The sequence below is a fragment of the Ambystoma mexicanum genome, chromosome 7p, assembly GCF_040938575.1.
Source record: "Ambystoma mexicanum isolate Mex_15411 chromosome 7p, UKY_AmexF1_1, whole genome shotgun sequence".
Taxonomy (NCBI): domain Eukaryota; kingdom Metazoa; phylum Chordata; class Amphibia; order Caudata; family Ambystomatidae; genus Ambystoma; species Ambystoma mexicanum.
Window position 1 is genome coordinate 347,424,018 of NC_090939.1, and position 288,358 is coordinate 347,712,375.

Below are 288,358 nucleotides of genomic sequence, written 5' to 3' on the forward strand. Positions count from 1 at the left end.
GGATTTTCAAGATCTCTTTGCGGTGGACTCATATGACTGTGGTCGCACCGACATCCACACAACAACAATTCCCACGGACCCTGGCATGACTCCAGTGTTTGTGAAGCAATATCGCTTGCCTCTCATATCAATGGAGTCCCTGACTGAAATCATTAAGAACCTTGAGTCCCGTGGGATAATCCATCCAGTCCACAGCACCTTCAATAATCTGGTGCTGGGGATTTTGAAGCCAAACGGCCAGTGGAGACTCTGCACTGACCTTAGGGAGCTCAACAAATGGGTCCATACTTCCCAATGGCCTCTTCTCTACATTGACAAAGGGCTGGCCCAGATCCAGGGGTCACAGGTATTCACTGCAATAGACCTGACCAATGGATACTGGACTGTGCCTGTCAGTAGGGAGGAGCAATACAAGCTGGCTTTTACCTTTGGGGACCAGCAATACACAAGGACCCGGACTCCCTTCTGATACCTCAACTCCAGTAATAAGTTCAACATTTTCCTACATAAGGCCATGCCCGACCTGGGTGCAAGGGGTAACCTGGCTTATGTAGATGATGTCCTCATCAAGAGCTCAACTGTTGTGGAACACATAGCAGAGATCCGCTATGTTCTGACACAGTTGAGGGCCGCCGGAGCAAAACTTTCCTTTCAGAAAGCACAATGGTGTAGAACCCATGTTAATTTCTTGGGGCATGAGATTACTCCTCAGGGTCTCTGTCCGCAGGAAAAGAAAGTGGAAGCACTTCAGAAACTGAAAGACCCCACAACTCTGCGGGAACTAAGGAGTCTCCTTGGACTAACTAATTACAGCAGAAAGTTCATTGAGGGTTACGCAGAGATCACCAGACCCCTGATTCATCTCTTGAAGGGGGGGGTCAAGTGGGAATGGGGTCCAGAACAATCCGAGGCAGTAAGACAGCTCAAAAGAAGCCTCTCACAAGCGCCTTGCCTAGCTTACCCTGTCAGAAATAAGGAGTTTTTCTTGGAGACAGGGTTCTCTAATACATGCTTGACTGCAGTATTATACCAAAAGCATGACAAGGTCAATAAAATTATCTCCTATGCGAGTAAAACATTATCCTCTGCGGAGGAAAAATTCAACGATTGTGAGAAGGCACTCCTGGCAACGGTGTGGGCATTGAAGAATTACCGCCCTTTTATCCAGGGGAAACACATCATAGTGGAGACTCCACACCAGCCTTTGCAATATCTCCAAAGTGACAGAATCCGGTCCGGAAATGTGAGTAATTCCCAAATTACTTCCTGGATTCTGTCAATGCAAGGCTTTCCTGTGGAGGTCAGATATTGCCAAAACAAGAAGAGTCCACTCGCGCAAGGTCTGGCTGACTTGCATGATTGTGCCAGAGAAAACTTTCTCGAGGACGAAAATCTTAAAATCAAGAACAACATGGAGGCATACCTTAATTCCCCACACAAAGTCTTTGAAGAAGACAAGTGTGAGGGAATGCCCACTGTCTATGTGGATGGATGCTCTTACCATGTTGACAACAACGGGGAAAAAGAACTTGTGGCCGACGTAGGGAATGCATGGGTGAATGAGTCCCCAGAACCCTCCGGTGGGTACAAGATTGGTCCCCGAAGCAGTCAAGTGTCAGAGTTGATGGCTGTGCATCAAGCCATCCTCACTGCTGTCCAGCATCAACTCCACAAACTGGTCATAATCTCAGACTCAGATTATGTACGAAATGGGTTCGTGGAGCACCTGGTTAACTGGAAAACCAAAGGCATGCTATGTGCTAATAACAAACCCTTGAAACATGGGAAGTTAATTGAAAATATTGATGATCTGGTCACCTCGAATGGGATGACCATCTATTGGAAAAAGATCAAGGGTCATTCCAAAGTAGAGGGACCAGACAAAACTGGAAATGACTTAGCTGATCTGCAGGCAAAAACCAGGGCTATCCAAAGGGATCTAATTGAGATCGAGTCCCTGTTGGGGGAAGTCCAGGTCACTGCTATCACTAGGACCCAGACAAATGCTCACAATGATCTCCCAACTGCACAATGGAGTAAGGAGACCCCAGATGCTGATTTGATTACGGCTCAAAAAAGCAGATCCAGCAATTGGTAAGTTTTATCAACACATTGAGGACCCGTGGACTTCCCCCTGACGGATACCGATTACATTGGGAAAGAGGACCTCAAGTAACTTGATGCAGTTAAAACTCCAAAAGGCTTGCTACCCCCGAGAACCCTTCACACCTTTTCCCTGGATAAAAGAAGCCTACCCTGCCCTTGTATCAGAGATTGACAAGCTGGTGTGACCAGGAACTGGGGAGTGGCACCCTGGCCTGTTGCTCTCAGTCAAGACAATGGATTATTTGGGATGAATAGAATATGCTGATTTGGGTGTGACTTGTCCACAACTGCTCTGGGAGAGACAGGACATGTGACCTCTGAGTCAAGCCAGCTCCAGGGGCGGACCAGACTGAGATGTGAATTGAATTGACAGTAAATATATGTTTTATAAAATTGCATATAACACATTTTACCAAGCTGACAAAAATATGAAACTTTGGAATTCATAAGATGAAAAATTCACACACAATTTAAGACTAAGCTGGATGCTGTGTGATGTTCTGAGACCAAACCCCAGAATTATTAATATCACAGCTGCAGTGTTGTTGCTATGAACATAAGAACTTACAGTAATATGCCCAGAAAGGAGCTGCATGTATGTATCAAATTTGGTGCAGAACCAACTTTGGGAAACCCACCAAAAGCGCGAATAAATTGTCATTTCTGAACTAGAGCTCTTAAGAAGATCAGAATTGGACAAGAATGTACCCTATGTAATTTGTGTTGTGTATATGTATTATGAACAACTTGTGTAGCTGGGAAATATGTTTTTTGGGTAAAATTGATTTTCTCTGTAAAAGCAAAGGGGAGGGATTTCAGTTAAGCCATAAACATGACTCATTCTGACAGGCTGATCTTTTCTCTAGTCAGGGGACAGAGAATCCTCTAACCTATCAAATCCTTAGGGGGTTGGGCATAGAGAATCACCCTACCCACCCACTTTGGAAACACATAAAAAGACACTGTTTAGGACAGATAAGAAACACTCTTTTTTCCACTACTCACCGATTCCTGCGAAGCACTCTGCCAGACCAGATCCAGACAATATCCAGACAGAGACTCCAGACTCCAGATCTAGATCCATAGACCAGAACTCTAGAACCCAAACTCTAGAACCTTGAAGCAGAGATGCCTAAACCAAAAGCTGAATCCTGTTCAGCAGGCTTCAGAATCTTTTGCAAACCTGATCCTCACATTCAACAGCCAGTCTGAGCTGTTCTATTCTAGCCAAGAACCCTGTGCTAGAACCGAGGTCCAGACCCAGAATGCAGTGCTGTCATCCGAGACCTGTCAGATCCAGTTCAAGAGGCTGCAGACCGCAGTGCTGAACGCAGAACCCAGAGGGCCTGAGACCTGTCCTGTGGCGAGAGTGAAGCCAAACCACTTGGCCAGATCTTTGAAGAGGCCCATTCCATTCCAAAGCTAGGAGTGAGTATCTAGTCTAGAACTGTCCATAATCAAGCTCTTAGTTTAAAGTAATTCTCTTCCATCAATTTTAACCTGTCCAGAACTGCATTATAGAATCTTGTGTCCATCCTGTTGATTTCGAATCTGTAAAGCGCAATCTGTCAACTAGAAATCTTGACTTTATTTCTGAAAATCTACCTTCACAAAAACCTCAGTAACTTTTGAACTGCACGTCCTAGAAGCAAAATCTAACTGTAATTTTAAAGCTAAGATCCTTCGCTTTCCAACAAACCCAAAACGACATCCCCATTATAGTTTTTCCGTAATCGCGATTTACGCATGCGGAAAAATTGCTGCGAATTGCATTTGTTTATTTTTAACACGCAATCCATCAGGCCCGGGGGCATCAGGGTGCAATTTGTACAAGGTTGCAAGAAAAAAATACGAGCCCCGACACCAATAGCCCCAGCACTCCCTACTCGCAACCAAAAAAAATATAACGAAGGAACAACTCCTCCCACTGTTACTCCCTTCCCTTAATGCGGCTACTAACTCATGTTCTGATCCCACCTCCCTAGCAGACAACTATAACCAAACTATGCTCACAGCTATAGACTCTATAGCACCAATCAAACCTAGAAAGGCCAAACCACGAGCACATCTGAACTCATGGTTCACTCCACAGCTAAGAATCCTCCGCAAAGCTAAACGCTGTGCGGAAAACCGTTGGAAAAGCCACCCGTCTGATGAGCATAAAGATGGCTTCCTCCTTGCCTCCCTTACTTATAAAGATGCCATCATTACTGCTAAAAGAGAGTCGCTTAACAATTGTATACTGCAAGCCGATTCAAACACCAAGGAACTCTTTAGAATCCTAAAAGAGCTCGAAACCCCAGTCTCCCCTCCAGACACATGCACGAAAGATAGCAAATGGTGTGCTAACATTCAAGCAGCCTTACTAAACAAAATCTCTATGCTTCAATCCAAAATTAAAGACAAGCAGGACTGCCTGAAGCTTGACAACCGCTCACTCTCCCCTACTAGGCCCCCTCTTTCTGACACTGCTAACACTAAACCCTTCACCTTCTCACCACTCACTGTCACTGAGGTAGAAAACATCATCCTGAGAATTAAACCGTCCAACTGTCAAGGTGACCCGTACCCAGCCCCTATCATTAAGGATTCTGCCCATAATCTAGCTCCATTCATTACAGCCTTCATCAACTCCTCGTTTAAAACAGGTATTGTCCCGGACAACCTTAAGGATATATATATATATTGTTTAATTCTTCAAATAAACCTTTTAATTTGCAAAACAAACCTACTTCTTGGCTCAGTGAGGTCAGGGGAATTCAAAGAGAGGGGCGTTATATAAGGTTTCATCATCCAGATTTAAAGAACTTTGACATAAAAATATATAAATAAGGACTTCCATTGGGCATCCCACCCTAAGCATTGACTTAGTTGGATTGCTGAATTGAAGTCACTTACACTCCACACATGATGAAGTGGTGTGTGATATTGAGGAGGCCCAGCAGTTGGACCAGTCTGTGAATGTGGATACCTCCAATTTGTTGGAAGAAGGCCTGGATATGGCATACATGTCATCAAACCCATTCACTATACATCGATCATTTGGAAAGCAACCTTTGTTGCCCATGAGGGAGCCCAAAGTGCCAAGGAGTAATCAGGCTCCAGCTAAAGTAGTAAATTTGAGTAAGGGGAACGTGTTTAATAAGGACCACAAGGAGGAGTGTGTATATGGCGTATTGACCCTAGAATATTTGTTATAGGACTATCCTAAAACTGTGCGCAATCAATGAAATGTGTTGTCTGTTCCATCATATTCTGACGTTAAGGTAGTTTGGTTACACATTCGCCTAAAGCTTGTGTTCATCCTTCCATTAAAAGAAAGAGAGGTGCTGCTCACTATGGGATATGAAGTGTACCAATCGTATTAGTTGTTATCGTTGGTGGTCTCGCTTGAAGGGGGTGGTATGAAAACAGTAGGGAGGCGGGTTTTTGGTGACATGCGTGGGAAGAAAGAAGTGGATGGTAGGTTCATGGAGCAGTGGAATTGGTCGTGGGTACCATCCTTCTTCAGTGCAGATCAAACAACACCAGGTGTTAGATTTGGAGCATAGGACGTGAATATTCATTTTATGTCTTGGAATAATAGAGAACACACAGATTTGTTCAGGGTAGGTCAGGCGAATCCCTTTGTAGTGTAATCCCATATTATCAATTTACAAGAGATTTGGCTAAAAGAAGAACCCTTTCTTGATGGTTATACTACATGTATTCAACCGGCTAGGCAATGTAAGAGGGGAAGGCCTACAGGTGGGTTCATCACAGCTATTAGGAACCAGTTGTGAGCAGATTACTGAGCATGGGATAGGTCTCATCTGGGTGTACTTGTAGTGGCATTCAGAACTATACTTTAGAAAGGGGGATCTTCTGATCTTAATTGTTTACTAGAATCAGGCTTTAAAATAGACCCAGTCGTTCAAATAGCCTCCTTATTAGAAGAATGGTGACAATCCCAAAGAGGTGGTTATTTTTGGTGATCAAAAGTGTGATTGCCGCCCTCAACACCAAGAAAAATACAGATTCCGATCCCGGCGTTTAGCCCTGTTGACCAAGCATATCTCAAATGGATGTCTGGGGTGGTTTGGTAGTTCACGTTCCCCACCATGTGTGCATACATTATGTGCTGACCCTCTTAATTTGGCAGCGCCGGTAAGTCATAAGCATTCATCTGCCCCACTTCCAAACAGGGAAGGGAGATCTGTGGTCTTGGATGTGATATGGGCATAATGTTGGTTATTATTTGCTGACCTTGCCCCCTACCATATGTCTCTGAGGCTCCTGGGGCAGCAGCATGGTGGGAATGATGAGCAGAGCACTGCCCCAAAAAGCAGTTACTTTGCCCAGGATTTTGTTGGGTCCTCGATGATGCAGATTGCAAGCTACCAATGGTGTAAACAAAGCAAACCATCACACTTTCTCTTGTGGTGCAGCCCTTCCACGTGTGGATTTCAGCAGGTAAGTGTCTGACCTCAGCCAGTCATTCGGAGGCTACAATCCCCCTATCGTGGCAGCAGCAGGTGCTCCTAACTGACTGGGAGGCAGAGTGGGGCCGCTGGAAGCATCACAGACTCCGGCACTCCCCGGCATGTGTGCACACTCTGCAAGTCCCCACAGCACAAGCAGTCTCCTCCCCGACCCTACAATTCAAGTTGCACCAGGTCGTACACCAGGGATACCCCAAAACCACTCACCTTGACTGCAGACATTGCCGTGCCTCAGTCATGCTGCAGGAATTTCTGATATCAGCGCCCCTCAGTCTCTGCACAGCACTTTACCACTGGCTTTGTCCCAATCGATTGCTCCGTCCTGTCTGGAGGAGCTTGAATCTTCAGTATTTGGGTAAATAGCAAGACTGTAATACAAACTGTTTGAGCTCTGCTGTCCATTCTGCATGCTCAGCTCGGCTGAGCCATCTCACTGAGCTCCAGGCTCAGCCCTACAGCAGGAAGTTGCCACTCCTAACTGATCTTCAGAGGAAGCCAGCATCTTGGCTTGGCTATTCCACAGCGCCCTCCCGCCCCCAGGAGATGGACATGTGTGTGGTTTCACAAAGGTGGCAGTGACTTAGACTCTGGCCTTTGTGATTTAGCACATATTAAATTCAAAAGTTTAGTTTTCCTTCATCCTCAGTTTCTCTGGCTCTTCCAACCATTGGATCCACTTTCCTAGCTCTGATTTTTAAACAGTATGTGCATCAGCAAAAGGAAAACACAGGGGATTGTCCTTTGCTAGTGTATATGCTATCCATGTTGTGAGGGGTCAGTACTAAGAGGCAGACACCTGTTTGTAGTTTTCTCAAAGTAAAACATTGTATTAAAGTAAAAAGCTGCAAATAAAGCATTGCTTGCCGTACTCTACCAAGGAATTCCATGCCTAGTCTAAAGTTTAAGGGAACACTATCTAGCATGGGTAAACTGGCACTCACTCTAAACAACAAACATTCAAAGTAAATGATAAAGCAACACAAGATAATAAACAATAATTAAACAATATTCTGGATGACCTTCACCTGTTCTGGGTAAACTCTTATCCCCAGGTTTTAAAGTTAGCTTCAAATGGTGAAAGGAAAAGAAAAGTATTGAACTAGTTCCTATTAGTTCTAAGTCAAAAACAAAGGTTCATCAACCAGAAATCCACTAGTAACAATTCTATGGTTTGGTTGATACATTCCCCTTACAATCTCCATCAAAGGAAATGACACCAATGGTAATCCAGGTTGTCTTCTCCTCAATATTGTTTGCCACATTTCAAAATAATAGGTATTTGACTTCTCCAACTACAACTTCACAATGTATTAAGACTTCTGTTTTTCATCCGGCAGCATTTCATTGAAGATTGCTATAACCATTCTTATCAAAGCTAAGTTAATGTTATTTTCATCTCCTTCTAACAGGATTCTGCACCAATCGTCGATGTCTCTAATGTTGTATTTTCTCAGGTTGTCCCCCAAGCAGTGTTCTCGTTCTTGCCTCAGTCCTTGACAAGTTAAAATAGGATTTTTCAGAGATTCCGTGTTGTCCGGGTCATCACAGAGCCTACATGGAGGTTCACCACCTGATCTCTTTCTCCTCTGTATTCTTTCTCCCGTGGCTAAAATGCAGATTGTCCGCAAATACCAGCTCGGAAACAACTTCAGGTAACTAAGTATTTTGTTCAATTTGTGAGGGGTTGCCCAGAAGTCATCATCATTTTTCATACCTCCAAAGGTCTTCTTGAGTCTCAAACCAATCCCTTATGTATAATCTGTATTTTATTTTATATGGGTTCTTTAGTAGATCATCCTCGGTCTCGTTCAATTACTCTAGTATTGTTCAACAAATGCCTTGTCATTCTTTTAATGTTGCTTCCAACTGACCATTCAATGCTTTTTTAAGTACTCTGAAGCCCCCGTCAAGTCCTCCTCCAAGCATTTACGATAGAATTGAATCACTTTCCATACTGTTATTGCTTTTAAGGAGGCCAAGGCCAATTCACTCATTATTTGTACTGGTAGTGATTTTGGCAGCTGAAGCACTGATCACCAAAATGATCCCTCTAAAATGGGCCATATTTCGGATGGTAAAAGGAATGATGTTTTGGCACCATAAGATAATATAGGGACCACCTTCATCCTATAAAAGGTCACTAGCAGTGTGGGGGGTGAATGGCAATATTTATTTAGTATGATCTTCCCTTGTGAGGCCAGGTTGACTGTCTTTTTTCCTTAGCCCTGCTATATTTGTGGCTTCAGACCTGCTATTGTTGATGCAGATTCCTAAATAATTGAAAGAATTTACATCCATGTTTTCTTTCCCTTTAAGAAAACATCCAAACCTGGCTCTTTTCCTGCTGTTGGTTTTTGCACTCAGTTTTAAGGTGCTTGATTTATCTGGATTTATAGTCAAATTGTTGCTGCCCAAATAGTCTTGAGGGCAATTAACTGGCACTGAAGACCTATCAGAGTGTGATCTATCAGCACTATATCGTCCGCGTATAACAGTCTTCCAATTGGTGACCCAGCCAGCTTGGGGGGAAAGCAATGGGTTTGTTTAAATGCTTCGTCGACGTATGAAACAAAAAGGTTGAAAAGTTCTGGTGCCAATGGGCAACCTTGTTTCAGACCAGTCCAGATATGTATTTGATTAGGTAGCAAACCTGTGTTGTCCAACCTGACCCATATTACTGTATCGGAATATACATCTTTTATGTTTTCCATGATCGCCAGAGGGCAGTTCCATCCTTCTAATTTGTTCCATAATTTGGGCCTTCTGATGGTATCAAAAGCCTTTGAAAGGTTCGCGAAGGCCACAAATATGTGCTTCTTCTAAACCCTCACCGTTCTTGCTTTCAGTAAATTAATCAAAAAGATGTTGAGGGAGGTTCCTCTCCCTTTGACGAATCCTGATTGGCAGGGTGTCACACACCGCGGTCCCTGGCAATTGTGGAAACGCTGGCGGTGGAGCGGCCATTGACTTTGCCGTCACGTAATTACGTTCTTGTCCGCAGCGGTCTAGTTTCCAGATCAGCGATGTCCTTTTAGCCGGCACCAACCCGGAAGCAGATGCGTTGCAACCTTTCGCGTCAGGCTTCCGGGTTGATACGCTGTAGGTCTTTCCTCCGCGGCGCTTCGCCGCTCCTTGTTTCTACTTGTCTTCAGTATTGCACTCTCTTGGCTTACCTTGCTATCTATGGTAGTGTTTCCTTGTTTCCCCTTCCCTCGACTGTCTTTTTATACTCCTCCGTTCAGTCAGTCCTTTTTCTGTGGTCCTGCTTGTCTGCATTTAGTACCCTGTGCCTGCTATCCTGCTGCCTGGCTCAGCTTCGAGGGGTTTTTTATGCCCGCTGGCTTTTTCCCCTAAAACCGGTCTGCCCCGGTACGGGGGCCCCCTTGGCCCCGAGTTAGAGGGGCAGGGTGGCTTCCTCTCGAGGCAGACCACATCGACAATCCAGGGAAGAAGCATTGAGAATCCGAAGATTCGGAGTTGTGTCGGACCAGGAAACTACAGGTGAGGAGAAGGGCGTGAGGGGTACTCAGGAAGGTGGAGTGCAATTGACGGAACGCAAGAGTGAGCTTGACAGTTTGCAACGCCAAGAAGAAAAGATGGCCACTTCAGAACAGATACAGGAACTAGTGGCCGCGGTCCAGGCCATGAATGCGGAACTCCAGAATGTAAAAGCAGATAATGCCGTATTGAGACAGATGGTCTCTACTAGGGATACAAGGGATTCTGACTTACCTCCCATGGCTTTATCCTCTGGCAAGTTCGATGGAACTCCGAAACGTCTAAAGGAATTTTTGGAAGCTTGTTCTATTTACTTCACCTTTAGACCTCAGTTGTTCCAAAATGATCATACCAAGGTGGGATTTATGGTATCCAACCTAACGGGGAATGCATTAGCTTGGGCTGCCCCTTTGGTGACCAACAATAACCCCGTCATCAGAGACTATGAGGGGTTTTTGTCCTTATTGCGCCAGACTTTCGAGCAACCAGAGATTATACATGTGGCTGCGGAAGAACTCCTGGATGTTAACCAAGGTTCTAGAGATTTACTGACTTATATCTCCACATTTAAACGTTTGGCTTCAGAAGCTGGATGGCCAGAACGGGCTCAATACACCATATTTCGTCGAGGTTTAAAGGATGAAATAAAGGACGAACTGGCAAGGATAGCCCGCCCCACCACCCTGTCTGATTTATTCTCCATTGTTACTCAAATTGACTATCGCCTTAGTGAACGCAAGGCGGAAAGAAAGAAGCAAAGAGCCCCGGCCTCTTTTCTACCAAGTACCCACTCATTGCCCTCCCTACCTAACTCCGATAACAAGGAAGAACCAATGCAAGTGGGGTCTGCTAGATCTTCCTTGACACCTGAAGAAAGAAGACGTCGGAGGAATGCTGGCCTTTGTATGTATTGTGCATCAGGCACTCATTTACTTCGAAACTGTCCAGAAGTTCCACCTAAGCGGTCGGGAAACGATCAACCTCGGAACTAAAGGGGACGAGTAACCGAGGTCAGAGTGCTAGTCCCTATGTCACTGTGACTGTAGCTTCACAAGCCGTCTCGATGGACTCTCGTCTCATGGCAGTTCCCATCCAGTTGGAGACTCCGACAGAGGTTCTTACAACCATGGCTCTGGTAGATTGTGGTGCCGCAGGCATATTCATGGATACCATGTGGGCACACCAACAAGGACTCCCTCTGTTAAAACGAGAAGAATATCAGAAAGTAGAGGGAGTTGACGGTTCACCACTCTCGTCAGGACCAATTACCCATTCCACAGTATCCTTGAAGGTCCGGGTTTTCCAGCATTCGGAAGAGTTACAATTTGATTTGATACGAGCAGCACATTTTCCTGTGATCCTGGGGATTCCTTGGTTGAGGAGGCATAACCCGCTCATCGATTGGACACAAAACACCTTGGCTTTTTCCTCCCCATATTGTACACAGAAATGTTTATCCCATGCTTCAGAGGAAATGGTACAGGTCCTTACTCCACAACAGGAAGGAGTACATGAGATTAGTAGGGTTCCTCCAGAATTGGCAGAATTCAAGGAAGTCTTCAAAGAAGATCCAATCTTAGATCTACCCCCACATAGGCCGGAGGATTGCGCTATTGAGCTGGTGCCAGATGCCCTGGTGCCGTTCAGCCGCATGTTTTCTTTGTCTCTCCTAGAAAAAAGGGCTCTTCGCAGATATTTGGACTCTCATTTGACCAATGGCCTCATTCGTCCCTCCAAATCTCAGGCTGGAGCTTCTCTGTTCTTCATACCTAAGAGGGATTCTACTGAGTTAAGGCCCTGCATTGACTATAGAGGTCTAAATAAAGTCACAATTCGGGACCGATACCCTATGCCTCTGATAACAGACATATTGGAAGCGGTTCAGGGTTCTACCATCTTCTCTAAGCTGGACCTCCGGAGTGCTTACCACCTTCTACGTATAAAGGATGGAGACGAATGGAAGACCGCATTTCGTACTCCATTTGGTCTTTTTGAGTATCGAGTGATGCCATTTGGCTTGGTTAACGCTCCTGCCATTTTCCAGCGCTTTATGGATCGTCTATTCTCTGACCTGCTATACCTCAGTGTCATAGTATACTTGGATGACATTTTGGTTTTCTCAAGATCCCCATCTGAACATATAGTACATCTCCAGACGGTTTTGCATCGCTTGCAATTGCAACATCTGTTGGTTAAACCAGAGAAGTGCATCTTCAAGAAGTCATCCGTTCCATATTTGGGATACATTCTTTCCCATGATGGTATTATTATGGATCCAAGGAAGGTATCTGCCATCTTGGACTGGCCCATTCCCACCTCTTTGAAAGATGTTCAACGGTTTCTGGGCCTGGCCAATTTCTACAGAAAATTCATCAGTCATTTTTCACTAATTGTGTTACCAATAACCTCATTACTTAAAAAGGACGCTAAACCGTTTTTCTGGTCAGAATCAGCTGATCAAGCTTTTGTTGACCTCAAGAAGAGATTCTGTTCTGCACCCATCCTAACACAACCGGATCAAAACCAACCTTTTATCGTAGAGGCTGACGCCTCAGCAAGCGCGTTGGGTGCTGTACTACTCCAGCTGAAAGATGGGAAGGAACATCCTGTAGCGTATCTTTCGAAAACTCTTTCTTCCAGTCAACAGAACTATTCAGTGATAGAAAAAGAACTTTTGGCTCTCAAGGTGGCCTGTGAAGAGTGGAGACACCTGCTACAAGGCGGAAGGCATCCGTTTACATTACGTACAGACCATAAGAACCTGAAGATTCTCCGTAACATGGAATGTGTCAATTCAAGGCAGGCCCGCTGGGCACATTTCTTCAGCCAGTATGACTTTATCATTACGTACATTCCTGGCACCCAAAACAGCTTGGCGGATGCTCTGTCTAGATGCCGGTCTGCAGACTTTTATTCCCCCTCAGTTAGCCAACCAAAGTTTCCTCGAAACAAGATTGTGGGAATGGTTTCGGCATTCTTGCAAGAGATAAGATCGGTAACCAAACCCGATTTGGCAATCACAGTACCCAATGACTTACAATCTAAAATCCATTGGTCTGAAGGTCTTCTATTGGTAGGACAACGTTTGTACGTTCCCTCAAGGTCCTTACAATCTAAAGTTTTAGAATGGGGTCACAATCATGTTACTGCAGGACACAGGGGAGTTCGAGGCACCCTTGAGCTAATCTCTCGATCTTTCTTTTGGCCTTCACTCTCACATGATGTTAGGCAACACTGTAAAACGTGTGTAGTCTGCGCCCAAAACAAGAACTCCACGCATAAGCCCTATGGGTTGCTTACGCAGCCAGACTTGCCAAACCAGCCATGGTCCCAAATTTCCACTGATTTCATAGTAGATCTGCCCAAATCTCAGGGGATGACTTGCATTATGGTAACCATAGACACATTTACCAAGTTAGCACATTTTTCCGCACTACAGGGTGTGCCGTCAGCCTCCGAGATGGCCGAGGTGTTTCTCAGGGATATTTTTAGGCTCCACGGTCTTCCTGATAAGATTATCTCAGATGGAGGTAGTCAATATACTTCACGGTTCTGGAGCGCCCTGTGTACACGGTTAGGAATCGAGAGGGCTTTATCATCAGGTTTTCATCCTCAGACCAACGGTCAAACTGAGCGGCTTAATGCCACTCTGGAACAATATCTCAGGTGTTATGTTAACAAGAATCAGGACAATTGGGTGAACCTTCTGTCCACTGCTGAATTTGCATATAATAACACTGTACATTCGGCCACGGGACTGAGTCCTTTTTTTAGTTCCTATGGACATCACCCTCGCAGCATACTCCCAGTTTTTCCCTCTCATACTAACATACCCACCATCGAATCCACACTTGATCAAATCACTAAAGCCCACGACACTGCATTACAGAGTTTAGCTTTGGCCAGACGCAGATATAAAGACCTCTCTGATCGGGCTCGGTTACCCTGTCCGGAATGGAAGGAGGGCGATCGGGTCTGGCTATCAACTAGATACTTGCCTAGGTGGGTACATCCGACCAAACTAACCCCCAGATATATCGGTCCCTTCAAGATTATCAAGAAGATAAATCCAGTGGCATTTAGATTGCAACTACCCAAATCCATGGGCCGGGTACATCCGGTTTTTCACTCCTCCCTTCTCAGCCCTGTGGATCCAGACACCCCGATGGGCAAGACTACTGGGCATTTGAGTAACCTCAAATCTGGACCAGAAGAATATGAGGTGTCTGCCATCCTTGATTCTAGATACCATAAAGGCAGGCTAGAATACCTGGTGTCATGGAAAAACTATCCTAGTTCCGAGGACTCCTGGGAGCCCAGGTCGTACATACATGCATCTAGACTCATCGGGCGTTTTCACCGGACACATCCAGGGAAACCTGGAGGGTTCGGATTGGGAGGGGGATATACTGTCACACACCGCGGTCCCTGGCAATTGTGGAAACGCTGGCGGTGGAGCGGCCATTGACTTTGCCGTCACGTAATTACGTTCTTGTCCGCAGCGGTCTAGTTTCCAGATCAGCGATGTCCTTTTAGCCGGCACCAACCCGGAAGCAGATGCGTTGCAACCTTTTGCGTCAGGCTTCCGGGTTGATACGCTGTAGGTCTTTCCTCCGCGGCGCTTCGCCGCTCCTTGTTTCTACTTGTCTTCAGTATTGCACTCTCTTGGCTTACCTTGCTATCTATGGTAGTGTTTCCTTGTTTCCCCTTCCCTTGACTGTCTTTTTATACTCCTCCGTTCAGTCAGTCCTTTTTCTGTGGTCCTGCTTGTCTGCATTTAGTACCCTGTGCCTGCTATCCTGCTGCCTGGCTCAGCTTCGAGGGGTTTTTTATGCCCGCTGGCTTTTTCCCCTAAAACCGGTCTGCCCCGGTACGGGGGCCCCCTTGGCCCCGAGTTAGAGGGGCAGGGTGGCTTCCTCTCGAGGCAGACCACATCGACAATCCAGGGAAGAAGCATTGAGAATCCGAAGATTCGGAGTTGTGTCGGACCAGGAAACTACAGGTGAGGAGAAGGGCGTGAGGGGTACTCAGGAAGGTGGAGTGCAATTGACGGAACGCAAGAGTGAGCTTGACACAGGGATCTCTCCGTCTAGTTTTCGTGCTCCATAAGGTTAGAGCTTTCAGCAGAGTTGCCATGAAATTATGAGCAGTATTTAACAAGACACTTCGACCTTTTCAGGGAGTAAACACACTCTTCCCTTTATATTTTATTTTTTAATTTAGCCTTCCCTTAATTATTTATTTTAAAAAAAATGTATTTCAGGTCAATTGGTTTACAAATCGAAAACCCATTCCATACCACTAAAACAAAAAACATAAAATGTCTATTTTTGTTCCCCTAAGATTAACAGAAAAGGGAGGAGACCACATCCAAGTCAATTCAACAAGTTCTCAACGTGTTACTGTCTGTAATATCTTAATTAATTAGATGGTCCATTGGCAGAGTTTATTGCACATTCTCCGCTTGTTTTTCATCCTGCAGCATTTCATTGAAGTTTGCTATAACCAGTCTTATCAAAGCTAAGTTAATATTAATTGTATCCCCTTCTAACAGGATTCTCCACCAATCGTCGATGTCTCTAATGTTGTATTTTCTCAGGATGTCCCCCAAGTAGTGTTATCATTCTTGCCTCAGTCCTTGACAAGTTAAAATAAGATGTTTCAGAGATTCCGTGTTGTCCGGGTCATCACAGAGCCTACATCGAGGTTCACCACCTCATCTCTTTCTCCTCTGTATTATTTCTACCGTGGCTAAAATGTAAATTGTCCGCAAATACCAGCTCGGAAACAACTGCAGGTAACTAAGTATGTTGTTCAATTTGCGAGGGGTTGCCCAGAAGTCATCATCATTTTTTATACCTCCAATAGTCTTCTTGAGTCTCAGTCCAGTCCCTTATGTATAATTTGTATTTTATTTTATATGGGTTCCTTAGTAGATCATCCTCGGTCTCGTTCAAGTCCTCTAGTATTTCTCTACAAATGCCTTGCCATTCTTTTATTGTTGCTTCCAACTGATCATTCAGTGCTTTTTTAAGTACTCTGAAGCCCCCCATCAAGTCCTCCTCTAAGCATTTACGATAAAATTGAATCCCTTTTCATAATGTTATTACTTTTAAGGAGGTCAGGGCCAGTTCTCTCATTATTTGTACTGGTAGTGATTTTGGCAGCTGAAGCACTGATCGCCAAAATGATCCCTCTGAAATGGGCCATATTTCGGATGGTAAAATTAATGATGTTCTGGCTCCCTAAGATAATATAGGGACCACCTTCATCCTAAAATAGGTCACTAGCGGTGCGAGGGCGAATCAGCAATATTTTTTTAGATGATCTTTCCTTATGAGGCCAGGTTGACTGCCTTTTTCCTTAGCCCTGCTATTCTTGGGGCTTCAGACCTGCTGTTGTTGATGCAGACTTCTAAATAATTGAAAGAATTTACATCCAAGATTTCTTTCCCTTTAAGAAACCATCTGAAACTGGCTCTTTTCCTGCTGTTGATTTTTGCACTCTGCCTTAAGATTCTTGATTTATCTGGATTTATAGTCAAATAGTTGCTGTCCACATAGTCTTGGAGGGCAATTAACTGGCACTGAAGACTTATCACAGTGTGATCTATCAGCACTATATTGTCCGCGTATAATAGTCTCCCAATTGGTGACCCAGCTAGCTTGGGGGGAAAGAAACAAGTTTGTTCAAATGCTTCGTCGACGTATGAAACAAAAAGGTTGAAAAGTTTTGGTGCCAATGGGCAACCTTGTTTCAGACCAGTCCAGATATTTATTTGATTAGATAGCAAACCTGTGTTGTCCAACCTGACCCTTATTACTTGATCGGAATATACATCTTTTATGTTTTCCATGATCGCCAGAGGGCAGTTCCATCCTTCTAATTTGTTCCATAATTTGGGCCTTCTGATGGTATCAAAAGCCTTAGAAATGTTGATGAAGGCCACAAATATCTCCTTCTCCTTATCCCTCACCGTTCTTGCTTTCAGTAAATTAATCAACAAGATGTTGGGGGAGGTTCCTCTCCCTTTGACGAATCCTGATTGCCATGGATCTCTCCATCTAGTATTCGTGCTCCATAAGGTTAGAGCTTTCAGCAGAGTTGCCACAAAGACCTTGCCTGCCACATCAAGCAAGGCTATGGGCCTATAATTGTCCAGGCTTTTTCTAAGGCCTTTTTTGAATATGGGCACTACTACTGCTGCCTTCCATTAATTTGGGATTTTTCCAGCCTGTATGATGTGTTTAAACAGGTGATGGATAACGATTATCCATTCTGGTATGTTACTTTTCAGAATAGTGTTTGTCAGCCTGTCTGGACCAGGCGCTCTGGAATGTTTTAATTTCCTTAGATATTCTCTATCGCCTCTAAGCCTATGTCCAATTCCTCCAACCCATTCACCAGGGGGATCTTTTTTACACTCGGATGACATTTTTTCCCTTGCATATTGGTTTAGAACTCCATCCATACTGCAGCGTTTATTGGATTTGCTAACAGTGAGTCTTGAGGAGCGTCCATTTAATCGATCGCTGTCCAAATTTCAGTTGTATTTTTTGCTTTTATATTATACAGCATACGCTCTGCGTCCTGATTCAATACATTTTTTTGAATGTAAGTATAGCCAATTACGATATTTTTGTTTGAGTTTATGAATCTCTTTGGCATTTCCATCAGACCAACGTTTTTTAGACAAGTGATGTTTTTCTTGAGTATCTTTTCTTTTTCCTTATCACTGCGTTAAAGGCAACTTTAATGCCTTTCTAAGGGGTGTTGGGCTCTTTGCCTCTTACGTCTTGCCATACTGCTACAAGGATATCCTACCTCTGCCCACAAGACTTACTTCCTCCCAGTTTCAGCAGTATTTTAGCGTTGCTGGTTAACTTCTGCACATTTTTTACAAGCACCCAGTGTCCCTTTACTAGTGTTCTCATATGATTTCTGCCTAAGTGATTACTCAGAAGCTTTAGTATCACTCTTCCAGCTTCAGGTAACAATGCTTCGCACATATCTATGGTCCCAGGGCGGTAAACAGCTTCACAGATTAGGTAGAGGGGTTTAAACAGGTTTTGTTTAACTCTTGAACGGGATCACCTCTTTGTTTGGGCACTGCTTGTTCTCCACATTAGTATAAAAACATCTTGAAATAAAGAATGTCAGTTTGATATAATACAAGGTTCAGTCTTCAAAGGGAAAACATAATTAGGCAGATTTGTACACTTACATTATTGATAGGAACTGTATCCATGTATAATATTAATGGAGGCAAATTCTCACTTCCCTCAGGAATCACAATTGGTCATATGCAACCTTCCTTTCATGTTGTTTCACTTGTAACTGGAATAAAAAATGAATGTCAGGATTTCAGAATGGAGCCCGTAAGCGTTCCTTCCACAATTAAGGACATGCGACTACTCTGTTAATGTGAAAAGAGTTAAACAATTGATGTAATAGATTTTACCTGCATGCGAACACTGCAGACTTCAGAATAACCACACGTGTTACATTTCCATTGTTAATATTCAGTTCAGAATTAACAAACAACTTCTACTTGCTTACAACACTAAGCAAGCCACTTTGGAGCTAGTTACAGTTACCGGCAAGTCAATCTGAATGCTGTGCTTCCCTCACCAGCTTCAAGGACACTTGTTGTGGGTTGCTTTGCTTCCCCGACTTCCTTGACTTCCGCAACTACTTCCGGCTCACTTGGGACCCACATCCTTCTCCAACTTGGGTTGCCTTCTGCCTCTGACCTTAGGTTGCTGCACAGTACTGGCTCTGCAGTCACAGCAACTCGGCTCATATGGGGTAAACTTTACTCCCAGCACGTCTTCTTCCACGCAGCCTCTGCAATACAGGTTTTGAGAACACAGGACCCTCTCAGAATTTGCAGGTGAAATCTGCTGTCTCCATGTTCCGACGTCCCTTCTGTGCTCCAACTTTCTCGTGAATTGCTAGCCTCGTGCATCTCCTCTTCTAGTACTACTGCCAGCCTTCCAACTCCTGCTCCAGCTCCTTCCTCCTCTCCTTTCATGGCTCACATGCTTGACAATTGGCCTGAGGTGTGAGCCATCACTGCCAATTGCCTGACTCCTGGAATGGCTAGTAGGCTTAAATGCCTGGCTACTGCATCTAAATGCTTCTTGAGCTCTCTTCTTCCTCGTCTCAGTCCCTCTAGGATTCTGGGACATGTAGTTTGTTTCGTTAAAGTTAGGTTTTTCTGCTTTTTGATTATTTTAAAGGGTAGATTTAATTCCCTTCATATTTTTAACAGAGGGCTTTGAGTTTGAACCTTTAGAGAGGAAGATGGTTTAGAGAAGACAACCTTTCCACAATCCTTTGCACCTTTGGATTTGAGGAGGACATTTAGTTTTAACTACCAAAAGTGTCTTTCTTTTGGTATAGTGTGCTTTGTTTCTGCAACCTTAGGGTTCATAACCTTAGATTTAATAAACGATTGAGAGACGCTAAAATGACAATAAGCCAGAACCTATTTGGCAACAGTGGTAAGAGTCTCCCTGCTAGAGGAAAAATACTGTGTCTCATCCCACAGAATCTCCTCGGTACCCTAGACCCTGTCTCCACCCAGGTGATCCTCCCGCAGTACACCACCCCCAGGGTTAGGATCAGGAAGCATCTGACTTTCCCTGGCAACCTCAGAGGAGACTTTAGGCAAGGTGTCAGTTAGGAGTCTGCAGGATACATCACAATGTACACTGAAGAGACATTAAAAATCCCATCTGGAACAAAAAGAGAGAGTCACAGATTTGAGATCAAAAATCCAAGCACAGACTGCACAGCTGAAAAGTAGGTTATCAGAAAATGCACACTCATTTTCCTGAATTTCTGACACTGCATCAGGGAGAATGGGTAACAGAAGGGACAGCCCTATTGATGGCAGAACAATGGGCTCAATAGAATCTAAACAAAGGGGGTCCTACCATATACATTTGGATATTTACATTTACTATACAAATATATTTAATGTTGTCATGTTTCACTTGACAGGGATGTCTCTGTGTCTGCTATAACCATAATGTTAATAGAACACTAAACTGGTTTGATTTCACTGAACATTTTTTATTTAGCTAGTGAATCTGTTTTTCTCCTTTTTTTTAATGCATTTTTTGAAAATAAATATTTTCTATATGACTTTTCTTCTCTTTTGTCATGGTATAATTATTACACAATGGACAGTGCAAATACAGGTGGATTCAATATATATAAGCAAATGACAGATTACTGCACGTCTTAGTTTCACATATCCAGGTGTCATCCATATGTTACATAAACTCATACAAAACAAAAAAAATAATAAAGAAACAAAGAAAACATTGAAAAACTGGGGCTCTGCTTGTTCTGGAAAGTGCTAAATTCCACAGGTTTTCGAGACGTCGCTGAGGTCTGATATGCTAGGCAGAAGGGTGACTTAGGGTGACCTGTTTGTTTTGTTTTGTATTAGTTTATATAACATAAGGATGACACTTGGATATGTGAAACTAAGACATGTGCAGTAATCTGTCATTTGCTTATATATGTTGAATGCACTTGTATATGCACTATCCACATGTGATCAACAAATGCATGTATTCAGCCACGATGAATGCACCATTTGTTGCAGCAGTCATCCTGGGACAACGCAGGAGGAGGAGGATAACCAGTTTCTGGATCTTCCACCCAAGGACCAGCCTATATGGGATGCCTGATGGCCAGGTATGACAGGTAATGGTTCACCCACATATCATCCTAGACCTGGTCACAAAGTGGGAAGATGACCTTGCATCACACACCCTGTGCTGCCAAGCATTGAGCTGCTTGCAAAAGGTGCTCACTGTGCTGCATTTTTTGGCCACTGTCTCATTCCAGAGGACCACTGCCAAAGTCGGTGGCATTTGACAGGCCATGCAGTCACGCTGCCTACACCAGGTATTGGCAATAATAACTGCACATCCACCTGTGCGTCGGCATATCTATATGGCCAGAGCACTGCTAAGGATTTCAAGCAGACGACACACACCTTGGTCTCAGCCTAGTATGCAGCGCACAATTGAAATGCTTATCTCTTTATATTGTACAGATTCAATTTGAGAGGGTCACAACTCGTATCACACACCCTTTTCAAATACCCCGGGTCACAATGGACCATGAACCAGGCTGGTTGGTGAAATACAATATTTATTTATTTTAAAATTCAAAATAAATCATACCATTTTTAATATGGAGCAGCAATCACCAATGGGGAGATAATTATAATGAGGATGTAAGCAACACACGTGGTTTAACCCTCTAGTGGAACACATACAAAACACCAGGGAATAGGAGCACTTTTTGATTAGGAGAGATAGCACCCGAGTTAGTATTTCCCCCTGCAATGTTCCCTCAACACACACATAACCAATTCTGAGGGGATTAACAGAAGCAGCAGGCAATCAGGAATAAGAAACAGGAAACTAAATCCAAATCTGCCCTTCCCTCCCCAAATAAGAGAGAAAAATGATTTTAAACCCCTTGTAATGTTATGAAATGACACTCGGAAATGGACAATTAATTAATGAATTAATTCATGTGCGGTTAAAACTCTAAGCTAAATAAAATTTCTCACTAAAGCAACAATACATAGACACTAACAATCACAAGCAATGGATTACCAAGAGCATATCATTTGAAAATGAGTGAAACGTTTAAATCATGTTGCTGCAAAATGACACATGTAAAAGTTGCATTTTCTTAATTCCTGTTTTAAATTACCCAAACCGTTTTTAATAAAAACAGGTCAAATACACTGATTTGGATGCTGGGGGATAGAGGTATATCACAGGGATATTTTAGAACTGAAAGTAAGTCTCTAGCTGGTAAATTGGTGGAGTTACACAAGATATAAAAAGGTGCACTTTGAGTAAGGTGAATCTGTGAAATAAGAAAGGAAATCATTTGTGACAAGAACAGATTTACTTTACACTAAAGTATTCAGGCTAGACCACCAAAGATGGACACAGTAAGATCTAAGGTTGATTTGTGAGTTCAGCCCTCTCACCCCAGCGCCCAACCTTGGTGGAAACCAGTCTGATGACTCGAATTATGACTAATGGCATAGGATTACCCAAGACAAAATTGAAAAGAGACATGGGGCCTCATTACAACCCAGGCGGTAAGTTCCCTATTTTACCACAATGGTGTAAACTCTGTTTACACCATGGTGGATGGCGGATTTACCGCCCCATTCCAAGGTGAGTGGGGTAGTAAATCCCCATTCCCCATTTACCCTTCCCCATTCCCATTTTTGCCCCATAGGGCATAATGGGAGTGGGGAAGGCGCTAATTACGGCACCGTAAATTACGGTGCCGTAATTACACCAAGGCGGGTTAGCGCCTTGCATTTTAACGACTGCTAAAAGCAGGCGTTAAAATGATAATCAGGCGTTAAGGGTTAATGGCGCCGACGGCGCCGTTAAACCCTTAACGCCTGGGTTGTAATGAGGCCCATGGTGCTAGCACTAGAAATCAAGGGCAAGGTTGCATGGATAATTCTGACAGTTTTAACAAGTTACCAGGGTAAGGATAGGATGACTTAGAGAGTGAGATAAGGACAAAGGCAAGACAAGGTATACCAGGGGTTTATAAGGGGTGGTGATTTATACTCACAGTCCACTTTTAGTTTTTGGATTTTTGGATCATCAATAGGGTCTGGTCACTACACGGTGGTGCGCCTGGCAAATAGCTGGGCAGTTCTGGTCACTGGATGGCAAGGAATGGAATGGCAACTCTGGTCACTGAATGCTAAAGGTCAGCTGGATGGCAGAATGGCAGGATGGCCGTGGGCATGCAGTTAGTGGGCAGCAAGCCAAGCTGGTTCAGGAGGCTTCCCAAAAGAATACCACAGCTTTCCCCTTTTTAATGGGATGGTAATGCGTTTTCAGAATTGAGGACTTGCTAAGAATAGGATCAGCACTGCTTGGTTTCTGCAGTGGGCCCTCAAGTAGGGTCAGCAATGCTCTGGCCATGTGGTGGGGTCTGGTATCTGGATAATGAATGGAACAGGAATGCAGAGCAGGAACTTCAGGAAGAGTGTGTGTCCAGAGGGACTCTTATTTATAATGCATAGTGACATCATCAAAGTATATGGCTGGGCAGGATCTGGTAAACACGCCTCTACCAACTGGATTGGGCAATCAATGTTGGCTGCCTCCCCTAGGATGTGACTCCATTTATGGGTTGTACCTTTACGAGATGAAAAGACTTCCCACAGACAGACCTTTTTGCCAAAAATCAGTCATAACAGAATTTACACATGTGTACAGTTGTGGCATATTACCCAATGACATGAGCAGGTTACATATTTTATGCAGACCATCCCACTCAAACTCTGAACTCTGTGAGACATTGTATTGCCCCTCTGAAACATTTTGGTAATTTTAAGTAAGAAAGATTCGGCCTACAATTCCATAACTTTATACACATGTGTGGTTTATCATAAGGGATGTAAGTTTAACAATTTGAATTTGCAACATGGATGCTTTTCTTATAATCCCTGATTCTTTGCCATTTCTATACCCATGGTGTGAGTGATTTCTACAATGTCTCAAATTAGAAAACACAAAATCACTTTTAAACTGCAAGATTGTTACAATTTTACAAAGTCTTGCTGCAGAGATAAAAGGCGTTCAAGTTTATTAATAAAATAGTCTTTGGAAGCAAATAGCAGTCCTTTGTCCTGCACTGGACCATTTGTTTTGTTCTTTTTCAGCTACCACCAACTGTCACTTGCCCCAAAGAGGGGATGTGTTTTTCCAGCTTGATTGAAGGTTTATTGCCCCTTATCCACTTTGCACTTTGATGTCTATTGAAAGAGGCCCCTGCCCAGACTGAAGTCTGATTAGTATGTGAGGTTTCTTTGTCCTGGTCAGTGACAGTTTTCCAACATAGCAATTATCACTTTTGTGTCCTGGAAGTTTATGGTGGCTCCCTTCCTTGTGGAAGGCCTTAGCTCTGCCAACTAGAATAACTTGTTTTTGGAAGTTTGCAAAATCTAGCCAAGTCAGTTGAAAACATTTATTTTCTTTTATTTGGTCCTGAATACAAAGAAAAACAAGCCTGTGGAATAAAAATAGCCCATATGTGTTTCCCAGCAGCCAACCCCTTTGCATTGCTAGGCACAGACAAGCTTTCATTCAACATATTAATTTTCCTTTAAAACGGGCATTTGTTTTTCTTTGGTTTGCAAAGCTCATTTTACACATGTTGTGAAAACTGCTAACATTTGCTTTCAAATTTGATTTTGCCATCTGACTTCCCAATACTGTCTTTCAGCCATAGTTAGTTTCTTGTACACAACAGTCTGTATAAGGCAAAGGTCTCCTGGAATTGACATGTGCACAGAGCTATGATTTCTTTTGCAGGGTTCATTCCTTTGACACTTTGTAGAACAAAATAAAGTGTTTCCCATTCACGGAAGTAAGTGAAGTTTCCTGGGCCTTTTTTTTTTCTTCAGGGCCTGTCATTTAGCCTGGTTTTGCTGAGGCACAATGAGATATACTGGGCATGGCAGGGCCTTATTGATCATAGAGGTTTAAGAAAGAACAGATGGAATTTGCGTCAAAGCAGCATTTTTTAAAGGTGAAAAAGTTCCTTTTCAATTGGGATTTTGGGGTTTGCAGCAAAGCAACGCTGCTATTTCACTTTCTTCCTTTTGCATATGTCAGAACACACTGGCACGCTCTCTCAGAGTGTTCCTGGTTCCATCCTGCATGAATAGTGCTTGGCAGCACGGTGCAGCCATTTTGTTTTGTTGCTGCCAAACGCAGTTTTGAGGCCATGGCGCTCACAGGAGCAAGCACAGCCATTTTGCTGTATCTGCGCAAATGCAGCTTGGTGATGTTGTGAAATACTGTTGGGTGGGTCAATATATCCCACATACCCCCCCCCGACTTCTTCTGAGATTCCAAGTCGAGTGAGAATCGGGCAAGTGGGATTCCTCAATGGGGCAAAGCAGGATCAGTCCCGTATGATGCCTTCTTCCGTCACATATCGGTGCGTCACGCTCCTCTTGCTGTCTCTGGTTGTAACATGGACAGACACCCACAGCTTTCTCTGAGGTCTTCCTTTATGGTGTTGAGCAACACCCCAGATTTCCTTTGGTTTCTCCTTTACCGGTCCCCGGGGAGGTCCTCCTTGCTAGTGAAAACGCAACCAGTACAAATCATTGAAAGAAACACAAACTGGTTACTACAATTGCCCACTAACTGCCCTCCAGCAGGGCTGACAGCAGTGGGATATGGATACATTCAATACTGAGAGTTGAAAATGAAGAAAAATACTCCCTGATACATAATTATATTTATAAATCCCATTGGGTCCCTTCTGGTTCTTCTTTTTCATATTCTCAGGTTTCAGATGTCTCCACTATTTGGTTCTCTCTGGGCTCCTCAATTTGTTGCAAAGTATGCCTAGGGTGACAACTCTTTAGCTGATTAATATGGACCCACTTCTCTTCTGTCATTTCGCCTTTGGGGATGCAGATTCTATAGGCGACAGGTGACATTTTATCTACAATTTCAAAAGGACCGTACCAACAGGGTAAAAATGTGTGCTCTTTGGTCTGGTTCCTTTGGAAATTGTACAAGTAGACCCTGTCTCCTACTTGGTATTCCTTTTTGGTTGTATTTAAATCATATTGAGTCTTCATAACCTTTGCAGATCTTTCTAGATTTCGCTGAGCATATGTAAAAGCATGTTGAAGGTGTTGTCCTAGATTCTCAACATACTCACGAGTTGTGGAGGTGTTTATCAGAGTCTGCTCCTGTGTTCTATAGAGCAAATGCTGACGTAACACCATCCTTCATCCAGTCATCAGCTCAAATTGAGACATCTTATTTGCAGAAGAAGGTGTAGATCTGATGGCCATCAGGACAAGGGGTAATCGGATGTCCCAACCTGGTCCAGAGTCTGCCACAAACCTTTTTAGAATGCTAACAATGCTTTTATTGTACCTCTCAACTCCACCACTAGAGGAAAGAGGTATGCAATGTGAAGTTTCCTTTTTACCCCAAGTATCTCCCACATCTTTGTCATCACTTTGCTGGTGAAGGGACTACCTCTGTCTGACTCAATCCTTTGGGGTAGGCCATAACACGAGAAGATGTGGTTGATCATCAGGGTAGCTGCTGTTTCTGCCTTGCAATTTGGGGCCGGGAGACATTCCACCCATTTGGTAAACAAGCATGTTACGGTTAAAATGTATTTGTTCCCCCTAGAGGAGCGAATCACAGGCCCGATGAAATCTACTTGTAAACCTGACCAAGGCAGTGTCATCCCCCTCTTCCTGAGGAGAGCTCAGTATGTGAGTGATGTTGGCTGAAATTGTGCACACACAAGATACCCCTTCAAGTATTGGTCAAGGCCTGCCCCATGTTTGGCCAGTATGCAACCCCTCACAAGATTTCTAATGTAGTGTGAAACCCCTGATGACTGTCTGTGACTGCATCATGGGTGTGACATAGCATCAGGCTTGGGAATGAGGTAGGGACCACCCACTGTTTACAGCTAGATACAGATCTCTTTACCAACAAACCGCCTTGGATTCAGAACATTTTTGGAAATTTCACCAACACCCTGAGGTCCTCTTTCCCAATTCCGTCAGACGAAAGTTTTCAGGGTCCTCAATGTGTTGATAACATTTACCAATAATTGGATCCCCTTTTTGTGCCAAATCAGCATCTGGGGTCTCCTTACTCCATTGTGCAGTTGAGAGTTCATTGTGAGCATTTGTCTGGAACCAAGTGATAGCCGTGACCTGGATTTCCCCCAACAGGGACTCGATCTCAAGGAGATCCCTCTAGATGGCTCTGGTTATGGCCAAATGATCAGCTAGGTTGTTTCTAGTTTTGTCTGGCCCCTCTATTCTGGAATGATCCTTGATGTTCTTCCAATACATGGTCATCACACTAGAGGTGACCAGATGATCCATATTTTGGATAGGCTTGCCATGTTCAAGTGGTTTGTTGTTAGCACATAGCATGCCTTTGGTTTTCCAATTTACCAGGTGCTCCACGAACCCATTCCGGACATAATCTGAATCAGTGATTATGACCAGTTTGTGGAGTTGGTGTTCGACGGCAGTGAAGATGACTTCATGAACTGCAATCAAGTCCACCACCTGACTACTACGGGGACTGATTTTGTACCCAGCAGAGGGCTCCGGGGCATCGTTCACCCAGGCATTCCCAATGCCGGCCACCAGTTCCTTTTCCCCATTGTTGTCAACATGGTAGGAGCACCCTTCCACATAAACTGTGGGCATTCCCTCGCACTTGTCTTCGTCATAGACTTTGTGTGGGGAATTCAGGTACGCCTTCATGTTGTCCTTAGTTTTAAGACTTTTGTCCTCGAGACAGTTTTCTCTGGCACAATCATGCAAGTCAGCCAGACCTTACGCGAGTAGACTCTTCTTGTTTTGGCCATATCTGACCTCCTCAGGAAAGCCTTGCATTGACAGAATCTAGGAAGTAATTCTGGATTTACTTACATTTCCGGCCTGGATTCTGTCACTTTGGAGGTATTGAAAAGGCTAGTGTGGAGTCTCCACTATGATGTGTTCCCCCTGGATGAATGGGCGGTAATTTTTCAATGCCCACACCATTGCCAGGAGTGCCTACTCACAATCATAGAATGTTTATTCCACAGAGGATAAAAACTTGCTTGCATATGCAATGACTTTATTGACCTTCTCATGCTTTTGATATAATACTGCTGTCAAGCATGTATTCGAGAACCCTGTCTCCAAGAAGAACTCCTTGTTTTTGACAAGGTAAGCTAGAGAAGGCACTTGTGAGAGGCTTCTTTTGAGTTGCTTTACTGCCTCGGCTTGGTATGGATCCCATTCCCACTTGACCCCCCCCCTTCAACAGATGGATCAGGAGTCTTGTGATCTCTGCATAATCCTCAATGAACTGTAGTTAGTCAGTGCAAGGAGGCTTCTTAGCTCACGCAAAGTTGAAGGGTCTTTCAGTTTTAGGAGTGCTTCCACTTTCTCCTCCTGGGGACAGAGACCCTTGGGAGTTATCCCATGCCCCAAGAAGATGACACGGGTTCTGCACCACTGTGCCTTTTCGAAAGATAGTTTTGCTGCAGCAACCCTCATCTTTGTCAGAACATAACAGATTTCTGCTATATGTTCCTTCACAGTTGAGCTTTTTATCAGGACATCATCCACATAGGCGAGGTTAGCCCTTTCACCTAAGTCGGACATGGCCTTATGTAGGAAGACGTTGAATTTGTGGCCGGAGTTGATGTATCCGAAGGGAGTCTGGGTCCACGTATACTGCTACCCCCCGAAGGTAAAGGCCAGCTTGTATTGGTCCTCCCTACTGACAGGCACAGTCCAGTACCCAATGCTCAGGTCAATGGCAGTGTATACGTTTGACCCTTGGATCTGGGACAGCCCCTGGTCAATGTAGGGGAGAGGCCATCAGGACATGTGGACCCATTTATTCAGCTCCCTTAGGTCAGCACAGAGTCTCCCCTGGCCGTTCGGTTTTAAAATACCCACCACCGGATTATCAAAGGTGCTGTGGACTGGACAAATTATCTCATGGGACTTAAGATTTTTGATGATTTCCGTCAGGGACTCCATGGATGTGAGAGGCATGCAGTATTTCTTCACAAACAGTGGAGTCATTCCAGGGTCCGTGGGAATTGTTGTTGTATGGATTTCTGTGTGACCACAGTCATACAAGTTCACAGCAAAGAGATCTTGAAAATCTAAGAAAACCTGCGTCAACTTTTGCTTATGCTCCAGAGTCTCACAGGCATCAGCTAGGTTGACCCACTCTTCAACCATCTGCCTGAAGCCTGGAAAGACTTCCGGTTTTGCTATCTCAATGGCCTCCTCCAGCTGGGTGGAGAGGACCCTGGTCAGAGTATTAACCTGGACAGGGGGTTTCAGGTAGGAGAGGCAGTCCTTATGGACCTAGAAGATCACCTCATCCTGCCTAATGTCACAGGTCACCCCTTCCTCACCATGAGGGCAGGAAGAGTATACCAGGAAATCCCCCCCTTGCCAGGTAAAGATCCTGTCTGGTGGTTAGTCATTGTCACTGTCAGAACAGTCATTGGGTTTTGGTCCTATGAGTTCAATACCTAGATCCATGGAAAAATGTCAATCATCAACCACCATTCCAATAATGGTGTCTGCGCCCAGAGTGATACTCTCAGGGTCGCTGTTATCCATCAATATTGGAATGCTGTTGTGTTCTATCTTGACCATTGTTGTTGGGTTTAGCCCCAACCCCTGCTGTTGGAGATAGGCATTGAGGTGTACATATGCATCACGATTTTGCAGTTTCTGTCCTCTTTTAATTTTTAATTCAAGTGGAAATAGTCTGGTCCATCCTGGGATGGTGACCTCCTCTCGAATTTGAACTTCCAGTGCATACAGCAGCAATTGGGCTTACCAAAATGCTTTTTCTGAATCATCAAAGTCCATGGGATTACTTCCGAGTCGGGACCAGGCTTTGTAATTTATCAAGTCCAAGTTAATGGCAAAACGATTGAGAATGTCACCGCCTAAATAGAATGCAGCAGGGACATCTTGCACGACTCACAATTATGTATTATGCTTTTGTTTCCTATAGACATTTTTAGCATACACCTGCTAGGCAGGAGATGTTTGGAATTGGGAGATTCCAGGCCCATTTATCAATCAATTTAAATGTGGGACTGGCTGGACCCTTTGGGATCTGCCTGAACATGGCTTTGCTGATGAAGCTCTTACTTTTGTTCACACACACTAGAGCAAGAACAGATATCTTCCCCTCATTTAACTGAATAGGGATGAATAACTGTTAATTTTCTGAATATCAGCTAAACTTTGAGCTGGTTTCTCATCACTTTTGGGAATAGAATTGGAATTTTCAGATTGTAAATTGATATAAAATTTCAAAGTATTTCCTTCCAGTGTGGAATGCCACTTAAAACTAGAGAGAAGTTTGATTTTCAGGAATGGAGAGGAGTTCCCATCACCAGTTTGTTGTCCTACAGCAATTACAGCCATATCAGGTATTTGATTGTTCTGGAAATGAAACTCAATATGATCAGGTTTTTGTTCAACCATGTGGCTTGTGCCATTTAAACTAACATGGTTGACACTCTGTTTCAAATTTATTAGCCTGTTAGTCTGAGTCCAAAGGTCCTTGTTCACAGTCTATTATGGGGGACAACCTACTCAGGATGTCATTCCCTAGTAGACAGGGTGTGCCCTCTGGAGTCTCGACTATGACTGGGTGTTTCACCTTGTGTCGCCCAATTTTTATTTCCAAATGTGCAGTCCCCTCGACAGGAATTTAATTCCCATCGAAGTTCTGGAGTTGTCAGGAAGAGGGGTGAGAGGGATCTGGTATCCTTCCCCCCTTCCAGAATGTAGTTGCTCAAAGACCCTTTTTGACAAGAGTGGTTTGGGATCCAGTGTCCACCAGCACCAAAAATGTACATTGCCCTTGCACTTGGACAGGGGCATAAAATCTACCCTCCTTCTCCTCAAGTGGGCAAAGGTAATGTGTATTTTGGGCAAGCTTGGTGGAAAATGTCTTCATTTTGGACTCTGACACAGGGGTAATTTGGGCATAATTCTGATTGGGAGTTTGGTGATCTGAAAGACAAATTAGACATTTGGATATTTGAGGAGTTTTGGGCTCCCCTTTTTCTGGATCTGGGCTGCCCCCTCCCTCCTTTTTGGAGGAAGTCAACAGAATTGTTTTTGAGAGGTTTGGGATCCCTCTATTACTATTGGGTTTCCTTGATGATCATTCTGAGGTTCAAGGATGGGTAATTCTGACTTAATCCCCACATCCACCTAGTCTTCATTTAAATCTCTTGGGACCCATTTTTCTTTGGGAGGAGTTTCCCCATCCCTGAAGGAGATCTTTTTTCCAGAATCCTCTGAGGATTCTTCCCCTTCACATTGGAGTACACTAACTTCCTCCACAAAATGGGCATTTTTGAGTTCTTTCTTTCTCCTACCCACCCTCTGTTCCTTGGGTTGCAAATTTTCAGGGGCAGGGTATTTTGGTTCCTGGGTATCCATGGCTTTTCACGGGTGAGGAAGGAAGCTACCTAAGGGGTTTACACCTCCCTTCCCCCATGCCTCCTCTGGAACCGGTGAGTTGTCAGGGTTCTCTCCCCGTCATTGTTCTGGGGTACCAAACTCTTGGAGTGTGCGGTTCTGAGCCACCATGTTTATCTGAGGGTTCTGTTGATCCCTCAACATGTGACCCAGGTAAGGTTTAGGACCTGGCCCTCCAGTTGGGATACCCGTTCCGGCTGGTACGGGGTCTCTGGCCAACTCTACGTGGATCATGTGAAGGGTAAATCTCCCTTCTTCCGTAGTACCCTGGATATGGCGAATTTTGGTAACCCTCCACCCTTGGCCTCCCCTCTCCCGGATTGGGTTGTCTGGGCTCCTGAAAGCAAGGAATGAATGGAGGGTTGTCCTGCAGGTTGGGGTTTTGTGGGTATCGGGGGAAAGAAACTTAACCCAGCATTTGGGGAATTCCTGCCCTCCTGGGGGAAGTTAGGAGGGAAGTTTCCCAGGCGGTACTTACCTGATTGGATCCCCCGTCTCGGGCTGGGGGAGTTCATACATACCCAAAGTTTGGTCAGGTGCCCTTGTATCGGGGGCTGATATAATCAGGGGAGTTAGGGGTCCCATTAGTGGGATTACCTCCCTGACTGCCACCTGTTTGTGACTGGCCTGAAGGCTCTCTGATTTTGCACATTTTGTGTAGGTACATTTTTAGGCTCCTCCATCTCTAGGTCTAAAATGGGGGCAACTTTCACCTCCGCCACCTTAGCAGCCGAATGGGTGTTGGCTGGTTTGGGGTTCTTGGCCAGAATGTTATTTTTTGCAGGTTTTTAGACCTCATAAATGCGGGTCGCCTGCTCTATGACCAAGTCCAGAGATCTTTTGTCATGGAAATCCCTCACCAGCTGGGTCATAATATACTTTGGGAGTGTATGAAAGAAGGTGGTTGCAAACTCCCTGCTATCTGTGCGCACCCTCCTAGTGGTTTGTGCAAAAACGCGTTTGAGCGCCCCTGCACAAACTCTCATGGAGCCTGATCTTCCCCACACTGCAGATTATAGGCCGCTTTGCAAGCCTCTTTGGGGTTTCTTTGGCGGAAAAGTGTTTCAAGATGGCCGCCTTCTGGGTGGACCATCTTGAATGGTTCTGGTCCTCCAGTCTGGCAAAGAAGCTGGAGTACCCAGGGGAGAACGTCCATTTTACATACTCTATGCAGTTCTGGTTGTCTTTCATATGAAAAGTGTTCCTCATCCGCTCATAGCGATATATGTGTTCCCAAACAGAATATTTAGCGTTTTTATGGTATGGGGTTATGAAACTCCTAATGGCCTTAATCGGCCTAATGGGGTCTTTTGTTATAACTCTCTTGAGTTTGTTTGCCTTCTATGGCTTAGCCACCTGAGTCCACTCAGACTCTGAGGCGCTACTACTTGAGGTCCTCTCATGATCATCTAGGCACTCCCTGATTCTGCAAGCTTGAGAGGGGCTTGCAGAATGGTGAGGCCTAGTCTCTCCCCTCCTGTGGTGCTCAGAAGAGTAGTCTTCTGGCTCTTCCCTCCTCCCAGGGTTGGCAGAGTGTCCCCTCCACTGCCCTTATTGGGTAGAGGTCTTCAGGATGATCTTTTTGGGCCTCATTTCATTTGGTTTTTCATCAAATTGAACCAACTGGTCCCTTGGAAGGTAGCATTTCTGTGGGTCTAATTCCATGACTCTCCCCTCATAGGAGTCTTCCTTGTCAGAGACATCAGCATTAATGTTTGAATATCTATACAGGGACGCCCATCCATCAATTTCTGGGGGGCGATGATCTGTCAGTTCCATCTTACTAAACCTATTGAATTCTGCCGGCCTTATGGTTTTCGGCTCATGTGAACCGGTAGACATGACGTTAGCAGTGTTCACAGTATTAAATGGGTTTGAGTACCTTAGTACAGAGGTCCTTTTACTATGATCAGGGGATACCTATAAACTAAATCAGGGGATACAAATAATAAACTAAACTAAACTAAACTAAACCCTGTCCCTCTCTATCTGTTCGGGGTCCCTCCAGTTAGGATTAAATCGAGCACCCTCTTTCTCGATCCTCGCTAGTTTCTCCTTCTCAGCCCCTGCTTCTTGATAATAAGCACTGATCTGAGCCTTTTGTTCAGCTATCAAGGCTTTACTGGACTCTATGACCAGCTCTTGCGCTGCCACTTGTTGTGGAGCCCATCATTCTTTTCACAGAGGGCCTCATTTTCTCTCTGCGCTTCCTGTATGGATTGGGAATAATGAGACAATTTCTGTTGCAGGAGACTCACCTCCTGAGTTTTTAAATCGTTGGTGTGGTTGTTCTCTTCCAGAGCACCTTCTAACTGTCTGGTGTGCTCCAGTAGATTCCCATACTCTGTTTTGAGTTTATTTAGTTTCTGGAGCACTAACTCACTTCACTGTAATTCTATTTTTAATGTGCTTACTTCGTGGCCTAGGGCGTCTCTCTAATGACTTAGGGGGACTCTCTGTTCAGCCAGTTCATCCCTCTGTTTCCTGATGGTATTGAATTTCTGGAGCTCTTCATCAAATTCTGTTTGAGAGTGGCGGTCTCTCAAAATGAATTTATTATTTTCCTCTTTGAATTTCTCTATCTGTTCTTGTAGGGTAACTATCTGCTCGGCAGAGAACCTGTTATAAGTTAATTGTTGAGTCAGCTTCTGTTGATTCTCTTCCAGAGAGCCATCCTTTTCCTGACACTCTAGTCTTACTGCTGTTAGGCAGAAACATATGCAGTACCCTTTAGAAACACCACACACAATTAAGACTACAAGTGACAGTACAAATTCACCTTTGGTACAAGCCTGTACTACACAGTAAGTGGTAGCAATGGCTGAGCAGCCAGACTTATCTCAAGAGTAAAGTGAGCAGTATCAGAAGTTACAGTAAAAGAATATACATTTACCCAATCATTTGTAAAACAGATCACTAAAGTAAAGCAGCAGAAAATCACAATCTTAATACACTACATTTCAAAAAAGGTAGCAGGTGCACCTCTCCAGAACGAGCATGGCATGATAACCTGTTCTGAGATGAGAGTTTGCAGAACACACTTTTTGCTCACTGTACCTTTCACAGATGGGAAATATCCATTTGTATATCAGTCTTTGTCCCGCCCACATGGGCAGTCCAGCACCGAAATGCTATGGCAATTCCTCTCTGAACAAGATTACCAAAAGCAACCACATACACGTGTTTCAGCCTTGTTGGGCCGCGTCAGTGAGGTGAAGCTGAGACTCTCTATGCACAGTGAGCAGGGAATCCACGTCTGGTTGCCCCCAGGTAACTTAGGGTGATCAACCCCAAGTTCCTGGTAAATATTTCAAAAAAGGTAGCAGGCGCACCTCTCCAGAACGAACATGGCATAATAACCTGTTCTGAGATGAGAGTTTGCAGCACACACCTTTTGCTCACTGTACCTTTCACAGATGGGAAATATCCATTTGTATATCAGTCTTTGTCCCGCCCACATGGGAAGTCCAGCACCGAAATGCTATGGCAATTCCTCTCTGAACAAGAGTACCAACTTAATACACTACACACCACCCAATGAATTCTGGACAAGTTAAGCTCAAAATGAAGTGTGAGCAAAATGGCACTCCACTAATTTAAAAAGGGAGGAAAAGACAAGGTTATTCAAAATAAAGCAGCACCAACAAGTAAGTAGGCAGGGCAATATAGAAAAGGCTTGCTACAATGAGGATTCAAATCAATAGGCCTGGGCCAATATTAATGGTTCAAAGTCTTTGCAGAGGATCACACAGTTCAGAGTGGTTCAAGGTTAAGTCTTTGCCAAGAGTTTGAAACGAAGTTGGTCGGAAGAAAAGTTACTTAAAAGAGTAGAGAAGGACAAGCCCTTGGATTGGCAAAAGATTTAAAACACTTTCACCGCGGTCGGGTGGAATGGACGACCAGGTTTGAAAAGTACCTTAATAGAAGAAGAATGCTGCAGATGAGGCAGAGGTTCCTGGAAGATACTGCAGGTTCACGTTTCCAGAAGAGACTGTCGGACTGATTCGAAGGAGGAAGACTGGAGGGTCCTGCACTGCCCAGGGAAGAAACTAGCAGCAGAGCAAAGCGAAGAATAAAAGGTGCACTCCTTAAAACCCAAACAGGGTCCGGTCCTCTTGGCTATCCGGTTTACTGCAGCAATGCACAGCAAATTCGACCAGGGGAGGGAGGCCTTGCTTGGTGTTTGGCAAACTGGTTGGTCCCACCAGTTCAAGGGAAGCAGATTCCTTCCAGATCTTCTCTGTCGTCAAAGTGTAGGAGATTCAGACCCACAGCAGGGCTTCACCAGGAGGTTCAGTAGTTGCAATAGTCCTCTTCCTTCAGCTTATCTCCGGTTCTCTTGATCTAGTGGCAACTCTGCCTTCCAAGTCCCAGAGACCTGTTTTAATGCAGTTTTCCCCCATTCACACAGCCTGGCTGTCAATCACATAGCAGAGTGGCTGTCCTGGCGGGACAGTCACTTAGCCAATCAAACAGGAGTGTGACTTGGGTCTCCAAGGAGACCCTGTACAAGGGGCCTAAAACCCCTCCCTCACATTCAGCCCACCCAGACTCTCAGGCACCTAAGGAGGGCTTCTGAGCAGAAGCACGCCAAAGCATGGCAAACAAATGAACCAAACCTGGTTTGCCACGCAGAGTAAATCACGAGAAAGACCTTTTCAAAAAGAAATGGCGAATAAACCCAGCCGGAACCAAATAAAATTAAATGGGGTCCATCAGATCAAAGTTTGAGGCTACTAACCTAACCTAAAACAGTACCAAGTCTATTTTCATAGTCCGCGGTAGAGAAAAAATGGTAGATACCACTGCCACCAGCCAAATCTTAAAGAAAGGGGAACAAAATAATGTTCCATGAGAAACAGGCGAAAAGGCATAACTATTAACCCTTTCCAGTACTCTATGGAAGATAGTTTGTACTGGGTCTGTGAATTTAAAAAGACTAATAAAGTCAATGGTAACTTTACATGTTCTGGGAGACAGTAGTCAGTCCCAGAAAATTGAGTTTAAAGTTGGAAGTCTGAAAAAAATAACCCTGTGTCACTGCACTAAAGGTGCTGTGTGACACACAGTAAAATGATGATTCCTATGGAGTAGGTGAGACTCCACAGTCTATGAACACAAACAAGTAAAACACATTGAAACACACATGTAAGAGTGGGAAAAAAAGGCTCACACTCTTCCCAGGTGAACAAATAAATCCTAGAAATTCAGCAAAACTGTTTTGTTAAGGATTTCAATTAGGTGACACACACCTTGGTCTCAGCCTAGTATGCAGCGCACAATTGAAATGCTTATCTCTTTATATTATACAGATTCAATTTGAGATGGTACACAACTCGTATCACACCCCCTTTTGAAATACCTCGGGTCACAATGGACTATGAAACAGCCTGGTTAATGGTCCATTGTGACCCAGGGTATTTCAAAAGGTGGTATGATACGAGTTGTGTACCATCTCAAAGTGAATCAGCATAAAATAAGGAGAAAAGTATCTCAGTTGTGCGCTACAAGCTAGGCCGAGACCAAAGTGTGTGTCGCCTAATTGAAATCCTTTACAAAACTTGTGTAATCCCAATGGCTAGGCAACGCACAAAAAAACTAAATTGCCAACCTCAATATTTGATTCAATGTTATTCCCGTTTCTATCGTGAACAATTCCTTAGTTTTCGCTTAAACACCCTGAATTCGAAGGAAATTCTATTTCAAAGGAACCATCCAACTGTAACCAACAATCTCTGTCGTTTTTGCGCTGCTTCAGTCGAAACGTTGAAACATTTAATTCTAAAGTGTTCAGCTATCTGCGACTACCGCTCTGCCTATCTAGGCGAATTCGCCCCTCTGGATTGGGATATGGCGGCATGTTGGCATTTGATCACCTCTGGTCAAAATATCAAAGGTTTGCGCTATTGTAAACTACCTAAATGCACTCCTGAAGCTTCCTCTTGAACATAAGGGGAGTTCATCTGGATTCCTCACGAGTCCGCAGACATGTCTGTAAACCATTGTGCCTGCAGTAAAGGATCGAAGAGCTGATGTTTTTTGAAACAAAAGTTTTTTTCTTTTGTTAAAACTGTAGTTTTTCAATGAAAAAAATAAAAAAAAAATTGAAATCCTTAACACACCTGCTGAAAGGCAAGCAGTGATCTAGGATTTTGATGGGGTGACAGACTTACCAAAAGTGCTAGGTGACATTGATTTCACCCATGTTGCTCTACATCCACCTCGAGCAACAGAGCACATCTACCGCAACCGGGAACACTGGCACTCCATCAATGTTCAGGTTGTGTGTGATGCCAAGGGCATCATTACTGAAGTCTATGCCAACTATTCTGGCAGCACCCCTGATAGTTACATCTTGAGCATGTCCCCCCTACACTGGACCCTGGAAGCTGGGAAGCATAGCAACACATGGCTTATTGGTGAGACTCTGTCAACAAATGAGAATGACAACCATTCTCACTTCTACAGGGGACACTACCTACCCTCTGAGCACATACATGATGATGCCAATACACAACCCCAACACACCTGCCAAGGTAAGATACAACACTACCCATATTGCAACTCGTGGCATAGCGGAGCGCACATTCAGATTTCTCAAATCACGTTTCCGCTCCCTTGACCACTTTGGTGGTGGGTTGCTATATGCACCACCAATAGTCTGCAGGATCATTGTGGCAGCATGTGTCCTGCACAAGGTTGCAACATGGCGTGGTGTCCCGGTGGACATGGTGGTGGAACCCCATCCATAGCCACAGGCCCACCGCTTGCGTATGGCTGGGCAAAGGGCACGTGGAGAGGCTGCACGTACCTAGCTTGTGCAAGTGTATTTTACCTAAAATCCCTCCCCTGTGGAGTGCAGATGAGCCCGATACATCCCAGGTGCCATTCAATGATGGCAATGGGCCAATCCACTGTGCACACAAAACCACCCTGAGAAAGTGCCCTTGGAAGTGCTAAATTGTGTACATACCATAGAACCAAAACACATTTCATTTTGTGTTTCCAAAAGAAACACATTGAGAGGGAGTACCCCACTAACACCATGCCAACCTTTAAATTAAATCCCCTCAGTTTCACAAAAAACATCCCACATGAAATGTTAAAGGATAATTATATTGTGCACCATACCCACTGTATTGGTACTATTCTGATCTGGTGGATCGGAATAAGTAACATACCGGTCAAATGTGTAAGCGTCAATAAATACAGAAACATGTCTGAGCTGCAAGCCTCAGCCATTCACATGTACACAACCTGCAACAAGCACAATTTGTAATATATGCACAGATGTCCCAGATTGTTCATGATGTGCACAAACATGTCCCTATTGTGGGGTGTAGATAAGAAGTGCAGCATTGACCCACAAGTCCTTGAACATTACGGGAGGATAGGTCAAGCAGCAACGTGCTCGCCTTAAAAACAAGACAACACGAAACAACACAAGTTCGATCCCCGGATCCACGCTTTGAAATTGGGTATTAAGCACATTATAAATATGCAACTAAGACATATTGATGTAACATCGCCTCGATGCCCCTGGGCTGTGTCAGTGCTTTAATAAAATGCAAATAAACAAATAAATAAATACAATAACAATCAATTACCTGTCCCCCTGGCATGCAGTTGACAGTCAAATCTCATCCCATGAAATAACCATCATTCCCTGATGGAAGGATCTGCAGATAAATAACAAAATGAAACACAGTGCAGCTAACACATATATGCCCCACAAAAATGAATACCCACAGCCACCCCTCAGTGACATACAACACATGTAAACAACAACTCACAAGACAACCATCAATTTTTGTCCCAGCACACATGCACAAACATATGCACACTGCATGCAAATCAAACACATAAAACACACACACTGACAAACAACAACATACCCAATACTGCCTGTCACCCTAATGATATGGAACAAAAGTGTATGTCACATATCCAAATTCACTAGACGATGGCACCTACACAATACACGCATCAGTCAACATGCTGCATGAAAATGTGAAGACATCACATATGCAGATAATTGATCCCACAAAAAACCTGGCACACCCCTGGGAGACTACCAATTACATGATAAGGCATGTAATCAACTGCGTAGCATTGGGACAACGCACTGAACACAGTCATGGGAGCAAATCATTAATAAACATATGTATTGGTAATTTGTTAGACACTCATACAATTACTACACATGTTTCTAAGTCCACACAGGCAACAGGGTGGGGACAGGGTAAATTAGGTAAGGTAAGTAAGTCAATGACTAACAGAGATAAATAATATAATCAATATAACAAACAAATCATGTCAATAACTGGAAGGGGAGACAAACACACTATGCCCTGTGAGTGTTAACAACGTGCAAGTGTACAGGTGAGGGTGGGAAGGGAACAGGGTTGGATGTGTTCTTGGAGAACAGCCTGCAGTGAAGAGCTAAGAAAATAAAATATAAACATAACTGCAACCTCCCATGGTGATGCTGAGCGTGAGCAAGTGCAGTATGTACACCGTTGCTTTGATGATACATGTGGTAGATCAGGGCCCGAGGACACATAAGGGCCCTGCACATCAGGAAAGCTAATGTATGATTATCAGGGAAGAGCTTTCTCCCCCTCTTTTCCATACTAATCATATATTATGGTAGTTTTAGGCTCTAGGGTTGGAACCTGCCAGTGCTGAGCTCCAGTTATATTGATCATGAGCAAGATCACAGGAGTAATTGTAGGGGTTTAGCCCAAGCCCCTGTTTGGTTGGATAAGAAAAATGGTGGTCTCCTGGTTATCTCGCTTGGAAGTTAGTGAAGTAATTACTGTGACACTTTGTTCCATACGAATTGGTTCGTTTTTATTAGTGGTGGTTGTACTTGCATTGAGTTTTACATACTCATAGTTGTTTTTGAGAAACACTGTTTCAACCTAGATAAGCAAGTTAGGTCAGCCGACACGTGTTTCGACCCGTACGGTCTTTCTCAAGGCATTTAATTCTGGTGTGTGCCCTCTGTGGGGTTCTGTTGGAATGTGGACTGTCCCTACGGCAGTCCAGGCTCCTGTTGGGCCCTGAGTGCTTCTCTGTAGTCCTCGGCGGCGGTGCACATTCCAACAGAACCCCACAGAGGGCACACACCAGAATTAAATGCCTTGAGAAAGACCGTACGGGTCGAAACACGTGTCGGCTGACCTAACTTGCTTATCTAGGTTGAAACAGTGTTTCTCAAAAACAACTATGAGTATGTAAAACTCAATGCAAGTACAACCACCACTAATAAAAACGAACCAATTCGTATGGAACAAAGTGTCACAGTAATTACTTCACTAACTTCCAAGCGAGATAACCAGGAGATAACCAGGAGACCACCATTTTTCTAATCATATATTATGCAGAGGAGACGGGAAATGACTTGAGGCTTATTGAGAATTTAAGGAGGTCCTGCTCAAGACACAGAGGGAGAGCAAGGCTATTAGACAGAAGGCAGCATGCAGAGTAAATGGATACACCAACAGCCCTTCCTATACCAAAGTGCTTCACATGCAGGTAGTTGTTGCCAGAGGAACGCTGGAGTCTAGAAGGGCAGTATTCAATAAGTAAGCTTTCAAGATTGAGTGGTACCTGCCCACAGATAGCCCTGTGGATGATACACAGGAATTGAAATGTAATCCGTCTGAGACTGTGATCCACTGAAGGCTTTGTAGTGTATGAGGGATGCGGTACCTGGGCCTAAGGCCAATGATAAGTCTTGCTGCCCTTAACTGGATAGGCTGGAGAAGTTGGAGGGTGAACCAAGGAACAATAAGGAGGATGCTGATGCAGTAGTGTAGCCTTGAGAGAACCAGAGTTTTGTAACATTGATTCTCTGGGGGAAGGCGTGGACGGGTACAGTTACTATGAGAAGAGAGATAAATGTGGGACTTCTTGACAATGTGCAGAATATGAGGGATGAAGTAAAGGGGGGAGTCGAAGATGACTCTAAGATTTCCAGCTTCATGTAAGGGGGCTAGGGGTGAGCCCATGGAGGAAGGACTCAGTGATTGGAAGATATGTGCTTCACAGCATCAATAGGAAGACTTCTGCTTTGGATGGCGAACAAGCCAAGGTCCTTTGTAGTGCACAAGGCCAGGATGCCGGAGAGGCAGTCAGTGTGAATGAAGGTGAAAGTTTGTCAGTAGGAACTCAGCTGAAGAGTTGTGTGTCGTCAGCATAGCACTGGAATATGTGGGAGAACGAGGCAATGAAGCATTTCAGCAGGGAAATATATATGTTAAAGATGCATGCCAAAAGAATGGAGACCTGCAGGACATCACATGTGAAGGAGGAAGTAGGGTAGTATAAAGGGCACAGAATTGTTTCGTAGGAATGGTTGGTTAGGAATGAGCTAAGCCAGTCCACTGTCCCCTATGGAGCATTTTAAAGTGGATAGAATCATTCACTTTGCCAAATGCAGGTGAGATATCAAGGAGGATGAGGACAGCAGGGGATTATGAAATGAGTGATGCTGGCAGTTCTTCGTGGGTCTTCAGGAGAGCAGTGTCCATGGCTCATCAAGGTTGGAATCCACATTGGTGTACATGCACACTGCCAACAAGTACGCCATGGGTGTCCATTTGGTGGAGGGCGAGCTTCTGAAGCAATTTCCCCAGAAAGGTGGTGATTTAAATGGGGCGGTAGTTGGCTGGGCAGGAAGGCTCTGCAGATAGTATTGTAAGGATGGGGCACACAAGGGAGTGGTTGAGGGAGGTTTCATAGGAAACTGCATCAAAGGAGTGGTTGCAGAGATCAGCAAGACCAGGGGCCATAGAGGAGAGGTTGCCCTTGATGTTTCTGGTTGAGCATAGGGCCACCTGTTTGGATGAGACCTTCATGGAATTGACAACTCTGGGGACTTCTTCAGGGGTGACAGGAGCAAAGGAAAAGAAGGAGGAAAAAGGAGGCTGAGTGTTATGGGAGGCAGAGGGAGGAGGTTTGTGTTGGAAGAGCCTGTCACAAAGAGGTTTAGTATGTCCTGGCTTTTTGAAAATAAATGGGATTGCCAGTGCATTACAAAGGGACTGTGAATGAGTAGGTGCAGAAGATACAGTGGATGGGTTGGCAAGTTGGCAGCACATTTCATAGAGTGCAGCCATGATGCAAATCACTAGAATGCAAGTACACAAATACTCACCTCTTGCACTCCCAGCAGGACCATGTTTGATGCTTAAATGCACAAATATCCCAATTGAATGCTGGCCACTGAGGGAACTGCTATGCAAGACATAGGCAGACAACACAAAGCAATGTGATACAGCAACCAATGATAAATGCTTGTTAAATATAGGATGCAAACCAAAAGAGCATGATGAATGCAGACTTCATTGTCCCAGCATAGACTTGGTCAAATACTGCATTCAATCGAATGCAACAGTACCCTGCACCCAGCTGCGGTGAACTTGAAGCTGCACACACCATGTTGCTGCATGCATGGTACATGCATGAGAAAGCACCAACACCACTAACCCTAATGTGCTGGTGCACAACATATCATCCTAAAAATGTGCACTAATATCAACATGTTTGTGGCTTTCAAGTGGTGCTGCACACCATAATGGTTGATCCATAATCAAGACAGGGCAAATGTGCCATTGATCCTGTGAACTGCCACTCAATACAAATGATCAAAGTGCTATGAGACACACATCAGCACAACCAGCAACACCTGTGACAGGCCACAAACAGCCGGCCATTCTACAACTATAAAACACCCATGAAAGACCCACACAGTTAGAATGCCCACAATTTAGAATGTGATAACAGTGGCCCTACCAATCCATCAAAACTACACAATGCCCAGACCCTTCATCAGAAGCACACCCTGTGAAACATGCACCCATTCAGAAGTACTGCTCCACAAGACAAGTAAATCCCAAGTGAACACACACAATGCTAGACTCCCATGCAAACACCACAAAAGTGGCTGCTAATGCCCTTCACTTACCTGTACAGGGTACCATACAGGGTACCCACCTGCCTTGCATGCGATGCACAGCATCGGGAGAGCTTCCACTAAATGCAATCACATGCATAGTAACAACAGAAACAACATGCACATCCAAGACAACACATGATTTGCTACAGAAAATATGCATAGACCACCCACTGCAGGAGTAGCACAGGGTGCCAGGGGGTGACAGAAAATAGATTGTGATCAGCCCAGGAGTGAAGTGTACCATGACAAAGAGAGGGAGAGAGAGTGACACTGAGAGGGAAGCCCAAGGAAATGCCACATCAAGGAGTACACTGCCTGGATTGGAGATGGACATTGACATTCTCTACGTCACAGTAGGTGCGGCCATAGAGGAATTCACCAAGGTAGGTATCACAGTGACATGAGCACAACTTAAATAACCACACAGGCATGTTAGCTTGCAAAGACATATAAGTTAAGTAAGACATGCAGCAAACATGCACACCAATGAAGCATACTCAACATGCAAGACAGTGCTCATGCTTACCCACTGACTGTGCTGGCATGGTGTGAATCCTGAATCACCTTCACTCAGAACAGTGTCTCCTAATCAGGTACAGGAGGGACAGTGCCTGGTGGAGGGCATGGGGAGCATGGATGTCAGAGTGTGCAAGGTGTCTCCCCAGGGACAGCAGTCACTGACAGATCACGGATTCCTGAAACAACATGGGAGAAGACATAACAACAGGCATAGTGAAGTACCATTCACACAACACACATGTACCATGGAACAAAGAAACCATATTTACCTGCACATGCCATCCTGTGCACCAACATACTATGCAAACATGCAAGTTGACCTCACTATGCATGCCTGCATGTCCACCACTGCAAACGTTGTGGCTTTGAGATGTTGACAGGGTCCCGAGTTGGTTCAAAATACATTGAGACCTACCAGACAGCAGCATTCCAAAATATTTTGTTTATTTTAATTGCTGCCTTATTGGACTTTAATTTGTTTAACTACGAGGACAATCTCGCAATTTCATATGTTCCGAAATTGGTTCAACAGACATTGAGACCTACCAAACAGCAGCATTCCAAAATATTTGTTTTATTTGAATTGCTGCCTAATTGGACATTAATTTGTTTAACTAATAGGACAATCTCCCAATTTCATATAAATGACTTGTACAGATGCAATGAGATATTGGATGTCCATAGACTAGGCAATGAGCAGACTATACCGTATGATTCATGCAGTTTTTCTGTAATTTGTCTTTTGATCTGCAACAAATGTTGCTTTTGAATTTGCTTTGATTTGCAAAACCTCTTTTCCTTTTCTAATTCTTATTTTTGACTTTAGCCAATTTTTTGATTTATTATTGTTTCTACATATTTTGTATATTTTCAAACTGTTGTTACCAATTTCTTATTTGTGATAAATGAATAAAAAATGTGAACATGACACTAATGCTATGTATTCAGTAAAGTGTGTCTTAGCTTCTGTAGATCTGAGAGCTGAGACAAGGACATATCATTATGTGTTATTAATGAACACAGAGTGCTAGCTCTCCCTCTGGTGTAGGGCCATCACAAGGACACCACACTAGGTGTTAGTTACACACAGCTTGTAAAGTGTGGTCTGCCTTCAGCAGTCATCTATTGAGACAGCCTAGAGATACCTTTCCCACTGTTAAAGCACACTTCCTGTTGGGACACCCTTTTTGTATGATCCACCAGTCAGAGGAGCAAGGCACGGCCACATCCCCATGAGCACAGCTTTGGGGAGCGAAATCGCTGGGGCTGCGCCAGTACCATCGGACAATGCTGTTGGGGTTAAGTCCAAGAGGGCAAAGATGTGAGTGGACTCCTCAGTACCGGGGGGGGGTGATGCCACACAGGGGCCATTCTCTGCAGAAGATGCGCCAGAGGCATCCTGGTTGGCGGGGGGGACATGGCCGTTCAAGCACAGCCCATGGGGTCAGGTGGGGGAGTTCAGGTGGGTGTTACTACTGCAGTCCTGTCCCTGGGGCATGAAGCTGTGCAGCCCACTCTGGAGGTGCCTGTTCACAATCTTTTCCCTGGGCCAGTGGATGAAGTTGTATGTGCCTGCTGGGATGCCTTCACCTAGGCGCAGCCCCTTGTGTCGGCTGTGTCCACATAGACTGACACCCCATTACTAGCTGCTTTTGCCATTAAGGACTATGTGCTACCCATGCAGGCTGTGGTGGCAAAGCTTACAGCTGTTATCATTGATGAAGTGCAGACTACATGTAGACTGCATGCACTTTATCACGATGAGTTATGCCGCCCCGTCAGCTATCTTGCAACATGCCTGTTCCAGTTTGTGCTGCATGGGCTGTTCACTAATGTGACCCCCTCCTCATTTTCCTCCTCTGTGCGCCAGTCGTCCTCCGGGGTGCCTTCCAGCCCAGATGCTACCAGGGCCCTCTGTGCACCAGTCCCACCCAGATTGCCCAGTCTGGTGGAGCCAACATCCCTGCTCGAGTTGGGATTCAAAGGTCAATCAGCTGAGGTGGTCACTCTGCCTACCCAAGCACTGACAGGGTCACCGGCAATGGAGGAACAGCGGACAGCCAGCAGCAGGGCACGGGCCGTACACCTCCGGAAATCACCATCAGCCCGGGGGGCATACACACAAAGCAGGCACTTGGCACTGTGGCAGTATCAGGCATTAAGGCTACATATCTGAGGGCACAACATCGAAAGCGGTCAGCTGCTTGATGTAAGGTGGGAGGAACATGTGGACCCCATGGAAAGGATGTCTTATGTGTTCCGGCGATATGAGCAGCAAATCGGAGCAGAGAGGCAGCGGGTTCAGGAGCCAAGGATTGTGTTGGCCAGGGCTGGGATTGTGCTGCGTCGGGCGAGTATGCAGGCTGCCATCCTGGAGGCCACTTGCAGGGAGGCTGAGGTGATAGAGACACATATGCTGGAGGCATTACAAGCCCTCCAGGCAACAACCGAGGCCTGCTTGGAGGATGAGGACATGGCGCTGGACTCAGCCCTGGTGGAGAGCCTGAGCGTGATTGGGGATGAGGAGATTGACTAGCATACTGCCTGTGTAAATAGTTATTTAGTTGTAGGTTTCCTTTCTTTATTTATTATTTTCCCCAGACTTGTATGACATTCCTTCCCCTTTTTTACTGTATATAGTTATTTAGGCATAAGGATTTTATTTTCTTTCAAATATTATCTGGACAACTTTGAGCTGCATTTGACAATTGTTCCTGCACATATTTGTTCAATATATATCATTGTGTCTGTAAAAATAAATGCTTCGTGCAGTTCATTTGTGTGTCAGCATGTTTGCTAGTTCTATTTTGAGCCAGTGCATCTCTCCATTGCAAGTCATGTGTCTTGTTGTGTGCATGCTTGTGCACTGTTGTTGCTGGGATGGTTACGGATGGCAAGATGCACATGTGCCTGATACAAATGTTTCAATCAGACAAATGGGTGTGCACTGTCTATTTGGATTTGCATTGAGCTATGCTGCATCACTCTGTGTTTGGCATCACTGTGGTTGGGGTGGAGGGAGGTGGGCTCACTGTGGGTGTGTTCCATGGTCACCGTTATAGCACATTACTTTGTTATTTCTGTGTTAAACACATGTCGTGTAATCACACAATGCCTTCTCTCATGTGTTGGTCAATCTCTACCATTGGTATGCAGTAGCGGCACATATTTGATATTCCAAAGTGGCTGCACAATTCACCAGTCTGAGTGAGTCATTCACTCTCTGACTGCCCTATCATCACCCATGCATGGACCAGTAATGTTATAGTTCCCTGACAAGTATTCTGCCTTCCAGCTCACTCATGATCAGGCTCTGACACACCTGGCCATTGTTTGTGGAACTTGCAACAAGTTTGTTTGTGTTTGCTTCTGTCGTCAGCACACATTCTGTCACTATGCCTGATATCATGGCAATGTGGCATGGGCAGAATGCACATGTTTTTGCACTCACTTGTCACATGTGTATGTTGGGGGATGATTTAGGCCTTGAAGGGTGTGTGAGCAGATGCTCCACTCGTGGATGGACCTCCGGTGATTGCAGTTGTTTGGACTTGCAGGATATATGTTTGTGTTGCTATTCTTGGCGCTGTCACACCACAGATGTTCAGTTGAGCAACAGACATTCATTGCAGTGGTGATGTGTCAGACTGTCAGGGTACTGTAATGGTTATGCGAAAGGGTGAGCTAAAACAACATGGCGCCGGTGTGCAGCCATCTTGGACATTCACATCCCATCACTGCAATGAAAGTCAACGTCTTTTTATGGGCTCAGTAAAGTAAACATGCATCTCGGCAGCAAAGGCAAGGCAAAGTCACATAAATATTGTTGCTGAGTGGAGAGGGAGTAACAGCACTCTGCAGGTGCAGTGATAAGGGGTCCTGGGAATCAATGTGAGGAGAGGGAACTGGGTTTTCCCACTTCTGGCTGTGTTTCCACTCTTTGCCCCTTCTAATTGTGATATGCTCTTCGGCCGAGGGCAGTCATAACTGAGTAGGGCGGGGACTTTTCCCATAAAGATAAGAGGTTATTCCTCTGTGGAAGATAGTTAGAATTTGGACCCCTGGGTGATGCAGTCTCTTAGAGAGGGAGGACACTTTGCTCCAGATCCTGTTAACATGAGTGAATCTCTCTACCTACCTGCTCTGGGACTAAGCAGTGTTGCTGGTGGCCGAGATGAACGTGTCTTCTGCAACTGTGATAATGGTGATGATTTCTCTTTATGTCTATGTATAATCTACTATATATGTCTGTGTGATGTGTATATTTGTAAGAGGTGATTAAAGGGCCTATAACATGCCATTTACATTTTTTCTATAACTATTGGTCTAAGTGTGATTTTTTTTTGCCTGTCCAATAACTGGTCTTGTTAGTGGCCAGGGAATCGTAAGTCTGAGGTCCCCCCCACGTGGCCAAGCAAAAGCGAAACAGGTACTGCCTGTTGCGGGTGTCCCTTCTGGAAGGGGCTGCCTGTGGGGGGTGTCACAGGTGAGGGGAGCTGGGGGTGGTGTCCCTTATGGAGGGGGCTGCCTGTGGGGGGTGTCCCATCTGGAGGGGGCTGCCTGGGGGTAGTGTCCTGTCTGGATGGGGCTGCCTATGGGGGGTGTCCCAGGTGAGGGGGCTATTGGGTAGTGTCCTGTCTGTAGGGGGCTATCTGTGGGGGTTGTCCCTTCTGGAGGGGGCTGCCTGTGGGGTGTGTCCCTTCTGGAGGAGACTGCCTGTAGGAGGAGTCAAATGTGAGGGGGGTGGGGGTGCTGTCCCATCTGGATGGGGCTGCCTGTGGGGGGGTGTACATCTGGAGGGGGCTTCTGTGGGGGGTGTCACAGGTGAGGGGGCTGGGGTGGTATCCTGTCTAGAGGGGGCTGCTTGTGGGGGCTGTCCCATCTGGATGGGGCTGCCTGTGGGGGGTGTCATAGGTGAGAGGGTGTGGGGGTGGTGTTTCATCAGGAGGGGGCTGACTGTGGAGGGTGTCCCTTCTGGAGTGGGCTGCCTGTGGGAGCAGTCCCGTCTGGAGGGGGCTGCCTGTGGGGGGTGTTACAGGTGAGTGGGGGTGGGGGTTGGTGTCACATATGGAGGGGCCTGCCTGTGGGTGTGTAACAGGTGGGGGGGGCTGGTGGGTGGTGTCCCTTCTTGATGGGGCTGCCTGTGGGGGGTGTCCCATCTGGAAGGTGCTGCCTGTGGGGGGATGTCACAGGTGAGGGGGAGCTGCGAATTGGTGTCCTTTCTGGAGGAGGCTGCCTGTGGGGGGTGTCCCATCTAGAGGGGGCTGATTGTGAGGGGTGTCACAGGTGAAGGGATCTGGGGGGTGGTGCCCTGTCTGGAGGGGGCCTCCTGTGTAGATGGGATACCCCCCACAGAAGCCCCCTGTCACAGGTGAGCAGGCTGGGGTTGTGTCCCATCCTTAAGGGGCTGCCTGTAGGGGGTGTCCTGTCTGGACGGAGCTGCCTGTGGGGGTGTCCCTTCTGGAGGGGGCTGCCTGTGGGTGGTGCCCCTTCTGGAGGGGGCTGCCTGTGGGGGAGTCAGAGGGAAGGGGGCTAAGGATTGTGTCCCATCTGGATAGGGCTGACTTAGGGGTGTGTCCTGTCTGGAGGGGTTTGTCTGTGGGGGGTGTCACAGGTGAGGGGGGCTGGGGATCGTGTTTCATTCTGGTGGGGGCTGCCTGTGGGGGACATCCCATCTGGAGGGAGCTTCCTGTGGGGGGTGTCCCTTCTAGAGGGCGCTGCCTGTCTGCGGGGGGGGGGAGTCACAGGTGGGGGAAACTGGGGGTGATGTCCCATCCTGAGGGGGCTGCCTGTGGGGGAGTCTCATCTGGAAGTGGCTGCTTGTGGGGGTGTCACAGGTGAGGGGCACTGGGTGGTGGTGTCCCATCTGTAGCGGTCTGCCTGTGGGGGGTGTCCTTTCTGGAGGGAGCTGACTGTGGGGGTGTCTGTTCTGGGGGGGCTGCCTGTGGGGGGAGTCACTGGTGAGGGGGGCTGGGGAGTGTGCTACAGTGGTTCATGTGCAACAGGGGATATGTGGACAGGATGGGTGCCAAGGGTGTAGGGGGAACTCATGTTTTTTTAAGGGGTCACACGATTTTGCTGGGGTATGGCCTGTGCTTGTCAGGCAGGGCACACATTTTCTCTCTGGTGCAGTTGGGGATTAAAGGTTTTGTCACAGTTTATTTGGGGCACGGGCTGGGATTGCGATGGGAGGGCACATGTTTTCTTTGGGGTTCAGGCCGGGATTGCAAGTTTTTGTATCCTGATTTCACCGGCGTATGGCCTGGGCTTGCGAGGGAGGGAAAATGTTTTCTCTGCGGTGCGGGCTGGGATTGCACAGTTGTGTTGCGTGATTTGGACAGGGTATGGCCTGAGATAGAAAGTTCTGTTCCACGTTTTCTCTGGGGTGCGGCCTGGGATTGCAAGGTTTTGTCATGTATTTTCTCTAGGGTGCTGGATGCTGGGCCAGGGATGGCGCAGAGGCTTGTGCCGTGTTAGTCCTTTAACTTTCTTTTTGGTGTGCATGTTAGGGGCGTTCCTTGCGCAGCTTATTGTTACTTGTGTGACGGCTAGTAATTCGTCTTGGAATCCATGACAATGCGTGGCACACAGTTTTGTTTCTGCGCCATGGCTCGCACAGGGTCCTTCTCACCGTGCGGCCCTTGCACCCTTTCTACACCAGATTCTGTGAATAAGGTCCTTTGCTTTTAGTCAATCTCTTACCACTGGCATGCTAATGCTCCTTTTTTACAACAACAGTGTTAGTATTTGGCAGGTTTGTTTGTGTTGCAATGAAGAATTAATGTTCTTTTAAAGCCAGCTTGATATTATTGTTTGGATAATGGTAATAATGTATTCCCTTGTGCTAATGAGCCATTACATCACACTGGTCTTTTAAAAAAGAATACCTTTGAAAGCTAAATAGTGTTTTACTGGTGTTGGTGGGCCACATAGTCTAAATTAATATTTATGGGACATTGAAATATTGTTAGGAATATTCTGGTAACCTTACACTTACATTACGCACAAGTGAACAATAAATGTCCCACTATGTGTACAGCTAAGCTCCCCTCAATTAAAGCTAAAGTGATAACTGTACAAGAGGATGAGGATGCTACCACCCCGTATGCCTCCATCATTAAAGGGTGGCTGAGTAATCCAGAGATAAATGGATACAAGAGACTGAAACGATTATTTATGCTTCAGGTTTAAACAAAAATTCTGGCCTTAAGAACTTTATCCACAAACGCTATCGAGTGGATTACATTACCACCAATTAACAATTATCGAATGGTATTCCAAGTACAATCACAAATAATTCCAGAACTTATTTGGAACCACAGGAAAGAATTTAAAATTATCGGCCTATCCTTGTATTCATTTGATACTATAGAAGAATCAATTGTTTTTAATGAAATGCCCTTAGAAACTCAGAATTCACCACTGAATCAGGTTGGTGGGGTCACAGTGTCCGCGCCTCCTGAAACATCAGTGATATCCCAACTCACTGCTCTCTCAGCAATGACCAAAGATTGGTCATGGCTAACCGTGCTGGTGGGCAATCTACAGTCTACGCCCAACACGGCCTCCACATAGTAGCACATCCTCACTGAGGATTGTTTCTTGGAATTCTTGTGGACTTAGAATTTTTGCAACCTGGGTTGATCTCTTTTGCCCACATGAAGATGTTGATATTATGTTATGTCAAGAAACAATGTGTGTCCATCCATTTCAAGTAAAAGGTTTTGTTGCAATGCATGTGCTAGCGCAACGCGGTTTACAGGAAAGACCATATGGTGGTTTAGCGATAATTCTTAACACTAACATACTTTATAGGACTCTCACACTTTATAGATCTGACTTGTTTTTGGTGTTGGTGGTGAAAATGAATGGGCTTGTAAATTACATCTGCATAATTATATCTCTTTACCACAATCCAACTCACATTCAGATTTAATCTATGTTTGTAAAAGTTGCCACCCTCTTTCACATGGTGATCACTCAATGGCCCAACTGCAAGGTCCTTTTGGGAGGTGTTTTTAATGCAGAATGTATAATCAGTTCAACAAGTGGGGTACGTTATGACAGTGTTGCGAATATCACTGCAACAAGACAAAGAGGATTGCAATGGTGTGATTTCTTGGCCTACTGGGTTATTTTTTATTCCAATTCAGGCTAAGGGACCTACCACCATGTGGCAGTGTGACCATATGAATTACTGCATTAATTATTTTGCTGTTTCTATAAATTTGATTCAAGATTTTGGTGAGATGGTACTTACCTCCCCAGCTTTAAGCAACCACTCTATCCTAGAACTATCAATACAGGCTACAAACCTACAAATGAAGAGTGATCACACCCAATCTCTGTTAGTATATGATCGACTGAGTATGTCCCTGAGGTGCAGCATCTACATATGCAACATATGCAACATATGTAGACTCTGCATATGCATTACATATGCAATTCACTGATTGGCCAGGAATAACACACAATTTGGTATGAAGGAAGTTTGAATAATCCTCTTCAGGTGAGTGTAAATCAAATTTCCAGTATAATGTGTACTGCAATTGGAAAACTGGTAAAGATCCAAAACTCTAAAATTGAAACATACCATGTTCATCCCTACAGTAATGTAATCAAACTTGCTAAAGCAAATAAAAAGTCTAATCTTAGACATCTAAAAACCTGCTCTCTGGGCAACGAGGAATTTCAGAAACGCAAGAAAACGACATGTAACTCATATAGAATATATGTAAAAACAATACACTTTACCTACACCACACAACCAATTAGGTGATGTTACTCAATTTGTGTCGCAATGATAGGCGCTCCACATGGGCTCTGTTACGTTCAAATGAACAAAGAACCACCATGGAACAGACATCGAACGTTACTGCAGATGTATGAACACAATTTTTCAGGCAAAGCGTTTTGGTAAAGCACACTCCAAATTCACCACCATGTCTTCTGTTGATATTAAGAGTTGGTTCATGGACCTGACTTGATTCCCCCATGTGTAATCAAGAGGAATCCATCCCTATGGGCAGCATTTTTGAAAGTTCAGTTTGAGCACATTTTACAAATGCCAGAATCCCCCTGTGCTGGTTACAATCAATAAAGGTCCCGATTTTCAAAAAGGGAAAAAAGACCGACCCAGCGAACTTCAGGCCCATTGCCTTAATTGATGCAGGAGCAAAGGTTTAGGTGATCTTGTTACTACAGGACCTCCAAAACCATATTGGCCCGCACAAAATCCTGTCAAGATTCCACATTGGTTTTCGTTCCCAATTGGGAACAACTCTACATGCATCAATTTTGGACCACTTACTTGTAAAAACTAAAATTCCCAACTCAGGCACGATTTATATGGCATCAGTCGAACTGTCGGATGGATTTGATTGTGAGATCCGAAGAAGACTCAGGATCAACACTTCCGGTGCAACAACGTAGCCAGTTCTCACAAAGGTGGGGGTTAAACAGGGATGCAACTTGGCAGTAACCCTGTTTAACCTTTACCTTTGTGACATTGATGAGATTTGGGAAAAAGAGATTGCTTATCCCGCAAGGCTGGGCCACCTAAAGATCCAATGGCTTGCCTTTGCTGATGACATCTTAATTTTTGATAGAACGCCCTTCAGACTACAAATAAAGCTCAATATATGTGCTGATTATCTGCTTAACCACAATTTGCAGTGTAATGTCTAAAAATCAAGGGTCTTTATATTTCGCAATTTGAAGCAGAAAAGTGCAACCACACAATGGACCATCAACCACACTTCTATCCCTAAGGCCTTGACCTTAAAATTTCTAGGGTATGTTATAAATTATTCCAACTCAGTAATAATGTGGAAGAGCGGGCTGAATAAAAAGATCACGGCTTTAGCTACACAAATGCGGATTGATTACGCAAAGTTCTGTAAATTCTCAATGGTGCCAACATTTGAATTCTATATGTTTAAAGTTGAAGCGATTATCGTGTACGGCTTGGACATGTGTCTTTTAAACATCAACAATGGTCTTGACCAGATACAGTGGACCCTCTTGAAGGGCACTTTGCGTCTGGCCAAATCATTGACCAATGCTGTTCTACCCCAGGAATTAGGACTGATTGTCTTGTCAACTAGACTCCAATGGTGTCGCTTTTCCAATTTCTCAAAAATGTTGAATCCCCCGCCCAATTCAATATATGAAGAATTTCGACTAATGATCAATGAGAGAAATCCACCATCGGTAGCAAAATGTTATGACTCCATGGTCAAATTGTTAGATGAATGCACGCTTTCTCCAGCTGATCTGGAGCATCGATTGCATTACGTGAAGAATCATCTATTAGAAAATGACTGGGTAAGAACTTTAGAATTGGTTTGCTCAATGAAACTATACACAAAAGCTGCCTTGTTTTTATCTAATCGGATTACCCGCCGAATGTACCTGGTGAAGTTTCACTGTTGTGTCTTGAGGGACCTTTATTTACGGTTTAAATTAAATCAGTTCTACACTGTAGAAAGAACTTTGAACTGGGAGAAAACCTCTGCAACGGTGGGGAACATGAGGTGCCGTTTCTGTCATAACACAGTGCAGAGTGAAACTCTAAAAAATCTCATAATTTACTGTCAGTTTTTTGAGACCAAGTGGGCCACAATCCTGGATTGGGATACAATGGGCCTAAAATGTAAATGTTTTGGGATGGTTTCTGGTGAAATTTAAGATAGAGTGGACTGATCTATTAATGACATCAATGTGTGCTGGTAACATTGTTACATATGTCTCTTAAAAAATTGTTTGTTGTTAAAATGTGATGTTAATTTAATTGTTTACAATCAAGAACGATGCACCTTCAAAGAATTGTGTTCTTTTACATGCCAGGTGAATTTTCCAAAAGTTTGTTGAACAAACTAATAGACAACTTATTAAATAAAACATTTAAAAAAGTAGTGTACTCCATGAGAGAGAACTGGAGTGGAAAGTTTACCTGTCGGCAGCCTGCACATTTGACAATAAGTGAATGCCAAGGTGAACTGAGTGCTGGACCCAAAGTATACATTAAATAAAAATAACTCCTTTGAGTGAGATGCAAAGCAAAATGTAACCAAGCATAAACTTATTTGTAGTGAAATTACATATTGTGGAATTGGTGAAATGAGGAGCCTGGATTGTTATCATTATTAGAAAACATAAGACTCTCTGTAGAAGAACCATTACTCATTATTAGACTCACTGTTAGAGAATCATTAGAATCATTACTCTTTGCTATGGAATCATTCCATTATTGCATTCTGTTTAGTTCTGATTAGTACATTGCTGAAGTAGACACTGTCTACAATATTAGACTGCCAACTTTGCATGCATTTGCAATATGCTTTTAGAATGATACTGTATGCATGTAGTGCTTGCCATTTAGGCTGCCACTTTGCACTTTGCCATTTGCAAATAGAATGACACTTGCACGTATTTGAAGTGCCATGTAGTGTTTTAGAGACACAACATATACTCTCCATGATTTGCTATGCATTTATGTTTGCATTAGAAATAGCGCTTAGGCTGTGAGACAAACTTATGTTTGCACTAGAGAGAAATGAATTAGGCCTGGAATGACACACACACTGGCATATTTGAAATGCACGTAAAGCCATTCACACATTGTTATGCTTTGTAGAGACACATTTAGAGATATGTTTGGTATGTATGCATGTTGAGTCACTTAGAATGAGTCTGCATTATGTAGTGCTTGTATTGTGAGAGAAATCGTAAATGCTAGAAAGTATTAGGCTGGCATTTGGATCCATTCTGATGGAGCAGAAGTTGCCTACGCCACTGGGCTCAGTGCAGAGAATTGTTATGAATTACACTGAGAAAGTATTGGTAAACATTGGCAGACAGTACAGATAACATGGACCCTTGTCCTAGTAGAGACGGCCTAGGAAGCTTATCAGCATGGCTGGTGTGCTTCGCGGAGAGAACACAAGGGTTAGGGCCATGAAGGGAGCACATGGAGAGATGGGAGAAGGTGCTTTTGCATGAGAGGGACGGGGCATAGACAGCATTTTTGGAAATGCACACAGAGCCTACAGTGGAGTGAATACAGAAACAGGGAATAGATGGTGTTTCGCACACAGAATGGCCATGAAAGAAAGATATGATGTTCTAATGTCACGCTGACAGCACACGAAGTGACAGGACATGCCGTGCAAGGAGCACGCAAGCAGACAGGCAGGCATTTTGCTATACGCTGAAAGAGACATTCATAGAATGCAAGTAATTATGGAAATGTGTGCGTCATTGGGGACTATAACTAAGGAGGAGAGGAGAGCCTGTTAGAAGTTGTTTGCTGGAGCTAGTTCGAGAGAGTTCGGGAGAGCCAGAGAGTTGCGGGGAGTTCCAGTTGTTGATTGCTGAAGGAGAGTTTCCAGAGAGTTGGAGAGAGCCACAGAGGGGTTGCTGAGGTTGCTGGCTGTTGGCTGGAGATGGTGATGAGGCTCTGATGAGATTGAGAGCTTGGCAGTTGGCAGTTACCAGATCTTGATCCTGGCAAAAACAGAGCTGGACACAGAATGGGAAGTATGGTTTTGGCCTAGGCTAAACTGATGGAACAGACAGACAGACAGACAGACAGACACACACACACACACACACACACACACACAAACACACACGCAGAGCTTTGGGTGAAGGGGAAACCAGACAGGGGATTGTGTAGAGTGAGAGTGTGAAGATGGTGTGGATTGGTGTGAATTGATTTGCCCATGGAGGTGATGGATGCTAGTGTTTGCATTAGACTGCATTAGAACCACACACTTGCAGCACAGGCTTACATTAGAAACCTGAAAGGCTTATAGTTATTGCATAGTAGCTTTGCACCAGAAGTATAAAAGGTGCAAATTAGACATAGCATTAGGATTGCCTGCTTTGTCATGCATTATGCTTAGCTGTGTGTATATAAATAAATATATCCCATTGTTATAAATTGAATCGATTCTTGGTGTTTTCTTTGTGTCTTGTTATTTATTATTGCCCACGGTAGTAAGATAGGAGTACACAGTGCACATAGGACCTCTGATACGAATGCGGGGGGGGGGGTATAGTGATCCACACCCCCAATAGGAGATTGTCCAAGATTGTCTGGAGACCGGAGCGTGCTTGCCCAAGGGGGGACAACACGACGGTTAGGGGTTTGGTTTTTTCAAACTGACAATATGGATGGAGAAATATCCCATTTCAGGGTTCATTACAATGTGTGAGCAGTAGATTAGGCCATTATTCGGGGATGCATGGTTATTTTTTTTTAGGCTTTGAACTGATGTAAACACGATTGGTGAACGGTGATGAAGGAATCACACAACATGGTCACACATTTTAGTGCCATCCAATGATGTATTGAACTTTTATTAAACTTGCCATAAAGTGAGTAACAAAGACAGATGATAAACAATATTTACATCTTTTTAAAGCATTGTACAGTCCAAGGATAGGGACCATTGGGAAGGGATGAAAATGTGGTGTATCCGTGTTCTTCCACGTGTGAACGAAGAAGTGTCTTGTCTTTATTTCTGGGATTATGCAGTTCCATACTATGCAAGAAAACAAAAGGAGTGGTGGTGGACAGGAGCACAGGGGGCTAGGGTACTGATACATTTTCAAATCTTGAGGAATTTACTTAGGAGGTCAGGGCAAAATGATAATGGGGAGGAGTGAAAGGGACAAAAAAGGAAGAAGTTCACTATTCGGGAACTCACGTTCCCTTCATACTGTCTATGGCATATGCCTTTAAGTGTGTGTACGGCTATTGCCTGTAGACCTTCTCAAAGGGTAACAGGTCTAGCTTGTGAATAGATTATATATTTCACAATCATATGTTGACTATTGGTCAGCAGATGTGACATCTCTTGTAATTATTGCCAATATTAGCTTCCAGGCCACAATATCCCGTTTTTCAAGGATATCTCAGAGCTATTATATTGACCAGGTGTTGGCACCATGTGGACAGTATCCGACAACCTCGCTATATTCCCCAAAGTGACCATCAATTGACCGATAAGACACATCTAATTCCTAACAACACTAAGAAGCTCAGATTTACAGTATTGGGGTAATTAATTGAAATACTTTTCACATTCTCTTAAATCCCAGCACCAACTGTAATACTTGTGATGATTGGAAGCACACTAGACGAATGTCAATCGAATGCATTGCTCAGTTGGGATGTAATAGACTACCAGATTCCTTTGAAATGTAGTACTCTGAAAAAAGGTTAGCCTAGCTTTCTATTTCTTGTGAATGTAATCAATAAAGGGACTTCCCCACTTCAACTAGTAGTTGAATTTCCTTTTAAACCTTGCTGTACTAGCCACGTCATGTGCAATTAATTGATCATATATACATCTATAACTTGGAAAAATTAGGTCTGCTCAGTAGGTCAAACATTTACCTCTTAGATACAATTTGTCTATAGGTGATTATAACCTGTACTAAAAACCACTGACTCACTAAAGTGTGTGATTTTTGCATTGACCTACATAAAAGGACCCATATGACTAACTGTCAAGGTGGTGGTGTAAACAGGTCGTTGAAGAATCACGAATCTCTTTGTACAAATATGTAGATAAATGTATCCACACTTGAAATATGCATATAAAGCACCTGTTATGATGCTTCTGTCATAATTAACTATGTAAAGTACACACAATCCTGAATGTTTGAACTAAGAATATTTCTTTAATGTTTTTTCTTTTGGAGAACAGTTTTGAAATGACTGCTTGCCCCTGATCAAGAGTGGAAAAAACTCAAAACACGTTGGACTACTTGTAAAATAAATAACTATGATAATTTTTACCCCATAACTGTCAAATTGAATGTTTATTTTTCTTGATAATGTATTTGATAATTTTTCAACAAATGATTGTGAACTATATAATCTATTTACAAGCAAGAGCTGTTACCCTTTGAGAAGGTCTACAGGCAATAGCCTTACAAACACTTAAAGGCATATGCCATAGACAGTGTGTAGGGGACGTGAGTTGCCTAATAGGGAATTACTTCCTTTTTTGTTCATTTTTTCCAGCCTGGATGCCAAGGCAGAGTTTTTCTCCCCTGCACCTAGAATTCCCTTGAAACCTAAAGACTTATACAACTAATCATATTTAAAATATACCACTGTAAGTGGATCCCTACAAAGGTGTGCTTAGTGTGCTCTTTTTGAGGAGTGAAAGGGAAGCACTTTTGGGCCCAATTAAAATCCATGAAGTCAGGGTTGACCACAGAGGTGTCAGTGTTCCTCGAGATGAAGGACGTTTGGTCCAATTTTTAGGAGGTGGTCCAATTAAGGATAGAGTGTCAGATGGCAATGTCAGAATTAATTAGTAGAGGGAGATAACTGATTGACATGTTAAGGGCAACTGAGAGGTGAAGGAGGGTGAACACCTGGTTGCTACCTTGACTAAAACCTTGTTAATTTCATATCCATGTAGAAAGCCTGCCATAATTCCAACATTTAAAAATAGGGCCATAATGACATGGCTTGTTGACACCCAACATTTTTGATAGAATGCCATGCCAAACATTTTGGTAGGGTGGTTTATGATAGCTGTCTTTGTGGGAGAATAAAATATCATTAATCAGTTCAAAATGTTACATGAGTTGACATACAAGATATGTCTGATGAGAAAATAATATTTTTTGTAGACCCAGCTCTGTAATTGAATTGTTTGACAATGCCAAACCATAGAAATCCCTTGATGACTTAGGTGCCCATCTAGATGTCCTTGCCTACATGGTTGACCGCTAGCAGGAACATTCAGCAGGGGTACAGTTTGGTCCAGCCAGGCTAAGCAGAATCATTCTATCCAGTGGTTTTGCGCTGACATTATTTCTTCTGTATATTTGCAGCTTCCATTTCACCTTAAGATAGGAATCCAGTCATGTCTCCAAAACTGACAACCAACATATGCCAATCTTACTGTTCACGAATGTTGCAGTCATTCTGACTTAAACAGAAGAAGCTGTAGCTTACCATCAAAATTATGTGGCACACGATCACAAGCTAGAATTAAGAATCAATCTATCAGTACTCAGATTTATTAGACTTTTCTGCATATTACCAGATTGTGTATTGCTAACAGGCATACACGTTTCATTTGATGACAAAACAAGCTGTCTCTGTTCCAAAGTGAAGAAATGCTCCTCATTAGGAGCCATCTGTTAGACCTGCTAAATGGCTCTATAGAGGTAAAACAGCCAGATGTTGAACTCAGAGTCTTAGGGTTAGCTCTATAAGGTTGCATCACTGTGTCCACATCTATCTCACTTCCTTCCATGGAGTAAACAAATATTTTGTAAATGAGCATCAATTGAGTACTTATTCAAATGTATTTTTTCTTTATCACAACAGTCAACCTCAGCAGCTTGAAGGAGCTCTTGGGCTGACACAAACGTCAAAGTTGAAGTAGAATTCAAAGTCTTCTTTTTGTATCTCTTTGTTGGCTTCTTTAAAGGTGGAGAAAAATTGTTCTGTCTCGCTCACAGGAAAAGTAATTTATCACAAGAAAAGCAGCAACCATAGGTTATTGTTGGTACTCATTGATTTAAGATGTGTACAATTTTAGCCGATACACCTCTCTGGGTGTGAGGTCATAGCATCTTCATCCATTTGTAAAGGTTTGAATAGTTTAGACAAATCATGAGTCGAGATGAGATCTTGTTACCTGATCAAAGGAGCACTCATGTTCCAGTGGCTGACACATAGCTGGTCAATGAGCTACAACTCAGAATAATTTCCCTAAACTTGTATTGGATTAGGTTTTGGACATTTGGGGGGAGACTTAGACACAGTCCCATTATTAGAGCCCAAAATAAAGCCTTCAAGGAATGCCATTTTTGAGCTATTCTCAGTTTGAGTATCAAAATCTAAGCCAGGTGATTTTTCAAGAGAATGCAGAGCAAGTCACTGGCAGAAATCTAATCCGCAGGCCGCTCCACAGCCATTGGTGCCCATTCTCTGATGGTATTTATTTAAGTATTCTGTATCAGAGATTTCTTTTCGCCTACAAAAAGAGGAAATGGCGCTTGATCAGGTGTAACTTCTGGGATATTTATTTATTTGTGTATTTGTAACGCGCTGGTAGCCCGCTGTAATGGTATCAAGAGAGACACAGACTCATAGATGTTAGTTTCCAAACCCTTATTTACTACGGCTCTTGGGTTGGAGTAATGCCTAGCTGGCCCCCATCTCTAAAGGGATTGTTCCCTTAACTGATGTTTCTAAGGGATGTCAATATCTGAGAGTCCAAAACAATTGTATGTCTTTTTCTAACACCTATGCCTGCCCTCACGCTTTAAAAAATATGTTAGGAAGTCTTCAAAAAGGAAACAAAAAGTGGTTCAACAGAAAATAGGAATCAAGGTTGGTTTCAGGTGACTTTCTCAACAGGTGTGGGGTGGACAGCTTCATAAGAAAATGAGTTCAGTCGACAACAGGCTGTTCATCAGACCGCCTCCATAGTTCCTTTTGCAGACTTAGACTTTAAAATGTTTTAGGTTCCTTGGGATTCCCTTCCCCAAGCTTTAGCTCTTCCAAGTTCCAAAATACAATTATAAAGAAATATACACAGTTCCTTTCATAGCTCCGTGGGGTTCCCTTCCCCTAGTTTTAACTTCTTTAGCACCAAAACCACTAAGTATTTTCTTCTCTTGGATTCAAACACAAGTTCAGCTGTCACAAAATAATAGGTATTCCACTTTGTTAGGCCTCTCAGGGTTTCCCTTCCCCAAGCTCAGGCCCCTCTTGGATTCAAACACAAGTTCAGTTGTCAGGATGTATCTTTCCTTTTATATTCAGTTATTTTATAGAGGTGTGGGATACAATCAGAGACTTTCGAAACTACCAGGTTCTTTGCTTCTCCTAGGCATGACCAATCTGAACGGTATCCCCTCTCTTTATGACTTGCTTTTTCCTTTTTAACCTCTCAGCTTCAGGTGCTTCCTGTACCACTTTCTTGTTTCCTTGTTTTCGTTTACTCCACCTCATTGGAGGCACGGCTCCCTAGCCACACTGCAGCCCCTCATGAACATCAGGCCAGTGTCTAGGCAAGCCATTCTGCCCCATACTCCATGCCCTCTGTGCTCTGCTCCTCGGCCTCTCTGGTCTGGACAACATCCCCAAGCTCGCTCTCTCCTCTGTGAAAAAACACTCCTTTTATAGTTGAACAAACTGTTTAGAGCAGTCATGATCAAATGCATGATTCTGCCTGACTCTATTAGTGAGATAACTTATGTTCTTTCTATAGTAGGTTACTCTTACTTTGCCTGTGCTGTTTCTATGGGTAATCTTCGCTGATCCTAGTTGCATCCTCCTCATCTCAGTATTTGCTGGAAATGGGGATGGAGAGATGGGGTGAGAAATACCCCATGAAGCCTCAGGAAGAGTGGGCTGGGGTATTATTGGGAATATAGGAATACCATGTCTCACCCTTGTGACCCTCCACTCATTTCATGCTTCCTTGTTTGTCCACCCACATGGTCGGGATCCAAAAGCAATGGCCCTTCGCTGACCACCTGTATGGAAGATTCCGAGGGAGTAGGTGAGAGAATACCATCAGGTTTCTCGTAGTGGAAATTGACACACAGTATAGACAGCAATTACAGGACAGTCCAGTTATCAGGGAGACCAGAGGAAGGGTAGGTCCACTAATCAAAGAAGAATGTTTTTAATGATTGACAAAAAATAGTTAGGTTTTGCTCCTGTCTAAGGTTCAGAGGAAGAGAGTTAAAAATCTTTGCTGCACGGACTGAGAAAGACCTTCCCAGTCCAGTCGTGCATCCAAATTCTATGAAGTTAATCAGGGCCAAATCTGATGAGTGCAAACTTCTCACTGGAGTGTAGCTTGAAGCTAGCCATTTTAGATAAGTAAATATACGGAAACGGAAGTTAAAACACGGGCCCGGAACGGGAAACATCCCGGCGTACACCTATAAATACACTAAAACCACACAACCACTAAAAACACTACCCTGAGACACACCCCACCCCGTCAACCACCCTAGCGAAACCCAGAAAAATGGGAAAAGTAGCGAAGAAAGCGTGCGACCGCAAGCGGCAGGTCCACTTCTCCCGTGAGGAACTCACCGTGCTAACAGAGACCCTCCAGGAGAATGCTGCCGTCGTCTTCTCCACGCAAATGACCAGGACGGCACTTGCAAACAAGAAGGCCATATGGGCTCTGGTGGCACAGCGGGTAAGTGCGGTGGGGACCGCACCCCGCACCCCACAGCAATGCCGCAAGCGATGGGACGACCTGCGGATACGCGTCCGCAGCATACTCTCTGCCAACCGCAACATTGCCACAGCCACCGGGGGAGGTCCTGAATCACCCATCAAGTTGACCCCCTGGGAAGAAATCTGTGCCTCCACCATCGGAATGGAGAGCATAGAGGGAGTCGGAGGGATGGAGAAAGGAGTGCAGACATCCGAAGATTCAGGTAGGTGGGCCAGATAAAACAATCCACACAGTCCATCCATGTGAAGTACCATGCGTCCACATAGTGCAACAGAAACACATGTCCAGGAGAACGTCCACACACATCGGCCTGATAGCGCACGTTAAAATACCACAATAAATACATAATTAATTAAAAACCCCTAAAACACGCACTACACGTGCAGCAGGCACACCCTAACTGCAGGCTGCCAAACAACTGCACCCTCACTCCACACACAAATCAAAGCACCTCCAAGGCCCCGACCCAAATCACCCTCAGGTACCACCCCAAAGCATGTGATACAATGCCATTCCAATTCCCACAGACCCATCAATAACCCTCGCCCTCCTTTACTCCACCACAGGGTCCGATCCAAACGACGAGCTACAGGACACCCCTACCAGCACACCTGCAAAGAGGGCCAAGACCAACGGCCAGAGACCCTCCACCTCAGCTGCACGCATCAAGACACGGCAGCAGCACAAATCAGGTGGCAGCACAGAGGAGGGAACATCAACAGGCACCCCAGCAGCCAGCATGCCCACAACACCACCACCACAGGTCCCCCCAATGGATGCCACAGAAGGCACTGCCTCTGGTGGCAGCAGCACCATAGGTGACACCCCATTGATGGCAGCATGCTCGGACACAGAAAACGGGGATGTCGAAGTCAGATCCATCCATGACCTGTCCCAATCCCCCTGTCTGTCCCATCCCGTACAACATGAGGATACCACGCAGGGGCACCCACAAGACGACGACTGGCCATCCCCCCCAAGCCCTGTGGCAAGGCAACATGAGGTCAACAGCCCCTCTGCGACACCCCCGCAAATGGCCATGGCCCAGCAGAGGCAACAGTCCCTCGACCAGTTGATCGAACAACAGCAGCAACTGGCCACACTCCTCAAGGACCATGCCGATGAATGTGGGGGCACCAAGGCAGACATAGAAACATCAACTGTGACACTTAGGGCAGAAATGGAGAGAGGCACAGAGACGCTAAGGTCACAAATTGAGAGAAGCACCGAGAGCCTGAGGGGGGAACTGCATGCGACGTCCAAAGACGTATGTGCCGAACTTGCCGCAGTGCGCCGTGTGCTCACTGAGCTCTCGCAAACCCTTAGGGACATGCATGGACGTGAGCAGGCAGACACATCGTCCGTTGCAAGTTCCGTCCAGGGCAGCCCCCAACGTAGATCTGGGAGGACCCGGCGCTCCACAGGCAGGGGTGCCCCTGATACCCGCAGAGGGGGCATGCAATAGCGACAGCCCACTGACAATGAGCATCTTTGGACACTGGTGTTCGGGGGGGAGGTAGGAGGGTGGAGGGGGTGTGTTGGGCTCACTTGGGTGGCGGGTCGATAGGGTGTTCAACATAATATCACATATGCCATAAACAGTGCACGATCAACCAATGAGATGTGTGGACATTGATCTTTGTGTACTAGGCCATCATAGGCGTACAGTCCATTTTGTGCATGTTCCAGACACACACAGTGCCACGTGTCCCGTGTCCATGTATCAGCCACCAGGCATGAGTGCTAGAAGCATACATCAATGAGATGCTGACGAATGTCACGGGCCTCCGGTGCCTCGCAGACTCCTTGAGGTGCTGCCACATCCCCACCCTCATCATGACCATCATCCGGTGCTTGCAGTTCTGCGTCAGGGGGCATGGGCACATTTCTACGTACGCACATGTTGTGGAGCATGACACATGCCATCACCATCTTTGCAACCTTCTCATGGCGGTACAGGAGTGCCCCGCCAGACCTGCTGAGGCAGCGGAAACGGCCCTTCAGTAGGCCGAATGCCTGCTCAATGACTACACGGGTACGTGAGTGGGCATGGTTGTAGTCCTCCTCATGCTGGTCCCGTGGGATCCGGACTGGTGTGAGGAGCCATCTCTTCAGTGGATATCCAGCATCACCTGTATGTGGACGAGAAACGTAGGATGTGGAATGCCATTGATACCTACGCACACCCCCCCCCCTTCCTGCCAGTACATTGCCAAATCACATACCCCACATCTTCAAGCATGCAATGAGACTCACCGAGTAGCCAGGATCTGTTCCCTGCGTGTCGCTCTATGTAGCGTGGTATGGTAGAGTTCCTCAAGACCATGGAATCATGGGTTGATCCAGGGAATCGGGCACAACAATGCGTAAAGATCCTGTTGGAGTCACACACCATTTGTACATTCAGGGAATGAAATTGTTTTCGGTTGCGGTACTGGGCCTCCATGGCATGTGGGACGACCAATTCAACATGGGTGCAGTCGATGGCACCAATGCAACCCGGTATGCCGGCAAGTGCATGGAATCCCACTTTTGTGTTGGTTATTTCCTGCTCCGAGCGTGGTAGAGAGATGTAGTCGTCTGCGTGCTGCAGGAGGGCATCGAGCACTTGGAATAGTGTCCGTGAGAACAGTGGCTGAGAAATGCCATGCAACTGTCCGACTGTGTGCTGGTAGGTGCCTGTGGCCAGGAAGTGGAGTACAGACACCACCTTCAGTAGGGGTGGGATGGCGGTTGGGCTATCTATCATGCTGACTAGGTCAGCCTGTGTCATGTCCACAATGGCGGCTATGGTGTCCCGGTCCAGACGGTAGAGGGTGTGGATCTGCTCATCAGTGAGGTTGAACGGATGTGCTCGGAGGCGTGGGATTGCGGGCTGCCTGCGTGGTGGTAGTGGCTGTGCTGCTGGGCCTTGCTGGCCCTGCCTTGGCCTCCTCCTCCTCCTGCGTCTCCTCCGTGCGGCTGGTTGTAGTTGTTGTTCGTCTTCTTCTTGGAGTCGGAGCACTTGCAGTGCTATCAGGTCCCCCAGGGCCAACATCGCGAGTCCTGCCGGTAGCATTTCGGTGTGCTTGTGGGAGGAGACTGGGTGTGCAATTTATGTGTTTCCAGGCAGTATGGCCTCCACCTGTGGTGATTGATTCCACCTGTGCAAACTGCTCTCCCCTTTGGCCGAGCATGTCCCGCGCACAACGCTGCAAATCGGGTAATTGTATCTTGCTATTGCATTCATGTATTTGTACCCGATGGCCGTGTAAGATTGGTTGATATGTTCATTCTGCTGTGGTCCCATTGTTTCCCATACTATCTGTGCAGTCGCGAACGGACTTGTGAAGGGTCAGTGGAACGTAGTACTCGAGTAACGGTGGGCCCTCATGCATCACTGTACCGAGTTGCAACGACGGGCGTGGCTTCCCATTTGTGGGTGAAGGCAGTTGCCATTTTCACACACAGCCGCACTCGATGGAATAATTAGTGATCTCAAACGGCCACAGATGCCTTCTCGACGTGATGTTGCAAATGAGGAATTCGAAGGGCGGCGCTTTCGGTTTCCAGCTAGCGGCGAGGAGATGCCCACAGGTCTGACTGCAAATATAACGTTCTATTGTTCTATGTCCTTGAGACAAGGCCCATGGCGAGGGAGCAATGATTGATATGAATAGTTTGGGATGCGCAATGGCTACGTGGGCGATGAGGCCGGCCATTCCCAAATACATGTTACTTCACATCACTGGATTTACGGGCTGGGGCACTGTGGATTTAGCAGGCTGCATTACGCACAGACTCAATGGAGGTTTCTAATGTCATGTAAGTAATCATTCAGGCGTTTTGATCCCGGGATGAGGGAATGATGAATGGATGCATGGGCAGGTGATTTGATACAGAGTTTGCCATGTACAGGGCTTCTTGGGATCTATCCGCCTCCCCTACGCTATGTGATGCAGGGCTGCCATAGTGGGACCAAAGTCTATCTGGCCTTGTTGGGCCCTCCCTGTCTCGACGCGCCCTCAGACACTTGTGTCCATGCACGTTAACATTCCCATCTGATGGATTCTGTTTTGGCAGACGCATGCACAGGTACACTCGTTTGTGATGGTGTTTACACCTCGATATAGATAGTTATGAGTCGCAAGTGGCTCTGGGGTGGTGATGATCCTTTTGAGTGGGCTAGCATGCATATGGCTGTGGATTTCGTGTGCTCATTGAAGTGAGTTGTTCGAATGTAGTTCTGATGGCCATTCTGTTCTTGTTCTTTTCTTTTGGTTGACAGGTATCTCCTCCCCTTTTGCCACTGCCATCTGTATGCCACTCCTGCAGATGGATTTTACTCCCGACACCTGCTGCTTCGTGTTAATCGGTGGAGCAGCATTACGATCTTATGGGACGATCGCCAGTGGCCCACATGCCCTTACGCAGTACTGGTGGCTCGGAGCAACATTTCGGCCTTTCAGCTGGACTAGTGCCTCCCCATTGGGACGGCCCTGCGGTTGTGTGCGCTTCCATGTTGCCTTTTCGTACGTGAATGTGGCTCTGTGTACCATGATGGAACAGGGCGTCACACAAGTAGGGGCTGGTCATTTCTTGCCGATGCAGCCCACAATGGTGAAATGTGTTTTGGAGTTCATGGCCTGATGGCTGTATGGGCTTGGTGATTTTGTTGTGCATTAAATTTCTATTCTGATTTGGCCCGTGTAGCGTTTTTCTTTGCAAGTGATGTGGCATGTGCCTATTTGTGGGGCGATGTATTGTGAGGAGATCTGCATTGGGTTCCTGCTTCGGGGTTTAGTTGCGTGGTACTGTACTGGGCGCGTTTGCCTACTGAGCCCGTGATGTCAGGGATGGGGGCTGCCTATATGACAGTTTGAATGTTGTCATGCTCAGGGGCGGGGGATTGGGTTTTGTGTAACAGATGGCGGTCAGCCAGGTGGACTGGTGGAATGATGTGATTTTCGGAATGTTGCTGGGCACAGGTGCCTGTGTTTGCGTGCGTTTCTTGGTGGGGGACTTTGGTCATGTCCATTGGGATGGCTTCTGTATTCGTGCCATCTGTGACCTGCAGCTCCCATTGGCCCCTCTTGTGTTGCTTTTGTTCGTTGGCATGCATGGGTGCTTTGTACATTTCAATGGTTGCATTGTGACTTCATTGCACCTACAGGGAGTTGTACTTTGTGGGCAGGGAGCGGTGTACAGGCACTCAGTGGGGCCGTTTACGGTTGATTCGCGATGCCGTACTTCTCGCCATGGCGGAATGGTCCATTCCGCCATGCCTGATGGCGTTAGGTACATGTCCGCTAGGGTCGGAATTGGCGTACCGTTGCACCATGTTGGTGTTTGCGGTTTGGCATGGCGCGCGCGCGCGTGCTTAGTGCAGTTAGCGTTGGCGTTCACTACGGTGTCGCTAATGGCTTCGTACTTTGCGGTGACGGGTCATAGTCGCACCGAGCGCTATTCGATGGCGGTATTGCATTTCCGCCATCGTTTTCCCCTTTCCGCCAGGGTCGTAATGAGGGCCTTTGTCATTTATGGAGAAAATACTTGTTTCCTCCCATCAAACAGGCATTGGAATAATACAGCCTTGATAGAATGGTTGCCCTGGCTATAGTTGCAGAATTTGTATCTGAGAGGAAGTGGGGGATGTTTTGTAGCAGCCTAAAATGATATGCAGAGGTCCTAGAGACTTGGCTGACATGAATATCTGCACTCAGCGAGAGCTCAACGTAAATGCCAAGTGTTTTAACTTTATTCAAGACTGGAATATCGCTGTTATGGATCTTGAGACTCTTATAATATGGGGATTGTTTAGTTCTTGCTGGGCTACACCCAGCAATAAGTAGTTTGGTTTTGCTTCCATTGAAGCAATGCAAGTTATTTGGCATACAAGACTCCACTAGATGATAAATGTGTTCACCATTAGCCATGTTGGATTTGTAGTCTCCGCTGATATCAAGGACAAGCTGTGTGTCATCAGCGTAGTTTGAAAAAAAAATCCCTCTCTCCTAGAAGTGTACACAAAGCTCTAAAATAAATGTTAAAGAGGATTCATGCTGCCTGGGGGACGCCACAATAAATGGGCAGTCTGGGAGATATAGGGTCCCCCAACAAATGATAGACATGTGGTGCAACAAGAAGGATTTAACCCAATCGGTAGTATCCTTTGCACAGTCACCAAGGTCTCCCAGAGTTTCAAGCAGGCATTCACGGTCCAGAATGCCACAAAATACTATGAAATACTAGATATAACTCAACAAAATCTCTTACAGCAATGCTGACAGATCAAGTAGAATCTGTAAGAGATTTAGTTGAGTTGTATCTAGTATTTCATAGTATTTTGTGGTATTCTGCTATTGTGGTATTATGTGGTGTTTTGCTATGGTCGTATACTTATAGTGGTGAGACTAATATCAGAATACTGCCAAATAATTATTTAACCAGGGTCACCAACAGTAAACAAATACTGGACTTGATACACTCTGAATAAATAGCTCATGCGCTCCTGTGTGCTCCTGTGATGTTTTATCTACAACATCACTGTTATGCCCATTTGGCTGTGTTTCAATATTGATATATATATATTAATTACATGGCCTGCGGTAGCGGCCATGTAGTTATTGTTAAGCTGCTAAACTCATAGGAAGAGCCCTTTTTGGGTGGCGTATAACTTTCTCTCCCTGGACGAAACTTCACCAAACTTTGCATAAAAAGTATATGGCCCACCCTGAATTTGTTTGCAAAGTTCAGTGAGGCTTGGTCAAGGGGGGGAAATAGTAGGGGGGTCCCAAAATGTCTTTTTTTCCCATTGACTGAATGAACAAAAAAATGTGCTCATGCCCACAGCCCAAACCACTAGACGGATTTTCACCAAATTTGGGGCAGGAGCGGCGGCTTTTGTCCCGAAAGCGTGCTTTTATAAATTTGGTGGAAATCCATCCAGTATTTATATTTAAAACAACCAAAAAGTATGTACCAAAAATGTGTGATATCTATGTCCGCTCCGCAGACACACTTCCCTGAACGCTCTGCGGACAGGACTCCGATTGGCTAAGAGGGCAACGTGGTGACCGTGGACATCGGACTCACCCACTCATTGGATGGTGAAAAGCATGAAGTGTGTCAGATTTTTGAAAACGCCTGCCATCTTGGATTCACGGACAGCGTCCCGTGTCTGTGGACATTGCAGTAAAAACATACTAAAAATCACAACATTGCACTTGTCAAAGTTTTCAAATAATCTCAGAGGAGGTGAGGGGTCATGAGGATGGGACGGGATGGGATATGGCTCCAAGACACCAAATAAAATGTGTTTTTCACCACAAAAAACTGTTATATAAAGTATCGGGGAGGTGATTTTGAGGTGGTGCAGGGGTAGCGTCTGAAGGCGCAAGGTCCCCTAAATACAAAATATAATAATAATTATTGTACACATCCATAAGGGAATGAGAGTAGGAGAGAGTGGCATTGAGAAGAATAAAGTCTTTACAGAGATTTAGCATACCGATAACTCTGCCGCCCTGTAAAGCATTATATCAAACACATTCCATTTCCAAATGATTGCAGGGGTGGGGAGTACAGGGCTACTGCTCTTCAAAGACCTTATGAGTGGAAGAAAAATCAATACACTGTTTGAATTATAACACTTTGGGGTGGACCAGCCGTGACAAATAGGTAGTCTGACATAGGCGCTGCAAGCAAAAGGTGGGGGGCAGTCACTGTTTGTTGTGCGCAGCATTTGCAAACATGGGTGTTGTTGGTGGTCGCTGTGTGCAGTGCTCGCTAGCAGGAAACTGGAGATGTGCTCAGCTGACATGTGGATTATGAATTCCGAGTGTTTTCATAAAATCAGTACATCACTGGAAATTTCCGGCAGCATTGCTGAATGCAAGCAAACAATTTGTTTGTTTTTTATAAATATTCCTAATGCTACAGCGGTGCACGGGGGGATTGCTGCCGTGGCCCTGAAGATCAATGCCTTGAACTGTCTATTCCTTTGCGTCCTGCCGAGGGAATTTGTTGCTTCCATTTAAGAAAAGCAAGCTAGGCATAAGTCTGTATTGTTTTCTATCCTTGGAAATAAAGCGAGTATTCATAAGGAAAAAAAGGAATGGAATAAGGTATGTAAAAATGTTAATCATGATAAGGGTCAGCATTCTAAAACTGGACAAAGTAACATTTCATTTAATTTGATGAAAAATCGTTGATCTGAAAAGAGACTCTGCATTACGCCAAGAGAATGGAAATGGCGATTATTATGTACGTTTTACAGTAGACAAATTTGTAATTAGTGAGCAGACTCAAAAACAACCAGTGTGTACTTGTATTTGTCCCATGGCACGTGGGCTGTCCAGCACCGGAATGCATGGAGTCCACATCAGTGTTAGCACGGGTTCCACTAACGCCCAATTCTATGCTAATGTTACGTTAAAAAGCTGTCTATGTGTTATTCAAATTCTTCAGTCAACTTCCGCATCCGCCTCCTATTGCAAGCTTAACACACTGCATAGCACTAACCTCTCAATCACATAGTTGACGCCAACATTGCACGTTGTTTTCTCTGTGTTTGCATTGTTTCTCATTTGTGTTAATTCTTGGTTGTCACACGGTACATGAGTAATGGATCGATTAGAATACAATTAAGAATGGCTACTGAGACATATTTCTTTTATGTTTTCTTCACAGGCACATCCTGCCCTACTGTGAAGGTCATAATTTCCAGGTAACAATTGATGGCTTCTTCAGCCAGCAGTTGATGATACACATCAATGGTTGGATGAGTATAACGCTCTTTTGGGATGATCTCCCAGGGCCCATATGCCTTCGCAGTACCGGCAATAAGGAGTGCCTTGACATCGTTTACGGTGGTGTAGCAACAAGCTGATGCCGAAGCCTTCCGAATCTAAGTGTCTCCATCCAATCAGCTTATACCCAAAGGAATACGGTGTGACTTACGATAAACATTTCTGTATGAAGAACAAAGAAAGTGACAACAAAATGTGTTGAATATGGAAATTGGTGGTGGTGTACCAACAAGCAGATGCCAAAGCCTTGCAAATCACAGTGCCACCATCAAATGAGCTTATAACCAAAGGAACACTGTGTGTCTCACGATAAACATTGCTGTATTGAGAAAAAAGTAAGCAACTAAAAATATGGTTGAATATGGTAATCAGCAGATGTTCTCGGAGCGTTTATTGTGAAATAAAAGCACATTTTAAATTGCAGAGTATTGCAGTTTCCTTTAGAGATAGTGTTTTGTATTCAGAATTGGGACATGCTGTGCTGTGAAAGGAAGTGTGTTGCTATTCCGGGTTTTGTGTCAACTGATGTCTGGACGTAGATGATGATTGGCTGCGTTTGGCTACGTGGCACAGTAGCGTCAAGGCTATAGCTGGAGAATATAGCTAGGAATGGAGATGTCAGCTTCAGGGGTGGGGACTATGATTTAGTCCCGAAAGGACACTTTAGCTTAGGGTGATGTGGCAACGGATAAGATTAGCACAAAATGGCTGTGCCCTACTACCTGATTGCACATATGTAAAAGTGACGAAAACCACGGTAAGGTGCATAGGAAAGATTTTTACAGTCGATCAACGTATGCATAAATAGACATGCCCGAACGCTTGGGACAATAATATTTTTTTTGAGCGCACTACTCCTTTAATGAAACTGCATGAAATTTGGTAACGTTATTCCTGACCTAATTCCAAATGGCTTTGCAAAGTTTGGTGGGATTCTGTGAAGAGGTGGCAAAATTAGAGGTGGGGTCCCAAATTAATGTAAAGGCTTATAAATGAGGTACCATTTGACAAATCTACATTTAATTTGGTAAACTGATATAAGATCTATATCTAAATGTTTTTGCAAAGTTTGGTGGGATTTTGTCAAGGGGACATAATTAAAGGGGGGGTCACAAAATAATCTAAAGGCTTATGAATGAGGTGCAATTTGAGAAATCAACACAAAGGATTGTAAAAAGATTATAGAGCTAGATATAAATGTTTTCGTAAAGTCAGAATGGATTTTGTCAAGTGGAGCCTAGGTTACATGACCTATCATGAAGTATTTAATCTATTAAAGAATGTACTCATCTACAATCTTTGTATTCTAGTGTTGTTGTTTATACAGAAACCTAATCATATATAACCATAGGCAATGATTGCAGCATGCACCATAGAAGTACACTATTTATAATCTTGTAATTGTGGATAGTACAATAATGAATTCTACCTTATCAGAGTTTTGAGTAATGCTAAACATGTAATAACTACCTAACAGTTCAAGACTTACAACACTTGTGCTGGTACAAACAATACATACGAATAACCACAATGCATACAAATCAGAGGCACATACAGGGAAACTAAACTAAGGAAGAAAGAAACACCATCATCAGAAAATGTAAATGACATTAAAGTTTATCTTCATTTAAACAAATTAATTGTGTGTTTGAGGCCTGCTCATTCCCCATGTATGTGCACCATATGCTGAGACCAAACTCTAACGAAAGTACTTATAGAACATATCACAAGGTTAACATCTAGATATATAGCACCTTTTTTCAATTTTAATATTCTGACTGTTATTGAACAAAACTACCTACAAACAAACAAAACTAACTACCAGTGAAGAAACAAGTGGCCCAGATATGTGATGTTCCAGTAATGTTATCAATGACATTTGTAATGTCATCTTTGATGTCCTGGGGTTAGTCTCAGCAGTGCACGGTGGTGATGCGAGTTATGGTTGCTTATTTTACCATAGCTGGCGAATTTCTGTGTTTTTTTTGGTTTTACTTGTAACCATAACGTTAACAAAGGTTTTTCATTGAATATTATATATAAATATCATGCAAATGAAATACAAAACAATCATTCAGCCTCTCCTTTTTACTGTGACTAACTTAAATGCAGTTAATGAAATGCAGAAAAATACAATGAGACTAAATTACCTTTTTCAAATTTATAATTTTTATCATAAATTAGAAATATGCAAGTTACACAGAGTGACAATCAATGTATTTCAATGCTCTATCTGCGATAATGTGCAAAGCTCTGCCAAATCAACCTTGACTTTGAAACAAAATTTGTCAGGATAAATACACTTTGACTTGCAGTAAAACTTAGAGACATACAAACAAAGTTTTACATGTACGTTTAACTTCTCATTGTTAATGCAGCACCTACAAATGAACCGAAATATCTAATCTGTGCTACATAGTATCATTCACTTCACACAAAACTGAATTAACCTAAGCTACAGATATTCCCCGACTCAGCTTGGCAGTGACCCAGGGTCATTCAAAGCTAAGACCGTTCAAGCATTTGCAGCTCTTCTACAGATTGCCAACTCAGTAAAGAGACAGCCTCTGCCCAGCCTAGAGCCAGCTCAGGATCCAGACTTCTGCTGCCTCCATCAGTGACTGCAAGAATGCCTTGCCTCTCAGCCTCAAACCCGTTTCATAGAACCCCCTTCACTCAAAAGCACCTCCCATTGACAAGATCATCCCAGTAAAACAACATGTGATTTCCTCTGTGCCTTTCTCATTGTGCTAGCTGTGTTGCTGAAGACAAAATGATAAATCTTTCTTGCGCTTCCTGCTCCAATACAATGCGATATCTTTAGGAATGGATCTTCTCATTCCTTAGCTTACAACACAAATCCAGCCTGCACGTTTAAATCATTATTCTTTTCCATTTCCAGAGCATCATGAATTTTGCTCATTCTGCATCCAGCTTATATCAGAGACTAATTTGCACTAAATGTTATTATGAGAATCTGTAACATAATAAATGGGGTTGGGGTAATTAGTATATTAGTTTTATGTTAGTATTATTCTTTTCAGTGGAATTCAGCCCATTAAAATAGCATCATGGAGCAAAGTGATCATTTTCCAGCATGTGTTCTGTGCATTGGCATGTATTCAGATTGAGCATGAGACTCTTACTCTTGAGTCCATCTATGAGTCCCACACCCTTGTCCCTAGTTAAAGTACAAACCCTCGCTAAAATGTGAATGATGAAATGCAGAGTCTAAATGTTGAAATGTGGAGCCTAATGATGAAATGTGGAGTCTAGATGTTGAAATGTGGAGCCTAATATTGAAATGTGGAGACTAAATGTTGAAATGTGGAGCCTACATTCTTCCTACAGACCAATAGTCCAGCCTTTCCTTTGTCGAGGATGCTCAACATATATGTTTGAAGGTCAATGAGGGCCGTTTTGGTACTATGTGTTGTTCTAAAGCCTGAATGCCTATTATGAAGGAGCCCACTTGCCTCTACAGCTGTTTGGAACAAAATCTTTAAGAGGATGTTGCAATTGGTAATGCCTCATAAATTAGAGGCATCTTTTGGATACAGGCCATGCTTTGTGACCAATGGAGTAACTGAGACAGACTTGATGACATCGGGAACGTGTTTATCGTGGAACGATGCGTTGATCAAATGGGTGAAAAAAGAAGCAAGGTCCTGTTAATGTTCCATAATCAATTTTGGAGGTAAGATATTTTCTGGGCTGGACGTGGAGCGCTTGGTGTCGAGTATTCTCTCCATGTCAGCGAAAGAGATAGGTGAGAACTTGAAAGTTCCTTGTTTTTAGTGGAGCTGGGAGCAGAGTCGCTCATAGGTGTTGCATTGATTATGTCTTGCCTAATTTTGTCACAAGTTTTGGTCACTCTAGAGGTGAAAGGTCAGTGCACGTTAACACAATCTTGAGTCGATGGAGTTAAGGGGATTGTTTGGGCTCTAGGTGATTTCTAGAGATTTAAGAATCACAAACACTTTCCTCAGAATCTTAGTGGCTCAGAATCGTAGTGGCTTCTTTAAGCTGCTTGTAAAAAAAATGAATCCTTATTAATATCCAAGATGGTGTTTAAGTACAATTCTTCAAGTTTCTTCCAGGCTGGTTTATTAGCCTCTGAGGGATTTTTTAACCATTGTGATTCAAGTTTTTCTTTTGGCCTTTTTTAAGAGAGTGAGTTCTGGGGTAAACCAGTTTTGATGGACAGCATTGTCTCTGACTGACTTAGCGTTAAAGGGGGAAATTCTATTTAGGAACTCTGAGATTGAGCTGTTATAAGCAATCAAAAAGTTCTCTGTGGAGTCAGAGTCTGAGGTGCTCATCATCATATTCGCCAAGCACCCTTGGAAGTCTGAAGGTAGAAGTTATTTAACATTTCAGCAGATTACTCTCTTTGGAATGTTATGAGTTTTGTGGAGTAGATCCTGTAATTGGATATGGTGTAATGGCCGAACCAAATGCATGGGGAGGTACTATCCAAGTGCACAGTTAATTTCTTTGCCAGCACCCAATCCATGTTGTTTTTGGCTGTAGTGGGGTCATTGTTACATACTTGAAAGTTAATATTGTTAACAGTGGATTCCAGGTGAATTGCATCCTTATCCACCTTATTTGCCTGCCACTGGTTCAGCTCTACTGAAAATAGGGTAGAACAACTTGGTCCGATAGTTTTGCTCAGGATCTGGGAGATTTCTCAATTGAAACCCCGAGTGGGAACTGTAAATCAGGATGAAGTTGATACAACAGTGATCCGAGGGGGTCATCTTTAAGTGAAGGACTTCACAATCTTGGCAGGTTCATGGGGCGGGAATAAAATAGTTTAACCTTCTGGAATAGCCATGGCAACCAAGGGACCACTTGATTCTGTAATCCATGTCTCAGATAACCATAGCATATCCAAATTCCTCTCTAGGATAAGGTTGTTAATGTCGAGAACATGTTTGTTGAGTGATCTGGTGCTAAGAAGTGCCATTTTCAGAGAGTTATTAGGTTTTACTGAGGAAGGGTCAGTCCCCCTATGCCCCTTAGTGAATGTGGGGCCCACATCTAATGTGCTGTTGCAAGAATTTCTTGGAAGCCTTGAAGATTCATGGCTAGAGTTAGCAGAGTCATTATAGATTAAGGAGACATTGCCCTGGGTGGTTTGGTCTCTCACAGGATTAAGTTCCTTGACAGTCTTTGGGGTGGTTGGGGGATCTGTATCTTTGAACCGGGGAGTACTTTTTTCAATTGCACCGGATGGAGCCCCTAGACATCTTGGACTTTCTTCCACTCGTTCGGAGGAAGGCTGGGGTTGTGCCAGGACTGTGGGGGCAGGCTGCACAAATGGCAGGGGAGATGAGAACCAGGGATGGCTCTGATGCTTCGCAGGGTCTTGCCTGTAAATATTTGCTAACAATTTTCAGCCGTTTTGCCCTTTGCGCTGCAAGAAGCAGATTTAGACCCTCTGTATAGCCCATAGTATTTGCAAGAGATTATCTGCCTGAAGAGCAAGCAGAAAAACCTCCAGACTCCTCTAAGAACACAGTTAGTTTCTGGAGGACAAAGTTAGGTGGCTTTTAGGAAAGCGCTGCGCTACTGCAACTTATTCACAACAAGTGTAAGTCATGATGATAGGACATCCGTTTATAGATAACAGGTCACACTAATGTAGCAGAGATTATCACAGCATAAGTGACGTCCAATGGCATTCATGCCAGATGATGACCGGCAAAGACCGGCTTTGTCCTGATGTGCCAGCGCCTGATCTAAGAATGTATGCGCTAGGGCAGATGGGAACGGCAGTTACCAGCCCTATTAGCATAGTTCCGCGCAAACAAGCAGACGAGAGAGAAAACACACAACTTGTAAAGGATCCTTAAACGGATCTTGCAACAATTTTACAATGCAACAGATTATTAAAAATGTGTTCAGCCCAGTAAATGAAGTTTCAATTTAAATATACAATGCAGATTGCAAGGTGCAGAGAAAATAGAAACCTAGCTGTTAAGGATTTTAAAGAGGCGTCACACTCCAGACCAGTACTCTTTACACGGGCCAGAATTTATAAATTTGGATTCAGCTTTGAGAAGGTAGCCAACCCGTCTCACACCCCACTTAACGTACACCCCGGGCCGCAATGGACCATGAACCAGGCCGGTGTGTAATAATGAAATATTAATTTATTTTAATTGTGAATAAAAATCATACACATTCAATATAGGGCAGCAATCACCAGGGTGCTGATAATTACAAAGTATAATTATATACTACACTTAGTTTAACCTTCTATTATAAGATAGACAATGCACAAATGAAAGAAAGCAAGATTAATTTTTGAGTAGTGCTTTTAAATGGCACCACTGTCAAGCATTCCCCCTGCAACTCTGCCTGTAATCCCTGTTAATCAACTGTTGCATGCGGGGAGAGGAGTTGCAAGGAGTCAGTTATACTATGCAAAAATCGGATTGAAAATCTGACATACCATCCCTGAATGGGAGGCCAAAATCGGATTATGCTCCCTTGAAAAATGAGCAAAATGGCACTCAGAATTACTGAATGGTGACTTTACATGTGCGGTTGAATTAAAAAGGCAAGAATGTATGTGGCTGTACTAACAAGGCAAGAAAACAATGCGGTTCATGGGCAATGTACTAAACCACAGGCATACAGTGTAGACAATCGACTTTGGAAGGAAAAGCAGTGCAGCAAGAATCACACGTGGCAAAATTGCAATTGCTATGTTTCACAGGTTTAAAATAGCAAAAGGCTTGAAAAATGAGATAAAGAGACAAAATCGGAATGCGGTTTTAAAGCTAAGGTACAACGGCACATAGCAGGTAAGATAGGAAAGTGAAAGGGTGATTCTGTATGGATGACAATATGGGATTCTTAAAGGAAAAATCGGCTTTTTAAACTGAAAGCAGTTGCACCGGAAACATTGGTTTTAAAAGGAATATGACAAATTTTACTGAGACTATATTTTAGTGGCTAGAAAAGAGGAACACTGCATGAAACAAAGGTTGATTTGTAATTTTAACCCCTTAACTCTGTATGTCTCTGTATATGGGAATTCATTAATTTATTCTAAATAGTACTTATATAGCTGCAGACTGAAATGATTTGTAGATAATGGCGCTAACGCATGGAAATTAACACTGATTTTCCTAAGGACAGAATACACAGAGAATTCTGATAATTTTAAAGATTATGCTATGGTATTTATTGGATTTCTAAGGGATTGGAGATAATACCAGGTAACAAAGCAAGGGATGCAGTTTTTTGGTTACTGGGGAAGGGAAATACTTACAGCAATCACTAGAATGGAATAGTTTGGACAGTCAGCCAGGCCTCAGGGCACGGGACACAGATCTGGGCCTGGGATACAGTGGGGAAACCAGGGTCTGGTCTCTTGGGCAGTGGGGTGCATCAGCTGGGCAAAGCAGGTAGCTGGGCAAAGCAGGTCTGGCCGCTGGATAATCCCAAAAGGGTTTGGCAGCCTTCTTCCCTTTTCCCCTGAATTATTGGAATTTGTGTAGGGTTTAATTCTGGATTAGAGGTTCAGCCTGGGTAAGAGGTTTTTTCCTGGATTTGCAATCAGCTACCCCTGGCCTGGCTCTGGAATCTGGAATCTTGCAGGGTCAATGTGGAATATCTGGATCTCTGGATGTTGATTTATGAATGCTGGATTTTCTAAAATCTTGCATGTCTCCAATTTATATAGACCAGATGACATCAGAGGATTTTTACTATATGGGCAGAATTTAAGCTAGACATACCTCTAAATTGGCTAGGTCAACCTGTAACTGTCGCCACTTCCCTGTAAGCAGATTGGAAAGAAGGAAGTGACTCAGTTTTAGTGTGTGTGTTTTTTACAATGTGCTTTGTTCTACAAAAGTACATTTTACCAAAATCGGTTATGGAACAAAACACTTACAAATGTCATCACCAAGAAAATGAGATAGGCAGATTCCATATTTCCCAAGGGACATTTCTGTACAAACGCCAAGTTTGTGCGATATTGCTTTGTTCTCCTGGTATTCTTTTGTAATTTATATGTAATTTATATGAAAACGATTTTATCAAACATCCTACATATAATACACATGAGCCTAACAGTGTCAGGCATATTTGCATTTAACTTTCATAAACTTGTCATTTACAGTTTTCCCAGAAAGGTCATTTTAATGTCGTTTGTGTTCCCCACATGCTAGGGCGATCAACTATGTCTTATTTTCATGACGCACAAATTACATTCAAGCTGTCAAAATTTTACATGAATGCTCCTTTAGATTGCATAAATACATGTTTTCTTAGAAAAGTCTCTTGAATCAAGTGGGCTGGCTTTGTTCCCAAAAGTGGACAGTCTTTTCAATCCCCCAGCCACATGTCCTTCACTGGTCATCCTGACACATTGGGTTGCTATAACTCCCTTTTGATCCTAGGCAGTTGAAGCTGAGGAGAGGTGTCAGAGGATTACACCGTTGTGCCAGGGCAGTCCATTTTCTCATGCTGCAGCAATGCCGCTCCTACTGACGAGGTCACCACCTCCCACACCTTGGCCCTTTCATGTGCCCAGGGGGCTGGTCCACTTGGGGAAGGTAATTCTGTTCCCATGGGAGGCAGGGCACTTTTGAATTCAGTGCCTGCCAAACCTGTTCTGCTGGTTTCAAAGTTGAAGTTTCAAATCTAGGTGGACTCTGTCGTCTGAGCTAATGTTTCCACTTCCTGGCACACACTATTTAGCATAATACAAATAATAAAATGCAGCAGTACAGTCCTAGCTCATGATCAAAGGCTATATGGACTTATATATGCAACAAGACAGGGTTGGTCCTTGTTCTCTGGCACTGGTGCACCTGGTCTAAGAATATGTGTGCTAGGGTACATGAGAAGTGAAGTTTCCAACCATATTAGCTTAGTTCAGTGACTATTGTACTTGACATACTTTGGTTTGTGAAAAGGATTATTTTTGCAGAAGACATCCCCTCATTAACATTTGAAGGCCTCGGTTTAGTATTATTGACCAATCGCATATGTTTTAATAAAAGTACAGTTGAACTAGCCTTCGGTGTTGAGGTATTTTTCACTCTTGGCTCTTCTAATGTTCCTGCAAGAAGACGCATACCCATCAGGTGGAATAGAAATAGAGCTAGGAAGTTGCCCCTTAGAAGATTTAAAGCATACAGAGTCAGCATTTCCAAAAGTTAATAGTTTGTGCTACTCGCCATAGACCAAGCGCTTAAAGTAGTCAACCTGTGCAGAAGACTGCAATCACCTCACAGCACACACACAATGCTCTGCACTGTGAGAGGCAATTTATATGTGTCACACCAAACACCGGTCCTCCAGAAACCATGGCTACCCAGGAAAGTGTCAACTTTGCATCAGACTCCTCTTGCCTCACAGCAATCACGCATATGATTTTTTTATGAGAAAAACAATTAAGTTTAGGTAAAATAATACAAATGTCCAACAACCTGCGTACCAGCACAAGTACCTCTCCTTACCAACTATAGCTATTAATACAGCTGCTGGCGGCGAGTAGGAGATGAAAATAAGAGCTGGAAATGGACCACTGGGTTAATATTGACATGGTCTGGGAAAACCAGCTCACCAGCCCGCTGGTCTTCATCAGAGAAGTACCCAAAGGCACACAGGATGTGAAGAGATTTGAGACCTTCTAGGGCACTCCCTGCCAACCCCTATTAGCACTGCCATTTCCATCTTCACCAACAGGCTCCAGTGAGTCTCCAATGACATTGGGGAACGGCAAGAAACATTATCAGGCTTAAGCCCCTGTCTCACAGCTTGAGGACCCTCTGGCCACTCGTGGCCTCTACGGGAGCAAGTTTGGATTACAGGAAGGGAACTTCAGATGTCCTTCCATACAGGATACAACACTACACTGCTTCTGACACCACACACTCCAAGGTTGCCAACTGTTTAAAAAACATTTAAAATGGCTTATACTTTTCCTGCCTATATTACTTTATGGCAACTATAGAGGGGATGGAAGATGTTTTTATATTTATCAACACAATTTCATTTGTACATATCCTCAATTATCTCAGCAAATGTTCTTAGGATAAGCGACCAGATTGTTAATCATACTTAAGCATATTAAAGTGAAAGTTGAGCTTATGAATTTGAAAACAATGTGGGAATGTAAAAGGGATTCTATAATAATAATGAACTTGCAATCTTAGGGTGTTTTTTGCTCAGAGTTATTTTGCTTTTTATACCATATACAATATATAATCTAAGTATATAGAAAATGTTATTAAAAATGTAACTCTTTAAAGTAAAAAATAAATGGTGCTTCTTCTTTGTGAAAGGACTGGAATTTTAGTCATAATTGTTTATTATGAATATTACACAAGTCTATGGAATTGAGAATAGAATAACACATTGTAACACTTTAAACTGTAATTGAACAGAAAGGCTGCTCCATTTTTGTGACGACCTAGATGGCTGATGTTATTAGATAATATAAGCATATTCTTTCCTAAGTGTTAAGTTAATCAATGTGTTATAACATTTTTGATGAAAAGTAGATTTTAGGATTAGTGAATGTTATTAATTTGTTAATCTGTGTTTTAACGCTACATTTTCAGAATTATACTGTAGTGTACTATTTTCTGGTGAAATACACATATGCAGGAGTGGACTGACCTATAGTGTGGTGATCTATTTTATTTCTACATTTTCCTGTTGGAAAATGGTTGGGCTTGCTGAAAATGTGTACTATGTGGCCACTTATTTCCAAAGGCATATTTTGGCTCCCAGTGCACCCCTGCACATATGCATTTGCCACTTTATTTTGTTTAATCATTATTTGAGGAATCTATCATGTATGTACATATTCTTTTACATTCAAGTGTGGGATTTGTGGCAGAGCTGTTGCACCCGTGAATGTGCAAAGTTGTACGGCATTAGTAATATGACAAAGTTAGCCATATTTGTAAAAACACTGGGACATATTAGAAAACCAATGCACCATGATACCTGCAGATTGTCATGTTACAAGCAACAGAGCAATAACTGCCCTAATGTAAAAGAGATATATTTGCGATGCATTTTTTAACCAGGACAAAGTTTGCTGTAGTGCTAATACCATTATGTATTTGCACCACAGCAATCTGTTTTTCGTCTGGTGATTATACCATGCACAACTACACTTGTCATGGTGCAATGGTTCTCTAATATCTCCGAGTGTATTTTAGAAATAGGGCAAATTCCTCCATTATTTGGACTAAAGTGATAACTAGCAGGGCTTCATTGGAATAAATTGACAAATAGTATGGTTGTCTTCCTTTCTTTCCTTTTTAGGTAGGCAGCATATCACTGCATTCTAGGGATAGTCCCGGGCATGAGGGACAGGATAGTTGTTCCAGAGGGACAGTTTTGAGAGACGGAAGCATTTTAACCGGCTTTATAGGAGTCCTCCTTCCTTGTGATATAGTGCTTAGAATAAGGGTTATTCCACACAAATTCTGATAACCAAATTATTCTTGTCTCCTCTAAGTGTGATCCCTGACTATTAGCAACATTCATTAACTTGATGCAATGGACCGGCTTGCAAATGCAAACTTCTGAATTGCTTTTTATGTTGCAAACAAATATGGTATGCCATATTCTGAAACGTATCTTGATTTCCTGTGTACATATTAACTTGTTTAGCCATCCGGGGAGGGTGTTTAGAACATAATGCAAGCTCTACTATATGATAAAGTCAATGGGCCTCACTATAAGTATGGCAGTCCGGGAACTACAGTACCAGTAAGCATGCCGGTTCTGTAGTTCCTGGATCACCATATTACGAGCTGTGCTTGCGGGTGCCTGCCAGCCCGCCACGTCTGACCTGGAGGGCAGAGCGGCACCCGCGAGCACGGCAAGTCGGATGCACCATTGTAAACGGTGGCGGTGCATCCGACATCCACATTCCCATTCGGAATGGGGACTGACAGGCACCGGCACCTGGCAATGCAGGAATTACTGGGTCCGGCAATGTCAGAATAACCCAGTAATTCCTCATTGCTGGATGCCGGAGAAAATGCAACTCCGGTGGCAGCCGTGCTGGTTTTGCCAGCACGGCTACCGCCGGAGTTGTAATGAGGGCCAATGTTCCTTGCAGGACACTGCCTCCACTCCCCCAGGCTACCATTTATTTCTGGCTGCACCATTCCTGGCATTCCTCACTAAGGCCCTCGTCACGAGTTGGGCCTGTGACCTTAAGTGCAGGGGTAACAGTATTACCAAATTCCATTTTCCACCCAACAGCCCATAAACCATGAGGTAATACTGTTACCACCGCATTTAAGAGCACAGGCCAAACTGGTGATGGGGCGCTGACTATAATTTGCCAAGTTGTCATTATCATATTTGCATGTGGCATACTTTCACATTTGCTTGCTCATGATGTGGTAGCATCACATGTTCATGCACACACTGAATTCACAGACACATTATATTTACTAAAACTGGCATAGGGAAATTGTTCTAATACCATGAACACTTTGCAAAAGTAGCAAAACAGAATAATCCCATAAAGGGGAGTGTTACATTGATAGTTGTGAAAGCAAGGATAACAGTTGACAAGCAGCAACATTAGAATATACACCGGGGACTCTACCGACTAAAAATATTCACAGGAGGGGGACATTATTTACAGAGATGTATAATGGATTATTACCTTGTAGCTGAAGGAGGAGAAGTGATGCTGGATGACTTAAAGGGAGATTGATAAATTGTCATTTTAAGGTTTATGCAAACCCTGGACAGTGATGATTAACGTTTGCAACAGGCTCCATGAAATTCTAAATTTGAAGATAGCAATATGCTTCATTTACACGCATCTTTTATATAATGCACGTTGTTACATTTATTTTATTTTGTTTATTGGTTATTTCAAAGGTGCACTATACAGCAAAAACGGCCTCTCACAAGTGTGAGTAACCAAAGGTCTGGCTAGGTTTTGCAGTATGAGAGACCAAGTCTGTATTTTGCAGCCGAGCCATGTTTTCATAATGTTTAGAGGTACATTACAAATATGACCAAAAATTCTATTAAACCTTAGGTAAGCTCCTTACTGTCAACACAGATTTCAAATGCTCTGTATTTTAGCCTATTGCAGCATAAAAATAAACTTACTAAATATGACTTTTGTGTTCAAACTAAATTTGGGTAAAGAATTACAGCATCATCTGTCAGGGGAATGCTAAGGAAAGTCAATTTTCCTGTCGTGGATATTTCAAGTCCTGAACGCATTAACACAAAACATATTTTTGAGAAAGATTGGCGACTCAGCATGCTGTGTTAAAGGCTCTTTTGAACATGACAAGCAATAAAGCTTTTACATTGCAGTGTTGTTGCAATATTCTTAGAGCCTAATCCATCATTTTAATCTGAAATGTGATTCTAGTGTTCTTTTTACATTAAATTAAGGTCTTATGATTTGAAGAGAACAGAATGACATTATTGTTACCTACGCAGCAAAAGTGTTCTAAAGCACATCTGAACAGTTCACTAACAACCGTAACTTACTTATGAGGGTTGATTTAATAAGTCTGTTGTTCAAAGAAACGTGCAGAACGACAAGATTTGCATCGTTCATTGATGTAGGGGTGTTGGAAGATGTGTAGCAGCAAAACGCATTGGTGTGCTTACAGGTACCTGTGCAAAACACACACTTTATTTAAAGTGACACATTAGTGTATTAGTTAATTGACTGCTACTGTTGTGTGAACAACACACAACTGGGAAGTAGCTGCCCCCCGGATGTACACCAATTCATGAGAAAATAACACAAGATACGGAAATGTAAAAATCATCTAAGGTAAAGACGAGAGGGAAGCTCGAGCTGCCAATGACGTCACTCAGAACACTGGGCATGACATGAACCTGTTCTTCAGTGCCCATCTACAATTCCATGCTGTGTTTATCCATCTCAGCATCCATTTTCTACCAGAGGCTGGATAAGGAAGGCTTGTGAGGCATTGACAACCAAGTCAGACTTCACAAATCCTGGAATCCTGCCACACACATATTCATGAGAGGGAGTCAGAGGATTACCAATGACAGTGTCTCTTCAGTCCTCAGCTAATAAAGATCACTAAACAAAGACACCCTTATTGACCCAGTTACCCTTTTCAGCATAGAAAAAGTTACATCTAACACTCAAAGGGGTTGAGGTGACCCTACCATGAAATGTGATACGGTATGACGTATCCAATGATACTTTACTTTGTTTTGGGTGGCATTGGCTATTGTAAAACCTTTGCATTTTCTAATACATACATAATCCCTAATATTACAATTGACATGAATCCAAAATTGAGGTCCAACAATTTAAATCTCACATTCTAAAATCACAATACTAAAATCTGATAATCGAAATACAAAAAGGAATCTAAATTACAGCTTTAACTTCAATAAAAAACTTTTTGGTTTTGCTTGCACCTTTCTTTGCACCAGTATTTCTTGTCTTCACGTATATGACATGCTATTCCCAACGAATAAATGAAAGCATTCAAGCCTGTCTGTGTGTAGATTTATTAAAGAATTTTGTGATAATTCTAGGCCCTTTTGGATCCAAAAGGGCCTAGAATTATCACAAAAATAATACAAAAATTCATTTATTGGTAGGGCATAGCATAAATCATATATGTGAAGACAGCAAAGAAAGGTGCAAGCAAAAACAAAAAGTTTTCTATTTTCACTAACAGAGTTGAGGAGCTCATGGTCTCTGTGTTTGCATATACCTGTGCGACAAACAGAAGGTTAACAAAATAGAATCAAAAATTCCAATTTCTAAATAGATTTGGAGCAAAAGTATCGGTTGCAAGAGTACAAATCTAAGGGTATCACCAAAAAGCACCTCAAATTGAACCACTTTAACTTCAATAATGCCTCCTGCCATACACAAGCAGCTGCGGCGCTAATTAACAAAGACTGGGTGGAACATATTGTGCTCCAAAATGGATCCGTGGATAAACGATCTAAAGAAGAGATTAATTTTTAATAACCTCTACGATGTTGGTCCCTTAATATATAGCACTCTAACAAAAGATGACTTCAAGCCTCAATCCCCAGACCAAAAGGTTGACATAATCTACTTTCCATGGGGACACCCTGCCATGCGCCAACATACTCACAGGCTGGCAGAATGTTAAAATGCAAATAAATAATAAAACACCTAACAAATGAAGCACACCGCTTTGGAAGGCTTTTAAAAGAACTAGATTTAACATATTCGGAATAACATTATTTTCCCACAAAATGTAGACATATTCATTGAATGATCCCAATCCTTTGTTTTTTTGACCTTGAGAAGAATGGGATAGTGGGCCAATAATCTGTGGCACAGGGATGGCAGTCTTATATTGTTAAGTTACATCATCACCGTGCTGTCCAAGTCATTATCAAATTGATTTTTGTTTTTTGGATGTTACCTTTAGTACCATGAGCCAACAGAATAAGGAGGGATGAATCCCCAGCTTGTGCCCATCTAAGTTTAATTAAAGACACACTACGTTGAGTCAGCCAGAACCCAAAAAGTGAAGATACAACTAGTTTGCACCTACGTGGACACCCTGGGGAACCCCTAGTATAGATCTCAATAATATATCTTCTATACGATCAATCCATTTATAAAAGTGCAATGGTATAAATTCAGTGCTGTATAAAGTAGCAAGAAGAGTACTAACTTTATAGATCTCAAGGAGGCCCTATGCATTGTATACACCCTTTATAATGATTCATTGACGTGTAATAACCTATTTTGGAGGTAGATAAAAGACTCTTAGAAGGTCAAAGTGGGACAATATGTGCTAGATGCCGCCAAATGAACATAAGTCTTTACAATCAAAAGGCGTTCCTCAACAATTCAAAAATTGAAAAACATCCAACCTTTTGGCTGTGCACCAATAACCATAATGTTCGTTTTCCTGTAGTTAATCTTCATATTATTCTTAGCAGCATAAATTGTAAGGGCTTCTAAGGAGCGCTGTAGGCCGATAGATTTGAAATCCAATAGTATGGTTTCATCAGCATATGCTAGCCAGGGTACACTTTCATCCTCAATGCCTGCTGGACAGTTCAGGCATGCACATGATTCCTGATCCATATCTGCAACACAGCCCGGCTTCAAATCTCAATTAGTTGTGGCCAATTTGATCAACCTGAACTATCACCGATTTATCGGTGTATAAAGATGTATTGAAGTGCAATAGAGACAGGTCAATACCCCAGCGGGTCAGTTTTTTCCATTACATAATACATGATATGTTGGCATAACATATGTACAAGCACCTGTTCGGATGCCTCAAGGTGTCAGTCATCAGCAGGGTAATTCATGGAAGAAAGGTGCGCTGAAAATGGGCGCTTGCGTGTGAAAATGCGCGCAAGCGCCCGTTTATGTCTTCATCTAACACATTTTGCGTGGCTTACCTGAGACCTGTGTTGAATCCACACGGGTCCAAGACGTCACTGCGACACCAGGAATGCCTTGCACGATATGGCCAGCGAAGGCGCACACAGTCCAGCACACACACATAAAAAGGGGGCGGAACACGTGAATTGGGGAACAACACGTGAACACGGCTCACCGGGGCGTGGAAAATACGTGCAAACCCAGAAACACGTACGCCATGCGAAAGCAGTCGGAAGCGCCGCCACGCACTAAAACCAATGCATAAAAGTGTGCGCAAACAACAAACATGCATAAACAGCTACGATGAATGTACCATTCCTCGCAGCAATGATCATGGCACACCACAGGAGGAGGAGGAGGATAGCAAGGTCCTGCATTTGTTTACCCATTTGTTTACCCAGTACTATCCTTTTTGGGATGCCTGATGACCAGGTCTAGGGCAGGTACAGGTTTCCACCTCATATCATCCTAGACCTGGTCACTGAGTGGGAGGATGACCTCACATCACCCACCCTGTGCTCCCAAGTACTGAGCCACTTGGAAAAGGTGCTCAATGTACTGCATTTTGTGGCCACTGGGTCATTTCAGCAGACAACTGCCATAAGGTGTTGGCAATCATGACTGCACGCCCCTCAGTCTGCAGGCACATATACATGCCCAGCACACCTACAGAAAGGCAGGTTGTATGCGATGCAAAGTGAATCATTACCTCTGTCTATGCCAACTATCCAGGGTCCACCCATGATAGTTTCATATTCAGAATGTCACCCCTAAACCGGGATCTGCAAGCTGGGAGGCATGGCAACACATGGCTCATTGGTGAGTACAAATGCCTGTGCACATTCATGCATGTCTCACACAGACAAATAGACAAACCCAACTAATGACAACCATTATCACCTCCCCAGGGGACAGTGCCTACCCTCTGAGACCCTACATGATGACGCCAATACGGAACCCCACCACACCACCCCAGGTAAGATACAACACAGCCCATATTGCAACCAGGGCCACAGTGCAGCACACATTCGGAGTGCTAAAGTCACGCTTCCGCTCCCTTGACCGCTCCGGTGGACAGCTACTATACACACCACCAGTAGTGTGCAGGATCATTGTGGCAGCATGTGTGCTGCACAATGTTGCAACATGGAGGGGCATACCGGTGGACATGGTGGTGCCCCCACATCGCCAACCACATGCACGCCCGCTGCGGATAGCAGGGGAAAGGGCATGTGGCAAGGCTGCCCATACCTAGCTTGTGGCCCAATTTTTCACATAAAATCCCACCCCTGCAGAGTGCATACAGGACTGGCACATTCCAGGTGACAATCAATGATGACAAGGGACAATCAACTGTCACTACCTTACCACCCGGAGAATGTACCCTTGGAAGTGCTACATTGTGTGCATCCCTTGCTACTTAAACCAACACAATCCCGTCTGACGAAAAGGCACACATTCAAGATGCAGTATGCCACTAATCCCATGCAAAACAGCACATCCAAATACTGGTATGTCACCTAAACCCTCCCCAAACCCATGTTTCCCGGCCGACACACCACACCATGTCATGCAATGTAAAATGTCAAAAGTAAATACACAACACATGACACAACTGTCACAAAGTGCACTTTGACAAATGGAAATACGTCTGAAAAAATTCCCAAAGACACATCAAAATGAAACCGTACAAAGGAACATCCATTTACCAGCATAACACATCATAAACACAGGACCCAACAGTGCCAATGTCACACAGTGACCAATCACAAAAGCACAAGTGCCTCAATGTGACAAAGCAACCACATGGACCCCTTGCATCTTGAGTGTGTATCTGCTAGTTAAAGAGGGCATGGTAACACATACAGCATGAAGGGTATCAATGATGGAGACAGGCAAGGTAATACATGAATATGTACCATCGTAAAATACACATTTACCAATATCCAAAGCAAAATGCATGCTAAACATGCCCTGGTCAAACAATCAGCGATCCCCACAAGGAGGGAGTGGATGTTGAGAAAAAAAAACATGGGTTCAGGGCCTACACGGCAAGCCTATTGTGGGAGAGCTCTCACTGCTGTCGGCACCCTCTGGTGTAACATTAGAAGGTGAGCGTGGCAAGGGAGGCTGACCGTGCATAGCCCTGCTATGCTCCTCAATGGCAGCAAGCATGGAGGCCTGAAAAGTCTGATTCTGCATGATTACGGTATGGAGGTCCCCATCCAGCACCTCACGTGTTGCACTGAGTTCCGCCTGCAAGGCCTCATTTGACAAACAAATCTCCTCCCTGGTTGCATGCAGTTCCTCATGCAAGGCCTCACCTGATGCACAGATCTCTTCCCGGGTTGCATGGAGTTCAGCAGAGATCTTCTGTGTCAGCTGCTCCATCTGCTGATCCACCCATCTATTGCGGCCCATCTCAAGTGCCGCCAGAGTAGATCTGAGGGAAGAGTTCTCTTCCCTCAGGCATCCCTGTGGGCCTGTGCCTCTGCAGCCATGGCTGTACACAGAGCCCCCAGTTTGGCCCGTCGGTTCCTGTTGGCAGCCAACATGTCCAGCCTGTGCGAGCAGCATGTGGTCTGCACTGCCTGCTGCTGGAGCTCCATGTGCCTTTTAGGGGGAGAATGGAATTGGCCACCCTTTCCATGCCCTGAGCCATAATCTCACATGATGCCCCCTGTTGCTGTGCAATGGAATTCTCCCACACAGTATTCATGGGTAGCACACGGCCACCGCATTGCCGGACACCACACCTGTCAGGCCCAAGGACACCTGGCCCTTGTTCTACTGGCACTCCCTGTGGCTGAAGGACTGCATTCCTCCCTTGCTGAGCTAGCCCAGAAACAGGAGCAAGTAGTGTGACCCTCCATCCATAACCACCACAGACAGACATTCCAACACTGACTTGCCCATTGAGGGGTCTAACCCCACTGCAGGTGTGTCGGACAGAACAGCATCCACAGCAGAATCACTCACCTGCTACAGCAATGAGGGTTCAATGTCCGATTCCGCACCGGAGGAATAGGGTTCCTCAGAGGTGTACTCAGAGACACCCCTGGCCAGGATGGTCTGGAGCACCAATGGATGTTCATGGGCTACCACCCCACGGCCTCCACTGGTGCCTGGTTGGGACTCTGAATACTCCACCCCCTGCGCCATCTCCTCCTCCTCCACTGCTTCCAGTGCCTCATCACCTGCACAAAATAAAAAGAAGACATGACCACACATGTTAACAGCATAGGCCACACACATAGGTATTACAATGTTTACAGCCAACACATGAAGCAGCCATGTGACACATGACACAAACTCAGGTCTGCACGGAGTGCGAGTGTAATGGAACAGGACCCTGAAAGCAGACATGGATACATGTCAAATGGCAAAATAAGACATGTACTACATGGTGCATAGCACCTGCTTCAAACACAAGCATGTGACTGGCATAGTCCTTCCACAAACATGACAGATGCCAACACATAGATGGCACATAGCATAGCCATGCCCGAACTGTCAACCAGACCTAGATGGAAGCTCAATACTACTGTCCATGAGCCATGTACAATGCATGTCTTTTGACATTTAATTTAAATCACTATGATAAAACACACATGTGCCACAGGCTGCAACGTTGCTAGTGTGTTGAAATACAGTGAAGAAAGGCACATGGATTCTTCAATGGCAGGCACTTTGACATGACACAAGTGAATAGGCATGTGGAAGGGGAGAACAGGGCTGAAAAGTGTATGGGTGCAGTGCGGTACACAAATATCTTACCTTTCTCATATCATGATTGCTGTGTTTCAGGCTTCGTTCTTCTCCTTTGTATATATATCTTATGATGTGCCTGCAACCTAAGGAAAGCAGTGTAACAACATATGAGAAAGGTAAGATCTACAAATATTGTACCTTTGCATGTTTTGTTGCTGACTGTTAGTGAAGAAAACCACCCGCCCTACATATATCAGTGCACACAAAAAGAGGAAACCAGAACTGTGATGTCATCAGTGATGTCATCAATGACATTTGTGATGTCATCTTTGATGCCCTGGGTGTTAGTCTACGCAGTGCACAGTGGAGGTGTGAGTTTTGGTTGCTTAGCTTACCATAACAGGCACATTTCTAAGTGGTTTTCGGTTTTACTTGGAACCATAACATCCCTTTAACAAAGTTTTTTTCACTGAATCTCATCGGTTTTTAGTAGCGCAACTTAACCATAACATCCCTTTAACAAAGTCTTTTTCACTGAATTTCATAGGTTTTTAGTAGCACAACTTAACCATAACATCCCTTTTAACAAAGTCTATTTCACTGATTTGATATATTTATAAACTTTCTGTATTAGGTACAGTAAACATAATATAATGTTCCTTGTGCTGAAATAACTGAAGACATTGACACTAACTTTGCATCAGGCCATGCAGGTGGCTGCCTGATGTGCCAGGCTCCACGGGGCGCCACCACCAGCAGGTGTGAATGGGAGTGTGAACGAGTTGCAAATGGGAAGCAAAATTAACACGCAGGATTAAAGCACACACACACACACACACACACGCACACACACACACACACAAACTCTCTCTCAGACAAATGTGCATTTGTGCATTTGACGCACTTGAAAACTCTGGCGCCTATTCTGAACCTTCAGACACACAGGGACCCCTGTGGCATAGGAGTTAAATGCTGTGGGGAGACTCGGGATGTAGCACCATACCACAGTTGTGTCGGGGGAGCAGGACTGGGTCCCCGTCAAGTTGAACTTGCCTAGTCACTCATCTCGTAGCACTTAAACTTAGATATCTGTGCCTTCTAGAATATGTAATATCATGCATGTGTAACCGGAATTGAAAACCCTAAGAACCTCAATTTAAACTGATAGGATCTAAGAAAATAACAATTTCTTGAACGTCTCACTACTGTGGCCACCATGAGGTGTTCTCAGAAATAAGGGACAGTCTTCTTAAAAATATAGGGCGCACACATGCTTTAGTTTACCTAAAAACCCACACGTTGTAACACCTCTGCTAAAGGAGCATTTAAAAACACACTACTGGGCATAGCAGAATGTGAAGAGTAGTCACACAACCTGCCGGGAGCATGAGTTTTTGATGAACACTTGCATCGCTGTCAAGTGCTCCCATATTATGCCCAATAACGCAAGCCTGTTCTTGATTTTGACTTTACATGCTGGAATTTGTAGACCCATACTTAGCACGGGAAACATGAAAGTACAAATCCAATCATGCAACGGGAAAAGCCAGCAATGGCTCTTAGTGGCTCACATGGCAGATATGCACTTGGACATCAAGTAGTGGCAGGGAGTTTGGAAATGCAAGCAAGGCTCAAAAGTGCACTAACTGGACAGCGGGATAGGAAGACGACCATTACATATAGCGTGAAGCATATCAGACTGAAACCAATATTTGGCAGACTGGTTACTGATACAGTGATTGGAAGCATGTGTGTATTTATGCATTGAAACAACTTCCTTTATAGCACAGAAATCCTCCTTCATCGTGTTTAAAATGCCAACATAGTCAGTTGTATACAACCTCTTAGCAGAAGTGTGCTAAGTAGGCTCACAGTGTGCACCCCCTCAACCAACAACTCTGTGGCATTCCTTTTGTAAATACCTGCACATTGTAAGACCGGCCCTCCTAATGGAAGACACCACACTTCTCTATATAAATAAATTAGTAACCATTACTTTCTGTACTTTCCAAAAGAAATGTTTTACACACACCATAAAGAAATTAAAAATAATACAGAAACAGACCTTATAAAATCAGATGCAGCGAATGCAGCAAAAAATGGATCTATTCAAATAATAGTGCACTCAGAAATATTATTTTCCCAAGTGTTCGGGCATGTACTTCTAAGCATACATTGATCAATCGTACAACATTTCCTATGCACTTTCCCGTACATTCACTCTTTTTTACACATGCGAAATCAGGCATCAGGGCGCGGCCATCTTGTGATAATCTTATCCGTTCCCGCATCGCCCAAGGTGGACTGCCCTGGTGGCACTAATGCATATGCCCGGCCCCTGAGTCTAACATCACCAAACCTACTGATATGCTCCACCTATTTCCAGAACCTTACTATACAACATTGTAAAACGCACCCAATCTTCACCTACGTGATAACGTTACTTGACCCAGAACCCGGAATATCAAGACACATCATCTCACAACACAGCGCATCCCAATTTTGAATATGAAACCATTCTTTTAAAGGAAATACCAAATTGTAAAATTTGTAAAATACTTTTATTTCACAATAAACACTCCGAGAACATCCAGAGGCTTACAAATGCAAGCAAATAGGTAATTGTTTTCTTCGTTCTCGATCCCCAAATGTTTATCGTGAGTCACGTGATATTCCTGTGAAGACTTTGGTACAAACTTCCGCTAAGACATCACAAAAGATATGAAATTGCTCCTTATCGCTGGTGTGGCGTACGGGCATATGGGACAGTGTCGATCATCCCAAAACAGTGTCACTGGAATCCAACCACTGACGTATATCTGTAGGTGATGGTTAAAAAAATGTCAGTTGCTATCTGGAATCCATGACAATCACAGAAAGTCAAGCTGTAACTATTTTAAAAAAAAGTTAACAGAAATGTGTCTCTGTAACCAATCTTATTACAGTTTATCATTATGACCATCAATTTGTGCCCCTGTTACATCTATTAATAAACACAGACTTCAAACAATGATAACTCAAACAAAAGAACGTGCAAATTATTCTTTGCTGTACACGCTACTGCTAAGGTGAATGCTGACTCGAAATGAGATCTAACGCTGATGCTGCAATCACACAGCTAAATAAAACCAAAAAGAACAGATACACAGAATTTTTATTAAATATTAGCGTTCAATTATGCCTTTTTGAACCTGGGGGAACCCAAAACTGCACTACACCCATCTTGATGCTACACTGCCCATATCCCCACGACAAAAAAAAAACTACACACACAAGTTCTAATTGCGACTCATTGCAATATACCACACACAACACACAATACAATTTAGCCCACCAATATTGTCACCAAATTATAATTTTACTAGTTTGTGTACAAAATCGTCCAAAGTAAAATTACATAATATTCGGCATTTCCATTGTATCGGCGTAAAAGAAGCACTCCGTCCACTTAAATTAATTTTCACAAAATTAAATCACTTGTTCCTTTATCCAATTTTTGAATGGTGAACATTATAATATTTGAAAGTCTACACCCCTTCCTTCATGCATTCTGTTTGCAATCCTCCCTTTGTTTCAAGGTCAAAAAACAGTTGAAACTTATACTGTATACCATCTGTGGGTGTGCTCAGCTAGTAAAGAAAAATTCAACGGCACTCACCTTCACTCAGAATGGGAGAAGATAGCGCTTCACATGGCAAACACATCAGGGGCACCTGCCACCTAAACAAATACAGTATTTCACCCATCTCTTACTCCCCAACCCTCCCCAAGCACTTCTGCACATCAACACACTCCGCAAAATTGCATTTTGCCTCTGTTTGCGCCGCGCTGTCAGTACACCTTCAACAAAAACAGCAAAATTAACTCCCTCTAAATTAGTGAAAGGCATTTGTGGCAAAGTAGTTTGTTTAAGATTAGATCTCAAAGAAAATGTACACAATCATACACCACAATCCAAAATATTTACTTCCAAAGGTATCTTATAATGTAGTCATATTACAAACTCTAAAATCTTAACTGCATAGCCTAGCCAAAACTTCACATACAAACTCTACAAATGAAACAGTAAACAAACTTTTGCGTTCTAGATATTTGGTGGGTGTTGATTCTATGGGTGTGTTATGCTGCAGTGGTTGTGTACAGGGAGTACAATCTTTGGTGCATGGCCTAAGGCATACAGCCTTCGCTCATGCGCACAAGACTCTACGCCCTGGCCACAAGCACCGCAGCATAACACACCTATAATACCAAACATTTTGACTGTGGTATGTGGGCTGCTTATAGGGGCCACCTAAACAGACACAGTATTTCACCCATCTCTTACTCCCCAACCCTCCCCAAGCACTTCTGCACACCAACACACTCGCCAAAATTGCAGTTTGCCTCTGTTCGCCGCCACACTGTCGGCGGATCCAAGATGGCAGGCGCATTGAAACAATGTGACGCACCTCATGCCTCACCCCAGGCAATTAGAGAACACCTTGCCTGTCGGCAGACATGACACAAGCAAATTAGCCAATCGGTATCTTGTCCGCTGAGTGAACAGGGAAGTGTGTCTTACGTTTTGGCTGTTTATAAAAAAAACTACTGGAAGAATTTACACCAAATTAACAAATGCACACTTTCAGGACTAAGCCGCCACTCCTCCTGCAATTTTGGTGGAAATCCGTCCAGTGGTTTGAGATGTGGGTATGTACAAAGTTTTTTTCCCATTGTGTCTATGGGAAAACAATACATTTTGGGACCCTCCCCTAAATGCCCCCCTGAACTAAACCTCCCTAAAATTTGCAAAAAAATCAGAGTGGGCCATATACTTTGGTGAGGATTCGTCCAGGGGGAGCAAAGTTATAAGCCACCCAAAAAGTGCTCTTCCTAAGGGATGAGCAACTTAACCATAACAGTCTGAGAAGGAGCCAGAACATATGCAGGAAGGACAACAAGAAGAGCGGAATGATAATCAAGGCAGAATAAATCCATGGTAACAAAAACTATTTTAGATGCAGTAGCGGTAAGAAATGTTCACACAAGTATCGGCATGTTCTAAGCTCATCGTGCTTGAAAGTCACTACAGTATTGGCATCTTCTTGTCATTTTTTTGTAGGACATGTTTATGAACCATAAGCAGTTAGGAAGTTCTTTGAAGATTACTGTAAGGACATGTATAATCAGTTGAGTACAGCGTGTGAGGGAAACATTGCTAGGTATTTGGATTCACTATATCTCCCATCAATACCTTTGAAGAACCATGTGGCATTTACAACCTTACCCCAAAGACAAGTTAACTATTGTTATTCACTTGTTTTTGACCTGCAAGGCTGCTGGCCCAGGGAAACGCAAGAAATTGAGATGATATTAAGAGTGCTTTGTGTCACGACCCTCGCCCAAAACCCCCTCTGGTAAACCCATTGGCCAGGTGGAGTCATGACTCGGGCCAGGCTCATACACCATGAAAAACAATGTGCTTGGGAACTACTTTATTGTATTGTCAGCCAACATGGAAGCATCCACATAGCTTGGTTCCTAAGAACCAAGCTATGCGATTTAGTGTTTTGGGTGTGGTAGCCTAGGGACTGCTTTACCTGGACTATTTTGTTGGGGCTATTTAAACCACACCCGAGCAAGACAACATGCTTCGCGTTACTTTGCAGCTTGCAACGTGACGCTCACCGTGTCCAGCTATTCCCTCAAACCTCAGAGAAGCAGAACCTGCAAGGAGACAAAAGGAACATCATTAGCAACAGCATCTTACCTACAGTCTTCATCTTTAAACACTTGCAGCTGCTGAGAACAGCTTCCTCGAATCTGCACGCCTTCCGGACAGAACGACCTGAAAGAGGAAGATAGAGGCAACATTAGAGAAAGCAGTAGAGACATTTACAAATTACGAACTGCTCAAAGGGCTTACCTGGCTGGTCCCCTCTCAGCTGGCACCACTCCGGACATTCCACTCACGCTGAAGAACACCGTGACCTACAAGGAAGGAAAACACAGGTTAGCAAAGGCAAGACTTTGCAGCGCTGCACATAGCACTTACTTACCGCATCATAGCGCTCTTAATGCACCATCATTTACCAGCGGGGCTCAACCTGTCGGAATAAAAAGTATATCGTGCCTTCTATTGTAATAAATATATTAATATTGGCCTACGCCAAGCTGCTCGAAAGTCATTTGCGAGATCTGTGTTACAAGGTCCTGACCTTTAATCTATGTAGGTCGCCATTTTAGGTCAAACCGCCATTTTAGGATTTATGTGGAAAAGTCATCCTGTGAGCTAAAATGGTGGACAATGTCATTGCAAAATACAACATGGCCGTCTTGACCTCTGTACATCGCTAATGTGTAATCTGCCTGCAGGCTACTTGTTGAGGTCATGAACTGAGACCTCGTCCTACGTTGACCTATGTGTAAAAGGATTACTTGCGCAAGTAAACCAATCCACAAGTATATATTATGATAATGTATTTACACATTGGACAAAGAACATCTGTTTTACTATATCGTATTAATGTTTAAAAAGACCTGCAATACAAAACTTAGAATACACAGTTAATGCATACGCTTATTGTTACATGTAATAAAGAACAAACCAGTTAGATGCGGTTATTTGAGACTCGGCAACGAACCCTAGAATTGGTGATGTATAAAGTAGAATATTAACCCAAAGAAGGGTTGGCTATAGCGCTCACAAAATGTATAAAAAGCAAATGCATTCTAATGTACAGTCTCTCACTGAACACAATGAACCACGCTGGAGTTCATTGTGTTGTACTGAGGCCCGATAGCTATCTGACTTTGTACTGTTTTGTAATTGTATTCGATAGCGAATAAAGTACTTTGTATGTTCCTTTGAAACCTGTGTTTGGTGGATTTCCTTTTGGGGTACTCAACCTCGATATTATAATTCTCTTTTCACAAACCAAGACAGTTCGCCATGCAGAAGCGCCGCATACCAAAGGGAGAAAAAAGAGACATTTTAAACAAAGAAAGGCATGCAGGATAGCAACAAAACTAAAGAACAGCAATAAGACCTACCTGAACAATATCAAACGGGCCGGCGTCAGTGAAGTAACTGGACTGCACTCGCCCATGAAAGACAATGCGCCCCTGCAAAGAAGGCAGGACGGAGAGCATGCCTAATTCTACCATAAGATATCTCTTCCTCACTCTCGTACCTTGGCTGGCTACCTTTCCACTCACAGCTTAAATTCCACTTTCTCTGCCTTGTCTTCAAATCCCTCTATGGTCTTGCTCCTCCTTATCTCTCCTCCCTTCTCTCCTTCTACTCCCCATGCCACCCCCTTCGCTCCGCTGACCATTTCCTCCTCACTGTTCCTCCTTCCCCCTGTGCTTCCTCCCGTTTCCGCTCATTCCAACTCCTTGCACCTATGCACTGGAAATTACTCCCTCTTACAATCCACTCTATTACGACCTTCGCCTCATTTCACATTTCCCTTAAATCCCTCCTCCTCCATACTACCCCTTGAAAATGTCCCTAATCACCTGATTCCTCTCTCCCCGTTCCTACTCCTCTCCCTTCCTCTTCAACTTTCCCTCGCCCTGTCCAACTCCCTCTCCTCCCCCACCTCTTCCCTCTCCCCTTTCTACCCCCCTCAGTTAATTGCTCTTTGCACTGTTTTGTTGAATGATTCAAGATGTAAATTTTGCTCCCTTTGTTAAGTGTTATTGTTGTTCCATTGTACAGCGCCTTTGTGTAAAGCGCTCTATAAATAAATCAATCAATCAATCAATCAAGGTGAGGAGAGGGCGCCAGAGGGACTGAAATCATACAGGGTGGAGGGAGGATACTTACCCCAGTCGGTCAGTCTTGAACACAGTCCTCCTGTATTTTCAGGCAGAACCTTCCCAGCAGACCACATCAGGGCAAAGCTGAGAAGCATACCAGCGAGTAACCCAGCTGGGTGGCGTCCTTGTGGATACCAGGTGAGCATAACACTTTGTTTGTGGACAACATTGTAGTGCATACGTTGTATCATTTGAGGTGATCTCAAAGATCTTCTAATTCACACTGGCATTTTGTCTAGTTTGGGCTATAAGATAAATGCTGCAAATGTACAATCCATAATATGCAGTACCCACAAATACATCTACTATAAAATAACAATGGTCTCATACCTTGCTGTGATTCGGTTAAGGAATATGTGGTATTAGGTAGAGCAATTTTGAATATTTGTAAGGAAACACAACTAATAATGAATAGATGAACAATCTCACCATCTAGGTCATTAGAGGAATTGCACTTGTAGGAATTGTTGATCTTAACCTCAATAACACAAAACATCTTTAAAATCCTGATTATTCATCTAAGCATTATCATGTTAAAAGTGTACTGCCCTGTTTTTGTTGGATAGGATTGACAGAGTGCTTGTTACTGTCTAATGTTAGGAATTAGATTGATTTGGAGAGTTCTGAACCTGGTACAGAGCCAGGTTAGTGAATTTGTGTTGATTCGATTACATGGAAACTGTTTGTTTAATATTTAGAGCAGATCTAACTTTTTTGCATATTCATAATTGAAGGAAGTTACGTTCTCATGCCCCTGAAGAAAGATCTGCAATCTGAAAAAGCACTGGGCAAGATAAGAACACAGAATTGGTCACCTTTTTTGAAATTGTCCTTACAGCTAAATGAGAAATACTGGAAACGTTCACTCCCCATGTGGTTGTTTAAAAGTATCTCTATTAGAGTGTTCACATGTTAGGGTTACATTTCTCTTGCAGTAGTGATTTACGTAAGGGCTTGATAATTCATGGAAACTTGATTACTCAAGATGATGAAACTGTAATTTGAATTTGTGACAGATTTGTTTAAATTTTAAGTTCATGAAAGCAAAGATATTTATTTTTTTAGATGTTGAATTCTATATAAAAATTCTTAAAATGTAAGTCTCATCTAGCATTTATGGATGATTCACCCAATAGGGGTGTTTATGGGTCTCTCATTAAGGTTCTAATGAGCTTTGTATGTTTTAGTAAAATATTGTCCGATAGCCAAGGACTAAAACCCTGAGCATTCAAAGTGTTCTTAAGTGTTTATAATCTGACAATAATATGTGTAATATTAGTTGTGCATTCCCATACTGGTTTTATTGTTTATCTCTCTTGCATCATTTGCGATCTGCATACATAGAGAGTTGGACGTTGAATATTAGGCATCTTTTTTTTCCAAAAATAGATTAGTTGACATCTAATCGAGCAGAAAGATTAGGCTTTTAGGAAGAGGACATAGTTGGAATTTTGAAGCTGTTTAAAGTCACTGGGCCTGATTCAAGGAGCGTTTTTCTATGGGATTGCACCATTATAAAATGCTTCAATGAATCAGGCCCACTGAGACTGAATAAACAGACAATGGCAGACCAGAGGAACTAATTCACCAATTTCAAAGAACTATCGATAGGCAAATTAGCCAGAAATTATATGCCACAACATTAGTGAAATACCACAAAGCACAGTATATCCCAAGGGGGTTTACCAGTCTCCTTGGAAGCCACCCTGTGTAAAGAGAACTGGACAGAGGAGGAAGGATAGCCCAGGGGCAACGCGTTAATCTTGGAAACAAGACAACACAACGCAGCGCAACACAGGTTTGAATCCCGATCCCACGCTTAGAAACCTCTCACTGGTATTAAGCATGTTCTAAAAGATTAATTATAATAATAATAATAAAATATAATAATAATTTGTTAAAAGGTAGCATCACATTTTAAATAATGTTTGTTTGATCTAATAATACAAACTATAGACAAATCGAGAATTAAGGTTATTAAAGGAAATTAATGGGAAATTGTTCTAAATGAAGAAGGAATTATAGTCTAAAGAATTAAGAAAGTTCTGTAGTAATACCCTGGATTACAAATTTGTCATAGTATTTTCTTGGCAGGAATATTACCATTCAGGGAGTAACTTGAAATTTAAGAGGTTTCCACCAGAACAAAAAGAATAATTCCTCTTATAATACAACATCTGATATTTCAAGTGTAGAAGTAATATATGAGGATTTTCAAAGTGAAGAGGATGGAGGTAGGGATGAAAACATTCCTTTTGAGGAAGGCATATCTTCAGCTAACCCGGATTCAAGCAGCCACCCAGGGCAGGGCAGGAGCCCCCCTCAACCGTGGCACCACCTGCACCAACGTGTGCTCATCTCCGCGCACAAAGCATCGCTGCGGTGCACTTTAGCACCAGCACGTGAAGGAAGCCTCCCCATCATACAGGAAAGCTAGCATCTGCTTTCACTCGACAAGATCCTGTGCATCACAGCCTCCAGCATCAGGATCGAGGTCCGCAGTAGCCATACAAAGATGGCCGCCATGTTCTCGTCAGAGAACAGCTGAATCCCCCTCTCCCCGCCCAGCACAGCTGATTGGCTGCGCAACAATATTTACTTTGCAGACCCGAACCGGAGGCGGAAGCCGGCCGCTACAGCAAGGGGCGCAACATTAAGGGCCTGTCTACGTCTGTCCGACTCATTCAGGCAGCCACCCAGGGCAGGACAGGAGCCCCCCCTCACCCATGGCACCACCTGCACCAACGTGTGCTCATCTCCGCGCACGAAGCATCACTGCGGTGCACTTTAGCACCAGCACGTGAAGGAAGCCTCCCCATCATACAGGAAAGCTAGCATCTGCTTTCACTCGACCCGATCCCGTTCATCACGGCCTCCAGCATCAGGATCGAGGCCCGCAGCAGCCATACAAAGATGGCCACCATGTTCTCATCGGAGAACAGCCAAATCCCCCTCTCCCTGCCCAGCACAGCTGATTGGCCGCGCGTCAATATTTACTTTGCAGACCCGAACCGGAGGCGGAAGCCGGCCGCTCCAGCAAGGGCCGCAACATTAAGGGCCTGTCTGCGTCTGTCTGTGGCGTGCCCACAAGGGAACCGCTACAAACCTTCAAGCTCATATACTCTATTTCACCGCTAGTTCCAGGAAGTCGATAACGTGAACTGTAAGTAAAAGCACACTGTCAATCAGGAGAAATGTGCCCCTGATGCACCTGACATGCTCAAAAATATAGATGTCTAGACAATGAGTTTCCCCTGGTAGTCTCTCTATAACTGCTCTGTTAACTACACCAGTGTAGACTGCTATCTTACTGTTAACTGAGTGGAGTGCACTCTGAAAACCAATGCTTAATAACTGTACCATACTACTTAAAAACCTACACCTAGCCACTGCTAATCACTTAACAGTGTTGCCCATGCCTAGCCATTGTTGCCCATGACTAGCCACTGTGTTGCCCATGCCTAGCCACTGTGTTGCCCATGCCTAGCCATTGTTGCCCATGCCCAGCCACTGTGTTGCCCATGCCTAGCCACTGTGTTTCCCATGCCTAGCCACTGTGTTGCACATGCCTAGCCATTGTTGCCTATACCTAGCCACTGTGTTGCCCATGCCTAGCTATTGTTGCCTATACCTAGCCACTGTGTTGCCCATGCCTAGCCATTGTTGCCTATGCCTAGCCACTGTGTTGCCCATGCCTAGCCACTGTGTTGCCCATGCCTAGCCATTGTTGCCTATACCTAGCCACTGTGTTGCCCATGCCTAGCCATTGTTGCCTATACCTAGCCACTGTGTTGCCCATGCCTAGCCATTGTTGCCTATACCTAGCCACTGTGTTGCCCATGCCTAGCCATTGTTGCCCATGCCTAGCCACTGTGTTGCCCATGCCTAGCCACTGTGTTGCCTATACCTAGCCACTGTGTTCGCCATGCCTAGTCATTGTACTGCATATGCCACTAGCCACTGTGTTGCCCATGCCTAGTCATTGTATTGCATATGCCCAGCTAACTGATTGGTGCCCTGCCCAAAACTGATAGCTGACTGCTGCCCTGTGCCCTCCTACCATGGCCAACATCACACCCACACCCTCCGCACTCATCTCCCCACGCCCTTCCTTCCATCCTTCTTCACCAAACCCACTTATCACAAGCCTAGCTCTCGCTCGACGCGCCCTAGAGCTACTAACTCTAGAAATCAAATACTAGGCCTCCACTCCAGATCCGCACCACAAACCCCACTAGCCAAAACTGAAAACAAACTTACCTCCGAACACCACAAAATGACCAATACCAACAAGGCAGCCAAAGGGCAGATTACCACTCCACCCCCACTGCCACGCCCATACCTACAATGTGCACTAATTAATGCAAGATCCCTGCCTGCCCACACTACAGAAATTCATGACCTTCTTACCAACCTCGACCTTGACATTCTCGCCATCACCGAAACTTGGCTACACAAAGCAGCAGGCCCAGCCATCTCCCTAGCTATCCCATCAGGATATTCCATCCTTAGACAGGACAGAACACTGTCCACAGGTGGGGGGTAGCCCTCAAAGTCAAAGATCACCTAGAAATAAGACAACTCTCCCCCAAACTAGGGGAGAACGTAGGCGCTCTATCGGCCAAGATCGCACTCTCTCCCAACACCACCATCACATTTAATCTAGTATATCGACCGCCAGGCCCAATACTGGACTTTCAGGACAACCTCTCACATCTGCTGGGTGAAAACCTTAAAACTACTGCCAAAACTATTCTCTTAGGAGACCTTAATCTGGGACTCCACGACCTGAATGATAGACCCTCCACTACATTAGCACAAGCTCTCCAGGAAATGGGCTTTGAACAAAAAGTACTCCATCCTACCCACACAAAGGACGTACTCTTGACTGGATAGCCAACCATAACTGTGGCATCGACATCAGCTCCGTCACACCCACCCCCTGGTCCGACCACTTTCGCATTCACTACCTCATCCCTACACCCAACAGCTCGATAAAAAAACCCAAGCCAGCACTGCCAGCCTTAGCCAGAAGTGCCAAGAACCTCACCAAAGAAAACATTTCCCCTTACCTAGAGGCCCTCAGTACCAACCTCCTTGCCACACCAGACCCTTCTTCTCTGGCAGATATCTACAAATCCACCATTAGCACTGCCTTAGACATCATCGCCCCTCTACAAAATAAAAAATAAAAAAATACCAAACACTCAAATACTTGGTTCTCAGCAGAATTAAAAGAATTACGAACCAAAAAATGCAAAGCCCTAAACTTATAGCAAAGTGCGCCTAAAGCATCATCACTATCCGCCTACAAATCACTGGCCACCCAATACAAAAAAAGTATCATGGCAGCCAAATCCACATCCTACAATGAAAGAATCGCTAACGTCACATCAGAATCTAAAGAGCTTTTCGCCATCTTCAAGAAACTATCCACGCCGGCAACCAAGTCTCAAGAGATTGTTAAGGACCAAGCCTGGTGTAACACCATACAGTCCGCCCTCATAAACAAATTCGAACTCCTCCAAGAAAAAATCCTAGACCATCACACAAATCTCACTCAGCAAATCTTATTAGCATCCCAATACAAAACAGTAACTGAGAATAAAAAGACAAATCCCATTACTCCATTCAAATTTAGAGAAGTCTCAGAAAAAGAGGTAGTCGATATCGTTAACAGAATCAAACCCTCTAATTGCAAAGGCGACACCTGCCCCGCTAAACTAGTTAAAGACTGCGTAGAAACACTAGCCCCATTTCTTAAAACCTTCATCAATGCATCCTTCAACACAAAGTCAGTCCCGACCAGCCTAAAAGAAGCCTGGGTGTGCCCTCTTCTCAAAAAACCCACTCTAGATCCTGAAAACGCCAACAACTATAGACCCATCACAACTGTTCCCTTCCTGCTTAAGATCCTCCACAAAGTTGCGTACACACAAATACAGCAATACCTGGAAGAAAATCACATATTAGGAAAAAGGCATTCTGGTTTCTGCCCGGGACATGGGACTGAATCGGCCCTACGAGATCTCAAAATCCAACTAATTGACATCATGGACAAAGGCAAACCTGCACTCCTGCTCTTGCTAGACCTATCTGCCGCCTTTGACCTGGTCAATCACGATATTCTAGGCACGCAACTCAAAAATGAAGCCCACTTCTCGCCAGAAGCCATCTCCTGGGTCAAATCATTCCTCAAGGGCCGACTCATGAAGGTCTTTTCTGACTCGGCGAGCGCTACCCCCACCACTATCCACTGTGGCGTCCCACAAGGGTCCTGCACTGCCCCCAGCTTATACAACATCTTCACCCTCCCACTGTTCAATGACATGGACCGTCGTCACATAGCTTACACCAACTATGCTGACGACATGCAAGTCCTGCTCCCTCTCACAGGGATCTACGAACAAGGTGCAGCGGCATTAACCAAGATCTATACAGCCATCCAAACCTGGATGGCAGCCAACGACCTCTGCCTAAACGGGGACAAAACAGAGATCCTGCTAGTTGGCACCAAAGAAACTCTAAACAAACTCCCACCGCGGTACAAATCCTTTAACATAGACAACTCCACCATCACAGTCTCCACTGAAGTTAGAACGTTAGGAGTATACCTTGACTCCACTCTCTCCATGACACGACAAGTCAATGCCATAGCCTCCTCTGCTGCACTTACCACTAAAGTAATCAACGCCGTTAAACCCTTCCTATCCACAAAAAACTGCCTGGCCGTAGGCAGAGCCACAATAGACACCAAATTGGATTACTGCAATGCTCTCTTCCTGGGCACGTCTGCACAAAACCTAAAAAAAATGCAAGTCACAGAAAACAATGCCCTAAGAGCAGCCCTAAGCATCCCTAAAAGGGAGTACATCTCTCAAGCCAGGAAAGAAGCCCAGTGGTTACCCATAAAAGAAAGGATACTATTCAAATCCATGGCCATCACCCACAGATGCCTTTCCGCCAAGGCTCCCCCCTATCTTTCTGAAAGAATCACTCTTAACACATCCATCAGACCCACTTGGTCACGCTTGACAAACCAGATCTATGTACCCACATTCAAAAGAAGCAAAGCCGGTGGGTCTAGCTTTCAACACTTAGCACCCAAAAACTGGAACGCACTCCCTACCGCGTTATTGAACGAAAACGCATACCGCGCCTTCCGTAAAGTACTCAAAACCACGCTGTTTAATTAACCCCACCCAATCCTACTGTACCCTCACAACTGTACCTAAATAAGCACAACTGTAAGTAAATATGCAAAATGCTCTGCACTGTATCTGTATATACTCCAGGTACGCCTGTAACAAGTAAGATTGCTTTCAGCGCCACGATGCCCCTGGGCAGATGTGCGCTATACAAATCCAAATAAAATAAATAAATAAATAAAATAAAGTCTTTTTTTTTAATTAAAAAAACAAGAAGAGGTCAAAACAAAAAATCCTGCAAGGAAAGTTGCAGTCGCACTGTGGAAGACTTAGTAGTGAACAATTTGGACCACCAACTGTCTAATTGTGAAATATTGACACTACAACAAGGTCTTCCTTTGGTGCCTTGGTTCTATAGTAATTCATTAAAAGAAAAACATGATTTTTTTAGATTGCTACAAAAGATTAAACTAAAACTGATGTTTGAGTCTATAGAACAACAATAAGATCAAGCAGGATCTGAATGTTTGGAAATCATGCCTATGATTCATTGTATGCCTCCAATACAGAATCCTGTTTTAGTGGTTTTTCAAACAAAGGTCTTGCAAGAGTTTGGGTGCATGAGTTTCAAATGTAAAAGTAATGGGAATTTCACTAAACATGAACAACAGACCATAAAGAGGTTGTGGGCTAATAATTACATTATCATGAAGCCGGCAGATAAGGTGATGCATTGGTCATTATGAATAAGGTGGACGAAAATAGAGGATGTGGAAGCACAGTGGCTAAGACCTTGTAGATTGCTTTTCGGGTTTATTGCTGCAGACAGTTCAAATCTCCTTCTTGCCTTATAATTTAGAAATGTGTGTATGTCTTCCACCTCATGGTCATTGACATCCTCAGAAATCGTGATACTGTGCAATAAATGGTGGCTATTGTCCAGTCTACCTCCTATTTCAGTCAAACTTATTATGTCAAAAATGCACTGTGCTAACATATTCTACTGCACGACCTGAAAACCTCTAAAGCCACCATTGTAACTCTACATTTCAGATGCTGAATAGGATATGTGAGCAATTCAACACCATTCCTATTTACTGGAGCATTCACAGCAGAGCTCTAAAAGGGACACTGTTAACACCATGGGGCCTCATTAGGACCCAGGCCGTAAGGAGTTTACGGCGGCGTAAACAGCGCCGACCCTTACCGCCTGATTCCGAGGTCCCTTAGCGCCATGGCGGATTTAACACCTGCTTTTAGCAGGTGTTAAAATCCATGGCGCTAAGGGACCATGTTGTTAATTACGCCACCGTAATTTACGGTGGCGTAATTAACGCCTTCCCCATTCCCATTGTTCCCTATAAGGCAAAAATGGGAATGGGGAAGGGTAAATGGGGATTGGGGACTTACCGCCCCGCCAACCTCGGAATGGGGCGGTAAGTCCGCCAACCACCATGGCGTAAACGTAGTACGACCCAGGCTAAGTACGGTAATGCAAATTGCGGTACCGTACTTAGCACCAAGGTCCCTTTGCGGGTCCCTACTTTAACAGCCGGTGTAGACCAGCCGTTAGGGTCTGATCCCACAAAAGGACCTCGTAATCAGGCGCTAATGGGTTAACGGTGCTGCAGCCTTTTACGGCGCCGTTAACCCATTAGCGCCAGGGTCGTAATGAGGCCCATTGTGCAAATGTGCAAGAAGGCTTTACTTCAGCGGCTCCAACATTAAATGGATAAAGAACACAGACAAAAATAAGAACACCATACAGAACACATTTGTCTGTAAATTACGCTGAGCAGGTCAAGCTCATAGAAGATGTTCCCATGGGCAGAAGATTGCTGAGAGCTGTTGAAACCTTTGAGCAGTGGGAGTACAGTTTATGGGGAGGAGAATCAATGGGACACCATCCTCAGTGATTCAGACATCTTAAATACAGATAGATCATCAGGAACAAGGAGTAGACCATCAACCACACATAAATCAACTGCACCCATGGGAAGGGATGATGACCCATTACAGTTCTGTTACAGCAAGCAGTGCATCTGTCAAGTGGTACCTTTGAGGTTTGCTACTGAATAACTAAGCTTTTCCATGCAAGAGTGCAAGCCAACAGAGTTTTTGATGCAAGGAGTTCTATTGCCTCTAACCACAGGAGACTCCTTTCAGTGCTGAATTTTTGACAATTTACATCGGCACAAATGAACAAGAATTTCAATGTGGCAGTCAAAACCACCAGCTCTGAGGATGATGACAATAGTATTTCACTTCTTACATTCCAGGCACTGAAATGTAGTTCAGGGTTGTTTTATGGTGCGTGTCTTTGTGAAATGGATGGCTGTTTTAGTAGTGATTATCACATAGTGCCCCTGTCCAGTACCTGTGTCCTGTACCTGTGTTACACATGATGTTGCATTGACTATGATGCAGGTAAGGTTTAGAAACCCAGATTACATGCTTGTCAAAAGTGTTCATGGTCTTCCAAAATGTAATCGTATCCTTAATGGTAGGATATTCCAGTCCCCAACATACCTGATAAACTGATTAAATACTTAAGTTTATATAGTACAATCGCGGTAGAAAAGTTAGGGTAGACACCACTGCCACCAGCCAAGTCTAAATGTTAAAAGAGCAAAACAATGCTCTAGGAGGTACATATAACAAGGGCTAAAAATTAACCCTTTCCAGTACTCTATGTAAGATGGGTTGTACTGGATCTGTGGTTAGATGACTACGTAAAGTTAATGGCAACTTTACCCTTTTCTGGGGGACAGTAGTTAGCCTCAGAAATGGAGTCGGTGGGAAGTCTAAAAGACAACCCTGTGTCACTGCACTGAAGGTGCTGTGTAACACACAAAAGAAGGGGGCTACTGAAGTGGTGTACTCCAGAATCCACAATCACAAAAACAGATGAAATAAAATTGGCAAAACACAGGTAAGAGTGGAAAGAAAGGGGTACACTCTTACCAAGTGGAAAAATAAACTCCAGAGATCCAGCAAAGCTGCTGGGGGACTCACTAGGTAAGGGAAATTAGCCGTTGAATGAGAATTCTCCCTAACACTCGCCCCCTCCCAGACTAAGGGACAGGAGGATTTAATCCACTCCTGGATGTTTCTCATACCTCTAGTCGGTTACAAACATCCTAGAGAGACGATCAGCATTTTGGTGGTGAATTCCTGCTCTGTGCTCAATGGAAAAATCAAATCCTTGCAGGCGGATTGACCATCTGAGTAACTTTGGGTTTTCCCCTTTCATTTGCATCAGCCATCTCAAGGGTTGGTGGTCAGTCTGAATGATGAAGGTAGATCCATACAAGTATGGTCTAAACCTCTTCTCTGACCACACAATAGCAAAGCATTCGCGTTCTATTGTTGCCCGCCTTGTCTCCGGATCCTTTAACTTCCTGCTGGTGAAACAAATGGGGTGTTCCCTACCTTTCTCATCCAGTTGACTAAGGACTGCAGCTATACCTACATTAGAAGCGTCAGTTTGTACAATGAAGGGTTGGTGATCGTCAGGAGCTCTTAGGACTGGAGCTTGACAAAGGGCTTTCTTTAGACCTTCAAAGGCTTGATTGCACTTCTCATTCCACCTGACCTTTTTAGGGAACCTGGGAGAGGAGATGACATTCAAGGGAGAAGCTATGGTCCCATAGTTCTCTATGAAGTTCCTGTAATACCCAGTGAAACCTAAGAAGGCTCTCACTTGGGCTTGAGTAGTAAGGGTGGCCCAGTTGTGTACAGCTTGAACTTTGATAGGCAATGGCCTTATTTCACCCCCTCCTACCTCATGTCCAAGGTAGACCACTGTACTCTGACCAATTTGACATTTGCTTGCCTTTATGGTCAGATGGGCCTGTTCCGGGGCCTGCAATACATAGACTAGGTGTTCAATATGTTCTTTCCATGTAGGGCTGAACACTGCAATGTCATCCAAGTATGACATGCAGAAGTCTTCCATCCCATTCAGAACTTGATTGACCATCCTCTGAAATGTAGCAGGTGCCTTCCTTAGTCCAAAAGGCATTACCTTGAATTGGTAGAGGCCAGCTGGGGTGGAGAATGCACTTTTCTCCTTGGCATGGTCTGACAGGGCTATTTGCCAACAGCCTGACATTAGGTCAAATGTGCTGAGGTACTTGGCTGCACCAAGTCTGTCCACCAGGCCATCTGTCCTAGGTAAAGGATGGACATCAGTCTTGGTGACTGCATTTAGAGCTCTATAGTCCATGCAGAATCTCAACTCCTTAGATCCTGCCTTTGGTAGAAGCACACTGGGCTAGACAATGAGCTAGTATAGGGTTCTATAACCCTGAGATCAAGCATCTTGTTGACCTCATTCCTTATATGGGTCCTTACATTGTCTGACATTCTGTACCCCCCTGCTTTTGACAGGCAAACAGTCACCAGTGAGGATATCATTTTGGCCCCAAGGGGTCAAGCCTGGTGATAGAGAGAACAGGGAGGCAAAATGATTTAACAGTAGCTTGCACTCATCCTGCTTGTCAAATGTGAGACTGGAAGAGAGATTAACTCCTTCCACTTGATCATCTAAAGGTAAGCCTCTTAGGAGGTCAGGTAGAGGTTCACTCTCCTCCTCCTCCTGAGCTGAAGCTAGAAGCAAAGCTCCTATGTCAGGTCTAGAGACATAAGCCTTCAAAAGGTTAGTGTGAAAGACTCTGTGAGTCTCATTATGATTGCTTAAATCCACCAGATAGTTCACTTCTCCAAGTTTACCCACAACTTTAAAGGGTCCTATCCATTTGTCCTGCAAGGCCCTCTGCCTTGTGGGGACCATAACAAGAACAAGCTGGTCTTGAGTAAACTCAACCATGTTAGCCTTCTGGTCATGACAATGTCTGACCAGAGCGTGACCAGACTTCCAGTTATCACTTGCCTCTGCCATCATGTTTGATATTCTCCTCCTGAGACATATCACATAGTCAGGCACTCTGACTAACTTGGGGGAAGGAGCACCTCCAACCCCTCCTTAATCAGGGCCAATGGACCTCTGACTGGATGGCCATAAAGAAGTTTGAAGGGAATTAATTCTACTCCCTCCTGAGAGACCTCTCTACATGCAATGAGAAGGCATGGCAGTAAAAGGTCCCACTTTCTTTTAAGGGGTTCTTCTAAAGCACCTATCATGTTCTTCATAGTTCTGTTAAACCTCTCTACCAACCTATTGGTTTGGGGATGGTAGGCAGTTGAGAACTTGTAGGTGACTATACAGGTTTTCCACATGGCTTGCATGCAGTGGGGCATAACATTTGATCCCCTGTCAGATATCACCTCCTTAGGAAAACCTACTCTATATGTTGTGTGCACTTATTTTGAATGTTTATAATGTATGTTTGGATAATTTGATACTTCAATCTTTTATATATTTGATTTATGAACAGTAATAAAACAGTGATCTTATTTTTGAAATTACTTAATTAAGTTAAGCTAAGTATAGTTGCTACCTCAGATTTCAAGGTAGTTTCACACAGACATAGAGAGATGTGTGAATAATGAACACACAGTCACAAGTTTCTCAATCTATTCAACAAGGATCATTTGTTAGAACACTTTACTAGGTGTGAAATATGCACACCCCTGAGAAGGTGTCTATATCACTCCTGGATTTTTCTACCATAGAGACAACCTTTAAATAATATGAATAGAAATTGAGCTATGTAGTTCTTTGCCTGCCAGGACAAACTCCCTGTACGTATATGGTTATTTCTAAGATCCCAGTTCTGGGCAGTGTAGGGATTGACCCTTCAGTATATAATCTTTTTTGACAGCCGCCACTGTCTTTAGGTTTAAGTGTGTACAGTGCACAATATACTATCGATACTTAGGGTATATGTACATCAATGCACCATCTTTTTTGAAGTGCTGTCTGTTGTTTGTCTCACCTCTACGTCTGTTTCACACATACACTCACGTTATTGGACTATGGCAGAAAGTGCCACATTCAGTTATAGCGAAGAACAAATTGCGAACATTATCCGAGGTCGATCACTCTTTGACTCTACTAATGGTTCTGGCTCTGCCCTCCCTGGCAACAATGCTGATGAGTTATTAAAACTCAAGAAGAAAGGATTTAGGACTGAACTCCACCTCTACCTCTTGAGGCAGTATCTCAAGGCAAATATCATCCCAGCAGGCTTGATAGTACACAACGAACTTGGCCTGTTTTTAAAGGACAAGGTCTACAAGACTGGATTTAGTCAGATTGCTACCAAGTGTAGTAGAAATGTAATGGTGCTGACTATTTCTATGGCACAGAGATTAGCAATCAAGGTACAGAAGGAACTAGAAGCCGAGGAGCTTAAATTTACCTCTAATTTGCTCAATACAGATGCTAATGAAAAAATTAGAGAGATAGAGAAACTCTTTCAAGAATTCAAATCTCCCACTCTCGCTAAAAAAACAAAATAATTAAGTAAAGATATACAAGATTTCAGAGTTGAAAACATCTACCCCGAATATCTCCAACAAAAAAAAATAAAATAGACCACAATCAACAACAAACAATAGGAGAGGCCACCGTAGATGGGTCACCTTTTCTGATACTAGTAGTGACTCATCAGGGGACACCCCATATTTAACAGGGCCACAACAGACATACAGGCAGAGGGGTCAAAGGCCTTTTTTAGGGAGAGGCCATTTACGAGGCTACCGGGGAGAACCCTGCAATCCAGAATGGGAACGATGGCCAGGCAGGGGACGACAACGCCAATGGAGGAGGGGATTTTTCCAATAGCACAAAATACTGAACTAAGGAATAGATCCATACTGGGGGAACAGAATAAGCCCGACATCCCCGTATTTAACCTTTCATAAATTGAGTTGTCCCCCTCTCAAATTAAACTGTTAGGCATGGGTCTCTCATTTGTGCCCACCAATCGTACCGACTGGTTTACCACAGAGTCAGAGTTAAAATCATTCTTTAGAAAAATTCAACTAAGACACTATTTACGAGACAAAGAAGAGGAACAGAATACACAGGACACAGGATTTAGGATCCCTTCCACCTTTACTCCCACTGATAATCAAGTGGCAAGTGAAATTATACTTTTTGAAAAATGTGTTCTGGGTGACCTCAAAAGACTGCAAGGTAAAACTAAAAATATTAGGAATAATCTGTCCAACAATGAGAGAAAAGCTCTAGAAGAACTTACAAGCTACCAGCCATTAAGAAAGGATCTGTCCTCAAACATCCAGGACCTCATTCAAGAATCCACACCATTTGGAGCAGATAGGGATTGGATCTCGCAAGATGAATTGGAGTAGTTAAATAACTCAGAGAAAAGGACACCCTCCTTTTATGCCTTGCCCAAAATCCACAAGAACCTCACTAGACCACCAGGCAGGCCGATAGTGTCAGGGTGTGGGTCGTTATTGGAACCTCTATGTAAATTTGTTGATCTATTTTTACAACCAATAAGCCAAAAAACAAGAATTTACCTCAAAGATACTACGGCGACTATTAAGATCTTTGAGGGGCTCAACTGTGAAGCAGAAAATGAAATTCTGGTCACTATGGACATTCAAGCATTGTATACAAATATACCACAAGAGGAAGCAATAGAAATAATACGCCAACAACTCACCCACAATGCCACTCAACAAAGAGTACCAGCGGCCTTCATAGTGGAATTGATGTCAATCGCTCTACAAAAGAACTTCTTTAAATATGCAGAGTCATTTTACCTCCAAATTCGAGGTACGGCTATGGGCGCGGCATTTACGCCGAGTTTAGCCATAATATTCATGGCATATTTTGAAGAGAAATGTGTATTCAGCAAAACCAACCCTTTCAATACACAAATAAAAAAACTGGCATCGATATATAGATGATGTGCTCTTCATTTGGAAAGGTAATGCTGAATCTCTAAAAGACTTCCTATTATATTTAAACAGTCTATATGACACCATCACCTTTACTATGGAATATGACAAGCATTCCATCAAATTTCTGGATTTACAGTTAACAAACAACATGGGTCACCTCCTGTGCTTGCTATATAAAAAAAACATAGATAGGAATACAACATTACTTTTATCTAGTTTCCACCCTAGAACACTGAAAGAAAATTTACCTTTCAGCCAGTTCCTGAGACTAAGACGTAACTGCACCCAAATCACGGATTACTATACCCATGCTAACTGTTTAGCAGGGGATCTGATAGAACGGGGCTACCTGAAGAAACTGGTCAAGAATGCCCTTAAAAGGGCTAGATTTACCCCAAGGGAAAGTCTATTGGAACCCAAAATCAAGACCATGTCACAGGATAGAACAGCCTGTGTTACAACATACAGTACGGAGTCATTTGCTGTGAAAAAAAACTCTGATGAAATAATGGCCTATGATTTCTACTTGTCTCCCCAACATTGGCAGACCACTGTTTGCTTTCAAAAGATCTAAGAACTTGCGAGATCAGTTGGTACATGCAAGAGCTAAGCCTGGGACCAACATGTGTCAGTGCACGCTACGCCCAGTTGTTGGACACTTTCCTTGTGGTAACTGTAGGGCATGTAAATTTACAAGTAAAACTACACAATTCCAGATTGGCACCAAGAGACGGGACATAAGATTTATGTCCAACTGCAAGACTAATAATGTCATCTACTGTATTGAATGCCCATGTGGGCTAAGGTACGTGGGACAAACTACACATCCATTTGCCACTAGGATTGGAGAACACCGTTCCAAGATTAGATGTAGAAACCATGCAGACCCTATGGTTACACACTATCTGGAACAACTACACTCACCAGACGATCTTAAGTGGTGGGTGATCGATGTGGTAAAAAATAGTGTGAACGTGCACAAAACATTACTATACAAGGAGGCACGTTGGATCTACTGACTTGAAACCATAGCTAAGAATAAGGGGCTCAATGAGGAGACACCCACACAATATTTCTAAAAAAGAACTGACTGTGATAATAGCCTCTAATTTCATTAATATATAATATCAGCTCCTATTCCATCTAGCACCCACATGTACTTCCAGAACTCTATGAGGAGCTACCTTCACCTTACCGTTAGAAGCTGAGTACATTACCAAAGGGCAATATCAGCTATTATTTCATCTAACGTCTATTTGCATTCTGTATGCTAAAGAGTAACCTGCGATTCTCCATGTTCCATTGAAAGCGCCGGGGCAGGCCCATGACCATTAAACAATATGAGCTGCAATTCCATCTAGTGCCTCTATGGACCCTTGGTGCTACAGAGCAACCCGAGACTATCTATGCCCTCTGAGAACGTCGGGCCTGAGTTCTACCTAAGACTATGGTCAGTTCCGTGAGGATGCAACAGCCACGGCAGGAAAGACAACAGCTCCCGCGCTGGAATGCTGACCTCTGTTATACGGTGAAACATGCCAAAACGATCTCTGTCTCTGTACACACACAGATATGCGGCCTTCTAGCACATTATAGGGTGCTTACAAGCCTCTATTCTACATTTATTTCCAAATGTGAATCTATGTGTTTTACGCCCTGGGATTACACAACCTAAGCTGCCTAATAGACACGCAGTGCTTAAAAACGGCCCAATGCCACACGGACTGTAACTCAGAATTAGCAGATTTAGCATTATCTGCATATCGTCTCTGCCTGTGACAGGTAGGCTTTTAATTTATCTAAAGCTCATCACTCTATTTTCACATTTACATTTAGATGCTGTGTGTTCTGTATGTTTATCTACAGATTTTAGCATGCATGTGAAGAGAGTACGTAAAGCAAATATGCTTCACCAACATCTGCTACTTAGAATTCATATATAAGATGATGTATACATCGAATTAACCTCAACACGTAAGTGCCATTAGCCTTTTTTGGGTAATACACAGGTATATGGCTTTTATCTTGTCATCCCACCGTGGTGATAATCATATGGACTCGGGTCAGGTTCTCGCTATACTCCTACAGCTGTATGGTTGTGGGCTCGATCCTTACAACTAAGTGTCCTCCTATGGCTTCATTTCTTTAAATAATGACTTCTTTCACACATAATGGCTGACACTTTCTGCCCTCTAGTGCACTTTTTTAATATCATTTTATTTTTGCCCTGCTTGTTTGTCTCCCACTAATGCCGATTAGGCACTTCCGGCACGAACACTAGTTATGTCCATGCTTGACAGAGGTTACTCAGTACTCTCCACATCTAACCATGTAATTCAACTTAATACAAAATGCTACATACAACTATTTGTGTGCCAAACAAGGTTTTTTTGCTTTCCCTCCACCTCAGGGGTCATTTCGACTACTGGTCCTGAGGAAGGCAGACAATTATTCTAGCTGCCGAAACGTAGACCACCCGCACCCTCTGATTTAGTTGTGTACGTGTGGAGCACTGTTCAAGATTTTATCCCGGTGCTATACGTAGACCCCTAATCTAGGTTTTCATGGATCTCATCTGTGAACCTTATGCAAAATACCTGACTCAACATATGGAAAGGATTCAACTGAACTAAGTTTGGTGGTTCAGCTGACCCTTAACTCTGCTTTATGAACTGGCTGGGACTATAAAGGTGAACTCCACCTTTGAAACACCCAGCAACATTGAAACTGGAATGTAGTTGCAACTTAAAAAGCACTACCCAGACACTATTTAGGTGGTGACAGATTTAGGACTGCTTTATGTAACATGTGACATCAATTGGCATGAGTTTGATTTATTTATTTTTGAAATACTGTTTGACTACTTTTGTAAATTTATGCTGGTCAATTTGAATCAAATTAATCCTTTTGAAATATGGGTTGACTATGTGGGCCCCTTTGCAAATTTATGCTGGTCTATCTGAATACATGGAAACAAGAGCAGGAGCCATGCATGTGATGTGATTTGTTTGTAAAACACCTTACTTTATGTTTTAAGATGATATATATTGTGTGCACTTATTTTGAATGTTTATAATGTATGTTTGGATAATTTGATACTTCAATCTTTTATATATTTGATTTATGAACAGTAATAAAACAAAGGGATCTTATTTTTGAAATGACTTAATTAAGTTAAGCTAAGTATAGTTGCTACCTCAGATTTCAAGGTAGTTTCACATAGACATAGAGAGATGTGTGAAAAATGAACACCCAGTCACAAGTTTCCCAATCTATTGAACAAGGACCTTTTGTTAGAACACTTTACTAGGTGTGAAATATACACACCCCAGAGAGGGTGTCTATATCACTCCTGGTGTTTTCTACCATAGAGACACCCTTGAAATAATATGAATAGAAATTGAGCTATGTAGCTCTTTGCCTGCCTGGACATACTCCCTGTACGTATATGGTTATTTCTAAAATCCCAGTTCTGGGAAGTGTAGGGATTGACCCTTCAGTATATAAACCAAATGCAGAGTCAAACATGCATTCCAGTGATGGGTATGTTGCAGCCCTACACTCTTGAGTGCATGTCCTACACCCTACAGCCTACGGCCTTCGCCCATGCACCCATTAGTCCAATCATTCCACAGACCCACTGCACCTTTGTTCACCCACGCATGCATCAAGTCGCCAACTACCACATTCCATCCCTAGCGCACAGCCACCCATGCTCCCACCCACCCTATGTCATGTGCAAATCACTCCCCTTCTGCAATTCACCTGCCATCACTCACCATGAAAAGAGGACACTGCAAACAGGTTGTGGCAGAAGCTATTGGGCCATTACGACAGCTGCCTCCAATCACCACACACAGTACTCACCTAGATATGTCACATTAGGCACTTCTCACTCCCCCACCCATTCCCTCCCTTATTGCTGACAATGCATTCCATGCGGTACATCTTCCAGACCCTTCCGCCGCCACACTTTCCTCTGTTACATCATGGCAGCTTTCCCAAAAAATGTTGATGTACACCACGCTTGCCTCCAGCCAACCACCGGCCAAGTCCAAACTTCTCCAACAGTATGCCGTACCGTGAGCCAATGACACTTCTGTCCACGGAGTGAACAGGGAAATGGGCCGGCAGAGCCGACCCAGATATCACTTATTTTTTGGGACATACATTTCAGTTATTTGCAACTAAACTACTGGTCGGATTTCCACCAAACACACAAAAGCAAACTTTCTGACCCCAGCCCCCACTCCTGCAGCACATTTGGTGAAAATCCGTCCAGCCGTTTGGGCTGTAGCTGTGTGCAAAGATTTTCCTATTCAGTCTATGGGGAAAAAATTGTTTTGGGACCCCCCTATAACTTCACCCCTCTCCACACAAAACCTCACCCAACTTGGTGAAAAAATTCAGGGCCAACCATATACTCTTTTTGCAAAGTTTGGTGAGGATTTGTCCAGGGGGGCAAAGTTTTATAAGCCTCCAAAAAAGTATTCTTCCTATGAGTCTAGCAACATAACCATAACAACACGGCGTCTACCGCGGGCCATGTAAATATATAGGTCATACAATAATCTTTTGTAACATGTTACATAAATAAAATATTCACATCCTCAAACATTAAATAGGAGCAATAACGAATTGCTCTGCTTTTCAGTTACTTGCTGTATTCTCATATGTGTAGAGCATTTAGTTTCTGCCATAATTATTTCCCAGGCAATCTTAAAGGATAGTTCCGGGATTTTTTTTTTATTGTCCCTACGGTTCGGCCATGTGTTTTTAAGCATAAATTGGTAGATCGTAGAAAACTTTCCTATGGACCTTACCTGACTTTTCGTCCATTAACGCACTCGAAATCAGCCGCCATTTTCTGATAATCCTATCATTTCCCCCCATCGCCCTGGCTCACCTGCTTTTGCGGCACTAAATCAAATCCCCCGCCCCTGAGCCTGACATCAGCAGACGCGTACCGCCCATTTCCCAACGCCAAAGCATGTTTCGTGTCAACAATCGCTGCGCCTCAGCTAATGAAGTGTCGCCATGGAAATGGCAGGACGCCTCTTTCCTCTATAAGTATAAACACACCGTTTCACAACACACAGCAGCAGATTTTCGATTCCATTACTCTCTCTGTGTTACTTTGAGTATTCTGTGACTCGTTTCTGTGCTCTGGTCAGCTACCTTCGCCGCTTCTAGGCCTTGTGAACACCTGTACCATCTCTGTAAATTATTTTACTTTCTTTACCACACAATGGCTACAATAATGCCGTATATGTACGAGCCCGAGCACACCGAGCAAGAACTACTGGATAGGCAAGCATACGAAAACGATGGGGATTCGGACGGCAGTTGGGAGGACCAGTCAACGGATGAAGAGCCTGGACCATGTCGCATGGACGGCGTCTCCACCTGGTGCACGTGTAATCGGTGCGAGTTAATGCCAACTGAGGAGGAGAACTGCTGCTGCCGTGAAAATTCCGGGTGCTTGGCCTACATTTCGGAAGTCGAGCCAAGTCCGCAATGCATCACCGAGCTGCCAGAGTTCAGGGAAGCCTGCCTCTCACGGACCGTGTTGAGGATGATGATGGTGCTTATGCACGAACTTTGCGGCACTGTTTGTCCGCGTAATCCGAGTAACGAGTAAGTATACTCTGGTTGTGATGTCAGTGATGCCACTACTATTTCATGGTCGTCTCCCACATATAAAATTACATCTACATATCATTCGAATGCATGTAAATTGGTTCCATATTGTGCATTTTCTAGATAGAATTTTTTTCAAAGCAGAATGACATTTTTTACCTGAATCGACAGTGATAAGAAAGTTTTTTCATTTTAATACAGTTTGCATCTTTCATTTTCACAGGTGGTACAGGCTGGTGGCCTATCGTTGCTTCACTTGGTGGCTTCACGGGAGGCTCGGACACCGCGTTCGGAGAGTAATACCTGCCTGTGCGGTACTTGCCATTAGACAACATTTCCCCAGCGACAGTGGACAATACCGCGGATTTTCCCTGGATGTGCTGCAACCGGAACTTTACAATGTGTAATGTTTATTATTTATGTTCAATTGAAATTAAGATCTAAAATAAAACCCAACATATATTTTAACAATGGTTGTTTTGATTTTTTAAATGAATCTAGTGTGTCTCCATTGAATAGTCTTCCTGTGCCTTGTCTTGTCACACCACATGTCTCCGGCCAGCATCCTCCCTCACGCTGGCCGCCCACCTTCAATCCACATAACCGTTGAACCCATATGCAGCAGACATACATATGTAATTTTGCGGGTTGGCATCAAGCCTCCCGGCCTTGCCTCCTCCCCCAAAAATACTTACCACACCACTTTGTTCAAGCGTTGGCAATAAAAGGAAGGCAGTTGGATTTTATTGATACAAAACATGGTTATAGGTAAATAATCCATATGGTTGATCATAATAAATCATCCTTTTGGGCACCGGGTACAGAGATGACCCCCTCTGGCCCGTGCCGCCTTGCCACCACAGGCCAGCCTGCTGCTGACTAACTGCCTAGGCATCCAGGGTCTCCAGGGTGAACTGCACCCATATATTCTCCTGGGAGGGTGAGGTATTTATAAACTCACACCCCTGCCTTCCATGTACTAGATCCTGCAGCCTGCCTCTTACATGCAGTTAGATGGCCTCTCCTTGGTGAGGCCCTGCGGCAAACGAGTCTTGTCTGCACGACCACCGCCCCAATCCACCCCCCCCCGCCCTATCAAAGGCAGTTCGCACTGGGGTACTTGTGCTGGCAAGTGGAGCTGTCAGGGAGTGATAAAGGCCAAGAGGTGCCAAAGACCGTACACTTCAAAGTGGTCTATAGAGCATGGGTTGTTGTTCCCATGTCTACCTCCAGACCCCGTGTCTCCTGCCAAGCATCCCCCCTCACGCTGGACGGCCCCCTGCAATCCACATAAGTGTGTCTCCATTCACGAGTCTTCCTGTGTCTTGTCTGCACGACCACCGCCCCAATCCACCCCCCCGCCCTATCAAAGGCAGTTCGCACCGGGGTACTTGTGCTGGCAAGTGGAGCTGTCAGGGAGCGATAAAGGCCAAGAGGTGCCAAAGACCATGTACACTTCAAAGTGGTCTATAGAGCATGGGTTGTTGTTCCCATGTCTACCTCCAGACCCCGTGTCTCCTGCCAAGCATCCCCCCTCACGCTGGACGGCCCCCTGCAAACCGCATAATGCCACGACATATACACGTCATTCATTCACAAACACACCCCTGTTTCGAATTCTTTATAACCCACTTCATATTCTAATGAGAACTTCTTTGCGCTTTGCTAGTCAACCCACGAAGGTGCTGGTTATCTGCTCTTCGTCTCTGTGAACTTCCGTGACCACTTCGAGGAAACTCGTCAGTTTGCAACCTGTGAACTGCTCCCTGTTCTACGACAAGAAACTACTCTGATCCCTGCATCTAACTGTTTGTTCGTCAAGGTAAGGCCATGTACCATAATCATTTTGCGTCCAATTTCTTTTCGTTCAAGACAGTACATGCAAGGAACTAGTCACATGTTCTGAGTTTAGTCAAATTATCTTTCTATTTTTTTAAAGTTATTCAAATACTTATCCGCATGTGAATAACGTGTATAGTTCCAAGAACCAAAACGAACCTTGCATTGAACCTTTTATGTGTCATTTAATTTTTTAAAACATTGGTATTCATAGAGAATTGTTGATCTTTACTTTTCAGAACTTTCCACAATGCCTGTCTGTTCCATTGGCGGTTGCCCTTCGAAGACCCATAATAAATCTGAAGGTACTATAATGCATGTTTTCCCTAAGACAATAGATCAGATAAGAGAATGGGTCCGATATTGCGGATATCCACCGTCTGAGCTTGAAAGTAGAGTCCTAGAAGTCTTTGCGGACAAGAGGGGTGATCGATACTGCATCTGCAGCAGGCACTTTAGCTCAGACATGTACTCCACATCATTGCTAATAAAGAAGAACACACCGCGAGCGAGGTGAAAATTGCTCTCAACCGCTATTCCCACTCTATTCGTCCACATCCCTCCACTGGTGAGTCAAGTTTACGTATTTATCTCTCGGCCTTGCGGTAGTGTGTAGCATTAGCTAACAATAATTTCCCCATTTATGTATCCACTCAATAGGAAGGCGGAAGATTCTCCATCCGTGTCGTTATTGCAGTCATCAGCCACTTCAAGCGCCTATCGGGTAATCTTACTTAGCTATTCTGCCACTGACTTGTTTTAGGCATGTAAATCAATAGTTTTAATTTATCGTGTGATTATTTTACCTATTGGTACACCCTTGTACTCGTCCTCTAGTCTTTGTTTTCAGTTATAATTATTGTTATCCAAAATAATGCAAGTACTGTCTTACAGGGAGATGCTGAGGAGTCCAACGTATTGACGACGACCGTTGATGTCACTCAGATGCTCGAGGTACGTTTCCGGACAGTTCCATCGATGGAGATCATCAGATCTTGCATTCTTGTAGCGTGATTGTTACACACAATGTTTCTTTCGTTTTTAGCCATTGATATGTCCTTCTGTCGTCGCCCTCCTATGTGTCTTCTTTTTTCAATATTGTGTTCATTACTAATGAAAGTCCTATGTTTCAGGGAGTCGATGGAGCATTAGTCCAAGAAGAAGGGGGAGCATGCAGTTACGGGTCGGCGCAACAGCTTGCAGAAGTGTGCACCGCAGTTACATTGTCCCTTGATGTTCTTATGCATTTCGAGGTATGGATACTGACAGTTCGATCAAGCGAAATCATATGACGTGATTACATCCGCTATACTTCCTTCTTTATTAACGCAAGTACTATCTTTCAGGGAGATGACAGAGCTTCTTCTACAAGAACATCACCCCTAGTAGTTGATGCAGATATCTGGGTGGTGACACTTCCAACGATCGAGCAAATCGAATCATATTTAGATTTAGATTATTTATTTTAGACAACTGATCATTTGTGCAGGTCTATTTAGATGAGCCGTTGACGCCTGCACAAAGTGTATGTTATTTTTAACAAAATACTAATGCAATTACTGTGTTTCAGGGAGTTACTGAAGCATCATCTTCAATAATATCATCAATGGAAGTCTATGAGGAGCCGGAGGTATGGATCTTGACAGTTCCATCTAACTAGATCAACAATGCGTGAATAATTGTCGTTTGAATGTTCTACACAAAGTGTTCATTCGTGTTTTGCTATTGAGATGTACGTGGGTATTGGTCCCCAAGTACATTTTGTGTTTTCAATATTATTATACATACTTGTGAAAGTTCTATGTTTCAGGGAGTCGATGGAGCGTCAGTGCGTGATGGATGTGCTTATCATGAAAATATAGTCGTTGCAGCGCAAGAGGAAGTGGAGACATGCACACACAAGTCGGAGCAACAGCGTCCCGATGTTGAAGTTCGAGGCAAGAAAGTTTCAAAGAAAAGAAAGCAAAAGAAGGTTAGTGTCCTGGTCACTATATTATGTTGTTTTTCACTGTTAATAGTTCAATACTGTAAGTTGTGTTTAAACTGAACATCCCTTTTCCAATCTGTCCTCTAGTTGCGAGTGGGTGTACGAACTAGATCTACACAGACAGTGAAGCGAACGAGAGATGTTGCTTGTCAAACCTTTTGGCAGGGACTTGAGACTGGAGATGCATCGTGCCAATGGGAAGAATATGAAGTGATTGACAACGGAGCTATACCACATCCAGCCATTGATAGTGAATGTCCTCCTGGTAGTTCGGATGCAGTCGGAAATCAATTCACAGAATCCACACCCGCAAAAACTAAGACCGCGAGAAAGTTGAAGAAATTGTTTTATTCACCCATCGCCGGAGAAGGAACAGATGTTGCAATGGAAGAGAATGAAGTGGACGACAATGAAACACCATGAATATCACTGAACATAGCGGAAGACGATATCAGAGATTCTACCTTTCATGTGAGTGACATGTCCTCAACGTTACAGGCCGAACCAGCTGGGATGCAGAGTGACAGTATAAGGAAAGAGGCCAAATTCATTGTATTCGATAGTTGTTTGATTGATATTATTATTCGGATGAAATGTGGGCATTCGGTTGGTGGGGAAGTATGTGGGGAGCCATTGATTAATGTGACTCGTGCAATTCGAGGCACTAACCTTAAAATACATGCCACCTGTACAAAATATCATCCTTTCTCATGGTCTGCACAACCCATGCTGGGGCAACTGCCAGCAGGCAATCTACTTTGTGCAGCGGCTGCACTTTTTAGTGGTTCAAGTTTTAAAAAGTTAGAGTCTTTCTTTCAGTTTGTGGGAATCCATTTCATTGCGAAAACTCAGTTCTACAAATACCAAACCGATTATCTATTTCCAGCCATTAGCGAAGCTTGGAGAATGGAAAAAATGTCTATTGATAGTACATTCGCGGGCAAACGGTTCAGGCTAGCCGGTGATGGACAGTGCGACAGCCCAGGATTTTCAGCCACGTACTGCACCTACCACTTTCAGGACATGGAAAGTAAGAAAACACGTTCGGTGGTCGTGCAGGTGTCACAAAGTACATCCTCAGTGGCCATGGAGAAAGTTGGCTTTGTAGCATCATTGCAAGAACTACAATCGCGGGGAATGGTGATCGACCTGATAGCCACGGACAGACACGTTTCAATTGCCAAGACAATGAGAGAAGAGTACAAAAATATAAATCACAAATTTGACGTTTGGCATCTTGCAAAAACAATCAATAAAAAAATGTCGGCTGCAGGTAAAAAAAAAGATATGCAAGGTATTTCACAGTGGTCCAAGTCAATCAGCAACCATCTTTGGTGGAGCTCAAAAACATGTGGAGGGTCGTTGGAAATTCTACTGGAAAAATGGCGGTCAGTAATGTTACACTGTAGCAACGTTCACCGCTGGACCACAAACCAACATTTCCACAATTGTGAACATGGCCATTTGTCCACAGAGGAGGCACGGAAGAAGAAGTGGTTGATTCCTTCATCACCCACTCACAAAGCCATTGAAAAGATTGTATTTGATAAAACTATAACAAGAGATTTGAGGGGACTCACGGAATTCTGCCACACAGGAGATTTGGAGGTGTTCCACAATATGTGCCTAAAGTACAGGCCAAAACGATTGCATTTTGGCATGGAGGGCATGATAAATCGGACTCTTCTAGCGGTCTTGGCACATAACCATAATGTTGGCCGTCAACAAAGTAGGACGACCGGAACTTTAGGGACGCTTCGCTACAATAAGGCCTTCACAAAAAGAAGTAAACAATGGGTTATCAAACCAGTGTTTGAGGATATGCAATATGACTTTATTGAGAGACTTATTGTTGATGTCCTAGATAGGCACATACATGGAGTTGTGAACGAACCTGTGCAGGGGACAACTGCATTGCCACCCAACATTGCCTCTGTTCCATGTCCACCTAAAGAAGAGCTCATTGAGAAATACACATCACGGTTTAAATGATTGTAATTTGATTGTCTGTTCTCTCGAGTCTCCTCATGTCGCAGGCCCATTGAATATGTGTAGCTATGTATTGTGTAAATAAAAGTGATTGCTCTGTGAGTCCTGTGAGATGGCCTTGCACTGAATGTAGCTAACTAGGAATGTGTGCTCGTTCAAAGTGAAGGTCAGCTGCTTTGATTATTTTCTCGGGTGCCGGAATGGCCCACGACTCAGTATAAGGTTCTATTGTTATTTGACCTTGACAGGCCGGGACCATCCCGAAAGACTTCTTTTTGGGGGTGTGGGGCAATAACGTAAGAAACGATAATGAATATAATTTCAGAAACGAAAGCCATTTAATGTTCGTTCATTAGAAGAAATAACGTCGGCATAGAAGGAGTGGTATTTCGGGGCTGCCCTACGCACAGACACAATGGAAAATGCAAATATAATGTAAGTAACTCTTTAGATGAGTTTATACCGCAATTTAATTACTATACAGTAGCTTTAAAGACGGGTTAAGTTGTACTTGTTCGTTCTATGTCGCATATTGTTTTGTACTGCGCACTATCTTGAGGAGAACCATCTCCTTTTACGGAAGTACCTCAAAACCTTCCTCTTTGCTTCTGCTTTCTCTCTCCCTCTCCCCTGCTACAACTGGTCCACTGTCTGCGACCTCGGTCCTGGGCCCTTCCACTCTCCACCTGCACTGCCTCCCTGTCAACCCCTGCACTGGGGGACTGTCTCAGTATCCTACAGCCCCCCCTTGACGTATAATACCCAGTTGCACTGTCGTAGCTATGAAATAATTTCCCGACCTAATATATAAAATGAATAATTTTAATAAAGATCTGATGGTGAGACTAATTTCATTTTTTATGTTTTTAAAAGAGGTACATCCTTCATTATTGTATGTGTCACGAGTACCAGACACGGGCGGATGGCTTTTATAACCGCCAGTTGCTTCTCCGCGTGAACAATGTTAGCACCCTGACCATTTTATGGGACGATCGCCAAGTACAAGTATGCCCTTACGCGGTACTAACGGCTAGATGCAACATACAGACCGTTGTGGTGGCCTAGTGCCTCGTTGTTGGAACAGCCATGCGATTATCAGTGCGACCGAAGAGCTTATTTTATCGTAAACCAACACCCTGTGTACTGCACACGAACATCGCTTGCCTCAAGACGAACTATTTTGGATCGAGAGCAAAGAAAAATGCAAATCGCAGAATATTCTCTAAACATTTGATGTCCAATAAATGTACTTTGCCAAATGGACAATCTTGCCGTTTGCTTTTAAACCACAGTTTCATATTCCGAATTGTGGCGCTGTATTGTGAGATGATCTAAGACCCTGTGTACAGCAAAGGAACATCGCGTGCCTCAAAACAAACATTTTGGAACGTGAGCAAATAAAAATGCAAATCGCTGAATATTCTCTAAACATTTGATGTCAAATAAATGTACTTTACCAAATTTACAATCTTGCGGTTTGATTTAAAAGTACAGTTTCATATTCCCAATTGTGGCGCGCTGTGTTGTGAGCTGATCTGTGTTGGTTTCCGGGTTCTGTGTGTAGTCGCGTAGAAGACGCCTGGGCGCATTTGCCTACGCAGCACAGTCACGTCACGGATAGAGGCGGGGAATATGAATGTTTTGATAAAGTCTGTTTCAGGGGCGGGGGATTTGATTTAGTGCCGCAAAAGCAGGTGAGGCAGGGCGATGGGGGGAAATGATAGGATTATCAGAAAATGGCGGCTGATTTCGAGTGCGTTAATGGACGAAAAGTCGGGTAAGGTCCATAGGAAAGTTTTCTACGATCTACCGATTTATGCTTAAAAACACATGGCCGAACCGTAGGGACAATAAAAAAAAAGTCCCGGAACTATCCTTTAAATTTAACAACTTTTCCCACACTTAAGGTAACCTGTGTAAGTGGATAAATTGTTGAATATCAATATAGATTAGAGTAGATTTTTTTATTTGTTTCACAGGTTTTTTTATCCCCAACTAATCTACAATTTCTGAGTGATTGGTGCCAGCACATATTTAGGTAGAACATTAAATCAAAGTTACATGTAGTCTTGTCATTTCCTAATAGAAGGAGAATTATCCAAATAAAGTGGGATTACTTTGCGGACTGGAAAATGCGGAACATTTTCAGGAGAGTTTGCTTTAGTACATAGGATGCTGTGACTCTACTGATAACCTAACCTTACCATGTTAATCTTTATTTCTGAAAGCACAAGATGAACTCCATTCAAATCAACAAAGCTAAAATTAATGTTCAGAATTCCCAATACATTAACACAATTTCTAGTATGATATATTTTGGGTGTTTGACTTCAGTGCTCAAACATAGACTTAAAGACTTAATTAGTTATTTAGCAGACACTAGGTAAAAATCAGACCAGATTACTTTGGAGTGCCCTGAACTTAATCAAGTAGAGGTGTTCACCACTTTCCTTCACATTTCTGTTACAAAATAGTGTTTAATACCTAAACTATGTCCAACGTCTAATTAGAATTTTTCTCCAAATATTTAATTGTAGTTTTAATCAGTGTTAATCAGTCTATATGCCCCAAATGTGGTATGGTTTAGGTGAACAATATCTTCGGGATAATCTAACAGGGGTACCTGCACATCCCAATAAGGGTAGATTATCAGCCAATTAGGGCATTGTATTGTATGCTCATGTACACACTGATTAAACAACATGTTTTTACAAGTGAATTTTGTTGATGCCACAAGCATATCAAGGTCTGCTCCAGTACAACTCTGTGTGAATACATTTTGGGAAAGCATGTGCTTAGTTACATTTCTTTGGAAAGTTTCCAATTTGGAGCCCAAACAACACTTTGAGATCAGACTCCTAAGTATTAAACTGAAAACTAGCATCACGTGGTCTCTATGCAACAGTGTGGATCTCATTACAAGGTTTGTTTGTTTGTTTAATTTATTTGTAGAGCGCTCCGGACCCCTGGGTAGAAGGGCGCTTAGGAAAGCGGTTACAGGCATGACATATACATTACATTTACAAAGTTCAATAATTTACAAAAAAGGGTTTACATACAAAAATGTACATATAATACAAGTATGGTTGTGGCTGTTAGCTTATTAGAGATGAGGGTAAATGGTACTCTTTGTTCAGTAACCAGCCAATAACAAGTTTCCTAAAGATCGGGAAGGATTCAGTGGTTTTAATTTTGAGTGGTATGATGTTCCAAAGTTGGGAGGCTAGCACAGTGAAGCTAGTGCCTCCTGCTCTTTTTAAGGCAGATCTGGGCACTAACAGGCATAAGGAGTTGGAAGATCTAGTGGTTCTGGATGTGGGTTTTAAAGTGAATTTGTTGGAGAGGTACGGTGGGGCTGGGTTGTTTAAGGCCTTGTAAGTGAGGCAGATAGTTTTGAGGTCAAATTTTTGCTGTATGGAGAGCCATTTGCACGCTTTCCTGGTTGTGGAGATGTGCTCACGCCTTGGGATGTTGAGTGCTGCGCATAGAGCATTGTTCTAGAGAACCTGGAGTTTGTTAGTTACGGCTTGGTTGGCTCCTAGGTACAGGCTGTTGCAATAGTCTAGTTTGTATTGAATGAGTGCTCTGGCCAGAGTGAGGCAGCTGTCGGGGGATAGGAAGAGCCTGCTAGCCCTGATTAGCTTATCCGTATAGGCAGTGGGCGTGGCGGTTGAGTTGATTTGTTTGGCGAGGTTGGTGTTGGCATCAAGGTGGAAGCCTATGGTTTTCACACTTTTTGCGATAGGAATGTTGTTACCTTCGATGATAATGTTGTTGTAGCTGGGACTGAGTTTGGACATGTTATTGGGAGAGCCAACCAGTAGAAGCTCCGTCTTCTCATCATTCAGGCAGAGGCCGTGGGTGGCCATCCATGCCTGAATGATGGAGAAGATTTCGTTGATCCGGGTGACGTCCGTATTGTACTTGCCTGAGATGGTGAGGAGAATCTGGGTGTCATCTGCATAGTTGGTGTAGGTGACACCCAGACAGTCCAATTTGTCGAATAGAGGCTTCGTAAATATATTATACAAGGTGGGGGAGACACAGGAGCCTTGTAGGACTCCGCAGGTGATGGGGATCGGGTCAGCAGCAGCTGTAGTGGAGAAAGCTTGCATGGTTCTATTTGCTAGGAAGGATTGTATCCAAGCAGAGGCAGAGGAGGAGAAGTGGGCTGTGATAGATAGGTGGTTGCATAGGATTTCATGGTCGACTAAATCGAAGGCCGCTGAGAGGTTCGTGGAATGGGTTAACGGGCTACGCTAATGTAGGCGGACCCGTTGAACCCGTTCCGTGAAATTAAGAGGTCCTCTCGCTAGACCCAGTAAAGACACCTGGTAAAACCAGGCGTCATTAGCGGGTCCCGCGAGGGGAAGAGGGAGCTAACAACGGGCCGGTTGTAATGGGCCAGTTGTTAGCTCCCTCTCCCATTCCCATTGAGCCCTCATTCTGGGAACCCGGTAATGGAGCCCGGTTTGGCGGCAGCCATGGAGCTAATAGCTCCATGGCTACCGCCAAACCCGTAATGAGGCACTGTGTGTTCAAACTGCGCCATTGGATTTCACAGTGGATTTGAATAATGATGGGGCATCAGCCATCCTTCTGAATTCACACTTTCCCATGATGTATACGGTGGCCCCTGAATTTATCAGAAAACAGTGGTTCTCACTGCCCATGTTGATGAGAATCCTCGGTGCATCTTCAGCTTCAGGTTTATTTTGTATCAGATTTACATATTCATGTGGTTAGTTTTGGTCGCATTTGGGTGGCTGGTGTGATGGTGCTCCCTGTAGGTATGGTATGTGTGCAGCGGGTCATCATATTTGTCCTCGTAGTGAGGGAAATGGTCTGGTAGGTCATACACCTGATCACAAATGACTTCTGGAAGTTTGTCAATTGCCCTCACATATCTCAGTGGGCTTTGTGTGTAGCTTGGTTGTGGTCTTCCTCAGTTTGGTGGCCCCTATTTCCTCTTCTTCATGTTGACATGGGGCTTCTTCTTGGTGTGGGGAATGGTCTCTCTTCTCGACACACCATTTGGAATGGCCATCTCTTCCACAGTTGGAACATTGTTGTGTGAGCGTTGGGCATGTGCTAGCATGGGGTAAACTCACACCACATCGGTAGCAGTGCCTTAGCATCCTGCTGGTCAGCTGGAAGGGGATCACCCTGTGAGCTACATGCCGTCTGCTTGCCTTTGCGGTTGCATTGCAGCTATTGTTTTGCTTTTGTCCGGTTTGTTGAGTGACGCACTTTTCATGGAGGCTGATTGCGCATCAACTCTTTTGTAGATCCTGGCAAACTCTAATGACCTCTTCAATGAGAAGGGTTTTTTAGTAGTTTTTTTTCTGAAGGTAGAGGAGATGCATCCCTCAATTAAACAGAGCTGGATGGCCTTGTAATGTGAGAATTATGAGAAGTGGCAGTGTTGTCTTTTTTGGCATAGCCGTGTTATGAAGTGGTCAATGGAATCATGGGACTGTTGTGTGCACTGATTGAACACATATCGTTCGTAATCTCTGTTGGGTTGGATGATGAGCTTTTTGTTTAGAGCTTCAAGAAGTGTTGAATAGTTGCCTCTGTTCCCTGCAGTGATCATTTTTATGCTGGCTTTTATTTATTTCTCAACCATGTTGAAGAATACATTGGCCAGTGTTGGGGATTTGTCGTCCCCCACAGCCTTGGCAAAATTCTCACACTCCTCCACCCATTTACCCATCGCGGTTCTTTGTCATTTTGGGGCATCAATGTGATAGGAGTGGGTCGGCTGAGAGAAACTGCTCTGGATGTAGAGAACATGATGGTTGGTGAAGTATCAGCATCCTTAGCCAGCTGCTCAATGGTTGATGATGTGTGAGCAGGTGGGTTCGCTGGGGAGACAGCTGGTGTGTTTCAATGTTCCCTGTGGCTTCTGGAGCCCCCTGATGTCTGTGGCGGATTGTTGTACCTAGTGCGGTGTTACTTTGCTTGTCAGGGGGACAGCTGGCGTGTCTCAATGGTCTCAGAGTTCCTGGTGCCCCCTGCTTTCTGTGACAGATTGTTGTCCCTGTTGTGGGCAGAATGCCATGTAGCAAAATGTGTTTTAGCAGTGTTTGTTTTGTTGTCTGCGCAGTGTTTAACTTGTTCCCACAATAGCGCTGCAGGGTCGGTGGGATCGCCTAGGTCCGTTGTGGGTGGCGGGGTCGATGTAGGATTTCCGTTAGGAAATGCTCGGACCAGTGGGATCATCTAGGTGTTCCACCCAACCGGATCGCTGAGATGGCAGTGTAGTGTTTGTTGTGTGCGGTGGGATCACTGTAGGAGTGTGCCATTAGGAAGCACTTGGAGGGGTGGGATTGCCTTGATATTCCACACAGCGGGATCACTGCAACAGTGGTGTGGTGCATGGCAGGAGGCCTCTCATGCACCCAGACCAGCCTGGTGCTGCCGGTGGATGTCGGGATGTGGCCAGTGGGATCGCTGGTACATTGCAGCTGGTGGATGCCAGGATTCGTAGGACGCCGATGTGACTGGGGGGACGTACACAGCAGGATCATTGGTACGTGTTGGAGAGCGGTGGGCTTGGGTATTTGCCTCATCACTAGTTGTTTTACATTCATTGAGGCATGCACATACAGGACACCAACCTTCGGATGTACTGGATAACTTTATAACATGCTACATATTCCTTCACCTACTTTGCACCAGCTGCCATGTTCTCACTCCTCCTCCCGTTACCCACGTGTTCCTCTCTCTTCCACGTGGGTCAGTCACAAAGGACCTGTGTCTCTGCGGTGCGACACATACCTGGTGCATTTCTTAAAACATAAAACATTATATATATATTTTTTTTTATAGAAACAGCTCATCTAAACATAAAGGACGAAACTATAACTTGGAGACAATTTGCTTACCTAAGAGTGTGCTGAACAGTGAACCTGTGGGTGACAACAGGTATTCTAGAAAAGCTCTGCAAAGCTAAAAAAAAAAAAGAAATACTCTGGGGCTACGTTGTTTAAATATCTATATTCCTTACACCGCTGCTCTGATGGCAGAATGCCAATAGTACATTTCAACATGGAATAATTCTATTTCCATTGATATGCTAACAGAGCTTTCAAGTTAACCGTGCCATTCATTAGCAATAGCACTTCCTGTTACTTTGGCTAATTCTGGAACGGGTTGGATTACATTTTGGATTTAAAATGCTGAACTGCAAATACAAATATGCAAAGGAAAGAAATCAATGTCCTGTGTAGGCTACTGTGATGAAATGACTTCATGCTCTGCAAGAGTTGCAGGATTTGTAGTGGACAGACAGATCTAGGTTAATACTGTGCAGCAGAAAACATTGCATGCGATTAAACCAAGTCCCAAGCACGGAAGGTTTTTTTTGAGCAGATGTTTCCTGAAGTAAGAGTATAGAGGAGATACATCCCTCCATTACCCAGAGCCAGATGGTCTCATCATCTGAGAATTGGGAGAACTAACAGTGCTGTATTTTTTGGAATAGGCGTGTTAGGAATTTGTCAATAGACTCCTGGGGCTGTTGTGTGCACTGATTGAACACACATCGTTAGTCATCTCTGCTGGGTAGGATGATGAGCGTTTTTGTTTAGAGCTTCAAAAAGTGTTGTGTAGGTGCCCCTGTCCACTGCGGGAATTGTTTTGATGATGGCTTTTCTTTCTTTCTTAACCATATCTGTGAATACATTGGCCAGTGCTGGGGCTTTGTCCTCCCCCACCGCCTTGGTAAAATCCTCAAACTCCTCCACGCATCGTGGTCCTTTGTCGTTGTGGGGCATCCGTGTAAAGGGAGTGGGTCATCTGAGAAAGACTTCTCTGGATGTAGAAGACATGGTGGTTGGTGAGTTGTCAGCTTCCTGAGCCAGCTGAGCCCGCTGCACCATGGTTGGTGGTGTTTGAGAAGGTGGATGCACTGGGAAGACAGCTGGTGTGTCTCAATGTTCCCTGCAGCTTCTGGAGCTCAGTGATGTCCGTGGCAGATTGTTGTCCCTAGTGTGGGGAGAACGCCACGTATCACAATGTTACTTTATTTGTCGGGAGGGCGGGGGGGGGCGGCAGCTGGCATGACCCAGTGGTCTCAGAGTTTCTGGAGCCCCCTGCTGTCTGCAGAAGATTGTGATCCCTGGTGTGAGGTGAATGCAACGTAGCAAAGAATGTTTAACTCGTTTACACAATGGCGCTGCAGGGCTGGCAGGATTGCCTAGGTTTATTGTGGGCACCAGCATCACTGTAGGACTACGTAGTTAGGAAGTGCTTGGAGGTGCGGGATAGCCTTGATATTCGGCCCAGTGGGATCGCTGTGAAAGCAGTGTGGTGTATGGTGGGAGGCCGTTCATGCACCCAGACCAGGCTGGTGCTGCCGGTGGATGTTAGGACATACCCAGCAGGATCCCTGGATCAGTGCAGCTGGTGGATGACAGGATTCGGTAGATGCCGATGCGACCGGCATGACATACGCAGCGGGATTCATCGGTACGAATTGGAGAGCGGTGGGCTTGGGTATTTGCCTCATCGCCAGTTGTTTTACATTCAATGAGGCATGCAAATAAAGGACACTGATCTTCGGATGTACTGGATAACTTTATTTCACGCTACATATTCCTTAATGCTGTATTCACTCTCCTCCTCTCCTTTCCCACGCGGGTCAGTCTTAAAAGGCTTGTGTCTCTGAGGTGTGACACATAACTTCATCTCTTGGGGTAATTTGAGCCGTGGCAGGCTATAGCCTATATGTCAGGTGAAAACAGTAGAAACGCAAATAGCATTAGTACAAAGACCCGATAAAAGAACATACAATCATGCTTCTATAAAAATATACATTCTTTAATAAGACAATACAAATCCAATCAACTAATCAAAAACAGCAACAAAATAACACATCTGTAAAGAGAAAGGAGAATACTTTTGTATAGCATGACATTTCAGGTATTTAAACATGGGTGTTCAAGCTAGAAAATGCAGCAATGTCCCTGTACAAAATTAGATGCTTGAGAATTAAGGTCGAAAAGGGAATTTACAAGTCACTATGATGCCAGAAAGTGTACCAGGGGTTCAGTCATCCCAACATAACTGTGTCCATGTGTTTAGGATATTTGATAGCTTTGAGCTGAGTTTATTGGTGCTTTAGCTGTAGTAGAAGTGATGTTAAGACTTTTCGAGTTGGTGTGATCCTACTGCCATTTACTGTTGAGTTGGTTCGAAGGTACAGACTCTTGAAGGGTTGAGTTAGTGCTTGAGACTGTAAAACAATGAGCGTCATTATGACCCTGCCGGTCTGGAAATAAGGGTGCTGGTGCACTTACCAGCATGTTGTATCTGGACTGGCATATTACAGGTGTGCCTGACGGAGCCGCGCTGCCCAACACGTATGACCCTGCCGGGCACAGCGGTCTTGGAAGGCAGACCAGTCACAGAAGAACCGGCACCATTAGCAACAGTGCCGGTCATTCCGTATCCCCACTCCCATAGAGTCATTTGAGACTCTATGCGAATTGGGACTTACATTTTACCGGCGCCTGACTTTCCGGGCCACTGGGGTTGTAATCTCAATGTGGTACTGGGAAGTTAGGTGCCAGTAAATATTTACAGGTCTGGCGGCAACCCACCGGTAGCACCGGCACAGTTAACGCCGGACCCATAATGAGGCCCAATGTCTTCCAATGATTCGAGTAGTGGTGGAGTTGGAGGCCAGACAATGGCTTTAGCTGGGCTGAGTCTGCATTCACTATAGGGAGTTTAATGTCTTAAAGAAGGTTTAATAAGTGCTTGAGTCAGTTGCCCTCTCGAAGGTCAAGCTGTGATTTGGGTTGTTTGAGAATTTCCTTGGCAAAGTACCACACCAGAATCTTTGTGGATTAAACTGCAACAAGCAGTTAGCCGTTATGTTAGAGTGCAAACATCAGGACCACCTGTCCTGTGTCAGCTCAAAGGGTGTTGAACATAGTAGAAGTGATAAGAAGAGGGTTTGAAATAGTGGATCATGATTAAAGATGCTCTGGGATGTATAGGTTAAAGGGAGACAAAATCAAAGGGATCCATAGCAAGGTGAGTACTTCTTGCTCTGTTCCACCTGTACAGGGAGTTTGGTTGGCACCTGCAGGGATTCCTTTAGTGAAGGCATTGCTCCATGCAGCTGGCAGAGTGGTAAGCCTTGGTCTAGAGCATTTCACCCCTATACCCCCCAAGGGTGGTTTGGGGGCAGACCTTTCACATGGCTTGGACGCCTTCTATTTTAACCTCTACGGCTGAGGCCTAAGGTGTATTCTTCTTCTTCCTGATGGCCAAAGTAGACTCAAGGAAGGATTGGTAGATCTCTTCCATATGAAGGCAACATGTCACAGGGAAATGATCCAACACAATTCTGTGGTAAGGAGCCCAATACCAGCTGATTTAACAAGAGATCATTGCATTCTGACATCATACTCTTTAACATATACCTTTCACTGAAGGCACATCTCATTCCCTCCTTCTCCCCCAACTTCCAGTGCAATGCGGATGACACACAACACTTCTTCAAACTTCCTAGTGATGTCCTTGCACCTTCCTTCATCCCTGAATGTCTCTCTGCGATCTAGGCCTGGTGCACTGCTAATGACCTCTGCCTCAACATGAGCAAAACAGAGATTCTCCCTAGTGTGTCCCTTGCACCCTACTTCTTCCCTTCATTCTGGCCTTCCTCCCTGGGCTATCCCTGTGCCCCCTTCTCTGAAGCCAGGAATCCTGGAGTCATCTTCCACTCCTGCCTTTCCTTCATCCCTCATATTCAAGACATTGTCAAGAAGTCCCACTTACAGCTGTTCCTTCTCAAAGGAACTCTACCCTTCCTCACCTTCCCCCATGCACTCACTGTTACCTGGTCTCTAGTTTTCTCCAGGCTGGACTACTGTGACCCCTCCAGGCTACCCAGAATAGGGCAGCAAAACTTATGCTTGGCCTCAGGCCCAGAGACTGCATCTCTTCTGCCCTAGAAAGCCTTCACATGCTCCTGTTCCCAGCACGGATTCAATTCAAATCCCTCTGTATCATCAACAAGGCTATCTGGGGCTGGGAACTACTCTATCTTCAACGCTTCCTGACCAAATTGCCTCCTTCTAGACTCCTCCGTTCCTCTGGCACCAACTCCATGCATGCTAAGCGGTTTGCTAAAGAGAGAGCTGGTGGTCGATCACTCTCCTAAAAGTGCTCCCTTCTATGGAACAGCCTCCCTCTCCCTCTGCGTCTTGAACAGTACCTCTTTAAGTTCTGAAAAAGCAGCAAGACCTTTCTCCTTACCTCTTCCTTCTCCTCCTCTCTTTCCTGCTAATCATACAGTAGCATGACTGACACTTATGTATCCTCGGGGCCCTGTGCCCCACATCTCTCATCCTAGCCACTGTCTTTATACTTCACTTGCTTAGGCTCACCCTATGTGTTTCCTTTTCTTTTCTTAGCACTTCAACCCATGCACTTCTCCATGAGCACCACAGCACCTTTCCCTTACCCCCCTGCCCTCTGCGCCTGCATGTTCGAACACTCACAAGGCAACATGTTCGAACACCCACAAGGCAAAGTAGGTTAATCTCCCCTGCCTGTTATTCTCATGATCTGTTTGTACTATTAATTCAATTATTTATTTCTGTTGTAATTGATTGTCTATCTTCCCCTGTCCCCACCCTGTTGGAACTTTGCAACAGTTTTGCTAATTGTATAAGGGCCTAACAAGTGACCAATGAAATAAAATAAAATACATTAAAATACTGAGAGTGCCTGTTCCTATTGGAAATGAATGGGACAGAAAAAAAGAAGTTAGCCCTGACAGAAAGAAAAGATGGTGGGTCCCCTTCTCAGGCTTACCTTCCATTCCTTGCTAAATATATCCCTCTCTCATGCCTGCTCACTTCAAATGCCCTTTGGTGTGTGGCACTCTGCTTTTTTGTGAAGGCTGGCTTTGTTATGCCAATTATGACTTCAAGAAGACATTCTACTGAAAGGTCCTGGTCCTTGAAGGGAAGTGTTGTCCTACCTCCCTGGGAATCAATAGAGGCAGCATCCAGGCTATTCTCGTATTGGGTTGAGTGGAGACAGCTAGTCATGAATCCACACTGCCCTGACATAGTTGGGACACTGCTCACATGGTTGAAACTTGCATGATATTGATTTGCTGTGGCTCTGATACTTGTTTGCTTTCATTAGTCACCATAACACAACCAAGCATAGCTTACATGTACAGATTGCCATACCACCAAACTGATTAAGGCAGACAATTTTTGTATTTTCAATTGGAAGAGCAAACCTTGAAATGCTACCTCTGTCTAGAGTGAGTTTGGGTCACAGCAGCTGGTAGTGATGTGACCTTTGAACCTGCCATGTGCAAATGAAGAGCAAAAGCTGCAGCTGTCAAGAGACGGATGCAGAAAAGGCAAAGGGATCCACTATGATGTTTTATGAAAGGGGGGATGAGGTTCTTTGTAGCACACTGCGCTTTCAGAAACAGAAATTCCTGCATCATTTTATATTAATAAAAAATAAAAAAAATGCTAGGGCTTTCAAACCACCACCAAGTGGCATTTTGCAACAGCAACTCACACCTGATGTAGGAATAATTTTGAGTTAAGTGATATGTCAATTGCATTCACTCTGGTTACATTGGAAAATTGCATTATAGTCCAAAAGGTGACAGTAAGACAAAGCAACCCCTACATCTAAGCTTGTTTGCTGCGGTGCTGAATATAATTGCATAATGTAAAAAAATGAAAGGTGGGTACTTTAATAAAGCAACATTTCAACTGTATGCCAATTAAAGATAATTGATGGTTTTCAATAATAATTTTCCTTAAGGCCTGTAAGTAAAATTAGATAGAAATGAACCCATATAAAAAATATTTTTTATCTCGTTATGAACTATACAACACTGCCCCAACGACAATGTTCCTTCCAGTGGTGCAGAGTATGGATTTTACTCATGATTCCTCTGGTTATGGGCACCCTATGTTATCAAAATGGACTAGCTCCAAGTTGTCTGAGTGCTTTGTGGGGATGACACCCTATGAATGGGGTCAGCATACACACTTCCTAAACAGGTTTACTTCTTTTAACAGTCTCACATGTTATAATCAAAGCGCATTCATCTCAATGTATCTCTGATACAGTACAACATCCACACCTTCCTTTTCCGTCATGGTTTAAAGGCAAGCATTGTGTTTGTGTGTGGATGAGTTATAACATGGTAACAATGCTCTAACAGTGTTTCAACACTAAGGCCCTCACTATGAGTTTGCCATTATCACACCAGTAATTCCGGCATGATACCGGCAAACTCACCTATCATTGCCACCACCAGGAATACCAGTATTACCGGGATATTACAAGCAGCGGAAACACATGGGAAACCCCCATTGCATGGAGTTCCAAAGGACTCCAAGGAGGGAATTGCCGGTATTACCTGCACAAGAAATTATGGTGCAGGAAATACTGGAATTTATATGCCGGTGGGGGCCTAATTTACCTCCTGCTCTTTGCTGGAGGTATATGAGTGAAATGTGTCGTTGCCGGAATTACTGGCACTTTTACCAGCTTTTCTACTGCACCAGGAAACTTGTATTGAGGGCCTAAGTCTTGCTTCAGATTGTTCACGCCGATTTATTTACAACATCCATCAGTAAATAGAACTCTTTGTGTGACCATTTTGAGAGAGCCTTTTGTGATCGCATGTGATACTGGGCTAGAGCAGGGAGAAATGGGATGGGTGGGAGAGTGTAGGGTGGGAGCTTCCCAATAAGAGCCATCAATGTCAGCACTCAGCAATTTAAGGAGATGCCACAGTAAAACAAGGCTCTAGTAACCCTCATTACCGACACGTGCAGGTCATGCACACACTGTGATATTTTGAAAGCTGGAATTAAAACTATACTCTTCCATGTATGTATTGGGTTTTTAAATTGCGCAAAAGTAGCTGAACATATTTCCTAAATGGCCAAAACATTTCTTAAATGGCCTGTCGGATTCTTCCTTTGTGAAGAGGCAGGGAACTGCACTTGATGTACTGGAATTAATTCTGGTGAATGACAATGCAATGGGTAATCAAATGGAGCCTCAGGAGCGTTCAACCTGCCTTTTTTATTCCCATTGGCGGGTGCTTTCTTTGATGGAACTTGGCCGCTCGGTTAACTGTGTCTTAGACAGGACACAACATATCCCCCTTCAGGCAAACAAAAAGTCACTTACGGTTCTGTGTCCTCATATCTCTTCAATGAGATGCACAGGTCTTCTGATGCACCTGGTGGCCCTGGTTGACGTTCCTCCTGCTTGTCCCCTGTCTCTCCTGCTTCTTCTCTTGTCTGCTCTTCATATTGTGCAGCAGAGCCTTCTTCCTCTTCTTGATCTTCTTCCTTGTATAACTTGAAGTAAGAGACATTCCGAGTACCAACTTTTCTGGGGGGGCAAACCGTTCCATTCACATGAGAGATCGTCAGATGCTCTGGATCGAATCTTGAATCTATCTTTTTATACTGTCACCTATTTATAAGTCATAGCTCTTTGATTGCCTTCTGTTGTCAGAGTACTCCATCTCTTGCTTCTTGCGGGCATCCACTTCTCAAATCTGCCTCACATTGTCACTCACTTCATCCTTGAGTTGAGGCAGTCTGTCTTTCTGCCAAACAGTAATTCTGAGGGACACTTTCCGGTGGTGCCATTTGTTTAGTTTCTATAATACCTCAGCGTATTGCACACGGCCTGGTTGAGTGACATGGGCCTTAGTTCATTTTGTCAGACAACTCTTTTCAAACTGCCCATGAATAGCTCCGCCATGCCTTTGGCCTTTGGCCATAGTGGAGTAATTCTTCTATGATGAATGCCCATATATTGCATGAATTTTGCGAACTCCAGACTGCTGAAAGGTGGACCATTATCTGACTTCAGAACTTCTGGAATCCCTCACGTGGAGAAGATATTGTCCAACACTGGTATGACAGTGCTAGCTGCCATAGATTATATCAGGTGCACCAGAGGAAACCAAGAGTATTTATCCATAATGACTAGCTGTCATTCATACATGTTCGACATCACTAGGGGTTCCGAACAATTTAGTCTGGAGGTACTCTGACGTAGGTGACATACATTGATTGTGTGCTCTACCATTTGGTCCAGCCCCAGGAACCACATGGTATTTTTTATTTGTATTTTTGTGGCTACTATTCCGTGGTGTCCATCATGTGTTAGATATATTGACGGGTATTACCCAAATTGACCTTTTAAAATTGACCTTTTGCACAATTGACCTAATTATAGTGGGCCTAATTGAACTTCTGCACAATTGGCCATTATATTATTTTAGTTATTTTATATATGTATTGGGTTGGTTTTGGATTATAAATAATATAAGGGGATTGGGTGGGTAGTTGTAGGAGGTTTTGGATTGGGTGGGGGGATTTTGGGGAGTTTTCCCCCTGCATGTATGTCCTAATTGACCTTCTAAATTAGGTCAATTCTCCTGAGGTCAATTCTCCCGAGGTCAACTGTGAAAAGGTCAATTAGTATACAACCATATGACGGATTATCGTAGGTCCATGGGAATCGCAATTCGATGTCCTTGCATGATGAGTCCTTCCGCCACTATGGACAATTCTTCTCTCATGTTCTTGAATGCATGAATTTCTGTGGCGAAGTGATCATCACGTACACACTGGTGCCGTGCAGGTCTCTCCATCTCCCAGATCGCATTAAATTCTGTTCCTTCTTTTGTGTGATGTCTTGTTTAGTGTAGTCCAGAATGATTTGGGTGTGATTGCCCTGTGGGGGCTGTGCTGCATCAGAAAGTTAACACGTTCCTCCACCAGACTCTTGTCAGTGAAGTTGTCTGCCAGTGGATGTTGTGACATAAAGTCTGAAGGGTGGTATTCCTTACCCGATTTATGAACAATAATGAAGTCAAAATCTTGTAGCCTCAGGCCCCACTTTTATATTTATGGAGGCATCTTGCATCAAGAACTTCTGTAGATGGTCAGTAAGGCCTGAAGATATGTGACAATCTGTGACAATCATGAATGGTTTGCCCAAGAGAAATTTTTGGAAACGTTTGCAGGCACAGACGATGGTGATACCTTCCTTTTCCAGGCTGCGAGTATCTAGTCTTCACCTCCAAAAGGCCCTTACTGGCATAGGCAATAAGTGTCCGGGGAGAATCTCGCCCGGTTGATGTTGTGCTAGAATTGCTCCCAGACCAACAGGACTGGCATCGACAGTTACCGCCATACATAAGTTCAGATCGAAATAGGCCATGTGTTCTGCTAATGCAATGTCACTTTTACTTTGCATGAATGCATCTTCGCATTGTTGTGACCATTGGAATGGTCTGCCTTGCTTGGTGAGTTCTTTGAGGGAGCGCTGGTGGTTGCAAAGTCTCAAAGGTATCGTCCACAGTAACTGGCCATCCCCAAGAACAACCTGACCTCTCTGACATCTTTGGGGGGTGAAATCTCTGAAATGGCAGTGACCTAACTCGGATCAGGGCTCATGCCCTCTTGTGAGAAGACATGTCCATAGAACTGGAGATGCGACTTGTGGAAGATACACAAGTGTTAAACCAGCTTCCACCAGTGCTGTAACACCTGTCAGAGGGCTTGATCATGCTGTGCTAGAGTGACCCGAAGATTAAGATGTTGTTGCTATAATTGAAGCAATTGTTCACGTGGCGAATCACTCTTTGCACGCTCTTCTGAAATATTTCGGCAGCCGAGCAGATGCAGAAGCTGAGTCTCTTGTATCTGAAGAGTCCAATTAGCTTGTCAAACGTGCTGATGTATCAGGATTGTTCATCTATCATAATCTGATGATATATATTAGTCAGGTCAAGCTTTGAGAACACATTTGCTCCATTCAGTAAGCTGATCATGTCATTCAGGTGCATTCATGGATGTTTCTCACTCCCAATTGTTTTGTTTGCTTGGCACATGTCTACACATATGCTTATCTTGTTTGTGGATCCTCTCTTGGGAACATCGACTATGGGAGAAACCCATGGAGTTGGACCATCGGTGGGTTCTATTATACCGGGAGGATAGCTCAGCTGCAACGTTCTCGCCTTGGAATCAAGACTACACGAAGCAACGCAGGTTCGATCCCCGGGGCCGCACTTAGAAACCTCTAGGTATTTAAGCGCGTTATAAATACGCAACTAAGACAAACAAAAAACAAAAAAAAAACAATTACGCAGCTAAAACAAAAATCAATTCCTGTAACAGCACCTCGATGACCGCGGGCTGTCTGAGCGCTTTAAAAATAAAAAAAATAAAATAAAATACCTTCGCTCAGTAGACATTGTATCACCTCTTTCACAAGTGGTTGCAGGTGTACTGGAATCCTCCTCGGATGTTGAGCAAAAGGTGGTACAGATTTGTCAATGTGGAGTGTCACAAGGCTTCCTTTGATGCATCGGATACTCTCAAATAAGTTTGGGATCATCTGCCTAGCCGTGAACCTGTGCTGCATTGTATATATCACTGCCACAATCTCCATCTCTATGACCGTGGAGTGACCAAGTAGGTTGCTCGCAGGGACTTCTCCTTGTAGCACATGGAACTCGGCATGGGTGCACTTCTCTTTATATCGTAGCTTTTTGGAAAATTTACCATGGTTTTGCACAGACCCTCATGCTGCGAATTGGAAAACTTTCAGATCGCACTGTTTTAGTCGGGAGGAAACATCATCTTACGGTATTCTGACATGCGCAAGATATTCAGAGTGGCGCCGGTGTCAATATGGAACTTAGCCTGGTGTTCTCCCACCAGCAAGTTGAGGTAACTTTTGTGCGGGGACGTCATGCCTTTCATCATTTAAGCATAGTCATGCTGAGTTGTTTCTCTGGGGGGTGAAGGTGATGGGGACCTTCCAGTCACTTGTCTGATGTATCGCACAAGATCTCGCCTCACACTAGTGTCTCCGCTTGGGCCATTGCTGCGTGTACTGAACTCTTGTTTCGGTGGTGTAGAGCTGTACCCCTGTGGCCGTCCAGGAGGAGAGAGTTGCAGACAACAGCCAGGTGATTTTCCCAGCCACATTTGGTGCATGCACATCTGAATGGCAGACACTTCACTCCTTCCTGATGGGGGAATAGTAGGCCACACTAATAGAATCTTCCAGATAAAACAGGTACCCTGGACACATTGCTGATAGCATGTCTGCTTTGGGCTGCTGGCGAGACTTGGTAAATTTGTTCTCTTCCAGGCACTTCAAAGGTTTCAATCTGTGGGGCCAGTGCGTCCGCCCTGTATTCTGTCCTGGCCATCTGCAATATAGTGACCAATGGGAGAGGTTCTGGGAGCAAGTTATTTCTGAATGACGGTGATAGACATTCTGCTATGATCCTTAGTGGGAAGGCCTCTTTGTTAGTGAATTTATGGAAGTCCCGGTGCACCACCAGCTTGCAAAGTCAAGTTGGGAAGGCGTCCATCGATTCACCTACCAGCTGGCACGTTGTATTAAAGAGGTGTCTCTCATGGTTGATGTTGCATTGTGGGTTGAAGTACGTGCTCAGCGCATCTTTGAGGCCTGTGTAAATCTTGACATCTTCTAGCGGGAACATGGGTATAATGTCTTCTACCTGATCTCCGACCAGATTCACTAACAGCCTTCTGGTAAATTTGTCAGGCGTGCTTTAACCATGGGCGTGCAAGTAATTTTCAATCTCCGTAGACATTTCTGTCAGCTGGGTGCTAGCACTTGCTGATCATTCATATCAAGGGGCCAAGGTCAGCGAAAACCTTCTGCACTGCGCACATCCTCTTCACTTCGCTCACCTTCTGACATTTTGGAGATTGGATGTCCTTGCAAGGGCCTCAGGATTCAGTTACCAGGGAGTCTCTAACATCCCATCCTCATTGCAATTGTCACGTTCTTCCTGTGTGAAGGAGCAGGTAACTGCACTTGATGTACTGGAATTAATTCTGGTCAATGAGGAATCACACGGAGCCAGAGGAGGTTTCATTCTGACTTAATTATTCGCACGAGCAACAACTGAGCGCGGGATTCCCCCTTGCGCATGCACGATTCCCCCGCATTGCCATTGGCGGGTGCTTTCCGTGATGGAGCTCGGCCGCTGCCTGAGCTGTGTCCTCGCTAGGATAAGACATGGTAAAAACATAATATGTGTTAAAAAAGTAATGACAAAGTCAGGAAGTGTGTCATTTCGTCTTGAAAACAAAACTGGGATCTTTATGTATACTCACTAGCCTGTTCCACGAGAACGTCTGCAGTGTATCCAGTCAGTATTGCCAAGCGCAAGTTTGGAAAAAGTCCTTTGCACATACATGATGTGCAACATAAAAAACACAACCGTCCTTTGATTTATGAACATATAATCCGTACAAATAATTGATATTCTCACTTACTTCGGACACCTACAGCTTCATTCTAGAAAATCCTGATAGAGAATGCATGAATTGGGCTGGAAGTCCCTGTAACCGGAATGTGTCAAAACTTGGCCTCTCCGGATCCTCGTTCTGGAGAAACCAAGAACAAGACCTGCACCTGCAGTGATCGGTTGTTTCAAATCTTTGCACTTAAGAGACGCACTTCCGAGCTCAGATGCTTGCGTGCATTTAAGCCCATTAAATCATAATGCTAAGGGCTGAAGATACAGGAGTGAGTGGGTAATGAAGACTGTCTATTATGTTTTTAGATATTTGAATGTTAGTTCAGCAGAAAATGGAGGGATGCATTTTCCTTCACTGTGTTCCTTTCAGTCTTGACACAAGACGTATAAAGCGCACAGGAGAATGCTTTAGATTCACCATTGCTTACCTGTTGGCATTCGTAATCTTCCATTTAGGATGGGGAATATAAATGTATAGTCGCACTCTTTTTTGCTCAGCGTGTAACTACAACGATGTATATGGGAGCTTGTTAAAACACGTTACATGTGAACTTTCCAAGTCATCGCTCTAAAATAGTGTTATTTTAGCACAGCTGTTTTACCCTTTTTAGAAGCGTATCACTTGTTTGCCATGACTCTCCCATCTCTGTGGCAACTTCCTCTACGCCCCCACTTTCAACAGTGGTGAACTCCCAGAGTACACGTTTTCCTTCTCCAACACGGTTGTAAGCACTTTTCAGGAAACGTTTCTTCTGGACTTGATCTGTGGTAGGAATTCACCAACAGAATTCATGGTTCATGGCTGCATTATGCTCTTCAGGGCCCTTGATTTCAATATACACATGACTAAGAGAATTGTTTAAAGGAACAACTACCTATCATGCTTAGAGTTCAAATAGCCCATCTGGAAATATCTTGAAAAGTTAATGCCAAAGTCTTGCCCTGCTTTCCTTCATTTGTAAAAACTTTGTAAAAATATCGTGGATAATGGGGTGTTTCTACGAAACTCTTCCCAAATCACGAGAGAAGGGAACGTCTCATTTTATTCAATATGGAGGTGGTATTCCCCCCATTCATGACCAGTAATCTTCATTACTATGAGTCTGGATCTTTCTCGTCACAATCCATACTTCATTGCAGTGCAGTTCACCTCTTCAGACAGACTTTCCAAACCATCCATTTGTCCTTCCTCCATCTTTACATATGTTTGGTGTTTTCATTTAGCAACCCTACAAGGTTCCTCCAAACCCTACTATCAGGCAGTTTTTCGCCAAGCTTGCTCAAAAGCATGGATAGGCTGGGAGGGAAATAGGAGGAAGATCCAGACTCGGAGTAATGAAGATCACTGTTAAGTAATCAGGCCATTACCCCATTTGTCCGGCTTCCTCGTCACAGTCCTTACTTCATTGTAAGGCAAACTCCTTCAATCCGGCACATAAAGACAGCCAGACGCAGTCTGATTGAGAAGTGAAAAAAGAATGGATATTTATTTTATTTTTCCATAATGCATCAATTCACTGTGAACAACTCAGGTCAAAACTGCTGAAACAAAATTAGAGACTGGGGATAGACACACCAAAGGTTTATAGTGTCTCATTAATGTAGTAGGAGTGGCCCATGCTGTTGCTCTACAAATCCCCTCTATTGAATCCCCCCACATCCCTGCCCAGGACGCTACAGCAAATCTAGTGGCCCTTCCCTGGATCAACCACAGTAGAGGCATCCCTGCCTCTGCATACACTGTGGGTATGAACAATTTGTTCCATTTACCAAATGCCTTGGGACACTTAATCCCTTGTTTAGCCATACCATGTGTTACAAAAATGGCATCTAACTGATGGGGTTAAGATGTCCATTCTAAATAGAGTTTGGATTTTCCTTGTCACAGTCCGTACTTCATTGCAGTGCCACCTTTCCAGACAGACTTTCCAAACCATCCGTTAGTCCTTCCTCCATGTTTATATATGTTTGGTGTTTTCTGTTACCTGCATTACAAGATTCCTCCCAACGCTACCATTGAGCTGGTTTTTGCCAAGTTTCCCCAAAAGGATAGCTAGGGTGGGCGGTGATTAGGAGGGAGATCACTGGTACGTAATTGGGACATTACCGCTTGGTCCAGCTTCCTTGTCAAAGTCCTCACTTCATTGAGGAGATACTAAGCATACACACAGGCACACTCCTTCATTTCTGCACACAAAGACAGCCAGACACAATCTGATTGGGCAGTGAAAAAAAGATTGCATATTTATTTTGTTTTCCCATAATATACCACTTGACTGTGAAAAACTGTGGTCAAAACTGCTGGATCTAAATTAGAGTCTGGGGATGGACCCCCCAAAAGAGTATAGGGTCTCATTAATATAATGGGAGTTGCCCATGCTGCTGCTCAAGAGACCTCCTCAATTGAAGCCCCCCGCAGATCTGCCCAGGAGGCTGCAGCAAATCTAGTGGTCCTTCCCTTGATGAACCCCAGCAGAGCCAGTCCTGCCTCTGCATATGCTACGGATATAAACAATTTGTTCCATTTACTAAATGTGCTGGGAGGCTTAATCCCTTGTTTAGCTGTTCCATGCTTAACAAAAAGGGAATCCACCTTACGGGGCTAAGTAGTACATTCTAAATAGTACAAACGTGCACTGGCTTGATCCAGATAATCCAGCTTCCCATCTGTGACCCAGAGAACTGGAATGATGAGATCCTGGATAATATGGCATTGGGAAGCTACCTTCAGTTGAAAGGTGGAAGGGAAACACAAGATCACATTATCTGCATGGAAAAGCAAATATGGCTGATGAAACAGGAGACAACCTATCTCTGCAATCCTTCTGCCTGAGGGGATCACTACTAAAATCAGAACCTTGGTTGTAAGGAATTTAAGATGCTATCCCCCCAGACCGGAATGCCCGAAGCACTAATAGTAAATCACAAGGTGGAACCATTGACCTAACCTGTAAGGTTAATTCTCAAAACTTCAAAATACCTTTAGGATTATTGTTGCCAGCTGATCAACACCCTCCCAGTTGAAGCGGGATGCTCTCAATGCAGCCCATTGACATTTGATAGAGGACATTTAAAGGTCTACCAAGAACATGTCTCTCAAAAAATCTAAGACTTGAAAGGTATTGGCTTTGGCTGGGGAAAACCCCCTTTTGGGACACAAAGTGTTTGCCGGTGTCATTTATCAGCCTTTCTAGTGGTTGACTTTCTAGCTTCCTTAATATAGAAGGCCACCACCTGTGAACCACCAAGATGTTGTAACTCTAGCCTTTCAATCACCAAACTGCTATATCAATATTTTACAGTGGTTGAAGTTGCAGGTAAGGCTATGAGAGGGAAGGAAGGCATAGATATAGGACCTTAATGTTCCAGCTGTAGCAGCAAGGCATTATATGGACAGTAAGGCCAGGGTAGGATAACTGCCAATACTACCTTGTAGCCTAGATTGGCACCCCTACCAAAAAGGTTGGCAGCCATTGTATGGGGTTAAAGACAGACCTCAGAAAAAAAGTAACTCAATTTGTCTACATTGGGCCTAAAAGTGCAGAACAATCTGTTTTGAAAATGTGAAAACACAATGTTGACAGGCAGACTGAAAGACCAGCAATTCATTTTCAAACTGCAAAACAGGAAAACAATGTTTACTTTGATAAAATAGAGACCATGGCAAATGTGTGCTTTCTGCAACTTCAAACCAGAGACATGGACAATTAAACAACTCTGCAGAAGTAGATTTGAAGGCATATATTAAGGAAATAGCTGGCTTGTCACAACTGTTTTGAAAGAAGCTGAGAGAAGGAACTCTAACATTAAGTGTGGCATATGTCTGAATGGCATTTGCATCTGGGATAGAAAGAATCTGTTTACCAATGCAACTCCAGTGTCTGTGCCAGTTTAATATAAAGTATAGTTTAAAGATGAACCTTGATGACCTGATGCTGGAGAAATCTGCATATGATTTGCGGTCAAGTATTGAAAACATCAAGCGTAAATACAATTGTAACATGTAAAATAACATGTTTCTTTTCAGGAGCAATGGCTTCAGTTTCTGCTCAGAGCTCTCAAACAGTGACCTTCCCCCTATCTTCTATCCAAAACATATTTTGAACCCACCACAGTGACCAAGAAGAAATGTATGGTGGGTTGGGGCTTGCTCTAAAAGAGAAGCAACTGATGATCCATTTGCCCTGGGAGAAAGAATGCTAATGGATTAATTGCAGACAAAACCAACACAGGGAGCAGATGTCCCGATTTCATCTTAAGTGGGGAAACACAACATAATGTTCATATATGTTTAGAGATTGCCATAAGTTTAAATGGAAAATCATATGTTAATTTTTCAGGAACCCTATGTTGCATAGTAATGTGACAAATTTCACTGTAAAGATTATAATAAGGCCTTTTTGTTGGTTTAAATCTCAGGAGAAAAGTCCCAGAAAATGTCACGAAAGAGAAATTTAGGGAGATGATAGCTTATTAAATTAGATATCTGTATATAATATTTTGTGTTGATAACTGTCATCATTTCAAGAAAAACCTCATTTGAACCTGCAGCCTCATGCAGACACGGGACTCATTTCATTAGGTCTGGCATAGGTAGACCGTTTCAGACATGCATGTTGTTATGCTTAACTGTAAATAAAACATATTTTCCATGTTAGAGTTTTTAAGTAAAGAAATTGAAATGTGTAGATAAGTTAATTTCAAGTGGGAGGACTTATCCCTCTGAAAATGTGGGCTTGCAAACTGAAGGGGCGTAGAGTGTTTTTTAAAAACCTTTGAAACTTTCTTGTCCCCCACTTACCACAATGGTAAGCAGGGGACACACCCGCAAACCCTGACTCCTATTACTGCCCCGAAGGAGACTGATGGACACCCCCGCTACTCCCGTTCTGCTTGGGCGCAGTAGTGCTTTGCCATATTCTTTGAGACTGTCCGATTATTTGTGCTAAGATCACTATTTGTAATTCCATCTAGCACAAAAGCTCCTTCAAGGTGCTAGAGCACATTTTGGTAGCAGCGCAGATCGTTGTGGTCCAATCGACCTAGGCCAGTTCCAGACCCCTGGATGCTTGGCTGCTACTGCCGTAGACAGAAGACTATGGAGATTGGCATCCAGAGTCACATGCAAGAAGATTTGGTTGGCACCTCCCCCTTTGATGATATTCCTGTCCGTTCCACGCAGGTGACCCGTCGACAGAAGGTGAACTGGTAAGCTGAGGGAGAGTCGCTGACGAGGAACTCGAGCTGAGTCATGGATCTAAGTAGAACAATGAAGGTGGAAAGAATAGGGGGAGGGATTGTGTTGTAAATTAAACCTATACAAATAACAGAACTTTTTTGGGGCTTGGGGTGTTATGAAGGGAAGTAGATACCTAAATTACTAGTTCCAAAAGGCAGAAGGGTACGCACAAAAGTAAAAACTTCAGATAGGTGTGTTAAGAATTCCTGAGGCAAGGCCTGCAGAAGCGTGCATATCAAACTCCAAAATTGAGTGAAATGGAAAAGGGATACATGTACTAAAATAAAGGAAGGCAAACGCAGTAAAATTACAAAGTGCACATGTGTGGACTTATAAAAATGTTAATATAAAACTTCTGTTGTGTTGAGACTAATAAATATAAAACAATAGTAAAAAATGAAGGAGATTGGTGAACATTTAGACCCAGAGATTGAAGTCAATCAGGAAAGAACCAATCAAAGGAAATAAATACATAAATAAAGAAGACATTTTTATAAAACTAATAATACAAGAATGAGATAATACAACTTGATAGAAAGTATAAGCAAAGGAGTACACAGAATATTAGTGCATAGATTTTTAAATAAAAAAGGAAGCAGTTAAAATATTTTCTTTTTGGGATTATAAACAGTGATTGATGGTGTCTGCGCTAATTGATCGGTGTGGTATATTTGATAAAATAAAGAGGTGAATGAAAGAACGGGTAAGTATTGACAACTGAAATCGACTCGTCATCATGGGCGGGGACCTCTTTTATATTTATGCAGGGCAATGCCGAGATATATAGCGAAGACAAGGAAATATCATTCAGAATGGGTCTGAGGCACGACTGTTAGGAAAGATTTCTCTTTACTGCACATTTCCTTCCATCTTTAGGGAACCCCAAAACTGTGTGCAGTGAAGCCTTAAACCTCACTACACTGGCATTTGCTCATAAGTTATGGGGAAACTGAAATGTCCTTCAGGCTGTGAGTACTTGGAAACCTTGTTTCCCTTAGTCGTGTTATTATGTTATTAATTTTGGTTACTTTTGTATCACTTGTGGTAACCTTTTATCATTGTACAATGCAGCTTAGACTGCAGTACAATGCAGTACATATTTGTTTTTCCCTGGACTAACAATCAGAGGATGTGTGGTTACTCTAGGTGTGCTAAAAGTTTAGGCTGGTGGCAGCAGTGTCTTTTCCCCACTTTTGGGGGATTTTCGTTTTAGGTTTACTGTGTTTAGTGCATTTGGCTACTAACTGTGGCTACTGATCAAACATGGCCTTGCAACAAGATTTCTAACCTGTTCTCTGCCATCTTGTTCTTTAGCCTTCTTCATGGCTTAAGAGGCCATGAATATTCTTATAAGGACTTCCAGTGTCTGGGAAGGCAGAAACATTTGGTGGGCTACTGGAGGGCTGTGTGTGTTTGCTGGCAGGATGTGGGCTGGGTCTATCTGATCCCAAACAACAAACTGGTTTCAGTGTGTCTCAGTGGTATGCTTGAATGGTCATGCCAGTGTTTCTGATTCAACCACTGCTGTGGTGTGTGTGTGGGCTAATCCTGCCATTGGCTTGTGAGGGCAGCAGCTCTTACCTGGCTTTTAGGATAAGAAGAGGAACCCTGCACCCATGCTTGAGAGATCCCGGAGAAACCTGAAGGAGCAAAGTATCCTATCCAGCTGTGAGACCTGCGAAGAAACCTGAGACCTGACTGACGGAGGCCTGGCAACCAACTTCTGCTGCTGTCCTAGAGGAGCCATCTGTTGCTCATGATCTTTAGTAGTCCTGCAAAGGAGCTACAACCCTTGGAGTGCAGGGACCATTCATTCCTGACATCTGCTTGGTGCCCTGCCAAAGGAAGCTTTCGGAAGTGCCCTGGAACCGTCCTGTGGCTGACCAGCTTTGTTTTTGGGTTAATGTGCTGCCGGTGTGACCATAGCAATTTCTGGCTTGAAACAATGGGGGGGTCTTCAGCTGGCCCTACAAAACTACATCCTGTGAAATCTTGGCACCCTAGCATCAAGAGGATGCAAGATAGGAGTAAAAGTCTGACTTTGGCTGCTGAGTCCATTTGTGTTACCCTGCTGTAGTGACCATAGTCTGAAATAGCTTACCTGACCTGTGTCCAATCCTAAGAGGGGTGCGGCATTGAGTTTTTCTGCATTATTCTATCAAGTGTCCTGGCAACAGTGAAATACACCAACCGGAGATCAGTTTAAACCTGCAACCCCTGTGAATCGAGGACTGCCACTTTTGGTGGGGAAAACACCATCAGACACGTTTCCTTTGTTTTGCCAAGTCTGTGGAAGAATCATAGTATGGGGGTAAGTTACAGAGTTTCTAACCTACCCCTATACACCTATTGCAAGTCAATAAAGCTTAATTATAACAATATTGCCTTTGCCATTGCTTGCTTGTGCTAGACATCTCACTGTTGGTGTTACTTTTGGGCATTAGTCTAACTTGAACCCTAACCCTAAGAACACTTCACTGGACCCCAGAGACCCTACCAGCATCCTAACTTCTGTGGAACTGTAACCTGAACTATTGCGCAAAAGGCCCCAGGCAACATAGGGCTGGACAATTTTAGTCGGGGATCATCTCTGTGGATCTTTTTGTGGATAATACTTGTCTGACCTTTTGTTTGCAGGAGTTTCTGAAGTGTATTATGCCCTATAACAAAGTGAATGTATATATGTATTTAGTTTAATAATGTTGTGTGATAAGTCTACTTGCTAGTAGTCATTTTTCTATAGTGTGTTTTGACCATAAATAACTGAATTTTTATACATCCTTTCGAAGGGTAATTGTGTGACCTCACTGTGGACACCTTATAAGCTCACCACCTCTGACGAGCATAGCCTAGTCTGCCAGTCACTGCTACATAAAGTGGTTTGGGTACAGCTTCCCAGAGTTGTCCCTGTCACAATATAGGTTGGCCTTCTTCCACCTGGCCAGAGTATAGAAAATCAGTCTTAACAACGACCAATAAGACACTCATGCCATCGCCTCAGGAGGGTTCGCTTTCAAAAACAATATTGCGGCATATGATGACATATTTGCATGCCACCTATAAGGGAAAACAATACAGAACAGACTGCCCATTTTAGAATTATGGAAGATTTAACAGAGTGAGAAAGAAGATCCAGTCAATCAGCATAAAGGAGAGGATGTAAAATCTTTGGCTACCCTTTCCCCTCTTGAAGATATGAGCGTAGATACAGATAGAAGGAATTTTACCCTTCAGAGGATTTAAAAGCAGAAGCGGGGTATGTTAATCCACCGTGTGGGCCCCCGCTTATAGCAGCAGAGATAATGCGGTGGAGATTAGAGAAAGGGCAGACAAGACAGAAAAATGTAGATAGAGGAGGAAGCAGGTAAACAGAAATAATTAAAGCATAAAGCAAAGGGAATAACAATACCACAGAATGAATGGAAGGGAAGACAAATATTACTTAAGCTATACGATAAGGGTATTGATGGGGTTCAAGAAAGAGAGGAGAGAGTATAGTGTGAAAAGAAAGAAAAGGAAGAGGAAAGAGCACACAAAGAGGAGAGAGAAAGAATGCAAGAGAATGGAAGAACGAAGAAGATATGAGGCAAAGAAAGAAAAGGAAAGCTAAGAAGAGATGAAACGAGAAGAGATAGAAGCCCAAATAATGAAAGTATGTAGGTTGCAAAGAAGGCGAGAGGAAGATTAATTAAGGGAGATGAGGAGAATACAAGAAGAAATTAACAGAAGTACGGTATTGAAAGATGATGAGATATTTATGTCATAGAAGCATAGTGCTGATTAATGTACAAAAACAATTGTAGGAAGAGAAATGGTCACAACAGCGCCGTAGTGAGCTGCAAGGAGTGCTGAGATCAGCATGGGCTGATTGGCAGGACACACAAGACATAGTGCAAAGACTTGGGAATGTATACAGGCAAATGAGGGATAAATACAGGCATAAAACCAAAGATAACGAAGAGGGATCCCTATTAGGGTGACTGAAGGTAGATTAGATGGGGAATATTACCAATGCCACATTTAGATAGAATTGTGAATGCTAGCTTGCTTTGCATCTAGACAGAATTTTGAATGTGGGCCAGAGCCACATGTGGATATTACTGTAAAAATTGGCATGCATCACATATAGACAAGATTGTGAATTTTAGCAAGTGCCATATCTTGATAGAAATGTAGAGATATTCACTCGCAAACCTCTAGACAGAACATGGAAATTTAGCCTGTATCACTTATAGACAGCGAGGTGAATAACCACTCCACTAACAATTTCACCCCTCTGCATACACCTCACACCTCTTAAACTCTAACCAAACACAACCACAAATAGCTCTGCACAACAGCACACAACGGCTACCGACTGGAAAGCACTGCCAAGCTCAGCGAACAGTGTTAACCGAAATGGAGCTGCTAACAGCACATCACTTCTCACTTGCGCTTATCTTGCTCGTTCCCACTAACCCACCCACCACCTTCCTTTTCAGATCCGCCAGAGCGCCGGGGGATCACTCCGGTGGTGATAGTGTGCAGTACAAATATCCTTTAACATTAACATCATAACAGATGAGTACGGAACATTATCCTTAAACAGGTTAGATATCGATGAAATGGAAAATGACAATAGTGACACGAGTTGTGGCATAATGGTGTTGGGTGAAGAAAGGGAGTAGAACGAGAAGGCGTGAAGAGAGGGCGCATTTGGGTTTTCAAAAGAATCAAGTGTAGAAAAAGGGATTACATGGTCAGATTTAGAAGACCCTAAAGCAAAAACACCAGAACCAACACCTTACACTGACCACCCACAAGCACGATTGTGCAGTACCGAGGATGTATCCCCACCAAATGTAAGTGGATTAAAATTACTACCAGGAAGGAGACAAATGGACAAGGCTATCTCTGCCTTGAAGACTAGGTGAGTAGGCAAGTATGATTATAGACCGGCATTTTCACAATTCCCATAATTGGAGAAGGGGGAAGGACAACAACAATATATACCGTGGCCACAGATGGATAAAGACAATTTAAAATGTTAATTGCTGAGTTTGACTTCGGGTGAGGGAAAATGGGTTTATGAGTTAGAGAGAATGACATCAGGAATGACGCTAGCTATGGGTGATGTAAAAGGCTTGCTAGCAGCCATTCTAGGTGAGAGAGCTGATGATATTTGGAAGCAAGCAGGATATGCAGGTGTGACTGCACAAAACACGATACATGATGCAGTGCCATTTAATAATTGCAGAGCAGAGGTATGGTGGTTGCTCAGAGTGCAATATCCTACTCATCAGATATTGGTGTGATTACAACTAGGAAAATGGGGGAGGATGAAGATCCTGTTGCTTATATTCAAGATAGATGGTTGCAGGAGACTTGTGAACTGTGGGATAAAACTGTAGCATTATTTTACAATATTTTGTGACAGGGACTGCCTGGGGTATTGCAACAGCAATTGAAGAAACAGGTGTGAATGAAAGCAAAGCCATGGGCAGAAATACAATTGAGAATCATCTGCTGATTAGTTCACAAGAAGAATAAAAAAAGAAAAATGAGAATAGAAAGCAGATGTAAGCGAAGTTAGTCCAGAAAAAGTTGTCAAAAATAGCCATAAAGGGAGCAGTAATAGCGAGTAATGAAGCAGGGGTGACACAGGAGATGCATTCAGGACAGCAAAATAACACAGGGTAATACACAGACCAGAGTGGGTACAACCTTTGGCTAAGACGAAGAGGGAATTGACTTAGATGAGTAGGATGAGGTGGATTTCAAAATCGTCAGGGAAGAGGAGAATTTAGTGGCAGACAGGCGTAACAATGCCGGAATTCTGGAAGAATGGGACATATAGCTAGGAAATGCAAAAATAGAAGAGACATGCAACGGAATTAGTGAGCTCTAAAAGGGGCAATGGGTTATGCTCCACGAAATAATACAGATCCACAGGAATATTATGCCCATATGTGCCGCAACCCCAACAGATGCAGCCAGCACTGCTGAAAATGCAAGTACCACAAGGGCAATCACAACCAGTACCCATGCAAGCACAACAGGCGCAAATGCAGCAAGCACAGACACAACAGTCTGTGGTTCCACAATGGAACATGACCCAAGGAGCCCAACAAGCACCCACACACAAATTGTGAAGTGTGACTGTGACAGGAGGAAAGAGTTTCACAGGTACAGTGATGCATTTATTCCCATAATAGGACAGCCCACTGAGCAACCTGATATGTTCAGTACTATCAGTGATACCAGACCTCCAATGGTCAGGGTAACGATAGGAGGCAAGCTATTTTAATTTCTAGCAGACACTGGTGCCACTCATTCTTGTTTCTGCAAAGGAAAATACCCAATGTCAGGTACTGCCATGAATGCTCAGGCATTCCCTGGGGCAATGAGCTTAGTTCCTTTCACAGACAAATTGCCAATCTCTATAGGAGAACACAATATGTCAATGCCATTATTATATTCTAGTCAGACACCAGCTAATATATTAGGATGGGACTTGATGACAAAGCTTAACATGATGATATCTTTTTCTGATGAAGGAATAGTGTGTTGTACTCCATGGATACACTATATGAATGTGGGAGAGTGTATATTAGCCTTTACAAGCTAGAAGGCATTACAAGGAGTTCCTTTACATCCAGCAGTATTTTTAATGGAGTGACTGTTTTATTGTCATGTTTACCCAGACTGATAGGTAAAATGTTGAGGATACCTGATTAATCCTTGTTTAGACCAGATGTTCCCATGGACTATGAGGAGGGGCAGATTATCCCTTTAGAGTTAGAAGCAGCAGTGTTCAGAGATGAAAGGGTGATCTGTCATGGGACAGATGATGAAGGAAGAGGATGGAGGACAGTGATAGCCCTCAGTGACGTGCATAGGCTGACAGACGAAGAACTGTTTATAGATGATTACTTTGACGATGAACTACAGTTTTTTATAAGTCTCACTTATTGGATCAAATTAAATAATATAGGAACATATGAGAGAAGGGTGTTGGTAAAAAGAAAACTGTTATTTTTTTTATGAAGAATTAGAGAAAGTGCCAGAGATTTTATGGACCACAAGCCCATATGATGTGGGTCTATTAAAAGGGATAGGTGCAGCTAAAATTAAACTAAAACCAGGAGCCCATTTACCATGAGCAAAGCAATATCTCGTGTCCAGAGAGGTGGATAAAGGCATATTTGAGACTATTTCCGTTTAATGAAGCAAGGCATACTAGTGCCATCAAATTCATCATTTAACATGGCTGTTTACCCCTTAAGGAAAGCAAAAGGGGTTGTGGAGATTCATACAGGACCTTTGCCCCTAAACAATTGTTGAAGCTGAGTTTCCTTTAGTTCCAAATCTTGCGACAATACTGTGTAACATCCCATCTACGGCCAACTATTTCACAGTTGTAGACTTGAAAAATGCATTCTTTTTGATTCCTCTTCATGAAGACTCACAAGATTGACCTTCCTTTTCCTATACCACCTGAAACATTCTCATTTGCCCCAGGAGTACTGTGAGTCCAATTCAACCTTTAACAGATTCCTCCAGATTGACCTGGGTAATGTCCAACTTGAAAAGTGCAATAATTCAGTAAGTGCACAACATTTTCATGTGCAGTGAGACAGAAGAAAGATTCAGAGAAAATTCAGTTAAACTCATGACTATTCTCTCAGAGAAAGGATACAAGGCAGACAAGGAGAAGTTGCAATATTATCTGAAAGAGGTAATTTTGGACAGTTGATATCTCATGAAAGGAGGAAAGGGACACCTGAGAGAGCAGAAGCAATCATGAAAACCGTAGCACCTAAAACAGTGAGAGAAATGCAAACATGGCTAGGCTTATGCAACTATTGCAGGTCCTGGCTTTTCGATTACAGTACATATATTCAACCACTTTTAAAAGGACTTCAGAAGCACACGTGGACAAGAACACACTAACATGGACAGATGAAATGACTGAAGGATTTGAAGAATTAAAAAAGGCAATCAGTATAGCCACTGTGTTGGGGATCCCAGATTACAATGAATAATTGTATTTATTTTCCCATTCAAATAGTGAAGTTAGGAATGAAGTCCTCACACAGAAGACAGCATTAGGACATGGACACAAACCATAGGCCTTTTATAGTTGGATTTTAGATCCAGTTGTGAAGGGACACTATCCCTGTGAGCAATCTTTAGCTGCTGCTGCTGCATTCACAATTGAAAAGACTTTAGCATAACAATGGGGTGCCCAATAACATTGTTTATAGAGCATGCGTTATTTGCGATCTTAGAGAAACCCAAAAGTACATTGACCACACAAAGAGCATCAGGGTATGAGATGATTATTCCTAACCCTGCAATTAAAATGTGTAGATGTGAGATAGTCAATCCAGAAATGTTTATAGGAGAACTAGTAGGAGAGTATGGTTATGTACATGTTTGCAGAAGATGTACTGAGAATTATAAAGATATTTCCCAGGCTAGAGAGAATGCCCTTGGGAGAGGGGAGGTTGTTTTTATTGATGGTTCTTCACAAATTGACCAGACAACTGGAGAGACTCATACTGGATCAGCAGTGATAAAGATGAATTGAGAAGGTAAATTTGAGTTTGTGACAAGTTGGGAATGTCTTCAAATTATTCAGCAGAAGGCTGCAGAATTAGTCGCGTTCATTGAAGCGCCGGCAGAGATTTCAGGATGATGAAGTATCGGAAAACTCGGACTCTGCCAATTTGACGTGTGAGAAATCTCCCTAGCTATTTCCAGTGGATCTGTCATACAAGTGGCCAGTACATGGCCATTGCTATTGTATCCAGTTCCTGGGGGTGGATAAAGTGGGGAAGGATCACCTGGATGGGGGGGGTCCTGAGTGGTGGGGGGCATTTTTTTAACACCTTTTCCCTATTATTTATTTATCTATTACATTTGTTAATCGCCCAGACCCTTAGGTATCACGGCGAGGTTACAGACATCTTATGCTTTAATTAAACAATGTTACACTTGTGCAAATAAAACATATGGCCAACATGGCTCTAAGCAGTGGTTTAGTTACAATTTGTTAAAACAGTCTTGTTATTGGTAGGCCCTGTATACTTCATAGGAATGAGCGTGGACCTGTGTGGGCAGGATATAGGTGGGGTGTCCTGGTCCCTCAGTATTCATTAAATAGCCAAGTATTGAGCACTTTTTGAAGCTTACCATTGTTTCCTCATATTTAATTCTGAGGGGTAGGAAGTTCCATAGGGTGGGAGCGAGGACTCTGAAGCTGTTCCCTCCTGCTTTGGTACTTTTATGCCGCAGAATTTCCAATAGAGCCTTGTTGTTTGATCTCAGTACTCTGTTTGGTATTTTTTTCTTAATGGCCTTGTTGGGGTAATTGGGGGCTTTATTGGTGAGGCATTTGTATACAACACATAGAGTTTTGAAAATGATTCTGGCTTTGACAGGTAGCCACTGGTTTTCTCTCCTAATGTTGGAGATGTGCTCTGATTTCTTGATGCCTAACGCTGCTCTTAATGATTTATTCTGCTGCATTTGTAGTTTGCTTGTGTTGGCATTGGAGGTTCCTAGTAGAAGTACATTGCAGTAATCGAGCTTAGTTAATATCAAGGCTCTGGCTAGGGTTATGCAATTGGTAGGAGTCAGGAATTGGCAGCTGAGGGCAATGAGTTTGGCTGTGTTTGCTGTGGAGGAAGAGAAGGCTGAGATGTGCTTGCTCATAGTGAGGTTAGCATCTAGATAAACACTGAGAGTTTTTACTTGCTTAAGTACTGGTATCCGGGTGCCATTGATATTGATGTCAGTGTAGTCTGTATGAAGAGAACTTATTCTAGCTTGGGATCCTACGATGAGGATCTCTGTCTTCTCATCATTGAGACAGAGACTATTTAGTGCCATCCAGTTTTGAATGATGGCGTAGATTGTATTATTCATTTGGGTGTCTTGGGTATAATCCCCAGAAATGGGAATAAGGATCTGGGTGTCATCTGCTAAATTAGTGTAGATGACACCCCTGAGAATAGGAGTTTGGTGTAGGCATTGTAGAGGGTCGGGGAGAGGCATGAACCCTGCGGTACTCCGATAGGGACGGTTATGGGGTCTGCCGCCTCTGTGCCAATGGCGACTCTGGATGTACGTTCAGATAGGAACAATTTGACCCAGAGGGTGGCGTTGTTGGAGAAGCTGAAGTCTTTAGCTAATGTTTCACAAAGTTTATCATGAACTACAAGGTCAAACGCTGCTGACAGATCCAGCAGCAACAATATAGCCCTTTTTCCTGAGTCTCTGATGGGGTCTATTTGGATTTTTAGGTAGGTGAGAGCGGTTTCAGTACTGTGGTTAAGTCTAAAGCCAGATTGTCTATCTCCTAGGAGTTTGTTCTGATCGAGATGGGTTTGTATTTGGTTATACGCTATTTTGTCGATAATTTTGAGAAGGTATGGGACTGTGGTTATGGGCCTATAATTCGTTGGATTAAGAGGGTCCAGTGTTGTTTTTTTAAAAAAAAAGGGTGTGACCCAGGCTTCTTTGATGCTGGCTGGGACCACATTCGTGTTGAAGGATGCATTAACGAAATTGGTAATGATGGGGGTGAGGGTGGGGGCACATAGTTTGACTAGGTGTGCCGGGAAGTTGTCCCCTTTGCAACTAGACACTTTCAATTTCCCTATTGTATTGAACACTGTTTCTTGGGGGACTGGCGAGAAATGGAAAGTTGGGGCCTTACGTTCTGTGAGGGTGGTGGTTAAGTCTGTCCTACCACATAGGTCATTTGTCCCACAAATCCTACCCATCTCGTCTTTCTCAGTCTACCAAACATGTTCTTTCTTTTCCCCATCCTACTGAAGGTGCCCACTCCTCAACAAAATATCCCAAAATCAGAATAATGGACGCACCCCACTAGGGAATGAGACCAGGAGAGAGATTGCAAGTTGAGCAAAGTTTATATAAAGAAAATTGTGCACGCAGAGAACTCTGCTGCCCAGAGAGCACTCTGCCAACAGATACACAAGCAGCACATTTAAAAAGGCATTCAGCGTCATAAATGACATCACATTACAATATACAATCCCGCAGCTTGATTTGGTCAAATTGTCAGCGCGGTATGGATCCATATGTGTTTATCTTGTGGGAATGGTGGGTGCTTAGCCATCACTCCTGCAGCATGTGGGTTTGCTGGGCTCATCTTTGCGAGGTGAAGGTCCGACCATCAAAATGACACTTTCCCTGACTAACTGATCTTGCATAAACATCTTTTGAGAGCATGTGACAAATGACACTCGTAAAGTCAGGTAGGAATGTGGGTGTCTATTAGAGTTCATACACAAGTTCTAAGCCGGCCTTGTACCCTCTGCACCCTGGTACCCATAAACGTAGAATCCCTGACCCAGGTGCCTCATGATACGAGTAGAGCAGTATTAAGGTTAGAAAGAATATATATATATATATATATATATATATATATATATATATATATATATATATATATATATATATATATATATATATATATATATATATATGGGTTTCTGGGGTCAGGACTCTTGGGGGTGTCTTCGTTGGGTCACTACAGGGTGCCAGATGTGTATCAAAGAGCAGAGGGGCATGGGCCTGGTAGTTTACATCTTAGCAGGGTGGGAGATGGAAGGAACACAAGGTTTAGTGGAGATGGATGAGTTGTCATGTAGAAGCCTGTTCTGGTGTCACACAGTGCAATGAGCTAATCTGTCCTGGGACGGCACTGAAGGTTTGCAACAATGAATAGCTGGACTTCTGTGAGAACTGTGTTTGTGCAAAGCTGGCAGGAGGCAGAGGGATGGGGGCCTTGGCCGGTGGTGTGAAGCACAGGGCAGAGGTGAGAGACAGGTTTTTAGAGATCATTTTCAGGCCTAATAATGATGGCATCTAACAGAGAATCCAAAATGGAAAAGTTGTGTGTTAGTAAAGTATAATTGCATGATTTCCTGGTTAGAAATTAATAAGTAATCAACACAGATTACAGTTGGGCCGGAGGGGGGGGACGTCTCCTCCTTAGGTACAAGTGTGATCCGTGCTTATGAGAGTGGTGAGGGGGGGTCGGAATAGACCATCTCCCTCCCAACACTCCCCCCTTTTGTTACTCCTTAAGTAACAAATACTCTCCTCCAGTATGTCTGCATTTATCTGCCCTCTTTACTGCTTCATCCCATGCAGGGGTGCCCTTTATTAGCATCCAGGCATGGCACCCACGTCTTAAACTTTCCCCCTGCCATGCATATTCCTCAAGAGTACATGTCATATAGATGCACCCTCCATCCCCTGCTAGGTCCACCCATACTTCCTTGTGTTTCTCTAAATCTTGGGGCTGTTTGATGGTTGTGTGCCATAGCATGTCTACTCTATACCCTGTATTGTAAACGGCCTTCATGCGATTTTTGGGTTTGTCACTTTCCCCTGTTTGTATTTGGGCTTCCCTAGTACTATTAGGCATTTTCCCATTACTATTTAGATTGACCACAGTCACCATCATCATCGCACTATTTGGAATCGAATCTGTGCAACTTCATACTCCCAGTTGGCAAACACAGAATATCAGCAAGATAGGAACCAGTAACTTAATTGCAGTCCCGAGGCATGATGGTTCCCAGTTGAATGCTGCACTGAACCAGTCACTTGCTTCAACACCACCTTCTTCTTTCATCCGCACTCCGAGTTCATGCAATGGTGATATCACATAAGAAAGGGTTCCATTTTCAGCATCTGTAGAAGGCACGAAAGTGAAACATGCACTCCTGATTTTTCGTCAAACACTGCTTCTATAGCCGTGAGCAGGTCGAGCACATAACGATTTTGCATCGTCATCAGTCTTAGTGCTCTTAGTTCTACATTTATCACAATGAATCCTTCTGCTGTGTTGTTGGCCAGCTGGATCAGTTCCCAGTGCACAATTTTAAACCAATTGGCGTTTGCTCATGCCTGGATGCTGGTAATAAGTGATAAAAAAAACATTATCTGCTGAGTTGAATAACTTGTACTGATCAGGGTTTTGCACCAAGAAGTTCGAAGAGTCTTTTGAAAGGTAATTGGATGCTCTCTTTTATGGGGACACTTGATCTTGCAGCTGATAGGATGACATGGATGGGGGGGCTCTTCCCTTGCAGGTTTGGGTGCCAGTTCCTTTGATTGGGCAACCCTTCCCCCTTGCCACACACCCAGAAGTGGTCCATCAATGCAGCTTTTCCTTTTTACATGTCGGGTATTACGAGAGTTCTGTTGCAGTGTGTGTTGGAGCCCATCGGTACTCTTCCCTCCTCCTGGAAACACAATTCGCATTTTTCTTCATGCCAGATCTTGATTGGTTTTTCGAGAGCTGTGGCCCATGTTAGCTTTGTGATGTGTTGTGACCGGACGTGGGAACATGTATCTTCCATCCATTGCAGTCTCTTGTCTGACAGGCCACGTAACGCCACTGCCTTACCCATCACTGTTGCATCTTGCCATTTGTTTTTAGCAAACATTGTCTCTTTAATTGCAAAGAATGGCTCTTTAAAACATGTTGTACATTGATGTTTCTTCTTACACAGCTTTTGATCAGGAGGAAGCACGTGAAGGTTTACTGTGCTTCCCTAGAAGGTGCTTCTTATCCTACATAGTGCAACATGAATGAGACACTGGGCTTCCACCAAAGGGGATTTGTGTGGCACTAAAACCTTAGGTGTCCTGACACAGGAGGTATCAGTGAACCCACACAACAGCTTCCATGTGTGCCCTGTCTCCCTGTGGTGCTCATATCAGAGTACCATTTATTAGACTGGTCCGGATGACGAAGATCCTCCACCTCATCCAACCCCATTGCATTGTATTTTAATTGTTTGGTTTGCCGCTTCTGCCTGCGTGTTGTCTTGTTTTCGCCGTTAGTTAATGACCTTTTATGCCAATTACCATCAACATTGGGCATTTTGTGTGTACCAAAAGCATATAAGCTGTAAATGGGGAAGAGACCTGCATCAGATGTTACATTGGTGTCATTATTAAGCTGCCAGTATTGAGTATTTAAAGGTACTTCTGACATATGAGTAGGGGACAGAGTATACACAGTATTTACATTTGAGGTAAGGTATTTGGTGTATACTGGTCATTTGGAGGTGTTGTAAACATTGCTGGAGTGCAAAAGGAGTCATCATATACATAAATCACATTTTCACTTTCATTCATTGCAAATGGTTCGAGCTGTGATGACACCCTTGTATGATTCTTGTGTAGTGTGGTGCTATTTAAAAAAAATATATATGATGGTCCCATATTAGCTTTACACCATCCCATATTAGTTTACTTCCTTCTTGTGTTACTTCCTCCCTTCTTTTCTATCTCTGATAATACAAGTAACACTCCAATAGAGCCCCAAATACAATAAGATGGTTGAAAAAACAATGGCCATGAAATAAAGGCCACAATTGTAAGAATACATTCTAGTGGCACTTATATTATTCCTATGACTATCTGAATAAATATTATTTGCAACCAAGGAGCTATTTCCGCCATCGTTGCACCTATAGAGTGGGGTATACGGGGTTAAACACATTTTCAGTTCATCATTATTGTAAAATGTTTAAAGGTGTAGGTACAATAGAGAAAGGTGTAGGTACAATAGAGAAAGAGAGAGAGAGAGAGAGAGAGAGAGAGAGCAAGAGAGAGAGAGAGAGAGAGAGAGAGAGAGGGGGGCATGACAAGCAATACATTATTTCTTGAAATTTCTTTGATACTATCGTATTGCTATTGTTCTGCTACCATGAATATCACTGTGCAGTGTTGCCCTGTTAATCATTAAAAAGTTGTTGTTTCTTGTTTACTTTGCTGTAGTTTTTCTGGTACCACACTGTCATGTGACTTCCTGACATCAGACAGATGGATCCAGTATTTTAGGCCATTACCTTTACTGCTGAAGGTGTGCAGTATATTACTTCATAAGGGCCATGAAGTCCTTGACTGTTCCATCTGCATACAAAACTGCAGACATATACTAGTTTCCCTGGCATTAAAGGACTTGATGGCCTCTCTCCTGAGGGTGTTGAAGTGTCTGTTTCATTTTCTCTAGTAAATGGTTGGGCGTTTTTTTCAGTATAACTCCTACTGCTCTTGTAAGCTGTGTGAGGTATTCTTTAAATTCCTCTCCCAGCACTGTGGCACTTCTATGGGCATCAGATATTCTTCTTATCGGGGACAAGGGTGTTTGCATTCATCGGCCAGTTACTATTTCATGGGGGACAAATGGTGGTCCTTACTCAGTTTGGTGCGCAGTTGAAAAAAGGCCAGTGGGAAACAATACACCCAAATGTTTTTAAGAGAGTGACATAATTGGGACAATCTATTTTTGAGGAGGCTGTTGATTTTTTCTACCATACCGTTTGCTTGCAGCTGATAAATTTAACTCATTTTATGCTTTATTCCCAATAATATTGTCAATTCTTTGAAAAGGTAACTCACAAAGGGAGTCCCATTGTCGGAGCATATTACATCGCATATGCCATAACGTGGGAATAGTTCCCTTGCTACAAATTTTGCTGCACATTTCGTGTCTGGGTGGGCACAAGGCCCAGCTTCCACCCAGCGAGAAAAAGGGCAAACCACTACAATCAAGTACTTAGCCCCATTACACCATTCACCCATTTCAGCATAATCAATGTGCAGTTCACAGAAAGGTCCGATGGGGCGGGGCAACATTCCCCTCAATGTTCTGAGAGTCATTCCAGAGCTAAATGTTTGGCATGTTATGCACTCTTTTGTCAATTTGTTAATGTATTCCTGGAGGTTCGGGATGAACCAATCCTCCTGGATATCTGCCGCAATGTGCTGTTTTGATGTATGGGAAGGAAAATGTTGCTGTGCAAATGCTACTTGCATTAGTTCTGCAAACATTACTACCTTCCCTGTTGTGTCCTGTCTCTAAAGGAAGTCTGTCAATGACTGTGTGCACACCCTTTTTGCCCATAGTCTTTGTTCAGATTGGGGCGCCTTCTTCTGCAAATCTATTATTTGTGCTCTAGGGAGGGAATAATAATCGCTGTCCTTGGGCTCCTCCATTAGTTCTTTCATTACAGATTCTGTTGCTAATCTTTCAGGAAGTACGCTGCTTGTTTTGCGGTGGAATCTGCTGCCACATTTCCTAGTGATATTTTGGGGGTCATTACGACCCAGGCGCTAATTGCGCCATCATTACCACCATGGTGTAAACTACGTTTACACCATGGTGGATGGCGGATTTACCGCCCCATTCCAAGGTGAGTGGGGCGGTAAATCCCCATTTCCCATTTTCCCTTCCCCATTCCCATTTTTGCCCCATAGGGCATAATGGGAGTGGGGAAGGCGCTAATTACGCCACCGTAAATTACGGTAGCGTAATTAGCATCATGGCAGGTTAGCGCCATGGATTTTAACGGCTGCTAAAAGCAGCCGTTAAAATCAGAATCAGGCGTTAAGGGTTAACGACGGCGTTAACCCTTAACGCCTGGGTCGTAATGAGGCCCTTTGTCTTTGTTATTGGTGTGGACTTGGCATTTTACCAGTGCTATATTGATGGTTCTGCAAGAGCCTCTATCAATTCATTTAATAGTCCTGCATGTTGCATTGGCGACCAGTCTGCTCTCCTGAACCCCCTTCCCCTTCACCTAGAGAGTCCAGCATGTACCGTAGTGGTTACATATGCTGAATCTGTGTATATTGTCAATGCACATCCTTTAGCTGCAAGGAGTGCTTCTGTTAATGCTACTAATTCTGCTGCTTGAAATAAGTAATGCATTGGCAATCTCTTGTATCAGCACTTCGTATTCCCCTTCCTTCAATATCACTAGTGCTGCACTAACCTGCTTTTCACCAGTCTCTGGACAAATAGATGCTGTCCCATCTACAAAATATAGCTCTCCTTCACTCAAGGGAATCTCACTTGCTTTGGAAAGTCCTCTCCTTCTCCCTGATAGGGGGCACAGTCATGTGTTTGCATATCTTCCAACGTGCATGGCTCTGTGAGAAATGTAGCTGGGTTTACCGCTTTGCCACGTATCAAATGAACATTTGGGCTTGAGATGATCTCATAAGCAGTGACCCTATGCGTGGTGATTGTGGATTTTGATTGCTCAAGTATGTCAAACAGAGAATGTTCAACAAACAATGTCACTGAGCACCCCATCACATTTGTGGAGCTCTTTTAATTGCGAAGGCGGCTTCAGCAAGTGCCTGTTCACACACAAAATGTCCTTGCATCACTGAATCAAGTGTACCACTGTAGTAAACTAGTAGTTTAAGACCCAACAGTGTTTTCTTGTCAATACCACAGTCATCAGTCTTCCATTTGAATGTGAGAACAAGAAAAATTCCCTTTCATAATCAGGTGTGGTGAGGATGGGTGCTGTGTATATCAGTTATTTTAATGTTGTGAAAGCAGTATGCATCTCAGGGGTCTATGTTATGGTTGTGTTCGCTTGCTGTGCTTCTTTTAAAGCCAAGGAACTTGTGCATGTCCTTTACTGTGTGAGGTCTGATGGTTGCTCGTACTGTTGCTGCTCTATCAGGAATTATTCTTTTACCATCTTTGGATATTAATTGGCCCAAGTACAGTAATTCTGCCAAACAGCATTGAAGTTTGTTCTTATGCCCTTTGGGCCAATAACGCTAACAAAGTTACTGAGGCTTTCCTGCATATTTCCTCTCCTTCACTGCACACTAGGAGGTCATCAACATATTGCATGATGGTGCTTTGAACAGAAATATTGCAGAGGTATTTGTGCAATGTTCTGTTAAAAATGCTTGGCCTTTCACAGTACCTCTGGGGCATTCGACAATGTTAGTATCTTTTCCCTCCCAATGTTAATGCTGTCAGGTACTGAGAGTCTGGGACGAGAGGTACTGAGAAAAAGGTGTTTTTCAAATCCACCACTGTGAAATGGGTGGCCTGTTTTGGAATACTGCATAAAATGGATGCAGGGTTTGGGACAAGAGGGAACTCTGTTTGAACAATATCATTAAGTGGGCGGAGGTCCTGCACCATCCTCCACTACCCCTTTTTGCTTTTTTAATCAGATAAATTACAGTGTTGCATGGGCAATTCGAGGGTACATTAATGCCCTGTTGTAACAGTGCATATATAAATGCCCTCCTCTGCTTCTCTGAACAAGGGATGCTGGGGATCATTACGAGGTTTGCGGTAAAAAATGTTTTTTTACTGACATGGAGGCAATACCGTGTCCGTGTAGCAATGACGCCGCTATCAGCGGCCAATTACGAGTATGTGTGCACGCGCGCAGTGGCATGCTGGTATCGACAGTACCGGCTTGCCGCAAAAGTCCCAAAAAACCTCCCTTAGCGGCATCCTGGAAAGTGCAGACAGGCCTACCGCCTCCAGCCACCGCTAAATAACGGGCCCGGCATTAACGAGTCCGGCATTAGCGGCCACCGCTAATAGCGGGCACCGCTAATGCTGGAACCGGAAATAACGTCATTGCGCCAGAACGGGAAAGGGCAAGGCGGCAATCTTGAAAAACACAATCCATTGCCATCCTCGATACATAGGACCTTGAGCCTCAATCCAACACCAGAACATCTTCCACAACACCAACACCATGCCGAAGGCTGTTAAGAAAGGGGCATCCCGGCAGCGGAAGGAGCGGTTCTCTGAAGATGAAATGACCATGCTTGCTGACACTCTGGCTAAGAATGCAGATGTGGTCTTTGCCAATGACCTGAAAAGAGCAGCACAGCTAAAAAAATAAAGAGATTTGGGAGCTAGTAGCCCAGAAAGTGAGTGTGGTTGGCAACACCCCCTGCACAGTAAAGGATGTCCGAAAATGTTGGGACGACCTGCGCCTCAGAGTGCGGAACATCTTATTTGGCAACCGGAACCAGGGCCTGGCTACTGGCAGTAGCTCTAACTCACCGATAAAACTCAGCCGCTGGGAAGAAACCTGCACCAGCACAATCGGTCTGGAATCAATAGAAGTTCTGGGAGACATGGAACATGGAGCCACGTCGTCGGCTGATGGAGGTGAGTGTCCTAAGAAAACACTGTATTAAAAGTATGAAGATAGTCCACCAATGTGACCGTGCCATGAGGCAATGCATGGGCCATCACACACACATGGACACATCCCTGTCTAGATGCTGTCCCCAGAACTTACACATCCACATGCATGCGGCATGCCTATGCCATACCTGACACACACCACAGACAGGGAAACAACATGTGTCACACTGCACGCAGTCCACAACACAAAGGCATGTTTCACAGCACACACCACCTCACACATGTGTGAACCTACCGTATGCCTGAGCAACCCCAACAAATGGCAGATAACCTGTATGCCACAAGAGTAGGACAGTAAGTCATCAAATGTGTACAACTGCACTAATACCATTGTATGCATGATGCATGTACAACCATCACTGATGCCGTCCCTCTTATGGTCCCCCACAGGCCGAGATACAGACAGCAATGCAGAGGACTCTGCAGCACAGGCCACTACACCTAGCAAAAGGGCCAAGTCCAGGGAAGAAACCAACAGACCTTCCACCTCCAAGGGCACTGCTAAGGCAGATCGGCAACAGAGGAGAAAGGCACCAATGGATGGCATGGAGCAGGGGCGTCATAGCTCATCCACTACTGCACACATTCCAGCACCTGTGGTATCTGCAGCTATAGAGCTGGTGGCAGATGGGACCCTGTCTGCAGCCACCAGTTCTGTTGGGGAGGCAACTGCCACTGTGCCGCAGAGTGGCAATGAGGTCCTTGCAGAAGGTGAGGTCTGTGTCCCTGGGGAGGACTCACGCTCCCTGGAATTCCTTGGCACACCCAGCCCAATGCAAGAACAACAGTACACACCCATCAGCACACCCGATGGCACGTCTCATGTCCAGTCGGGAGGAGAGGCTGAAGCAAAGGCCTGGAGCCCCACACAGGAAATACCAGATATGGGCTCCTTGCCACACCAGCCATCCACCTCCACAGGGGTCCAGGAGGGGGAGCTCAGGATGACACAGATGGAGGTGCGCCAGCAGGAGTTGACTAGCCTAGTGAAGCAATATGTCACTGATGGTGAAGTGAAGAGAATGGAGGCCAGAGACAACACTGTGGCCATGAATGGTGCCATATAGGTGAGCACACAGAGGATCTGTAAGGAGCTGTCGGCAGTGCGGCAGGTCCTTGGCAGGATAGCAGATGCCATGGAGGCTCTGCGTCATGACCTGCCATTTGAGTATGTGCCCACAACGTCTTCCTCTAGCTCAGCACAGACAAGCCCCCAGCGCAGGTCTGTGTGCACCATGCGCCGCTCCAACATGCCACCCCTGGAGTCAGACACAGGCCATTAGTTGCAGGCTCAGCCTGCATGTGCACACCTATGCAGACTGGAGTGGCATAACATTGCACACCATGTGTGGGGGAGTTGTGGGGGGGAGGGGGCATGGGGTGTTTTTGGGAAGGGGTAGAGGGGATGAGGTGTGTGGGGGAGTTGTGGGTAAAGGTGAAGGGGGATGGGATGTGTGGGGGAGTTGTGGGGGGAAGGGGGAGATGGGGTGTGTGAGGGAGTTGTGGGTGGAGGGGCTTTGTGTGAGGTGGAGGATATGAGCACTTTTTACTTTTTACTGTTAAATACACCCATTGTGTACCTGAAAAAAATACTTCACTGGACATTCATTATTGTGCATGTGTCATTTATTGGTTTACAGTGCATAGTGTCCATGTACTCCCACACCCAGTGCGCTCAGTCCCACATTCGTGGCACCCTCTGCACCCATATGTCTTAGAAGTATTGGCCAATCACAAACTGGCACACAGCACGTCCCTCCTGTGCATCGCCACCGCGATGATGTGCAACCACATCTTCATCTTCTTCATCTTCACCTGGTGGTTGCTGTTCAATGTCAGGGGGCAAATGCACGTTCCGTTGGATGCACATGTTGTGCAGCATGACACATCCCATGATGATCTGGCCACCTTCTCATGCCTGTAGAGGAGTGCCCCACCCGACCGGCTAAGACAGCGAAAACGTGCCTTCAACAGGCCAAAGGTCTGCTCGATGACCACACGGGTATGGGTATGGGAACGATTGTAGTCCTCTTCGTGCCAGTGCTGTGGGTTCCGGACAGGGGTGAGGAGCCACGTCTTCAAGAGATAGCCACTATCACCTGCATGAGTGCAAAATAAGGTATGTGTTAGTCAATTCCTGATGGAAAACTCTACTTATCACACTTGCCTGCAGATATTTGTTCACATGCACATGTCCCTGGTTGTATGCACACATTTTACCTTGCCACAATGCGTGCTGTGCCATGGTCTTATGTTGTGGATAGCGTCTTGAAGATGATACAGGGTGTATACTCCCTTGATGTTGCTCATGCACTGTGGACGCATACCGCTGTCTTTGTTTCAATTATGTGATGTGTAGTAATCAATATGATTTTACTACTGGCAGCGTTGGCAGTAGTCTCAGCATTATTTATCATTCAGTGCTTATTATTCCCATGGCGACATGCAGTGCTACTGTGGTGGTGGCCCTGTGACAAGCAGTGTATTCCCTTGGTTTGATTGATTTGTGCACTCTCATGGATGCTTGTCCTGTGTTGTGAATTGCGGCGGACATTTACATTGTGCATACTCACAGCATTTTGCTGGATTGTGTTACGGAGGGTGGGGTCTGATGAAGGGTGGTGGACATGTTGTGGGAAGTGGGCTGGTTGAAAGTTAGGCATATTGTAATTGGTGTGCAGCTTCCATCATTGCTATTGGGATTGGTTGTCATCTTCAGTTTGGGATTCTTTGGGGCACAGTGTTTTATGATGTGGACCTTGTGCTGTTACCACAACAATGACGCCATTGTGGTGTGTGAATCTCTCCCCCATTACACTGCCATGTGCCTGTCATGCGACTTATCAAGCAGCCAGCCATGTCGTCCTGCATGTCACTCCACGTAGCATGGTAGCGTGGAGTTGCGCAGGAACATTGAGCCATGCGTTGATCCGGGAAATCAGGCACAACAATGTGTGATGATCTTGCTGGAGTCACATACCATCTGTACTTGATGGAGTGATATAGCTTACGATTGCGGTACACCACCTCCGTGGCATGCGGGACCACCAATTCAAAATGGGTGCAGTCAAGTGCACCAATACAATTTGGCATCAGTCCCTGGTAGATACATGTAGTTCCTTCAGCGCTTCAGGAAGGCATCCAGCACTTGGTTCAGCATGCGAGAAAATAAGGGTTGTGAAATGCCATGCATGTGCCCACTGTGTGCTGGTAGGTGCCCGAGGCCAGGAAGTGGAGCACAGACACTACTTTCAGTAGAGGTGCAAAGGCGGTGCGTATTTCAATCAGGCTGGCAATGTCGTTGTGTATTATGTTCACAATGGTGGTGATGGTGTCCCGGTCCAGACGGTACAGGGTGTGGATGCGCTGAGAGGTTAGGTTGAATGGACTGGCTCTGGTGCAAGGGATTGGGGGCTGCCTGCGTGGTACCACTGGCTGCACTGATGGGGCTTGCTGGGCCTGTCTCACCCTCCTTCTCCTCCTGCGTCTCATCTGTAGTGCCTGTTGTTGTTGTTTTTGCTGGTGTAGCAATGTAAGCATGACCTCCAGCCCCAATATTGCTACTGCAAGTGGAATCATTTTGCTGTGGAATGGGGTGTGGTGTGTGGGTGTGCTCCTTTTGTGCTGGGCTAGACTCCATTGCCTTCAGGTGTGCTGATTGTGTGCACCTTTGGCAGTTGGGTACACTGCACATTGCTGTTTGCGGGTGGTTTGTGATGCTGGTAATGCCGGCATCGCGGTATCCCTTATTACCGCCTTCATGATGCTGTTATTTGCATGTCTGCATGACTTGTGATCTCCTCCTGTTTGCACCATCCTGGTATTGCCGGGCCAAAGGGCCGCATGCCTACGTGCATGCCAGTATGGGGGAGCACGGTATCAGCGGTGTCGCTGATACCGGGTTGCTGACTCGTAATAGGCCAGAGCAGTATGGGGGTGGTAATCCCTTACCCGCATCGTTTTTCCATTACCTCCAACCTCATAATGACCCCCTCTGTCTCACTCTGGGCAGCACTGCTACAGGTTTGACTTCAACTTTATTGGGGTCACTTCCTTCAATAACTCTACGTCATGGGAATTTGTTGCCCATAAACTGAGTGGTACTACTAGTCTTTGTCACAGAAAGATGGTGGTGCTCTGACGATGGCCACAAGGGGGTTAATCACTCCTCAGTTCTGTACCATTATGTCACAAGGGATACATACTTCTAAAATGATTTTGCCATCAGTGTCATCATCAGTGAACAGCTCTTCATCCGTTGATTCACACAGTGCTATGTTCGGGTCAATACACAATACTGTCCTCCACTCTCAACCATGCCTGTCCAGCCCAATTGCCACAATACGTTTTGCAGAAACCTGAACCCCTTGCAGATCAAGAGACAAAATGGTGCTGGGCACTATTTCAGGGGTTGCTACTGGGCAAAAAACAAAATCAGATGGCACTCTCCAATCCTTAGGTTTAATATCTGGCACCCCTCTTGCTAGCACTTGTATAACCTAAATGAACATGTCTGCATTAGTTGGTACCCCTAGAACAACTATCTTGTTTGCTATTGTCTGTGTGAGAAGCATTGCTCGCATGGAACACATGCCCGGGGTGGAAGATACCACCCGTCTGTAAATAAATACAATGGTCCTATTCAGTCTGCTTGGTAAATCTCACCCCAGTAAATTCACGGGTGAGTCCTCATGATACACAAGGGATGCGTTTACCGTTCTTCCTCCTATTTTGACAACTAGCTCTTCTGTGTTAGGAACCGTGACTACAGCCCCCAGAAAATTCCTGCATCTCGAGATTCTTGCCAGATAACAGAAAATCACCTTCACATAAACATGATTTCTCTGCCCCTGAGTCCACCATAAAGATGAACTGTCTGTTTCCTATCTCTGCCCGCACCAGTGCATCCTCATCTAGACATAAGGTAGTGGATAGGACTGTACACGCAAGGGTTCTCTGTGGGCTGTCCTAGTCTTGGTAGGTGTTTGTTCCTGGATAAGAAAAAAGATTTTCACTTAGCACACACATTCCTTGATGGGGTGCAGGAGCTCCATTGGTTGTGTTTGCGAATGGGTTTGTATGTGTGTGTACAATACAATTTTGCCTGGTTGGACGGGTTTGTGCAGGGTACCATTGAGTGGGCCTATTGTCGGGCTGCCCACCATGTATGCAGGCGCCCATAGGGAGTCCATACGGGCTACCTGGGTGGGGGTGCCCATATTGTTGTTCACTGCTGTATTCCTGTATGTTCTGATAATTAGCTACAGGCCGGACACGACATTCCCTGGCAAGTGTCCCCACCTTCCACATAACCAACATGGTCCAGGGCTACCTCCCTTGGTCCTTGCCCTCCATATGCATATCCACCACATCCTCTTTGGGGTCCTCGATACCCACCTCGTCCTCTTGCCGGTCTTCTCTGCCATTGGGGTCTCGTGTACTGTTCCTCTCCAGCCCATTACTCTTGTCCATTGTTTACCCATGCAGCTGCCATTCTGGCCTGTAGTACTAGTGATCCCTCCCCTTCTTCTCCTTGCCGTTCTGAGGGAGGTGCAGCAGTTACCGCTGTGACTTTCACTAACTTACTCTGCACCAGCATTGCTTTGTCTGCTTATCTCCTCTGAGCTATTTATTTTTCCCTTTCTTTGATCCTTCTGCAGTGGTGTACTATAATGCTTTGTATTTCTGGCCACCCTTTGGCTTCTATCCCAGCAATTTTATCAAGGGCCATTGTACCTCCTTCGGGAGGCCTTTCCTGAAAATGAAGTAGAACAGGGAGGTGGATTGGTCCCACGTCATACCCGTTTCTGCCCGACACATCTCCTACATCTGAAGAACGAACTGCAGAGCCTCTTCCGCATCCCACATAGTGCATTGCATCACAGAGTGTAAGTCTGGGGTGTCATGGAAGGTCCTCCATAGTGCATCCCATATCTGTGCTCTCACATTATTAAAAGACGCCAGTCATGTCTATCGTTACCCATGCTTACTGCTGGGAACCCCACCTTCACTCACACTGAGTCAGCTTGGTCAAATACTGCTGACACCAAAAGACATTTGTTATCCCCTATAGCCAAAGGCACTCCCCCTGTGTTTTTCTCAAGTGTGTTTACCCATTTGTCTGCACCCCCTGAGAGCAGTGGGAAGGCCTTTAATACGTTATTTCTGTCCATCAGTGCCCAAGGGACGTAATGAGGTCATTCTACTCCCTTGTGGATGAGAGGCATCTGTAATTTTGACCTCACCTTCCCTCTACTTACCTTCACTCCTTTCTTTTTTGCCAATGCCATTCGCCATAATCTATTACGGAGCCTTCCTTCCCAACCCTCCTCTTCTATTTCTATTACTTGTGGAGTTGCCCATTTGATCTGTTGAATACCTCCCACTGCCCCTTCCTCGAACTCATCAAAGTCGTTCCAACATTCCTCTTCCCTTTCTGACACTACCTGGTCATAGCCCATACTTGCTGTTTCACCCTCTCACTCTACTTGAACTCTCATAATTGGGTGCTATCTATTCACAAGTCCCCGGATTTCCATTCATCTTCTGGTAGCAAGGTGGAACTCTTTAGTGGGGGTGACAATGGTGACTTCCCTCCCCACTGTGGCAGCAGTTTTGTTTCACACAATGTTCACCATCTGGACACTTCTGCTTGAGTATTTGTCATTAATATTTCTAGATCTTGTGTCATTGGTCCTGTGGGGGCAGGGATCATGCTTGATGGAGCATATAAACCTACACGGGCAACATTGGTATTTGATGGGACATATGGAGGGGGTGGTGCAGTCGCCTTTGTGGCTGGTGTGCTCGTCTGTGGTAGGTATATCAGATCACAATACCCCTTGGTGAGCCTTGTAAGCAGTGGATATAGTTTCTTTGGTTCTTCAACCTACTTGCCTTTCACTCCTATTTCCTTGTTGGTCACTGTTGGAAACTTGTTTTCTTTTTCTTTATTCTTTGTAGGGGGTGTTTCCTCGAGCATCTTCCACAAATGTAATGATTCTCACCTATTTTGAAGCAGTTTCCCTTTGTATTTTGCCATTAGATACGTTGCTACATAGGCCAATATTATTTTGGCGAAACACCCTCCTTCTTTTTTTCAGTTAACCATTGGCCATGGTATTTCTTTATTCAATCACTATAAAAAGGGAGATTTTTGAAAATGTGTGTCAGTGGTGTATCTAAACCCATATTTATCAACCAGGTTCTTCTCCCTCTCCTCTAGCTTCCGTGTGATGTAACTTCTTAACCTTTAATACATCAACCTTCGTCTTCAATTGTTAACTTTTCAAAAACATTAGTTATACAGTTTTATATCAGTTGTGTATAAACAATGATAATTTTGACAGGAAAGACCAACAATTTTAACAACAACACTGAACAAACAATATAAAATACTCTAGCATAGATTCTGGAATGTTGGTGAACAGAGCAGCAACTTAAGCAAGCTGCTCCTGCTCCCTCTTGGTCTATGGATGATTGATACCAGGTATGAGTAATGTTTAAAAGAAGAAGATTGAGATTCCAGAGAACCCTATCCCTAAGAAACCCAAACAAGGAAGTGATATGGAGGACACTCCTTGCATTAATGATGTATATGCTCTGCTGCTGAAGGTGTCACAGGAGGTAGGGGAAATGAAAATTACCCTGAATGAGCTTACTTCCAAAGTGGGTCATCTGGAGACTAGAATGACGAAAAAGACTGAAAATGTTTCCCTGGCCTCTGAAGTTGCTGGAAGTTACGGAGTGCACAAAGATTTGAGTACTGAGGTTTCTGACCTGAAGAAGAAGAATTTAAGAATGGAAGCAGAAAGGATAATCCTTAACTTGTGCTTGGTAGGAGTGAAAGAAAATCTTACTTTGGACAAGGACTTAACCACAAGAGTTGAACGGATCTTAACAGAGGTGCTGGGAAAGAAAGTACTGAATGGTGGAGACTTGGACTATGCCTATAGAGCTGGAGAAATCATGGAGGAAAGACAACCTAGGCAAGTAATACTGGTTTTGACAAGAGTAAGCGTGAAGGAGAACATTTTGAAACTGGCATGGGAGAAAGGCAAACCTATACTGAATGGATCTTCTTTGGCCATCTAGCCTGACTATCCAAAGGAAATTGTAGAGTTGAGAAAGGCTTTCAAATTGGCAAAAAGCTGGGCTTTGGAAAAAACATCGAGACTATTTTGGTCAGACCTGCTAGCTTAAAGATCTATGTGGATGGATAGGTTAAATATACTGAGGATCCCTTTGAGGCAGAGCAGGGGCTAAGAGTTGAAAGAATCAGGAATGATAGAAATTGAATTTTCTTTTTTTTTTAACTCTTAGTTGCTTATATTCCTTATTCTTTAAATACTATACTTGTAATGTTATATTATATTACTCCCCTGTTCCAACCCCATTTGAAATCTATGTATTAACAATATAAGTGTTTTTTGCTTAAATGTTTGTTTATGGTTTTATCACAGAAACCTATACATAACGGTCATTTCACATCCATAGTTGATTTGGAGAAAATCTTGTGCTGCAGAATGTGGTGGGTGCTTTTCTCAAGCGGTGGGATGCTGGGAGACAGGAGGTACCTAATTCATTATGGGCCTCAGACTGAAATGAGGGCCGCTTGTGAGATGCGGAAGTCTGGAGTGCTTATTTATTTCTCGATTAGTTTTTCTCAGTGATCGGGTGGGGAAGTAATGGATTGTATTGTGCCTGAAATAGCCAGGGGGTGTCATCACATAGGACAGGATAGTGAGTAGATGCCTGTCCTTGTCCTATTCGAGGGATATTACGTTGAGGGTGGTTACATGTATGAGCATGATTGGTTATGCGTGCTTCGTATTATCAGTACTACGGAACCTTACCGGAGCGGCATAGCGCTTCCAGGCGGATTAAGTTTTACGTGGACTGCAAGCTCATTTATGCCTACCTGTGACATTCTGGAGTACTGATTGATTCTGGTTGGTGGTGCATGCTGGATGAAGCATTATACAAGGTTGGATGATTCTGGTTAATATGTTAGGTACGTTTATTCTATTTTGGAGGTTGTAGTTCAACAATCGCTTTGGATTTCTCACTAATTTGCTGATTTCATAATGACATATGAGTGGGGCACAGTTTATTGGGAACTCTTCTGGTATATGTTGCAATAGTGATGGATTGTTTTAAATGCAGTGTTTATGCATTTGGTAATATAATCCTGCTATGCCCCTGCCCCTGGTGGAGATGCTATGGTCCTGAGCCCTCTAATAGTCAGTGTATTTCTCAATCTAAAGAAGGTGCTTCAATTACTAAGAAAGGTGTTATACAGTATTTTGATTACGTATACAGGGGGTAGATGGCTTTGAAATAGATGAGATATGAACATATGGTTTATCTTGAGGATAAAACGTATGTCTGATCAATAGAAGGTGAGGAATCATATTCAAATTAGTGGGTGGAAAGGTTCTCATGTTTATGTGTGGATGGCAATATGGTGTGAGAAGTTATAATTTGATGTGGAATGCCTCAACTAATCAACCACTGTTAGTGATTGCAGTATAGCCCAAGCAAAGTGGCTATTTAGGCATGCCATAGTAGAGATTAGATGATATTAGATGGAGTGGATAGGGTGCTGCTTTAGTTCTAGTCATAGGGGTGGGTCTGCTGCATTTGGCTGGCTGTTTTTGATGCCAGACACAACTTTGTTGAATAGTTTGGGGGAATTTAATGAGTAGGTATAGTTAGCAGGGGGGTCATTCTTTTGATAATTAGCCAGCTTATATAGAACAGGTTTTGGTTAGCAAAGATGGCATGATACACAGTTTGTGGTGAAATAGAGGGAAAGGGATAAATGGTTTGGGTGTCTAATAGAAGTGGCATTGTTGTGGCTGGGGTTTTCTATTTAGGCATGATAATATGTTGGTGTTGATATTCATAGTTAAGATGGGAATTTCAAGAGGGGGCAGAGTGGTGTTTCTCACTTCTTAATTGTGGAAGGGAGGTTCCAAAGGTTTGGGTTGGGCAAATCCAAGATATTGGTGTTAGTGTTTTGTGTGATGTTTACTCTCTATGTTGCATGGTGTAATGTGTTTCTACATTTTATCACAGGAGGGGCACAGTACAGTGTTCTCATGGCTGATTCATACAAGCAATGCTTACGGGTAATCTCCTGGAATGTTAATGGGGCAAATTGTGTGAATAAGATGAAAATGATATTAAAGAAGCTTGATGAATTGGGGGCAGATGTTGCCCTGCTTCAGAAAACACATTTGTTGGAAGTGGAAGAACATAAATGGAAACGTGAATGGGTTGGAAATGTATTTTGTCTGCTTTCACCTCTAGTTCTAGAGGCGTTTGTACCCTGATTAGGAAGAACCTGCCGATATCTAAAATGTGTCATGATAAAGATTTTGAGGGGCGAATTTTATGTGTAAACATAGAGATACAAAATGTTCCTCATTCTGTAATATATATGCTTCCAGTGGAGGGGATGGTGTTTTCTTCTTAACTCTAGCACAGTTTCTTCAAAAGGTAAATTAAAAGAATACGGTTATGGGTGGTGATTTTAATGCTGTACTTAATCCCCTGTTGGATAAGAGTGGGGGGAATCTGCACAATGACGACGAGTCAGAAAGAGAAGCAAACATATTCTGGGAGTTTAGTGGAAATGCTTAAAAGAAGAAAGAAAAGTTGGAAGATCTACTTACCACTAGAGTTGAAAGACTTCTATTCAGAATGAGATGCAATTATTATGAAAAGAGTGAAAAATGTGATAGGCTCTTGGCCCATCGCCTACGTGTGTTGGAAAGTGAAAAGACGGTCAGCGCAATTGAAAATAAAGATGGAAGAGTGGTATATGAGCCTACAGCAGTTAATGCAGTGTTCAGGGAGTACTACTCCAAAATCTATCCTCAGAGTCCCAAGTAAGTAAGGAGGAAGTATAAAACTATGTAAATGGATGGGAACTTAAAAGACTTGAGTCGAAATACAGAGATGAATTGGAGAACGATTTAAGTGTACAGGAACTCAAACAAGCTGCAATTATGTTGAACTCTGGATAATGCCAGGGACCAGGTGGCCTGCGTGCCGAGTTATAAAAAATACTCCCAGATGAGGTTTTTAAGCTAATGTTGGCCATATTGTACGCTTCTCTAAAGCAGGGTCGGCTACCTGTGACGACAAGGCATGCTTCAATATCCACTTTCTTAAAATAAGGGAATCCACCTTTGCAAGCAAGCAGTTATAGACCCATAAGCATGATTAATACAGACAATAAAATCTTTGCAAAAGCCCTGGCATTGAGAATGGAGAGCCGCCTACCGGATATAATAGATAAAAGTCAAACAGGCTTAGTGAAGAGGAGGCACGCCTCTGGAAATATGAGGAGAGTGTTGCTAACATTGTATGAGAGCAAAGAATATCAGAAGGAAGTGGTGGCATTGTCGTTGGATGCGGAGAAAGCCTTCAGCCGGATTGAGTGGGAGTACCTTCTGGCAGCATTGGATGGATTTGGATTTGGGAAAAACTGGAAAGAATGGATCAGGCTTTTATACACTTGTCCGAGAGCTTGTGTAAAAACGAATGGCTTTGTTTCAGAGAAATTTGATCTGCAGAGGGGGACATGACAAGGCTGTCCGCTCTCTCACCCATCGTATTTGTTATCGCAATGGAGCTATTAGCAGTCAGGATTAGAGAGGATGTCAACATTGAAGGAGTACAGTATGGAGAGGCTTGTCAAAAAGTTTGGCTCTACGCTGATGACATGCTGCTGGTCATACAAAACATCAAGTCTTCAGTTCCGGCATTGATGCATCAAATTGAAGATTTTCATAGAAATTGAAATATAAGATCAACTGGAAGAAGTCTGAAGCTCTGCCAGCTTCAAGTTCCTGTTTGTTCTTAAGTTTTAGTATTCATGGTTTCAACTGGTGTCCTGATAAGGTGCTCTATTTGGAGATCTGATTAACGAAAGATGTATCAAAAATGATGGAGGTCAATCTTGTTTGTGTTACTCAAAACCGGGAATCTGATTTGAAAAGATGGAGTGAGCTGAAATTGAGCCTTTGGGGAAGGGTGCATGCCATTAAAATGACCTCTACACCAAGAATCAACTAGTTGCTGAGTACGATAACCTTACAGATCAAAAAGGGGTTTGTAAAGAAAATTGAGAGCTTGATTCAAACTTTCCCATCGGAAGGTAAGCAGCCACGACTGAAATTATGGAAACTGCAATTGTCTCAGGAGAATGGTGGTCTAGGTGTTCCGGACTTAGGCAACTACCATTTTGTGTTTGGTGCAAGACATTTAGTCCCTTTCATCGAAAACTCAACTGATTTCTGGACGCAGGCAGAGGCCAGTAGATCTTCCCCTCTGTTAGGGAGAATTCTCTGTTTAGGCTTAATTTCCTAACCTAGTGGGACCCCCAGCAGCTTTGCTGGATTTCTGGAGTTTGTTTTTGTCCATTCTGCCAAGAGTGAGACTCTTTTTCTCCCACTCTTGGACATGAATGTGGTTAATTCCTTTGAATGTCAATGTGTTCTATGGGCTATGGGGTCTTTTACTCCATAGGGTCTCATATGTTTTACTATGTGTGTTACACCGCACCCTCTGTGCTGTAACACTGGGGTGTCCTAGAAGATCCCCAACATAGACTCCATACCCTGGGACTGACTACTGTCTCCCAGGGCATGTAAAGTCACCATTGGCTTTACTAGACCTAAATTTACTAACAGAACTAGTATTGTGGGCGTACTAGTAGGGGTAATTCGATTACCCCTGGGTCTGTTATTCGAGGGGGCACTGTCCCGTCCCCCCTCGTTGAGTTTTGGCTGGTGGCAGTGGAAACTACTTGTTATATTCAATCCCGAATATAATTCTATGGGATTCTTCCCATTGTTGGAGGCTAATACTTGTTCCTGTTAGTCTCTAACATACCGCCGGTTTAATTGTCTTAAATAAATCTACCAGTCGGTATTTTCTGCCAGAACTCGTTTTTTAAAATGGCGTCTGTGTTCGCCTCTGTAACTCCGAACCAAAGGTTGAGCCCTTTGTTCCACTTTTGGCGGGCTTCTACACAGAAGCCCTCCAAAGTGGTGCCATTCTGTCTGGGTACCACAGGGTGTGTGGGAGGGGGTTTAGGCACCCTGGACTGAGTTGCCTTGCCAACTCAAGTCACACTCTGGTGTGATTGGCCCAAGTGGTGAGCCACCCCGCTCACCACTTAGCGTGTTTTGATTGACAGCTAGGCTGAATGAATGGGGGTTTTCTGCATAAAAGCAGGGATTTAGGACTGGATCTTCAGAAGTCTCCACAGGACCTAAGAATCTGACGAGGGTAAAGCTGTGCCGACCTGCAATGACGACACCTCCGGGGAAGCCCTGCTGAACCGTCTCACCACTTCCCAACGACAGAGGAGATCTCCCGGCCTAAGAAAAGCAAACAAAATGTGGCCAAATTAGTTACTGGGGGGAATTCAATACCTACATGATCTAGTGGATGGCAAAAAATGGCTCAATTTTAAACATCTGCCTTCGGATAAAGGTCTTGTGGATTGTCTCATGGAAGAATACAGAAAGCTAAAGAAAACAATGATGAACAAAATTCCATTGGAAGACAAAGGCAGGCATACCTGGTTAAAAGAATGTAAATCAGAAGGTCATCTTGCCTCTAAAGTATACAAAAGGTTGAATCAGTGCAAGGAACCAAATACCGCCTTATTGGAAAAATGGGCAGAGACATTGGGCACAGAGATGTCTGAGAACAGTTGGTCGGATATTTGCAAGAATTTGGCTCTTACTTCTTTGAATCTTGGTGAAAGAAGTAATCAGATCAAGATCTTAAACAGGGTTTTCTGGACTCCAGAGAGATTACGTACTAGAGGTCTACTTGATTCAGAGGCGTGATGGAGATGCAGGCATGCCAGAGGAACGTTTGAGCATATGATCTGGGATTGTTATGAACTAAGGTGTTTCTGGAGTAGGTTACACACACAATGAATAGAGTTCTAATGCTTGATGTGGACTTTGACTATGAGAATATAATACTAGTTTCCCCAAAGATGTTGGTTCTTCAAAGATTCTAACTCAGCCAAAAAGACACTTCTAAGGACATGGAAAGATGTGGAAAAACCAAGTTTTTCTAAATGGATGTCTGATCTAATACAAGTGGCTAAAATGGAGAAAATTATTATTTTCAGAAATAAAAAATGAATTTGTATGAACAGATATGGGGGAGATTCCTGGACTTGTGATATTGAATGGTATCATTTCATTCATCTGTATGTTCAGTTTTAATAAGACTTCTGCTCTTCGATGTGAAGATCTTTGTAATGTAAGTATGACCTTTATTTCAATTTTTTATTCGTGTTTATTATTGGTTATTTTTTTTATTTTTGTTATTTGTTATCAATGTAGTTGAATGGAATGTTTAATTGAAATGTAAATATAAAAGAAATACTCTAGCATATACCCATATGCCTCCAATCTCCTATTAACACAACCTTAAGTTTCTCTTCACCACACTCAACACTCACATCACCTCCTGTCCCTCCTGGGCTTTCTTCCACAAGAGTTCTAGTACAGTATAGAGACTAAATACTAATTCCCGAGCCTACTAAATATGCGAGGCTCCTACTTTATTCCATTTCCTCCTTATTTCCAGCACTGGTCAGGACAGTGCTACATGGTGCCGTCTTCCACCCACTTTTGGAGCTAGGTTCCTGTATTTCCCTTATTTTCTCACAATATTCCTTAATATAAAAAACCTAATGGCCATGAAAAAAAGAAAAAGCACACTCGTTCTCAACAATCACTTCACTCAATCACACTAAACCCAATGGTTGCGTGTTCCCGTTAATTGTTCTCCTCCACACCTTACATTTTTCTCCTTTACTTCCCATTGCAATCAATACTCACATGCATGTGGTCTTCCGAGAGACTCAGTTCGCAGTCTATCCACAAGTGGAGCCCTCCCCATCGGGCCCTGTCTGACTCCGGTGAGCAGTTGGGCGTTTGCAAAATCGGGACCCACGGAACATGCTCGGGAGCACACGCTTTTGTGGAGACTGGTCAGCAGTAGGTGGCAATGGCCCTTACGGGGAAGCCCTGGATATCGCTGCAGTATGGAAACATCAGGGGAAACCACGTCGGAAAGTCACCAAATGAAGGTGCCCATTCACCGACACAATATCCCAAAATCAGAATAATGGACACACCCCAGTAAGGAATGAGACCAGGAGAGAGATTGCAAGTTGAACAAAGATTATGTAAAGAAAATTGTGCATGCAGAGAACTCTGCTGCCCAGAGAGCGCTCTGCCAACAGACACATGGACAGCACATTAAAAAGGCATTCAGCATCATAAATAACATCACATTACAATAAACAATCCCGCAGCTTGATTGGGTCAAATCGTCAGTGCATTATGGATCCATATGTGTAGAGCTCATGGGATTGGTGGGTGCTTAGTCATCACTCCTGCAGCACCTGGGTCGGCTGGGCTCATCTTTGTGAGGTGAAGGTCAGACCAGCAAAATGACACTTTCCCTGACTAACAGATCTTGCATAAACATCTTTTGAGAGCATGAGTGTATGACGCTCGTAAATTCAGGTAGGAATGTGGGTGCCTTTTAGAGTTCATACACATGTTATAAGCAGGCCTTGTACCCTCTGCACCCTGGTACCCATAAACCTAGAATCCCTGACCCAGGTGCCCACCTTGGAGTTTTTGATCTACCTTATGCCTCATGATCTGAGTAGACAAGTATTCGTGTTAGAAAGAATATATGAGTTTCTGGGGTCAGGACCTTTGGGGGTATGTCTTCGCTGGGTCACTACAGGGGCCAGCTGTGTATCTTTATCAAAGAGCAGAGGGGCAAGGGCCTGGTAGTTTACCGCTTAGCAGGGTGGGGTCGGAAGGAATGCAAAAAGGTTTAGTGGTGATAGATGAGTTCTCAGGCAGAGGATTGTTCTGGTCTCATAGAGTGCAATGACTCATCTGTTCTGGGACGGCACTGAAGGTTTGCAACAATGAATAGCTGGACTTCCGTGAGAACTGTGTTTGTGCGAAGCTGGCAAGAGGCAGAGGGGCGGAGCCTGGGCCGGTGGTGTGAAGCACAGGCAGAGGCAGGAGACAGGTTTTTAGAGATCATTTTCAGGCCTAGTAATAATGGCATCTAACAGGGAATCCAAAATGGAGTCTTTGTCCATTAGTAAAGTCTAATTGCATGATTTCTTCGTTATTAATTAATAAGTAACTAACACAGATTACAGTTGGGCCAGAGGGGGACATCTCCCCCCTTCAGTACAAGTGAGATCTTCATTTTCAGGCCTAGTAATAATGGCATCTAACAGGGAATCCAAAATGGAGTCTTTGTCCATTAGTAAAGTCTAATTTCATGATTTCTTGGTTAGTAATGAATGGGTAATTAACACAGATTACAGTTGGGCCAGAGGGAGGACATCTCCCCCCTTCAGTACAAGTGAGATCCGTGCATAAGGGTGTGCTGAGGGGGGCAGAATAGACCACCTACCTCCCTACCCCACCCCATAGGACACTTGAAACCTCTTACACTTTCTTTTTCCAGTGCAAATACCTTTTGTTACTGTGATAGAAAACAGACTCAGGTTAATGTTGGTTACCTGACATGTCCATGATTCAAGGGTCAGGCAAAGTCAGGCAATTAACCAAAATCTCACACAGAGATAAAGGGTGGAGCGAGAAAGCACACTATGAGCATGGCATTTAGCACAATGAGACGGCTAATTCGGAGTGGCATTTCAAGAGAAGGAGAAAGGTGTTGGAAAGCGATTGGCAAGGAGAGTAGTGACTTTGCTCTTTTCATCCTAGACCTGGGGAACCTTCATGGAGGAGAGCCTTAGACCGCAGACAATAGCACAAGTGTATCGTAACAGATGGCAATGGTACACAGAGTGGCCCAACGCTGATAAGCGGGAGAGAGGGAAACTTCTGCTACTGCAGTACCGGCCTTGACTCCAGAAAAGCCAAGGGGTTCATCACAGCTGGTGAGTGGAGGGGAGAACCGATAAGAACCGGGCTGTGTTGAACGAGAAACACGATGTGGCAAGTTTGGACCTAATTAAAGGAACTGTGAAAGAACTGTAAAAGTATTGAGAGGAGACCAGCTGCAGAGGGAACCAACATCATGTAGGTGTCACTCCAAGAGACTCTGGTCAAACCCTGTTTGAGTGAATGAAACTACAGAAACCAGAAGGCCATATGAGAGCCGCCAGAAGAGTTCAAAGTGGTCATACTGGAAAATCCTTGTACAATCGAAAGATCTAAGAAAGTAAGGGGAGTTTGTTTGTTTATGTTTATTTTTTTTTATATAGTACGCCTGACCCAGGGGTATCTGGGCGCTTGAAGTACAGATAATGGTTACATATGATTACAGTTAGGCAGCAAATGTGTAATACAGCAGATACATAATACAGATGTGTACATAATACAGATGTGTACAGATCTACAGAGAAGCAAGACACATGCTTATGTACAATACACACGTGATCAGTACAAAGTGTGAATGATCTGCTGGAGTCACAGAGTTGAACAGTTCTCAGGGTTAGTTATTGTTCAATAGCCATGAGATGACATGACTTCTGAATTCTTTGAGTGATTATGTGGATTTGATGTTCTGAGGAAGTGTGTCCCATAATTGAGTGGCAAGAACCGGGAAACTGGTTCCGCCCGCCTTTCTAAGGTTATATCTGGGCACCACAAGGCAGGGGGTGTTGGTAGTTCTGGTGGTTCTGACTGACAATTTATGGGTAAATTTGTCAGTAATATAAGGTGGGGCTCGATGGTTCAGAGCTTTGTGGGTAAGGCAGAGGGTTTTTAAGTCAATTTTTTCTTGTATGGACAGTTCCTTACAGTGTTTTCTAGTATCCGAGATGTGCTCTCTTTTGGGTACATTTAATGCTGCTCTGAGCGGATTATTTTGCAGAATCTGCAGCTTCTTGGTTATAGATTTGTTGGCACCTAGGTATAAACTGTTGCAGTAGTCCAGCTTATATTGTATAAGTGCTCTGGCCAGTATGAGGCAGCTGTTGGAGGAAAGCAATGGTCTGCAAGCCCTGATCAGCTTACCTGTACAGGTGGTGGCTGAGGCAGTCATATTGACATGTTTAGTAAGGTTACAATTGGCATCCAGGTAAAACCCTATTATTGGGTGAACCGACTATGAGAAGCTCAGTCTTATCATCATTCAGGCAGAGGCCGTGAGTGTCCATCCATGCCTGAATGATGGTGTAGACTTTGTTTATCCAGCAGACGTCTGTGTCATAGGTACCAGATAATGGTAGGAGTATCTGTGTGTCATCTGCGTAATTAGTGTAGGTGACACCCAGTAGGTCCAGTTTGTCGAATAAGGGCTTTGTATAGATATTGTACAAAGTTGGTGATACACAAGAACCTTGTGGGACTCCACAGTTGATAGGGATTGGGTCTGCCGCTGCTGTTAGTGAGAAGACGCACATGGTCCTGTTGTCAAGGAAGGACCGTATCCACATGGCAGCGGGGTTAGAAAAGTGAGCAGCCGATGACAGGTGTTCACATAGTATGTTATGGTCAACCAAATCAAAGGCTGCTGTCAGGTCTAGGAGGAGTAGAATGGCAACTTTGCTTTTGTCTTTTAGGTCATCAATCTGGCTTTTGAGGTCAACAAGGGCCGTTTCTGTTCCATGTTGTGGTCGAAAGCCAGATTAACAAGTTCCTAGTAGTTTATTGAGGTCTAGATAATCTTGAATTTAAAAGTAGGCTACTCTACGATTTTCAATAAGAAAGGCACTGTAGTAATCAGCCTATAGTTAGTGGGAATAGCCAGGTCAAGTGTTTGTTTCTTGAGTAGGGGGAGGAACAATGACTGTTTAAGGTTACTTGGGAGTGAGTTATTAGTGAATGAGGAGTTTATTAGTTTGGTGATAAATGGAGCTAAGTCCCTGGCCCGCATCTTTTATGATCTGTGCTGGACAACTGTCTCATTTACAATTCAAAGGTTTTAGTGAAGCTATGATTTTTTGTACTTCAGGAATGGATACCTTTTTGAATTTCAAACCTGAGTTATAGTCAGTGGTGGAGGGAAAAGTTGGACTAATTGGATTGGCTTAGGACAGTTGGAGTCGCTTGTCTGCTATTTGGGTGTGGAGTCCTGAGATTTTATTGGAAAGCGCATTTTGGATACTGGGTCACTAGGGTTTATCCTTAGTGCTGGTGTCTATGGGAGGGTTGGGGTTTTCTAACTCTCTAAGGATAGTGAATAGTTCCTTACTGTTAGATCCTGCTTCATTGATTCAATCGTTATAAGTTTCTTTTTTGGTCCGGATGATCTCACTTTTGAATGTGGCGGTAGTATTGAAAAGGTTAGTTTTGTTTTCTGTGGAAAGAGACCATTTTCAGAGTGTTTCAAGTTTTCTTTTTTCTGTGCAAAGTAGTTTATGTTCAGGGGTGAACCAGGAGTTCAGATGTGCTCTGGGTTTACCTTTACGTAGTTTGAGCGGCGCAATGGTGTCTTTAACTTTGGTCATGGAATCATTGTAAGTGTCAACCAGTAGATTGTGGTCATTAGTGTCGGGTAATGCATTGAGGGTAGGGATGACCAGGGGTATTATGGCATCAGCTGTAATATTTGCTTGGTTCTGTTGAAACAAGGTGGTGCAATTGGAGGCTATTTTAGCTCTGGGTTGTTAACATTAAGTTCTAGGGATAGGAGGTGGTGGTCAGACCACACAAGTGGTGTGGGGTCCTTGGGGGTGAGGTTGCAATTGAGGTCTGCTACCCAGTCAAGTACCCTTCCCTTCTCAGGGGAGGGTAGGGTGCTGACTTGAATGAAGCCTTGTTCAGATAGTGCAGTGGCTAGGGAGGTGGCAGGTATATCATTAGGGTCATTATAACCAAGGTTGAAGTCCCCTAGAATAATATTTTGCCTTGTGAGTTTGGTGGTGTTAGCTGCTAACAATGTTATGGCTTCCTCAAAGGATCCAAGATGACCTGGGGGCCTGTATATAAGGTGGATAGTAATGGTATTTTTGGGGGATGTTTGGAGCCTAGCTGAGAGAAGTTCACAAGATGTCAAAGAATGAGAGGTGGACAATCTCATGTCTAATGTGGATTTGAAAATGATAGCGGTTCCTCCTCCTCAAGCATTAAGTCTATCGGCCCTGATGATGGAGTAGTTGTCTGTGACAGCTAAGGTGAGGGAAGGGCCTGCAGCGTCATGCAGTCAAGTTTCTGTCACAGCAAGGAAATCGATGTTGTTAGTCAGAATGTGGTCTGTGTTCTCAGTTGCATCGCAATAAGGGACCTTGCATTTAGAAGGGCTCCTTTTATAGGTAACTTCTCTGTGTCCTTCTGGATGTGGTTCAAGGTGTTATCAACTGAGTTCTTTATCTGGTTGGTTTGGGATCTTTTGCATATTTGTTTTTAGCTGGTAGATTTAGTACAGCGCTTTTTAGTCGAGTCAGGGTTGCGTTCAGTTGGTAGGTTACAATGTATCAGGAGTCTAGTGGCTAGTCTATTGTTAGGATCTGTTATATCTGGGATGGAAGTGGGGATACTTGTGCGTGGGTGAAGCAGTTGAGAGGCAATAAGGGGGTGGCGGGGTATGCCGCATTTAACTCGAGGAGAGGTGAGGGAGAGTAATGGGGGGGAGAAAGGAGGTAGGCTTGATCTTAGAATCCCAGTAGGTTGAATTCAATGCTGGAAGGAAGATGATGGGTCTAATCATGGATTCTGGTTGGGGATGGTGCTTAGACAAGCCCTTAGGTCAGGGTCTCTGAGGGGCTCTGACATGTGGCTAGGAGGTTGGCTAAAGTTAAGCTTTGAGAAGGTAAGTATCAGTGGAATAATGCAGAAGGTGATGATCATGATGGGTCAATTAGCTATCGTAAAGAGGCTATTACAACAGCAATATTTTTAGACAGTGTAATCTAGATCAGCATTAGGCTATTACAAAAGCAATATTTTTAAACAGTGTAATCTAGATCAGCATAGTGTGGATTCATACATGGATTGGTACATTCAGGGAAAGATAGGCTATTACAAGCTCTTGTGCAGGGTAGGCTAGTATGTCTCAGAGGCAGAGTAAGCTATTACAAGAGAATCTTGTGCATGATAGGCTAGTACTAGCAGGCAGAATAGGCTATTTCAAAGATTAATCCCATATGCAAAACAATGGGCAAGTACATTCAGGTAGAATAGGCTATTACAGGAAACTCGTGTGCATGATAGGCTAGGACATTCAAGCAGAATAGGCTATTTAAAAGATTAATCACATATGCAAAAATGGGATTGCACTAAGCAAGAAGTACTCAAGCATGCTAAGTAGGCAGTAGTTCACCCAAGGTCTCAAGTAAGAGTTGGTGAAGGGCATGAGTGTGTCTATTGGATCCGTATGGAAGCGGTTCGGTAGAACGTGCAGGAGGGACAACATAGACCAGATCTTCTGCAGGCAAACGACATGGACAATGAGGCACAGTAAGTTGAGAGAAAATAGTGCCCATCCTATAGTCAGTTGTGCTCACGATTAAAATGCAGCATGCATGCAGCGAGGAGCTGACCATCAATTATGCACATTGGGAGTGGGTCGCAAATCCTGTGATAGTCTGATGTGTGTAGAAGGCAGCAATTAACAAGGGTGCATGCGATACAGGACTATAGGTAGAAATACAGAAATGTACATTACAGTGCTAGGCGCAGGAGCGTGGTTACATGGCATAGATATCGAGTAACATTATAAGGCACAGGTAATTGAACTGGAGGAGATTAATATAGTGGTCATTGTAATACATATACAGATAACAAGTCCAGGACAGAACTATTAAAAGTGTAACTCTTTCCGAGTCGTTATGCAGATGTATGAAGCTAAGGTGTACAAGTCCAAGCAGGGTAGGAGTGCCAGCATTGTGGAGGGAATATTAGGCATAGAGTCTGGCCATGGCCTCTGGCAAATCTGGACAGGCTCGGGACAGCCGCCTTATACGAAGTGCCTCAGCGAAGGTGCCGGCTTCCGCCTACCAGTGAAATGGTGGGCTGGAAAAAGACAGCAGGCACCAATCAGCGATGCCGAAGAATTTTTCAAAATGGTGGCATTCAGCGAGATACGCACATCGCCATTGGTAAGGGTCAAAGCTGCATGTGCTGAATGGAAATCGTGGCAGGCATATGTAGAGAGATTGTAAGATTGGCGTGAAAGTAAGCAATTTCTTGAGGTATTTTATCCGAATACAGCCCGTAGGCTTACCTCAGGAGTCGAGGGACTCCATACTGCTCCTGCAGCAAAGATTAATGAAGGGAGAGCTCCAGCTCGATCCCAGATGCAACACACTCCAGTGCGCTCAGAGGGGCTGATGAAGGAAAGCAGGAGGGCTTGTGACAGGCGCCTTATACTAAGGTGCCTTAGTGAATCCTTAGTGCATCCTGCATTGCGAAAGTAAAAGGGAAGTGAATCCCATGAACATTGAGAGCCAAAGTGAATATGAAATTGGTGCAACTGAACCCAGAAAAGGGCTGCTAACAAAAAGGGGACACAGTTTAAAGTTCCAAAGGACAGGTTGTTGACAAAGGTAATCCCGAACAAGGGATGGGCATTGGAACTGTTTGAAAAGGCATTGATATTTGTGAGGGAAGGGTCGGAACCCTGAAGAGGGGGACACAGGGGTGAAGTTGTCACCCAATGTGAACTGTGAAAGAGAACTTTTTGTTTGTTTTTGTTATTGAAATACATCCGCCCCGAAGGCAAGAGACTTTTCAGAGGAAATGACACTTGGGTATTGACGGTCCTGAGAACTGCCATTGGAACTGTTGTCTTGTGCTGGAGAAGCCTGAGATAGTACTGTGCACCAAGCTCCCATCCTCCCCCATGCGAAAACGTTGGGAAGGGAGACCGAAACCACCACATCCTGACTTATTTTTTGAAAACACTTCTTTCTTTTCTTGAGAACTCTCCTACATACCCTTTTGTAGTAGTTGTAAGGTTTGGCAATAGGTTTCTTAGTACAGGCCCTTTTCTTTTTACATGCCCCTAGGACTGCCTTGTTTTTTATTTGATGGTCGACAGCTGTCCTCATTTTAGATTTAGGGTTACATTAGGTGTTTTTCCAACCCGCACACCATTTTCATTGTTTAATAAACACACTTGAACTGTGATCGTTTGTATTTGTCTTACTTTTGTCACCATGAGTTTCTCAAATATGGTTTCAGGGTGGGATGTGACTCAATTGAAACAAATTGGGGAGCCCTACACTTTCAAAAGCTTAGTTAGATGGCCTCCAACCCTTCCGTTGGCACCAAGGAATCAATAGGGTTTGATATCTGTAGCACTATGGAAGCTATTATTCCACCTGGGAAAAGAGGAATGATTCCTATGGATTTAGTTGTGATTCCCCTTCTGGGGTGTTACAAATGATTGGTCCCAAAATCTGTCTTAGCATGGAAATTCAGGATTGACGTTTTAGGGGGCATTATTTTTCCTGACTTCCGAGGAAAGATGACGGTTCTCTTACAGAATCATGGCAATGTCCCTTTTGAGGTACGTCGGGGAGACCAAATTGCACAGGAACTTTGGAGAGAGCTATGTTCCCTCAATTTCAAGAAAGTGAACCAGATGAAAGAGACAGACGTAACTTAGGCTTTGTAGAATCAGAAAAATCCCCTACCATCGAAGAAAAGAAAGTAGAGGGACCCACAATCTATCCCGACCTAGCCTTTGCCCAGCAAAACGATTCAGACCATGCTGAAGCTTTTTTACAAGCAATTCCTGGAGAGGACGTCCTAGAGAACTTAATTTTTCGTCTTAAAATGAGGGTTATGTTACAGAAAAGAAACCCCCCTGAATGGTTAATAAAAACTCAACTAGCAATACCCAAAAGCCATCAAAAGGTCGTGATAGAGAGCACGGGAGTTCATTTGGCCCAAACAAAAACACAGGCGCATATTAGATGAACATTTTACTGGCCAGGTATCCATGCCGACATCAACACTTTTATACAAACATGCGAGATATGTCAAAAGACCAACCCGCCCATCCATTACCTGCCCCAATAAACCTGTTGCCAATTATAGAAGTCCCCTTTTCACAAATTGATATGGACATAATAGGACCACTGGAAACATCTAAATTGGCTAACATGTATGTCCTGGTGATCATGGATTTTGCGACCCGATACCCTGAGCCATTCCCAATGTGAAATAATACCACTCAGAAAATTCTGATACAGCTACTACCGTATTTTTCTAGGGTTGGCTTTTCTAAAGAAATACTAACCAATCAGGGTTAAAACTGTATGAGTAAGCTTATGGCCGAAGTCAAAGAGCTACTCCATATTACCACCTTGCAAACTTCTGTGTACCATCCCCAAACGAATGGTCTAGTGGAAAGATTGGGACCGAATGATCCCATGGGTATTATTTGCAGTAAGGAAAACTCCCCAAGCTTCCACAGGTGTTTCTCCCTTTGAGACACTCTATGAAAGAGAACCAAGAGATGTCCTGGACATGCTTTGGGAAACCTGGGAATAACGTGAGGTGGCCCGCATTCTGATATACCAAATCGCCACGAGAATGCGAGAACACATGAAATGAGTCCGAGACTTATTTTATACTCACATGGGAAAGGCCCAACAACAGCAAAAGGCCAGTTACGACAAGAAAGTAAATGTGAGATCTTTTTCTATTGGAGAGAAATCACTATTCCCCTTACTCACCTCAGAAAACAAACTTGTCTCCAAGTGGTACAGACCTTTTGAGATAATAGAAAGAAATGGAACATACACGTATAAAATAGACCAGCCAGACCGAAAACAGAAAGTCCACTCATATCACACTAACCTCCTAAAAGAATGGAAAGAAAACCTGTCAGCCACCCATGCCAATATTCTATCACGCCTGGTTCCCAAAGACATAGATAACTTTGACTTTAATTTCACCCAAGTTATCTAGCCAACAGTGATAACATCTAAAAGACATAATAGTCTCATTCCCTGATGTATTCTCAGAAAAAGCGAAAAGGGTTAAAGGTACATATCATTACATTTGAAGACCTAAAGGCAAAGTAGTTCACCTAAAACCTTATTGTCTACCTGAGGCATGTAAACAGGTAGTGATAGAGGAAGTCAACAAAATGTTACCGGCTAATATCATTGAGCCTTGCTCAAGTCCATGGTCCTCTCTTATTGTGTTGGTCACTAAACTCAACCAGCCCTGGAGATTCTGCATCGACTTCCAGCAAGGACCTCGTAGTAAGGCGGTAAGGTTTACTGGTACCGGTAAACCCTTACCGCCGTTTGTGTAATGAGGCCTATAGTGTTTCTTGTGACACCTTTTCCCCATCCTACCCTGTAGGACACTTGAAACTTCTAGCACCTTTATTTCCAATATGAATACTTTTTGTTACTGTGATAGAAAACAGACTAATGTTAATGTTGGTTACCTGACATGTCCCAATACAAGTGTCAGGCAAGGGCAGGCAAATAAATATCACACACAACTGCCGGCCATTTCCTTTCACTACAGAGATAAAGGATGAAGTGAGAAAGTGCACTATGAGCACGGCAGACAGCACAACGAGACGGCTAATCCGCCGCAGCAGTTCAAGAGAAGGAGAAAGGCGGCGGGAAGCGAGAGGGTGGTGAGGAGAGAAGTGACCATGTCCTTTTCATCCCAGACCCACAGAACCTTTGTGGAGGAGAGCCTAAGACCGCAGACAATAGCACAAGTGGCTTGCAAAAGATGTCAGTGGTACACAGATACCAGAAGGCCGTAGCAGAGCCACCAGAAGAGGTCAAAGTTATCATTCTGGAGTTGTACTAAAATCCTTGTACAATCGAAAGACTTTGATCTACAAATCTAAGAAGTAAGGGAAGTCTGCATGGTGAAAGTAAAAGGGAAGTGAATCCTGTGAACATTGTGAGTCATAGTGAATGTGAAATTGGAGAGACTGAACCCTGAAAAGGGTTACCAATGAAAAGGGGGATAAAGTCTAAATTCCAGAAAAACTGTGTGTTGACAAAGGTAAACACGAACAAGGGATGTGAACTGGAAATGTTTGAAAAAAAATTGATATTTTTGCGCAAAGGTCAGCACTCAGATGAGGGGGGAAAAGGGGTAAAGTTGTCACCCAATGTGAACTGTGAAAGAGAACTTTGTTTTTGTTATTGAAACATATCTGAAGGCAAGAGACTTTCAGATGAAACAATACTTGGCCATCAATGGTCCTGAGAACTGCCATTGCAACTGTTGTCTCCTGCTGGAGAAGCCAGAGACAGTACTATACTCCAAGCTCCCATCCTACCATGTGCTAAAATGTGGGGAAGGCAGACCCAAACCACTTCATCCTGACTTATTTTTTGAGAACACTTCTTTCTTTTCTTGAAAACTATCCCACCCCCCCTTTTGTAGTAGTTGTAAGATCTGGCAATAGGTTTCTTATTATAGGCCTTTTATTTTGACACAACACCACTAGGACTGCCTTATTTTTCATTTGATGGTTGACACCTGTCCCCACCTTAGATTTAGATTAGGCATTTTTCCAACCCATACACCATTTTCATTGTTCAATAAACACCCTCAAACTGTGATTGTTTGTGTCTGTCTTACTTGGGTCACCATGAGTTTCTCACAGAGGTCAAATGTACATGCAGGTTTTTCACGCTGAAAAAGGAAGGGCTTCCTCCATGCAAACTCCAGTGCAACATGCAGCCAGATTGGATAGTCTTTAGAAGCATTAAGTCTACCATTGACCCTATCAGTCTTAAAATCCACAGCGCATATCTAAAGGACAAATTTAATTTCCTCTGGAAATTAAGCCGCATACTTAGAGGCAAAAAAAAAGACTATTGTCCACCTATGTCTAGTTTGGAAATGAAATGTCTTATACAAATGACAGGACAATGCATGTTGGTAAAGGAGGGCTTTAACATGCTGGGCCTCATTACAAGTGAGGCGGAACGGGTTAACGGGACCCGCTAAAGGAGGCGGACCCATTAAACCCGTTCCACCTCATTACAAGCTCCCCTTGTGGGACCCGGTAAGTAACGCCTGGTCAAACCAGGCGTGCTTACCGGGTCCCGCAAGGGGAAGAGGGAGCAAACAACGGGCCGCTCCTAATCGGCCCATTGTTTGCTCCCTCCCCCATTCCCATTCAGCCCGATGGGGGCTGAAATGGGAATGGGGAAGGTCCGGGCCTGGGTTCCTGGAGGGAGGAATTACCGGGCCCTCCGAACTCGGAATGGCCTGGTAATTCCCCATTCTGGGAACCCAGACCCGGACCCGATTTTGCCAATAGCAGAATGGCTACCGCCAAAATCATAATGAGGCCCACTGTCTATTCTCCAGTTAATTGAGATACAAAGTGGAGCCCCACATGAAGAACAGGATTTATGGAGAAAGCAGCAGTGTTCTTTATCCCCCACTGAGGCAATTTGGAGACAGGATAGCACTGGAAAGTCAGTTATGCCTCTAGCATTATTGATAATAGCTCTGGAGCAGCTTCACTACCCAGCACACATGACTCGAGAGAGTCTTGCTGCTACAATTGCAGAAGAATGGTTCTCTCCAAATCTATTAGAGCATGTGGCACAGTTAATTGTAAATTGTATCCTGTGCCAGAAATGTACTGCAGGGCACACTTTCCGAACAGTATGAGGAGCAATTCCAAGACCCAATGGCCTATTTCAATATCTGCATATAGATTATGTGGATATGCTGCAGACATGAAATGGCTACAGATATATGCTGGTCTTTTTTCTAGATGTATTGAGACAGGTAAATACACACACCCTGATGCCTCGTGTGCTGCCAAGTTCCTTGTATGTGAGGGGTGCCCCCGGTGGGGGGTGTACAAAGGTTGCAGTCTAACAATGGACTGCCTACCCTGACTCTGCTTATTTGACATCAACTGTACATGCTGGTTCATCACACTGGAAAAGGAAACGCTTTCTCCGTTCCAAAGGCTCTCCAGTGCAACATGCAGCCCCATTGGATAGGCACATAGAAGCATTAAGTCTCCCATTGAACCTAGCAGTCTTAAAATGTGCAGCACATTCCAAAAGGACACATTGAATGTCCTCTGGAAATTAAGCTGCAGACTTAGAGGCTAAAAAAGTAGCCTATTGTCCAACCATGTCTAGTTTGGAAATAAAAGATGTTAAATAAATTACAGGACAATGCATGTTGGTGAAGGAGGGCTTTAACATGCTGTCTATTCTCCAGTTAATTGAAATACAAAGTTGAGCCCCACATGAAGAACAAGATTTATGTGGAAAGCGGGGTTGTTCTTTATCCCCCACTGAGGCAATTTGGAGACAGGATAGCACTAGAATGCCAGTTATGCCTCTTGCAATTTTGAGAGTAGCGCTGGAGCAGCTTCACTACCCAGCACACACGACTCGAGAGAGTATTGCTGCTACAATTGAAGAAGAATGTTTCTCTCCCAATCTATTAGAGTATATGGCACAGTTCTTTGTAAATTGTATTGTGTGCCAGAAATGTACTGGAGGGCACACTTTGCGAACAGTAAGAGGAGCAATTCCAAGACCCAATGGCCTATTTCAGCATCTACCTATAGATTATGTGGATATGCTGTAGACCATAAAATGGCTACAGATATATGCTGGTCGCAGTATGTCTGTTTTCTAGATGGATTGAGGCAGGTTCATGCACACACCGGGATGCTACATGTGCCGCCAAGTTCTTTGTATGCAAGGTGTTCCGCCGGTGGGGTGTGTGTAAATGAGTTGTCTGAACAGATAGTTCTCCTATTAGTTATCGCAAATAAGTTTTCTTCCACTTATCTCCGACAGGTGAATGGTGCCTGTGAGAGATTAAACAAATGATTAAAGGAATTAATAGCAAAGCTTAGGATGCCTTTAAAAAAGGATGGCTAAACTGAGCGCCCATACCCTATATGCCCTGGTGCAGATCACCATCAAACTCCTCATGATTTGGTGACTGGACGCGGTATGAGAACCGCACTTGCTCCTACAACTAGGGTAATACCTGATACCCACAGTGTAGCAAATGCATTAGTTGATGAGATGCATGATTACCTAACAAAAATGATTGCAGGTATTTCTTTCATGTCTCAACAGTTCAAAAAGAAGCAACAAAGATAATCAACTTCTTGAAACAGAAGAATTGCTAAACCTCACATGTCTGTATCCAGGTGACCAGGTTCTGGTGTGCACATTTTAATGCACCTGGAGTACGCCCCGCTTTGAGGGGCCATATGAAGTGGAAGAAGTTAGCCCTACTGCTCTGAAATTAAGGGGATGGAGAGCGTGGCTATATCTACACGATATCAAACCCTATAAAGGTAAAACATCGACCCCTCCTGCAGCTGCTCATAGTGAAGCAAGAGAAGTAGTTCAGTGCATGCTGACTCGCTTGAAGGCCAAGAAGCTAGGACAAAGAAGGGGATGAGCATATCTGTACTTTAGATTATGGATTGACAGTGTCCAAATTCGATAAAGAAAAATAGACTTGCAGCTATCCTTGAACCTTTTGTAGGTAGGATAAAAGTGACAATGTGAAGAAAATCCATAGCTTGAAAAGAAGAGCATCGTCCATTGTTTATGCTACCTATTATAGTGACAATACACACGCTCTTGTATGCTATTTGATCTTGAATATTACAGTCTTATCCAGCCCTAATACAAAAAGGAGTAATTATTGTTTTGTTTTTTGGAGATCCCCAAGTATAATTGTATTTTTTGGAGGGTGATAATCACAATTATATTACAGTTTCTGGTATAAAAGTGATTCAAAATGAGATAACAATTGTCCATATTAAAGTAAATACAAAATGGAGAGATTTCACCATTTCAGAGATGCACTGCCATCCAGAAAGTCGATAGGGTTCCTGGAATATTGAGGGTGATATAATTTGGTATTGTGATTTGTGTTTTCCTCATTTTCATGGCATTTCGACATGTTATAAAAAGGGGTACAGATGTGGAGGGTGTTAATGAAACATCTATTATTGCCCCACTAAATGTACAGAGAGCATGTTTTCAGTATAACTAGGGGTCTATTTCGATTTGAAAGGGATGTTGAGGGGAACCATGAAGGTATAAATACTTATGCTGAGAATTTGATTCATTAAAAAAATATCCTATGGTACCAGCATATGAAAGAGGTGGGCAAAAGTACGTCAGACGACAGCTGTTATGTTTGCTCCCTAATACTGTATGCCACAAATGTGGCAAGAACATTTGTTGCAAGAGAAATGTCTACATATGATACAAAATGCCTCAGTCATCTAGCAGCATGCATAAGCAGAGGACAATTTCAAGGAAAATGGGCAATGTTACGATGGCTATCAAAAGTGTAATTCCCATATGAAGACACCTATGTGAAAAGTTGTAAAGATGAAGAAGCTAAATGGATCAGATATAACTGAAAAACTAGGAGAGCCAAGATGTTGAGAGAGACCTTAGCTAGTGATATGTGGACATGTGTTCACCAGTCATGGATGGGAAGAAGGACTATTGGCCTGACCTGCACATTTATTGAAGAAAGAATAAGCAAGCGTAGTGCAGATAGTGAGTGACTAATGCCTGAAATAGTGGGTCAGGTACTCAAAGTTACTCAGGTGGGTCGATGTTAGACACAATTAAATGCAGTACCCTTTGGGAACACAACACACAATTAGGACTACAAGTGACAGTACAAATTCACCTTTGGTACAAGCCTGTACTACACAGTAAAGTGGTAGCGATGGCTGAGCAGCCCGACTTATCTCAAGAGTAAGTGAGTGTTATCAATAGTTACACAAAGGACAGAAATTACTATGATTCAAACAAACACTGACTCAAGGTTTCTGAGTAAAAGAATATACATTTATTTACACATCAGTTGTGAAACATTTCACTAAAGTAAAGCAGTTGAAAAATTACACTATTAATACACTACACCACACCCAATAGATTCTTGACAAGTTAGGGTCAAAATGAAGTGTGAGCAAAATGCACTCCGGCAATTTTAAAAGTGAGGGAAAGACAAAGTTAGACAACAATTGAGCAGCACCAACAAGTAAGTAAGCAGGGCAATCTTGAAAAAGGAACTACAGTGAGGAAATCAAATTAAAGGGGCCTGGCCCAAAGCCAAAGGACCAAAGTCTTTGCAGAGGATCACACAGTTCAGGGTAGTTTGCAGTTAAGTCTTTGCCAAGAGTTCAGGACGAGGTTGGTCGGCAGAAAAGTTACCTTAAAGAATGGAGAAGGACAAGCCCTCGGATTGGTGAAAGGTTTCACACACCTGCACCGCGGCTGGATGAAACAAACAACCGGATTTGAACAGTACCTTAAATAGAGAAGAGGTCTGTAGCTGAGGCGGTCGTTCCTGGCAGGTCCTGCAGGCTCACGGTTCATGAAGCAACAGTCAGACTGACATAAAGTAGGAAGACTGGAGGGTCCTGCTCTGTCCAGGGAAGAAAGCAGCAGCAGAGCAAAGCAACAAATAAAAGGTATGTTCCTTAAAAGACAAGCAAGGTCCGTTCCTCCTGGCTATCCGGTTCACTGTAGCTCTGTGCAGCAAATTCGACCAGAGAAGGGAGGCCTGGCAAGCAGTTTGGTAAACTGGCTGTTCCCACCAGCTCAAGTGGAGAAGATTCCTTGCAGATCTTCCCTGTCATTGGAGTATGAAGATTCGGACCTGCAGCAGGGCTTTACCGAGAGGTTCAGTCATGATAGGGGTCCTCTTCTGTCAGCTCCTCTTCGGTTCTCTTGTTCGAGTGGCGACTCTGCCTTTCCAGCCTCAGAGACCTGCTTTTTATGCAGTTTCCTGCCATTCACACAGCCTGGCTGTCAATCACACAGCAGGGTGGCTGTCCCGCCGGTACAGTCACCACAGCCAATCAGATCCGAGTGCGACATGGGTCTCCAAGGAGACCCTGTGCAGGGAGTCCTAAACCCCTCCCTCAGATCCTGTCCCCCCAGAAATACAGGCGTCTAAGGAGGGCTTCAGTGCAGAAGCCCGCAAAAGGACGGCGATCAAAGGAACCGAACCTGGTTTGGCGTGCAGAGTAAAACACGAGAAAGACTTTTACAAAAAGAAATGGCAACTAAACCCAGCCACAACAGTATAAAAACATATATGGTGTAGCGGGTTTAAGTTCAAGGCTACCAAGATAACCTAAAACAATACCAAGGCTATTTAAGATAACCTTTGGTAGGTAAAATAGGGTAGTTATCACTGCCACCAGCCAAGCCTTGATGAAAAGGGAGCAAAACAATGCTCCAAGAGAAACAGACAAAAAGCGTTAAGTATTAACCCTTTCCAGCACTCTATTTAAGATAGTTTGTACTGGGTCTGTGAGTTTTAAAAGAGACTAATAATGTCAATGGCAACTTTACATGTTCTGGGAGACAATAGTCAGTCCCAGAAAATGGAGTCGGAGTTGGGAAGTCAAAAAGACAACCCTGGGTCACTGCAATGAAGGTGCTGTGTAACACACAGTAAAAAGATGATGCCTATGGAGTAGGTGAGGCTCCATAGTCTATGAACACAAGAAAATGTTAAACACACACAGCAAAACATATAAATCCTAGAAATCCAGCAAAGCCGCTGAGGGACTCAGTAGGTAAGGGAAATTAGCCATTCTGGAGAATTCTCCCTAACAGTCAACAATAAAGCAGGCCCTATATCTATAATACCACCAAGGAATGCAACAACATTCTTCAGGAATAATGGTTGGAGAAAACAAAGGATGTGGACAGATAATCGAAGTCTCAGGAATACATGGAAGGACTGCAGTATTGATGGACAGATATTGGGCCTGTGGATCCAGAGCCTACATGCAGTTGCCTAAAAATTGGGGAGGAATATGTTCCATGGTAATGATACATGTTACAGCATTGGTGATCCCCCAAAGTGACCTCCACATTGATGAATTTCCAAAGATGGTTGAGCACCTAAGGATGAAGAAGTCACCTAATTTCTGTCGGCAGAAGAGAGAGGATTATTTTTCAGCAAAATCAGTGGAGGCCTTGGACAATATTCCAGATGACCATAAACTGTTCAGTAGGACAGCAGTGATAATGACAGCTATATTCTTACCAGAACTTCAAGCTGCAGTAAACACAAGTGGCTGCAGATTACAAGATGCGAGCTTCTGCAGACGATCAATGCAACAATAAAAGGGTTTAATGCAATCAAAGAAGAATTTAGAGCCATCATGCTGATGACCCTCCAGAACAGATATGTCCTAGATCTCATTACAGTGATGGAAGGAGGTGTGTGCGCCAAGATTGGGCCATCTTGCTCTACATTCATACCATCTCATGATGGAGGAAATGGAACCCTGACAGAGGCAATAACTATGCTGATGATCCTGAAAACTAAAACGGGGGATGAAGCTGATGAGACAAGAGGAGATGATTGGTTTTAATCATTATTGTTATGGATTCCAACCTGCTTGGCAAATGCTTTTAAAATACTTGGAGCAGTACTAATGTTTGTGTTGCTAGGATTCTGTCTCATAAGGGTCATCTTGGGACAATCCCAGAAGAAAGCCAAAAATGCAATTGGGATGCAGATCATGATTGATATAGATTCTGGAACGTGTGATTCGATGCAGAATGAGAAAAAAGTGTCAGTGAGAATATAAAGAAGAGTTATCTCGCACCTCCAGGAACCAGGTTCTACTATCAAAAGGATCATAACAAATATGTAGGTAATTATATATTCTGTTCGCCATCTGGAGAGTGTTGTCATATGACCTGGAGTGTGGATGAACATATAAAGAATGCAGGTCACCTAAGTGGGTGGCAAAGGTTTGGATTCCTGAAGAAAAGGCAGGATGAAAGAAAGATGCAGGTAAATGATAAAGAGGAGATGAAAACAATGGAAGAAGAGAATTTGGTCAAATATTCATCCAGAGATGAGAATGTAGAGGAGCAGGTAGACATTGTCTCACTAGTTCAAACCCCTCACTGCTGTCATACTGGAATAGTCAGAGAAAAGCATCACATGGGACCCCTATATTGTTCCTAGTAAGGGATTACCAGCACTGGTAAGGGCACTGATGCCGGTAATCCCTTACCGCCCTACTACGAGGTCCCTTAGCAGGTCCCTTCCTTAACGCCTGGTTTTCCCCATTAAGGGACTTCAGAGCTAATAACGGGTCCGCTAATAGCGGGCCCGTTATTAGCTCCATCCCCATTCCCATTGAGCCCTATGGGGGCTGAAATGGGATTGGGGAATGTTTCCCAGAATGGGACTTATTGGGTCCTCCAAGGTCGGAATGACCCGGTAAGTCCCTATTCTGGGAACCCGGAACCGGACCCGGAATGCGGTAAGGGTGTAGCCATGGCGCTAATGGCTACCTCAAACCTCGTAATGACCCCCATAGAGGCTTATTTAGCCGATGTAGAGCATATCTACCAATTACTTATAAACATCTTGTTTTTTCCTTTTTTGTTTTTCCCTTTTACTTTAATGTAGATATAGAATGAATGAAAGTTAATAATAAACCTTCCTGATGAACCACAAAAAATGAAGTGGGGAAATACGTGTTGAGGTTCTGAGGTTTGTAAAAAAGAGGTATTTCAGAATAATTATCAAAATAAATATGGAACAAGCCTAGTATCAACAATACAAAAAATATACACAACAAAGAGAAAGACATGATTGTTTGTAACCTTAAGTTTATCATAAATGAGAAGCATCAGAGAATAAACAATTAACTCTTGACCACACAACAATTTTAAAGTGTTTTCTTTGTAAATTACTGTGTTGGCACGATTTAGATAATCCCATTAAAAAAAAAAATGAAACTAATATTGGGCAGTAACAATATTTGGACATCCATTCTGCTGACAACATACTAAGAAAAAATGATTTTAAGGACTTGCCAAACTGGTTGACTGAGACTGCATTCTTCTATTTTCAATTCTTTGCGTAAGAGGAAGGAAAGTATTTGTCCATTCCCAATCAAAAGCCAAGGAGCTGGAATGTCATAACTTAGACATTTTTGTGGGAGTGGTGAAAGATTCATAAGGGAATGCACAGAAGAAATCAAGGAGGCTGCCTGAAGTTACCTGGGTTGGAACTGCTAAGATTGCTGGAGGAAACCAGGAGATGGGACAGAGGCTGGGCGCTATGAACAAGGAGAGGCAAAATATCCATGACTGATGGTCCCTGTCTTGTACCGGAAAGATGACCTATGCCTTGATCTCCTTTTCCCTGAGTTCAAACCCAGAGATATTTATGTAGGTAAACTTGGCCAACAAAACCAAGTCTGTCCTGTGGGGATCTGTTTGATTCAATAGTTATTGATTGGGTGGGCAGACAAAGTAGACCCCTATTGAATTGATATTTTGATTGATTACTGCACTGAATCTGCAACTGGGCCACTCACCAATCTCGGTCCTTGGCCCAGCCACTCTCCCCTGCACTGCCTCCCTGGCAACCCCTGCACTTCGGGACTGTCACTGTATCCCTACAGCCCCCCGCCCCCTTCCCAGCACTTGTCTGCACTTACCTTGCACTTGCCACCAGCTGGCCCTTACTATTCATCTTGTTATTCTACTAACCCTGTACTGCACTTTCCCCTCTCCCTTCCCCCTTGCACTTTTCCCTTCCCCTCTACGCTTGCACTTGCGCGATCTGAATGACACCTGGCCTAGTAGGATCTTTGTCTTGTCTCCCCTTTGTTCCCCCCCTACTTTGTCGCGCCTTGAAACACATGTGTATAGGCACGTTACAAATGCCATATCATATCATATCATATCATTGAATACACACGTGCTCATACACAAGTGTTTGTACACAAGTGTTTCATAGCACGACAAGGCAAGGGAGGGGAACAGGGAAGAACAATACAAACAATCTTACTAGGCCCAGTGACATTGAGAACACGCATGTGCATGGGAGAGGGAGAAGTGCATGGAAGGGGAGAAGCGGAAAGTGCAGAGAAAAGGAGAAACAGAAATAATAATAAATACATAAATAATAAAGGCAAAAAACAGTGGTAGTGCAGCCAGCAACTGGCAAGTGTTGGGCTTAAGGCAGCAGACATGGTAGGTCTGAGAAGTGTAGGAAGAAAAAGGGGGGCTATATGGGTACAGATAAAGACCCCAACGCAAGGGGTGGCCCTGAAGCAATGCGGGAGGGTGGCAGGGTGAGCAGGTTCCTGGGCCCAAAGGACAGAGGGTGGCCAGGTGCACAGTGCCGGGAGAAAACATCAGCAGGGAAGGGGGGGCAAAGGCAGAAACAAAGAGGAAGGCCTTGAGGTGCTCCGGAACCGGAGATGGTTCTCCTCAAGTTTTAGAGTGGCAGGGAGGCTGTTCCAGAGGGAGGCTCCAGGCGAAGACAAAGATCTACCCCCAACTTGTTTCTTTGAAAAATGACTGACCGTGAGGGAGTTAGAGGTAGAGGAGCGAAGAGGTCGAGAGGGGAGGTATTTGCGGAGGGATAGCTGAAGTTATGTTGGACCCAGGCCCCAGAAAGCCTTGTGGACAAAGGCAGAGGGTTTTTAATTTAATAATTGAATCCACTGGGAGCCGATAGAGAGATTTCAGAGCAGGAGAGATACGATCCCAGGGCTAGAGGCAAAGGACACGTCTTGCAGTCCTGTTCTGGATTAGTTGCAGAGGGCAGATCGTAGAGGCAGGTAGATTTAGAAGGAGGCTGTTACAATAGTCCAACCTAGAGAGGACCAGAGCTTGGGAGACAGTGAGCTTCAGGGGAAGGAGAGGAAAGGCAGAGTACCTCTGAGGAGGTGCAGTAGGAAGTTTGACTTTTTAGAGACATCAGTGATGTGGGCGGAGAAGGAATGTGTGGAGTCAAAGAAGACCCTGAGGTTCTTAGCCTCACAGGTGGGGGTAGGAGGATGGCCAAGGGAGGCCGGCCAGAGAGTGAGGGGAAAGGATGGTGAAGGTCTGCCAATGAGGAGGATCTCCATCTTGCTGGCATTCAGACAAAGATCATTTGCGGCACACCAATCTTGAATGTCAGTTAGGCAATCAAAGATAAGAGAGGGAGAGGAGGTTGGCGAGGGCAGCCTGAAAATGATTTGGGTGTCGTCAGCGTAGCACTGGAAATTTGAGCAGAAAATGGCAATGCAGTGGGAGAGAGCTGGCACGTATTGGTTGAAAAGCCAGGACGAGAGGTTAGACCCCTGGGTAACACCACAGGTAGAAAGGGAGATAGATAATAGGAAGGACAAAAGTTAAACCTGGGAGGGTCGATCAGAGAGGAAAGAGGTCAGCCAGGCCAGAGCCTGATCGTGATAACCAGGTTAATACAGAGACGGTTGAGCGGGATGGTATGGTTGAAGGCAGAAGAGAGATCGAGTAGGATGAGGACACAGGGAATGTTAGGGTCAAGGTTGGAGAGCAGATCTTCACGGATGTTGAGGAGAGCTGTTGCCATGCTTCTGGCAGCTTTGAAGCCAGACTTGGGGTCATTGAGACAGGCAACAGAATCAAAATGAAGGTTAAGCTGAGAGATGCTGAGCTTTTCCAGTAGTTTGCTCAGAAATGGAGTAATGGAAATTGGGCAATAGTTAGCCAGACAAGAAAGATCAGCTGTGGGTTTCTTAAGAAGAGGATGCACAAGGGAGTGCTTCAGAGGAGAGGCAAAGGAGTGGTTGCATAAAACCAGCAAGAGCTGGAGCAAGGGTATCAATGTGGTCCTTGATGGCTTTAGAGGAACAGGGATGAACCTGTTTGGATGGGTCTTTCATAGATCGGACTTCTCTAGCGACTTCAACAGGGGAGAAAAGAAGAAAGGACCAGAAGGAGGGTAGGGGGTGGCTGAAGGAGAGTCAGCAAGGACAGACCGAGAGGGCAGAGGAAGGGGAGGTGAGGAGAAAGTGGACAGGATGTCCTGGGTTTTTGAGATGAAGTGAGAGGCAAGGGCATTGCAAAGTGCCTGGGAAGCAACAGGAGGCATAGAGACTGCAGCAGGGTTGGCCAGTTCCTTGCAGATTTTAAAGAGTTTGGCTGAGTTGTTAGATGCCGCAGAGACACGGGCTTGAATGTGGATTCCCTTCTTGGTGAGGAAAGAGAGTCAGCATTGCCTTTGGAGCAGGCAACAGGCCAGTTTGTCAGAGGATGAGCAAGAAGCCCTCCATTTCCTCTCAGCTGCACTATAGTTACGTTTAAGTGTAGCTAGGTGGGAGTCATACCAGGAATTACACTTAGCTTTGGACTTCAAACGGATCCTGACAGGGGCAAGAGCATCAAAAGTATCAAAAATAGAAGAGTAGAGCAGAGACAGGGCTGTGTCAGGATGTAAGTGAGCCAGAAGTGGAGGGGGGAGAGATAAGGTGAGTGGCAATGTTGGGGTAGGCTTGGATAGGGGGAAGAGAGGGAGAGATGAGAGAGAGAAGGGAATGATCACTCCAGGAGAGAGCAGTGGTCAGAGAAGATCAAGATATCGAGTGTGTGCCCTGCAGAGTGAGTTGGGGAGGATGGAAAGGGAGAGGGAGTCACAGAGGTCACAGAAGAGTAAAGAGGAGGAACAAAGAGAGTCTAAATGGATATTGAGGTCACCGAGGAGTTGAGTGGTAGAGTCCAGGGGGGAAGAGGAGAGGTCCGCCCACTGAGAGAGAAATTAGGTGATTTGACCAAGATGCCGGTAGATGGTAGCCACAGTAAGAGCATGGGTAGGAGGAGAGAGAGAGAGCCTACAGACAAGGCATTCAAATGAGGAGTAGGTCTGAGTGGGAATGAATGATAGAGGCAGGAATCAACCCAGGAAAGATCAGGGCTACCCCCCACTGGACCGGGAGGATCTGGGTGCAGAGAGGAACTTGTAGCCAGCAGCGAGGATAATGTCAAAGCTTGCGACAGAGCTGTCCGTGAACCATGTCTCAGTAAGACCAAGGACATCAAGGTCTAGTTCTTCAAGGAGGTGGCAGATGTCAGAGGGGTGTTTGACAGCAGAGTGAGAGTTGAGAGTGGCAAGATGAAGGAGGTTGGCAGCCTTAAAGAACTTCCGGGGAGGAGTACAGATCAGAGTTATACCCTGCAGTGAAGAAAGAGCCTTAGGAGGGGCCCAGGAGTAGGAGAGAGAGGGCAATGTAGTCAAGGATGGAGAGGAGGGGACAGCAGTAGATGAGAGGAAATTGATGAGGCGAGGGAAACGCTGATCAAAGAGGAGGAGGTTTGCAGTGCTTTGTGGCCTAGCTACACCTCTGTGCCTACACGCAAATTTAAAATTAGATGCTGGGAAGAACTGCTTCAACACTCCTTAATCTGTTTGTACATGGCATTCCCAAACATGGCCTCTTCCAACGGGAGTAATGTTTGGACGGAAAGGTTGCAGGCTAGACAGTCCACATTTGGTATGGGAAAGCACTATGTGTTAAACCATGTTAATGGATCATGCTGCACCACAAACTAGAGCAACACCAACGGTCAATGTCCCTCCTCGAGGACGAGGGTGCAAATAGCATGATGGATTATATGGCTCTTAGGTAATCGCCAAACTGGTCATCCTTCTCTGGATCGTTATATGCCTGAGGGCAGATGCAACCTCATCAACCTACAGATACCTTGCACACTTTGGGGGTCGTTCTGCCACACCGTCTAACAACGAAGGGACCTAAGTTCATGAAGCCGCCAGCTTGTGCTCCTTAAATTCTGCTGCCAAAGCTGCTCCAATCAACTGATTAAACCTATCCTCCTCCATAGTAATAACCAGAGCCTGAAGTGGGGAAGGGGTGCAGGAACATGGCAGCTCGGGAAGACTGGTCAGGAAGCTCTAAGTGTCTTCTATTTCTCTGCACTTTAGTAGCTTCATTGTCACCAAGAAAGTGTGCCTCATGCAGGATTCGCATTTACTTTTTTCTTTTTTAACACTAGCAATTCAACCTCTGCCTGGGCTGAGCACACTGCTGGTGCCTTTCCTGTTTCACCCGCAGAGGGACACGCCAATGTCTCACCTGATCCTGCATAGCAGAGACCTTCAGTGCTTTCCCCCTGCGCTTTCATGCCTTAAAACATTGGTGCTCCCCGGCACCGGAACGCGAGTCCTACTTGGAGAAAGCACTGCCACTTCTGAGCATAGTGCAGGGAGTAGTCTCCGGCTCTGTGTGTGACTGGGCATCGTCACATTCCAAAGAGGGGAGTACGACAATACGCACCAGAAGGAAATTGTAAAGTTGGAAATCACACTCCATATCATTTAAATAAAGATGGAACTTATCTTGTCTGTCAACGGGGAAAGGGCAGCTCCACGTCTTTCACTGAGACAAACAAACAGGGCGAGGCTAACGGTGGAAGGGAACTTATAGTACAACTAAAGGGAAGCACTGGCGATACATAAACATGGAGGAAGGATGAAAGCAGTCCTGAGAATCATCCATGTTGATGTGGGAAAGGGTGGTTTGGAAAGCCTGTCTGGAAAGGCAACGCCTCATTCAAGTAAGTATTGTGGCAAAGAAGCTGAATGAAGGGTTAATGCACTGTTTCTACCTTGAATTTAATGAACGGCGACATCTTGGTATACCTCAGAGTGTTTGAACAAATGTTCTTATTGGATTACTACAACTGTAAATGGTTAAGTAAGTACATGTTGTTACATTTATGTAGTTTTTATGAGTGTCTTAACAATATTTTTGTTCCAAATGTAACTCAAACGCAAAGTTTATTTATTGTAACAAGGGCCTATGTGTGATTTGGGCAAATACAGGTGATTTTTTCCAAGCCCTCCAGGGTAGCTGGGCCTATCAATTTGACAATCTGAATTTGCACAGGGAATCATAATCATGAGTTATTTTTTTTTTCTTTTTCTGGTGGTAAAAGGAAAGAGAACGATTGATTTCAAGACCATCAGTCGGATACCATATAGTCATCAGTGACAATCTGCACTAGTGGTTTTTAAAACGCCCTATGAGGTGTTGAACATATGTACACCAATCATTATATTTCTTCTGAAAAACAAACTGGATTTACATTTGAGAACACCAAAAGAAAGTCTAACAAAGCACAGCATCCTGTAATTTCTATTCTGCTGGGTGATGTTGGGAGTACAGGTGACAAAACCTTTGAGCAATCCAAGAACAAAATGTGGAAACAAGCGTGGATACGGAGATCTCCCCCCCCCCCCACTTACCTAGTTTGACTCTATGCTTCAGTGTGCCATTAAAATGTCAGCTCAAAAAATGCTTCCTTATTGGAATTTTGTCAGAATCATTTCATAGTAACTACTGGGAGCATGTTCATATCCCCACCCCTACATACGCTGTATGGTAAATAATCTGCTTTCCCATTTGATTACAGAATGTTATCAGAGAATAATTTTACGAGGCTATCGCTCTCAAAAGTAATTTCCAGAGTTAAGGTCATCAGAGCTTAGTGTGAGGGGTCAGTAATGCAAGATGGATAACTGAGTATTTCTCAGCATATGTCATTATAATCAAATATGCCTCACTCCGCCTACTATGTTGAGGGTTCTCCTGCCTAACCAAAGCTAAGGGGTAACAATCTAACACAGGATAACTGGCCCTCACACTAAACAACAAATACACAAAGTAATGACATGGCAATATAACATGACATGAACACCATTCACAGTCTTTGAATAACCTTCTAAAATGCTGGGTGATTTCCCTTCCCCAGGATTCAAGGTCAGTTTGTCCAACCAAGGAAGTAAATCAATCAAATTAGTTCTTGATGTTTCAAAGTCAATTTAAACGTTTGTTAACCAAATTTCCACTGATAGCACATTTTTTCTTTCTTCTTGGTGAAATATACACTTTCCAAGTCCACCAAATAGCACCAATGGTCATCTCAGCTATGATGCGTTGTCACTCACTCAAAAAGACGTGCCACAGTTCAATAGAAAATGCAATGTCCACAACTATTAGTAATACACCGTTCTTGGGTAACAATTGGTTGTTTCTTGATTATAACTTTAGAATTCTCAATGGTATATTTGTCAGGATAATTCTCAATGACAACATTCACCTTTGGTTTCACAGTATTCCACTTGGTTTAGTCTACTGTAGCATCCACTGACAACCAGATATTCACCCACTGCTTGACTACTTTAAACTACTACCACAGCTTCAGTGAAGTGGACTTCTAAACAGGCAGCAAGATACACTTTTAAAGTGCTTCAACCTCTTCAGGTAGGCAAGACACTCTTCATCTGAATATCTATCTTTCAAAAGGGCAGCCTCTTTGCCTCTGTTGTCTGTCTGCCACAATGACAACCTAGGAGGACCCTTTAGACTCACTTCTCTCTGGCCTCCACAGTCTCTGGCACTACAGGTTGTGTCTACTAAAGAATAGTGTTTACAAGTAGCAAGTCTCTCTTCCCCAACTTCACATATATCTTTCTGACAGCTTTCTGCCCATCTAATTACCCAGAAGCCTTGACTCCACTCGCTTAGCTTCAAGTAATGCTTGCACACTTGTATCTTAGGCCAATGAATTGCTAACTTCACAGTATAGTTAGATTACTTTAAACGTTGAGAAATGTTTGTGAAATGTTTGGTTTCACTAGTAATATCAGGAGACTCATGGCTTGGGACATGCTTGTTCTATTCTTCAATAGTTTGTACACCTTTACTTCTTAAAAATGAAAGGTATGCGATGATAAAGGAAAACATAGAATTCATGCTTTCTGTAGAAGTCACAAATAGGCACATGCGACCAAATTTTAGGGCATCATTATGACCCGTGCGGTGTCGGAATGAAGGGGGCTGTTACGGGACCGGCCCCCTTCATTCTGACAGGGCTGATTCCAAGCTTCCCATCGTGAGACCCGGATCGCAAGGCTGGTAAAACCAGGCGTGCTTTCCGGGTCCCGTGAGGGGAAGAAGGAGGTAACAACGGGGCACTCATAATGTGCCCATTGTTACCTCCATCCCCATTCCCATTGAGCCCTATGGGGGCTCAAATGGGAATGGGGAATGGTTCCTGCAAGGAGGAATGACCGGGTCCTCCAATGTTGGAATAACCCGGTTATTCCTCATTGCAGGAACCCGGTAAAGGAGCCCAGTTTGGCGGCAGCCATGGAGCTAGTAGCTCCATGGCTGCCGCCAAACTCGTAATGAGGCCCTTAATGTAGTTTTCAAGGTTTGAAGACATTTCAAGGTTTAAAGAATTGTATTCATGGTTAGGCATTCATAATGGTTTTCAAGGTGTTACCTCTCCTTAATTAGTGACACGTGACCACTCCTTCATGCAGTAACAGTCTTTAATTGTGTGTTTGTTGAGATTTGGTATTCGATAATGGTTTTCAAAGTGTTCCCCCTCCTTAATTAGAGTCACGCGACCACTCCTTCATGCAGGAACAGTGCTATATAGTGTGAACAATGGGTTTTAACAATGTTGGCTTCTCACGTGGTAAAATGTATTTCACGTTATATGGGAGTGTTACATTTCCATTGTTCAGGCATTTCAGTTTCAACAAACCACTTCTATTTGCGTTAACTATTACGCAACTTAACAGGGAGCTGGATACTATTGCCAGCAATACTTGCACAAGGTATAAGAATGCTGTGGTTCACTAACTGCCTTATCTGACACTTTCTCTGCAAGTTCCACTGCTTTCTCGACTTCTCCCACAACTTCTACTGCTTTTGGCTTCCTAGGTGCCCACACGCTTCCTCTGAAAAGGTGTCTCCGGTCCAGCATTACAAAGCCCAGCTCGCTCCTGATACCCACGGCTTGAAAACTGCTCCGAGCTTCGGCCTCCAACATGTTCTCTGGAGCGCAAAGCAGCAATCAGGCTCACATAGCGAAAGACAGCTTTCCTGCATGCCTTTCACTGCGCGGCCTCTGCACTTCAGAGGTTGGGGAACAGGACTTTCTTATATCAAGAAGGTGAAATCTGTTGTTTACACGTTCCGGCATCCCTCTTGTTTTCCCACTTTTTTCTTGGTTTGCCAGCCTTGTGCCTGCTTCCTTCTGCTACTAGTGCAACACCTTGTGTCCCAGCCCCACTTCCAACTCCTTACACTCCTTCCTATTGCCTGAACATGAGGGGACCTTTTATGCCTCCTAGGTTCCTTCAGGTGTGAGCTGTTACGCTCAATTACCAGACTGCTGCAACTGCATGCCTCTTCAGCCCTCTTCCTCATCCCAATACTTCTGAGATTTTGTGAATTGTAGCCCTTTTCAACCAAAAGTGTTTCTTTCAACATCTGCAGTTTGTAAAATAGCCATTGATAGTGTATAATTATAGGAAAGTTGGTGGGTTTTGCAGTCTTCCTGGTCTGTGCCCCCCACCATGTGATCCTCTCGCAGTAGACCACAACCAGGGTCGGGATTAGGAAGGGTCTGCCTTTCCCTGGCCACATGTGGAGGTTCCCAGACTAGGTTTCTGGGAGGAATCATCACTGATTTATCACATTAGTGTAAAAAGTTGTATCCAGTTGTATAAGGGGTCCTCCAGGGCTGGTACCGACAGGTAGACCAAAGTAATCCAAAAAGGAGTGAACACCAAACACAAAGTAATGCAGTCCATTATAGTCCCAGAAGCAGCTGGGAGAGCATGGTTCAAACACCATGGTGGAACAGAACTGTGTTAAGAGAGCTGTCAATGCCTCCCACTGTGGGAAAGCTTTTTATACATAATCAACGCAATTTGCATGAGCACAGTTGAAATATTTTTAAAAAATCACTACAAAGCTGATTGGTGGGAAGTATATTGCAGCTGTCATTGGGCCTCATTATAACCCTGGCGCTCCCGTAATGAAGGGGGCCAGTACGGGACTGGTCCCCTTCATTACGGGAGCACCGATTATGAGGTTCCCTTTGCGGGACCCGGATCAGACGTCTGGTAAAACCAGACGTCTTTTCCGGGTCCCGCAAGGGGAAAAGGGAGGTAATAACGGGCCACTTGTAATGTGCCCTTTATTACCTCCCTCCCCATTCCCATTGAGCCCTATGGGGGCTCAAATGGGAATGGGGAATGGTTCCTGCAAGGAGGAATTACCGGGTCCTCCTATGTCAAAATTACCCAGTAAATCCCCATTGCAGGAACCCGGTAATGGAGCCCGGTTTGGAGGCAGCCATGATGCTAACAGCACCATGGCTGCCTCCAAACTTGTACTGAGGCCCATTGACTTTTTTCTCTGCTGTTAGGATGTAAAAGAGGACCATGGATGTGATTGACGATATGCCTGACAGTAGTGTTGTTAATGATAGAAAGCAGAAGAATAATGTTTTGTGGTTTGCTTTGGCATTTTTGTATGTTTTTCTGTTTTTGTCTCTTCTCTGGCTTCTACTATATAAAGGCTAGGAAACATTATCAAAAATCATGACAAATATATGAGAACAAAAATAAGTTTATTTAATGTAGATGTGTTCCACAATGGCTTTGGGGGCATGCAGGACACAGCATCTGGGAATGTGTGGTATGATGATATGCGATGGGTGGGGCCAGAGAGGATAAATTAAACTTGTTATATGTGCTCTCTCATCCAACTCGTCATGGAGGCACCTAAGTTTTTTCTTCAACAAGAGGTCCCAATGGAGGAAGGAGGGTGCTTAATGCACCTGCCACTTTGCCAAACAAAGGGCCTTTTTCAGGGACAGTTAGTATCTGTCTACTCGATTGATGAGGGGGAAAAGTTGTACACAGACAAGTACATGCAGTTTGAGAGTATGGCAAAAAAGGAAGCGACCAAAGATATTTTAGTGGAATATATTACAGAGGGGGCGAGTAGGGGGGAACAGCTGTTCACAACGCATAGCAGACTGCCAAAATGCAACAGGCCAGGATATTCCATGATACCATACAAGGCCCTTAATGAGGATAAAGGCATCTGTGTTTCATGAGGGGGAATGAGAGGGGGAAATGGTACAGTGTCGAGCAGAAAGCTTAGTTTGGTTTAAAGAAGATGTAGTGGCAAAAATGAATGACAGTTGTAGGGCAACATGGAATAAATATTTGCATGCTTTCATTTGGATAGACGAGAGACATCAACCAGTGCACATAAAGCCTTGTACACGATTTTCATTATGTTTCATGTCTGCAGAATTAACACATTTGTGGTCTAGTGCCGGCTGCACTGACGTGATGAGTATTCCAGCACTGATGAGTGGGACAATGGCAGTAAATGACCACTGATGGGCATGTGGGATCCAGGCATATGCCCAGCTAGCTCAAGACTGCAGGGGCGGCCTCTGCTCTCTTGTCACAATGCACAGTCCAGCTCTGGTAGTACCTTGTGCAGACGTGATGCCCTTCGGTGACCATCCAGTGGTGACCAAAAAGAAACTGGCAGGAGAAGAAGAGATGCAAAGGTCCAAAGCACAAACAGTGACAAGAGGCAGGTGCAGCAACAACTAATGACCCAGCAAATCATCCAAAATATTGTCCTCTATCCCATCCAATCGTTGTGTGTTTTATAAGGCCTCAACATTCTTCATGTCTCTTTTGCTTCCAAGGGTCCAAGCAGTCACCAATGCAAAATGGCTGCAAGTGACCTGATATGAGATGCTACAACTTGCAAACTCAACTGATAAAGGATTCAATGCATTTGTGGGGGGAGCTCCAGGCAGTTAGGTTGGTGTCCCTCCAGAAATTAAAGAATTTTGGACATACTCACTGCAATGGAGTGTGGCGTCTGCCACAAGATTGGCAGAAGCTGTTACACCCCAATACAGATAATGTTGCAGCACACAGAACATAAACAGCAGTATTAGAGGAAATGAGTACACACAATCATAGTATGACCAGAGAGACAAGTGCAGTTTCATCAGACAGCTGGTTTGAATTTCTATTTGCCGGGGTCCCAACATGGTTGACAAACATTTTAAAGGGCACTGTCCCAGTGCTCATAACCTTTTGTGCAGGCCAGCTAATATTGTGACACTGTAAATGTACAAAGGGAAGGAAGACATATATAATGCCGATGAATGTTAGTGGGGAAGGGGATACAGGACATAGTAAACACTTGCATGTGGCCCAGTTTGGAGTGAATGAGTGTGAGTGATGAAGTAGGGGTGGTTACATTGCCAGCTACAAATGTCGAGGAGTATGACTCTATTTGGGTGGCCTGTTTGAAGGATTGGCAAGATTGTATTGTAATAGATTCCTCGCTGCAAAAATATGAGGAACAAGGGGGGAGCATGGACAGGGTAAACTGATTGTGGATCCCTAAGACAGTAAGAAATAATATGGTAGGAATGAAAGTGTCAATCAATAGATCGATCGAAGGGGGAATGTAGTAAATGTGCAAATTCGGCGCTGCCAGGGTGGGCGCATTTATCAATTACGTGACTAACAGGGAAGGGGAGGAGGCACTCCTACTGGCACAGGCATCATTTACAGCTGCACAGTGTAGCCTATGTGCCGTGTGAGCAGGTGCAGCTAGAGAAGTCCGTGGGGAGTAGCCGTCCGGGAGGCACCAAGTTGGGCATTGGGCAAAGAGGTATGGCAGGGATAGAAATGAGGGGCAGGGGTGGGAGATAGAAGTGGCCATACATCGTAATATAAACAACATAGAAACCATATTGGAGCATAGGCCGTATGTAACTAAAGCATTTTGGGCCTCATTACGACCCAGGCGGTAAGTTACCGCCTGGGCCGTGACTTTACCACCATGGCGTAAACTACGTTTACGCCATGGTGGTTGGCGGACTTACCGCCCCATTCCGACCTTGGCGGGGCGGTAAGTCCCCAATCCCCATTTACCCTTCCCCATTCCCATTTTTGCCCCATAGGGCATAATGGGAGTGGGGAGGGCGTTAATTACGCCACCGTAAATTACGGTGGCGTAATTAACTCCATGGTCCCTTAGCGCCATGGATTTTAACACCTGCTAAAAGCAGGTGTAAAATCCGCCATGGCACTAAGGGACCTCGTACTCAGGCGGTAAGGGTCGGCGCTGTTTACGGCGCCGTAAACCCCTTACCGCCTGAGTTGTAATGAGGCCCCTTGTCTTTTCGAAGCTACAGGGCCCGAAGCAAACATGAATTTCTTGAGCACTAAGCTGCTGCAGTGTGCTGGAGAAATGTTGCAAGTTGACCGTTCCCAGGAGAATGTGGCTGCAGGGGAATGGGACCGACAGATACATTCGAGAACAGCGAGCTAGGCAAATGGGTGCTCACTGGGAAACATAGAAAATTAACAAATAAACACAGGTAAATAAAAGTAAAATCATGGTGGGTAAGCCGTTTTAAATCACCCCTTGGCATATGGATCTGGGAAGAGGGCTGTGTTGCGAGGGTGTGAACCGGGAGGGTATTACTCACCTGGAGAGGTTCAGTGTCCCTAGGGTGCAACAGTGTTTTGTGTCCTTGCTGATGTCTGTGGGGCACCTCATGGGTAAGATATTGTGTGAATGTCTCCCCTTTGTCAAGCTCAGACTATCTTGTGTGTTCCATGAGAACTGACCAATGGCAGAAGAATAAAGTTCCATTTGCTAGCACAATTACATAATGCTACTAACCATCATTGTGGGGTGGTATGGGAAGGTTAATGACATCATGAGGCATGGTGTTGGAAAATGGGAGTGAGGATGGCTTGCACCAATCGTAAGTGCTCAATGTATGCTTAGATATAATGGACTAAAGTAGTCAGAAAATGTAACTGCTCTAATGTTACATTAAATAATTTTCTGAGCAAGACAGGTTTCCCTGTGCTGTTATGTCTCCACACTAAGTCGGTGGGAGAGAGGGAACACCCTATCTTTATCCATAGCTCCTTTTCCTCCTGGTGTCTTCAACTTGCAATTCAATTACCTGGACAATGGACAGTGCATTAAAGGGCTCAGTTGTGTCAGAGCCCTCTGGTCACTTGGACCTGGGAGTCAGCATGGGTACCTTCTCTGTTTTACCTGGAAATGATGTAGCCGTACATTCAGGCAGGTAGGCAACGTGCTTTGCTGCTCTGTCGGCTATATCATTACCTTGTGGAATAAAATCTAGGCTGCACATTTTATTATTTCTACCTCAACTGTCAGGGAGAACACATCTATGAGCCACGCCAGTTATTCTTCATGCTGAATGGGGAACCCATCGCTCTTTTGGAACCCCTCCTTTCCCATTGGGCAAACCATGAGTGCACTGTGGCAGTGACATAAGCAGAGTCTGAAAAAATGTTGGCCACGCACCCGTCTGACATGTCTAGTGCTGTTATTAGTGCCACTAATTCTGCCACTTGTGCAGAGTAATGGGCTGGCAGCCTCACCTGTGACCAAATGCATGGTGGTCAACCACTGCAACACCAGTGTGCCTGCATCTTGTGCTTAAATCTATAATTGAAGACATGTCAATGAAGAGCATGTCTCCCTCCTCTATGGGTTCCTCCCTCAACTGAGAGTTCCTGAGTATCCTTTCCACTAATGATGTACACTCATGAACATATTGTTCCAGCGCAGCTGGCTGTGCTATAAATACTACGATAAAAAACAACCTCAGTTTCTGGATTTGTCAATATCACCTCATATCCTGTGTCATTAATGTGGATTTGGGCTTTTCCAGTACTGCAAACAGTGAATGTTCCACATATGAACTCACTGGGAACCCTGCATTACCACATCTAACAACCCGCTTTAATATCGCAACAGCTTGCAGCTTCTTCTGGTTGAGGACAGCCACACTCCCTTCCAGAACCATCACTCCTGTGTAGTGGGGTACTATATTCTGGCCCAGAAGTGTACTATCCCCTTGTGGGTGTGTTTGTTCAGGTGCTTGCAATATATTTGCAGGCAGCACTGGGATCCCTACCGGTACTGCTTGGGCAAATGTCTGTATTTGCTGTGGTGGGTTGCTAGGGCTACAGGTTTTTGGGTGACACCTGCTGTTGGGTTTCTGCCTGCTGCTGTGTTGGTTATCCCTCTGCATGTAGTCCCCCGGGATTGAAATATATATGTTGTCCATGCGGCACATTTGTGAAAAATGTCCCTGTTGACCAGACAGAAAACATGGCACTAATAACCTAGGCCCTGCCCCAATGTACCCGATCCCTCTGCCCCTCTGCGGGTGCAAACTCCCTTGTTTGTAGTATCCCATTGGTTGGTATAAACTCAGTGTTTGGGCTCCCCACTGCAGGCTTTACTGTGGCTCTAGGTAACCTCCATATTGTGGCCCACTGCCCACTGGACACCCCTGTTGGGCAGGAACCACTTCTACTGGGCCTGAGGTGAACACTGCCCCTTGCATGGAGAGTGTTCACAGCTTCTTCTGTACTAGCTTGCTTTCTGCCTTTGTGGCATTATCTGCCAATTCACTCTCCCTTCCTTGCTTCCATTTAAAATAGTGGGCAATAGTTGTTTGTATCTCTAGCCACCCTTTGCCTCTATGTCCACTTTTTTTTATCATGTGAAGTCTGTACATCTGGGGGAAGCCCTCGGAGCAGTGTTTGGTAAAAAAAAATGGGTCTGTACTCCTCCCATGATTTTTCTGTCTCTAGCGTCCAAACTTCCTGTACTTGCCATATATATTAAGCGAGGTCCGCATCTGGTTTCATCTTGCGGGCTAATGCTGCCCCTAGGTAAGACATTTGGGGATACATACTTCTTTGCACTTTCCACACATGGGCACAACAGTTGTGAAAGGGAACCCACCGTGTACATTGCTACTAGATTTTTTCCTGCTTGGTCCCATATTGTGTCTCTTCGCTGCCCTGTTATTGCTGCAAACTCTTCAAATCCCTGATTACTAGGGGGACACCTACTATCTCCTTCTTGACATCATATTACCACTTGCTTGCCCCTGCCATAAAGGAAGGCAAGCTGTAAATCAAGTTTTCTCTGTTCATTGTCTGCCAGGACAAGTAGTGTCCATCTCCCCTTCCTTTCTGCAGCAGGGGCATTAGGGTAGTCCGTGGTTCGGGGCCTGCCCCGCCCCTTTGGATTTTTGCCAACACTATCTTTGCTGTTCTATCGTTCCTCTATCTACCTTTTTCTTTTGTTTCCATCCCCTCGCCTTCTCCATATTTGCATCCCAGGGCTTGTTGTCCCTGTTACTCATGCCTGACGCCTCCACCTTGTCTTAGACAATAAAGTCTTCTTCAGACCTGCCCAGCACTTAATCCCCCTCATTGAATGCGTCACTGTCCAATTTAAACTTTATCATCCTGGATGTCCACCCATCTTTACCCTCTGCTGCCCCTTGATCCTTCTCCTATCCCCACACCTCCTTTTCTATCACCCTCTCGACCTCCTTGAACATAGTGTCAAATGGTTTGGTTGCTGCATGCTCTTTTTTATGTCCGCTAGGTACTGTCGGTCACTCGTTTTTGTTTTGTCTCCTATTGCTGTCCTTCTCATGTTTTCCTTTCCCCATTTCTGTCCCCCATCTTCTTGGGGACACACGTCATAGGTTTGTGTATCCACGACTGGTTTCAGCATTGAGTACAAACCTTAGGGAGGGGATCAGAGCACTAGGTGGCCCTGTTGTGTCACTGCCCTGCCTGCTATCCTTCCCATGCTCCTCCCTTTTATCCTCATGGAGCTTCCATTGCCCTAAAATATTTTGCCTGCTCTTGAGCTTCTATCCTTTATATGTTGCTAAATAAAACAAGAATATGTGTTCTATTATTCTGCTATCAAACTTGCACTCCATGGCCTTTCACAGAAAAACTGTTGTTTAGTGTCACTAACTCACTGAAAATGGAATTTTAATATTTTATCATAATATTTGGGTAATTTATTACATAAATGGTCCAGCGGCATGACCATCCTAAAAGCCATATCCACCCCATATGCACTCCAACTGTACTGTCGTCTGAATTTCCTCCTCTCTCCCACTGTAAACCCCACAATGTTCCAATGACTATTATTTCCTTCACACCTCCCCAATTCCTGCTTCTTGCTCTCCTCTTTTGTACACCCCACCTTCTCTTACCCTCTCAACAAGCCCACCCACTCACACCTGTCTGCTCACCGGCCTTCTCCACAGGCACGCCCACTCGCTCAATGTCTGCACAACTATGGCCCTCTCCACAGGCCAGCCTGTTTCTTAACGTACTCTATGTTAGTATGAAAATGTCCCACCACACTTCAGTCCAGTGCTGTATTTGCCACTGCTCATGCACAGTGTGATATTTACATACTATCGCTGGTGTCGACCCTGCCACCTCTGTCGACCCACATAAAATGACAACTACTCCAAACACTGAACAGACAAAACACAGAAGTTCAAGACATCCAACGTACCCAAAATCTATTATCCTACTCCGTGCCCAATAAATCAACAAATCAGCAGGAGCTGTCCCCAAAAATGATGCAAGTATACAATCGCCTACACGGCACGCAACTTCTGCTCTACTGCAGATATGCCCACTAAACACCCACTCCCTTACAGAGGGGTAGAACTAAAATCTAAGATGACTACCACTGATTTTCCTACCCTCTGCAGTATGCATCCTAAATGCCATAAAAGATCACTCCCACCTCCATGGGTATGCAACCACAGCATCACTTGTTCATGTTAGGGTACACTCACATGTCCTAGAGATCCTATCCTTCCCAATGACACGCACCTCCACCTGAGTTCAGACAGCACTCAGGACCTGGCAGACCGTTGTGAACTCTGCATCTGTGGGTCCTCCTCGATTATGCTCGATTATGCTTGCCTGGCCCTCGCACCCAAGGAGGGTGGCCGGAATACACTCACATGGGTGAGAGAACTGAGAATCTCGCTGGGGCCTCCAAATGTGTTAGGGGTCCTAAGAGGATGGTAATTACAGGAACAACAAAGTAATCCAAAAGGGGCATACACCAAGCAGTAATGCAGGCCTATCATAGGCCTAGATGCAGCTGGGAGAGCACAGTTCAAACAATGGTGGAACAGAGCTGTGTGAAGAGAGCTGCAACACTGCCCACTGTGGGCACGCTTTGTATACATAATCAACACAATTTGCATGTGCACATTGTAAACATTTAAAAATATTCCCTAAGGAGCTGATTGGTTGGAATATGTCAGTACCCTCTATCTAAACATACATTGAGCACTTATGATTGGTACTGAGCCATGTTGTCCAATACCACCCTTCGTGACATCACAAAGCTTCCCACCCCACCCCACAATGACGTTTAGTAGCATTTCATAATTGTGCTTTATTCATCTGCCATTGATCAGCTTTCATGGAACACACAAGAAAGCCTGAGATTGGCAAAGGGGAGACATTCACACGGAATATAACAAATAAGCTGCCCTGCAGACATCAGCAGGGACACAAAACACTATTACACCCTAAGGATGTTGAAACTCTCCCAGTGATTGGTCCCCTCCCGGCTCACGCCCTCGCCCCAGAGCCCTCTTCCCCAGCCCATTTGCCAAGGGGCAATTTGAAACTGCTTACCCCATGACGATTTGACTTTTATTTGCCTGAATTTATTTGTTAATTTTCTACATTTCCCAGTGAGCACCCAGGTGCCTAGCCCGCTGTCCTCAAATGTATATGTTGGTCACATTCCCCTGTGGCCCCCTCTCCTGGGAACAGTCAATTTGCAACATTTCTCCAGCATACTGCAGCAGCTGAGTGCTCAAGATTTTGATGTTGGCTCCAGGCAATGGACCTGGAGATTTGAAAAGACACATTATTTAGTTACCTATCATCTATGCTCCAATGTCATTGCTATGTTGTTTATTGCATGCTGTCTAACCACTTCTAACCTCTACCCTTTCCCCTCGTTTCTCTCCCTGGAATACCCTTTGCCCCATGCTCTGCTTAATGTGCGCAACCCCGCTTCTCCACACAGACTTCTTTAGCTGCACCTCTACACACAGCAAATAGGTTACACGGTGCACTACCAATGACACCTCCACCTCTAGGAGTGCCCCTTGCCCCCTCAGGCACGTAATTTGTAGGTGTGCCCCCACCATTGGCAGCGCTGAATTTGCACATTTAAAGTACATTCAGCCAGGTCCTTCCTGATTAAGAGGTGTGTCCAGTTAGGAGGGAGGACGTATGAGCAGTGCTCAAAATGGTTGCCCATGGAAATGTTGTGTGCTTAGATTTCAATATACATGGCAGAGTTCAAGAGCAATATTTACACTATCAAACCGTGACATTTTGTCAGATTACTGCCCTTAAAATCGACCTGTGCACAACAAAACAAACAATAAATTGCAATGGTTGGATTCTCTTAATGTAGCACACAACTAAAATCACAGTGTTGCTCCTACATTTTAATCACTTTCTTTGATTTACAGTGTTAAAATGGATTTGTATTCAGCAACAACGTCCCCATAATATAAAAATAAATACAATACATTAACACCCATGAATTGTTTATACATGTAAATATTTCATAACTTCTATCATATTACATGTTATTGGAGCATGTAACATGTCTATTTGTGCACGAATATAGTGTGGTTTCAATAATATACACTAAAATAATGGGATGGGTTCATAACAGAAATTATGAGAGAAGAATGGATTTGAATCCACATCTGACCAGAATTGCAGAAAGGAGGAAGTGGAACCTGCCATTTACAGAAGACCAATGAGAACGTGTTGCTTCGAATAATGCTGCATTAGTGAAATATCAGATATTTAAGCACACACAAACACACACACACACACACACAGAGTAGGGAGATGTTTGAATGGACAAATCTGCAGAACATGGGGCTGGTCTGACCAAGGACGTGCAGAGTGGGATTTTACATTGATTATAAATGATGCCCTAGACCCTAGAAATTACCATTTCTCAGAGGACACTTTATGCAGAAGCATTGCCCAATATCAGATAGCTGGAGAGAGAGTATGAAGGCAGGGGATAGACTGAAAACCACAGATTTTCTGGTGGACAAGACCTGAAGCTTTTGATGTTGTTACCTGCTGTCAGCCTTTACAGGACAAACCAAAAGTGAGTATAACTATTGCCATTCATTTAGACATATGTTCCTAGAACTAGTCAAAACCCAGATACAATTAAAAGCCCTTTAGGGCAATCCTTTAACAGCAAGGTTTGTGAATGGTCATTCGAATGTAAGGAAACATTAGGGATGTGTATTTAAAAATGGAATGTCAATACATATTGAGCAAAATTCATATATATTCTCTGACAGTAGCCACATAAATGTATTCCAAGGATTTTACAGGGCTAAATTGCGACTGGATTTGTGAAATGGTGAACATCATATTCACAGATTCTTAGGATACTTTTCAAATGTATGTCCTGTTGAAACCATTAATGATGAATATAGAAATCCTGAGTGGCACTATGTCATTAAAGGGAAGTAGGAAAGAGGTTTTGTTGTCGACTTTATTATCAAGAAAAAAATGTCAATTAAATATGTACAATGTCATTTTTCTGAACCATATTTTGCAGAAAGAATTAAGAACTCTGCCTTAAGAGGACTTATAATTTGCAGCGGAAATTAGGTATTAATCCCTGTATTATGTCAAACTTAGATTGCCATGATTGTGTAACACTTTACAGAAACCTAGATTGTGTGCTTCCCCAAAATAAAAGCTTTTATTTAAAACTCAACCCTGTAGGCCAAGGAGTTTAACATCACACCATTGTATTTTAAATACATATCTAAATTAGAAAATCACCATACAGTACATTCAGAGTAGAATTGTTATGAGAATAAAAAGTTATAACGGATTCCAATGCATGTATTTATCGGGTGCCAACACATGTTGATGATGCTAGAGAAACTCAAAAGAAATGAATATTATACATGTTTTCTCTGATGCCAACACGTGTGCATGGTGTTAAAGAAATCAAATGATATAAATACTGTACATGTGGAGATGAATATATGTATTTGTCTAGAATAATAATTCAGATTTGAAATGTATATGATCAAATGTTTTTCTTTTTTCTGAATCCACTTAGGGAGATATAATTAGGAAGGTTATTTTCTCTTCTGGTGGCAAGAGGCCTGTACTTTATAAAATAGTGTGGGTGCTTTCGCTTGCATACAGTTAGGGGGACAATTTTGGTTTTGATTTACTTTTTTAAATACACCTGACAAATCTGATTGTAAACAGCCTGGTTCTTGTCCCAGAATGTTTGGGGTAATTCACCCCATGAATACAATAATTCGATAAAATTGTCTCAAAGCGTCAAACACAAGGCCATGGCAGACAATGTTCGATCTTATCCAGCTGAAAAAACATTAATCTCTGTCTCAGAGCCAAGAATATCCCCAGACTAAAATAGATGCAATGCAAATAATCCCAAAACAGTGTTTCTACTTCTAAATACACAGACTCTGGGATAACATACTGACACATATTAGGCACATATTAGTTTGGCCCCATCTCTTATGCATGTCAAGAAACATCTTGCCCCCATAATCGCAGCCGCACACCTATCACCCCCACTTACCTCTGTATATACCTATATATAAAAAAAACATTGTTAAAGGATTGTTATGATTCAGGTGACATAATGGTGTTAGTCTTAGCAGTGCACAGTGGTGGTGCAAGTTATGGTTGCTTAGATTACCATAATTGGTGAATTTCTGTTTTTTGGGGGTTTTACCTGTAACCATAATGTCCCTTTAACAAAACTTTCCCCCTGAATTGTATAGATTTTAATTAATGCAACTTTACCATAAAGTTAGTTTAACAATGTTTTTTCACTGAATTTCATAGGTTTTTATGAAAACCCCCTTTAATTTGTTACACGTTCATTATATCATACTCACCCCCAATGTATCAGTTGTAGAGGCAGCAGACAAAATGAAAGTCTGTGGACAGCAGGAAGCATAAACAAAACCCAGAAGGACAGGGTACAACAGAAAATGTTGTACATTACTACCAACAAAAATATACATAAAATAACATTACTTATATTCACTACACCCAAATATTCTTTTTGTACAATTCATCATTTAAAAATGTAAATGTTATTTTTTCATTTAGTACACAGTAAAATGGAATGCAACACACACAAACCATAACAGTACACCTCATGTTATCAGTTCAGTACAACTCTTCATAAAGACTAAGATAAACCAGCAGCTCATCCCAAAACAACCTCTTACCAGAGAGTAAGTAACCTGTATTTATTTCTCTATTATTAACGTTCATTATATGAACATTTCTTATAAGCAAGTATTGCCATGTTTTTATTGTAACGGAAATGGCAAAAACACTCGAGTGGTTAGAAATAGACTTTCCCAAAGAAGAAATGAATGCTAATTACATCTCTAATGGTAAACAATACATCTTTCAATATAAAAACATCATGTTATTCATACAGAGCTCATTGAAATAGTAATGTATCATTTTTTTATAGTACATAGTTTACCTGAACAAACTACATCATAAATCAAATATGGAGAATCCCAACAATCATAAAAACAATCCTGATCCCCCAACGGTACACAATGAAATCAGGATATTGTCTTCAAAATTGAACTTTAAGGAACTTTTAAATTACATTAAAAATCATGCTATTAGAAATATTGATTATCACTGTCCCAGAGACGGTTCTCCCTCCCTCCAATGATGAAGATTTTATAGAAATTCCAAATTCCATGTATGTTTCCCATTCCAATACCCCTACGCATTCATGAATAAATGTGTTATACTATAAATATCTTGTATATTATTGTGTGATAATTGTATTTATTTTAAAAAACAATATACTCTATGGACTATACAACTGTTCGAGGGGTCTGTTTACACGAGGGGTGTCCACGGACGTGGCGCCTTGTCCGGACATGTCTGTTCTCGCATAACACACTTTGAATTAGTCTGTGGACAGCACACCCCTTTGAAGACATCCATAAGCAAGTGCCCACTGTCTGCTGATGGAATCCATGGACACCCGCCACGGACACTCCCACACGTGATCATGTGACGGCACCCACGCTGCGTGACGGCAAGTGTCTGGATGGTGGCTGTCACTGCAGACAGTTTTAAACTGCATTTTTGCCCAATCGATGATGCTTCAAGTTGAAAGTTTACCCTTACAGAGTTCTTAGACCCATTCTTAGTCGATTGATCAACTTTCCAAGGCCTATTTTTGACTCGGTAGTCCTCAGATGGTCATGCGCTCTGCAGATGCTTCCTCTGAAGGGAGCCACCCATTACTTATAGTCATTCTCAATCTGGCTGTCCAGAAAAGTGCAACAGGAGAGGACCTGCTTGGCAGAACATTGATAATTGAATCCAATGGCATCTGTCATGGCCATTCCTCCTTCCCAGGGGTCATCTCCTCAACCACCAACTGGTGGGCCTGTTCAGAGGAACAGACACAGTGATGTGGGGGAAGATGATAGGAAACAGGAAGAAGAGGAAGAGGAAGTGCCTGTCACCAGCACCCAGAGAGAGCCAGGGGTGTGGCGGTTTTTAGCACCACTGGGGCTGTACCAAAAGCCTGGGCTGCTCAGGTCAAATGCATTCAGTGCAGGGTGATACTCAGTGGTGGGAAGCTTGAGCAATACCCTTTTGGGACCACCTCCAATCATCGCCACACTCAATCCAACCATCCTGGTGCTCTAAGAAAGAAGAGCATGTTAACATACTCTACCCTATCTTCCTTAACCACTCCTGCAACCACACTGGATACTCCTCTGGGGCAGAAGATTCCAATGGCTGCCTCATAGGCCAAAAGAGAACACAGTAGATCCTTACCTTTTGAGAGTCCGAATTTTCAGTATGTACTGTGACACACAGCTCTGCAAGGGGAGCAGTTTAGGAGTGCTTTCGAGGCCGCGGTCAAGGAGCACAAGAAACTCCATCCCCTACCTTAGATTTAAGGAATTCCCAATATCTTCCTCTGTCCACCTGCCCCTCCGCATCTGTGGTTGGTTCCTGTTCGCTCCCTTCCCATCCTTCCCTCCCCCACCTTACCTCGTCACCTCTCTGGCAAAAAAAAAATCCCCAAAAAATATAAAAGCCAAAGATACAAAGAAAAAGGTTCCTTTAGGAGCCACCTTTCACATTTAATAAATACAAATAACAATTCCAGAACTTTTTGCAGTCTGCATAGTCTGTGGATAGTACGAAAGTTTGCGGACACCTGGCCATTTCCAGGTATGGGGTGGGGGAATAAAAATGTGTTCACTTTTTTTCATTAAAAAATGGTGGCTCTTAAAATAACCTTTTTTTATTTTTTGAGGGGTTTTGTATACTGAACTAACACATGTTCTACTGTAATAAATTATTCACCACATATTTTACAAGTTCACAGATTGTTTCATTATATTTTGGATATTCAAAAGAAAAATCTGATTTACTACATCAGTCAAATGCACTCCATCTCCTAAAAAAATATTCACAATATCAAACTTGATCTTTTCATTGTGAAAAGGTATCATTTCAACATCCTTCAAAAATGCACATACAGCTTTGTAGACAAAATAAATGAGAACGTTTCCACATTTGTCTTTGAGCTATCCAAGAAAACACAATCTTTGAACATTGAAGCAATTCCATTAAATTTGCAAATGTATCCTTTATTGCAAACTGTAACGACATTCTGGTGACATAGCCCAAACTGTTGCCTCCATGGTGAACAGCAATTATGTCTTGATGCTTCAAAGCAACCATACTTTCACTAAATGGCAGCAAGTCCGCCAACTTCATTTCTTGAACTCCATACCAGGAAATGCCAAATTCTTCAAATCTAAGATTCACAGGTAATCCACACTGCTCACAATACAACTTCAACCAATGGATCCAAGAATCACCCACTAACCGGACACTCTGCTTTCTTAAAGCCGTAGTCATAGCCATCTTCACAGCACACAATAAAGGTAAACCTTTCAACTCTGTCTTCCTGTACACCACAACCAGGAAACCTGATTAGCTGAACCACAATGTCTGCAGATGCCGTCACTGTCTGCTGTCCCTGCAGTCCTATTTCTATGCCAGGCATCCTTAAAAGACCAAGTTGGCATGTGCATTGTCTGCGGACTACCACAGTGTGTGTGAACTCTGTAGCACTGGGCAGGCCTTCTACCCTTTTCACTTTTGTATTTGTATAACTGTCTTATTGGCTACTTTCAAACAGTCACATTCATCCATTAATCACATCTAAAAACTCTACATGTAACCCTGTCACCTCAGTTCAACCCTCCTCATATGTACTCTCAAAGTACATATCTACTGATACTCACAGCCACCTGCATACAAAACTACTGTGAAGCTCTCCAAGATTTCTATTTGCAGATTGAACAAAATCCACATCTAACAAGACATGGGCCCTCATTCCGAGTATGGTGGTAGTCATGGCGCTATTTGCGCCATGACTGCCTCCCATACCGGTACCGACTCCGGTTTGGTTCAATGGGGACTTACCGGTCCATTCTGACCTTGGATGAACCGGTAAGTCCCCATTTACCAAACCATTCCCCATTCCCATTTGAGCCCCTATAGGGCTCAATGGGAATGGGGAGGGTGCAAATAACGGGCTGGCGTATGCCAAGCCCATTATTTGCACCCAGGTCTCTTAACGGGTCCCGTCCTTAACACCTGGCCAGACCAGGCGTTAAGGAAGGGACCCGCTAAGGAACCTCATAGTAGGGTGGTAAGGGATTACCAGCACCGGTCTCCTCACCGGTGTCCAGTATCCCTTACCGCCCGACTCAGAATGAGGGCCATAGTACAGGTATGCGTATATTTTGAAAAGTATTTTTTTCAACACCTTCCTAAATATATATACAGGGTGCTGCTACTAACCCTGCAATAAGCTTCCAATAAGCATATTCTCTTTGTTAACCACTCTATCAAATGCCATGAATTGCAGCATTCAGCATCTGCTCACATCAAGTGACATTTACTTACAATGCTGTGCATTTAAAAATGTTTCTTTTTAGGAGCATGTTGATGAAAGTTCAAAAATGCATATGTGCATTTATAGCAGCACTGTGTGTAACGTTTTTTTCTAAAAGAAAGGAAAAGCAGATGGAAAATATGTGTAGAACATTTTTATGTGGCACTTGGTGTGTGGAAGTTTAATATGTTGGCAGTAAAAACATACTCGTCATTATGAAACATTGCAATCTGTAGGTGCTTATGACGTCTTATTTTTTTCTTTGCTTTCTGTGACTTGTAATAGGCAAATGGTGGCAGTACCAGACTGATTTGCATATGGCTGGACCCCTTTTGCAATGGCGCAGACGGGCTAAAAAAATGGTGGCGTGGAAGGTTGCCCAGAGCAATGCCAGTGGTTTAGATTCATTCTAAACCTTCCACCCATCACTTTTGTGCTTACAGTTTGTCTCACCATGTGAGAGAGGGTATGCCCAGACGTGGGTCCCTTGCTCGCTGCGCCAAAGGGAACCAAGATGCACCTCACTAAAACACATGCAACATTGAAAAGGATCAAGCATCCAAGTACATCAATGATTACAGTGCAATCAGTGTCCTCTTGTGGAATGCAAATGTTGACATACAATACATTGCAGGCAATTCCACTGCAGTTGCAAGATATGTCACAGCCTCTGAGCTGAGAAAACAGAGATAACAGACCTCTCGGATCACATATCATCTTACAAAACACAATGGGCCTCATTAAGAGTTTGGAGGTAGCCATGTAAAACAAACGAGATAGCAACATTTGTCATTGTAATAGGTTTGAATGTCCAAAAATCTGTTGTTTGAAATTGTGTACATAAGATTCATCTTGAAAAAAAAAAGAAAATAATGAATATATTAAAATGTATGTGTAATAAAAAACAGTAATTGATTAGAAATAAGTAAAGGACTAATTGGGGTTGACATGAATGCCTTGTTCACATTTGTTTTTCAATGGATTATTAATAGCCTCGAAGATCAAGGCCTACCAGGTATCCTTAGTTTCAAAATAAACCATTTTACATGTGGCAACTGTTCCAAATGTCTGGGAGAGCCAAGAATGGGGCCAGTGTGCATGTAGGTGGTTTGGAAATACCTCCTGCCGTATGTGATCTGTTTCATGCCCTTTGCCTAGAAAGTCTGGAGAAGATCAGCATTAAGAAGCTGATTGAAAATGTCTTCAATATCAGTCTACCTACGGCAGATTTAGGATGACTGTTATGATTCTCTCAGTCAAGGTGCAGGCCTGATAGGCAGGATAACGGTTCCGAAGTTCGGCATTGATAGCTGTTGTGAAGTCACTGTGTACATACTCTGGATGATTTGGAATACTGAATTAAGGCAATGAGCTCACAGATGTTATGCATTGCTTGTTTTCCAGCGTTCCAAGTTTTGTCAGTTGAGCTTGTCTGTTTACTAAGGGGGCCTCTGTTATGCTGGGGGCCTTTTTCATATGTGTAACTTAATAAATTACATTCATCGAAGACATACCTGCCTCCTCAACTGTCTTCGCAACAATGGCGACGAGGATGGGATGTTGATGTTCCGACCAAAGGCTCCCAGCAACGATACCAGCCCTGCTGCTCCGTTCGCCCAAGCGTGGTAGCGGCGGCCCAGAGAGAAGTTCCTGTGCACTTGAATCCACTAGGCTGGCCGCTCCGTTTTGCCCTAACGTCAAGCAGCCGCCAAGAAAAAGAAGGAAAATCCTGCTGCCGGCTCCCTTTTCACCAAGTAAGTGCGTGCGCTGCCTTGCGAGACGCAAAAATTAAAAGACGCCGCCGTTGCGGAAGATCACTTATGTGTCTGTGCTGCCGTTTGAAGCAAGCCGCCTGCACACACATTCCTCCCGCCAGCTGCCTACACGGACATTGCTGTCAGCGTTTTTGTTTTGTTTGTCTGCACAGCTGACGGGTGGCGTCGTTCTTGACAACCGTTTGAAAGGGTGACGCGGCGCCTCCGTAAAAGAGGAGAGCAAGGGAAATTACTGTATTGGATGCAGTAGAGGCGCATTAAGACTCTTGTGAAGGTATTTGCATGCGAACATGTTGACACGTGTTGGCCAGTGCAATGAAGGGCTGTAAGTGAGACGGAGGATTGCTCACTCATGTGTTCTGCTGGACACTGAACAGCCATAGTGCCTATACTTTTGGAGTGTGGGTGAAGCAGACAATTAAAGGCAAGCATCTTCCCACTTGTGTTGATAGATTCTGATCACGCAGTGTCATAAAGGGAGAAGAATCAATACTGTTAAGAAGAGAGAGGGAGCGGGCAAGTGCAGGCATCAGAACAGGACAGTGGGCAAAAGTAAGCACCAAAGGTGGACTGTGTGAAACATAGTCCAGAAGTGAAACAATCCCTTGTAGCAGGAGTCCGTAATGGCAAGTTTACCAGGCATAGCCGGCCCATCGATATTCATGCCTATACCGGGTTATGCAAAAATTCCATGGGCTCAATGGCGCAAAGGATTTGCACATTATTTGAAAGCAGCCGGAGGATCATCATGTTCCAGTGAAAGGAAGTTAGCGTTGTTGCTGCATTTCTTGGGGTATGAGGGTCAAAGAATATACAAGACCCTTCCACAACCTTCAGGTGATGGCCATGGAGATGAGGCTAATGAGTTTGACTTGGCCTTGTTGAAATTGGATAAACACTTCAATCCAAAGACCAGCAAATTTCAGGGCGCCTTTGACGAACACATACGTGATCAGTTCATGACGCATTGCAGATTGAATAAAATTTGTGAGGAACTATGGTTAAGGGATGAGCCCAATTTGGATGAGGTGCTTGATGTGGCCAGACGTGTGGAGCATTCCCTGGCATGTGGTGCCAAGTTGTCAAAGTCTGAAGCTGGAGAACTGAAGGAGAACAAAATTGAAGTGTTGAGTGTGGGTGACACCAAAAGCAAGAGAAGGGGGAAGGGCAAGCAGGCGAGTCGAACGGCGGCGGAAGAAAAGAAGAACCAAGACACTCCACCGAAATATGAAAGAAGAGAGGAAAAATTGTGTTTCCAATGTGCAAGCAGTCCTCATTTTGCATCGTCCATTATATGTCCTGGTCGCAAAGCTGTGTGCACAATGTGTAAAAGGAGAGGACACTTTGCAAACTGTTGTAAAAATTATCAAATTGGACAGACTAGTCAGAAGAAGGTGTTATATGTCAACAAGGAAGAAGACGGAAGATCATCAGAGGAGGAGATAACCATGCCAATGCAGAATATTGTAGTCAATACTGTTAATGTGGTTATGGAGGATGGAACTTTGGATGATTGCGAGCGTCCGTATGCTGTGTTGAGGGTGAATGGTCTATGATGGCCGATTCTGGTTCAAAGATCACATTGGTTTCCAGAAATGTGTTCGAGAGAGAGATGATCAAAGGTGTTGTGTCTGATTTAATGAAGCCCGATATAAATCCAGGAGGTTACAATCAAGACAAAATTGAGCTTTTGGGTTATATGTAGGGTAATTTTGAATTTAAAGGACAGAATAGCGATGGTAATGTGTATGTTACAAAGAAGGGTCAATCCTTACTAGGATGGAGAGAACAGAAGAATCTTGCCATCAAACTAGATCCAAATCAAGTGGAGCAGGTTTTGCAAGTGTTACCATCGTGTTCTGTTTCCAGCAAGTATGTGGGCAAATATGGCAAAGTGTTTGATAAAGCATTGGGTAAAGTGAAAGGGTTTCAGGACCAAATTTTGTTGAGGAAGGGTAGTGTGCCAGTAGCTGCAAAGTTGAGACCTGTGCCATTTGCACTACGAGAAGGTGTCAAGAAAGAGATTGAAAAGCAGTTGTGCATGGGTATCATAGAAAGAGCTGGAGGAGTTGAATGGGTATCTCCCGTTGTATTTGTAAAAAAAAGTTCCGGTGACTTAAGGCTATGGATAGATATGCGAGAACTGAACAAATGTGTGATGGTCGATAGACATTCCTTACCTAACATGGCTGTGATGTTGACCATGGTTGGGCGGGGCAAGGTTTTCTCAAAACTTGATATGGCCTCTGCATATCACCAGGTTGAATTGGAGGAGAGGTGCAGAAAAACAACAGCTTTTATCAAACATGAGGGAGTGTTCCAGTTTAGAAGAATGCCATTTGGATTGGCATCGGCCTTGTCAGTATTTCAAAAGATTATGGACCGGTTGCTCAGAGGAGTGGAAGGAGTATTTTGTTTTCAAGATGATGTCTTGTTATGTGGCAAGACAATGGAAGAACATGACAGAAATCTTGATATAGTGTTGAAAGTTTTTAAAGAAAGAGGCATTACCTTAAGGGAGGAAAAATGTAAATTTGCTGTATCCAAAGTGGACTATCTAGGTCATGAAGTGTCATGCAATGGTGTAAGACCTAAAGAAAGTATTGTGAACTCAATAAAGGAAATTGAGAAGCCGGTTAACAAAAGTGAACTACGTTCATTTTTGGGAATGACTGAATTCTACCAAAAGTTTGTAGTGAACTATGCTGATAAGATACAGGAGATGAGAAAATTGTTAAAAAAGGGTGTTGACTTCAGGTGGAATCGCAAATGTGATTTAGAGTTTTCCAGGATAAAGAAAGAGATAGACATGGCCCGTTCATTAGGGTGCTTTGATACGGACAAATTAACCATCATCACAGTAGATGCTAGTGAGGGAGGCCTATGTGCTGTTTTATCACAGAAACAGGAAGATGGGACAGAGAAGTGATAGCGCATGCTTCACCTGTCTTGAAAGGTGCTGAGTTGAGGTATTCGGTTATTGAAAAAGAGGCACTGGCGTGTTATTGGGCCGTTGAGAAGTTTAAAAATGTTGTTTGGGGTGTTGAGTTTGTGATCCGGACGATCACAAGCCATTGAAGGTCATTTCTGAGACAAAGGGACTGGATAAAGTTTCCCAAAGAGTAGCTGGATGGGTTACGAGGATGCAATCTCATAAAGTCAGAATGGAAGTAATTCCTGGAAAAGATAATATACTTGCGGATAGCTTTTCGAGAGTGAGGGTTCTATCACAAGATATGTTGGAGGAAGAAATATGGAAATGGTGGTTGTAAGCAATAAGGGAATTGTATCCAAGCAAGAATGGATGGATGAGATGAGGAAGGGCATGACTATAAATAAGGTTATGTCTTATGTAATCAGTGCTGTGTGGCCTAACAAGGCAGATTTGACAGAATCAGAAAAACCTTATTGGGAAGTAAGAGACGAGTTGTCTGTTGTGGATAACATATTATTTAGACGGGAGAGAGAGATTGCCCCTTCGGGTATTCGGAGCAGAATTATTGATCTGGCGCATGGTGGACATATAGGTGTGACAAAGACAAAGGGTGTGCTGAGATCGGATTATTGGTGGCCGGGATTTGACAGAGAGGTTGAGAACCATTTGGGTGGATGTCATTTTTGCATCAGAAGTGGAAAAGGGAGTGTAGCTAAAAAACAGCCTTTGGTTGATGTAGGCGTTCCATTCAAAATATGGACTGATATTTCTATGGATATATTGGGACCTGTCGATCTAGGATATGGCCGGGGAAAATTCATAGTTCTGGTTGTGGATTTGTTCTCCAGATGGACATATTTCAGGATTGTGAGAGAAATATCTAGTGAAAGCATGGTTAAGGTGTTGCAAGAGATTTTCGCAAGTGAGGGGCTTCCAGAAAGCGTCCTCACCGACAATGGCACTCGGTTTACCGGGGGATGTTTCCCCACATATTTGAAGAAGTGTGGAGTGGTACATAAGAGGGCAGCTCTCTATCATCCTGAAACGAATGGAGTGGTTGAGAGACTGAATAGATGTGTGATGGAGAGTGTTTGCATGGGAGAGGAGTGCGGTATTGATAAATTGGCAGCGATTCAGAATAGGATGTGGGCGTTGCGCATGGCGCCCCATGCGACCACAGGTTTATGTCCATTCGAACTCATGAGGGGTCGGAAGCCTTATTCCATGGCGTGTCCTCCATGGTTAGGGAGAAGCCGGGAGAGTGATGTTGTGGTCGATGAGGCAAGAAATATCATGAGAGCAAAGAAGAGTGAATGGGTTATGCGAGAGAATAAGAGAAGAGGAATAAAAGAATTGCATGTGGAATGTGGAGATTGGGTGAGGATAAGGAAAGCTGTGGTGAAGAGGAAGGGCGATCCTCTTTATTCTGATCCTGTCAAGGTTGTTGCTGTTATGAAAGGTGCTGTGCGTGTGGCTGGAGGACAAGTGTGGAATAAGGATAGACTTGCTTCACTTAAGAGATGTGAATTGCAAAGATGTTTAAAAAAAAAGTGGAAGATGTGTTGTGAAGTCACTGTGTACATACCCTGGATGATTTGGAATACTGACTTTGTCATGTTCCAATGAGGTCACAGATGTTATGCATTGCTTGTTTTCCAGCGTTCCAAGTTTTGTCAGTTGAGCTTGTCTGTTTACTAAGGGAGCCTCTGTTATGCTGGGGGCCTTTTTCATATGTGTAACTTAATAAATTATATTCATCGAAGACATACCTGCCTCCTCAAGTGTCTTCGCAACAATAGCCTTATTGAGGCAAATATAGAGAATTCCTGATCCACACAAGAAATGTTGCATTTTGTTCAGCTTCATCTCATCTTGTTTTCTTTCTCGCTGGCCACAGCAAGTTATGCCAGAGATCTACATTTTCAGTATGTGCAATTGATGTTGCAGCAGAACAACAAACTAACCCATGCCATGAGAGTCAACAAAGAGAATCCTCCACACTGGTATGTACCCATCTCTCCCTAGGGTCTTTTGTATCTTCATGAGAAATGTCTGCTCTTGTGACCGGTGAAGGCAGACTGGGGTATATGCCTGACACCACGCTTCACTGTCATGCTTTTAGCAACTCTAAATCACATGCCCACGATTTCCCTTATGCCTCTCTGAATGGGAATTCATTCAATCAGTATTAGATGTTGCATCTTAAAACCAGGGAAGGGATACATCAAGACTGTAACACAGAAAGGAAACAGCAACCTAGTGCTACATGCTTATTTCATTGCAATCCTTAATATGTGCAGGGTGTTTGCAGGGCTAATCCCTAAAATGCATATCTGTACATCGACAACAGACATTAGACTCCGTTCAATTCAATCATAGTCACACAACAAGCAACACCAGCGTGCATGGACCAGATGTGTCTGCACCCAGGGCAGGCTCATTGTTGTACATGAACATGATGAACGATGTTGGCATTACATTTTTTGAGAATTACAGTGAGTGGAAAGGTGATAGTCCAGACTGGGCACTCATACTGGCCATTACCACACACACCTGCATTCAACCTGTATGGCATGGGTGCTGCTCAGCTACTGTAATAACCAGTAGCACTGCCTCAGCAAAGTGAGTGATGTGTGGACCGGACAACTGAAAAGCAGCTGTGGCATCAGGGAAAGTTAATTTGTTCAGCAGACAAGTAGGCACATGCATGCCTATGAACCAGTGTCAGTGGTATGTTGAGTGTGGGTCATGTACAGCTCTGGTGCTGTTGCACTTCTGCATGTGGGACGCTCAACAAACACATGCATGGCTTTGCTAATGTTAGAATGGCATATGTTCTTGAGGTATACAGCCAGCAATGGGTGCACTGATACTCAAGCAGGTTTGAGGCTAGCCACTTATTGGGCCTCATTACACGGATGGCGGTAATGGTTAACGGTCACCGTTAATGGTAACGGTGACCGTTAACCATTACCGCCTTACTACGAGGTCCCTTAGCGGGTTGGTGCTTTAACGCCTGCTTTTTGCAGGCGTTAAAAACCAACCCGCTAAGGGATCTTGGTGCTAATTACGGCACCGCAAAATTGCGGTGCCGTAATTAGCAACTTCCCCATTCCCATTATGCCCTATGGGGCAAAAATGGGAATGGGGAAGGGCAGTGGTGGAAGGGGGAATTACCGCCCCGCCAACCTTGGAATGGGGCGGTAATTCCCCCTTCCACCAAGGCGGTGCCGGTATTTTACCGGCATGGACCAAGGTGCTAATTGCACCTTGGTCCATGTGCTAATACCGCCATCCGTGTAATGAGGCCCATTGAGTCTTTAACACACACTGGCATGTGACTGCAACCAGTGCTGGGCAGTCATCAGTGCAGGCATCAAGACAAAAGGTCATCCAGCACAGAATGGACAACAAGACAGACACCTGCCATTAGCACTTCCAGAGGGCTGTTAGGGGTTTTGTTAGAGGGCTATTACATAAGTTGGGTGATAACTTAGGATCGTGGTAAAAGAGTGGTAACGTGGTAGCAGAGCATATTTATAGTAATGCCCTATATGATGGAACAAGACTCCCCCTTTCCAAATATTTGTATTCTGTTCAGGGTTACCTGTAAGTGTAGACTAGCAGACTTCACACCTGCATGGACAAAACAGCACTGTTTTTCCAGTCACCTATTTACAAAACAGGAATACAATATGTCTATCTATCAAGTCACAGAAAACAAATGACACAACCCAGATCCCGGGAATAATGTATCAAGAAGCGCTGTAACTTTTAACATGTGCATTTATAATTGAACTTACCGATTGAAAAACATTGAATAGCAACACAAAATATTCATGGGAATACAACTCAGCAAGAATAAACAGCAGGAGAGAAAATTAAACTTCAGAACACAGTGTAAGTTTTACCCACTTCGACCTTGGGTCATGGACACTTGGCAAAGAGCTACGTTTAGCATAAAACACAATTTCCCGAAATGACATTTAAAATGTGCGAATTTTTTTACATAAAAATAACATTTCACTAGCTATCTCTGAACACATTCGCACACGTGTGCCTCACTTTACAAATATACTCACATCAAATATGAGCAAGTTTCTTTCTTGTCCAGCCAGCATGCAGCAGTATCAATGCTCCTGTGCTCAGGCAACCCAAAGAGAAGGCTACAACCTCCATAAGACTCGATTTCTTGGTCAGCTGCCAGGGGAATCTTACCTCACCGCACTGCCTGGCTATGCCATATCTGCGCACTTTATGTCTGCGCTTCTGGTCTCCTCTGGACAGATAAATGAATGCCCCTCCAGCCCTCCTTCCAGACAGATTTATACCCTAGGCCTGTCAATCTCACTGAACCTGCCCTTTTCATTGACGTCTTACATCACTCCAGCTGATTTTTCCAGAATCATGGCATTTCGCTCTCCAAACACCACCTCCTAAATACAATTGTATCCATTTCATCCTGCAGACCAATAGCCTTCTGAATGAAAAGACAGCCAATGCCTTTCATTTTGCATGCACATTTACTTCCACTGAACAAAAACAGAATCTGCCATCTGAATAACCTTGCACTGCTCTGTTAAAGGCACATTATTAATCACTGGGAATCTTATTTGATGGGAAAGTGCTAGATGATTAATGTAGGTTAGCATAGGTATTCAGTGCAAACTGGATACATGGCCCATTCACCATTAGATAGATTATTTCAAATGTGCTCAGTGTATTTCACTTTGCTGTCTGTCTTTGCATTCATTTTAATGCCTCCATTGAAAGCATTGCCATGTACTACAGCATCCAGTTTACGGCACCGCACAACAATAATGCATTATCATTCCCTACAGGGCCAGGGACTTAAAAAAGGGCAATTTGAGAGTGCCTGTGCTGAGCGATGATTTCCAGATGCTCTTGCTGCATTGTTTGACAGAGGTTAGCAGAAGTAGGTGGTGGTAGTAGTGGGTGTTGACTTATCCCACCAATATGGCATGGGCATGCTTAAAACAAATGTGACCCCTGGCACTTATTTATATACAAATTGAGCACTGCACACATGCAGATACCTCATTTATGAACCTTGTTTTTTTTGTTTTAAAGAGGCACAAGAACCACCTCTCTTCAACATGGATTTGGTGGTTGAGTTAGTTACTATGTAGTAACGCAAAACAAGAGGCATGTCAGTAAACACAGCTTCTAGTTAAGAATTGTGTTTTCATGGAGGCATTCAAGCTCAGAAAGCATCTTTATACAATGTAATATTGTGTGGCTTGGTGTGGTGGAACGGCAACTGGTGGAATGCAGAGGAGTGCAGATTGAAGTGCAGTAGGGCCTGTGCAATTTAAATCATCACACTAATGTCATGTGGAAAGAAAAACCTGGCGCAAGCAAGAACAACAGAAAAATATTGTTTCAGTGTGCCAGCTTGCATGGCGGTGCAGGTGTGGTATTTGGGGAAGTATACAATAGTAATGACACAGTACTGCACCATTCATACATATGAGGAAACAACACCCTAAAACACTAATAAATTGCAACGGGATACTACCCAATGCATTTAGCATTACTGCTAGATGGTCTGGTACAATTTGCTCCGGACCAAGAGTAGTGGTAAGGCAGTAAATCCCCATTCCCCACTGGGTCCAAAGGACCCAATGGAGATGGGTGGCTCTATTACCACTGGCACAAATACTGCCTGCTGTAATAGCACCGAAAATGCCCATACCGCCGGCGCATGTAGGGCCAACTCTGGATTGGGCGCAGAGGTAAATGTGGTGGTAATAGCATTACTGCCACATATTGCCACTCTCCCCAACTCCTGATGAGGCCAAGTGAGTACTTAATAATGCAAAAGTTGTCAAGGATTCAAAGTCAAATCATATGGAAAAAGAAACTTTTTATAATCTGTGCTATTGTAAACTGAATGTGTGAAATCAAAGCATAAACAGGTAAAGACAAATTGCGTTTTTTCTTACTCTAAACATTTAACCATGGTTTATACATTCTCGTCTGTCGGACTGCCACCTTTCCCCTAAAGCAGTGGTATTACAGTTGTACAATACTCACTTAAGAAGACTATTCATGAGTTTGCTACAAAGCCACGCATGCAGAATTGTAGTAATCATTTCAGGCTGGCCCTTAATTAGCACAAATAATTCCTCACAAGTCCCCCTTTGTGTACCTCTTTCAAACAGCCCAGGATCTCCTCACAGTTGCTACTGCATACTCCCAGGTTTACATCCAACATGTTCACTACATTATATTTTCTCCAGGCTCCTCCAGCCCCAGCATGCTGTGGGGGGCCTCTGGCTTCATCACACATGCCTTCAATTGCATCTTCCAGTTTCAGGAATGCTTGGAAGATCCAAATGTTTGATTCAGCCTGTCAGTTCAGGTGACATAATTAGCATGTACAACTCCTCACACATTTTGCTCTGCGTGCTTCTGCCAAACAATAGATGGTCTGCTCATGAATGGCTGTGCATGCCTCCATGTTTACATCTGCAATTCTCAGTGTCTTGCATCTGCTCCAGGTGGCTCCAGCCCTGGCTTGCTATTGGTGGCCTCTGGCTGCCCCAAGCATGCCTTCAATTGCAACTGCTTTTCTGTGTCCAGCATTTTGCCAGCCCCCTCAACATCAGCCTGCTTAGTACAGTGTCAATGTAAACAGAGACCTCCATACTATAATGTGCATCTAGCTTACGTCTTAATTCTTTTTAGAGTGAAACTTTCCAATGTGTTGTTTTTGTGGCTGGCTGGTACAAAAGTACACTTTTTATCTGTCTTAAATTGGGGATTTTCTTATTCCCAGATGTAAGACTATAGCGAGCAGAAAGCTCAACACTCAAGATCATTGCAATTGATTGAATAAGCAGGGACATTATGATGTTTGGAGGAAAACAGTGGGTGTTATAATGTGGTTTTTAGACTGGACCACAAATTATCCCTATTTGCATAGGTTTGGAATCTGTGGCATTGGTAGCTGGCTGTGTGGGTATTGGGGTCGTGAGTTGAGTTCTCCTTTCACCTTTTCGTTCAGCCCTTTGAGCATCGACCTGCACAGTGAGGTCTAATAACTCAGGAAACCCCACATGTACTGTAGCGAGGGTATCCTTCAGTTCAACTGACAATCCTTTATAGACGACACGGCCTTCTTGTCTTTTGGCCAGGCTGTCTTGGCTACCAACTGATTGAATCTAGCCAGGTTGGAGAGTATGGAGGGTATTACCTTATTTATGGTCTAAGAACTCTAAGTCGGACGCTTGCGTCTTATATCAGGTATCAAAGACACGATTCATAGCCGTGATTAATGCATCACAGTCATACAAGACATTGCTATTGGTTTCCAATAAAGGATTAGCCCAACCGGCTCCAGTACCCCTGAGGTACAAGAGAACAAATGCCACTTTTGTGGTGGCATCAAGAAAAGAAGCAGGACGCCATTGAAAATGCAACTTGCATTGATTGCTGGAAGTTCGGTATGTCTTATGGTCATCATAGAACCTCTCAAGAGGTGTCAATGGAAACTGGGTTGACATCAACACGGGTACTGGATTTTGCCTAGGAACGGAAAAGGCTGAGGCTCTAGGTACGGCTCTTGCATAATCCTCATCCTGAGGTGGTGGTTGTACCGCATTTTGGAAGGAATCCATCCTATGATAGTGGTATGTCCAGCAGTCATATTATCACGTAAGCTTGCTAAGAGCTGCATTAAAACTGCAAATGTGTCAACAGCCTCCATTTATATGTTTGCTTCTAATTCTGTTGGTACTCACAAATATGCATGCAGGTTTGTCACATTGTTCTTCTCCAAGGCAACCCCAATAAACATGGGGTCTCCTCAATGAGGGTGACCTTTCCTATAAAGCACTCCTCTGCCTGTTTTATCTATACAGGCTGAGTTGTGATTCAAATGAAAGAGCAAAAATACCACCAGGTAAACATCGGGCTGCGGGGATAAGGAAAGGTTTTAGTGCCAATAATATAGCAGAGGTAGTTATGCATCAATTAGGACAGCACTGACCAGTGAAACACTGGACACTAAGCTGAACACCCTTGCAGAGGTCATCTGGTGGCAAATACATCTGTGTTTCACTCTGTGATTAAAGAACAAACAAAGATGTGGAACATGTACTGAAGGGCAAGACAAACTATGCTGTCTGAGGACAGGCTTACCTACTGTATCAGAGTAGGCCTCCTTCAGCATGTCAATTTAGTAGAAACTTGAGGATAAGGCACACAATGTGGAAGGGAAGGATGTTAGTATGGTTAAAAGGAACCTATGAATGGGTGGAACGAGGACACACTAACGACAGATACAGTGCACAGTTGCTCAAAGCAACAGAGCATCCAAAGTCCAGTGCACAGAGAAACACAGCAGTTCCCACTTCTCCTGAATTCCACGGCGAGAAACACAAGCCAATGAATACCAGCTAGAGCAACGGTTAAGGGGAAATCCACAAGGCTATCCGGGAGGCAGAAGCAATGTTGGTTTACCAGTGAGTCACAAAAGAAGGTCCAATATGCGTAAGCAGGGTCAGATAAATCAAAAAGTCAGTAACAACAAGCATTGAGACATCAGGGTACTTAATTCAATTAGGAGCACCAGCACCATGGCCTGTGTAGGATTGGCAATGACATGCAAACGTACCGCTGTATGTTGGGTACCCATGGCAACACAAAAATCCATCCAGCTTGGGTGCGCAGTAGCCAGTTTACATTGTGTATGCTCATGGTGTTGGTGTTGTCACCATGGTAACCTCCAAGGGCTTAGACAAGGGAACGAAGGACTATGTTGTTTGCGTAGCAGGTGGGTGTTTCCTCCATGAGTCGTGACAGAAAGGATAAGCCTTTCTCAGAGCACCTGCGCGGTCGGATTTGGTATGGTGGCACGTGGAAGTGGTCCTGTAGGAGTAAAAGCCAGGTTTTGCGTGACTGAGTATGACCCCATACTCAATGCTTCTGACCCTGACTGCCCAAGCCTTTAGTACACTCCCAACAGTGGTAGAAAACCACCACAGCAGTGACTCAATTTGGGCACTGGAGGTAGGCACTTCCTCTACCTCATTTTGCTCTTCCTCTTCATCCTCATCTGCATCTCCACACCTGTTTCCTTGTCCAGGCCCTCCAGATGGTTGTTGTGGTGGTGTTGGTGGCCTCTGGGAAGAAGGGATGGCCATGACAGATGCCCTTGAGTTGAGATGTCATAGTTCTGCAAAGCAGGTCTTGTCCTAGTGCTCTCTTCTGGGTAGCCAGAATGAGAATTACTAAAAGTAATGTGTGTGACCCTTCAGAGGAACTGTCCACGGACTGTGTTACTGTCCGTGGACAACCAAGTTGAAAATAGGTGTTTGAAAGTTGCCAGATCAATTAGGTTTGGGTCTAGGAGCTCTGGGAGAGTAAACTTTCAACTTGAAACTCCCTAGATAGGCCAAAATTGTGGTTTCAAACTGTCTATGGTGACAGACACTATTCACAAACACGCCATTATGCCGCACAGGTGCGGTCACATGATAACGTTCGGGGATGTCCGTGGCACTGATGGCTGTTCACGGTCATCCCTTGGGTGGGAGTCGCAGGGTACATGCGCATGGATGTATACAAAACGGATCGCTGTTTGCGGACTAATTAAGAGTGCATCATGTGAGAACAGACATGTCCAGACATGGTGCTCTATCCGCTGACACCCCATTTTGTTTCACAGAGAACCCGGACAGTCGTATTGTCTGTGGACTATTAATTGGTATTTTTAAAAAACATACCAATATACAACATATTTATTGTATACAAAATAAAGGTATTTATGAAAGGGGTGGGGTATCGTAATGGGAAACCTAAATAGGAGAATTTTTAATTTATATACAATGATAATCAGAGGAGGGAGTGAGTGAAGTTTCATCAAAGCATTTTTCATTTACACTTTGCAAATTTGTTGGGGGTTACTGCTGTGTTACGGGGTGCAGGTACAAGAAGGACAGTGATAATCAATATTTCTAACAACATGATTTTTTACGTAATTTAAAAGTTCCTTAAAGTCATTACTATGTTCATCCAATTTTGTAGACAAGATCCTGATTTAATTATGAGCAGTTGGGGAAAGAGAGTGTGCCTAATTTTGAGTCTGGCGGTAAGCCTGTCGATAATAATGGCAGCTTGCCGCCAGACTCTAATAAAAAAATGTATCCCACCTGACTTCCCGGTAACACCAGGGTATTACAACCCCAGGGGCCGGGAAGTAGGTGCCGGTAATTTTGTAAAGTCCCATAGGACTCCATGGCAATGGGGAAAACGGAAGCACCGGCATCATTTGCAACGGTGCCGGTGCTTCTGTGAAACTCTGTGAGTGGGTGCTGTTTCTCCCAGCGTGACGGCACCCACCCGCAGATTCGTAGTGTGCCAGTCCGTTGAAAACGGCGCTGGTAGGCTTACTGGTATTGTTGTTACCGGACTGGCACACTTGTAATGAGGCCCATTGTCTTTCTGATTGTTGTGATTCTCCAGAAGTGAATTGGGGTGTCGTTTCTTCATGTAAAGTATGTGCTTTAAGAAAAGGAAATATTATTATTAGAATGTGCTCTGTATAAATCATATTATTAGTTTATGTTGAAAGATGTATTGTTTACCATTAGAGTTGTCATCATCACTCATTTCTTCTTTCGGGAAATTTTCTTCCAACCACTCAAGTGTGTTTGCCATTGCTTTGAAATTACAACAAAATAGTGTGCTTTGCTTAAAGGAATTGTTTACATAATGAATGTAAATAAATACAGTGTACTTAGTATTTGGCAATAGGTAGTTTTACAATGAGCACCTGGTGTATGTGATTCTGTATGAAGAGTTGTCTTGAAGTGGTAATATGAGGTGTACAGTTATGGTTTGTGCTTGGGCCATTCCATTATATTGTGTGCTAAATGAAAAAATGTGTACATTTTCAAATAATGATCCATACAAAAATATTTGGGTGTAGTAAATATGAGTAATTTTGTTTTATGTATATGTGTTTGTTGGTTGAAGGCTACAACATTTTCTGTTGTCCTCTGTGCTTCTGGGCTTTGTGAATGCTACCTGCTGTCCACTGACATTCTTACCATCCGCGCACTCCAGGGCTGCTACATTGGGCGTAAGTACAATATTAGGAAATTGTAGAAAATTGAGGGTACACTGGTAAACACCTATAAAATTCAGTGAAAAATCATTGTTAAAGGGCCGTTATGGTTACAAGTAAAACTGAAGAAACCTTAAAATGTGTCACATATGGTAAGCTAAGCAACCATAACTCGCATCACCACCATGCACTGCTAAGACTAACACCCAGGACATCAAAGATGACATCACAAATGACCTTGCATATTCCCATTGTGAGATAAAGTTAGCCCTGTTTAAAAGGGATTTGCGTGTCACAGTGGACAGTTTTCACGAGTCAGTCTCTACGAAATGACTGGCACAAGAACACAAACAGTTTGGGGTATTGGCACCCCATTTTCTTCTTTTACCATGTCAGAAGGCCATATTTACCCTTTCTAGACTCAAACGGAATCTACTAGACATTAAGTAGACCTTGTTGAGGTATAAAAGAACATTCTTCCTCAGGAGGCTTTGTGTAGGTACTTAAGGAATGCAGTTAAGGAATGCAGCATATTCAGGACCCTCCATCTAAGCCAATATATTCACAATTTAGTTTTGCCTGACTCTGTGCTTTTTTGGAGGGCCTGCCTGGGAGGTGAACCTACTTCAATTGTATTAGCAGTCTCGTGTTTTATTTTTGCTTGAATTTGGTAGAAATGTAATGTAATATAATGGATGTCATTGTCCTAATTGATGAATTATTGACATTGTTTTAATGCATTTAGCATTTATAAGAAGGTATTTAGTAATTGTTTTTTGTATGTTATTTTCTTTTGCTTTATTTCACTTCTTTATGGAAATTGTACAGGATGGATTGAATGATGTTTCTTCTTTTTGAATGTGATATTGTTAAGGTTTTCATAGACCTCTGCAGAATCTACGTGGACTACTAGAAAAGCAAAAGCTGGCATACCTGAATGGTGTAGAAACATATGCTATCTACCTGCAGCATATTCAATATGTATGACTCAAATTAAACCACAATATTGCTGAATCTAAAATCACTATAGAAGCCTGATTGGTGAACATGTCACTGTCTCCAATGTGAAGCATGCACGTTATATCACTGATAAAGGGACTGTGATGAATCAACTAACGGGACACTAGTGATCCAGGCATGAATATCGGTCTCTAAACCATCAATTAGCCCCACACCTCTAGTGCACCAGAAGGGATCTAAACAGATTGGAAACAAATGTCAATTATAAACCTCCTTGTCCAATTTAGGTAATGTGGATGGAGTGGCAGGCTTATCTTCGAAAGGTTGTGGATCGTTGGTCAGCTGCAACACAGCAAAAAGACAATTATTACCTAATGATAAAAGGGACTGTCCAGATAAGGATGTGTACACATATCTACTTTATTAATATTATCACAACAGACAGTTCTAGCACACTGCAAAATACAACCCACACTTTAAAGGAATGCAGACGAAAGGCAGTTTAACAGAAGTAAAAGAGATGCACTCTGGATACTAACAGGATGGTAGACAATATAGTAAGTAATCTCAATAGTTCAAGGATACTTGGTTTCAACAGAAAAGGGAGCAATACATCATAAAATGTCAGTAGGTGCCTTCAGAGAAGAACCCTTGGGACAGAACCACAATGTACATTGTGCTGTAGTTATTGGTGCTCAACAGGGTCGAGTCAGTTTCTGATTGCTTGCAGCTTCTGCGACACAGTTCAAGATGAGAGACAGCTGCTGGTATCAAGCGGCAGGCAGTTCGGTGAGCAACAGCTGCAGGCTGGCCAAAATGGAGGCTCAGGGTCAAGGATCGTTGTCTCAGTGCTGGTCTGTGGTTCTGAAGCAATGGTCGAGGTGTCTCGCATGAATTTAATGACTGCGGTGCAACAAAAGTCATCAGTTCAGTCGGTTGCAGCTTGAGGCGTTCGACTGGCTCAAAAAAAGTCCTATATGGCAGACGTCGGCAGATGCTCGTTGGTGCGCTCTTTCTAGCTTCTACACTGGGTTTGTTTCGTCCTTTCAGGTGGATGGCCCAAAGCTGAGGAGAGTGTTGCAGGCAGCTTCCTTGTCCAGGGTTTGGTTCCGAGACACTATGGCACTTCCCACCTAGGAAGCCTACTACAGAGACTAGTAGTGTACACTGTGTGCTGGTTCTGGACCCTTTTTGGAGCTGCTGTAGGGTCCTTTGGATTCAGTAGATACCTGTGTTCCCTGGGAGATGTTTAGGAGAGGGATCTTGCTTCGCTATTGAAAGTCCTGGTCTTCCTTCACTGGCGGAAAATGTAAGGCAGACTCTTCGTACTCAGCGTGGGTCCAATGATAATATCTCCCTTCTTCCCCTTTGTACAGTCTTCAGATGATCTACCAAAAGAGGGGCCCAGCCCTCTTTTAAAGCCAAGTGGACCAAACACAGGGATTGGTGTAGGCTAAGCCTACCTAATTAACCTACCTAATTAACCAATCATGAGTCCCCGCCAACAAGTTCCTGTATGTGTGAGGTCATAACCAGATGGCTTTGCAACAGAAAAGGTAAAAGGGGTGAAACATGTACTACTAAGTCCCCCCATCTTCCTGTCTGTTAAGGACCAAATGGTATCTCTGGTTAATGGAGCACTATGTGGTGCCTGATTGAAGCAGCAGATCCCCCTTGAAGCTTTGGTGAGAGCAGACTCTCTGGCTCCCCAAACCAGATTCTCATACCTTCTAAATGGGATCCCCCTGCTGGGATGATTTCTATACAACACACAGTTCCAGACATGACAGCACTGTCAATCGATACTGTAGGTATGCACTGGCTTCAGGTTGACACAGTGCATATGAAAGAGAGCTGAGTTTTCTAGTCTCCTTTGGTAGCCTCTGCAGCCATGCACAATGTGAGCCTGTTTGAATTAAACTCTGATTAGTATGCAAATGCTGCAAGGGCTCAACAAAAGGACATAACAAATCAATTGAGCCTGTGTTAGTTAATTGTGCTGGCAATTGGCAGGTGGAAGGTTTGTTCCTCCCCCTTCTGGAGATGCATCATGTACTCCACCTATCAGATCTCAACTAAATATGACAGTGGGTACTACACCTGTAGGCTGTGTCCACCCAGATTAGAGGGGTCTACGTGGATGTTGTTTGGTGAGCATAGGAAATTGTGTGTGGAGTAGCCCCACACATTTTCCGAAGGTTGATCTACCATCCTTCAATGTCATTTCAAATTTCAAAAAAGCCTAGGCGAGCGCATAACCACCGTACAGATGGTCAAATTCCTCACAGGCACCCTTGGTGCTTATACTCACATGCTGCTAACAGAAAGCTTGCAGTAAACGGCCTCAAGAATGGTATGGGGCCGTCACAACCATAAAGCAGGATTTATTGTGTGCACCTATCCACTGCTTGATCAGTTAGCCAAGCTCATTGCGCTTCTACACTTCTCTGTTGCAATGTGTTAAAAGAATTCACTTTAGTATCCAATGACTTTTGCGGGTGATACGTTTATGAGAAGTCAATGTCGTTTAAGCAGCATGCACATTATAATTAATTTATTAGGAAATGTTGATTTAATAAGTAGTTCAATTCTGTACTGGCTCACACTGTTCTGCTAATTATGCGCCTGTTACAAACGTGCAATTAAATACATATAACAACTCATTAACCGCTTAGAAACACATACACCACATTGAAATTTGATATTTTTAGAGAGCAGTCTATGTTTTGCATATTTGTGAACAAAACACGTTTGAATCTTTGCATGTAAGTGCTCTCTTTAATTGTTTTACAAATCTGTTTTCTAATCTTCACTGGACATAAACTTCACTGGAAATATGGAGAAAATGTCCTTATTTTTGACCCTTTTATGCAACTGGAATTGATTCGGTTTATCTAAGCAGCCAATGCCTTTATCTGTTATACCAAAAGCAATTCACGAAATGCACTTAAGCGAAATTTACTTAAGAATTCACACATGCATATTTCCGATTTTAGGACAAGGCCATTTGCAGTAGGTCTTTTTACCTGGGGGGAGTGGCATTTGAAAATCATATTCCCCAAATAAGTCAATTCTATCCATATTAAGTAGATAACCGACACTTATGGCTTGGTTGTATTGTGAGTTGGTTTATGTCTTGTTAATTTTGATGATATTTCTGGCACATAGATATTTTTAGGAAAATTATGTAATACAAATAACACTACTAATTGCCATATGATCAATAGTTTAAAGCAAATATGCACTGTACAATTGCAGTAGTGAAATTAAATATTTGTCCCGTTTGTAGTGCATTTACAAGCACCAAGGATAGCTCAGGGACAACCCATTTGCTGACAATGCAGCAACACAGGTTCGAATCCCGATCCCGTGCTTACAAACCACTTTTTGGTATTAAGCACGTTCTAAAAAGAGCAATTATAAAATTATAAAGGCAGTACGTGCCTCTGCTGTTCCAATTATTCCAAGCATTTCAACATATTTTCAAACACACCAGTAATAGACCTAGTAAACAATGCATGTTTAGTGTAAGGTACGGAAGTCCCTTTACACTGTCTACCACTAACGTTATAAATATGCAAACATTTACGTCTAGACACCATTAGAGTAGGGTGAGTTGGTGCAGGAAGGCAGAAAGGAAGTATAGTTGGAAGACAGGGATAGAGTATAGTTGTCGGGCAGGTATGTGGTATACAGGCATGGGGCAGTGCGGGCCCTTGTTCCTGATATCTGTGGGCCACCGCTATAGGACCTAGGATTCAAGATCCGAATGCATGTCTGCATATCATCTTTCAGAAGCGTATTTAATGTGCGCACCTGACTTAGCTTCACAGAGCTTTGAGAACAATGAAAGGTCTGAAGGTGGGTTGGATAGGCCTAATTCACTGAGCGTTTTTTTCCAATGGGTTTTTTGCCATTATAAAACGGTTTTGGGAATTAGGCTCTAATTGAGTCTGTTATTTACTGGGCTACGAAAGTCGTCCGTGCGATTAACAGCAATGACTCCAATTATAAATTGCTTGCGTCTCCTCTCAAACAAATACATGAGAAAATATATCAATTCATGAGATCAGCCCCTGACATTAATCATCCTGTGTCCCTAGTCGACAAGACAGCAAGAACAGCACTGCATCGACGTTGATTTCAATTTGAACATTCTAAGAGAAATGCACAGGTTCACCCATTTCCTTGGGATTTCTTTTTGTTCCGACTGCGCCACTCGGCAAGAACTGAAAGCTGCTTACTGCAAAACTATGAAACAAGTGTCTAGTGATAACATTCACTAGGCCAATGGACACATAGGGTGTAGTAAATACGACTGCATATTTAATATATTGATTTAATCATTACGAAAAAAATACAAGATAAATAAAAATGCACATAATTCTTTATGTGGTGCTCTTCTCTTTAATTTTCATAGTTTGTGTGCAGAGACCAATGGCGATGCATTTCGGACTGAAACGTCCATCCTCAGGGCAGGTTCTATAAATACATGATGTAACACATCTTGTTAGGGTTTGACCTCTTATATGCACTTATAATTCACAATATTATTCTTACACAATATAGAGACCATATGCTTAAAAAAGACTGTGTCATACCTGTCTTATGTTAAAGAGGAATGCTGGTACCCATTGCTGGCTATAAAAGTGGAAACTATTTTCAAAGCTGCTCTGAAAATAAGCTGTGCAACTAATCATAAGGTCTACCGGTAAAACAATAATGTATAACTAAAGAGAATGTACAACTCATGGTATGGTATGTGGCAATACTTCTCTAAAAGTAGATGCACAATCTTACTGCCAAACTATCCCCACATCACATGTAACACTATCATGTAATTCACCTTTCAGAATCTTATTATGCAACATCAATGGTGCTGCTGTTTGCAAATGATAAGGAATGTGGCTCTGCTGCTCACTCCCACCTCAGCCATTGGTGCTAAAAGGAGAAAGTTAGTGTGGGGGTGTATTCTGCGGGGGCACGCCTGCCGCCATGGATGCTGGCCTAAACCAGCAGGGCCATGGAAAAATGAGGTAGGGGGCCAGGGGCCTGTGAGGATAAATGGCAAGAAGACTGAGGTACTGAGACAATGGGGAGGGAGGGGTTCGAGGGTTCAGTCTGAATGGTATATATGGATTTGAGTGGCATGTTGATAAAGTGAATGTAATGGGTGCATGTGTTATTGAGTGGGGTGAGAGAAGCTGTATAGTTGAATGACTGGTGGTTGCTTGTGTTATTGAGTTGAGTGAGAGAAGCTGTATAGTGGAATGACTGGTGGGTGCATGTGTTATTGAGTTGAGTGAGAGAAGCTGTATAGTGGAATGACTGGTGGGTGAATGGGTATGCATTTCTGAGTGTGAGGGTGGGGTCCAGGGGTCCTTGGAGAATTGTTGTTTTCTTAGAGTGAAATGCATACTTTTTTGGCATTTTTGGGCTAAGCCATCTTGATGAATGATGTCAGGTAGACAGGGGGTTGGGTGGGGGTTTACATGGGTCAGGCAGACAGGACATCTTGTTACTGTGGAATTTTCTTCACATTGAGGGCAAGGCCTGCCTGACATGTTTTGTTCTTACTTTGTGGGGCATCTGTGCAGCCAATGTTTTTGTACTGTCATTGACTTTTTTACTGGCTTTATGGGAAAAGTCAGCATGATGAGTTTTCCCACTTGGTGGGAGGGGGAATTAGTGGAGCCAGCAAGGAGAGGTGTTTACTTAAAGCAGCATGTTTTGTTACTGGTGTTCAGTGCAAAGTCAACATAATGATTGTGCTTTGATGATGGGGACAGTGAGGGAAGTATTTGTGCAGCCAGCAAGAAGATGATGTTTTCTTACTAAGGCATGGCTTTTTCACTTTTGTTAAGGGCAAACTCTACATAAGCGATATTACATGGGAGAGGCACATGTGTGCAGCCAGCAAAGAGATATTTCCTAACTTTGGCATTGAATTTGTTTACTGACATTAATGGCAAAGTCAAAATGAAGAGTGTTATTACAAGGTGGGACAGGAAGCATGTGTGCAGCCAGAAACAATATGTTTTCTTCCTGTTGCATCAGATTTTTACTGGTTTTAAGGCTAAAACCATATAAAACTGAAGCATGTCCTTATATTTTGTATTTATGTATTTGTGTTTATGGTTTATACAAACCATTACACAAGTTATAATAAAAATACATTTCATTTAAACATACTATTATACTCTAGATATACAAAAGAATAAAACAGATTAGAAATACAGTTAAATAAGCAAGATCATATTATATTACAACACAGATAAAAACATTAATATAATTATATAAAATCATCAAATAAAATCATCACATGGAATTAGGGTATATATTTTCCCATTGAGGTAAGATGTCCAATCAATATACACATCAAAGTATAAAAGAACGAGAGTGCAAAGTGAATAAAATAATATCCATCAAAATGATTCAGTTACTGTGGAATTATTCGAGAAATGGCCTTCTTCCAGCACCTGAGATGACAATGGATTCCGCCAAAATAATTGTAGCCCAGAACTAATGTGTCCTTTTATGTGAATATTAGAATATATTGGCAGAACCAGCATGAACATGTTTTCTTGTGTTATTGCTACTGCGCAAAAGATTACTGACCATGCAGAGGGGACTGGTACATTTGGTTGCTAGGCGCTACCACCTTTTTTTTACACTAGGTGAAATATGTAAGGTTTAATTAAAAACAATACTTACATCTTGTATGGAGTGCCGTGCACACTGTGCCTCTGCACCAGCATGGGCTTTGACAATACATAGTGGGCCTGGTCCGCGCAAGGTGTGGTGTGGCCTGTGCTTTGTTGATTAGCATGGTGGGGATTGTTCCAACCGCATAGAGCACAGTGGAACCCCACATTTGTGTTAGGACACTGTCCTGAGGGGCTGCTAACTCACTCCTTAGTGCACCACAGGGCCTCTGATAAATATACAAGATTAAAGTATCTGTGGCTGTAGGTTCTGTTTTGTGCACTCCACGAGGCAGACTTACAGGAGCATGGAGCCTGCTGTGCACAGTGCCCAGTTTATGAGGGAAGTTGACCTCCCTAATTCCAGATTCATGATTAGCATTCATTTAAGAAAGCATGGCCTCATTGTCTATTTTGGCAGAAAATGCAAGACAACCAAACTGTTTTGCCAATTAATTTCACACACAATTGTCATCAGTTTCTATGACAGGAGGTTATTCTGCAGGGTGCCACCTTAAGAACCAAACATTATGGTATGTTGTTGCATGTAGAGACTGTTTTTGCACTGGCATAATCAAATTCATTATCATTGCAAATACAGTGAATGTTCATTTACTCTGACACCACACACATTATGCATATGTACAAAAATGTACCACAATAGACAGTTAATACAAAAAAGCAGGTAAGGGGATTCTTGAGAGGTGCAACAGTAGTGATTCACATTCAAATTGTAAGATGAATGTTTTTCATTCTCCACAGCATTTAAAAAGACATGTGGCAGGTCTGCATGCACTTGGGGAAAGAATTAGCCATTTGCGGCTTGTAAGCAGTCTTTTTCATTAAAGACTCTTCTTCCATCCCTCTTCTGCTGACACGAATACTCTTGAGTCCACAGGCTAGTCTGTACATTACAAGCGTAATGCTTTACAAACAAGGCAGGCGTTTTGAAAGATGATCAGGTCAACCTTGGGAAGGCAGTTCAGAGATCTTCGTACTTGGCTCAGGTGATCAAAACATTGAGTGATAGTAACTAGATGTGCCCCAGCGCGAAACATCACTTTTAAAGGTACCTGTTTTAATTTCGTCAAGACTGGAAGGATATCACTCCCGTAGTACATCATACAAATAAGCACATCGTGATCCACGGCTTTGAAAGGGTCAGAGAGAATGAAATGTGCCATTCAAATTAGCAGGCACTTGTTACATGGACTATTGATTCAAAGGTGCCCAAAATGAACCAAACGCATTTTCCCTTAAAATGGTAGGTAACACATGTAGACTAGTATGGGCAGTCAGATCCATGAAATGTACATATATCATGATTAGGTAGTAAATAAAATGCATACTTGTTCACTTATATTTAAAAAGTCGTATTCAAAATGTGTTCACATGTTGGTAAAACAACTTATTAGAATATAGATGAAAGTGTAATTAATGTAAAACATGTCATCATCAAAACCTGTGTAGCGGTAGGTGACCATACTTATTCTTAAGTATACACTTACCCATGAATTACAGGTTGTTTATGGCTATTTGAAGGCAAGCTCTCTGTGCCTAGAGCAAATGCCACGTTTGAATGATGAATTATCATTCATCGCTCATTCTTTTATATAGGTTTGGATAACATAATTTAGATGCAGCATACGCAGTCCAACTTCTGTAATGACAAAGGGCTAGATTATCAAAACCTTTTTGGGGTGAATGCGATGTGATGCTTTAGTGCATCTTATCACTTGAGCCAAAAAGGAACAGTCCAATCCATAAGAAGCAGCTGAATGGGCGTATTCTAAATTCATCCATTTAGATGGCTTTTATTCTCCCCTTAAGTGAGTGTTTCTGTGCATCTAAAAGTGCATCACAAATTCATAAATGGGGTGCCCAGTGTGAAAAGACGCAGGAGGGTGCGTACATCACAGCAGGGTATTTTCTGACCCTGCCATGGACGTTTATTTGAGTGTGACAGTTGTGATTAAAAGGGTATCCAGTGAAAATGTTGCCAGCAAAATGTAGTCAGTAAAAAGTTTGTGGTGAAAATACCTCTGCGTTGAAACAGTACCCAAGAAAAAAGTAGTCAAATGCAACTGACATGCCACACATGTAGTGCTGCTATGGTAATTGTTAGGGTTAAAAGGGGTTTGTGGGTTTGTGATTGCCTGGTTTAGGGTTAGGATAGGGGTTAGGGTAAGGATAAGAGTTAGGGTTATAGTGCAGATTTTGGTTAGAATTAGGGTAAGAGTTAGGGTCAGGGTGATTGCTGCAGGCTTGGTCATAGGGTTTGGTTAGTCATTAGGGTGTATTAAGTGTCAGGGTGTTATGGGAGGGGAATTTTAAGGCTAGAACTAATAGAGAAATGCTTTCGGTAAGTGTTAAAGAAAGGGATAGGGAAGTTCGGGAGGACTGTTGATGTTGGCGTAAGATAGGGTTTAGGATAAACCTAGGGGATAGGATAGAGTATGCTTTAGAGTAAGTGTTACAGTTGCAGTTATGGAAAGGCTAAGGGTAGGATTAGAGCAAAGACTTGGGTTAGGGCAAGGGCTATTTCATTTGTGGCGAACTGTTGATAAGGCTGGAGCTAGGTTCACTTTTCATTTTACATATATTTTGTATTGAGTAACATGCACATAAACATGCTTGAGCGTCCTGAAAGGTTAGTGTTCTGTAAGATTCCAGGGTAATAATTAGAGTTAGAGGAAGGTTTAAGATTGCAGTTATGGAGATTGTGCATGGATTATTAAAGGTGTGGTTCATTGTGAGGGTTACAGCCTTGTACTTTTGTGTATTTAAAATTAGCTGTTTTGGCAACTTCATTGCTGGCAACATTTTCACACTTTCCATTGAGTGTATTGAATGACTACATTTTTAAAAATGACTTTTTGTTGGCTACTTTTTTAACTCACTATATTTTCCTGGACACATTTTCACATACAACCGTTAAATCCTCTGCTATCAGTGTGAGGAATTGCCATCTGGCAAGGGTATAAACTCCCTGGCTTGTCATAATTGTTGTTAATTTTTTAAATGATGTAAATAAGTCCATCTGAGAAAGGATAATCTGCTGACCAGATCTCCCTATGCATATGCTCCAAGCCAAAAGCATAGTGTGCACATGTGACCTGATGGATCAGTATCCAGATCTGCAGCACCTGCTCTCCAGTGGCACAGTGAAGTGTAAGGGGTCACAGAACGCCCCTTGACAGTGGCTGTGGCAGCCAAGTTATGCCATTCCACAGGCTGTATTTAAGATATGCCCGTCTGTTCCCAAAACCACATACCTATGAGACTTACTATCCTGGTGGCAGTTGCAACTTTAAATATGAACACAAACTTCTTATAAGAAATGGTGGCAGCTATCTCTCACACTTACTACAGCCACATCCATTTAGTATCATACAGTTTAGTAGCATACATGTGTGAGCACTGTTAGCAAAGCTCAGCTGTGGAAGTGTTCCCAAATGGCAGGGAAAGAGACTGGAGTGCTATGCCTCCCCTTTGATCCTTTGTGAGTTCAGGATACATTTCTCTCAGCAAGGGAGCCTCCCAGCAAGAGCTGCCTATGAAAAACCGGAATCATTGGGGACACCCATCACTAGAAGGATTAGCCTCACACCAATGTGCTGCATACCAAAAGGGACTTTGATGATATTGACAAGGGGTGGGGGCAAAGTTGTTGTAGACAGGGAGCTCAGCATAGCTGGAAGAGGAGTTCTCCATCTTGCTTCTTCCTGCATCGCTCTTTTCTTCCTGTCTCCTCCGCTTCCTTTAGCACAAAGCACTTTGCGTATGATGTCAAAAGGCAAAATATCACTTGTCTCAAGGACAGAGATTGGTCCCCTTAAACAGATTTGATTTATTCCAATCATCGGTGGCTTTTGAGTATAAAAGAAGGAGTCTCTGTTTCCTTCTTAGAGTCACTTTGGAACAAACACCTAAGGAAGACATCATTGGACCTCTGTTGGGGAGTTGACTCTTCAAAGCCCTCTGCAAAGGAGGTGACAACTGAGTCTCCAAGGCAGAGGCAAGATCTGCCCCCTAACCATTCTCAGGGCCAGTTGGTTTTGACCTGCTGCTGGATCAAAACTTGCCTTTCTGCCAGGCCACAATGTTACCTAGGACCTCACTGAGCCGAAGGACCGCAGCAGGAGCGTGCCAGCTCCCCCCCACACTGGGAGCCAGAAAACAAGGACACTTCTTACCTTTGAATCCCTGGATTGGGACTCACAGCAACCTGAGAGTCAAGACAGCCAGGATTCCTGTGTTGTTACTGGCAAACTGCTTTGAGCTTTGATCCGAGCAATTCAACCATGTTTAAACCAACAAGACCATCCAGAGTTGCCTTGGCATGCAACCGACCTTCAGACTGCTATGCTGCACTCTCAAACCAGTTCACTGCTGCAGGATGCCAGCTGAGCACATCATTGCCTTGGCTCTTACTTGAAGCTCATTGTTGTATCTGCTGTCTTTGAACTGCATTTTTGAACTGCCAGAATCGTTGTTGCCAATCTTCATCAACAGTCGACCCGACCGTGGGGTACACATTGAACTGCAACCTTTGAATGCCGACCACCTGAATCGAACGGTGCATCCAGTCACCAGCATTTTCACTTTAACTGTCAAACCGACTGTCAAACCAACCCTGGATGCCATCACGATCCGTACTTCATTGAATGCAGCTTCAAACCTCTTTTTGAATCATCAGCATCTTCAATGCCAATCTTCACTGCTGATCTTCATCACAAGTTGAAATGACCCTGGTTGCCTCATCGAACCACAACCCTTCAACACTGCCTCGGATCACTCACCTCAAGCATCCATACACCAGCACCTTTGTTGTCCAACTGACTATCAATCTGAACCTGGTGGATTTCACCATCCGAACATCTTCAAACCGCAGCAAACTTCAACTCGACCCAACTCCACCCCATGATCTCCTTTCTGCAACAACGCAACTGCTTCATTTGAGCCTGCTTCGAATCACATAAACAGTACTGAAGAGTCTGGTTCGACACTACCCAACCGCCTAAACGGGGAAGCAAAATGTATTTTTGTGTGAAAATACCCAGTGATATGACCTTCAAGGTCCTGCTATTGCAAAATGTGCTCCGAGCACCTAAGTGGCTGATGGGAGAAAGTTGTGCATTCGTGTTGAGAACTCTCTCTCTGCATTCATGTATGCAATGGGGCTGGCCTGAACATGTTTCACACTGCCACAAAGTTGCCAAAAAATGTGCAGGTCACTTTTCAGAAAAATGTGACCTGTGCAATTCTAAATGTAATACAATTGAAATGAGCAAATCCTCTGCTTTTTGTTACTTTTTAAGAATCTGGCCCACTGTTTTGTTTGCACTTTGTAGAACTCGGATTACAAAGTGCAAAGGAATTGTAGCACACTATTCCATTTTTCATAAACAGCTTTTTATAATTCACAGTGTCGTCAACTGTTTATTATGTGTTGTTTATAGATATTGCATGTTAGACACATTTTGCCTCGTTATTGTTTGCTCATGTTTTTATAATAATAGTATATTTTCCGAGTGGGTTATTTGTTTCACTTTATCACATAAGGGGCCCGATTCATGGAATTATCAGGCAGAAAAGAGGGTAAATGCATGCACGCACATCCACCTTCATCGATTCATGGAACCGAATGTGCAGTACTTTCCCTGGACTTGCCTGGATTTCGTGCTGGCTCTGCACGTCTGAGAGAGCCATCAAGGGCCTTGAACGAGGCTCCAAGCAGAGCATAGGCGTGGCCTGCACAGAGGGCTGGGAAGCAGGCAGAACACCAAAATTGGGAAAAGACTTTAGAAAAAGTGGGCATTCCGAAGGATGGGCTGCAGGCAGTCGTTCGCACGCACACTATTGCCTCTGCACAGGACCTATTAATCGATTGGATAGCGCAACGTCTCGGCTTTGAAATGGCCACACAAGTCCTTCAAAAGATCCGCCACCAGAAGGCAGGCATAAGTACACTTGCACATAGGATTCTCAGAGCACAGGTGGAGTTTCATGTCAGATTCCGGGGTGCGTGTACTTAATTGGGGTTCCGATGTACCTTAGGGGTGTGCGTTACCAGTGTGGTGAGTTACAGATCATTTATATGCATGTGTCGGGGTGCTGGAGACAGTTACAGGGGACCGCATGCAAGGTCCCTGAGTCACAGGCCTGCTTACGGGAGACCCCACATACTGTTTGAAGGGTGTGTGTATTCACACCCAGTGGCACGCAAAGGTAGCTGTGCTGGCTGTTGATGCTTCATGTGCAGGCGTTTTGGGGACGTTCTGGGCACGACTTGCGAATACGGTTACTTTGCACTGTCTATTCCATGAATACGCGGGCGCGCATTTTTCTTTCTGCTTGCAGGCTTGCATTGTGTCCTTTTCAGCGTGCGGCCCTTGCAGGATTTCTGTGCTCAATTCCATTAATCGAGTACTATATGTTCATCCAAAACCATTCAGCATAGATGGGTATATGCTTGTGGCTCCATTTTGTAAATAGCTTGATGTTGCAGTCAGATTATCAAACAACATCATTGAGCAGATTAATTGAAGGAATCTGTTTATATATTTTTTTAAAACATTCATTTCGCATTTATTTTCAAACACAAAAGTTCCAACATAAACTACACCTTATATGCAACAATAAAAACGAATCCAATAAATGGTAAACGATGGTAATATTGCTAAAGAAAAAAACATAGACTTCACAAGTTTACTTTTATATGATTTTCAATAGGTTATTTCACATGTTCCCTGGTGCTGGGGGAGTCTCCCATAAAAAATAATTGCAACACCGTGAAGCTTGCACTCTCTGGGGAGCTCTCGCAACAGATGTGTATTTAATTAATTTGGTATGTTCTATTCTCGCGTCAGGTTTTCACAAGTGTTGGTTTTAAAGATGAGGATGCAGAGTCGTTTGTTTCCATTACAGCAACAATGTTTGGATATCATATATAGGTATGGATTAATGCGACCAAGGATTAGCTGTAATGGCTAAATGTTTTCATCATCCTATTGTAATGTTTATTTTGTTTTAATCAACAAGTTTTTTCTTGTATACATTATGAATCTGAACATTTAGAATGGCGATTCTGGAATAGAAAACATGAAAGTAAAAACATTCTCCTACTTAAGGTCAAGAAGTCTGAAATACGGAAATACTGGACTAACCCAACAATCCAAAGATTAAACAATAAGTGTTCTCTCATTTATGGGTGGCACGCTTTGCCGGGGTAAATGGCAAGCATCAGTATAGGTGAGAAAGTGGCAAGGGTAAAGCCACGTCGAGCTGCCACTGCACCACTGGTGAAGGTCACCATGGCTGTCCGCTCCTCTACAGAAACATACATCATGCAAGAGAGGTCTGCCACATTCGCCCCCAGTTGCTTCATCCTTCTGAATTTTATCCATCTAGCAAGGACATTGCTGGATTCACCCAACAATGTACCACCCATGTATTAGTCTAATTTGTTTAATGTGACAGAGGGAGGAAGAGGTAGGTCACAAGAAGAGCTGGCCGTGGTGATTGGGAACCATGGGTGTTAAAATCCATGAACTAGAAGAATAGCACTCTGGTTGTCATCTTTTTGGGGCATACAGTAGATAGCTACCTTTGCAGAAACAGCCTCAAAATACACCAATGTCTACTTCACTGTTAAATAACCTCACTATGCATTCCTTTGTGAGGTCCCCCTGTTACGGTTCATGCAACTAGGACAAGATGTAATACTGCAGCTAAAGATAATATGTATTTATTTATTTATATGTATATACACAAGGTACAATGCTCTTTTGTTCACAAAAGACTGACAATAGAAACGAAATCAGAAATGACGGAAGCAGTGAGCTTCTTACAATGGGGTGAGTTTGAAGGACATTCTGACCAGGTTGTGGAGGGCAGCAAGTGGAACAGTCACTAGAGATAATACATAAGTGGACATGCATAGAATAAGGTCAACCACCATTAGACATTTGTAAGTGCAGGTAGGAAGTATGGCCTGCAGTGCTCGGGATATTACCATAATGGGTGAAGTGCTGCAGTGGAAGCAGAGGAAGTGAGGGACAGAGGCAGGTTAGAGGTGAGGGAAAAATGTCAGCCAACACATGAGAGGTAGCTTAAGAGGGTAACTCAGGGGTGAGAATGTAGGCTTTTAGTCTGGTTTTGAACAAATCCTTGTGGACTATTTCTCAGATGCCCACGGGTAGAGAATGTTTATGCAAGTGGTGCAAGATGAGAGAAAGAGCTGAAGCTTAAGGATGCACAGGGAAGACAAGGAGCCAGAAGGGTAGTCGAGGAGGCAGATCAGAGATTATGAGAATGCTCGTAGAGTTGGATAGAGGAGGATAGATATAGTGGTGCCTTAGCGTGGATAGATTTGTGAACCAGGAGAAGACATTTAATTGTGGCCCTGCTTTGTATCACCAGCCATCCAGCCTGGTGATGGTACGAGGAAGTAGGTTTGAAGTGAGGGAGTTCAAAGAGAGACCTAGTAGCAAAGTACATCATCTTCTCAAGAAGGGAGAACACATGTTTGGGGAGATGAAAGAGGACGCTGGCACAGTAGCCCAGTTTAGAGAAGACAAGCATGTTAAGAGATGCTTGGCACTATTGAATGGAAAGAGGTGACTGATGTTCCTAATATTTAGGAGGTTGAGGTGAGCTGTGTTCCAGTTTTGGAGATGAAAGTAGAGAAGGTATGAGAAGGGTCATGTACGACACAGAGATTTTCTAGCTGAAACAGAGTAGGGGAGAGTGTCAGGTGGGAACTAGATAGGCAAATGAAGAGATGATAGAGCGCTTTTAGCAGGGAAGACAAGCACCTCAGTTTTGGTAGAGTTTAACATCAGAGAGTGCAACACCATACAATATTTAATGGCAGAGAGACAGTTTGACATTTTGATAGAGAGATCAGAAGAGAGTTCAGGAAAAGAGAAGAAGATATGGGTGTTGTTCGTAAAGAGTTGGTACAAGAACCTAAAAGAGGTGATTAGTGCCCCAAGAACAGAGATGTAGAGTGTAAAGAGGAGTGGATCAAAGACAGAACCTTGTTGAACGCCAAGAGTTAGAGGAGTGGGTTGAGAGGTGTTGTTGTTCCAGGAGAGAGAGAATTGGCAAGGTACAACGTAAGATTCAATCCAGGCAAGGGTTTGATCATGAATCCCAAGAAGAAAGAGAGTATTAAGGGGGTTAGTGATTGACAGTGGTCCAGACTGCAGACAGGTCAAGGAGAACTAGGATACAAGATATGTCAGAGTGCTTAGTAGACACAATAAAGTTGGAATAATTCATGAAAGCAGTTTCTGTGTTGTGACAGGACTGGAAACCTGCTTGTTTGGGGTCTCGAAGGTTATAGATGCAGAAGGAGAGACCCAGGCAGAAAGTTAGCCAGTTGATTTGGGTCAGTCATTTGCTTTTCTAGGAGAGGGAGGACCGTGGTTGTTTTGATAATCGAGGGAAAGCAATCAGAGTCAAAGGACAGATTGATGAGGTCAGCAAGGTGAGAGGTCATTAAAGGGGCAATAGGTTTGACTAGCTGAGGACCAAGAGGGTCTGATGGGGTACAAAAAGGGTAAGCCTTCATCAGTAGAGAAAGGACTTGGTCAGTATTACTGTGACTAAAGTGGGAGATAGAGGCAACGGATGATGGTAGAGTGGCCAGAGTGTAAAATGTAGGAGTAGAGAGTGTGAGGAAGGTCATTGGAAATTGAAGTATTCAGCTAGGTAACTAGCTGTGAGAGTGGAGTTGATAGTCATAGACTTTGGAGTAGTGAGGAGTTAGTTGAAGGTGCTGTGTAGCCAGTAAGGATAGTTGGAATCAATGAGGGTTAGGTAGAATTCAATTTTAGCTCTATCTAGAGTCGACTTGAAGGTGTTCAGGACAAAGGAGGGAGTCACAGGTTCTCATGCGAGTGGGTAGGCCTTTATGTGCGCAGCAGTTGACACATGCCTGTGCAGTTTGAGTGTATGAATTGAGTGTGAAGGAGGAGAGTGAGAACTGTGGGTCAGAGAGAAAGGGGTGAATGGCCAAAGGTTTACATTTCCTTTTAGTAATAGATGAAATAAGTGGAGAGGAAAGCTCAACGTGTGGGATGGAGATGGCGGTGGAAACAATTGAGTGATCAGTTATGGATGGTGTGTGTGGAGGGTTTTGACCCATGTGGAATCATTAGACGGGGTAAAGATGGGGATTAAGCTGTCGCTGCCCATCATTTTGCCCCAGAACAAAAATAAATAATTGGAGTGGGTAAAGATGGGGATGCGCTGTCGCCGCCCATCATTTCATCCCAGAATCCAGGAGAGCTGCGCAGTTGTGCGCACACCAAAATGGTTACCTAACTTGCCACCCACCAGTGTAAAGAAAGGTCTTTGTTAACAAAATCCACTGTTACTGATGTCAAAAAGTTGCTGAAATCGTGACTCATTGGACCACTTTAAAGATTCAACCCTTTTTGTGGGGTTCCACATAACCATCTTACTGTAAGGAGCCCCATCAAAACAATGTTAAGCAAGGATTTACTACCATGTAAGAACCATTCCTGTTTAGAATGCATTAATCCAAGAAAATCCCAAAATTGCATGCAGTACCAACAAAATCCTCAAGGGGGAGCTGGCGGTCTAAACTCTGACAGGAGAATTGAGTGCAGTTGCTGACAAAGGGATTTGACTCAGCTGACTTCAAAGGCTGCATTTTAATTAAAAATTAGCCACATGCTGTTCCCAGAGGCCTGAAGCCTGGGAAACCCTATCACCTCAAGAGCTTCACACCAGGAGTTAGAATCTCACATGACCTCTTGATTGATAGAAGGCAGACTGGCTGGGAGCTTCCCAGAGACCACACAAAGGACCCTTTCCTCTGAAAGGAATATGTTAATTTTGACTGTTAATGTCAACAAAGCCCTGCCTGCCCAGAGGACTGACCCACCCAAGTCTTGGAGGCGGACCTCAACACTCTGAGGACTGAATTGGAAGTAAAATATATATTTTACAAAAACACTGATAACTCTTTGTAATCAAATGACAGAAATGTATAACTTTGAGAGCTTTAATTTAAAAAATGTACCTTTAATTCAAGACTAAACTCGAATTTGTGTGATGTTCTGGGGCAAAACCCCATTGTTTATTAATATTACAGACTCCCTGTTTCAGCTAGACAAACGAAAATGCATTGGTATATGGGTAGATATGTGAGGAACAGTTGTATAAAATTTAATGAAGATCCAATGTTGTTTAGCACATTAAAAAGTGCTAGGAGTTGCCATTTTTGAATGCAAGCTCCTAGAATGAGCAGATTTGGACAGAGACATGGCTAAATTCAGCCACACCATGTATATGTAATTTCAAACAACTGTGTAACTCTGAAGTATGTATTTTGATCATATATAGATTTGGGTGCACAGATGATAAGGGAGGTTCTTCAAGAGATCATAAATGGCTGACATCACTCTGACACAACTTAGTTCGCCAATCAGGGGACGAATGAAAGTTTGACCAATTAGAAGCTGAGAGAGAGGTAGGGTCAGTGATGCTAGAACACACCCACATTCTAAACACATAAAAGCAGACAGACAGGACAGATAGAGACTTTCCAAATCCATCTGCAGCGGGACGCTCTGCCGGAAAAATCCATACTTACCTCCATCAACCTCCAGAAAGCCAAACTAAAGACTTCAATCTATCCAGAACTAAGAGACCAGACCAGAGAGAAAGCAGTGCTGTGCCCAGAGAGAGACCCGAGCCCAGTCCAAAACCCTGACCAGATCCATGGCGAGGCCCATTTCACTCAAGAATATAGTGTGAGTACCCAGCAGAACTGTGTAGAACCAATCTCTTAGTTTAAATTCATCTAATTCAATCTATTTAACCTAAGTAGAACTGCCTCCTAACTGTCACCTGTCATTTTAGCTGCAAAAGCTGCACGTGTCTTTTTGAACTTTAAAATTTCGAATCTGAAAAACGACCTTTATTCAATCGTTCATATCTCCGCAACCGTTTGTGCTAGAGACTTGCAATAACTTTTATTTAAAAGCTTAGAATCGTAGCTTTGAATCGCACCAAGAACCGCATTCCTACCCCTTATAGTTTTACCGCAATCGCGGAACACGCATCCGCGAATTTTACCGCGATTTGCAATTTCTTCACATGTAAAAACTGCTGCTGCTTGCCTTCCATTTGCCAGAAATTCGTTTGACCTGCTAACTATCCCTGCATCATTGCTAGTGTGAGCCTGGACTAATATTAACTAGATACCACTCACCCTGAACCTCTGAAAGGGAATTAAAAGCGTTTCCAGCATATTTCTCATTCACTGCCAGCACATATCAAAGCAATTTGGGCCTGTGATTTCAAAACTCCTATCTGTTTTCGGTTGTCTAAGCTTGCTGGATTGAACTGATTACATTGATTGCATTTCTGAGAACTGTGTGCTTTCCTCCCATTCCCTTGCATTGCATAAAGAGGGGGGGAGTGAATAGCCAGAGAAAAGTGATTACATTGTTTGGTTGAAATCATATTGAGTATTTTCTGTACTGCATTCATTGAATATTGCATCCACCTGAGCTTACATAAAGCATCCTCTACCACATTATACTTTTGTTCCTAATTACCAGTGTGCTACCTTATCCATTTCATCTCAACTCCTTAGTAATTATAAAGAAGTGTGCTAGTGCCAGATTCTCTGTTGTCAATCTTTATCATATCAGATTAAGTGTGCTATTCAATTATTAATTTATTATAAAGCGTGATATAATATATATTGTAAATTATCAAATAAACCTTTTAAACTTGCAAAACAGAACTACTTCTTGGCTCAGTGGGGTCAGGGGGATTCCAAGAGAGGGGTGTTATATAGGGGTAGTCATCCAGAACGCATGAACTGGACCTAAAGATATATCAATAAGGGTTTTCATTCAGTATTATAGACTAGGCGTTGACTTAGCTGTAGTGTTGAATTGAATCCTCTTACAAATTGGGGGCTCGAGCCGAGACGTTGGGTTAGATTTACCACTTGTGCAGCTTAATACAGTGTGCTAACTGACGGGATACATACATCCGGTCGGATCACCACGCTGCATTACGCTGTGAAGCATTCCTCAAAAGGGACACTCCAAGAAAAGTTCTGTTCTGCAAAAATAAAATACAAACTTCTGTTAGTCAGGACAGAGACCAATCTCTAGAATGACGACCTTAGTAGACATGAAAATAGCCAGAGAGCACCTCTTGCATAAGCTATTTGTGAGAGGTGAATGGACCGAACAGGGCCAGGATGCGTGGTTGCAGGCCATCACACAACAGGTCACTGAAACAGGGTCAGATATATATAGAGATCAGGGTCCCTTACATGTGGCCCTGAGTGAACTATATATGGCTCCTAAAGCCAAAGAGGAACACAATAAGATTGCCAGGATAGCAGCATACCTGTACCTATACGTGGGAGACATGCAGGATAGATGTGCTGAAAGCCAAAATCTGGCAAATAGGCAACAGATGGCATTACAGAAGGCCCAATCTGATCTGGACTCTTCTGAGCAGAGGCTGCAGAGGAGCCAGGAGTCAGAAAATGACAGCAGACGGTACATCACTAAAATAAAGGAGGATATGGATATACTGCAACAGGAAAAGGCAGAACAGGATACCAGATTTCTGGCCTTGCAGAAGGAACACCAAGAAGGTTTGGACTCCCTACTGCAAAGCCAGAAAAAGCTGGAGCAACAGCTAGACTTCAATAGGGCATGTGCTGAGCAGGTAGTCACCCTGCAAAGTCACCTAGATAGAGAGAAGGCAGAGAGCAACAAACTAATTCTGAAAGACCTGGATACCCAGGCAGAGTTTGATGAGGAGCGCCAAAAAGCTGGTGCCCTTCAACGGCAAAGGGACGACCTGGCGGCACAAATGCAGGCTCTTAGTCAGGAAAGAGACGCCTTAGGCCAGGAAGTCTGCCATTTAAAAAGGAAAATGGAAGAAAATCACCTGGCCCACCAGGGACTGGGTGACCTCCAAAAAGAAAACCAGAACTTGCTAGAGCACACCAGGAGGGTGGAGGATGCTCTAGCAAGAAAGGAGCAGGCCAATAGGGACACAGCTCAGGAGGTAACCCTCCTGCAGCAAAGACTGGCCCAGTTCTCCAGGACCAACCAGGAAGCACAGAGGGAGAATGAGGCCCTCTGTCAACACAATGATAGGCTCCAGCAACAGGTAGCGATGCAGGAGAAACTGATAGAGTCGAGTAAGGCCTTAACAGAGGAACTGAAAGCACAAATGCAGGCTCTTGCATTGCAACAGGGAGCAGGGGCGGATAGAGATGAGGTCCGCTGGGAAAGAGAGATTCCTGACCATAACCGCAGGAGCCCTAACACCAGGGGCCTTCATCTCCCCCAGTCCCTGGACTCTACCACCCCCATGTCCCCTGGCGCACATGAGCACAGGGCCGCAGGGATGGCAGATCACTATCCAGCTAAGAGTATGGGGCTCATAGGCCAGTACCACTCAGGAATGGAGGGGTGGGCATCCGGGTATGGGCACCCAAGTACAGTACAGTTCAATGGGGAACCCCAGGAGAGTAGGCCCATTAAGGGCATCCTGAAAACCTCTGCCCAGTTAGGTCAGTGGAGGGGGTACCCATCAAATCCTGGCAGCAAGGAGGAATCTGAAGACTCCTCTGAACTGCGCAGGACACAGGAGACCAGGTCCCCACATTCTGCCAGCCATTCCCAGGCTCGCAGAATCCGGGAAAACCTGGAAGAACAGACGGGAACCTCTGGGAGCAGTGCCTCTGAGTCCGAGGAAGAATGGACAAGGGTTACCCGAACCAAAAAGGCCAATAAGGCAAAAAGGGCCTTGCTTAAGGACCCCTTAAAGCAGATTAAGGCGATCAGGAGCGTCATCACGCCTTACCATAAGAACGCTAAGTATTCTGTTTGGGAGCACTTAGAGTTGTTTGAACAAATGATGGAGACTTTCCATTTGAAGGACAGCCAAAGCTGTATTCAATATGTAAAGTGGACATTCTCCCCGGAATACTCCAGTTTCTTTGCGGGGCTGGAGGACCAAAATCATTTAAGATGGTCCACATATAAGGCGGCCATCCTGAAACATTTTTCTGTTCACAGAAATCCTCAAGAGGCTCGCAAGGCGGCCTACAATTTGCAATGTGGGGAGGATCAGGCCCCACGAGAATTTGTGCAGGAGTTAAAGCGTGCTTTTGCGCAAACCACCAGAAGGGTGCGCACAGATAGTAGAGAGTTTGTCAATACATTTTTCCATGCCTTGCCCAAATATATAATGACCCAGCTCGTGAGAGATTTTCATGAGAAAAGATCTTTAGACTGGGTCATTGAACAGGCTACCCGGATCTATGAGGTGCAGAAGCCCATAGAAAATAAAAGCAATGCCCAGAAAAACCCCAAAGCCAACAGCACCCCTGCTGCTGTCAAGGTGGCAGAGGTAAAGGTCACCCCCGTTTTGGATCTGGAGATGGGGGGGCCTAAAAACCTACCTGCACCTAATAATGCTAGGCCCAGAAGGTCCTCGGGCCAGTCACAGACAGGGAGCCAGGGAGGCAGCCCCACAAATGGGGTCCCTCGCTCTCCTGACTATGTAAGTCCTCGCTACAAAGGTAACAGACCCATCCTGGGTTATGTGTGGACTCCTCCAGCCCAAGGGGGGGGATCCAGCCAAGCACCTAACCTTGGGAACTTCCCTCCAAACTTCCCACCGGAGGGCAGAAATTTACCAAACCCTGGGCAGAACTTTTTCCCCAGATATCCACCCGACTTTCAGCCCCAAAACCATCCATCCTTCTTTCCCCAATTCCCTGAGCCCAGATCACTGAATCCGGGAGAGGGGAGGCCAAGGGTGGAGGGGTACCCAAATCTTCCCAACCCGGGGTATTACCAGAGGAGGGACAGCTACCCTTCCCGGGATCAGCCCAGGGGAGAAAACAGGGCCCCGTATCAGCCTGAGCGGGTTTCCCAGTTAGAGCGCCAGGTTCAAAACATGGCGCGGGATATGGGTCATATACTGAGGGCGCAGCAGAACCCTCAGATCAGCATGCCGGCGCAGAACGCACCCAACTCTGGACCTTGTGCTCCAGAACAATGACGGGGGCAGCACCCCGATAACTCACCGGTTCCCAGGGAGGAGGCACAAGGGGAAGGGGGGTGTAAAGCCTTGGAGGAAGCTTCCTTCCTCACTTGTAAACAGCCCCTGGAAACCCAGGAACCGGAAACAAAATCTCTTGCCCCTGAAAGTCTGCCTCCTAAGGAGCAGAGGGGGGGTAGGAGAAACAAAAGACCCAAACAGACTCAGTTTGAGGAGGAGGTACAGATCTTCCAATTTGAGGGAGAGGGATCCTCAGAGGATCCTGGGAAAAGGATCTTCTCCTTCAGAGAGGGGGGAACTCCTCCCAAAGAAAAATGGGTCCCTAGGGATGCAAATCCAGACTGGGGAGATGTGGAGACTGAGCTACCGCCGCCCACCATCTCATCCCAGAACCAACAGCAAGAAAATCCCCTGGTTCAAACCCATCCTGGTGACTGCCTCCAAAAAGGGGGGGGCGGCCCAGAACCGGAGCCAGGGGAACCCACAATGGCTCTGATCTCCAGTTGCCAACTTTTTCTTTCAGATTCCCAAGGCTCTCCACAGAATTCTGCCCAAATCTCTTCGCTAGCGATGTCCAAAACCAGAAAGTTAGCCCACCAGTTGTCCAAAAATGTACATTATCTGTGCCCCCTTGAGGAGAAGGAGGGAAGATATTATGCCCCGGTACAAGTACAGGGGCAGGGTACAATCTCGGCACTGGTGGACACTGGATCTCAAGCTACCCTTCTGTCCAGAAGGGCCTTTGATGAACTGAATGCAGGAAGGGGAGAGAATTACCAAATTCCTCTCACCTCACTTCCTGGACAACTCCAGAACTTTGACGGGAAGGAAATTCCCGTTGAGGGGACTGCAGACTTGGACATTAAAATTGGGCGACATAAGTTGAAACACCCGGTCATAGTTGTGACCCCAGAGGGCACCCCTTGTTTACTAGGGAATGACCTCCTGAGAAGGTTGTCACCCCTAATTGATTGCGTAAACAAGGTCCTCTGGACCCAGACTAGCCGACCAATAAAATTAAAACAGAGTGTCAACCATGTTAGTTTAAATGGCACATGCCACATGGTTGAACAAAAATCAGACCAAGTAGAATTCCACTTCCAGAACAACCAAATTCCAGACGTGACAGTAATAGCAGTAGGACAACAGACTGGTGATGGGGGGTCCTCTCTATTTCTGAAAATCAACCTTCCTTCCAGTCTAAAGTGGTATTCCACGCTGGAAGGAAACACTCTGAAATTCTATACTAATCCACAATCAGAAACTCCCACTCCTATAGTCCAGAAAGATGTGAAATCAGCTCAAAGCCTGGCTGATATTCAGCAAATTGGAGAGCAGTTCATCCCTGTTCAGTTAAATGATGGGAAGGACTCTGTTCTCGCTCGAGTGTGTGTGAACAACGGTAAGAGCTTCATCAGCGAAGCCATGTTCCGCCAACTCCCAAAAGATCCAGCCATTCCCACCTTCAAACTGATAGACAAATGGGAAATGGACCTGGAAGCACCTGACTCCAAACATCTCCTGCCAAGCAGGTGTATGCTCAAAATCTCCATTGGCAACAAGAGCATAGTCCATAATTGTTGGGTCGTGCGAGACGTCACTGCCGCCTTTTACTTAGGCAGTGACATTCTCAATCGCTTTGCCATTAGTTTGGACCTAATAAACTTCAAAGCTTGGTCCCGATTAGCGGATAATCCCATGGGCTTTGATGATCCAGAAAAAGCATTTAGGTCAGCTCAATTGCTACCTTATGCAGTTGAAATTCAGGTTAAAGAGGAAGTCACCATCCCAGAAAGGACCCGACAATTCTCCCTGGAAGTGAAAGTTAAAAGGGGACAAGAGTTGAAAAACCCTGATGCTTACATACATCTAAACGCTTCTCTCCAACAGCAAGGGTTGGGGGTAAACCCAACACCATTAGTCAACATAGAACATGACACCATTCCAATAGAGGTGGATAACAGCGACTTAAAGAGTATTACTCTAGCCGCAGGCACCATTATTGGAATGGCGGTTGATGACCGACATTTCTCCATTGATCTTGTAAATGAACTGTTAGGACCAATCCCCAAGGACTGTTTTGACAGTGACAGTGAGGACAACACAACACCAGACAGGATTTTTACCCGGCATGGGGGGAACTTCCTGGTGTACACTTCCTGCCCCTATGGTAAGGAAGATGTGACTGGTGACTTCAGGAGGGATGAGGTGATTTTCCAGGTCCATGAGGGCTGCCTTTCCCACCTGAAGCCTCCAGTCCAAATCAGCACTCTAACCAGGGACTTCTCCACCCAGCTGGAGGAGGCCGCTGAAATAGCCAAACCAGAAGTCTTTCCAGGCTTCAGGCAGATGGTGGAAGAGAGAGTGAACCTAGCTGATGCCTGTGTGACTCTGGAACAAAAGCAAAAGTTGAAACAAGTTTTCTTGGATTTCCAAGATCTCTTTGCGGTAGACTCATATGACTGTGGTCGCACTGACATCCACACAACAACAATCCCCACGGACCCTGGCATGACTCCTGTGTTTGTGAAGCAATATCGCTTGCCTCTCGCATCAATGGAGTCCCTTACTGAAATAATTAAGAACCTTGAGTCCAGGGGAATAATCCGTCCAGTCCACAGCACCTTCAATAATCCGGTGCTGGGGATATTAAAGCCAAACGGCCAGTGGAGACTCTGCGCCGACCTTAGGGAGCTCAACAAACGGGTCCATACTTCCCGATGGCCTCTGCCCTACATTGACCAAGGGCTGGCCCAGATCCAGGGGTCACAGGTATTCACTGCAATAGACCTGACCAATGGATACTGGACCGTGCCTGTCAGTAGGGAGGACCAATACAAGCTGGCTTTTACCTTTGGGGGCCAGCAGTACACATGGACCCGGACTCCCTTCGGATACCTCAACTCCGGCAATGAATTCAACATTTTTCTACACAAGGCCATGCCCGACTTGGGTGCAAGGGGTAACCTGGCTTATGTAGATGATGTCCTCATCAAAAGCTCAACTGTTGAGGAACACATAGCGGAGATCCGTTATGTTCTGACACAGTTGAGGGCCGCCGGAGCAAAACTTTCCTTTCAGAAAGCACAGTGGTGTAAAACCCGTGTTAACTTCTTGGGGCATGAGATTACTCCTCAGGGTCTTTGTCCCCAGGAAAAGAAAGTGGAAGCACTTCAGAAACTGAAAGACCCCACAACTCTGCGGGAACTAAGAAGCCTCCTTGGACTGACTAATTACAGCAGAAAGTTCATTGAGGGCTACGCAGAGATCACCAGACCCCTGATTCATCTCCTGAAGGGGGGGGTCAAGTGGGAATGGGGTCCAGAACAAGCCGAGGCGGTAAAACAACTCAAAAGAAGCCTCTCACAAGCGCCTTGCCTAGCTTACCCTGTCAGAAACAAGGAGTTCTTCCTGGAGACGGGGTTCTCTGATACGTGCTTGACGGCAGTATTATACCAAAAGCATGACAAGGTCAATAAAGTAATCTCCTATGCGAGCAAAACTTTATCCTCTGTGGAGGAAAAATTCAACGATTGTGAGAAGGCACTCCTGGCAACGGTATGGGCATTGAAGAATTACCGCCCGTTTATCCAGGGGGAACACATCATAGTGGAGACTCCACACCAGCCTCTGCAATATCTCCAAAGTGACAGAATCCGGGCCGGAAATGTGAGTAATTCCCGAATTACTTCCTGGATTCTGTCAATGCAAGGCTTTCCTGTGGAGGTCAGATATGGCCAAAACAAGAAGAGTCCCCTCGCGCAAGGTCTGGCTGACTTGCATGATTGTGCCAGAGAAAACTGTCTCGAGGACGAAAGTCTAAAAATCAAGGACAACATGGAGGCATACCTTAATTCCCCACACAAAGTCTTTGAAGAAGACAAGTGTGAGGGAATGCCCACTGTGTATGTGGATGGATGCTCTTACCATGTTGACAACAACGGGGAGAAAGAACTGGTGGCCGGCGTAGGGAATGCATGGGTGAATGAGTCCCCAGAACCCTCCGCTGGATACAAAATTGGTCCCCGAAGTAGTCAGGTGGCAGAATTGATGGCTGTGCATCAGGCCATCCGCTCTGCTGTCCAGCATCACCTCCACGAACTGGTCATAATCACAGATTCGGATTATGTACGGAACGGGTTCGTGGAGCACCTAGTTAATTGGAAAACCAGAGGCATGTTATGTGCTAACAACAAACCCTTGAAACATGGGAAGTTGATCCAAAACATTGATGATCTGGTCACCTCGAATGAGATGACCATCTATTGGAAAAAGATCAAGGGTCATTCCAAAGTAGAGGGACCAGACAAAACTGGAAATGACTTAGCTGATCAGCTGGCCAAAACCGGGGCCATCCAAGGGGATCTAATTGAGATTGAGTCCCTGTTGGGGGAAATCCAGGTCACCGCTATCACTAGGTCCCAGACAAATGCTCACAACGACCTCTCAATTGCACAATGGAGTAAGGAGACCCCTGATGCTGATTTGATTACTGCTCAGAAGGGGGATCCAATAATTGGTAAATTTTACCAGCACCTTGAGGACCCTGAGAACTTTCCCCTGACGGATACCGATTACATTGGGAAAGAGGACCTAAGAGTGTTGATGAAATGTCCAAAAATGTTCCGAATCCAAGACGGTTTGCTGGTAAGGAAATCCAAAGCTGGCCACGATCAGTGGGTGGTTCCTACCTCATTCCGAAGCCTGATGTTAAGTCACGCCCATGATGCGGCCACTGCCGGTCATAGGGGGTTTCACACAACATTGGAAATCTTAAGAGAGGTTGCATACTGGCCACACATGGGCCAGGACCTCAACCAATATTTGAAGGGTTGTCTTGTGTGTGCACAATTTCAGCCGACATCCCTCACACACCGGGCGCCTTTACAAAAGAGGGGAATGACACTGCCATGGTCAGATTTACAAATCGACTTTGTAGGCCCTGTGATTCGCTCGGCTAGGGGGAATAAGTACATGTTGACCGTGACATGCTTGTTTACCAAGTGGGTGGAATGTCTCCCAGCCCCAAACTGCAAGGCAGAAACTGCAGCTGCCTTGATGATTAACCACATCTTTTCCCGTTTTGGTCTACCTCAAAGGATTGAGTCAGACAGAGGTAGCCACTTCACCAGTGAAGTAATGACAAAGATGTGGGAGATACTGGGGGTCAAGAGAAAGCTGCATATTGCTTACCGGCCAGCTTCTTCTGGGGCAGTAGAGAGATATAACCGGACAATTGTGAGCATATTAAAGAAGTTTTTGGCAGATTCTGGGCCAAGTTGGGATATCCGATTACCTCTGGTCCTAATGGCCATCAGATCTACCCCTTCATCTGCAACCAAAATGTCACCATTTGAGTTGATGACTGGGCGCAAGATGGTGCTTCCTCAGCATTTGCTCTACAGGACCCAAGAGCAGACACTAATAAATGCCTCCACTACTCATGAGTATGTGGAGAATTTAAGGAAACACCTCCAACATGCTTTTGCTTATGCTCAGCGGAATCTAGAAAGATCGGCTGATAGCATGAAGACCCATTATGACCTGAAAACTTCCAGGAAGGAATATCAGGTGGGAGACCGGGTCTATCTATACAACTTCCAAAGGAACCAGGCCAAGCAGCGCAAATTTTTGCCTACATGGAAGGGACCATTTGAGATCATCGACAAGATCTCCCCTGTGGCCTACAAAATCCACATCCCCAAAGGCGGTTCGGCAGAGGGGGAAGACAAGTGGGTCCACATAAACCAGTTGAAATGTTGCCATCCCAGGCACACTCTGCAACAACTGGAGGAATCCTCTGAAATCCTAGCGGGTACTGTCTCAGACTAATTCAGTTCCAACCATAAAACATACCACATTTAGTCTCTAAAATATTGTGATTTGCATGAAACTGTCTCTTAGTTATACTGTTTTTATTTTTTCAAAATAAGAATGTAATGTTTCGTGATGATAAAATGCATATGCTGCCCCACTATCTCAACAGTGGTGGAAAGACGTCTATGAGTAGGTATTGCCGCTCTTCCTTTGTCGTCCTAGGAGAAAGAAGACCTGGAGACGGGCCAAGGAGGACGATCCGGAGACCGGGAGCAGAGACGCAACGGGTCCGGGGTACCGCCCAATCTTCCTATCAGGACCGGCGAGGAGAACTGATCGATCTGACCGGATGGAGAGGAAGATGCTGAACTGTGCCGTCTACAGAATTGGAAGAAGATAATGTGGACATACCAGCGCCAGGGTTCAAAACCTCCCTTGCAACCGACTCCCCCTCGACTCAAGTCAAAGCGCAGTCGGGCGGGGGGGTTTGTGGAGGGTTTTGACCCATGTGGAATCATTAGACGGGGTAAAGATGGGGATTAAGCTGTCGCTGCCCATCATTTTGCCCCAGAACAAAAATAAATAATTGGAGTGGGTAAAGATGGGGATGCGCTGTCGCCGCCCATCATTTCATCCCAGAATCCAGGAGAGCTGCGCAGTTGTGCGCACACCAAAATGGTTACCTAACTTGCCACCCACCAGTGTAAAGAAAGGTCTTTGTTAACAAAATCCACTGTTACTGATGTCAAAAAGTTGCTGAAATCGTGACTCATTGGACCACTTTAAAGATTCAACCCTTTTTGTGGGGTTCCACATAACCATCTTACTGTAAGGAGCCCCATCAAAACAATGTTAAGCAAGGATTTACTACCATGTAAGAACCATTCCTGTTTAGAATGCATTAATCCAAGAAAATCCCAAAATTGCATGCAGTACCAACAAAATCCTCAAGGGGGAGCTGGCGGTCTAAACTCTGACAGGAGAATTGAGTGCAGTTGCTGACAAAGGGATTTGACTCAGCTGACTTCAAAGGCTGCATTTTAATTAAAAATTAGCCACATGCTGTTCCCAGAGGCCTGAAGCCTGGGAAACCCTATCACCTCAAGAGCTTCACACCAGGAGTTAGAATCTCACATGACCTCTTGATTGATAGAAGGCAGACTGGCTGGGAGCTTCCCAGAGACCACACAAAGGACCCTTTCCTCTGAAAGGAATATGTTAATTTTGACTGTTAATGTCAACAAAGCCCTGCCTGCCCAGAGGACTGACCCACCCAAGTCTTGGAGGCGGACCTCAACACTCTGAGGACTGAATTGGAAGTAAAATATATATTTTACAAAAACACTGATAACTCTTTGTAATCAAATGACAGAAATGTATAACTTTGAGAGCTTTAATTTAAAAAATGTACCTTTAATTCAAGACTAAACTCGAATTTGTGTGATGTTCTGGGGCAAAACCCCATTGTTTATTAATATTACAGACTCCCTGTTTCAGCTAGACAAACGAAAATGCATTGGTATATGGGTAGATATGTGAGGAACAGTTGTATAAAATTTAATGAAGATCCAATGTTGTTTAGCACATTAAAAAGTGCTAGGAGTTGCCATTTTTGAATGCAAGCTCCTAGAATGAGCAGATTTGGACAGAGACATGGCTAAATTCAGCCACACCATGTATATGTAATTTCAAACAACTGTGTAACTCTGAAGTATGTATTTTGATCATATATAGATTTGGGTGCACAGATGATAAGGGAGGTTCTTCAAGAGATCATAAATGGCTGACATCACTCTGACACAACTTAGTTCGCCAATCAGGGGACGAATGAAAGTTTGACCAATTAGAAGCTGAGAGAGAGGTAGGGTCAGTGATGCTAGAACACACCCACATTCTAAACACATAAAAGCAGACAGACAGGACAGATAGAGACTTTCCAAATCCATCTGCAGCGGGACGCTCTGCCGGAAAAATCCATACTTACCTCCATCAACCTCCAGAAAGCCAAACTAAAGACTTCAATCTATCCAGAACTAAGAGACCAGACCAGAGAGAAAGCAGTGCTGTGCCCAGAGAGAGACCCGAGCCCAGTCCAAAACCCTGACCAGATCCATGGCGAGGCCCATTTCACTCAAGAATATAGTGTGAGTACCCAGCAGAACTGTGTAGAACCAATCTCTTAGTTTAAATTCATCTAATTCAATCTATTTAACCTAAGTAGAACTGCCTCCTAACTGTCACCTGTCATTTTAGCTGCAAAAGCTGCACGTGTCTTTTTGAACTTTAAAATTTCGAATCTGAAAAACGACCTTTATTCAATCGTTCATATCTCCGCAACCGTTTGTGCTAGAGACTTGCAATAACTTTTATTTAAAAGCTTAGAATCGTAGCTTTGAATCGCACCAAGAACCGCATTCCTACCCCTTATAGTTTTACCGCAATCGCGGAACACGCATCCGCGAATTTTACCGCGATTTGCAATTTCTTCACATGTAAAAACTGCTGCTGCTTGCCTTCCATTTGCCAGAAATTCGTTTGACCTGCTAACTATCCCTGCATCATTGCTAGTGTGAGCCTGGACTAATATTAACTAGATACCACTCACCCTGAACCTCTGAAAGGGAATTAAAAGCGTTTCCAGCATATTTCTCATTCACTGCCAGCACATATCAAAGCAATTTGGGCCTGTGATTTCAAAACTCCTATCTGTTTTCGGTTGTCTAAGCTTGCTGGATTGAACTGATTACATTGATTGCATTTCTGAGAACTGTGTGCTTTCCTCCCATTCCCTTGCATTGCATAAAGAGGGGGGGAGTGAATAGCCAGAGAAAAGTGATTACATTGTTTGGTTGAAATCATATTGAGTATTTTCTGTACTGCATTCATTGAATATTGCATCCACCTGAGCTTACATAAAGCATCCTCTACCACATTATACTTTTGTTCCTAATTACCAGTGTGCTACCTTATCCATTTCATCTCAACTCCTTAGTAATTATAAAGAAGTGTGCTAGTGCCAGATTCTCTGTTGTCAATCTTTATCATATCAGATTAAGTGTGCTATTCAATTATTAATTTATTATAAAGCGTGATATAATATATATTGTAAATTATCAAATAAACCTTTTAAACTTGCAAAACAGAACTACTTCTTGGCTCAGTGGGGTCAGGGGGATTCCAAGAGAGGGGTGTTATATAGGGGTAGTCATCCAGAACGCATGAACTGGACCTAAAGATATATCAATAAGGGTTTTCATTCAGTATTATAGACTAGGCGTTGACTTAGCTGTAGTGTTGAATTGAATCCTCTTACATGTGACAGTAGCAGTAGTGACTCAGAGAAAAGTGGAGATGAATAACAGATCCACAAAGTTTCCCCCTTTATGGGAAGGTAGGTTATGGATAGATTGGATTGTGTGGTGACTAAGAATATACTGAAGGTCAGATTTCTGAGAAGTGGTTGGAGAGGGAAGGTAAAGAGAATGAGGTAATGTTCAGTGGAAAGAGAATCAAGAAGCTGCCCAGGATCATCAAAAAACGGTCCACTGGGACCAAGGGGGAAATAGGTGGAGATGATGTGAACTGAGTGAGGCAGAGCAATAGTAGAAATGGTGAATTCAAAAGAGGTAGGAGAGGACATGGCATGGAGATTTGAAAGGCATTGAGGCAAGAAGAGAGTGGGTGTCTGATGCCTCCCTCGCTGCCATTCAATTGAGGAGAGTGCATAAATGATAAGTTTGGTGTTATGTAGAGCCGCCAGAGTGGCAGTGTCACTTGGAGAAATACAGGTTACAGTGTTAGCAAAAAGGTCTAGGGGAGGAGAGCGGAAGCTAAAATCTGGATATGTTCAAAAATGTGGCGATGCTGCTAGCATTGCTTCTGATTTAATCCGCAAGAGAGAGGGGCCACGTACATAGGGATTATTGCACCCCACGGCGAACCTCCGTTTTCAATGAACTTGCCACACTGATGGCATTAATCAGCCGGAGGCGCTTCCAAATTTTTGAACATATCCAGATTTCAAGACGCATAGGTTCCAAACAACCTTTCCTGCCTATTGGTGTGACACACATCTTGCTGCCACCAGTCAGATTGGACCTGTGTCTTCCAATCAATGATGTCTACACAGTGATACCAGATTGATTCAGGGTTTTATCCCTTGGCTTCCCGTGTTCCAGTTTCTTACAGACAAGCACACGCAGAACACCCAGAAGCTGCAGTCATCTTGTCCTGACAAAGGCCCACATAAGAAAGGCTCATATTCCAGCCTGATAAAGTTGAAACAGCTTGGTGTAGACTTTGACTTTTTAGTCACAGTGCTGCCAAATACTCACTGTTTTTCTTGTGATTATGTTAAATTGCACTTGATGTTGTACCTGTTCATTTGTTATGACCCCTGTCTTGTTATACCTTGACAGTAGGATATGTACTGTGTTGATTTTTATTTACTTCACCCCAAGCAATGCATCTTGGATATATACCCATTGTAATTCACATTGCTCTACGAATACAACAAATGGGTTGCTGTGTCGTGTCTCCTAGCAGACATTTATATGTGGTTGTTTTGAACTAAAGACATTTTTTTAAAATAATTGAGGTGTGTAATCATAATTGATTTGGGTGATTTGTTCTCTCTTTCACGTGCTCAAGGGCTTGATTTTTGTGTTGTTTTACTAAACCATTAATCTGTGTCTGACAACAGTTTAGCTCTCCTGGGTAGATCAGGGTCACAACCAGGAGCCCTTTTGTTTTGATCCTAAATCTGTAAGCCGACTTGTGTTTTAATTTTTATTTTGTGCCATTACACTGCCTTGTTGATACCTATTGATCCTCTCTTAGTATAAAAGTTACATTCCTGTTCTCTTTTAACAAGTTTGTCTTCTCTTGCTTCGCGTTCTTGTCCTTAAATTCTCAGGATTATAGTCGAATGGAATTCTTCCCAACTGTGCTGTTTTCAGAAAAATTGTTCACCAAAGGTGCTTTTTCAAGTTTTTAACACTGCTACAGTGCTGAAATTGTGGGTTTTATTGTGATTAGCTTTCCCTATGTATTTTAAACCACAAGCGCATGTGATCAAATAAATCACATGATCATTATTACAATTAGTAAATTAATTTTGCTTCCGTGGTTTATTCAGTCTGATTTTGATCGTCTGGCTTTTACTGTTGTTTTTACACACCCCACATTTCCCACATGGATGGTGGATGATTATAACCTGCAAAACCCATGTCAATAGTACATTTAGGGTGGTGTTTCTTGTTACTTGAAGCCGGCTTCTACTGACTAGATTGCCAATGCTTGTAATTTTGCGATATGCAAACATTGGTTTCTCGAGCTGTGTTTCTCTGTTTTCCAATGTTTTACAATGTTTCCAAATAATATTGTGAATTCTTAAGCTCATGTTAGTAAAAGTGTACTGTACACCAATACCAGAAGATTATTTGGGTTTCATTACCCAGAGTGCATCTCAGTGGTTCTTGTAGACCCATTTGCCCGCCTTCTTAACCAATTTCTTTGGATTTCCTCTTTCAGGTAATCTGGTAGAGTGGATAGTAGCCTCCTCTTCAAAAAGTTCTTTAGTGTTACTGCTCCTCTTTAAACGGACAAAATGCCCAAAAGGGAGATTATCCCATAGAGGTTTAACATGGTGGCTAGTATATATCAGTAGTGAGTTCTTACCTGTTGGTTTATGATATGGTTTAACCAACAATTGGCCTTCCTGGTGATTTATTTTAATGTCCAAAACGTGTGCAAAACATTGTTCTGGTCAATACTTGGGTTTTAGTGAATTTAGTGAATTTAAGATAGGGTCTTTGGTTATTAAGCCTTTCTCTTCAGACCCAGATATCCCTTCCCATTTGACCAAAATATTGTCTATGTATCTTGTCCTATACTTATTTTGTCACTATATATTGTGTTTTTAAAAAAAAAAAAAAAACTTTGCACATCTATATTCGCCAAACTAGGGGTCATAGTGTCCCCATAGCAGTACCCTCAGTTTGGTGGTAAAACAGCCCCATAAATTCAAAAGATTTACATGTGAGCAGTACCTCAACACACCACATGATGTTTGATTTGGGGATAGCATCCCCAGCTGTACTATTTTAGAGGACTTCTTCCACCAACTTCCTTTTAAGCCTGCACATCCTCATGACTCACAGCTGTGAGAAGTCCCTTGATCTAATCTTCCTTACACTCTATCACCCACTCCTCTGACCTTTCAATGTATTTGTCTTCCTCTCACCATTCACTCCATCATTTCTGTACCACTTACCACTCTCACTCAACTCCCTTGAATATCACTAAAAATAAGTTTAAACCTTGCTCCAAAGCTCAATTCATGTAAGTCCTCCCTCCAAGCACTCTCTCCTCTGCATGCCCACTCGATTGAACTGTAATTCACTGAGTTCAATGACACTTGCCACCTCTTTGACTACTGCTATAGCTCCTTACTCCCTCTCATCCATGTCCTCACCCATGGATAATCCCAGCTATTCTCCAACTAGGAACGTTCAGGTGCCTTTACCTACGTCTCTGGCATAAAAATCACTCCACCACTCTCACTGCTGCTTACACAAGTTCTCTCCTTGCCTTTACTAACACCCTGGATTCTGCCAAATCACTATACTACATTGACCTCATGCCATCTCTTCAAAAGCACTCCAGACCATTATCTCTCTCTAAAGTCTTCGCCCTATCCTCCTCACTCAGTGGGTGTCTTTGCCTCCTATTTCTGTTCCAAAATCACAAATATATGTTACATTATTATTAAGATGGATTTGAATTTTGGAACCAAACCTGTTGTAGGGCTCTGAGAGGCCATTCTAGATAGTGAACAGAATAGTTTACACTTAGTTCTAGATAACACTTGATCAATGTAACATAGACTGAGCAGTAAGGCAGAATCCAGAAGACATGGGATTCATGTAATAGTAAGTTAACCAGATACAGAGCAATTCACTATAATAGGCAATATAGTAATATCAAATATACTCTTGTATTACGACTTTAACTCTATGCAGGTAAAATAAAAGTAAAGCAGTTATCTCTAAAACACACAAATATATACACACATACACAATTTATGATTTCAAAATGTGATCATGCACACTTTACAAATGAAATCAGTAAAAAGCAGTTCAAATGAATCAATCAAGAAAAACTGTAAAGTGTGAAAACAATGCATTTAAATCAGTAATCATATAATCAGCTTTAGAATTATAGGGCACTGAGATTCCTTGCTTAACAAGTAGAAAGGCCTAGTGTCAAAAAAGAGCAGGCAGTCTTCAAAGTCGCACCAGAACACATTTTGTCAAGACCAATTAGATGGATACAATGGCAGAATAAAGCACCTTTGTTTTTTTAGAAGTTAAGTAAATGATTTTAGGGCTACTCGCCCATTCCCACCACACTAGGGGATACCCTTTTGGGGATCCTTGGACCAAACTCCACCGATCACCAGCAGATAAGGGAGTGTCAGGGAGTGGACTTTGACTTTACATCTGTAAAGTATAAAATACTGATTCTGAACATACTAATGTAGGTGAGTATGGGTTGCAGGGGTGTCCCCCGCACTCCTACTTCAGTATTATTGGGTTTGCGGGCTGCAGGGGTGTCCCCCGAATACAAGAAACAATGTGGGGTAAAGAAAAAACCTTGAATTGCAAAATGCGGCAGAGTGGGCCTCGGTATTTTGCAATTCGAGCTTTTCATCTATGATATTTTAACATACATCTGTTTTTCCGTGAATAGACTTGTGAACCAGAAGAAGAAATGTAAATTAAGTAAGTAACACAGCTTGCCCCCCCTTACTTTGATTTCTGGAGTGACCACACTTAGGTACTAAGTATTGCTGTGGCCACTAAATGTTGTCATTGTTCCAGTTGTTGGAGGTACATGGGTCAATGAAGTAGTGGCTGGAGTCAGCATAGGGATTGGTTCGTTCGAGATGGCTTTCTGCCCTCCATTTGGATGGTTCTAAGACTCTCCTAGCAGGATGGCCCAAGCACTTCAGGGCAGCAGCAACTACAGGTCCAACAATGAGAGGCAACCTCCAGCCCAGGACAGGTCAGAGAAGAGTTACATCAAAGTTCAGCCCAATCAAGAGGCAGCAGTAATGATTTGTGGCATTGAGAAAGATTCAGCTTCATGAAGGCCACCCTTTGATTTGGGGAGCAGCAGCAGTGTGTGGGATGGTGTTCAACACATTGTCAACTTGCAGAGTACTAAACTCCAGCTCATGACGGTGATGGTTGAAGTGGAGAGTACTTTGCAGTCACTTGAAAGCCCACAGGATTATACCGGGGCACTACAGATTGCATCTGGCAGTGGGCTTCTCTTGCAGGGCTTGGGCCAGTTGGTCCCACCTATCCAAGGGTAGAAGCACTAATGAAGGTTTCCAGGATTATAGCAGGGGTAATAGGGCTACACTGAGACTTGGCTTTGGCATTGATGTTTGTCACCATCAACACTCATCTGGGTTTTCTGTGTGAGTTCTTCTTCTTTGGAGGTCTTGCCTCCAGTGGTCAGCATGAGAAACAGCTCTAGGTCTCCTCTTCTGATCGCATATTCAGACTGGGGGCTGTTCCCGGCCACCAATGGCAAGAACCTGCACTATTCAAACAGGTAAGCTCTCTCCATTCAGGCGCATCCACAAACCCCACCATCTCCCAATCAACAGGCATTCCCTGGCTGCGCTGTGGATTGGGACCAGACAGTCACAACACCCATTTCTGGTAATGTCATACACACCGTTTACCTGGGATGAAAAGCTGGATCTACTAAATTGTGGGGATTATATGGATTTTCTGGAACTTGATAGGGCACGCAAGCTGGTCAATAGACAGGGATTGAGCCATAAAATGTCTTTTTGAGTGTATTGTACTCAAAACATGAACATGTATGATATGATATGATATGATATTTTATTTGAAACCCACTTGTACACAAGTGTTTCAGAGTGTGACAAGGCAAGGGAGGGGAACAAGGGAGAACACAACAACAATCTTACTAGGACCAGTGACATTTAGAATGTGCTAGTGCATGGGAAAGGGAAGGGGAACACGTGCAAGAAAGGGGGAGGGTGGAAAGTGTGGAGCATAAAAAGAAGAGATAAATAATAATAAATACAAATAAATCGATAATGGAGGCAATAGACAGTGGTAGTGCAGCCAGCAAGTGGCAAGTGCTGTGTTTACGGCAGCAGGATGGGGGAGTCTGAAAAGTACAGAAAACAAAGAAAAATGGGGAGGATGGGGACTGTAAGGGTACAGATACGGTCCCCATTGCAAGGGGTGGCCAAGAGGTAGTGCAGTAGGGTGGCAGGGGGAGCAGGTACCTGGGCCCAGGGAACAGAGGGTGGCCAGGTGCACAGTGCCAAGAGAGATCAGATCCGCCGGGGGGAGGGGGAGCGAAGGCAGAAGCAAAGAGGAAGGTCTTGAGGTGCTTCCGTAACCGAAGATGGTTCCCCTCAAGTTTTAGAGTGGCAGGGAGGATGTTCCAGTGGGAGGCCCCAGCCCAAGACACAGATCTACCCCCTGCTACTTTCTTTGAAAAAAACGACTGACCCAGAGGGAGTTAGCGATAGAGAAGCAAAGAGCTTGAGAGGGGAGATACTTGCAGAGGGATAGCTGAAGGTATTTTGGACCGAGGACGCAGAAAGCCTTGTGGACAATACAGAGGGTTTTGAATTTAATCCTTGCAATCACTGGGAGCCAATGGAGAGATTTCAGAGCTGAAGAGATATGATCCCAGGGCTTGAGGCCAAACACAAATCTCGCAGTCCTGTTCTGGATTAGTTGCAAAGGGCGGAGAGTAGAGGCAGGTAGATTTACTTGGGAGACATTGGGCCTCATTCCGAGTTAGGCGGTAGGGAATGCCGGGCACCGGTAAGGAGACTGTTGCCGGTAATCCCCTACCGCCCAATTCTTAGGTCCCTCAACAAGAACCATAAGGGACGTGTGGTCGACCACACGTCCCTTACGGTTCCTGCTAAGGGACCAGGGCGCAAATAACGGGCTTGCCATTCGCAAGCCCGTTATTTGCACCCTCCCTATTCCCATTGAGCCCTATGGGGGCCCAAATGGGAATGGGGAAGGTAGGGGTAGGAGGAGGGCCAAGGGAGGCCGGCCAGAGAGTGAGGGGACAGGATGTTCACTGCGACTAGCTTGTGCTACACACATTTCAAAGGCAAATGTTACTAGAAAAAGGCAAAATGGGATTGCAAAATCCTCCTGGAGCTCTTCACCATTAGTTGATGTCTACTACATGAAACAATATTGAACGGTTCTCTCTTCAGTGGTAACTTCAGAGTCGAGCAAGGGAAGTGAAGTGAAAAATCTTTACTTACCTCAACATGTCAAGAAAGGGTACAAGACTTAGCACATATCTGGAGTTCAATTGATGTAAATACAAAGAAACTCGCAAAAAGAAATGTCATTCCTTACTATTACCAAACCTATTATCTCTCCCATCTCCTCCCTCCTTCTCTCCATTCCTGACACTCCATTCTTCTCTTATTTACCCCACTTTTCTCCTACCTCCCACAGTAAACTCCTGTACTTCCTCCACACTGCTAACCCATCGTGTCCACCTATTAACCCTTTGCACCTTAAATAATGACATCATTTAAAGCTGTCTCCTCCTCAAATCTCTCCCCACTAGTCAAACTCTCTGTCTCCAGTGGTAATGTTTTCACCTGCTATAGAAATCACTGCATTTCCTATTCTTGGGCAACCCATTGCTGGCCCCCACACACCTTCCTTCTACAGACCTGATTATCTTCTGCCACACCACTCCAAAATCCTTCAATGAGTCATTTTCTAAATCAACATCAGCTGCCTTGATGACAACTCCCTCTTTGACCCCTTTACAGACTGAAACACTTCACTGAAACAGCATTCAGCCTCAGGCCCAATTCTTGGCTAGGTGTTAATTACCGAAAATGTCAGATTATGGTAAACCAATAATTTTGCTAATTAAGACCCATTCTGATGGTGTTGAATTTCGGTGAGGGAGCACACAATGCCCCAGTTTAGGAATCAGCACACTTGTTGCCAGCATTGGCTGAAGACCAACCTGGTAACTCGCAAGTTCTGTAAACCAGCTTGTGAATTCTGGTGTCACTGCTCCACATAAGCGACTGCGTAAAAGTGTTGGTTACATACGCTACCTCCTCTGGTGACGGTCCGCGTATTGCTCTTTCGCTAATGTGGAGTGTGACCAGAGAACCGAGGCAAAGTCACCCAACTCCTTCCCAAGCACAACCTACCTTACACATATAACTAGATATGTGCCTTTGCACTGAGAGAACATCACAGATGATTAGGTGCTTTTCCGAAAAAAAGAAATCTGACAAAGTACGTCTGATCCCAATTGTGTTGGTTTAAGTCGACATATTGCACATAATTGAAATATTAAATTAACCTTTTATTGTGTTGGGTGGCATTGGTGGGAGGGCATGGTGTCGATTGTTCCACAGTGCTGCGGAAATCTTAAAACTGGAATGCAAATAGGGGTGTTTCGGCAGCACTTTCTTTAAATTGCAAATATGCAATTATGCAAAAATGTGTAATCTGCACGTTAATAAAAAAAAAAAAAAAAAAGGTGGAATACAGGAAGTTGGGACACAGAAGTGTTGTCCTTTGTGCTGATGCCCAAGACCTGCTGAGAATAAGGGTGGTACATTGCCATCAAGAAAAGACACTGTGAACCATTGTGTTTACACGCTCATTGCACCTTGAGCAGAATTGAACCCCTTGTCTATACATTTCTTACCGTAGACCACCACTCCCACCTCACCTCAAACCCAATCTCAATTGATCTTTCTGGCACCTTTGACACAGAGTACCATGCCTCCCTTGGCTTTGCATTGAGGGCACTGCTGTTAGAAGACTTTCCTCCTACTTCTTAGATTGCTCACTTTCTGTTTCCTGGGACTCTTACACTGTCTCACCTGAACCCCTTCCTGTAGGCAGGGACGTCATTTGGGGGTCACTATGGGTCACACATGTGACCCCTGATGTCTCCCTTGCTAAACCTAATACATTTATTTTTGTCTTTTAATTTGAAGCTCCTGGGTTGTGGCCAGCGCCACAAGGCTCGCTGTTTCTGGAGTGGCTGGCTTTCTTCTCAGGCCTCTTAAAAAAAAAAAAAAAAAAAAAAAAAATAGGGGGTCCACAAGTGTAGGACATTGTCAGGCCGATTCATGGAATTAATGTGCGCTGAAATTTTCGGCGCAAGGGTGCGAATTGCAGGGCAAGTGCGAAAATCACAGTGAAACCCGCGCACAGCGATTCATGGAAGTCTGTGTGCGTGTAAATCCCTGTATGTGCGCTAAAAATCTGCGTGGCGCACGCTGGCGCACACGTCTCCAAACAGTGTGTGCTCCGCGCACAACGAAATTGCACATAGCACAGTGCACACAACAAAAGTAGGCGGAACAGGGGGGCGTAACACACGGAATGGGGAACAGCGCGTGAAAATGTGGGCGGCACGGGCGTAAGTGCAGGAGGCAAATGAGCGGAATGCCCACACGCACGTTCAAAACACGTATTCAAGGAAACGAACGGGGCTAACGTATGCGCCAAAAAAGACGCGCTAATCCAGAAACACGTTCGCCAGCAGGAAGCAGGCGTACGTGGACCCATGCAGCATAAAAGTGCGCGCAAACAAC